General features: G+C 43.3%; 1 protein-coding gene across 3 annotated transcripts; it reads right to left on the bottom strand.

Moving 5' to 3' along the window:
• Window positions 1-127,224: 127,224 nt before the first annotated feature.
• BCL11A (BCL11 transcription factor A) lies at window positions 127,225-282,914 on the bottom strand. 3 transcript variants are annotated; one of them, XM_078649304.1, is made up of 4 exons: window positions 281,515-282,914; window positions 274,438-274,767; window positions 138,265-140,159; window positions 127,225-129,310 (listed from the first exon to the last, which is right to left on the bottom strand). In XM_078649304.1, the coding sequence occupies exons 1-4, from the start codon at window positions 281,567-281,569 to the stop codon at window positions 129,209-129,211; spliced, it is 2,382 nt and encodes a 793-aa protein (XP_078505430.1). In that variant the 5' UTR covers window positions 281,570-282,914; the 3' UTR covers window positions 127,225-129,208. The 3 variants fall into 3 exon arrangements, with proteins under 3 accessions (XP_078505430.1, XP_078505431.1, XP_078505429.1); XM_078649305.1 differs by having other exon boundaries at window positions 138,417-140,159; XM_078649303.1 differs by having other exon boundaries at window positions 128,116-129,310; window positions 138,137-140,159.
• Between the last annotated feature and the right edge of the window lie 5,444 nt (window positions 282,915-288,358).

Genomic DNA, 288,358 nt, shown 5'->3' with positions numbered 1-288,358 from the left:
CATGTCTGGGTTAGGATGATAGTTGGGCTCTTGTACATTCACCGTTGACAGTCACACAAAGAGATCTGAGGTGTGTCTTGCATACCCTAATGGGCCAACGTCAGGCTGATGAGCCTGACTGAGCTAGAGTGGTGGCAGAGGTTGTCACAGACACCTGAATAGGTCTCTGCGTGCCCTCATACAAAGCTATCTCCACTACCCGGTACGCTGTCTGGAGTCAGGTTAGGGAAAGGCAGGGTCTTGTGCACTAAAAAGACTTTCCTTTGAAGTTGTCCTACTTCAAAGGCATAAAGGAGTATCAGTATTTGACCTCTGACACTCTCAAATCAGAACACTTCTGGACTAAAGGACATTCTGCCAAGAAGAAGAGCTGGATGCTGTAGGAGGGACTGAAACTCTTCCTGCCTGTTTCTTTGTTGTGCTGGCCTGCTGCTTTCTGCTTCTATCCTGGGAGTGAAAGGACTGGACTTTGCTTTCTGAATCCTGCTTCCAAGGTTTACCAAGGGATTGTGCATGCTCGCCTCCTGTTAAGAAGTCTCAGGCCAGCAAAGATTTTATCTACTGGTGCCTGGGCTCTTCTGCTAAGAGCCCTCACTTACCAAGTGATGCCAAATCCAGTTCACGGACCCTTGGAAGTGCAAACTGGTGAGAAAATCCATGCTTCGATTCTCAGCGCCCATTTTCTCAGTGCAGCAAGTCGTGTGGCTGAAAACTTGATGCATCACTTCTGTGAAGCCAAAGAATCGACGCAATGTCTACTGTGTGGCTGAAAAATCACCAAGGCCTGAGTCCCAAGCACCGTGTCACCAATGTCCATGGCACCCTGCTCTGACTCCGACGCAGCCCCTGCTTTGCAGCTGAAGAATCAACGCATCGCCTGCTCCAAGACTGTGAAATCAACACAGGGCCTGCTTCACCAACACTGCATCGACACAATGCACCTGGATTTTCGACGAATTGTACTTCAATGCTGTCTCTTCATCAACGCTGCCAAGCAGTAAGCAACCAAGGTTGTATGTCCTGACATAGATGTATCACCTCCCCTTCCAGAAAAATAAGATTCTGGCAATGACGTCTGATACTAAGGATGAAGCTAGACACGTTTTTAGAAAATAATTATAGTGGAATAAAAGAAATTGAATACAAGTGAGTGCATCCAAGAGAAATGTGATCTAAGGAAAAAGCATCATGGACTTTTGTCATACGCTCATAGATTGTTCAATCCTAACAAAGCAAAAAGAAATCCTCCAGTGATGTAATGATGCTCCAGTAGTTGGAACACTCAGGAGTTGGTTAAAAAACTTTTGGTGGCAAAACTAAGAAGGCTAGCTGTTCAACATTATGTTCAGAAATATGTCCTTTGTGCCAAGGCCAAGACAGATTACAGAATGTCTTTGGGACTACTATAACCTTTACCAATACCACAAATAACATGGTCTCAAATATCTTTGCCTTTTGTAGTAGAACCACCTAAGTCACACATCGTCCAATATTGTTGGTAGGAACTAATTATTTTTCCAAATTGGGACACTTTATTCCAATCACAAAATAGCCTACAGCACCACAACTGCCAGATTACTTTCTAAACGAAATAGCAAGGTTGCCCAGCGTCATTATTTCAGATCGCGACTCTCAGTTTATCTCAAAATTGTGGTCACTGGAACACCTCGATGGATAGGTTGGGACCATCAGTTTCAGATTGTAAGGTTGCACCAGGCCATTGACTAATATTTATCTTGGTCCACTATGGAATATCAGAATAATTGGGTTTCTTCCTTAGGGTATGACCTTCCTCTTTTATAGTGAAGGAAGCTCCTTTGTTTCAGAATGCTACTTGGTTCATTTTCCAAAATCCAGACGTATCCTGTTAAAAATTTAAAGCAGCTTAGAAGCAGATGGAAAACTGTATTGTAACATATCAACAACTCTGCAACTACATGAAAGAGATATGCCCGTCCTTACCAAATGACCCCCCAAATTGGGAGCTAGCAACTATAATACTCAACAATTCAAGTCCTCACAAACTTTTTAAACACATATATAACTCCATCATGCATGCCGATATGAAAACCAGCCTGACTATTAAAGAAAGATGGGAGGGAGGCCTGGGACCCAAAATTACCGGTGTGCAGTGGTTATTTTGCTGCCTGCACATAAACAATGTGTCATTGGATGGTAAATGAAGTCTCATGCAGTTGAAATATATACATCGCTCTTATTATTCCCTGGTCTCTATATCATGATATGGGATGTCTATGGTCTCAAAATGTTGGAGATGTGGGTGCCACGAGGGCTGACTTACTCCATATATCTTGGTACTTGTTATACCTGCTGCTCAACTGTTATGAGTGTGCTGTGTGGAATGTTGGTGCATGGTGATGCATTGGAATGTTGGGGTGTCTGTGAGGTGCTGGAGCATCAGTTGGAGCAAGCGCTGAGCAGCAGTGAGGGTGCTCCTGGTGCGGCTAACTATAGAGCTTATCATAGAAGCTATCCTGAGATCTAAACTAAGAACCTATGAACACCTTTACCTGCAACTAAGATAAATAAACCATCTCTATGGAACTTACATCTCGACCACTGGATTTCTTTCCTTACAACAGTACTTCCCCTAGATATTAGCAGGAATGTCTTAAGGAGTTGAAACAGATTATAGCAACACCTCTGAATGTTAGCCCATTAATAGCCCTTCTGTGGTGCAGAGACAGAATATCGATTACAAAATATCAAATTGCACAAATATTGTGGCAAAAATGTTGTGGGTCAGGAATATCAACAGACTAATTCTCCTGGTCAAGAATATCGATTTTAGGTAGGTAATATCAATTAAAAAAATATTGAAGTGTTTAATTTTGTTTGGAAAAATATAGTTGTTAAAAATATCGAATTAATGGCCTGACACTCCCCCTGGCACGTCCGACGCTTCGGCTAGGCGGCAGGCGGAGCAGTATTTAACATGCACAAACGTGGAGCGCAACTGAATTGGGAGTGCTGCTAGTGCAAACGTGTGTTTTAAACTTTTCTTTCAACAATTTCCTTTTTAAACACTAATGCTGTTTCTTGCACTAAAATCGGATCTCATTGCACTGTACCTGATTGTTCCTGCTTGCACTAGGCACTTGCTCCAGGCTCGTGTGCTCTGACCCCGGTCCACCACAGCTGACGCTGCTTGAGTGGAGGGCGGACACACACGGCCTGACACCCCCCCTGGCACGTCCGACTCTTCGGCTAGGTGGCAGGCGGAACAGTATTTAATCACCATGAATCGAACGCGCAGCGGGCTCGCCAAAGGTGCGCCAAAGGTAAGCCCGTCTAAGCCCGTCCGCGCCAGACCAGGCCCAGGGCCAGGGCCAGGCACCTCTGCCCCTACCCCTTCGGCCCCCCCTAAATTACTCTAGGGAAAGACTCTTCCAATTCAGACAGGCTCCACAGTCTTACTGTTCTCTTTTTTTTTTTTAAACAATGTTTTTATTTTTTACAGCGTGATTACCCCCCCCCCCCCCCCCCCCCCCCTGACAACCTCTCTTCCCGGTACAGGGTACATTTTGAAATTTTTTAGATTTAACAATAGAAATAAAGAGTTATGAAAAAAAAAATTTGAAAAATACAGGCTTCGAAGAGTAAAAAACAAATCCAAAAGAGATACTTAATAACATTTCTGGAACATTCGATATAACGCAACCTAGTTTGTCTATGCTGGGTTCCCTAGCCATATTTGAACTGGTTCCCAGATTTGCAATCCCTTTGCTTTTTTTCTGATACTTTTCCGACTATAAATGGAGATTTCGAGATTATATGTTGCTAAGAAGCGCATCAGCCACTGTTGAAATGTGGGTGGGCATTGGTCCAGCCAAGCGGAGGTTAAACAGATTCTAAAGACAGCCATAGCAATATATATGAGTCCCTGCATGGCTATAGGTCTAATAGCTTTATCTACCCCTAGCACGATTTCTGCTATGCTGATCTCTATATCAACTTTGAATATTTCCAATAGGCAGTTGGAAACTTCTCATTTAAAATTGTCTAGAGTACAACATGTCGCCAACATATGTATCAAATCAGCTTTAGGACTATTACATCTGGGGCAGAGAGTCCCCTTTCCCACTCCCCATTTTGAGATTTTTTCAGGTGTATAATAGAGATCGAAAAAGGTTTTGTAAAACTGAGCTTGTAGCTTGGTAGACATTAGAATAGAGCTGGATAATTCAAGTGCTTTGTGGGCTAGATCCTCTGTGATGTTGATATTATTTTGCCAAATATTGGCGTGTTTTTTGATATCGTCTGGTAGTGCAGCAATTAAATCTTTTTATATGTCCCCAATTTTTACCCTATCACAACTAACCACGGTGTTGATTGTTGGGATTTTTTTAAAGCAACCATTGGGTCCCCCCTTTTTGAGAATAAAATCTCTTGATTGTAAGAACTTAAAAAAATCGTGCGGATTCAGCCCATGTTTCATGCTTAACGATTCAAATGAACAAAAACCAGTTGAATCAAAAAAAGAGCCGAGTTGCGAGATTCCCAAGCTCACCCATCGCCGCATGATGGAGTCCGAAAAAGTTTCGGGCAGGTTGGTATTATTATCTATCGGAGTGTAGAATGAAAACCTGCCTATCGCCAAATGTTTCCGAACCATATTCCAGACAGTATAGATACCCTTAAGTGTTTTAAATCGTTCTTTTTTAAGATGGCATTCATAGGGTAGCTTCCAGAGATGGTTATTGGCATTATTACCCAAAATTAATTCCTGTGGGGTTGGAGTCAAGCAAGTTGACGTTGAGTCTTTTTTTGAAATTAGCAGTAAGCGACTATATTTGATGGTTGTAGCCCACCAATATAATTTGAAGTTAGGAAGGGCTAGGCCACCTCTGTCCCTGGAATGTGTGATATGTTTGTAGGCTCTTCGTGTTTTTCCATAGCCCCAAACAAAACGAGATAACATATTATCTATTTCGTTAAAAAGTGATAAGTCAAAATTGAGACAAATTGCCCGCAATAAATACAAGAATTTGGGCAAAAAAACCATTTTAATAAGATTACATCTTCCGATTATTGTTAAATGAAGGTTATTTAATCTCAATAAGGTTTTTTTTGTCTCTTTGACTAAAGGGTCTAGGTTCAGAGCCACTAGTTTATTTAGGTCGGATGTAATATTAATGCCGAGATATAATGTATTATCTGTAACTCTTGCATCTTCCATATTGATGTTATTATTTATTATTATCTGGGTTTTAGTTTGATTTAATTTGTATCCCGAAATCTCTCCAAACTTTTTGGCTTCTTCCTCCATTATCCCTACTGTTGTGATTGGATCAGCAGTCACGATCGCGATATCATCTGCGAAGGCTAGGGTTTTAGTTTAATCATTCGATGTCTTCATGGGTAGTATGGTCGGATTAGTTTCTAGCTTGGCGATAAAGGGGTTGATGTAAATGGCAAAGAGCAGGGGAGAGCATGGACACCCTTGTCTTGTGCCTCTCGTCACTTTGATAGTATCCGATGTGACCCCATTTATCGTAACGACCGCTTCGGGAGCGATGTACATTTTCTGTACTGCTTTGATAAAATGCTCCCCAATCCCACTCTTCTCCATGATCGACCATAGATATGGCCAGGAGACCCTATCGAATGCTTTTTTAGCATCTAGTAAAATAAGCCCCATAGGGTCTCCTGCGACCTCGGCGATGTCAAAGAGGGTTATCACCCTCTGAACGTGGTCTGTAGTTGATCTTCCAGGAACAAACACGTGTTGTCTAGCCGATACAATTTTATGGATCAAAGGTGCCAGTCTGCTTGCAAGCAGTTTGGAATATATTTTGGAGTCGTTATTAATTAGGGTGATTGGACGATATGAGCCTAATTCTGTCGGATCTTTATTTTTTTGGGGGAACACTATCATTTTTGCACGTGCCCAAGACGCCGGAGGATTTCCATTCGTAAAGACCTGGATAAACAGCTGGGTTAGGATATCTTTGAGTGGGCTACTAAATTTGACATAGAATTCAACGGGGATACCGTCCAGACCTGATGCCTTGCCTGATGGAAGACTATTTATGGATAGTAAAATTTCTATCCAGTCTGGTACTTCAGCAAGAGTTTCCTCATCTGTTTTGGATAGGCTGGTCCTTATATCTGAAATTAGATATTCATCAATTTTATCTTGTTTAATAGTTGTTTCAGAATATAGCTCAGCATAATATCTCCTAAAAGCATCTCTGATGTCATTAGTGTCATGAGTTAGGCCCAAAATTGGGTCTCTTATGGCTTTAATCGTGTTTTTAGTATTTTGTTCTCTTACACTAATGGCTAATTGGTGCCCTACCTGTTCACTCCATTCATACATTTTTTCCCTATTTGCTGTAGCTTTAAGAATTGCTTTGCGAGTATGTATTTCAGATATTAGGTTTTTAGCTATCGCTACATCTCTATTAGCCTCATCGATATTATTCCCCCCTTGTAGCACTCTGATTAACTCTTCTTCTTTCCTAGCCAAATTCTCCTCAAGATCTTTTAAGTTTTGTTTGTTTTTTCTGTTATGTTGAATAGAAAATCTGAGGGTTTCTCCCCTTATCCCTGCCTTTAATGAGTCCCATACAACCTCTAACGGAGCACTACCCATGTTAAAACTTAAAAATTCTGGGATCCATTGATCCATTGATCCATATGTGTGCAATAATGGTCATTGGTTAACAGAGCTCTTTCAAAGGTCCAGTTACTGCGATCAGATTTAATAATGTCTGTATCGACGCTCAAAAGCAGAGGGTTATGGTCTGAGAAAACCCTCGGCAGCTTATTTATAGAGCATTTAGATAGTAATACATTGGAGATAAACATATAGTCCAATCTAGCCAGTTTACGATGGGGGTGGGAAAAAAACGTATATCCATGATTTTGCGGAGCTTTCATCTCCGAACAATCTACCAGCCCATGAACATGACAGAGTTCCGCCAGGGCCTTGTATGTTCTTGGTTTCAGGCCCTGATATTTGAATGTTAGTTCCGAAAGCCAAATTGGTGGGAGATTGATATTGATATCCCCACACATAATCATTGGAACTGGCCAGTGTGCTAGTTCGTTAGATAGAAACTGTAGCAATATTGGATCATCTGTGACATTGCCATAGATTGAGGAGACAGTAAATTGTTTCCCATTTATACATTGACATTCTGTAATGGCCCATCTACCTAATGGATCTGAAGCTGATCTTAAAAAGCTCAAACCCCCCCTCGCGCTAAAATAGCTACCCAACGAGTTTTGTTTGGTTGGGTGGTGGCAATAACAACTCTATATCCTAAATCTTTAAGTAGATGTCTTTGTGATCCCTCTATGTGTGTTTCTTGAAGACATATTATATCTGCCCCTATCGAGTTTAAACCTATTGCTAATCTTTGTGTTTTTTTGATGTCATTAAGCCCACATATATTCATAGTTAATATTCTCAATTTAGCCATTTATTTTGTATGTTTGATCTACTAAAATTAGTCCTCTTTTTTTTTTTTTTTTTGCTCGTTTGACAGTGTGCTCTTCTTGTCCTATACCTTATCCTGCTTGTTAGTTCCACCCTTTCAATTTGCCTGTACCGTTGTCCCCTTTCCCCTCTCCCGTCTTACCCACAACAACTAGAACCCACCGCCCCTCCCCCCTCCCCCCTTCCATCTAATAAGGCTACCTGTTGCCCGTGGGCCCAGGTTGTGGGCATCTCGCAGGTCCTTCGGAAGTAGGTGGCTCTAAGCCCTGACCCCTGTACCTTCTGAAGAGCTGTTAGCCCTAACCTGTAATAATTTTTTTTTTTCCAACGGTTATCTTTTATAGGCGTTTGCTTATTCCACAAAAAATCTTGCCTGTCAACCCATTATTTTCCCGGAGAATCTAGGCTCTCCCTCTCTATCTATCGCTCAACACTTTACTACAGACATATAGTCTCTATTTATTGTGTTTTTTTCCTTTCGAAAGATTAGTTTTGACTTTGCTGTGGTCGGAGATCTCTTCCAAATAAGATTGCGCTTGAATCTCGCTGGAGAAGCTTCTTGTTATGCCATTGAATATCACGTTTAGTCTTGCTGGACTGAGTAAGAAGACTGTTGCGCCAATCTTTTCGAATGGGGAAAAAAGTTGCCTTAGTCGCCATCTTCTCTCGACAGTTGCATGGGCAAAGTCGGGCCTGCTAAAGAAAGCATATCCTTTGTATTGTCTTTTTTTGGTCGGTCTTGCCAAATCGAAGATTGCTTCCCGTAGAAGAAAGTTACCAAAGTTGACAAGCATTGCTCTGGGATATTACTGTTCTCATTCTATCTCCGTTGGGGGACCACAAAATCACTGCCGCCCTTGCTCCTACAAGCTCCCCCCTCTAGAGTCTTGTCACCCAACGTGCCATCAAATCAGCATGGCCCTGCTGAACTGCAGGTCCCTGCCCAAACATGCTCTTGAGACCTCCATGCTCCTACAAGACTACCGCCTTGAGGTTCTGTCTTTGACAGAAACAAGGCTTTCCCCAGATGCCGACTCAGATGTTGTTCAGGCCTTGCCCCCGGGCTACCTGATCCAACGCCTTGACAGACAAAATGGCAAGGGAGGAGGAATAGCAATTGTACATAAAAATCATTTTACCTGTTGTATTATCAACAGCCCCACTTTAGACTGTGAAAATGTTCATTTTACTATTCAATTTCCCCCCCTGAAGTCACTATCTGAGATCCTCATATATCGTCCCCCGGGAGTACTAGGGCAATTCTGCAGTACACTTCTGGAAATCTCCCTCTCTCTGGCCAGCACCTTACCCAACTTTACTATATTAGGAGACTTGAATCTCCACTTCTAAAACGTTCCCTACTGTTGCACTCTTTGGAGTGAGAATAGTAATTGTTGCCCCTCTGCTATCCAACACTTTCTCTACTGTTGCACTCACTGGAGTGGGAATAGTCATTTTTACCCCTCCACTATCTAACACTTTCCCTACTGTTGCACTCTTTGGAGTGGGAATAGTAATTTTTGCCCCTCTGCTATCCAACACTTTCCCTACTGTTGCACTCACTGGAGTGGGAAAGGTTATTTTTACCCCACTGCTATCCAACATTTTCACTACTGTTGCACTCATTAGATTGGGAATAGTAAGTTTTACCCCTCCGCTATCCAGAACTTTGTCTACTGTTGCACTCACTGGAGTGGGAATAGTAATTTTTACCCCTATGCAATCAAGCACTTCCCCAGTTTTTACCCCTCCACTGTCTAACACTTTCCCTACTGTTGCACTCACTTGAGTGGGAATAGTACTTGTTACCCCTCAGCTATCCAACATTTTCCCTACTGTTGCACTCACTGGATTTGGAATAGTAAATTTAATTCTTCCGCTATCCAACTTTTACCCTACTTTTGCACTCACTGGAGTGGGAATAGTAAATTCCAACCCTCCGCTATCCAACACTTTCCCTACTGTTACACTCACTGGAGTTGAAATAGCAAATGTAATTATTTCGCTATCCAACATTTTCCCCACTGTTATATTTATTGTATTGCCAAATGTACATTTAAATTTTGTTTTAATAGTTTAATGTTTTAATTAATGATAGAATGTTTTTTTATTTTAAATTATTGATATGTTATATATTTTATTGTTATATAATTTCAAAGTTAAATAATTAAATAAAAGATAATTGTTAATACATTTTTTTAAAGTAAATATATTTATATGTATACATTATTATGTTTGCGTGTTTATATATTTTTTTATTAATGTTCTTTTTTATATTTAATTTAAATGTATATTATATTTAATTAATTTTGTTAAAGATAATATTAATGTTTTATATATTTAATATATATTGTATTTATATTTTTTAATCAATATTTTTTACATCTATATTTTCAACTTCGATATTTTTGATTCAATATTTTTGTACTTACCTGTTTAAGTATAGGGAGTTGATATTTTTGCATTCTATATTTTTTTCGATATTTTTTACATCAATGTTTTTAGCATCGATATTCTATAAGTGAACCCCCTTCTGTGATATGCAAAAGATTACAACAAATCCTACAGGAAATAAGGTGCTATAGCATTATAACTGGGTAAAAGTAGGGTGGTGATGCATTGGAAAGGTAAGACCGCCAGAGTAGCGCCTGTTGAATTTGTGATCTCACTAGTTGTTCTATAAATACAGAAACATATGCACGTTGTTACCACTGAGGTCACGTCCCGGGGACATAAAGGCTCCCCCGCTCGCCTATTTGCTGGGGAGGGAGGATCCGAAGTGAAGATAATATTACTGCATTTGCACTGCTCCTCTTTGTGGTACCTTTGATCTTACACATGACATCCCCATCTCTTCATGGCTACATTAAATGGTTGACGAGGCTTTGTAGCAGCTGTTCTTTTAATCTACTGTATGACCTGCAAAGTGCACTTACATTATACCGAACTGTTTAAGTTGCTGACTCGCCTGGAATTGCTATTAAACTGAAAATAAAAGTTTAAAAAAATATATTGACATTAAACATTCGGATAACGCTGGGCAGCACCACTGGGTCACGTGGGCTGAACGGGAGTTATTCACGAGTGAGAGAAGGGTTGGGGAAAAGTTAGCAAGTGAGCTGAATGTTCAATGTTCTGCAGACTACTGATTTTAAAGAAAGTGCATAACGCAGTTTTTTTTGTTTTTGTAAATTATCGTGGTAGTCCCCTTCTGCACATTTATGGATACGTGTTCTGTAACTTTGCTTGTCCTTTTGTTAATGCACGCATTCCTTTATTGCAGAGCCACAAATCGCTCTGCTTTTTAATGTGTACCTTTGAATTTGCTGTCATAATTGTGTGATACACAGAAGAGAGATAATGTTCGATGAAGGGATCATAAATATACGGCGGAACGTTATGTTTTTCTTTTATTTCTTTGGTTTATTATAATATACCGAATTACAACACAATTCCCAGGCTGAGTTTGTAATAAAAATCTAAAGTTCGCTGTAAAATGAGGCAATACGAGTATGCTATCTGTGGTATTTAGTATATGTTTTACGATCTGTGCCAAAGACACATCAGGGCAAAACAGAAGTGATATGAACGCATTCACTTCAATTTCTTTAAAAAAAAAAAAAAAAAAAATTCCCTTAAATTATTTGTGTTTAAGCCAGAACTGATGTTGCTTCAATAATAATAACAATTTGAACAGCACTTGCTGCATCAAGGATGTTACAGAGCCCACAGAGGACACACAAAGCCCTACACAACAAAGGAGCACAATACCTGAACAGCTGCATACAACCCACCAGACACCTATGCTCTGCCTCACCCTCACTCGCACACATTCTGCACATACGTTGAAGCAAAACTGGAGCTCGCTCATTCTCCTACATCGCACCCAAGACAGGGAACAACCTCCCGCAACACATCAGAGCCTCTCCCTCCTTTCTTGAGTTCCGCAAGCAAGGTGAAGAACTGGCTCTTCGTAAAAGCACCCTAAAGACCACAAACCTACACACCTGCACCGTCTCGATGCCCTCTTGGGTGATTAGTGCGCTATATATAAAATAACGTAGCTACAAAGACATTTCTCAATTCCTTGATGCTACTTTATTGGCTTCAGAATGATGAAATAATGCATGAATCCACTGTCATACAAGCCTGCAACCTTTAGATGTACACAGATATCTGGATCATATGTAGTTATACTCAATACCATGCCATTGACAATATTTCCAAAAAGCGTATACAGTACTAACGGGGACATTAGGTTAGCGGGCGGATCGCCACCGCCTGTATGGCGGTGGCGATCCACCCGCTAAAAACCACCGCCCGCTTTGAAATCACCGCCCACCACATCACCATGGCGGGGGGGACCCCGGCGGACAGAAAGACTGTCCGCCGGTTTTCCGCCCGATCAAAGAGTCGACTGGGCGGAAAAGCTGTTTGCATGGTGGAGGTTTCTGTGAGACACCGCCATCCATATTAGCATTTCAGCGGGGACACGCCTTTCCGTGGCGGCGAAAGGCATGCGTTTTTTGTCATTTGGGGCCTGTAATGGGCCCCCAGGGATTCTGGGGATGGGGGTGCACATGGGGGGTACCTATGGTACCCCCTGCAGTTCATGCACAACATGGCAGGCACCACGCGGTGCCTGCCACGTTGTGCATGGAAGTGCACGACATGCTTTCTTGGCATTGCGGGGGCGGTCCTGAGAGCACCGCCCGTCGCAATGTCAAGAATGCAGGATGCGCCCGCCAGTGTGGTGGGCGCATCCTAATGTCACCAACGGGACCCCCGCACCAATGACGGGCGGTCCCATTCCACGGCAGGATGGCAGGCGGACTTACTCCGCCCGCCATCCTAATGACCCCCTAAGTCTTTATTCAGGGGAGTATATGATCACAGGAGACACTCAAGGCATGCTAGTGGGGTTACTGATGCTATTGATGGTGCTGCCACACACATCTGACTGACACGTTTCTCTGCAGACCTCCTTCAGTTACAACATTGTGACACGGATACTAAAGTTGAGTGTGATAGACTCTAGGGTATGAGGGGTATAAGGTGGCCCATGAAAATGTGTCATTTCAACATGAGAAAATCGAGGCACATGCCGCAACGCTGGAAGGGACTCCTCTGGTTGTGGAAGTACAGTGACAAAGAGCAAGAGAGACCCTTATTCATGGTGATTGACCTGGTAAGTGTGGTCAATTCCAGGACCCAGAAAGCAAGTTGCTACCGACCATGCTGGACGGACGTAAGGCTGATGTGAGCTTCATTTTGTCAGAAGTCACCATGCAGGATGTTGAGCTTACTACATAGCCCAGACTGCAGGAACTCCTCTCTATAGGGGAGCATGCTTTAATTTCTTAAAACCGAGAATTCAGTAGAGTACACCAATTCTTCCATTACGTTGCTGTTGGTCATAGCAGACCCCTGAAAATGAATGACAAAGGTGAAGAAGTGGAATAAAAACCTAAACAGCCTTGAACATTTTTTGATATTTTTAATTACCAGTCCAAAATTGCACAGATTGTGTGCGCAAGACCACTCTGTGATCATTTAGAGTAGTTGCCCCCCCCAAATAAAGTTTCTGACAACAATGCAGCCATACGGTGCACTATGGAAATCAAATCCAAATATAGTTCTTGAAATTGAATAGATTCATGCATAGTATAATCGTTTTTATCCTCTTTAGATAATGTTAATGACCAGGTCAGAATCTCTTGTGAAATCTATGCATATGGTACTCAGACCATGATCCACCTAGGTAAAGACTACCATAACCATGGAAAATTGTGTATTTTACACAAGCACGAATGGATGAAGAAAAGCAAATTTTGCCTCACTGGCTCAAAACAGAAATCTTTCTCTTTGATAAACTCGGGCCTTTCAGATACTGTGCAGAGTCAACAGCTTGATGTTCATTCCATTTCTGAAAGGTGCCAAAACCACACAAAGTATAAAAAACGGCATGGAAAGTACATCAGATCAAACAGCACCTAGTGCCTTCTCCTGGAATGGCCATGTAAGTGTCTTCATTCTTATTAAAGATGCCAGGCTTGCCTTTATGTTAGATCTGGCATCTTTTGGTGTGGTTTCCTCTGACTTTTGTTTCCAAAAAGACTGTGTGCCGAACTTCGTTTGTGTTGGCTTTACAACTCTGTGCACTTTTTCTCAGCTGTCCCATGCTAAAGTGCATGATCTCTGTGTCTACAATATAGTGGCATTTGGTTTCTCCACAATTGGCATATTTGATTTACTGAGAAGTCCCTAGTAAAATGCACTACCTGTGCTCATGGCCTGTAAATCAAATGCTACTAGTGGGCCTGCAGCACTGATTGTGCCACCCACATGAGTAGCCCTTCAAACATGTCTCAGGCCTGCCACCGTGGAGCCTCTGTGTGCGGTTTAAACTGCCATTTCAAGCTGACAAGTTAACCTACTTGTCAGGCCTAAACCTTCCTTTTCATTACACATAGGTCACCCCTAGAGTAGATACTGGACAGCGCAATGTACTTAAAAGGTAAGCAATGTACTTTTTAGTTTTACGTGTCCTGGTAGGAAAAATACTCTTAAATTCCTATTTCACTGTTGCAAGGCCTATCTCTCCTATAGGTTAACATTGTAGCTGCCTTTTAACATTGTAGAAGTGTAACTTCCAATTAAAAAAAGATAGGATAGGTAAGTTTGGTGTCTCTGGACTCGTAATTTAAAAACACATCTGTTAGTGAAATTCGTTTTTAAATTGCAGGTCTGAAAATGCCAATTTTAGAAAATTGGAATTTTCCTACTTTAACCATTGCCTTCTGCCTGTCTCTGGAATACATGTCTGGGTTGGGGGAAAGCTGGGCTTTGTGCGTTCCCTCTAGATAATCACACACAAAGGGAACTGAGGTGTGCCACGAACATCTTGATGGACCAGCATCAAGCTGATGGATCTGCCTGAGCTAGAGTGGGAGGGAGAAGCTGATACTGAAAAGGGCTGTGTCTGTCACCACACAAAGGGTTGAATATCCCCTGTAGTGAGTCTGGAGCTAGGTCCAGAAAGGGCAGAGTCTTGTGCGCTACAAAGACCTTTCTGTGAAGTCTGCCTACTTCAAAAGCTAAAATGTGAAGAAATACTGGACATCTGACACCATATACTCAGAACACATCTGGAACTGAGGACATTCTACCAGGAGGAAGAACTGTTGTGGTGCCAGGATGTACTGCCACTTTACTGCTTGCTTTGATGTGCTGGCCTGCAGCCTGCTGCTTCTTGCCTGGGAGTGAGCTGAGTGGACTTGATTCTCTGCATTCTGAATCTCTAAAGGTTCTCCAAGGGCTTGTTGGGCTTGCCTTCTGTTTCAGAAGTCTCAGGGATATCAAAGTCTGCACCTGCATCTTGTTACCAGCACCTGGGCTTCTCTGCTGTGAGACCTGCCCTGCCAAGTGGTGCAAAATCCCATCCTGGGCCCTTGGAAGTCATTGATGATGCAACCCAAGAAACCAACGCATCGACACTGGCACGTTGATCGGAACTGGAGCACTTCTCTACGATGTTGATGCATGGCCGCTGCCTACACCGAAGCCGTGCACACCGCGACGCAATGACTGTGACTAACAACGCAGACCCAACTTTTCTGATGCAGTGCCTCCGCATCACTGCTGCTGCTCAAGCCTCAGACACTGCATTGTTGACATCTGCGATGCACCATCCCCGGGCCCCGACACAACTCAGCAGTTCGACATTGATGCATCGGCCCCATACACATCGCTTTTTGCCATCAACAACAACAGGAACATGCCTGAACAAAAGTGGGACGGGTCCTGCTGAGTCAAAACTGACTGTGAAACATGTCCTTAACCTTACAGTCAAAAACATTGATCAATTTCTCAAAAATGACGGTAAAACCCATTAAGCTAATCCATCCATCTCATTAATGCAGTCCCTGTTCACATGTCAGTTTTTACTTATATTGTATTTCCCAAGAGTATTTTCTTTTTCCATATGTTGTGCTTCCTTAGCTTTCCTTCACGCAAGACATGACACTAGTAGAGTGCATACAGCAAACTGGGGGCCTCTAAGGGGCTGACTATGTGTCTGGTGGTCCACGGATGCCAGACTCACGGGGGTGCGGCGGTGGACCACCACAGCCCAGCCGCAGCCACCAGGGAACAGCCATTCCCTGGTGGTGTTGCGGCAGTCAGAAAGTATCCATGTCCTTGGCAGGACTGCTGAAGCCCTGCCAGGCATATTAGGAGTTTGATCTCTGCCAGGGTTTAAGATGGCAGACTCCAGACACAGTAGTAATAATAATAATAATAATCTAATTTCTACAGTGAGTAGCTACCTCATTAGAGGTGTACAAGCGCTGAGTACCGGTGTCCATCCGCCTTCATGCAGTTCTGAAACCTCCCTACATTCTGCTCTAAAAACAGGTTTTGTGTTTTTTCTAATCATTTCTTCTGACTGGGCCAGCCGAATTGCTAAGTGCAGAGTATTCCACAATTTGAGTGCTAGGCAGCCAAATTACTTTCTGCCCATGCGTACTTTCCTAAATCTGAGAACTATAGCCACCATCTCCCTTACTGATCCGAAGTTCCTCGGGGGTTCATATGGTCTAGCAAACGGTTGCAAGTAGCATGGCCCTTTGTTATTCATAGCTTTATGGCGAAAGCATTAAGCTTTAAAAGCAGCTCTTTGTCTCACAGGCGCGGCATCCAAGGGTGCATGTCTAGGCAGATTCAAAGTAGGACTAGTTGCCTCATTCTGCACTCTTTGCAGTCTGTTGAATCTGCCTTGTGTCCCTCCAAGATATAAAACATTACAGTAGTCCAGCCTTGATACTATCATGGCCTGACCCACTGTCTTCCTGGATTTGTCAGGCAGGAAGCACAATACATTTATCAGCATTTCCATGAGTCTGAAACATCTTCCCACCACCACTGAGATTTAGTTGTCAAAAGATAATTTGTTGTCCACCCCAATGACGAGATTGCTGATCTTTGATTTTACTTCCGGTACAGGGCCCAACTCCTTGGGCCACCAAGCAGTTGACAAGATCAAGATATTCGCCTGGTTATCCAAGGTCAAAACCACTGTTTCTCCTGTATTAGGTTTAAGGCAATTTGAGTCCATTCAATTGGCCACTTCAATGAGGCAGAGGCTTAAGGATGGGGCCATCTGTGTAGCATTTTTGACAGTGTGACATGACACAATTGAGAACCACAGCTCTCAATTACCTCTGCCAACTGTCGCACATAAAAGTTGCTTCAATTGGAGCAGTCTTGACTGATGGGGCTTCCGAGCCACCTGAAAGGTGTGCCTTTGCAGAAAAGAAACAACCTATTGCAGAGTTTTATGTCTTACCCTACATTCCCAAAGGCTGTCTAACAAGATGTTATGGCACACAGTATCCAACATGGCACTGAGGTCCAACATCAGCAGTGATGCAGAGTCTGCAGCGTCCAAAATTTGGTGAACTGGCTCTGTCGCCAGCAGTAGCACTGATGCAGTGATAGATGAAGGGCGGACCCCAGATTGGGTTTTATCAAGCAGGTCACGGCTCTCTATAAAAGATGAACATTTCTGTGTGGGAATGTTGTGGGATCACTGGGCCAGCACAAATTTCCTACCACTCACAGTTCGGCCCGGTGATCCCACAGCTTTCCCACACAGCTATGTGAGAATTTTTTTAAGCTAAATTTGTGGTTTGAAGGGGATTCTGGGTAAGAAAATGTTGGGGGATCCACGCAAGCCACACCTCCCTGGACTGGTTGGTAACCCCAGATGGCCACCGAGCCTGGGACCAAAAACGCAGATGACCCCCTTGCAGGTTGTCAAGGGAAAAAGAAACAAGCTAATAACAAGTATGAATATTTGGAATTATATCAAGACATCCTACACTTAATCAACTGACATAGTGCTGAAATATTATCAAAAGATATATTTTTATTTTGTTTTGCATAATATTTTATCATTTTTTTCACAGTATCAAAAATATATAATCCTGTATATTTTTACAATCACAATGCAGCAACACATATTACAACATGTAAGACATTATCACATAAATAAGAGATTAGAACATAATGATGCTGGTCTTTAATAATATAAAAATGTGTCTCTCCTATGTTTACAACAGGGTCCAGATCAATATGGACAGAAAGAAGGGTCGGCGGTAGATGGAACTACGCACGTTTCGGCAAGTTGTCTACGTAAGGACACCGTCTCAATTTTCACTATTTTTATGGCAAGTCTCCAGCGTTATGCTGCATCTGGGTCTGAAACGCTTATAAGCACGAAAGACCCAGATGCAGCATAACGCTGGTATATAGTTTTCCCTACTAGCTAGCAAGTTCTCATTGTGTTATGTAGGGGTCCCCTTATTTTTTCAAACCCCTTGCAGGTTGTGACTCCCGTCGAATTCCAGAAATGTGAGGAAAATTTGTTTTAAGTCACATTTTGAAGTTTACAAAGGATTCCGGGTAACAAACCTGGTGAGGGCCACACAAGGTACCCCATCCTGGATTCCCATAGGTGTCTAGTTGTCAAAAATGTACAGGTTTGCTAGGTTTCCCTAGGTGCCGGTTGGGCTGGGGCCCAAAATCCACAGCTAGACACAGTGCAAAAAAAGAGTTGGTTTTCAGTGAAAAAGGTTTATGTGTCCATGTTATGTTTTTGGCTGTTTCCTGTCACACGCACTAGACCTACCCACACAAGTGGAAAAAAGGGTTCATTTTCAGTAGAAAAATTTAATGTGTCCATGTTGCTTTTTGGGCCGTTTCCTGTCGCAGCCACCAGGCCTACCTAGACAAGTGAGGTACTATTTTCATCAGAAGATTCGGGGGAATGCTGGGTGGAAGGTTGTTTGTGGCTCCCCTTAGATTCTAGAACTTTCCATCACTGAAATGTGTGGAAATTTGTTTTTTAGACAACTTTTAAGGTTCGCAAGGGTTTCTGGGTAACAGTAACTGATGAGAGTCACACAGTCACCCCATCTTGGATTTCCCCTTTTTTCAGAAATGTAAATGTTTGCAAAGTTTCCCAAGGTGCTGGCTGAGCTAGGGCCCAACATCCAACATTCACAGCTAGGCTCTTTGCAAAAAAGAGTTGATTTTCAGTGAAAAAAGTTTATGTGTCCATGTTATGTTTTTGGCTGTTTCCTGTCACAGACACTAGGCCTACCCACACAAGTGAGGTACCATTTTTATTGGGAGACTTAGGGGAAAACAGAATAGTACAACAAGTGTTATTACCAAATGTCTTTCTCTGCATCTGCCCCTCCCAAATGTAAGAGAGGGTGCATGAAAGAAGTCATAATGAAGAATGCCCTCTAATTCACATGCTTCTAAACTCAATATCTTGTGCCCATTCTGAAATACATAGGTTTCCTTTATACCTATGTTTCATTGTTTATATTTTACCAAATGAATTGTTGTATACCCGGTACACAAACCATTGCAAGGTGCAGCTCAGTTATTGGCTCTGGGTACCTTGGGTTTTTGGTGACGCTACAAGCTCTATATTTACCCACAACCAGAGGGGTCCAGCAAACGTAATGATATATTGCTTTTGAAAATTTGCCATAGTTAGAAGAAGTTACAGATGAAAACGTATACACAAATGGCTGTTACTTTATACAGTAAAACCTTGAAGGATCTACACAAATGACCCCTAGATGAATTTAGATTGCTGTCTACTTTTTTGGAAATGTATAGATTTCTGGGATCTACCATGGGTTTCACACCTGTTTCCACCACTAACATGAAGTAAGTTTAAAGCACAAACAATAAGAAAAATGGGCTATCTCCCAGTAAAATGCCAAAACTGTCCTGAAAGTTGGGAAGACGGTGATTTTTGCACCACGAACCCTTTGTAGATGCAATTTACAGGAAAACAAAACAGACACTTTCCTCTGCAGCTCTTTTTTCCAAATCTTTCTCCCAAAACCCCAAATGTACCTGTATTTTGGCTAATTTCTCCTACTCCTCACAGGGAATCCACAATCCCTGGGTCCCTTCAGAATCCCCAGTATGTTGGAAAAAAAGGTCGCGAATTTGGCGTGGATACTTTATGTGGACAGAAAGCTATGGAGGCCTAAGCGTGAACTATCCCAAATAGCCAAAAAATTACTTAGCACGGGAGAAGGCCTAGCAGCAAATGGGTTCATGCTAGTAAATCCTCATTAAACCACTCAGCAGAAGGCCATTTTCTATGAAAGGCCCGACTTCCACAAGGAGCTTTTTTTTAAAACTCAAATTATTGCCTCTGCATCGCTCTTCCGCATCAGGACTCAGAAACCAGAAAGCAGCCAAGCTCCTCTGACTAATCACAATGCTGCAATGTAGCATTGTGATTGGTAAGCATCTTGGCTCCCCTGGTCTGAGCGTCATGGTTCAACGCTCAGCCAAGAACAGGGAGCCTGGGCATGTTCTCCATGCAGCCTGTAATGCAGCCTGAATGGAGAACAGGCAAAGTGCGCATGAGTGTTTTGCCGGCCCGAGAGAAACAATCATGTGTACTTAGCAGTGGGCAAACCACTTCTCCCCTGCCCTGATCCGAGAGCAGAGCAGCACCGCCTGCCTTGGCCTCAGGAACAAATAAAATGATAGTAACGTTCAGTTATTATCAGTTTTATTTTTTCTTTAATTACATTACTTAAAAGCAGTGGAGCAACGCTTGACCCTTATGTCAGAAAAGTTTGAAAAGACAGGATCTAAAGTGTGCCCCAGACTATGTGTAGGTGACATTACGGCGTCGATTCCGATCCGGTAAAATCACCATCCGTACGATTCGTATCCGGAGCCGTTTCCGTACGACTCGTACACACACCATACGACTTGGCGAGTACGATCCAGACCGAGTGATCAGGACGCGATTCGTACGGGCCACGTCAGGTAAGGGCGATTCGTACGGAAAAGCGCACATTCACATACACACCGTACGGCTCGTACACCCCATGATCGTAGGGGTACGGCTCGTACACCCCATGATCGTAGGGGTACGGCTCGTACACCCCATGATCGTAGGGGTATGGCTCGTACACCTACGATCATGGGGTGTACGAGCCGTACCCCATGAATGTAGGTGTACGAGCTGTACCCCTACGATCATGGGGTGTACGAGCCGTACCCCTACGATCATGGGGTGTACAAGCCGTACTCCTACGATCATGGGGTGTTCGAGCTGTACCCCATGATTGTAGGTGTACGAGCCGTACCCCTACGATCATGGGGTGTACGAGCCGTACCCCTACGATCATGGGGTGTACGAGTCATACCCCTACGATCATGGGGTTACGAGCCGTACCCAGGAGGGGGGCGTTCCGTACCTGTTTCGGGGCGAACTATGCTTCTACGGGGGGTTTCAGCTCCCGTAGAAAAAGGGTTGTGCGGAGCGTACCCAACACGAATCGTACTTACCGGGTCGGAAAAAGCAGCCGCGAACCGTACAGACGTCGCGTACAGCGGGTTCCGAGGGCGAATCGTACGGGGATACGATTCGTACGGCTCCTGGTACGAATCGTACTTCGTCGTACGTACGGGACGTTTATGGGTACGATTCGTACGGGGAAAAAACGCTCCGTACGACGATTCGGAGCACTTTTTACAGGATCGGAATCGACCCCTACATGTTGAACAAGCTGCAAGCTTTCCAAGTTTGCTGCCACATTCCTGGCTGTGGTGCATAAGGTATCCTCAAAATTTCAATTGAGATCTCCAACCACTGTAAACTTAGCATATTTCAGTGCCAGTGGGGTCAAAACATCCGCTAGTGTTACAACAAAGTTAGTGGCGGGACCTGAAGACCGATAAATCAGGGATTCCATTATCAGTCAATGTTAAAGAAAAGAGGGCCGCTTGACTTCCATCAATGTTGAGCTCATAAAAAGTATATTGAATTGATTGCTTAAAAAGTATTGCAATTCCTCCTCCCTCCAACTTGTCTATTTAGCCTACTGATCGCAAAGCCTGTCGGAATGGCATGAAGTAAATCAGAGGATGTGAGAAAAAATTAATCTGGATGATGCTCTTCCAAAAAATCATACATAGCTAATTTATGATTAACTAACGACCTGCAATTAATGGAGAAGAACTTGGCCCAGGTCTTGGGGGTCTTTATTGCCTTGGCACCCATGCTCACCTTTAATGCTTCCATGGGTAAAAATCTGCAATTTGTACACCTTGCACTTGTCCTGCTGACATCTGTAGCATGAAGGGAAACCAGCTCTGCCAACTACGTCACCTCAGACCTGGAATACACATCCTTGGCTATGAAAGCTAATTTCTGTCGCTCAGATGAAAATTACTTGCCTCTGGGCCAACGACAGGTCAACATGTGTTAACTGCTGACCACTTAGCAGGTAAATTCGCTTTCTGGGAGTGAACAGGAACAGTTGGCAGAACAAAGAGCAACAATAGCACTACGTCTTTTGACTTAGAGCTTGCAAGGAGGGGAGTCTCCTATTCATCCTACATGACCCTCGGAGACAGTCAGGCTCCAGCCACAGTAGACAGAAAAACAGTTTTGACCCTCTCAGGTAGACGAGTGGCCACAAAGCTGAAGGCAGGCCTGTCTAGTGCAAGCTGGGTAATACTAATTTTGAAACAGGTATTTCTGGGTAATTTTGTAGTAAGTCAAAGAGGAAGTGCTGCAAAAGGAGGTGGGGGATTGTCAGAAAATTGTTAGAAATGGGTGGACAATTTTCTCCAGTCACTAGTTACTGCACAGGATACACCTGACACCTCAACTACCACCTACCAAGAACATTTCTGGACCTGGGAGTACTATCTGAAGGTCCTGCTGGAAGAAGAATCCTGACTTATGCTGGAAGAAGAGGGCTAGCACAAGGATTCAAGGACTCATGGAATCCTGAATAGTCTTGGCACCGAGAGATTGGAACTGGTCTCCAAGGGTCAAGTAATTGGCCTCCTGTTTACCTGCTTTCGGGACTGATAAAGAAGAATGACTCCTCACCATGTGAGAGCCCAGCTTCTTAAAGAGGATTAGACTCTGCAGGAGACCAGGCTGGAGAGAAATCTGGTGCCCAAAAACACGCTTAATGGGCGAGGGGCTGAAGGATTGACCAGAATAATCTTTCCCAGAAGTTGTAAAATCATTGACCAGGATAACACGCTTGGTGTATTTGACCTGCCCTCCATTGCAGTTAGTCTGAAATTGTGTGTAGGCTGCATTGCACCACAAACTGCCATTTTTCCATACTGCTGTTTCTAAGTGCTTTTTGCTTAAGCCGTAAGCCTTTAAAGATTCCTATCTCCAGGTCACCTAAACCTATGTTGATGATTTTGGTGTCTTTTTGCTCACAAAATTGTTCTCCATTTTTCTAAAATGGTTTGAAAATGTTATTGAGTTGAGTTTTTTTTTAAATTTGTTAGTATTGTTTGACTTTAGCACACACTTATTTGGCAATTGAATGCTGCTTATGCCATAGCTGCACAGGATTGTGCACAGAATCTCTCAAAACTATATTTTGACCTGAGGAAAGTGGGTTTATTCAGCTAGTAGGGGCACCCATCCCAAATTATTAACCCCATTTCTGACACCTGAGATCTGGTCATATCTCGCCTTGGGATGTTGCTCCTAGCAAACTGATGGATGGGATGAATGAGAGCTAGACACACAATGTAGAATTTGTAGTGTGTTGGCATTGATTATTATCTCTTACATACTTACTTACTTACTTATGCCTACTCACCCTTCTAGGGTATAGGCCAGCCACCTCTGTCCTGGCCTTTTCTTTCAATCTGAATCCAGGTGTAATTCATCTCCTTGCAATCAGACTTGAGGCCGTGCACCAGGTGTTTCTTGGCCTATCCCAGTGCGCCATAGCAATAATGTTGACTTTGGCCCTCTTGTGCCTCTCGCTGGTGTGGGGCAGAAGAGTATGGGTGCCATTTAGGTGCCACCTGGCTGTGCTCATAGGTGGGAGTAATAAGGAGTAATGGGGGAAGCCCGTCCCTCTTCTGTGCTCTGGACTTCTCTCAGGCCGATGTCGGGGAGAGATGGTGGTTGACGCACTTTTCCCCAATTGTACAGCCAACGTGGGAGCGCTGATGGAGTACAGCTGCAGCGTTTAGCAGTCCATAGATGTGGGTGGACAAACTGCCCTTCAGATTGCGGCTGGGCTACTGCGGGCCTCTTTGGGCGTTTGACGGGATGTCAACTGATTCACTGACCACCTGTTTCGATCCGTTGGCATCCATGTGGATCCATAATGGTGCGGCAGGCAGGAGGAGTGTAGTGGCCCAATGGGTCTATGATGCACTGAAACCTGAGGATAATGATGGCTAAGCCTGGCACAACTGTTGCTGCCTCATATGCCTGTAATGGGGCGGGGATGACATGTTCTACTGCCCCGGGGACAATGCGTGGAAAAGCGCTGTTGATTAGCACTATGTCTTTCATTCCCCTGAAGGCCTGTTGCCTCTCATGGAAGTCAGGATGGAAGATGGGGGATAGAGGTTGGGACACTGCTGCACAAGCACAGCTGGAGATACAGGGCCCATAGCTGGCGGCCCGATCAGGGTTGTGGCACTTGGAGCACAGAGACATGGGGGGGGTAATGGTGAGGCCTCACCAGGGGTGTGCAATCACAGCTGCCTCATGCTCTCAATTTGGGGTAGGAATGGCCGTCCCGACGGGCTTTGCCACAGGGGTGGTGGGCGGGTAGGTGCTGGCAATGAGTACTGTGGGCCACTGCTTCTCTTTTTCCTGCAGCCCAATCTCACCATAAGAAGGCTGGGATGGAATGGGAACAGAGACATTACTGCAGGGTCACAGATAGGGTTATTGCCTCCCAGCCTGCAGCCCCGATCAGGATGGTGTTCCTCGGTCCCGGCTGATCACCTCCACATTATTTGATCGGTCGCTGTCTCCATCGAGGGCCCACCGGTGCACAGAGCTCCGTTCTTAAGCAGCCATCTTTGTTAATGGCCAGCCCATGCCCGCTTTGATGCTGTTTCAAAGTGAGCCCTTATTGGATGGCCACCCCCAGTTTAAAATTTGTTTTGATCTCACTGGCTGGTAACCTTGAACTTTAACACTGGAACACTGCTATTCAGTGCCCACTTACATGCTCTGACCCCTAAAATGTGTTGAAGTTGACTTGAAACCAGTTTGGCACATTTAACTGTCCTATGAGACCATGGCATTGCAGATATACACTGATGGCATGGAAAGTTTGCGGACTGTGGCTTTTATTGTGCCATACTGGTTTCAGGCCTACCCTGTGTAGCGTGTCAGCAGCACCATAAACTGTGCTGCACAGATAGGAAAACCTGACTTTTAATATTAAATAGGTCACCCCTAAATATACCTTGTTGCCAAAACGATTGGGTGAAGTTTGAAATGGCATGTTCCCCTCAGTGATTAGCCCCAAACCAACATCCTCACTGATCAGCTTGTAACTGGCACAGTAAAAGTCAATTTAAAGATTATACACTTTAATCAATAACTTATGACCTGTACCAGTTACAGACTTCATTTGAAGACCTAGGGTCTGATTTAATTCTTAGTGGAGAGGGAACTCCATCGCAATAGTGCCAAAATATCCTCTTTGCCAAGACTATGGTCTGGATGCCCAATATAAATGTGGGCAGGCCATAGTTTGATGGCGGCAGAGACTACACAGTCTTCAACATAGTCAAACTCTTCTGATGAAGTGAGGGCCATCCGAGATTTGGCTACATGTCAGCCCACTCAATTGAGATAGGCAGACATATAGTAATTTTCAATGTCCGTCATCGGCAAGAAAAACCTTGCGGTATGGGGCATTGAAAGGTGGAAGCTCCCATTGTGAAGGAAGTATTGTTTTTTTTTGTTTTCAAAAAGAAATTCCCGATTTCAGATTTTCTTTTTAAAAATTAAAAAAACTTTGTAAGTTTGCTGTACGGCTCCATCATGTTGATGGAGCCATATGGGAAATATATAATGCATTATCAGGTACAGTAGTGACAGCGTTTCCTGCCAATGCTAGAAATGTCTGCTGGACCTGCGGACAATTCAAAATTTGTCTGTTGGCACCTCTGCTAGGGTGATGGAATAAAGTACTCAATCACCCAGGCAGAGGAAGGGCAGACTGCCAACATTTTACTCAGTAAATCCAATTTAGTGGTAAACTCTGATTTTTACCAAACATAGGGGAAATGTAACTTTTACAAAGCTACCTTTACCCTCCTTGAAACTGCTGGAGGCCAAATTGCATTAGCTCTCCAGCAACTATATGTGAAAGAGGTGTGAAAACTGCTCCCAGAGTAGAGACAATGGTCTGGGAGCAGAAAGATGTGAATCTACCCTGGCAAGAACATCAGTTGTGGTTGGCCCGCAACCTTAATTAACTTCAATGAGGCCCGTCCTGTAGAAAACAAACATTAGGTAACACTTGGAAAAGGACAGCTTGTGTCCCTGTATTCAGGCTGGCACTAAACGCAGTGGAAGGAAAGCTACCACCAGAATCAGGTTTGTGTGACCAAAGAGGTGGAGACTGCGCACTACCCTGGCCACACCTCTGGATGGGTACATTGGCTGTGCAGAAGGAGAGAAAGATCTCACCATCTTGAAAATTGAAAGTGATGGGCACTGTGTAACTATTTCAGTAGGGCAGATAGCAGCTGCTGAACAAGTAGTTAGGGATGCCCCGGAAACATTTATTGCTTTGCTTAGACATGTCTAAGAGCCACTCTCTTCCCCCTCCCCCACTAGTCAGTGCCATAAATGTTGCACCGTAAGACACCTTCAAAGATGACTTTCTGAACCAGCGGAAGATCAGAAGAGGATTGAACCTGCTTTCTGTCACCTGAGAGGAGCCCTGAGGACTGGACCTGTTCCCTTTTGTACCCAGGGCAAAGAAAAAGGCACCAAGTTTCAGTTCGCTGGCATTCTGTGTGTGCTTTTGGGCTCCGCAGAGAGACCCCTTACGATTAAGGAATCTATGGCTATGGAGGTAGTGTACCAATGCAGAGAAGCAGGCAAAGGTATACCCCTGGAAGGAACAGACACAAGCAGGGTAAGGGACAGGAACAGCACAGAGAAGGTAAGGCAACCCTAATGTGTACAAACAGGAAATGGAACCCATCATGGACAAACAAGTTACCACTAGGGTTTTGCACAGGTAAGACTCAGAATATCCTACAGCAACAGGGGTCAACGTCTCTGTGCAGATTACTCTTAGAGATAGTCACCTTGCGAACCCTACAGAAGGTAGGCAGTAGACATGAAACTGTATCTGGACCCTGGGGCCCAAACAAGGATTGTATTTACATGGTTGAGACAAGAAAACATTTCCACCCAAAAAATAAAATATATATTTATTTATTATCTAGTACGAATTATTAAACATTTGTGTATAGATTTAACTTAGAATTATTTAATTTAAAGAAATTCAAGTTAGATTCATTTTTAATGTAAAAGCGATTCTAAATATATTTTTTTATAAAAAAATAATTATGTTTTATTTATAAATAATTATTAACATTAAATTACATTTAACATTTTTTAATTTTAAATGTTAAAATAAGTTAATTTAATTTAACATTGGTTCTTAAAGGTGTTTATTTTAAGTCCTTGCCTTCATTATTTTCCGTGGGAGGGTGTTACTGCACCAGTGGCTGTCCAAGTGTGGTGTTGGACTTACTCCAGCTCTGAGCTGACCCCCTAGGATATTGCGGCATAAATTAGTAAATTTAGCGGCACAAAAAAGGGAACATTTTTAATTTTGCAGCACTTTAGGGGCAAATTATTTTAGTTTTATTTTAAAAACAAAACAAAAATGTACCCCAGCGGGTCCCCCTGCATGCCCACGGGTGGCAGGCCTGAATTCTTTCTTCTTTTTTTTTTTTATTGCTCCCAGTGGGTCCTTCTGCAAGCCTTCCGGTGGCAGGCCCAAAATCTCTTTTTTTTTTAAAAACAATAGTGCCCTAGCGGGTCCCAGTGCATGCCCATGGGCAACAGGCCTGAATTATTTCTTTTTTTTAAAAACCATAGTGCCTCAGCAGGTCCTGCCGCATTCCTACAGGTTTCAGTCCCAGATTCTGTCTTTTTAAAAATAAAAGAGTGCCCAAGCGGGTCCCGCCACCTACCCAAGTGCGGCAGGCCTGAATTCTTACTTAAAAAAAAAAAAGTGTCCCAGCAGGTCCCGCCGTGCGCCTAGAGGCGGCAGTTCCGAATTCTTACCCTTTAAAAAATATATAGTGCTCCAGCGGGTCCTGCCACATGCCTAAGGGCGGCAGACCCTAATTCTTACTCAATAGAATAGTGCCCCAGCCTACAAGCAGCGGCCCCAAATTCTTCCTTTTTTCTTTTTAAAGTGCCCCAGTTGGTCCTGCCCCATGGCCCGAATTCTTACTTCGATTTTAAATCTTGCCCCTGTAATCACACCATCCACTTTCATCCTGTGGATGGTGGGAGTGTTGAGGGTGGGCGAAGAGAGCAGAGAAACTGCATATCCCTGCCCGGCCGGGAAAAAACCTATTTGTGATTTGGTGTCCCAGTCCGAGCAGCAGCAGTGTACTCCAGGCACCTCCAGACAGGAGAATGCGATGCAACAGGTGAGTAAACAAACACCACGCCTACTAGCTGATCCCGTCCTTTTATTTGGCTCAGTAGTCAACACTGGGCCAATAAAAGGAACTTCGCAGGCACTTCTGTAAAGAGTGTGGCTTTTTTAGAAAACTGCTGAGTTTGCTATTTTTTTTTACAAGTAACAAAATCCTGGAGGGTCTTTATGATTGTTTGAAGTGTTTCTTTACTGCAGTAACTATAAAAGTGCAGTTTATGAATAGGTATGGGCTTCCTCTTTTTGTGGATGGGTGCATGTTACTCCCTGAAAATTTCCCTAAACACCCTTTAACTCCCCCTTACTCCTCTTGAAACCCTTCTATGTACTCATAAATATTCCCCATTTTACCAGACATTCTCCAGTTCCTCCCCTATTTTCTTATAAAACCTATAATTACATGTGCAGAGATATCTGTAGTTGGAACAGGGATCTTTGCACAGAAAAGATCAAAGAGGTGGAGGTGAAGCCCTCCAAAAGTAGGTCAGTGAATATCATTTTGTTGTACGATAGTAGTGTCATGTATTCCTATAGGTTCTGAATCGATCCCCCTATTCCTGACCCTATTCTGGTTAAACTAACTATCAAGTTAACTAACAGTCAGCCCATGAGGCAAGAACAGCCCCCATGATGCAGATACCGTTATCTGACGCAGTCACACTACGGCACAGGAACGTGTTATCTGATTAGGTCATAACGCTTGAGATCTAATTAGACAAGCGACATTCCTCCAGCCCTGATAAGGCATACGACGTTCTCATAACAAATCAAACCTATGACAACCTGGAAAATCCGTGCGGCCATTGTTTTGATTTCACAGAGAACTTTAGTAAAGAATGTGCTAACGAGCAAGTCGTATGACATCTTTATTGACGTATCTATGTCCATCCTTACGTCAATCTCGGCACCTTTAAGGTATAAATATTGCCGATCTTGCCCTATGCAAACACACGCGTGGTGACAAGACGGAGCAGCCATACTTGCCGAAGCCGAGAGCAGAAGCAGACCCCGCTGGCGCAGCCCCGCCTTCCTGACGCGCTGAGAGACGCGCTGCTATCTCAAGCCGAGAGACCCAGCACCGGCGCTTCTGGGCAGCCCTCGCAGGCAGCCTGGAATATCGAGAGCAGAGAAAGAGATACCATTCCTCATTCATCCTAAATTCCAGGTACAGAACTGAATAACCCCTCACAGAGAATTCTTTAGTTATTCACTTGGCAAAAACAAACTTAACTTAAACTGTAACTTTCTATTCCCGCCCACGCATTAGACTTAGGTCAGGTACACGGGGTAGGCGTATTTAGAAACACCAGTTGAGTACGTTTAGTCAAATGTATATGTGTATGTAAATATATTTTAATCATTTTAAACATCATATGGCTCAGAAACCATATCAATGTTTTTACAGTATTATTTTATATTATTGCTTTTAATGTATGCACTTTACTTAACTATAAGTATTGCAATAATATCGATCCATTTCTCATGTATGAGAAAAGAGACTGATCAATAAATAACACCTTTTTATTGAACACGCCCGTCTCTTCCTTTTCTCTACATTCTGATGAGACTAAGAATGCACGTACTGACTGAGTAAAATAATTGCCTTGTGCTCACACGACTCTCGAGATTGACTCTTGATTAGGGGAGAGCAAAGTTGTCATGTTCTATGGTTGTCAGAAACTAAATCCCTTCTTGTCTAATCAGGGAAGTTAATCCTTCCTTGAACATTCGAGAAAGTTTCTAGCGAACTCTGAGCTTAGCTGGCAAACCCGAAAAATTAAGTCTAGTATCGACAGTAGTAGACCTAGTTAACGTCTGGCCTAGGCCTTTACTGCTGTAGGTACTATTCCAATGCGCAGACCCTATTGGGAAGATAGGAACTACACTACATGGCGCCCAACGTGTTTGGAAAGGGCGATAAAACTAACGTAAGACATTTAGAGTAACTCAGTCGTGCTTTCTCACTCAGACCCCTTTTCCCAAATACTCCAAAGACGTCTGGAGTGGGTGAAAGGTTATATCCTCCAAAACCTCGCAGGAGGGAACTCCTATGTATGGTTCTTGGTCAAGTCAACGTTGAAGGATAAACAGTTCCAAAATATTGTACATCTAATCTTTGTTCCATAAAGAAACCTGATCTGCAAACAAACATAATACCATCCTGTCTGTAAAATGGCAGAGAGTGATGATGAAAGAGAGGCAGTTAGATTAGCAACTGAACTCGCAGATGCTGATGCTACCATGCAAGCAGCAGACCCGAATATAACACTCATTCCGGTCATTAAAAGGAGATCTATAACCTTAAAACTTATAGAAAATGGACTGACACCTAGAGGTGGCACAGTCATATTCGTAATTGAGGCACACGAATATCGGCAGACAGAGGTATACTATTCATGGATACATTTTCCAGCAGCAAATGCTGTAACAAAGTACTTCCACTATTACAAAGTAGAGGAACCTCCTGAAACGTACACTCCTTTCGAGGAGGTGGAAGTACCACTCAAATTCCAAGAGCATTTGCTCTTATTTGATGGCGCCCTAAAACATAACAATCACATTACAAGGCTCGGTCCTTTAGGAAGACCAGGAGCAACGTGTCCGGTCTTAGCCGGATACACACCACATCCAGACATCGAAAGAATGCCTGCAGCAGAGCTGTTAATACAGCTAAAACAACTACTAAAAATTCATAGACAATTAGTTCAGTATGTAATGCGGACTTCAACAATTCAGCCAGCGATTAAACTTCCACAGCTGACCCCTCACCAGGGGAACACAAATAAAATCACACCACAGAACATCCAATCCTGCCTAGGTAAAGTTCCAGCTAAACGGGAACAAATACCATTCTGGTTGGCACAGAAAATCACCCAAATAGAGGCGGTGTTTCCTGACACCACCCCGCTGGAAAAACACAGGATTCTGACTATATGTCTCCCAATGGGAATCGCACCACACATTGAGGACTGTGACACTTGGGGTACAGTCTTTGCTTCCATCTACACAAAAACGCACGGTGTTCCATCCATTTCGGTAATACCAGATGTGCTAAAACAAATTCAAGATGAATACGGTCCAGAACCTGCTTTAACTCTTGGTATGAAATTACTAAAAGACTTCAAGCAGGTCTCGGCTATATTATTAGCCAACATAAAAGGTGAAGCAGCAAACGTGGCGATCCGCCAGAGGTTAAAAGAGACAGATATAGCAGACCAACCAGCTGAAATTGCCAGAATCATAGAAAAATCCTATGAAGAACTAGGCAGAGATAGTCTAGGTGGAATACCAGTAAAACCGCAACTGACTACAAGTCCAGAAAAAATATTTTTTAATAATAATAATTCACCAAAAAAGAACTGGGATGGAAACAAACAAACCAATCCTAAAGAAAAGAAATTCCAGTCCAGAGGAAGGTCTCCGAGGCGAAGAGAGAAATCTCCAAACCAAAGACAGAGGTCACCGCAGAGTGACCCCTCTGGGAATAGATATAACCTTAGAAATAGGGATAATATTAAAAAACCTGATAGATATCAAGACATTGATACACGTCCCTCTCAATCTTTTCAGAATTCCTCGCAGAAATCGGAAAGAAGAGGACGATCAGAAGAGCACGCCAAGTCCAAAGACAAGGAACCTGCTCAGCTAAAAAAGAAATTACAATTTCCAAAAAAGAAGGTAGCCAGTATCAAGGTAGTTAAAAATGCCGAGAATACTGAGGACACAACTGAAAAACGGAGAATGGGCTCAGACAATGCTAGACAGCGCAGCAGAGGTGAGCATAGCTCGCAAAGTCCTTATGAATCATCTGGAGACAGTTGACACGAATGAATACCTTCAAGTGGAAACTGCAGACACCAGAGTTAGCAAGCCCCACAAGATATACGAGATAACATTACGTATAGAGGGAGATAAGACTAGGAAAATAAGGGGACTATTTTGGGATAACCTCTCCAAAGGCTATGACATCCTTCTAGCTGAAAAAGACTGGCCACCAGAGTTTGTCAGGGAGTGCCCTCATGGCGAAGAAGTAATTATGCCTGCCTTCTCGAATCAAATACCGATTCATAAAAAATACACACTTGCTAGAAAGTGGGCAGTGGCCTTAGCACCTGCTTTATATAAAAATCATGTAGGATGGGATGAGGATTCTCCTCCTCACAAAATCCAGTTAAAATCACAACCTACTGCACAAAGGCAGTACCCAATTAAGCAAGAAGCTAAAAAACAGGTAAATGAAATACTAGATCAGCTAGAATACCAGGGGGTGATTGAAACTTGCACCTCACAAATGAACAATCCTTTGTTTCCGGTCTCCAAACCAGACAATTCGTACCGTCTAGTTTTGGATTACCGACACCTTAACACATGTTGCAAAACCTTTGCAGTGCAAAACTCACACAGTGCTGCACTAATGAATAACATAGTGCGCAAAAAATACAAAACAACCTTGGACATCTCCAATGGATTCTTTTGTCAAAACATAGCACCGGAGAGCAGATCTTTAACTGCATTCTCAGTAAATGGCACTCAAAAACAATTCTGTCGGTTAGCCCAGGGGTACAAGAACAGCCCGGGGGTATTCTCAGCGAGAGTAACAGAATTACTACAACTATATGATGATGAAGCGTTATCTTATGTCGATGACATTTACTTAACAGATGATGACTTGGAGACTCACTTGAAAAGGGTGAACACCATAATACTTGGGTTCGCTGCAGAGGGTTACAAATTCAACTTTAAAAAATCCAGAATCGCCCATCTGACAGTCTTGTACGTAGGATATGAATTATCAAGTATAGCCTGGTTGACAATTTTCTAAGAACTAGAAGAATTAAAAAATCTAAAATATGAAAAGACGTATCCTCTGCCAATCGACATTCTTCCTCTACGACATTACGCCTGTGTAATCTATACAGACGGACATGCTCAACCCTCCGTTTGGGGAAAACAAGCATACAACCCCACATGTGAGATTACAAAAGAAGTGTGGCACGGAGGTAAACTAAGACCTCTATTAACAAAATCACACTCAGTAGAAACTAATTCAGAAAAACAAACTGAAATAATAGCTTTGAAAATGGCGCTAGATAATGCGGATCGCGAATTCCCGACACTTATAGTGTCAGATTCATATTACTGCGTCAAAGCATATAACAAGGATTTGCAGACATGGATTCAGAACGGTTACAAAGATGACACAGATGCACCAATAAAGCAGAAACTGCTCTGGGAACAAGTAGCTCTTTTGAAAAAAGAACTACCAAAGACTCACGTGACACACTCACTGAGTCATCAGCGTGATGGCGTTCACGTTGTGGGGAATTCATTGGCTGAAACAGCCGAAGCGGCAGCCACTAAACCGGCTCCCGTAGATCGAAAAAAGCGTACATTAAAATACATTGACGGTGAAACAATGCTGGCGGTGAAAACGTCATCAAAAGGCGACTGCTCAGCGTTACCGATCAACTATCCACTCAATTATACATACATAATCGATGCAAACTCCGTCCCTTTTGCTCGAATCCCTGGAGTGGGGGATAGAGTGATTCCAAACATGGACAGGAGAAACTTGTTAATCGCAGACGCACACATGGGCGAGGGTCACAGACACCTTAAATTAAAAGATTCTCTGGAAGAATTACAATCACGGTACTGGTGGCCAGGCATGAGCCTGCACTACACCATGTTTGTAAAAAACTGCCCAAACTGCAACAGAGATCGCAGTGGGGAGAGAAGCAGTTTAATACCTCGTCGTATCAAGGCAGATAATATTACCAGCGAAAAGAATGGCTTGCGATTAACATATACAGGCTAGTTTCCACTTATAATGTAGATCACCAGCACTCGGCTGACGTCCGGACTATTATACAAGATTTGCGAGTCTAAATGGCATATACGCTAAGAGCATGCTACGTTCGACCATTGTTTTCACTCAGGCAATCCAGCCTGGGGGGGAAACATGGCCAAATGAGCACAGCCCAGCGGGAATCTTCTCACTTCCTTCCTGAGGGTACTGGATGGTGTAAAGAAAAAACCAAGGCAGAAAACAATCTATAATGGAAAGGATATTAGGTTCGGGAGCTGGGTGGGTCAAACATCTAATAAGTGTCCAACGTAGTCTAAATAACTTGCCAAGAAATTCTCTGAAGGGATTCAGTCCGTACGAATTATTATTCGGAACTAGGATGTTGATCTCTGAACTTGATAGTCAGACTTCAGTGGTAATAGAAAAAACCTTTGATGTCAAAGACCGTTTGGCTATTTTGCAGGACTTAAACAAAACAAGAAAAGACCTGAGCAACATACAGTTGAAACAACAGCCAACGACCACTGAAGAATCACCACCTGTCCCAGCAAGACCTGTCTGGATTCCAAAAGTCGGGGATCTAGTCAGGGAGAAGATCGCGGTAAAGAAGGAATTTGGGCCTTCTTACAGAAAAGCAGTTCCTGTCTTGTCTGTCAACGGGACAAGATCAGTTGTACTACCGCCACTTGCTGGAAAAAAGGAGAACCGAGTTGTATCCATCGACCTGGTAAAACCACAACATGTGGCCGATAACAAACAGTAGGCCAAGTGGACTCCCAATAAGTAGCAGAACACCAAGGTTTGCTACCAGTACAGAGGTCCTAACAAAGAGGCTCATCACATTCGAAACGCCTGCAGAAGAACAAGAAAGACTATGCAACAATGCAATAGAACTCAGACCTCTGAAAACCCAAATAAAGACATTTAGCAGAGACACACCAATCTATACTGAAGTACCAAGTGAAAATGCAAAAAACAAAAATCCTGAACCAATTGGAACAATTGACAGAACTGCATCTGGTTACTTCATCAACTTCGATGATTCCTCTGACGGCTTCAGTGAATCAAAGACACAGCCATCATCAAAATCCTTTAAAGACAAAGCTAAGGAACTTTTGAAACATCTGAAAGAAACATATCTGGTTTCTCCATGGATTGAATTTTGGGTGGGTTTTGGTGCATTTATCCTCATACTTTGGCTCATCATGGTATTTACTTTGGGACGCTTCATTGAGGGAAAATATGCTAAAATGGACACAGCAAGTCAGAACATCAACTTGGTCCTCAAACCACACACATCTTCACACGTCGAGAAAAGAGAACTTTCTCCAGAACTTTCTTCAGCCAACTTCACAGCCAATCCGATACCTGGTGGGGTAGCCTGGGACAACACTGACTATGAAATTTATGGTCCGGTCGAAATCCTGAAATATCCACACCAAATCAAGATCTCTTTGAGTGATTTTGCAAAACCAAACTCATTTGCTGATGATTGGGACTTCGAAAGCATTAACAATATGATGTCTGATTTAGTAATGTCTGCTAAATTTACAAAACATGATTATTTGCAAGGTTCTACAAATTATGATAGTATGTATTGCTATAACCATTATGGTAACCATTTTTTGCATAAATCGGCACAACCTAGAAATGTTTTAAATTATAATCAATGGGAACATTGTGCTACACCTCCAAAAGGGAGCTCTAGAACTGTTTATGACAAATATTCATATTTTTCAGGTTTTAACACAAGTAATGCTGAAACATTTTATTTTAAATTGTCAAACAAGACAGGGATGAAAACCATGATAACCAACACAAAATTGATATATTCAGATTCGTTCTTTGAAAAAATTAATACTTTTGGATTTGATTATTGGGACAAAAATGTTGATTTGAAAAGTGTTTGGGGTACAAAAGAATGGCAAGACAGGGTTTAGAAGCTTTGTTTAGAGCCTGCATGATCCCAGAACAAATGATATTTTTAAATGACACTGTTCAACAAACCACCTGTCTTGGCTTAGCCAAAATCAAAGATTTAATTAAACCGTCTATTCCAAAGCCAACAATGTTTAGCAATAGCTCTGATACAGATGAAGAGATAGACGTAAACCATATATTAAACAAAAACAGAACACATCCTGATTGGAAACAATGGTTGATCTGGCCCACAGATACAAATAACTGTCAAGATAGATTCCTGAATAAAACACAGGGTTTTAAAATGACCAGGCCAGACCCTAGATATCCCCAGAGACATCATCCAGGGATAATAACAACCTACAGTGTGGGCAAATTATGCCTTCAATGGCTACAGACTTCCACACTGCCTGAAATTAAGCAACACCTAACTTTACTTACTGATGGTGCTGACTTGCGTGATTTCATACTGGGACCACGCAAACAGCGTCAAAAGCGTTTCATAGCAGCCTCTGTATATGCAGCATACAATGAGGCCTGGAAGGTTACTCAAATTGAGACAGCAGAAAGAATACGGGAAATTGACCGTATTAATTTGGAAAAATCACTTTCTGTAGTGGACAATGGGTTAATGACTCTGTCCTCCAGAATTTTTTCATTGGACAGCATTGTGTCTTCAGCAATCGATATATTATAGCAAGACTTACTGTTATTACAACATGGTCAGTCACAATTGCGTTCCATTGTACAGCTTGGCTGGACGTTACAAAATCTGCGTTCAGGCTATGTGCCTTGGCGTTTAATCAACACAACGTCACTATTCCAAATCTTTAACCTTACTGATAGACAAATCGGTATGGCGCAAAAGGGTGCTGATTATACAATCTTGAGCATTGAAAAACTAGAAAGATTACCAATGACAATGTCAGAACGACCTGTCAGTGAATGGATAATCCACGGAATCATAAATATTCCAATCTCGACCTTCAGGTTTCAATACTGCCAAAAATATATACAGGCTGGCATGTACGAGAAATTGGGAAAAGGGTACCTTAAAACAACTTGGAACCTGCCCTATTCACATGCATGTGTCAGTAATAAAGGACAGAAAGTGTTTCTTAGTGGCAACAATTGTGCTATGTCACTAAGCGGCACGCTTCTGTGTAACGGAATTAGTTTGCATGGAGCCTGTGAAGGGAATTCATACAACCTTTCATGTCACCAGCAAGGCACACCTGCAACTGAAATAGAACCATTCTTTCAAAGACTCTATAATGGGAGTTACATTCTTATTGTAGACCGCAGATGTTGCAGTCTTATGCCCGGGACTCCTTATCTAGTAACTACAACGGCGAAGGTCAAGTGCTGTGGACGTTCTTTATTCCCCAGCTCCTTCCCAGACAGGGAGGCAAGGGCATGGCCCAATTTGAAAATTACTTCTATTCGAATAGATACTTTAAGCAGAATGAAAACAGTGCTTCTACAGATGCCTACAAGGCTCACGTCATCAAAAGAAACATATGATCTACAAGTCGCAAGGACGACTGCAGAGATACATACATTATTATCAACTAATTCCCCCGTACATTTCGCGGAAATCCTGAGCGAAATCTTAAATATTTCTGATACCACTGGGGTCTCAAAGGTATTTAAGACAGTATTTTCGATGGCATTAACACCATTCAAAGCCATACTGGGTATTTTTCCAGATTTCGTCCATTCGATTTTTGGCGGACTTCCCCTGATCCTGGGACTAATTGCAGGAATCCTATTCCTAGTCCTTATTTTTCGTTATGGCAACCCATGTCACACATCAAACTCTCGCGACAATGGAAGATACGATCCTAGCCATTGGATACCGGGACCGGATATCAAAAATCCTGGGACTCTCCCGGCTTAGAGACCTGAACATGACTTGGTTTCTATCATTTCGACCAATGTGGCAAAGGTGTGTTTTACCTGTACTAAGGTGTCTGCTATGCGGAGAAGAATGCGTGTTAGACACCTGTCTGACGCTACAATCGGATGCGCCAGTGGATGCAGATACACTGTTGGTTCCTACCAAGGTTCACGCTTTGTGCTGCCCTCAAAGGCTGCCAATCCTGATGACGGCATTCCTGGAATCTTCACCACTGCGATTGAAGAGTAGTGAAGTTCAAGATGAAAGCAACATCGAACAGGTACGACCTTCTGTCAGCAATGCGAATCAGAATGTCAATGGAGACAATCATGCGCACGAATGCATGGTTACCCCTATTTCCGACTTAGTGGAACTTTCCCATGAAGCTGTTGACAGTTTTTTCGAAAGCCTGAATGATATGATGTTCTCTCCAGAACAGAAATAGAGACTTTTGAGCAAGCTCGCACACGGCGTTCCCTGAATTCGGCCTTCAACTTTAAAAATAAAGTCACATGAACAATTCTTCCCACCAGTTCACGGACAACAATTTGTTAGCAGCCCCAAATTATTTTTCGCAAATTTTTCGGGACACTTATCTTCTGCTTAAAGTAAGAAGCTATTCCTAGAGAACTAAGATTTCTATTTTTAGATACTTTATAAACTTTAGTTGCCCGCTGGGATGTTCACAAATATTTTATTATGTGATGAGATGGTCTCGAACTTCCTTTCTGTATAGCTATATTAAGAGCCATTTCATGTGTATTTTTCAAATACCAAATTAGCAATAATGCATACAAATGCGTGTTTACTTTTGCATTTAATTCATAGCTTAAGTGCATACAATATATATGACTGCAATTTTTCAGTATATTTGAAAATTTCAAAATGCATTTATGTATTTTGGGGTGGTAAGGTATATACTATACTCTATAGTATGTTGTACTATGTTATACTATGCATAGATTAGTAAATATGTCCATAGTTAGCGTGGAGTGGGTGTCATGTATTCCTATAGGTTCTGAATCGATCCCCCTATTCCTGACCCTATTCTGGTTAAACTAACTATCAAGTTAACTAACAGTCAGCCCATGAGGCAAGAACAGCCCCCATGATGCAGATACCGTTATCTGACGCAGTCACACTACGGCACAGGAACGTGTTATCTGATTAGGTCATAACGCTTGAGATCTAATTAGACAAGCGACATTCCTCCAGCCCCTGATAAGGCATACGACGTTCTCATAACAAATCAAACCTATGACAACCTGGAAAATCCGTGCGGCCATTGTTTTGATTTCACAGAGAACTTTAGTAAAGAATGTGCTAACGAGCAAGTCGTATGACATCTTTATTGACGTATCTATGTCCATCCTTACGTCAATCTCGGCACCTTTAAGGTATAAATATTGCCGATCTTGCCCTATGCAAACACACGCGTGGTGACAAGACGGAGCAGCCATACTTGCCGAAGCCGAGAGCAGAAGCAGACCCCGCTGGCGCAGCCCCGCCTTCCTGACGCGCTGAGAGACGCGCTGCTATCTCAAGCCGAGAGACCCAGCACCGGCGCTTCTGGGCAGCCCTCGCAGGCAGCCTGGAATATCGAGAGCAGAGAAAGAGATACCATTCCTCATTCATCCTAAATTCCAGGTACAGAACTGAATAACCCCTCACAGAGAATTCTTTAGTTATTCACTTGGCAAAAACAAACTTAACTTAAACTGTAACTTTCTATTCCCGCCCATGCATTAGACTTAGGTCAGGTACACGGGGTAGGCGTATTTAGAAACACCAGTTGAGTACGTTTAGTCAAATGTATATGTGTATGTAAATATATTTTAATCATTTTAAACATCATATGGCTCAGAAACCATATCAATGTTTTTACAGTATTATTTTATACTATTGCTTTTAATGTATGCACTTTACTTAACTATAAGTATTGCAATAATATCGATCCATTTCTCATGTATGAGAAAAGAGACTGATCAATAAATAACACCTTTTTATTGAACACGCCCGTCTCTTCCTTTTCTCTACATTCTGATGAGACTAAGAATGCACGTACTGACTGAGTAAAATAATTGCCTTGTGCTCACACGACTCTCGAGATTGACTCTTGATTAGGGGAGAGCAAAGTTGTCATGTTCTATGGTTGTCAGAAACTAAATCCCTTCTTGTCTAATCAGGGAAGTTAATCCTTCCTTGAACATTCGAGAAAGTTTCTAGCGAACTCTGAGCTTAGCTGGCAAACCCAAAAATTAAGTCTAGTATCGACAGTAGTAGACCTAGTTAACGTCTGGCCTAGGCCTTTACTGCTGTAGGTACTATTCCAATGCGCAGAGCCTATTGGGAAGATAGGAACTACACTACAGTAGTACTATTGCATTATCTCTAAATGGACTACAAAATGTAGCTTGTAAATAGGCCCACATAAGCGCAATCGCCTAAATGGCCAACTTCTAAGAATCTTTGGTGTATGGTTCAGGTTTTTGTGTCTACGTCTGTAAAAATTGAATGTTTTGTCAGAGTCTGAATTTTGAGCTGCTACTCATGGGAAGCTTTAAAGGACACCACCCAGAGATGGGAAAGGAGAAAAATAGTATTGCGCTTCCATTCAGTATTCATTTTTGCAGAGGAAAGACCATATTGTCGATCGTGTAGGTATGTGCAGACTGTTGCCCAATACGACCAGCAAAACATACATACTTATGCATGCTTATGGAAAGAAAGTTGCCAAATAGAAGTCAGGTGATCCCTACGAACCAATGAGGTGTTGGAATAATTAGTTGTATCTTAACATTTGACAACAAAACAACTGTAGTTATCTGTAGACCGAAGGATCTCCGTCTTCATCAACAACCTATTCAATCATTTATTCAACCAGTTTATAATAAATATGTAGTGAAGGTCCATGCAGAAGGTAGTATTACATAAAGTCTTTATTGTAGTTAACATCAAGTAGATAAGATCTTTCAAGAAGCCCCACCAGGAGCAGCCTGTCTTCTGCTCAGCCCATGACTAACTGTCACTCTGCCTCTCACAGTCCCAAAATTCCAAGGCATCAGCAGACTCCAACATTCCAATGGGTCAGAGCACAGACACTGGCTGAGCAGGGAAGGTAAAACACCTTACAATAAATATACAGGATACTACATATATCCCCTTTCCTTCTAACGGAAGAACAATTTAAAGTACGATAAAGAGATAAAGAGAGTGAACAGAGAACAGATGGCAAGAAAGGAACAACGGAGTGACAGAGAGAACGTCGAAGGAAAGGAGTAAGCAAAGCAGCGTGAAGAGACAGGTGGAAGAAAATGAGCTTTGCACGCGTGGGTTCGTATCCCATCCTCGTCGCCAAAATATGTAGTGAAGGAGGTCCACTCAGGAAGGTAGTATTTCAGGTTTCTTTATTCCGTCAAGATAACAAGTAGTAAGGTACAGGATATCATGTGGATAAGTAGTAAATCAGAGCCTCACCAGGAGCAGCCTGTGAGCTGCTCAGCCCATGACCAACTGTCGCTCTGCCTCTCTCAGTCCCAACATTCCGAGGCATCATCAGACTCAATCATTCCAATGAGACAGAGCACAGGCATTGGCAGAGCAGAGCTGTTAAAACACCTTACAATATAATATGCAGGATGCTACATAGTCCAAGAGAAAAATCGGGCAACAATTTACCCTGAATTCACTCTTATCATGTTTTTCTCTTTAGTCTTTATCCACAACTCTCCCTTCCCCTCTCTTTGCCATATCTTTAGTACCTCAACCTCATTCTCCACAACACTTCTGTTAGAAACTATATAAAACAAATTTATAAGATTATCATCTTTGATCTCCTCGGCTGTCACTTCAGCTCACTACAACCTTCTCTACCTCTGCAAGTCCTGGTTCTGCCTTACAACCCTCCTCCCCAGTCAAGAACCTAATCAATAGATTTGCTCTGAGGGAGAAGGACTTTTGAAACAGCCTCCTCATTGGTCTGCATCATACCTCTTTTCTACCACTAGAGAAATAAATTGGTGTTGCCACGTGTACACTGCTCTACCCTTCAATACCTCCTCCTCCAAGTAGGCTTCACAACAGCTGTCCTTTTTTTTTAATTCATTGCCAATTCTTCATCATTTGGTCTTTTAACCCCCTTCCAGCTTTCCACTGCAAATGCCCTCACCTCTCCCTGGTGAGCCCACCTCTGCTTAACTTTAAATATACCCTTAACAATCACAGTCTCCTACTTCATGACCCAAGAATGAGGCAATCAGAAGAGAGGAAATTTGCCAAAAAAAATGCTAATATATTCACACATTTTCTGTTAACTGTTGTGAATTTTGAAACACTGATGGGAACATTTTTGGCGTTCATTTTCATAGAATCTTTAGGATTTTGATACAGCTGGGCACAGGTTCACAGATATATGCAGGGGCAGTGGAAATTCACAATATTACTGAAAATCCACATACATTTCCGTATTTTACCAAATATTCACAAATTTGAGGAATTTAAAAATATGCTGGAAGATGTGTGAAAAGGGAGAAAATGACACAGTTCCTCAAGTTTCTTTAAGGCACATGTGTTTCCATCGCTTCTTCTTGTCGTTGTGTCTGTTATACCGACTAGCTACCATTTTATTTAATTTATAGCATGCATTTCTCTTAGAAATTGTCATGAATTCAATAAAAAAAACAGTGTAGCAGTGTCAAAAAGAATTCTGCTAGAAGAAATAGCGGCAAAGTCAACAAACGGAGCAAGAAGATGATTCATTTGCATTAGTTTATATTTTGGTAAAATGAAATATACTTCCTCAAAATGAAGGGCGTGAGGTCAGTTGATAGTTTGTGAGGCAGGGTCGGGTTAGCAACAACAGCAAAAAAATATTTGTAGCAGCAAACAGGGATTATGTATTTGAGATAACCTGCAGCGAATATGGCACTACCTTCGGAAAAAAAATCTGTTTACATGGCAGACTAAATGATGTTGGCTAGTTGGACGTAATGCGAAGGTGTAATAAAAAATGAAGGTTGATTTTTTTTCTTTCGTATCCTGTTTCAAGCTTCCAACAGGATGTTTGATGCTCCTCGGCCACATGACAAGAGAATGATTCCGAGGTGGCTGCCAAACTTGGCCTGTCCTGTTTGTTGTACCTTACTTTGAAATATATTTTAGAATGTTTTCGCGTCTGTCTGTTTGCATAGCACAGCATATCCTTAAAGGGCACAATCACGACCCAGTACTCACAACGTGTTAACAACGACACATCGACTCGTAGCACTATGGTTTAAAGCGATTTAAAGCAACCTCTCGACCACCCCAGTGCTGTGCAAAGACAATGAATCAAATATGATTTTTATTGCTGGTTGGACCAACTCAATCCTTTATCATTCGAAGTCAATAAAATGACAGCTATTTAGCTGGGTAAAACTGATGTCAATTATTGAGGAGTATTGTTGGGTTCAGATGTACTTTTTCGCCCGTCTCCTGCCTGTCTACCCACCAGTCCCTGGATGGATCACCTATCAAAAGCATCTGTGGGATGGACCACACACTGGCTGTGTCCACCTTTGGTTTTGGACATGTGCATGCCTTATACTAATGACACATGTTCATATACAGCTCATCCCACATCATTGCTTTGTCCTCCCCCCATGCAGGATTGAATCAAGCCATGCCCTAAAGCCAGTGATTGCTCTACACGAGATCCAGATTCTCAAATGTGACCCCGCAACCTGTAAAATTCCCACAATATGCATTAGTATATAGTCATCCAGATATTTATTGACATGGATGCCCAGGGTCTCTTTGTCAACGCCCTCTCTCCTTCTTCTTTGACCCCTCCACCCCTCCATGCTCTTTATTGTGTAATGAAGAAGCTTAAATACTACCACAAACCTGGCCCACCAACTATTGTCATTGGCTGCCATCATTAACTGTGATCCTAGTGATTTTGAAAGACCAATATAAGGGGATTTCTGAGTCCGTGGAGGACGCTAATTGAGCAATATTCATATCCATCTCAGTGTCTTCCTTCTCACTATGGCCAGACCACCTCTCATATTTTTCCATTTTGGTCAATGTTTCTACCATGCCCTTTCCTACCACATTGAAAGCCTTCTTCTGCCCTTATAACCCCCAGGCCATGTACTCCCCAGAGGTTATTTCACCCCCCTTTTATGTCATGGGTTTATACCCCACCTTCATTTCAACCCCTAACTAGCCCACCGTTCTCCTTGCACTCCATTCTCACCTTAAAGACAGCTGTCAGTCGCCACACTGGCTGGCACATTATGGTGACCTTTTCCTGGCTAATGTTTGCAAGTCATTAGCATGTACCACTAATCCATTTCCGTTCTTGCCTGCAACATCCCTTGCTTCTGCAACCATTCCTTTCCATTCCCTGCGGATCCCTTACCCCTGCATTCAGACAATATTCCCCAAATCTGGTCATATTAGCACTTTGAAACTCCCCTTCTTGAAAGCCTACTTTCTTCTCAGTAGCCTAACCGTACCCTGATTTCATTCTTGTTTTCCTGTGTCCTTTCCATATTTCCCTTCTACACATTCTCTGCCCCTGAGAGGGCGCGCTGGTTTCTGCAGCATCTTCTTCCTCTGCCAGGCGTCCCTGCCCTGTCTTGGTTCATCATGAAACTCTGGAACCTTCTTCCTCCTTCTCCCTTAATCAGATGCACCTGCCCTCCTCATGGTCTACAAAACACACAGTGCCATCCACCTAACCTCTTACTCCTCTTCTTTGTTTTCCTTTCTAGCCCCTCAGCCCATTTAGATGTTGCAGCTCAGGCCCATCACTTTCCACACTACTTCTGTCTCTGACTGCCTTACACCTACTTTTTGCCCTTTCACACTATGATCCCAGGTTCATGAATCCCCAATCCTCCAATTGGCAAGCCGAAATCAAGGCTTTACACACATTGAGACTGTCCATCGCACTGGGAAATCCCACCCCGGTGACAAGTAGGATTGCCCTGAGCCCTGTGGGCGGTCCATACAGCATGCTACCATGTTTAGGTCAGTCGCCATGGTACCCACCAACTGGCCAACACTACTTTTGTGATACCCTTTTCACACTATGTAATCTGCATCAAAAACAACATGAAATAGTGTGGCTTTTTGTGCACACTTAGCCACCTTCCTTTCACCAATTGAAGTATTTATTATGTTAGCAGTTCTTATTGCCTATAACATTGGATACATCTGAATGGATTAGTGAGGAGAGAAGGAAACTGCAGAACCAATCCAAAAGCAAATTTTCAATTCATGATAGCATAACAGAGCAGCTCCTCAAAATCTGAAGCGTGTTCCCATGGCAATCATCAGGGTGGGAAATCAGGGGCATCAGAGGCCGTTCTGGCCCCCTGTGTGTTCGAATGCTAGGCCATGACTACCATTGCTGTAACAATAGAGAGAAACAGGGCACAGGTAGTACTGGGAAGTTTCAATTTGCCCACACATTATTCCACACAGGCTGTGTTTTTTAGGTTAAAAGGCCAACAGGCCTGCTTTAAAATAATGAGTACAATTTACTGGTTATGGAGGTTTGAGACTGACCCATCGCCATCACAGGTCATAAGAGTCCGGATGCTTTGTTTAGGAAGGGTAGTCTTGCAACACACGCCGGTCACATGTATTGCACCACCCAGGAAGTGTGACCTACAAGCATGACATCTCTCTGTCTCCACCTGGCCATGCAATATCTAGTGTCTGCCACATCTCTCCTGAGTACATAACTGAAGCCCCAATGGAATGAATAATGGTATGATGCTTTTTAAAACATAACTGTCATTCTTTTAAGGTATCCCATACACTTCTGCATTACCATCATGTATATCAGGTAGCATGTCAACCTGCCTCCTGTAAACAATGATAAGTCTGTTGCATTTTCGGTCATTCACCCGGAGCCATATTATACATACAGCGCAATCAAGGAAAATGTGCCGTATTTGGATGAATGCGCTGCCCCCACAGCATTTAAAGCCACTCAATGTTTCACAGTGCAGGCGGCGATTTGCCTGCACTTTGAAGGGGGATGAGTGATCCCCTTACAGGTGGGTTCAGTGACTGACTGCACCCACCTTCAAGGGGATGTCTGGGGGGTCCATGGGACCACCTTTCCCTCCTCCAGAAGGCTGTCATCAGTGTGCCTCCTGACAGCTTCTTTACCTCTGAGCCAGCATCTGTAATATGGCACGGGCGCAGAGGCAAAGGGATTCCCTCATTTGCATGGGCCCACCCCCATGCAAATAAGGGAACGCCCCCTGATGATAGCGCTGGCGTTTTATGTGCGCCAGCGCTATCCGTTGTACAGAAGGGGAGGCACAAGCGTCTGCGTCCCTTTTTGTAATACCAAAGTGTACCCGGGTGTGAGAAGTTGGCCTGATGTGCAGTGTTCACTATTCTAGTGATCACTATATATCAGTCCAAACAACCCTTATTGATGATTGGTTGTAAGTCAACCTTATAGACCAGCTATCCTAGTAGCATGGATACGAGCAGTCTAAGGCTAAGACTCTAGAGGGCGTGTTAAGCCAGCTGTTTTGCCATCACATTACCCCTTGAACACCCAGTGAAAGGACACCACACAAGTGTTATGAAAATAAACAATGTATTTATTAGAATCACAACAACCCTGTACTCTTTATGAGGACAGGGTGCTAAGCACACAACAAAACTCTTATGAAAATACTTAAGTTAGCACGTTATACACAAATGCCCGAGGGGCACGAAAAACCATATACTCTAAAAGTGGAATGCGAGATTACTAGCAGGTAAGTACAGTACTAATAGGCTTTGGAATCGCTAGGACTTGACTATAGAATCGTTAGATTACTTCTAGGAGACCTAGGGGACTCGGGTGCAGAGTGTGCACTCTCACGCGGGATGCGGGACAAAGTCTATGGAAGCTAGTAAAGGCAAAGTTAGTGTTCACGGGCGAACCCGACCTGGTAGAAAAAAAACGACAGTGGATCCTGACCCTTGGATAGTGAGGCTATGCTGGGACACCGAAGTGCCGAAGTTACCTAGCCCAGGGGCTGCAGCTGCATAGGTCCGAAAAGACGTCGGGAATCTCGTTGCCGGACCAGGAGCCTGGAAGAAGGAAGTTGCTGGCAGGCGACCAGTGAAGGAAAGTTCGATGGATCCAAGCCTGGATCAAGGAAGAAGGAAACCTGAAAGCAGAGGGGACCAAGTTCTTGAATCACTAGCCAGTGATTGAGTGGGCACCAGGATGGCACCGGGCGAAGTCACCGCAGTCAGGTGAGTGGGCGCTGCTGGGCTCTGCAGTCTCTCGGACCAGGAGGCGTTGTCGGCGACCAGGATGGAGGTGCGAGCTGTCCCACGAAGGTTCTTGCTGTCGACGTCGCTGGACCCAGGATTGGGCAACAAGTCTTGGCAAATGCAAGGCCCACGCGGTGGACCTAAAATGGCGTCTTAGCCGGACCAGGAGGGTCCAGGGTACTTCTCCGATGGAGGGAAGCAAGGGCCAGTCTGGAGCAACCAGACCAGCAGCAGTGTTGTCGTCGGGCGTCGTTCGGAAGGCCACAAGCCAGCGGGCTAGTAGCCAAACAACGCGGTGAGCAGCAGAAAGCAGAAGGGCCCCACGCCGATCGTGGAGATGCTGGGGGGCTGCTCTTCGGTGCTGGAGCTGCTCAGGGTGGGGGCTTCTCGGACCCCAAAGCACTCACCAGGAAATTACTCGGTGGGCTTGCTGTGCAGAAGTCGTGCAGTCTTGGCGATGGCCGGTCCCTCGAGGTCTCGTCGCACCCACGGTTCTCAGCTGTGCTGTAGAGGTGGGTAGAGGTCAGAGGTGCCAGGGAAGCTGGGTCTCGTCGAGCTGGGCAGTCGGATTCCGGAGGAAGGACGTGCAGCAGACCGCAGTGTTCTTGGATGGTGCCTGCGGATGCAGGGTGACTACTCCTTAGCCACAAGGAGAATCTTGAGGAAGAAATCGTGAAGTCCTTTCGTGGAAAGTGGTATCTTGATTCCAAAGATGATCTGATTTGGAAGGGGACCAGTCCCTACCTTTATCTGGGAAAAGGGGGCTGGCACACGACTAGGTCCTGCCCTATGGGTGGGACCAGGAGGGGGGTGGTTACACCCACTTCCTTGGCGGGCTTTTCCCCAGCACAGGGTCTGGAGTGTCCCTGGAACTGGTTCAAGCCAGCCTATGCACAGTGAGCACCGGGGTGCCACGTGCAGTCACCTTCCTCTGAAGCCCTGCCTACCTACAATACACAAAGTCCTGTCTGGGACGGTGCTGGCACCGCCCCTGGCAGGAAACCCTTTGTCCTTATCTCCTGCTCTGGGAGGACTCCCAGCAGCAGGAGGGCAGACTTGTGTCTCGGTGGCAGCATCCATTTTGTGGATGCTAAGGCTCTGTCTGACTTTAACCGGGGTTAGGGGTTACATACATGCCGTGTCCCTCTAGAAGGGTGGAATGCTAACCCCGTCGCCAGAATTGGCGAGGGGTTAGTATTCCAATTCGTATGACACCTTACTTGACATGTTTTGATAAAGCGATACCAGAGTTGGCATATAACCGCGAGGATTATAATGCACTTAAGAGTATATGGTATGCGATATCATGGAAACGGCTAAGGGATGGATCCCGAAAGCCGCAGACAGGCTCAGCTCATGCCAGAGCACCATCTCACACGATTCCAAGCACTCTGCCTTCAGGATTGTTAAGGCCTGCCATAGGAGTGACTGATAGGAGATCTGTGTGTCCATTTTAGGGTTAGATATAGGTATACTATATCTAAAGCAAGGGGTGATTACACCACCTTGCCCCAGCTGTCAAGCAGCCAGTTGTGTCAGTTTTGGATGGCCAGCCAGGGGTGGCATAATACATGCTGCAGCCCCTGGTAGGCCCTGGGTACACCTATGCCCTGGGTACCTAAGGTACACTGTACAGGGACTGATAAGGTGACTCAGTATCCAATTTAGATATGTACCTAAGGTACATGGAATCCATTTTACAGAGAGAGCAGTAGGCCTGGGGTCCTGAATAGCTGGGCCCCAGGTCAACTAAGTCAAAAAACCAGCAAAACACCAGGCAAAAAGTTGGGGGCAACCATAGTCAGGGATCTACCTTCCTACATAACCCCCCCCCAAACGAAAGGAGATAAGGCTAGCCTTGCCAGGTAAGCCTATATTGCCTGAGTGGCCATATAAGGAAGTACCAGCACTGGCATGGTTACCCCCTATCTCATGGTCCACTAAGCAATCCCTCACCCTAAGGGTGTCTGAGGGTCTCCACCATAGGGAATCTCTACCTGTGGTGTGTTTTGGCAAAGTAAAAGGCTGGTGCTGAAATGGAGTACTGAAGTGAGGCTCCACTAATTTTGGGCTCAGCTTCCTCCAATCATTTTCCACCATAGAGGCCTTTCTTTCCAAGACTGAGTTGTTTTGGGCTCTCAGGGTCAACCTCTGGCTACCTACAGCTGGAGGTTGGGTCCCTCTGTTTGGCTTACTGGAGGGACAGGTCAGGTCTGGGGCCCTCAGGTCCCAAGTTTGGCTGTGCCCAACAGTGTCCATCTGTGGGAGGTCCCTAACTAGTTTTAAGGGGGATCCCTCAGGAGTATGTTTTATTTTCACTTGGCTAGGACTACTAGCTTCAGTGCCCTTAATCTGCTGATTGGGAAATTCTTTTGGACAGGGGGCCCTTTGGGGTCCAACACTGGCCTCCCTGACCTCTACAGCCCTGGGCTGACTGAGGCAGGGTAGAGAGGGGCAGGTTACCTGCTCCAGACTGGGTCCCACTTTGGAAGGGTCCACTGACATCAGGGGTTCTGCCAGGCTAGGCCTGACTACCTCTGTGGCAGTTTCTTCACAAGGGGTCAGATCAGTTCCCTGAGGAGGCTGATCTTTTCCTAAAGTCTGGTGGGAGGGAGATTTCTCTTCCTCCTCAATGCTCTCTGTCTGAGTGGAGTGATCCATGGTTTCAGGCTTCACAACACTATCATCTGTCTGAGTTTGAGCTGTGGCCATCACAACTCTCCCAACCTTTTCAGGAGGGGGCTCAGTTTGGGTGTGGGCTGTTACCATGACAGCCTTGACAACCTGTTCTGGGAAGGAAGTTGTCTGAGATTGGGTTGTGACTGGCACAACCCTCCTGACCTGTTCAGGGAGGACATCTTGGACTGGGGCTGTGGCTATCACTGCCCCACTAACCTTACCATGGGTATTTACCATTTTAGAATGGGTTTCTTGCTCAACTTCAGCCCAGGCTGAGAGCTCTAAATCATTCCCCAGTAGGCAATCTACAGGCAAGTTTGGTGACACTGCCACTCTCTTGTGGCCAGTGACACCTCCCCAGCTGAGATTGACCACTGCCATGGGATGATCTCTCTGTACTCCATCAATATTGGTCACCTGGTATGTGGCACCAGGTAAAAGTTGCCTTGAGGGGACTAGACTCTCAGTCACCATAGTGATGCTAGCCCCTGTATCTCTATAGGCCCCAACTTTTATACCATTGATGAGGGGCTCCTGTCTGTACTTGCCCAAAGTGTTGGGACAAGTTGTGAAGTTGGCAAACCCCATGCCAGTCTCACAGACAAGAGTATCTAAGTCAGGGGACCTGGTTAGGCCAGAGTCCCCAGGAACTCCCAAAGTAAATGCACCCAAATTCTTGGGGGCACTCCCACCACCTGGGGGATTACTACTAGTAGTAACAGGAGGTTTGGGAATGTTACTTGGGGGTATGTTTTCCTTATTGTTATTCTTTGGGCAACTGCTGTCAGTTTTTAAATGACCCACCTGTTTACAGGGATAACAATAAGGTTTCTTCTGGTTGTTGGAAGGATTCTGGGACCCACCCCCCTCAGAGGATTTTTGGGGCCCTGATGTGGTTTGATCTGTAGATTTATTCCCACCCTTCTCTTGAGGCTTGGTTGATTCCTTTTTCTGGTCACCACCTTGGTTCTTGGGCCTAATCCTGGGTCTGACCCATTTGTCTGCCCTCTTACCCAATTCTTGTGGAGAGGTCAGATCAGAGTCTACCAGGTGCTGGTGTAATAACTGGTTCTGACAATTATTTAAGACTTGCTCTCTCATAATAAGATTATACAATCCAGTGAAGTCAGTAACCTTGCTACCCAGTAGCCAGCCTTCCAAAGCCTTAGTGGCACAATCAACAAAGTCAGACCAGTCCTGAGACTGAGTTTTCTGGGTGTCTCTGAACAGCAACCTGTACTGCTCAGTGGTTAAGCCAAACCCATCAACCAGTGCATTTTTCAGGACCTGGTAATCATTAGCATCCTCCACTCTTGTAGTGAGGAGCTTATCTCTACCTTTACCATCAAAGGAGAGCCACAGTATAGCTGCCCACTGACTTTGGGGGATGCACTGTACAGTGCAGGCCCTCTCCAAAGCAGCCATCCATTTCTGGATGTCATCCCCTTGTTTAAAGGGGGGCACTATCTTAGTCAGGTGTTTAGTATCTAAACCCTTCTCTCTATCTCTTGGGAGATTGCTGCCACCAGTGGGAGCTAACCCACTCATCTGCTGCTCTCTTGCCAGGGCAAGCTTCTCTTTGGCCAGGGCAATTTCTTCCCTTTCAATCCTCAGTTCAGCTTGTCTCATCCTAGCTTCATGCTCCCTTCTCTGAGGGGAAGTAAATCTCCTCTGTGGAGGATTCCTTCTCCCCTGAGAAGAGGCATTAGAGAGCAGAGATCTATTGGAGTCCCTAGAAAGAGATCTATCTCTCCTAACTCCAAGGTTAGGCCCACTTCGGGTTAGTACTGGGGGTCCCCCAGATCCTAGCCCAAGTAAGTCTAAGTTGGCCCTGGTTAGCCTTCTGACTACCTCAAGACCTTTGTCTACCTCATCCCCAGAGAGTTCCTCCTGATCCTCCTCCTCCTCAACTGCAGTAGCAGTGTTGGGGAGGTCTGGATCCCCAGAGGTTCCCTCTAAGGCTGGCATGTTCTCATGTAACTGAGAAAGCTTTCTGGCATCATATGTCTCTAAGAGACCTATCAGAAAGGGAATGGTGGGGTTAGACCCCTGCTTCAGTTTTCTGGAGACACAGATCTGTCTCATCTCCTGGAAACTGAGAGCTGCATATCTTGAAGTGACCTGTGGAGGGTCAACACTGACCAGGGGAGTCTCAGTAGAATCTCCCTGGGTAGACATGCTTTTCTAGTGAGGTGTAAGTGGTGCACTTACCTACACTATATGTTTGCCTACTGATCCCTTGCTAGAGTTGTAGTTTAGGGTGTGCTAGGCCCTAGGAGCTACAACAGCTGGTTCAGTAGAACTCAGAGTATTCTAAGCTAAGTTATATGTACCTTTAGTACTTATGTGATCTTTCACAAGATATTCTTAGGGCATGTGTGGTAAAACAACAGCAAGCTCAAATCCCACCCGCTGCTCACCAATGTGAGAAGTTGGCCTGATGTGCAGTGTTCACTATTCTAGTGATCACTATATATCAGTCCAAACAACCCTTATTGATGATTGGTTGTAAGTCAACCTTATAGACCAGCTATCCTAGTAGCATGGATACGAGCAGTCTAAGGCTAAGACTCTAGAGGGCGTGTTAAGCCAGCTGTTTTGCCATCACATTACCCCTTGAACACCCAGTGAAAGGACACCACACAAGTGTTATGAAAATAAACAATGTATTTATTAGAATCACAACAACCCTGTACTCTTTATGAGGACAGGGTGCTAAGCACACAACAAAACTCTTATGAAAATACTTAAGTTAGCACGTTATACACAAATGCCCGAGGGGCACGAAAAACCATATACTCTAAAAGTGGAATGCGAGATTACTAGCAGGTAAGTACAGTACTAATAGGCTTTGGAATCGCTAGGACTTGACTATAGAATCGTTAGATTACTTCTAGGAGACCTAGGGGACTCGGGTGCAGAGTGTGCACTCTCACGCGGGATGCGGGACAAAGTCTATGGAAGCTAGTAAAGGCAAAGTTAGTGTTCACGGGCGAACCCGACCTGGTAGAAAAAAAAACGACAGTGGATCCTGACCCTTGGATAGTGAGGCTATGCTGGGACACCGAAGTGCCGAAGTTACCTAGCCCAGGGGCTGCAGCTGCATAGGTCCGAAAAGACGTCAGGAATCTCGTTGGCGGACCAGGAGCCTGGAAGAAGGAAGTTGCTGGCAGGCGACCAGTGAAGGAAAGTTCGATGGATCCAAGCCTGGATCAAGGAAGAAGGAAACCTGAAAGCAGAGGGGACCAAGTTCTTGAATCACTAGCCAGTGATTGAGTGGGCACCAGGATGGCACCGGGCGAAGTCACCGCAGTCAGGTGAGTGGGCGCTGCTGGGCTCTGCAGTCTCTCGGACCAGGAGGCGTTGTCGGCGACCAGGATGGAGGTGCGAGCTGTCCCACGAAGGTTCTTGCTGTCGACGTCGCTGGACCCAGGATTGGGCAACAAGTCTTGGCAAATGCAAGGCCCACGCGGTGGACCTAAAATGGCGTCTTAGCCGGACCAGGAGGGTCCAGGGTACTTCTCCGATGGAGGGAAGCAAGGGCCAGTCTGGAGCAACCAGACCAGCAGCAGTGTTGTCGTCGGGCGTCGTTCGGAAGGCCACAAGCCAGCGGGCTAGTAGCCAAACAACGCGGTGAGCAGCAGAAAGCAGAAGGGCCCCACGCCGATCGTGGAGATGCTGGGGGGCTGCTCTTCGGTGCTGGAGCTGCTCAGGGTGGGGGCTTCTCGGACCCCAAAGCACTCACCAGGAAATTACTCGGTGGGCTTGCTGTGCAGAAGTCGTGCAGTCTTGGCGATGGCCGGTCCCTCGAGGTCTCGTCGCACCCACGGTTCTCAGCTGTGCTGTAGAGGTGGGTAGAGGTCAGAGGTGCCAGGGAAGCCGGGTCTCGTCGAGCTGGGCAGTCGGATTCCGGAGGAAGGACGTGCAGCAGACCGCAGTGTTCTTGGATTGTGCCTGCGGATGCAGGGTGACTACTCCTTAGCCACAAGGGAGAATCTTGAGGAAGAAATCGTGAAGTCCTTTCGTGGAAAGTGGTATCTTGATTCCAAAGATGATCTGATTTGGAAGGGGGCCAGTCCCTACCTTTATCTGGGAAAAGGGGGCTGGCACGCGACTAGGTCCTGCCCTATGGGTGGGACCAGGAGGGGGGTGGTTACACCCACTTCCTTGGCGGGCTTTTCCCCAGCACAGGGTCTGGAGTGTCCCTGGAACTGGTTCAAGCCAGCCTATGCACAGTGAGCACCGGGGTGCCACGTGCAGTCACCTTCCTCTGAAGCCCTGCCTACCTACAATACACAAAGTCCTGTCTGGGACGGTGCTGGCACCGCCCCTGGCAGGAAACCCTTTGTCCTTATCTCCTGCTCTGGGAGGACTCCCAGCAGCAGGAGGGCAGACTTGTGTCTCGGTGGCAGCATCCATTTTGTGGATGCTAAGACTCTGTCTGACTTTAACCGGGGTTAGGGGTTACATACATGCCGTGTCCCTCTAGAAGGGTGGAATGCTAACCCCGTCGCCAGAATTGGCGAGGGGTTAGTATTCCAATTCGTATGACACCTTACTCGACATGTTTTGATAAAGCGATACCAGAGTTGGCATATAACCGCGAGGATTATAATGCACTTAAGAGTATATGGTATGCGATATCATGGAAACGGCTAAGGGATGGATCCCGAAAGCCGCAGACAGGCTCAGCTCATGCCAGAGCACCATCTCACACGATTCCAAGCACTCTGCCTTCAGGATTGTTAAGGCCTGCCATAGGAGTGACTGATAGGAGATCTGTGTGTCCATTTTAGGGTTAGATATAGGTATACTATATCTAAAGCAAGGGGTGATTACACCACCTTGCCCCAGCTGTCAAGCAGCCAGTTGTGTCAGTTTTGGATGGCCAGCCAGGGGTGGCATAATACATGCTGCAGCCCCTGGTAGGCCCTGGGTACACCTATGCCCTGGGTACCTAAGGTACACTGTACAGGGACTGATAAGGTGACTCAGTATCCAATTTAGATATGTACCTAAGGTACATGGAATCCATTTTACAGAGAGAGCAGTAGGCCTGGGGTCCTGAATAGCAGGGCCCCAGGTCAACTAAGTCAGAAAACCAGCAAAACACCAGGCAAAAAGTTGGGGGCAACCATAGTCAGGGATCTACCTTCCTACACCGGGGCACGCAAAGTGGAGGCAAACCCCTGTTGCGCTCCAGGGGCACCTCAGTAATACGGCCCCTGGTGTTTAACGCTCAGTTACTCTCTAACATGTTTTGCATTCATATATAATGTCCATGTACAGCACAACGTTCAGTGAGACTAGCAACTATTTTAGTACGGGCTGCTGTGGCTTTTCCATGCCGAGTTTGTGGACTTCCGTAGCTAATTGTTGTTTTTAGGGGGAAATGGAAAAAAGTACTGTGCAAGAAAGTGTATGGTGTTTTTGTTTTCTAAAACTTTTATCAACAAAAGGTTTCTTGTGCGAGGATCATCTGCCACCCAGTTTTCAGGAACAGAGTTGTATTCAAATATTTTCTTACCAGAGTTTTGTCATTTTGTAAGAAGTTGTCAATTTTTCCTCATTTTTGTGGCTTCAATCTACTTGCATGTTGTGTTGGAAACATATGTGAAACCCAAGAGAGAGCCTAGAAAGCTATACATTTCAGAAAAGGAGACAACATTCTGCAAGGGGTAATTGATGTAGATCCCTGAAAGGTTTCACAGAGAAAATGATTGCTTAAATGAGAAAATAATGAGAATACGTTAATAAAAATAGTAATTGGTGACAAGGTTTTTATGTGTAATTTTCTGTAAAAATGGCAGAGTAATGAAGCAATATATTGTTACCTCTGGTCTCAAAGATATGTAGGGGTTGTAGGTTTTATAAAAATATGCGATACCCAGAGCCAATAAATGAACTGCAGATTAAAAAGATTTTTCATAGTATACTGGGCATGTGTTAATACATAACGAAAGAAAAAGGGGTATGAAGGAAATCTCTGTATTCTTGAAATGTTCACATGATACTGAGTTTTGGAATAGTAAGTATACTTCTGAATTTTGGGTTACATATACTACCATGGCTTACATTCAGAGGCCAAAAATGGAGAGAAATTCAATTCATAATACCAAAAGTTATACCAGTGTTCCCACACTTCCCCCATTAAAAATGCTACCCCACTTTTGTGGCTCATTCTAGCACCTGCAACACAAAACAACCCAAAAGACGACCTGAAAATATCACATTTCACCCAACAAAATACACGTATTTTTTACAATGTGGGTAGTTGCAGAATTTGGGCATTATCTCAGCGGTCACCCAGAGTAACCTACCAAATCCAAACATTTCTGAAAATTACATCAGAGGGGAGTCCAGGGTGGTGTACTTGTGTGGATCTGACAACTCTTTCTTTACTCATAAGACCTTACATACCTTTGGCTAAAAACAAACATTTTCCCCACATTTCTGTGAGAGAAAGTTCCAGAAGCTACGGGGGATCCACAAAATCCATACCGCATAGCGTTCCTACACTTCTCCCATAAAAAGAGCACCCACTTGTGTTGCAGGAACTAGCTCCAGTGACACAAATCACCTCAAAGCATGACGTGGAGGCATCAGACAATCTAAGAGAAAAACAACCCATTTAGGCAATTTGGGTAGTTGCGGTATTTGAGCCCATGCTCCACCCTCACCCAGCAACCCCTGCCTAACCCAACCATATCTGAAATAGACACTTAGGGAAGTCCAAGGTGGTGTGGCTCACATTGATCCCACGTTATCTTAAGCATAAGGTCTTGCAAACCCCAAACTTTGCCTAAAAACATTCATGTTCCTCATATTTCTGTATAAGAGGGTTCCCTAAGTTGCAGAGATCTACAAGTGTCCTGTGTGCACCTCCAACATCAAAAAGTCCCAAAACATTAACAGATCAAAATGTTACCCTCAAAATGGATCCTTTTTTAATGTGGATAGCTGTGGACTTTAGGCGTAGACACAGTTTCCACCCAGGGAAACCTACCAAACCCGGACATTTTTTAAACTATACACCAAGGGGAGTCGGCTATGGCCTGGCTTGCATGGCTCCCCCTCCCTTTTACTATGCACAGTCCCCTTCAAACCTCAAACTTTGACAAAAACACACACATTTCTCATATTTCTTTGAAAGACAGTTCCAGAATATGTGGGGATTCACATTTTCCTATCAGCCATTGTTCCCACAATTGTCCTGATAAACACAGTACACCACTTCTGTATGTGGGCCCAGCGTTCATGACAGGAAAGACCCCAAAACATAACATGGACAGTTCACATTTAACCAACCCTTTTTTTAAAGTGGTTAGCTGTAGATTTTGGGCCTGGGCTTACGTGCCAAACAAGGAAATCCACCAAATCCACACATTTCAGAGAACTAAACACCAAGGAGAGTCCAAGGTGATCTGGCTTGCATCCCACTAACATTTCCTACCCACAATGTCTATAAAACCTCAAATTATAGCAAAAAAACATAAATGTTCCCCACATTTCTATGAGAAGAAAGTTCTGAAATCTGTGGCGATCCACTCAGCATTCCCACACTTGTTCCAGTAAAAGTGGTACCTAACTTGTGAGGGAGGGCCCAGTGGCCATAATAGTAGGGGCCCCAAAACGCAACATGGACAGATCAGATTTTTCCATTCAAGTCTGACCCTTTTTTGCAATGGAGTAGGTGTGGATTTTGGGCCTGGGCTTCACCGCCACCCATGGGAACCAAAAACAAAATTCTGAATGCTAGCTACCCAGGGGACTCAGGGTGATCTGGCATGCATGACTCTCCCTACCTTTTCTGGAAAAAACACACATTTTCCACACATTTCTGTGAGATAGAGTTCCAGAATCTGTTGAGATCTACAAATTCCCTACTACCCAGTGTTCCCACATTTGTCCCAATAGAAACAGTACCTCACTTATGTCAGGAGGAAGGAGCAGCACCTGCAACAGGAAAGGCAAGAAAGTCCAAGGTGGTCTGCCTTACGTGGATCTGTACCTTTTCCTCACCACAGTGTCCTTCAAACCTCAAACTTTCAACAAGAATGACTCTGCACTCAAATGAACAAATAGGTAGTTAGTAAAAGGATGTTAATGTCCATAGTCCATCACAAAAAAGTGAAGTTGGATCTTCCCAAATGAAAAACGCTAGTCAGCGTTTTTGCTGTAGAAAACAGTTTTTTAAATTCTTTTATTCCATAGAAATTCTTTACAATCACAGCACACAATTGACAAGACTCTCTTTTTGATTCTTGAATTGGGCGCCACAACTAACCTCTGGGAGATACGTATCCCATTTACTTGTCTTACTACTATTTCGCTTGCTCACATAAGGACTAAACACAAAGAACATATGGTATATGTTTTTTTACTTATCAAGCCCTGAAGAAGTCCCAAGAGGGACGAAACACGTCGGCTGTCTTGCCAATTGTGTGCTGTGATTTTAAAGAATATCTATGAAATAAAAAAATAAAAGGAACCGTTTTCTACAGAAAAAAAGGCTGACTAACATTTTTCATTCGAGAAGATACAACTTCACTTTTTTGTGGTAGACTATGGACATTAACATCCTTTTACTAACTACCTATTTTTTCATGTAAGTGCAGGGCCATTCTTGTTTAAATTTGTGTGGGGAGGTTGCATACCACCCTTTTGGGGACATATGAAGGTCACGTCCTGGGTCCATTGCACCTAGTTCTAATCACAATATTGTAGCCACGACACGCCATAACAAGTGGTGCATGGTACTGTTGCCCCGACCTTTTTCTCTGTGCTTTTGTGAAACCTCAAACTTTGTAATTTTCCTCACATTTCTTTATGAAAAAGTTCTGGTATCTACAGAGAATCACAATTTTTCTATCACCCAGTGTTCCCACATTTGTCCTCGCGAAGGAACGAAGTGTGGTAGGATTTTTGTGGATCCCACACATTCTGGATGTTTATATCACAGACACAGGAACAATGCGTGGATTTAGCAAGTTAGGCAGAGTTTGAGGTTTGTAGGGCATTATGGGTAAGCAAGAGGGGATCCAGGCAAGTTACACTACCCTAGACTCCTCTGGGCCTTCAGTCTTCAAAAATGTGAGAGGTTGGTATTGTTCCTTCGGAGTCCAACCGCTACTAAAGTACAGACTTATTTTGATTGATTTGGCTCTACCAGTATTGAAAGGTGAAAGAGTAAATACTAATAAAATAACAGAATACTGAACCCATCTCATGCTGGTAGTGAGCCATATGAAGGCATACACCACTTTATCTTCCAGTCCCACATTTTTCATGTGTTCCTCACAAAGCAAGTTCAAGTTCAAGTTCAAAATTTGTATAGCGCACTACTCACCCAGAGGGTCTCAAGGCGCTTGTGGGAAAGCCATTCACACTGCCAGCTACTTGCCCAACACACTCAATATTCTGATGCTATTCAGGGGTCCATCACAATTAAACACTCACAGAACTAAAATACCAATCAAACTACCAGTCATCAGGCAATTACCATAAAACACACATTTAGCAAACCAATTCATGCACACTGCAAGCAAAAAGCCACACACACTGCTTACTGGCCACCACATATACCACCAGCCAACAGCCACACATGCTGCCAGACAACAGCCACTCATACCACCAGGCAACAGCCACACATTCAGCCAGCCAACAGCTACACAATTACCACTACACACCTACCGCCAGCCACTGTTGAGGGTTAGTACCTTCATAGGAGTTTCATTTTTACCTTGTCCATCTTCCTTCTACCTACACATGATCTCCATGAAATAAAACCTAGGATAAGCTGTGACTACCTGTTAATGTCCTAATACGGTGTCAGGTGCACCTTTACTAATCCCTCACTGCTGTAGCTTAAGCTCGGAAATACTTGCATTTCATGCACCCGCAATGCAGTCACTGTACTAAATTCAACTCCTTCTAGAGTATGAAAGTAAGTTGGGAGTGCTGAGGATGCACCTGTGGCCCATCCCTCAGACAGCAAATCTACCATTGAAACCTGAGCTAAACATGCTGAAGCAGACACTACTAAGTTCCCTAAAGCGCACTTCTAGAATGACTGAGAGCCTTAGGGTTTGGTGGACAGGGTACTCAGTCAAAACATGATGCCTATCCTATCTATCATAATGTGCAATGTATTGACTATAATGTATTTGTAATACAACAGACAGAACATCCACCATATTTTGACGACAGATGGAGGTGGCAAGTAGCCAAAAACAAGACTAATGTGTGCCTCTTTACTAGAGTCAGTAAAGAAAAGGTAGCTCAAATACTATTTAGGAAGAAAAAGTTTAAGACTACATTCCTTCCTAGCAAATTAGATGGAAGAATTTAAAAATCAACACAGCTAGTCAAGCAATGGGCCATGGAAGGTATGTATCCACGAACAGCCATTTGGGGCAGATACTAACTCCCAATCTGTGTGCTCCACTTCAGTCAATTTCCCAGAACACCACAATTGTGTGGTACAAAGGAAGCATGTTGGAGAACACAAGCCAGGCTAAGATGGGCACTGTGGACAGTACTATCTGCTCTCCTGCATCTTTTCTTGCTGAGCACAAACTCTGCATCAGTGATATCTGCAACACTTCTGCTATGTTTCATGAATACAGTAGGCAAAGTGCAGATCCTGAACCCTTTCAAAATCCTCCACATGAGATGAAGTACAGACTACTGCTTCAAAAGCAGTGAGGCTTTTGATAACAGGCAACTGAAGGTCAAGAAAGAACATCAGTCTTCTGGTTTTTTGTCAATAGACAACATATGTATTGTATTATACCAGCCGAATTAGGTGGGTAGCCAACTTCTTATACCATAAGCAATTTGTATGACTCATTATTTGGTTGCAGAACTTAGTAATTTATAGCCACTCCACACATGTACTTGTAGTAATCAAGTATACAGTTGGGCTTGTTGACTTCTGCTAACTGACCCCAAACCATGACTGAAGACGTTCTCTCATAGTGAAGTGTAGTGAGCACATATACTTACTGCATGTCTGAAAATTTGAAAGCATGCAGTTCATTCCAACACAGTTTACTGCTCTTGCCTTTTTTGGAGATTCCTACAAACATTCTCCTGAGGGAATCTTTTGTGGTGCTTTTGACTTGTACTGCAAGCCACAATGCCAGCTTTGTACAGTTCACTAAACAGCTGAAATGCTGTATAGAAGTCGTCTATATAAAATTGATAATTTTTATGAAGGAAAGTTTGGGCAAGCTCCCATTCAATCTTCTCAGTAGCTCCTAACATAGAAAGGCAACCTGGATGATATATTACAGAGTTCTTCCCTTGATGTACACTTAATCAGTAGAGCTCTCACACAACATGTATATCTTTAAAAAAAAAACTTTTTTTAAGCACAAAAAAAGAAAAACATTAACAGATGACGTCAACAACATGTATATCTTGATGCCGCAACAAGCTCTTTTGCTGGGTATGCACTGTCTGATCAGCAGCCACCTTCTGTGCAAGATCAAGGACTGATCAACCGATAAATTATTTCCAAGAGTATAAATCTCTGAAAACATGGCAGACAAATGTTTCATGATAGGCTGAATTGTGAACAACGTGTCATCGTCTCAAGGTTTTTGGCGCAATGTAACAGAATTATCATCAAAAAGTAGCATATGCTGCAAAATCACAAACTTGCCTTTGCTCATGCACGGTGTGAAGCTGGATGTTGCCAAAACCATAGGAGAATACCAGTAGGACTGTCCTGGTGGTTAGCGTACTATTCCCATATTCAGTGCTAGGCCCAGAGCTTTTCTCAAATCCTCGTGTGAAATTGTAGTCCATAGGTGTGCCACAAATTCTCCTATTGTCTGCAGATGCTGTAAGTAAAGGTCAGTATGTAATCTGTTTGCCTTTGCCTTCTTCCATCTTGTGCCAATGAATAGAGCTTTATCCCAAAGTCAAAACCTTGGGACACGATCAAAAAGATTTGTTTATTCAGTTAACACATATTATGCCCTCCTGGATCTCACAATATTTATCAATGAGAAACGTCATGACAAAAATCTTACTGTGAAATAATATGTGTTTCTAACCCTACCTAAACCCCAGGATATTATACGGAGCTTCCAACCAATCCTGATGTCAAATCAGTTTAGCAAAATCTTTCCAAAATCTTAAAGAGAGATATCATGCTAAAGGATTTCAAACAAACAAGCTGGCCTTTCTTACAAATGGTAACATAAGTAGCTCTCAAGCAGAGATCACTGACATAATATCAATGCATACAGTATCAGAAAATAAATATTGATAACAAAGATATCGCCTTCCTACACTTAACTAGTAAAACCAAAGATATCAATAGCACAAATATCTTTGTTAAATATATTGATATTTAACTATATGAAAAACAAGAACATCAGGGGAAAAAAATATTGTCACTATGAAAAAGATAATATGTAAAAAATATCAAATCAACAATATCAATTTCAATATTATCAGTAAAAGAATTAATAATCATTACTAAATATATAAAGCGAACACTTTTTACATAAAACAATTACTTCAAATAAAACCAAAACATTTTATACACATACTTAAATTCAATAAAAATATAGTACGTCAACTAAATCTTTACTATTGACCTAAAACAAAAAGAACTAACATTATAACAATACAATCCCCCAAAAATATTAGTATGAACTACAAATATTCAAACTACAACCTAAATATATATATTTGTGATCAAGGTGGCTGTGTTCACCGAAACGGGACCATCCTACGACTGTTGTTGCCTAATTAAACACTTCTCCCAAATTATGTGTTGCTGGTGCCTGCTTGGAAGAGTGAAGAGAGCAGGTTTGATTGGAATATGTGTGTCTATATATATATATGTGTGTGTGTGTGTGTGTGTGTGTGGCGAAACGCGTAATGGCCGACGAATAAACCTGTGATTTGAGCACCTGAAAACGGGTCCGTGTCTGCTTGCTAAAGGACTATAATGCGGGAGCAGCTTTGAAGGAGTTTTGTGAATATATATATATATACATCAGCGCTCCTCCTCCACTCTTACTCACGGCTCACTCACAGACATATACATATATACTTACCGCATGTGCTCGAATCCTTGCCACGCCCACAGCATGTTCCTCGCCTATCACAGCGATGATAGTCATTATTTTTAAACTGGACTCCGACAGCACTGACTGTTTGGGGAATGGCGTCTGATGAAGGAACTCTCCGACATGCATTCTGCCGTCCAAATAAACCTGCTGGCCTAATCAAGCCCGTGTGTGTGCCCGGTTCTTTCGTTGGCGAGACCTTGGTTGCTATACATATATATATATATATATATATATATATATATATATATATATATATATATATATATATATATATATATATATACATAAATCACCTCCTGTCTGATAACACCAATATTCACTTTACACAGACCTCGAGCCTTTAAAAAAATGCATTTATTATATATATATATATATATATACACACACACACACACATATATATATATATATACACTCATATAACTCACTGAAGCACCAGCGCCTGACAGGGCTCAGAGGGGCTCCTACGGTATCTTCGGCGGTCTTGCCCATTACTCAAGTCTGCCCGCCCCGGTCCGACTCGGAAGCCTATACCGTTGAGCGGAGGGCGGGGCAGGCAAGAGCAAGACACGCCCAGGGAGGCGAGCGGTTAGCGCTCCAGCTCTCCACTTCTCACAGGACTATATAGGCAGCGAGGAGGCATTGGAATCTTGCGGTAAGGGACGACGGTGGCAGCATCTCCCGACCCCGCTTGGCGCCTACCTAATTGTTGAAGCGGAAGCACTGCTGCAGAGTGATTGAAATTGATGTAGAAATTTTAACTGTCCCAGCACTGACCCCGCACCCCTCGTATTTTAAAATTGAATGTATAATTTAAAAAACCCTGCGCATACCTGGATAGATCGTTTTAAAATTGATTCAAGAATTTTAAACTTTTGTTTGTAACTCACAGAAGCACCAGCGCCTGACAGGGCTCAGTGGGGCTCCTACGGTATCTTCGGCGGTCTTGCCCATTACTCAAGTCTGCCCGCCCCGGTCCGACTCGGTAGCCTATACCGTTGAGCGGAGGGCGGGGCAGGCAAGAGCAAGACACGCCATGGGAGGCGAGCGGTATAGCGCTTCAGCTCTCCACTTCTCAAAGGGCTATATAGCCTTTGTCGGCCCTAGCGCGCAGCGGTTGCGCACAGAGTTTGCACGCAGTGGGGCGCCGTAGCCAGCGCCGAAGACAAGCCAAAGACCTGCCGGTCTGCGCCCGTCCGCGACAGGACGTGGCCGGGGGCCGGAGGCTATGGCGATACTCCCAGACTTACGCCTAACGTATTCATCACAGGTACTACTAAACATCCTATATCACTTACCGACGGAGTGTCCTAACAGGGTGGAGGACAGTTTAGAGGGTCCATTCACTTGTCGCAACTGCAAAACTCAATTTGAGGCTCCCGCTGGGCCCAGACATACCCCTAAATCCATCCCTAAATGTTGCACACTTGGAAACGGCGTATTGCCCCACAATTCAACCTCTATAATCAAAAGGATTACCAATACTCCCCTGAAAAAAATAAACCTGTTAAGCAACACCAGATCATTGCCTAAACACGCAGTCGAAGTATGGGATCTGATTTCCTCGGAGGAACCTGACCAGTGCTTCCTGACGGAAACATGGCTTAAACCTCATCTAGTCCCTGTCATAACATTAGGAATCCCAACGGGCTACAAGATCGTTAGGATGGATCGCCCCACGAAAATTTGAGGTGGGATATCGATTGTCCATAAGCAGGAAATTAATGTCATAGTGCTGGATGAGATGTGCACCCCAGAATTAGAACTTATGATTTTTAAAATCCAATTCTCATCTAAAATGAGCAGAAAGGGAGCGTTAATATACCGCCCCCCGGTCCATGCTCCAATATATCTGTCACACTGATGGAAGCATTGGCACCCCATATATATGACAATTCTGATTTCCTACTACTAGGTGACTTTAATGTCCACAGTGAGTTAGACAATAGCTCCGAGGTACAGACATTTATGGCAGACCTCAACTCACTGGGTCAAGGGCAGGTAAATACCGGGCCCACTCATAAGGCAGGACACACGTTAGATTTAATTCTAACCAACTCCCTAAAGATTGAGTGTACACCTCCTTACCAAGTTGAATGGACAGACCATCACATCATCGAATTCTATACCCCTATTCCCACCTCACAGGACATGGGACATATTGCCCTACCTAGTAAAAGAAGACCATGGCATAAACTGATCCAGCAGGATTTCAATAAAAAGTTTGTAGCACCGACACCTATCGCGAGTGAAAGCATTGAAAACGCCTTACGCAACTATGAAGAAACGCTACTTAAAACCATAGATGGGATCATTCAACTAAAAACTTCGGAAGACCTTAGATCGCTCAAAACAAGCCACAAGAAAATTAGAAAAGAAATGGAGGGTTTCCCGTCTAGACAGTGACAAACAAATATACAAAAGGTCCTTGTCAGCATACCACAAAGTTATTCGCCTGGCACAGAAAAACCACATAGCATCTCAGCTACAGGCGGCTGGTAACAACCCCAAAGCATTATATCAGATCTTACAGACCTTCACAAAACCCACAGCTTGCGAAAGTCCGGAAGTGGCCTCACAGCAATTATGCGACAATATCTCCCAATTTTTTACCCAAAAAATTGAAGCGATCTATGATAAAATCATACATTCTAATCATACCAGTAAGAATGACATTGACCCTATTTTAAATACTGGAATACTGCCCCCTTCCATGCTTTCCCTCTCCGTATTTCCCCCTATTCCGATTGAGGAAGTATTAGCACTCATCTCCCAGATAAAAAGTGGTTGCCCGACGGACATTATCCCTGCACGTGTTATGCCCACACTAGCAACAGATCTGGGACCTGCTATCCAGAGGCTGTTAAACCTCTCGCTAAGTACTGGGCAGGTTCCACAAGGATGGAAAAAGGCACTGGTCAAGCCGCTCAGGAAAAAAAACACTACCCCCTGGAATGAGTTAGCCAACCTTAGACCGATATCTCTGCTTCCCTTTCTAGGCAAAATCATTGAAAAATATGTAAATAAAAACTTGTCTAGATATATTGAATCCGCAGGAGTGTTAGACCCATCACAATCAGGCTTTAGGCCTAAACATAGCACTGAGACCACTCTGATGTCAGTCCCAGACGATCTACACATGTACCAGGATGGGGGCTTCTCCGCTATCCTGGTACTACTGGATCTGTCTGCGGCATTTGACACCGTATCCCATTCCATCCTTACTACCAGGTTATCTAACATCGGCCTGAAGCACGAAGCCCTGGCCTGGTTGAGGAGCTTTCTAACAAACCGCACCCAGCAAGTAACCATGGGTGCATACCGGTCAGAGGAAGTTGAAATCTCCAAGGGGGTGCCACAGGGCTCATGCTTGAGCCCCACGCTTTTTAACATATATGTGGCACCCCTAGCTAACATCATGAGAGTGTATGGATTCGTCCTAATATCCTACGCCGATGATACGCAACTCCTCTTTCCTTTCAAGACCTTCACTCCCGAGGTTAGGAACTCCTTCTCCCAGGGCATGAAAGCAGTGGCACACTGGATGTCCTCCAACTATCTGCAGTGCAACGTTGGAAAGACAGAAGTCATGTTGTTTGGTGAGGTAAAACTACTCTGGACTCCGGACTGGTGGCCACAAGATCTCGGCCCAGTACCTGAGCCTAAACAAATAGTCAAGAATCTGGGAGTCCGACTAGATCAGGGACTGACCCTCAAACAACATGGCAACCAAGTGGTGGGAACCTGCTTCCATGTAATTGGCATGCTGCATAACATTTTCCCCCTTTTACCAGATACAACTAGGCGGACGTTGGTACAGGCCCTAGTCATGAGTAGACTAGATTATTGCAATGGTCTGCTACTATCGGCCAACGAGGGAGTCATGACAAGACTTCAGGTGGTCCAGAACACGGCTGCCCGCCTGGTTCTGAACGCCCCTCCTCGCACGCCTTCAAAACCCCTACTGACAAAACTTCACTGGTTATCTGTCAAACAGAGGGCAAAGTTCAAGGTATGCTGCACCATACATAAAAGGCTCAACGGAATGGGGCCTGCATACCTGTCCACCAAATTTGTTCCTTATACACCCTCCCGGTCACTCAGGTCGAGCGAACAGGGCCTTCTCTGGGTACCTAGAGCAAAGAAGGTCAGACACGGAAGTAAGGCCCTATCAGTAGCTGGCCCTTCCCTTTGGAACAGTCTCCCAAAAACTCTCAGGCTATGTGTGGATCACCTTCCTTTCAGAAAAATGCTGAAAACTTTCTTGTTCAATCATTAGAGGGCTGCAATTCTAACTCTTCCTCTTAACCAATGTGGTAGAAGTTAAAGGCGCGGAGATACTCCCCTGGGAGTCGAAGCCAGCGCGATACAAACATGCAAATAAATAAAATAAATTACACACACACATATATAGATTTATATTCACTGAAAAACCCAAAGTTTACAGGGACGTTATAGTTAGGCTCAGATTCACTTGTACAAAGCCATCAAAACTCAGTAGTTATAGCAGCCTGAGCTAACTATAACTTACTCCCCCGCAATGCACTGCTTAGAACCTCACATATTACATCACTCCTGACATGGTCAGTGACATTACTGATGACATCTCCAATGACATCACTGATGACATCCCTAATGACATCATGCAGTGAGTGTGTTTTGTAAATGTTTCTGAGACTTAAAGATATATATACTAAGCTACAGCATAAATTAAATTACTATTCTTTCTGTACTAGTAATTAGTCATACTATTTCTAACATTTCATCTAAGTGGTTATCTGTATCAGTGTGTGAGTGGATGTCTGAGTGGCTGTACGGGTATGTGAGTGGCCGTTTTGATGTGTCAGTGGGAATGTGAGTAGCTGTATGGATGAGTGAATGGCTGTGTGAGTGACTGTATTTCAAGAGTGAGTGGGTTTGTGAGTGGCTGCATGGGTAAGCTAGTGATTGTCTTAGTGTCTGTACAGGAGTATGAATGGCTGTATGGCTGACTGAGTGGCTCTGTGAGTGGCTGTATTGGTGAGTGAGTGGCTGTTTGAGTGTGTATATAGGTGTGTGTAGGTAAGTGAGTCAGTGTGAGTGGCTGTATTGGAGAGTGAATGTCTGTGTGAGTGGCTGCAGTTCTTCTTTCTTCTTTAATGGTCTGGTGAGAAAAGCCTGCAGAGTTTTCTCATCTTACAGCGTTTGTCGTTTTTGAACTAGTTAGTTGTTTAAATTAATGTCACTTTATTATTTTTGCTTTGTTTGTTTAATTGATTAAAGTTGATTCTAGTTTTATTGTATTGGTTGGTTTAGTTTTAGTGTGATACTTGTGAATATAAGTTTGTTTAAAACAGTAGTTCCCCACCTGCCCCTAGAAGATACCAAGACATACACATTCCAGAACATTTAACAATTAAACATAACGAGTACCTTTTCCTATTACATGGCAACCTGAATAGTGAATCCTAATATTCTCAACAACAGATAATGTACTAAAACATACCCAGTGTCAAACGTGGATAACGGATAGGACCTTCAGAATATGTCCCAAACTATTCACTCAGATTTACACCATACACAGTGAATATCAAAACACAAATATCCATTTTAAATGCCCTACTACCAAATAAATAAAGCGCACTTACCACGACCTCTTAAACCATATCAAACATAAAACAAATAATTACTACCCCCAAGATATAATAATAGACTTTGAGCAAGCCATTATTCAAACCATTCAAAAGTTTTACCCTCACACAGCGATACAAGGCTGTTACTATCATTTCAATCAAAGTATATGAAGGCACCTCCAAATAGCAGCACTAAGAGTCTGATTACAAGTAAATTGGTCTCAAGACCGCCGACCCCGCTCAGGTGGTCCGAACGCCCAAATATGACCATGGCAGTTTGACTGCCACAAGACCGCCTTTACCGGATACTGCAGCCTGCAGTGGCGATGTGGAAAGAGGTGGGGAATAGAGGCAGTGCCAATGACTGCACCACTGTGTTGATTACAACCTGTCTTTCCACCAAACTTATCATGGCGGGAACTCCATCATGAAAAGGAAGGGTGGAAAGGCAGGGAAGGGGCATCGAACAGGCGTATGGGGCGATTTTGCCATTGGGTATTGTGGCGGATGGCACATGTTGTGCCTTCCTCTATTGCACTGTTGTGTGTGCACTGTGTGCCTTGCATGAAATGGAGTATGGTACACAGTTCACCTGATGTGCAATTGGCGCTGCATTGTGGGGACATTTGCTTCAGGCTCTCTTTATGAGCCGAAGCATGCAGCTGCTGTTTCACTGCTACTGACATACTGCAACCAGGCGGTAGGTCATAATACGGCGGCAGCGTACTCCTGACCGCCAATACAGCGGCCTGGCGGTCTGACCGCCAAGGTCGTAATAAGGCCCTTGGTGTAGAATATTGTACAAACACACAATTTGCCTCTGAAATAAAAAAAATTGCAGCACTAAACTAATAAATTAAAACGCATTGGTTTATTATGAACCAAAAATGATTTCCTTTTAAGAAAAGAAACAAACTTCCAAAGGCCGTAGCACAAGTCTGTGGACAAAAATGTGTATATTAAATTAAATAATCCACCCGCAATATACAAATATCAACATATAATACAAACATCAAAATATAACTAACATAAGTTAATTTAACATAACATTGCAATGCATTACTAAAATATTGTATGAAAGCGCAAACCTGCAAACTAGTGAAAAACAATAACAGTAATACATTTAAATATACAAAAAAGCACAAACAACACTTCAACTATATTTTAGACCTTCCCCCAAATCACTCGTTCCCTCAAAACCCTTTAAAAAAATCCTTAAATTAGGACTTACCTGTTCTGATGAAGACCATCACCTTACTGCAAACTGAATAGACTAAAAATAACACAAATAGATAACAAAATAGAATGTAGGGGTAGAAATAAGATGCACACTAAATAAAACAAAAAAAAAGATTACCTCGGCAAAGAAATCACTGGAAAATATTATGAAAATGTTGAATAAATGTACAAAAACATGTAAAAAAATATTAAACATGTAACAAAATATCAAACAATGTTGTGATACACTGTTAAAAAGGTATAAAGTATACATTAAATAATAGTATAAAATATATACATTTATTTAATTTATACTGAAAAAAGATATGTTTAAATGATGTTGAAAATATACATAAAAAACAATTTAAGAAATGTTAATAAACTTTTAAACAATGTCAAATAAAATCTGAAAATGTACAACATACACTACTATGCAAATATAATTTACATTATTGTTATTAATAACAAATGTTTAAAAATGTTTCATTTACTTAACGTCAGAGACACGAGTCTCTGGACAGGAGATACACCAACAGTGTTTAGAGTCTCCAATGCACACCCTAAAGTGTAAGGATTTTCCGGCACTGGTGACAATGCCAGGGTGGGTGTGCGATCTGTGGTCCACAAACACAATCCACGTATCTACACACAATCAGTGGGAAATGGTGACATCCTATGGGGATGGAGGACATGTGCATAATGTAATGTGAATTGCGCACATTTGACACATCATCATTTTTTTTAAAACAAGAAATCCTTCTCGGAGACTGACAACAAAGCCATATTGGCCTCAGGCTGCTGGCCAGGGTGTAATGTACAGATTGGAGAACTCATGGACAACTAAAAGGGCCGCCCGAGCAAAAACAGATGACAGATTCCACAAATTTATCACTGCAAACACCTATGGAACTTGTTGACTTCTTCCAGTGTCATGTGTGTGTTTGCTCACAGTGCAGAGTGTTGTTATTATCACAACAAGGGATGTCATCACAATTAGTCCACCACCCTGGTGCCACCACACCTTGACCAGTCAAAGTCACAATGCCATGAATACCCTCATGTGTGTAGTCTACTGGGAAGCGTCGGGATGTGTATCTGGACTAGTCGGAGCACAGGTGGCATAACAACTCACATCCCTGCCAATACACTTGACGGACAAATAACCCCCTAAACAATGGACTACCAGCCAATGTCCTACCATCATGACTCAAAATCTGAAGCAAGCACACCCTCCATCCAAGGTCATCAACAAAGGGCATTCATGATCATACAGTGACCACTACTACCTACAAATGGCAGCTTCCCAATCATGCCCACACACAACTCACACAAGCCAAGGCTAGGTGGAGCATAGCCGTCCTTTGATGCCAATCGATGTAGCACACACCAGTGTGCACAAAGTGACCATCACAACAAGCATCCATGAGCACACATCGGCACACAACAAGCTTCATCAAACATGTAACACAGCTACAGAATCACTCAGGCAACTCTTACTGCCCACTCACATACACATGTTCCACACGTATGCACATGTCAACTTCCCCACTAGTCCTACATAAACTCAACACATGCAGGTATCACCCATGCAACATCCATGTCACAGTACATGCTCATCTCTCATCACTAAGAGACCCACAAGCACGTCATAAGCCACCCTGGTGCAGCTAGACAGAAAAGAATGCCTGCCCCATGAGCTCCAGACCAAGACACCCACCAATACAAACCAATTCATACAAACTTACATGGGCACTGTCCTCATCACATCCACCCATACACAGGCACCATCACCATGTACACAACATCTGTCAGATACATGACATGCACACAATGTACAGTACCCACTCTATCCTCAGCAGATGACAAACATACAATGTCAGATGTACCACTCTCATCACCAGTCGCACACGCACTTGGACTTCACTAATGCAACAATGTGCAGCATCACAGCCCACTCTGACATGCATACTCCACACATCACCACATTTAACGACAAGACACATACATAATGCAATGTATGTGTGCTCAGTCATTTGCATATCACCCTATTCCCACCAAAAACAACACAAGTCCAAACGATTGTCATCTGAGAAAAAGATGTATCCACAAATTCAAACCCAACATACTACTACTCTGAAACACATCACATGTCATCATCCAGCACATATGAACACACCACTGGTGTCCATACTTTCACATTCACCAATACAATCTGTCCTATATGACTAGTCAAACCTTGTCTCAGTGTGGCCAAGCCACTTACTCATATGACTTCCATCACCAATGACCCCATGGACTTATGCACAGTACCCACACAGCATTCTCAGGGGAGCCGCGTATGGGACAGTCAGGAGGCACATTCTCTCAGGCTTCGTAGCGAACCAGCACGAGGACCCCTATGTTTCTGAGGCTCATGAGGCATAGTAATTGACTTATAAAAGTCGACTGAATAGCGACAAAATCATCAACCTTGTAGGTACATTGTAAACCTGCACTATATCTCACTTTTGTAAATAATCATATTTTAAGTTGAGAAACGTGAGTAAGGTGGGGAATTGTGTACCCCGTCCTGAAGAAGGAGTTCCGACTTCGAAACATGTTGATACAGACACACAGGAGGTGATGCACATTGTCCTGCATACCACACCTCTGCCTTTTTTCACCTTTCAATAGTACCAGCCCGGGGGCCCATTAAAAATTTTTTGAGCTTACCCCACGAGCCAGGTCCTTTTTAATCATCACTCGTCGATAACCTCACCACTCACGCACATAAAACCAAAACCCTCACAAACACCACGCATAGCCATCTAAATAAGTGCTCCCGCATAGTCGTAGGTCGCAGCACGCCGCATCCCGTAGAGTGGTGCGAAGACCCCAATGATGAAGCATGACACCAAGGGTCCTTTTGGTGTGTGAGGGGTATTTTACCAACACTGGGTGCTCCCCACCATTGTAGGGAAACCCTTCCATTGTAAGAGTGGATTCTTATTGTTTATGCATAATCTACTAGGGAGAACGAATCCATTATAGCACTCTCTCTCTCCCCCCCTTGATATTTACAGTACCAACACACATCACTCAACAAGAACTGGACTGTTAAAGTCAAATCGCACTAGAGTGCCAAAGACCACAGCTCTCAATAATTGCATGTCAGAGGGATGGGCGGAAACAGAAGCGAGGAGGCCGTAATGGGTGTATAGTGGTGGTTTTATTTTATAGATATACAGTCCGTCATGTAACAGTGCACATGTATGCGTATAAGACTGCTTGGGTTATCTTTGAGACGTTTCCTTCACGCTCCTTCTCTTCTTTTCTTCCTTCTTTAGGCATTCCCCTGCCGGTGGATGGATCCTAGGAGGCTTGGAAGGATGGAATACAACAACAGAAGGAAACGGTAAGTAGGTTTGAAGGGTCCAGGGGGGTACACTTCCACCACACCCAAGTGAGTCAGGAAAGTGTCAAAAGGAACGAACAATAAAAGAAAAGAAAAGAAAGAAAAACAATTATGATGGCTGTGCTCAATTTATTGGGCACATGCTTTATTTCCCTGGGTTTTGTTGGCTTTTGGTCTGTGTAGTCTTTCCTCAGAAGGTGTGGGATCGTGCAGGGTAGTGAGGTAGGGAGGGGAGTGAGGTATGAGGGCAATCAGGTCACCAAGGTTGTTCCGCACCCCCCAATTGATGCTTAACTTTTATCAGGCGGCCTTGCAAATCTTTCAATCCACCCTTCACCCCCCCCCCACAAACACCCCTTGTGCCTGTGGGACGTACCCCCTCAAGCTGCAGCCCTCCTGGGTTGCGGCGGCTCCTGTGCGTCTCCTGTCATCCACCACTCCTCGCACCACTCGTCTGGGTCCTCCGGAGAGGTTGGGTCTTCCTCTGACGTCCACGCTCTGGTACCGTTATTCCTCCAAGGGTCGTCTGCCTTACCGGTAGCCTGTCCGGTAGTGTTACTGGAATCGCCGACACTGTACTCCTTCTTCGCATCTTCCGGACTCCCAATGGCGACGTCCCTTCTCTCTGTTCCTGGCTCCCTCTTGTTCCGCTCTGGGCACCCGATTTGTCTTTCCGGGTCACGTGCTGGGTTTGGATTGACTCTAAACTATGGTGGCTCCGCCCTGGGAGATGGAATGATAGTCATTTATTATTGTTTGGTGTTGTAAGGGAGTTTCTTCTTCCCTCACGAGGCGTGGACACCACAGTAAGTAATCTTCTGGCCCGTCGGGGTTCCGAGGGGGAGACCTTTGTGGGACTTCCTCACAATGCCACAACCCAAACTTGTCCATCTGTGTATCCCCCTATTACATCTACACATTTCTACCATACCTTGTGCCCGGTGGAAGCCCCCAAATTAAGCTCACATCCTCTGAATCACGGCCTTGCATGCCAAGCACTCACATTGAGCCAAAGTTGACACTCCATGTCCCCTACGCAAGAACTGACAATGAATCTTAAGTAACAACCCACACTTTCTGGCACCATCACAATCAGTCCTTCCATCATCACATAGGAGTCTACGCTCCCTGAAAACTTACTATGCACCAGTCTCCATCACCTATACTCTAGTGTGTGACAGCTCATCACATGCAACATCAACTTTGTATGGTGTCCAGCAGTTCTTCGGTGTAATCTAGAACATGGAATGCATGTACCAGATTCCACACTTCGACTGTTGGCCCAGACTTGGGGAATGTGCTTCACGGCTCACCTCTGTGATTTAATTAACTTAACAAAACATTTCCCATGAATCCTGTCTTCTGTGCAAGGGAACATTACACTGGCAAAGAGGATGCGACCTTGCCAAACACACCTGCAGCTAGGCTGCACTAACTAATTTCACACTACTTCCCTGTGTGGTAATGAAGAGCATGGATGTGACACAGGATTCAGTGACATCGGCATGGCAGACGAACACACTACACATCTGGGCACCCACACTCCACTCTGCTCAACACATGTAGCACAGAGACAAAGAGCATACATCACTGCTCCCTAGGTTAGGTCGGTGTGATCAATTCCAGCATCATGCTTTGCACAAAAGGACAACATTATCGAGCTAGCACAAATCACAACCGACACATAAATCTCATGCCCAATGACAAAGGGGGTGTCGGTGGATACATGCAGTCAGAGCTTACAGAGACTAACCCCGTAATCAACATAATGTTGTCAGACAAAAGCTGGATGGCACAACTCACAATGGGATGAGGAAGTACAGGAATAATAAGACCACAGAAACCTTGCAAAACAGGAACATCTGCATTACCTTTAGTCCTTTGAGGCAACTGTATCTGAAGACTGTGACATTCCTGCTCACCTGACACACACCATGGCCTCAGGAGATGTCACAGATCAACACACGGGCATGAGTGGAATTACCTAGAGTGGAAGTCCAGCTGTGGCAAGTTTGTCATTGGCAGCGGTCTGCCATGTCAGAAGGAGAGCCAGACATGCGTTTGACACTTCCAAAACACATAACAGTGTTGTACCATTACCTTGTGTACAAGGCTGGGTCCCAAGTCACCACCATGTAGTCAAACTCCATGTGTACCCTGGTGTGCCGATGAGACAGGTGGCTTGCTGCACATCACAGACCAAAACTGCATTACTATCATAAACGTTTTAACTATGATAGACTTGCACAATGTCAACATGTGGTAGCATGACCTATGTGCAAAACTGTAATTAAAACATGGCGGCTTGCCATATACATCTGACCAGGTGGAGGGTGACACCCTGCAAATGTAGACAATAAGAACTCATATACATACTGTATTCGGTCTCATACTCCATGGACCACATGCAGTCCCTGATATGACAGCAGGAAACGTAAAGGTATTACATTTGACTCATAACCAAGTTGTGGGACACATAAATCTACATGAAAAGTTAACACATGCTTTAATGAGCACTAATGACTTGTCATGAGCAAAAACATAAACACAAGGCCAATGGGCTGGTCCATTATGTCAAATCCTGGAGGGGCTCATGCTATTCACCCTCCCTCATTTGCCTGCACTTCAATTGCACGGGTACACCTACCCTGTGAGGGGCATCTCTGGTGGCATGGCAGGTACTGCAGGGACAGGATTAGGGGGGATAGGTTTGAGAATCAGGAGGGATGGGAGCTGTCGGGGTGTCCACTGCAGTGGGGTGGCCAGATTGAGGGAAGGTGGGGCCACGTCAGTGGACTGGCCAGATTGAGGGGGGTGTCCACTGCAGTGGCAGGAACAGACTGAGGGGGTGGGTCTGTTGTAGGGGGGGTTGTTGGAGGGGGGAGGGCATGATCTTCTTGGGGATGGTGTAACTTTTCAATTTAAGACAGGGGATGGGGTCTGACGTGTGACCTTTGGGAGGGGTGACCTGGGACTGTGAGAGAATGGATTTAGCTGGGGAAGTGTGGGGTGGTGTTTTTGATATTGGGGACCGGGAGGATCTACGGGGGGGCTCTGGGCTCTTCTTGTTGGGGGTGGGGGCAGGTTTGACTTTGCATTCACATGTGGGGGTACGCTTCTTTCTCACCTGAGGGGGGACAGATTGGTCAGTGGGGTAGAGGTTAAACTCTGAGAGGTATTGCTGCTGGGAAGAGGGGTTGCAGGAGACTCAAAGGTAGGAGCTGTGGAGGTAGAGGGAGTTGAGGTTTGCGGAGTGCCTATGGATGCATGTTTGTCTTGTTTGTGCCTCTCCCTAGTGTGTGTGCTGTCAGTCCCTTGAGTGGGTGGGTGTGTATTTGTTTAGCCCTGTGTTTGTGTTTTGGATGTGTCTGTTGCTGTGTCTGTGCCATTTTGAGTGTGCTTGGGTCAGGTAGGGCAGTGGGGTCTCTGGATGGGGCAGAGGAAGGAGGGGGAGGTACTTTTGAAGGAGGGAAACTGCTGCCATCAGTGATGAGGCCATGGCCTGATTAGATCTTTGTAGGGCAGACATGTCTGAGGAAATGCCCTCCAGAAATGCAATCTTTTAATTGAAATGGGTGGTATGCACATGGAGAGCATTAAGCACTGCTGTCTGCCCCACAGAGATCTGCTTCAGCAGGTCCACGGCCTCTGCACTGAGGGTACCCGGGGGACAGAGGCAGGGGGTGTGGTGCCTGCCCCGAAGGAGACATGCTCCCCAAAATGGGAGTGGACACGAACAGTTGGAATGGGAGCAGCTGGGAGGGTGGAGATGGTGGTGGTGGTGGTGGCGGTGGACTCAGATGTTATGGGAGCCTTTCCGGGCTCACCCACAACCCCAAGGGAGTCCTCACTGGAGCTGGAGTAGTCTTCAGATGTGGTTGTGGGCTCCAACCTGCCCTCAGTGAGGCTCCCCTCACCCTTCGTGCCACTGAACCCATTCAGGCGAGGCACTTCACCTTGGTCCGAGTCATTGCCTCCTCCGGTAGACAGTGCTGATGCTGTGAACAAGGATGACAAAGAGATTCACAAGAGTCATCTGCATAGACTTGAGACATGGGTATCATCACAACACATCACAGAGCAAGCATATACATCATTTAGAATTGCAGCTTCAAAATATTTTCACATTTGTGTACATGGCACTAGCCACTCTGCCAGTAAACTATGATATCATGTGCAACATCTGTTCGATGGTTGAACAAGTACACAACCACCAGGTCAACTACTACACTACATAGCAGGTGGCCTGAGCTGTAATACTACTGATGGTCTTGTGTCATGACATATCGGTCTCATCTCTTGCAAGTGTGTATTGGACTGACAGTGCAAATGGGATTCACACGTGTCAATTGTGACATGGTAACCACCCTGTAATCCCCAGTCATAACGATGTGCACCTTTGACTCTGACGTAATTGGTCAAATGATCAAACAAAACAATCGCCAGTGCTGAGACCTTCACTTATAAGCTGACAAGCTGAAAGAAATAGTTGTTATGAATGTAGCATAAACAACTGCTTTGAGAATTGCAACATATGAATTTTTAATGCTTCTTTTTGGATTCTTCGCTTTTTAAACACAACTCATTTCGTGCATGGAAATACAAAAAGATGTTTTAAATGACCCGAGACCAGGTTGGTCGACGCGTTTCAAACCCCGCCAAATACCGGGGTTCTCCTCAGGACCAATGATTGACACTGCAACAATAGAAAGACATGACTTTAGGACTATGACCTGTAATAAGAGACTAAACCCCTGTGCAAACCACAAACAACCTCATCCTACCTTGATTCTTCGATCACAAATCCAATTTCATAAAAGTTGTATCTCCATTGGTCCTGAGGAGAACCCCGGTATTTGGCGGGGTTTGAAACGCGTCGACCAACCTGGTCTCGGGTCATTTAAAACATCTTTTTCACAACGGCTGTTAGTGAACAGCAAGAGATTTGGATACTCTATTGATTTGCATTCTGCAAATATTTTGACATTGGTTGAAAACAAAAAGGACTTCTCACCTGAATATATGTTTAAAGGTCCATTGATACCGAGACCAATTCTTGTATGTTTGTTTGTTTGAATGGTTTTTTGATGAATGAACGGCCAAGTATGTCTGAACTGCTTAATCGTCAATTTTTGTTGTGTTAACTGTTTTTGTATATATTATGTATATAAATATTTTTGTATTTCCATGCACGAAATGAGTTGTGTTTAAAAAGCGAAGAATCCAAAAAGAAGCATTAAAAATTCATATGTTGCAATTCTTAAAGCAGTTGTTTATGCTACATTCATAACAACTATTTCTTTCAGCTTGTCAGCTTATAATTGAAGGTCTCAGCACTGGCGATTGTTTTGTTTGATCATTCAAGTTTGGCTCAGCCTTGTTGAGTTGAGAGTCAAGGCCCTTCGTGTTTTTTGTAATTGGTCAAATGGCAGCATTGCATACAGCAAACTTACATTGTCTTAACATGACTCTTTGCACACAGTTGACATTGATTGTCTGCATGTGTCCAATGTCTTAGGGACACTGCTGTCAGGTCACACATCTGAATCTTACTTTGGTACACCAAGCTTGTAGGCCTAGCCAGTATGAGAGTTGAATGGCCAAATGTCCTGTCTCAGCTATGGAGGGGGTTAGGGAGATTACTCTTGAGCTCAGGCACATTGCCTACTGCTCCACATTTTCAAATGTAAACGATGTTAAACACACTTCCCGAAGCAAACACTGCATCCTCACAATGATTCATGTGGCACACTATGCCAATGGCCTTTCTGGCTGCACCGTCTGTGCGGACTATTCGTCCAGGATATGTACACCTCATGTTTACAGTCTGCACCATATCCCAATCCTGTCTATGTTGCTCATGTCCACATCTGTTTGTGCCAAGTCTTCATGTCCCTTACCTGGCAGACACAAATTGTCCACTTTGACAAGCTGATAGTGCTCCAGTTACCCATCAGAGTTTGTAAGCTAACAGATGGCTTTCTATGGACATTTAAAATCTCTCAGGCTCAAATTACTGCAGCATACCCATGGATGCCCAAGCCAACTATATTCCTCATAAAGGGATGATACACTCATGTCAAATGTTCTGTATGTGACGTAACAGACATACATTTCATGTGTAGCCCGGTTTCAAAACACTAACCATCTGTGTATGACAAAGATTGGCAGATGTAGTCACTGTCACAGAGTCTGACACATGGATTGGCTCATTTGAATGGTGAAAGTGGCACCTCCCACACAAACATGTGATAGGCCAGTGTCTCATATGGCCTGATTTGGCATACCGGTACTAGGCCCATGGGATACATGTGATAAAACTGAGCACTATGGATGAGCACTAAGACATCATGCGCAATGATGAAGATGACTACACAAAGTCAGCCACATTGGTATCACCTGCTGGCCAGATGTGTTGCATTGTATACCAGACTCCCCAGGATATAGCGGCATGGATTAGCAAATTTAGCGGCACAAAAATGGAAATTTAGCGGCACAAATATGGAAATTTAGCGGCAATTTTGAGGCATTTTTTTGGGCAGTTTTTCCTACAACAAACACAGATATCTTAGTGGGCACTTTTGTAAAAATCGCGGCATTTTTACAAAAGTGAAATCGCAAAATCCTGGAGGGTCTGACTAGTGGAGAAGTTACTGACGTCATGCCAGGTGAGCCTTGTGGGGGAGGGAAATCCTTTAAAGAGTCATTTTCTTTCTGGATTTCCCTTCTCTTCTTGAAACGCAAGAGCAGCAACATTGTGGCGTCACCAGGGCTTTAAGCGGAAGCTTTTTCAATATTATATGTAACAAGCCATAGTTGCAAATTATTTATCTCATGCAACTAATAACCATTGACAAAGCCAATAGTCCTGACTTGTTGTAGGTATGATGTTACTTGTTGTATCACATATCTGGTTGCAATGACAGAAACAGCAAAATACAAGTCGGGCGGCACACTATGCTAAGCACAGATTTTTAGAGTAAGTGTTTTAAAGCCTCGCCCTTAATTACATCGGCCACGCCCCTTTGAGAGACCCCCGTATTTTCATCCCACTTAAAGCCCTGCTAATACTCATAATATATCACAGCGCAACAAGGGTTTTTTTTCCTCACAGAAGGATGTTCCACATGGAGAAAAAAGTCCAGTTAATCTGAAGGCATTTTCACAAGCACGATTTTTCACTACATATATGTAGATAGAATTGCTTTTGCATGGGCGTAATTGGGAATACACCACACTTTTCCACCAGTTCTCTTGTAACCCAAGAGATAGCTCTGGCATTTAATGCTGCAGCCTTTACTGTCTGTGTGACTCGAAAGTTAGCTCTGCTGGCAGAGCTCTGCGCCAGTTAGGTCTGTGGACTCTAGGGATAACTCTGCTGGCTTCAGCCTGAACTTGTAAGATCTGTTTTAAGTCGATGGTAAACGTGCGATCTAAACCAATTTACAGAGAGCACTTTAGCACGAAAGTCGTCATTTCCTGTTAGTGATCAGTTGGAAAGGGTTCCTCCGGTGACCAGAGACTGTAGAATCATGGAAAAATGAATTTTACAGGCCACCGGTATACCTTCTAGGTGGAGGAAGTGGCGCTCTGGGTGTCACAGGTGTTTAGATCGTCTTATCTGCCTTCATCGTGAATAGGCATAAAGCATTTGAGAAACACGTGCTTCTGTCTCAGAGTTTATGACATTTGATTAATATTGCCCATATTTTACTGTTCACTGATTAAAAAACAATTGCCGTATTTGCAAAGTGTTTGCTATATTAGCTGTGCTTGTGTGTTTCAACAAAATACATATTTGTTCTGTGTACATTCAAAATTAAATTAGTGTGGAACAGGCAGCACGGATGCAGTAATGGACATCTGGATTTCGCTGGCACTTTTGTAAAAACCGCGGCATTTTTACAAAAGTGCCGATTTCGCGGGCACTATTGTAAAAATCGCGGCATTTTTACAAAAGTGCCGATTTCGCGGTAAACCGCAAAATCGCGAAATCCTGGAGGGTCTGATATACACACACCTGTGTGCTCCAATTGCTACTTGCTTCTTCCTTGCTGCTGTCTGGGCTTCAACACCGCATCAAGGTCAGGGAAGACAACCGCCAGAATCCGTTGCAGTTGGAGTTGGGGGGGTCAGTCTTTGGTGTCTGCCCCTCTTGCGTGGAGGTGACAAGCCCAGCTTCACTCTTGCGACCCTCCGGGCCAAGCCCCGGAGGTCCTGCTACTTCTTTTGGCAGTTGTGGATGTGGCGTTTGTAGAACCCAACAGCGTGGGCGGCCCGGACGATGGTCTGGCACAGCTCAGCCCTCTGATGGGAGTTGAGCTGTAAGGATGACATGGGGATAGGCTGTTAGTCCACATGCAACTTGTTTCAGACTCGCACACTTGTACACATAGGTGATGGTCACAATGGCAAAAATGGCCAAGGGCCAGGCAAATGGCATCATGGGCAGTTGTCCTATGTACAAATATAAATCCTAAACATTAGTACAGTGTAGAGAAATCAACCACAGTACACAAACGTCTACAGCAGTGTACCTGCCCAGAACACAAATCTTCACAATGCAAAAATTCCATGTACGCTGAATGATGGGCAGCCTGCTGTTTTTGCATGTCCCTGAGGATCCCAACTACCTGGCAAACGTCTCCAGTGCAATCTCGGTATGCATAAAGAATGTATGTCAACTATGGGTCAGCTTGATCATCGGCACCAGCTGCCTGATGTAACCTCTCCCCACGACCCCTCCCACCACCCCATCCACATTAGAAGGACCTGTTGTTGCAGGCAGAGACAACACTGAACCTCCTTCATTGTTGACAGTGGTGTTGTTGTCTGTCAACTCCAGAGTGCCCTGTGATGCTGTGCTCTCTGTATCTTGTTGCCTTTGTGTGTCCGTGTGGGTAGTGGTCATCTGGGTGTTGTCAGATGTTGCAGGAGTGGTCGCAGGTGGTGCTGGTGCCACAGCTGCTAGTGCTGCATGCTGACCCAGACTGGAGGGGCCAGATAGGCCATTGTGGTCCGATGAGGCCTGAGAGACTTCCACACTGGAGAGCTCAGGGTCAACCAGAGTCTGGGACTGGCATTCCTCTTCTTAACTGCAGTGTCCCCAGCAGGCCCTGTGGGTAGATGAGAGATACTTTGTTTGTTGTGTTTTTGCAGAGGTCATCATATCATACACATAACATTTGCTATAGTACATTATGATGATTGTATGTACATTAGATATTCCTCTATCGTCATAGACCAGGGCCTAATTTTTCTGAGAACATTGTGATTTTAACAAGAAGTGTATTGCTGAGCATGTCCAGCCTTGTGCATAAATGGGCACGTTTCGTTATTTTACTGTACATGGAGTGGACTGCCAAGTGACACCCTGTGCATGAAACAGGTGTGTTGGTATTACCCTTTGGATTTTCTTTGTTCGCCCTAAGTTGGCAGGGTATGCTCAGACGTGAGTCCCTTGCTCACTTTGCCACTGGATTCAAGCAAGCCCGGCTGAAGATGGCTGTAATGCTCATCCCCTTTGGTTTTTCTTTGTTCGCCCTAAGTTGGCAGGGTATGCTCAGACGTGAGTCCCTTGCTCACTTTGCCACTGGATTCAAGCAAGCCCGGCTGAAGACGGCTGTAATGCCAGAAACCGGTCCTGGGAAGCTTGATTCCGGTCCAGGGAAGACATGGCTTGGCAGTTCGGGCTGGACTGTTCCCATGAGGAACAGGGTCAGACTGATTTGCATATGGCCATGTCTGAACTGGGGTGGCGCAGTGAGCTAAAGAATGGTGATGGATTAAACCCAGATCAGTTGACTGGGGGTGAGTGTTTGTATTGTCAAAGCTCCGTCCATCATCCCCTTTGGTTTTTCTGTGTTGGTATTACCCACATCTGTGCTTTCACAATGGCTGACCAAACTATACTTTCCAACTATAGACCTATTTCCCTTCTCCCGTTTTTTGCTAAAAACGTTAGAAAATATGTACATTCGGTAGTCTCCAACTTTGCTGAAACTAATAACCTCCTTCATTCAAGCCAATCAGGTTTTCGTTCTAACTTTACCATGGAGACCGCCCTACTTGAGGTCTCTCAGACCATCAAAGAGACCCTTAATAAGGGAGGAAAAGATGTCCTAATTCTCTTGGATCTTTCGGCAGCTTTCGACACCGTGCCCCATGATCACCTACTGCAGAGATTGCAGGAGTGTGGTTTTGGTGGCACGGTGTTGAAATGGTTTGCCTCCTTTCTGAAGGACAGAAGGAAGGAGGTATGGTCTCGCCCCTTCACGGCCAGGATCCCGCTTCTAAATGTGGAGGTACCCCAGGGCTCCATTTTGAACCCTGTATTATTTAATATTTACATATCCCCCCTAGCCTAGTTGACGGAGGCGGGAGAGGCGAAGATTATATCTTATGTGGACGACACTCAGTTGTTGTTCACATGTAGGAAGGGGGAAGATTTTAACGGTCAGAAGATCAGAGATTGTCTGACAGAAGTGTTCTCTTGGTTTCAATTTCACCAACTCAAATGCAACCCTGAGAAGTCGGAAATCATCTTCTTTGGCTCCCCCCTCTGGACGTGTGGAAACAGTGGTGACCTGATGAAATGTCGCCACCCCAGATGGCAGTTAACACAGTTAAAAATCTGGGAGTGAAAATGGATGACATGCTATCCATGAAGACTCAAGTTCAGACAGTGACTGCACATGTTTTGGACTTTTAAAAATGATTAGGAAATGTCTCTATCTATTACCAAAGACACATAGAAAGATAGTCGTGCAGGCCCTCATTACTTCCAGATTGGCCTCTAGGAGTGCTTACTGAACAGGCTTCAGATTGTTCAGAACGCAGCGGCCAGAGCGGTCTTGAAGTTAGGAGCCAGAGAATGGATTTCCCACCATTTGAAGAAGTTACACTGGCTCCCGGTCCAGTGTAGAATTCTCTTCAAAGCCCTAACCCTTGCCTTTAAAGCTCTGCATGGGCTGGGGGCACATTACATCCGAAAAACAAATTCTACTACATCCCATGCAGATCGCTTAGATCAGCCCATCTATATGTGATCATGGCACCAAGTTTCTGTACAGCCCGCTGTGGAGGTCGGTCTTTCCATGTGCAAGTGGTCCGCGCTTGGAATATCCTGCCTTTGTCCCTGAGACAGACCACTACCCTTCTGGAATTTAGAAAGCAGTTAACACCTTCGACGCTCATGATGAGCTCAGCTCATCATGAAGTACACCTCTTGAACACTCATGACGAGCTGAGCTCGTCATGAACCGCGTTTTTTTGAATTTTCCAGCGCACAGCGGGAAAATGCACCGCATCGATGGTGTTAAAAACCTGGATGTTTCAACTACCATAACTTATCACCTTAACTAATATTGGTCTCAAAGTCTTTGCTCTTTGTCTCTTCTGTCATAGCGCCGGGACACTCTGTCGAGTAGCTGTGCGCTCTATAAATCCTTGATTAACATAACATAACATAACATATACGTACTCTTCCTCTTACGATATGTTTACAGATGTGTGCATGTCATTTGCTGTCACATTGGTGTGACTATCTACAGACTCACAGTCCAGGATGTATGTGTGCATTTTGTTCATGGTATTCTGATGAATGTGTTCCTACTTCTCATCTCATTGCACACATGTGAATAGCTGTCAGTAGCAAGTAGTGTTGCTGCTTTGCTTTGTGCCTGATCACATCATGTATATTGTCCTTGTCTTCCATGGAAATATGAATAGACAAATGCAGCTTTTTGTATTTTTGACGCTCAGAGCTGTGAGGTACAGAAGTTGTAGTGTTTGTGTTATAGTGCTTGAAGTTGTACCCCTCCTCCCACGCAGACCAGCTTACTCCTCATGGACAAAGTGTCAATCACAGTTATGGGAGTGTAGTGGCAATGATGCTGACAACACTGCATGGTATAGTATTTGAATGCAACTCCCAACAATCCTTTGTGCACATGACACCATGCAACAGTGTCAGCCATCTTGCGTTGGCCCTTCCATTTACTGTCAGGTATCCATTGTCATTGATGATCAGGTTGATTTGTGTGTGGGTAGTGATGTGTGCTAAGACTGCAACTCACACTATGTCCTGTCTGCCACACACCTTTCCAGCCAGCCCAAGAAGCACACCTGGGACTATGCATTCCCACACAGTGACTGAAAATGTACTGTCAAGATGGCTGACAGTGGGGACTGGTGTGAGGCCCAAGGCCTGGATGTTCCTTGTGTCCAATTCATACATAAGGCCCATGTGTCAGCCATCTTTCCAGTATATTTCCTTTCAGTTTCAGGGACTGCCTAGACACAAGAGTGCTATTTTTTTCTGGCTGAGAAGGTGTGTGTAGGGCAGGGCATGATGGTATTTGCAGTCACTGCTAATGATCCTCCTCCCACATAGCCCAACTAGACAACATGGTGCTAGGCTTTCCTCGCAGTGAATGGAAATGTACTGGCCAAGTTGTCTGAGAGTGGTGCCTGGGCTCTGTTTGCTCACAACTCCCATCAGGGCCTTGTGCTCCAGACACCAGTGTCAGCCATCTTTTCAACTCCCTGTGAGCTAAGCATAGTTCAGGGTGGGCTTGTTGGGCCATGTGGGTGGAGGATTGTTACCCGTGACTTCAACTCCCATCATGCTTTTTGCCCCACCCACCTTCCCAGCCTCCCTGACACCCTTCCTGTGCCCCCCCTGGTTTCCTCTCAGTGAATGTGTGCAAGCAAGATATCTGATTCCTGTGACTGGTGTTTGGATCCCACTGCCTTGCTGTGTGTTGTTGCAAAGTTTGTATAACTTTGTGAAATCTGATATTTCAACTGACATTGCAGATAGATTGTTAATGCTAATTCATTTTTAGAGGACAACTTCCATCAGGGACTTGTGCTACCAACACCAGCTCACGGTGTCAGCCATCTTGACAGTACATTTGCATTCACTCTCAAGGACAGCATGGTCTCAGGTGTGCTGTTTGGTGTTGATGGTAGGGGTGTGTGGGACAGGGCCTGGTGGTAGATGTAGTCAGGGCTACCACTACTCCTCCCACCCATAGCTAGTTGACCACCATGAACCATGCTTCCATGACAGGGAGTGAAACTTTACATTCAAGATGTCTGATGGTGGTGCCTGGTGTCTGTTTTTCCACAACTCCCATCAGGGCCTTGTGCTCCAGACACCAGAGACCGGTGTCAGCAATCTTGACAGTACTTTTCAACTCCCTGTGAGCTAAGCATAGTTCAAGGTGGGCTTGTTGGGCCATGTGGGTGGAGGATTGTTACCTGTGACTTTAACTCTCATCATGCTTTTTGCCACTCCCACCTTCCCAGCCATCCAGCAATGTGCATTCAATGTCGGGCACGTTCGACTACGAAAGTGGAGAGAGTGAACGTGCCCGAGAGAACGCCTGTCACACCACAGGCTTCAGGACGTATCAAGGTATGAAGGGCCACCTGTGGATTACTTTTGGATTGTGTGATACTTCTTACAACCTCGACCTTATATACTCGATTTTACACATTGACATTGAATGCACATTGCTGCTCCATCATGGGAAAGTGAATACTTAGAGAAAATCTATCATCAATATATCGAATCTAATATGGCAGTTAAAACCACAATCCTTGATATGAAACTCTATTCTTGAGCCTTGAAAAAGCTCTGTGGGCGAAACACGCGTCTCTACACTCATGTATTTGAAATAAAATATACAAGACCTGATTGGGAAGTGTGACTAAAGTACTTTTTGGAATTGACTCTCAGGAAATTGGACCAAGGACTTCTCTGGAAATTGTATTATGATGGAAAAAAATTCTCTTTGCAATCTTCTAACATGTGTTACATACTTTAATTGGACCATAAAAATAATGATTGGGTGTGCTCGGGTGTAGTGTATAAGATATATTTGCACGTACAGGACATTACAAACAATCTGGACTTAAAAGAAAGAGATACTCAGAATTTCAGTTTTTTTGGAAGTGCATATAGCATCATATATAGAAGGACGAATGTTTGCAAAGCAGTCAAAAAAAATACAGTTAAGAGAACAGCATTGGAGGCATATAATGCGGTGGCAACCCAAGGGGGCTTTGTGCACTACGTGATAGGACCCTGGAAGATCACTACACTATCAACACTATCACCATGTTTCTGAGAGCAATCCTGAGACTGAGAAGGTCCATCACAATTGAATTACTGCAGCTCCCCTGATGAATTAATTTTCAAGCCCTTTTTTACTTAAATTGCTTCCACTGAAATCTTTCGTCTATCTTCAAATAACCGTTAAGAATCTATTTTAACATTGCTTTTTAGTTTTTAACCAAAATCGAACACATGATGAATTTTAATGATAATGATTTTGATTGTATTGTATATGCTTTTATGAATTGTTTTTACACTTCGAATAAAGCTTTTGAACTTGAACACTACGTGATAGTGAAACAGACAGTGACGGCGCGAGTGACATATGGGTGAAAACAGCGAAGGACGCAAAATGTCAAATTGAAAAAACAATATATACAAAGTTGTTGGTTCCTCCTTAGTGAATGAGTAATTGCTCTTAGTTTGGGAACCAAAGAAGGTAATGCGCCATGAGTTGCGCTGTATTGTGGGTCGATGGCATTTCGATCCTATTGATTTAGGATCTTCATCAGGACCAGGTTGCCGATTAACGAGAGTGCAGTAAGGAAATGAAGGGATAGGTAAGGGGTCGGAGGGGATATAAGGTACGCGGTGCATCAGCGATGGACAGAAGACGAGGGTGGGGGGTGAAAGAAGGCGAAGGCAGGGGGGTAGGTCGGTGAAATTCGGTCAGGGGATGACATTCGCGGTGGCATGGTTGGCGGAGGAAAAAAGGGGGGGGTGGGAGGTTGGGGGGGTTTGGGGAGGAAGGGAGGGAGGGAGGAAGGGGAGGGGGAGAAGGGGAGGGTTTTGTAGTGGGTGGTAGGTTGGGGCACAGGGTAGAAGGTACAAAGGAATTACTCACAGGTAGGTGCTGGCCCAGAGACGGATCCCCGTTCTGGTTAAGGATGTATGGTATGTCAGCGTGTATTGAAAGGTAGCTGGGTGCTGGATCCAATGGAAGGTGGCTGGATTAGGGAAAGAAGGGGAGATAATGAGAAGCCAAAAATTTGCAGGGAAATGATTGTGTGCAGAGTAGCGGGAGGCAGCGGACCGAATCACTTACACGCTGGTGAAGGCGCAAAAAACAGAGCCCCATTATGGCCAGAAAGAAAGCAGAAGTCGGAACCAAAGCAGAAGTCGGTCCGGAGGCTTGATCCAATTACTGGGTGCGCTCAGGGGTTCCTGAAGGAGGGGGGAAGGCAGTTAGGAGATTGGTGGTTTGACGGAGGGAAGGGGGGTCGCAGGGGGAGGGAAAGGGCGCAATGGCACACTTGCATGTAAATGAGGTGATGGCGCAGGAAACGGAGCCCCGTTCCAGCCAAGTCGGCGATTGAGTGTAATTGAAGTAATGAGGCAGGGTCCAGGCATCCGCTGCCTTACTCCCGGTAAGGGCACCTGGAGATAGGGAGAAAGGTATGTAGGTTGGAGGGCCGGTCGGATGGGGACAAAGGGAGGCTAGGACGTAATTGGGCGGGCCCCTGAGTGGTGGCGGGCTTACCGTGGAAATGGTGCCTAATCACCGTCTGAGTCCAGTGGTCAGAAGGCGGTCTGGGATCTGGTTAGTAGATCTTGATCCGCGGTAGGCGCTGGAATACGAGGCGACCACGAGAAACCGAAAGCAGTGGTTCCGGGTTGGGCGGGGCCTGATGGCATGGGAGCCGTGTCATGGAAGGGGCGGGGCAAGGAGAGGAAAGAGCTATGGTGAGCGGGTGAAAAGACGGAATGGAGTACGTCCAAAATTGAGGTATGATTACCACGAGAGGACAGGTTAATGTGACAGGAACGCTATACAGAAACCTCTGGACTGACCACTCACAGACAACTGAAAACCTAAACTGAGAAGGATCCCCAAAAGAAGGATAGCAAATGAAAATTTTGGGCTTGACATCTGTGTTTAATATCTAAATAATACCCCCCTTGGAGGCTTTTGCAAACTCGGTTGGTTGTCTGTTTTCCTAGATCCCTTGTGCGTTGAACATAAGAGACAGTATGGGAAACATCCATTACAACGAAACTTTTACAACGCACTACCATTACGACGCAACTTTTACAACGCAAACCATTACAACGCATAGCGCTGGGGGGCGCTCTAGGATAGGGAATGTATTTAATATACTATCCAACACCTTCCCTACTATCCACGGGGACTGGAGTTGGAATAGTAAATTAAATAAATCACTATCCAGCGCCTAAAAGCATTATGCGTTGTAATGGTATGCGATGTAAAAACCGCGTTGTAAAGGCATGCGATGTAAAAGTATGCGTTGTAACGTCATACATCCAACAGTATGTATGAGTAGTATGATTGGTGAGACTGACATGGATGAATGAATAAAGCTGTTTTATTTAGCTTTACTTTTACTATGGAAAGTTTAGGTGGGGGTATTATATGAAACTTTGCATTGTGTATTAATTGTAAAATCACTTTCTTCCAAAATATAGGAACAATAAAATGTGTATTTTTGTTTTTGTATGTGTAAAAAATTCTTTTGAAAAATAACAAAAAAATGGCTTTCTGAAATGAACTATAAACTAAGAGAAATAAATGATAAATAAAGCCTAAAAATTGTCTCTTGTATGTACTGATATAGTTTTGCTGTGTCCTTGTAGAAAAACGTTTATTTTGAGTTTTACCAATTTGTTGAAACTAGATAGGTCAGTCCAGAGGTTTCTGTATAGCGTATATTCCGCCCTTTCCCCCTCCTCTAGACCTAAAAGAAATAAATATTGGGGGTACCCTTAGCTGTGATAATAATGTGACAGGAACGTACACAATGGTCAGTATCACATACATTTGAAAACAGAATCTGTCATACATTTAAACATTTATATAAAAGGGATTTATAGGGCAGACAAAGAAAAAGTGGTGAGTAAATATTGGGGCTGTGACCCCATGAAAATTTTGTGCTTTCCTTGTGCTTTGGGACTTGCTGCTGCTGGGCTCCAGGAGGAACCGCCACGAGGGACTGCCTCCCTGCTGGGGGGTCCTGTGAGCTCACCCTCCCTGGGCCCAGCCTTTGCCCTGGAACTGTTGGGGGGAATAGCGCCTTGTGGACGCGCTATCTATTTTCTAGGAGGAGTGCTTGTGGGTTTGCAGTGCTGAGCTGCGATCAATTCCGAGGAAACCCGACGTGGGGATTCCCCCGCATTGCGTGGGATGCGGGAGCCCACCCACTGTTTTATGTCTCTTTAAGTTGGAGCCCACCCCTCATTTAGAGAAGAGAGGAGAGGAGAAGCCCCAGAAGAGGGGGGCTGCTGAGACATATTTGTTGTGTCCTGTAAAGGTGATGGACCAACCTAGCTAATCGGCACTAGGCCTAACACGTGGCCCTAGAAATAAAGGACTCAGACACTAGAAATAACTTGCTGGCTCTCCGTGCGCCCGTCTTGGAATAGCGTACGTGCGTGCGGAGCCTCTCTTTATTATAGGCGGTCACATGACTTCAACACTGCACGCCCCTTACGCCAGGGGCGGATCATGGGCCCAGAACATAACATTCCTCCTAAAACAAGAAAAACTCAAAACTCAAAACTAAATTCAAAACAGCTGCAACCCTGCAATCTCGATGGATAGTCTATTGTACTGATCTTCATAGACTTCAAGTTCACTTTTCCAAAATCACTACCAATAAGTAGGACACAATACTGAACATTGCCTTTAATACTGATACATAAAACAGTCTTACGTGAGGTAATCGCGTAGTCGACAGGAAGGCGTCGGGTTTCGTCGCGGCCTTTGATCCACGCCCCTCTGGCTTGAACAGTCTGTCTCTGGGGCGGGGCCAGTCTCAGGCGCCTCCATGTCGGGCTCCTCCGGATCTGACATCCCCTCCTGGGCCTCCGCGCCGCCTTCCGTCTCCTTGATCACAGCCCTCGGAGTGTTACTCTGGGTGACCTCGAGACTAGGCGTCGGCTCTCTTCCTGGCAAGTCCTGTGCAGTTTCGGTTTCTGTTGCCAGAGTTGGTGAATCCGATGCTCTCAAACCCCCATGAAAATGTTTAAAATGCGACACATTCCTGGTTACAGTCTCTCGTCCTCGGACCACAGTGATGCGGGTTCCTTTCACACCAACCACTCGCCAAGGTCTTCTTTCATAGTTCAAACGGAATTTTCCACTGGTCACCCTGTTGCGGAGGAGTACCACATCTCCTCTGCTGAAGTGTGTCACCATGGCTCTCCTCTTTTGGCTAACTTTAGCAAAAGCAGACTTTCGTTTGCGGGCGATTATTTCTTCATTCGCGGGTGCTGGAGCCATTGGGGATGGTGAGGAATGGAATCGGGTATAATCCGCCCCATCAAGATATGCGCCGGGGCTATCCCTGTGGTTGAATGTGGGGTTTGTCGGTAGCTGCGGAGAAAGGTGAAAATGGCCATTTCCACGGACTGTCCTTTGTCATGAGCAATGCGAATCACCTTATTGAGGGTCCTCATGAATCGTTCCGCTTCCCCATTCGCTTGTGGCCATCGGGGAGTGATGCGTCGATGCCGAATGCCCAGGGATGATAGGTAGGCGGCCAATTCCTGTCCTTGAAATGGGGGCCCATTGTCTGTGCGGATTTCACGCATAGCCCCATGTGTGGCAATAATCTTCTCTACCTTCGGGATTACATACTCGGCACTGGTGCTGGCTATTATTTCTACTTCCGGATACTTGGAATGGTCATCAATCATGACCAGCGTGTACTTTCCATCCGGAAGACTGCCAAAGTCCATGCTGACCTTCTCCCATGGCTGTTGTGGGCGAGGTTCCACAGCAATCGGAGCTTCACGAGGAGCTTCCCCGGTCACTTAACACGCAGCACATGTCCTTACCACCTGCTCCACCATGTCATCCATCAGGGGAAACCACACCTTTGTCCGTAAGCGTGCCTTGGTTTTGACTATTCCTTGGTGACCTACATGCGCTAACTGTATTACTTGATCAGTGAGGGCTGAAGGTATCACCAAGCGATGCCCCCGCAGAAGGCATCCGGCCTCATCCTCATTGAGTTCCTCCCTGACATGATACAGGCTTTCCATTATTTTTTGAGCTTCGGACGTAAGCATCTTCCACCCCTCCTTGGCCCGATGCCAGTTGGCTGTGTGAACAAGTTCTTTGGCCCTCTGGAGACATGCGTCCTGTGCTGTGGCATCCACAATGTCACTGAGAGAGATGGGACGAGGGCAAGATCGCGCCACCACCCACCTGACATAGGCTTCCGTTTCTTCAGCTTCCTCCATCTCCTCGGCCGTGGCTGGTCTGGGATGTCGTGACAGATAGTCTGCCGGGTTCTTAGCTCCTGGCTGATACTCGATTGTACAGTTGTACTCCTGCAGTTGAAGCAGCCACTTTTCTATGCGAGGCGGGGGTTTAGATGAGGTTCCCGCAAACAGAGACAGCAAGGGTTTGTGATCAGTCACCACAGTGAATGGTTTGCCATAGATGTAGAGGTGAAAATGTCGGCATCCCCAGTGAATGGCAATTGCTTCTTTCTCAATCTGTGAGTACCGTTGTTCCGTGTCCGTGAGAGATCTGCTCGCAAACGCAACAGGCATCCAGTCGATGTCGTCTCTCTTCCTTTGCATGAGAACCGCTCCCAGTCCAGCAGGCCCCGCATCCACAGCAATGAGCGTGAAGTTGCGTGGGTCAAAGAAGGCGAGAGTGGTGTTATTGGACAGAGCATCTTTGATGTCTCGGAAAGCTTTTTCTTGCTCAGGTCCCCAGTGCCAGGGAGTGGAGTCTTTGGTGAGGTCCCGCAGGGGGAGCGTGAGATTAGCCAAGTCTCTGATGAACCGGCCACAATAGTTGACCATGCCCAAGAAGCTCCGGACTTCAGTAACGGTCTGCGGGGGTGGCGCATCTTTAATGTCTTTCACTTTATCCGGATCCGGGTTGACACCCTCGGCTGAGAAGACGTATCCAAAAAACCCTACCCGGTCCCGCAGGAATTCGCACTTTCCTCGGTGGAGAGTTAGTCCTGCATCTTTGAGTCTCCGAAATACTTGGGCCAGCCTTTGATTGTGCTCCGGGATGGTGCGGGCATGTATCATTATGTCATCACTGACATTTATTACTCCAGGTATTCCGGCGATTAGCTCCTGGATGACGTTCTGGAATACCTCCGCTGCGCTGGAAATTCCGAAACTGAGGCGAGTGTATCGTCGAAGGCCGATGTGGGTGGAGAAAGTAGTGATGTTGCGCGACTCCATGTCTAACACCAACTGGTGATACCCTGATCGCAAGTCCAGCTTGGAAAACCAACGGGCACCTGCCATCTCTCCAATGAGGTCATCTATGGTGGGCGTGATGTGACGCTCCCGTTTTATGGCGGCATTCGGGAGGCGCATGTCTACGCAGATCCTGACCGCTCCGGGTTGCTTCGGTTTCCGGGTGACCACGATGGGCGAGACCCATGGGGTGGGACCCGACACCTTTTCGATTATGCCCGCCGCTTCCAGTTTGTGGAGTTCCTCTTCCACCAGCGGCCGCAGATGGAACGCAATGCGGCGGTGTCGCAGAGCCACCGGCTGTACCGTTGGATCGATGTGTAGATGAATTTCTCGGCCTTTGAACTTGCCAATGCCCTCAAAAAGGTCTGGGTATTCCATGAGGAGATGTTGTACAGATTCCTCATGGACCCCAAAGGCAAATGTCACCACACCCAGGTCTTCAGCCGCTCTGCAACTCAGCAGCATACCTTGGCCTTCTTCTGACACGAAGACGTTGGTTTTGATTGTCTTGTTCCCGTGGCGGATGACCGCTTTGAATTTTCCTCGAATCTTGAGAGGGGTGTCCTGTCCATATGCGAAGACGGTGATGGGGGGTGGGACGCAGCGCCGGAGGCGTGGTCATGGTCCCGTAGAGGGAAACACTCATAAGGTTTATGGATGCGCCCGTATCCACCACTGCTATTAGATCTTGGTCCGCTACCTGTATGGCGCATTGAGGCAGTGGCCTGGTACGGCGGGCAGCGGTGCCGATCATGTGCACTTTGTGCACTGACCGTTCTTCTTCTTCATCGTCATCCATATCGCTGTGACTCTGTTCCCCCTCCGTTACGGCCTGGACAGCGGGGCGTGGTTTGCGGAATTTCTTCGACCGGCACACCTTTTCAAAGTGATTCTGCCTGCCACATCCCGAACACCGCTTACCCCGTGCTGGGCAGTCTGCCATCTGGTGTCGCGGACCTCCACAATAACCACATGACTGTCCCGACGCTCCACCCTGAGTGGGCGGTCTCTTGGGCCACTTGGTGGGCGTGTGTGTCTGTATTTTGTTAACCGGTTCCACTTTGACCGATGCCTGCAAAGCCGCTTCCATGTGCGCAGCCCTAGCTTTGGAGAGCTCTTTCGTGCGGCCAAGAGTTAGGATGTCCGTCAGCGGCTAGCCAGACTCCTCTAGAATCCGTTCCCTCAGTTTGGCCGACGCACATCCCTGTATGATTTGTCCCCGAATTTCCTCAGTGGTGTCTTGAAACCCACACGTGAGCGCCAACCTTTTGAGCCTGGTGTGATATGTGTCCAGCGATTCCTCGGGCAGCTGGCGCGCTTGTCTGAACACAAATCGTTCATAATCTTGATTGGCCATAGGCTCAAAATGTGCGTTGAGGGCATTAATCAGCGTGTGATGAGTTCTGGGGGTCGCCTCCGGGAGGGTCCGAGCAATGGAATGGATGTCCTTGCCGCCGAGGTGTAACACCATGGCCCGTTTCTGTTCCTTGTGCGTCTTTGTAGCTTCGAAGAAAACTAGGAGTCTATCCACCCACTCCTTCCATTTGGGAGCGAGCGCTGAGGGCGCACCCTCCACCACAAAGGGTTCAATGGGCGGAATCGTCGCCATCCTCCCAACCGCGCCGGATCGGGCACTCCGCACAACTACCTGATGCGTGTGTTGAAACGGGGCACCGCCCAGAGCACCGTGCAGACGTGAGCTGTGCAGCAGTAGGGTCGGAGTCACCTACTCTATGTCCATGCACCAGGCCGCTCTTCCCGGCAGACTGCACGGGGGTAGAGTACACCGCACGGCACGAGCACCACGAGCCGAGGGACAGGCTCGCGGCCGCCACACGGGGCAGGAGGCAGGTACCCTCACCCAGCGAGGATTCAGCAGCCACCCTCGTCGCCAATTGTTGTGTCCTGTAAAGGTGATGGACCAACCTAGCTAATCGGCACTAGGCCTAACACGTGGCCCTAGAAATAAAGGACTCAGACACTAGAAATAACTTGCTGGCTCTCCGTGCGCCCGTCTTGGAATAGCGTACGTGCGTGCGGAGCCTCTCTTTATTATAGGCGGTCACATGACTTCAACACTGCACGCCCCTTACGCCAGGGGCGGATCATGGGCCCAGAACATAACAATATTGTCGGTGCCTTACTTCTGCACCAGGAGACCTGAGGAGGCAGAGAGCTGCGAAGGAGAGCCCCGGTGAGTGGGGCTCAGAGTGGGCCTTGTCCATGTCTTCCTCTGGCACGTGAGGGAATTTAGTATTTAAGAGTCCGGAGTGGTGTTTCAAGGGCACGAGGTGCCCGGGCTAATTCTGCATTCATCTGCACCGCCCTGACTACGGGCAGCTACACAAAAAGGGGCAGGTCTATTGCAGAGGTCCCGGAGTGGGGCTTCCATGGCACAGTTTGTGCCTGTGCCGATTTTTGCCTTTTTCAGCTGCACCGCGCGAGAGAGCGGGCAGCTGCAACGTGGGGCATTTTTCATTTCTGAAGATGAAGGAGTGCGATACGCTTCTCTGCCCAAACGCATTGCGCACTTTACTTTTGCTGCAGTGGCAGCCAAAGGGGCCAGTTGAAGGCCTCAGTTACATGCCCTGACATTTTGGACAGAGGGCATTTGGGCCCCCTAGAAAGGCCAGTTGGCCAGGCGGTGAGTTGTGGGTTGGTAAGGCGCAAGGCCCTAATGTGATTTATGCACAATGACTATCGCATAATGTGTTTATGCTTGTGATGCCTATGACATTATGTGTTTATGCTTAGGATGTTATTGCTTGATGTGTTTATGTCTACAGACGTGGCCTAACAGGTTTATGCTCATGTCATTTATGCCTAAAGTAATGCAGACATAAAGTGTTTATGTTGCAGGTGATAATGCTGAGGTCATTGTTGTGCCAGTAGTTACTGGTGTTTTTTTTTACTACTTGTGCTTTCTAAAAGTTCTGACAGTGGCCCGGTTGGCCCTGTCCTGTGTATATAGTCCCCTGTAAATATTGCCTAGTGCCAGTTGGCGCAGTGTAAATGTGTGATTATGATTCTAATGTTTTGGATAATTCAAAGGCTATTTTATATAACCTTGTGTGGAGTTTCTTTTGTGGTGTGCCTAGTGTGTTTCTGCTGTATGTGTGTGTTGCACGAATGCTTTACTCATTGCCTCTGGGATATGTCTGACTGCTCGTGCCAAGCTACCAAGGGGTGAGCAGGGGTTATATTGAGCGTGTACCTCTCTTGCCCTGACTTGGGTGGTGGTTTCTGCCTGGCTTAGGCGCATGCCCTGGCCAACCAGAAATCCCATTTCTAACACACACTATACTAATTTGGGGAAGATGCTGGGCACTAAAGGGGTGACACTTGCTATGCCCACTCCAATCTAAACCAATTTGGGGAAGGCGATGGACACTAAAGTGTTGAAATGTACCATTCCCACTCCAATCTAAACTGATTTGGGGAGGGCGGTGGACACTAATGGGGTGATGTTTACTATTCACACTCCAATTGAAACCAATTTGGGGAAGGGCTTGGACACTAAAGGTGTGACATTAACTATTTCCACTCCAATCCAACCATACTGGGGGAAGGTGTTGGACACGAAAGGGGTGACATTTACCATTCCCACTTCAATCTGTACCAATTTGGGAAGGTGTTGGACACTGAAGGGGTGACACTGACAATCCCCACTCCAATCTAAACCAATTTGGTGAAGGTGATCGATACTTGGGGCCTCATAACGATGAGGCTCGGAAAGCCACTGAGCTCAGTTCGGAGGCTTTCCGAGTCCCACTGTGTGTTTCACTTTCTACCGCTGTATTACAATGCAGGCGGACTAAAGTGAAACCGGCTGGTCATTCTGGCTGGATTCCTACGGCCTCAAGGAGCCCGTCGGTCAGTCAGAGGCCTCACCGTAATTCATATGGACGGCGTTTCCGCCGTCGGGATTACGATGTTGGTTTTCGACAGGCTTTCCATGTCGGGCTTTCCGACATGGAAAGCCTGTCGGAAAGTTAATTTGGGGGCACCTTGCAGGGCCCCCTTCTCCCTGCAGCCTCCAGTTGGGTGCAGAGTGGGCACCTATGATGCCCCTCTTTTGATCCCTGCACCATGTGGCAGGCACCTTGAGGTGCCTGACACGTGGTGCAGGAATTAACAGATTCTCTGTGGGAGAATTGCACTACGGCCGGTTTACGGCCGCAGCACAAGCTCCCATAGAGAAATGGGAACATGTGCTGTCACATTGTAATGCTGCGGTCGGGTCCGCCCACCATAGGTGGGTCGGTCCCGATTCCGCAATGGTTCAACATCGTAATAAGGCCCTAAATGTTTGAAATATACTATTTCCACTCCAATCTAAACCAATTTGAGGAAGGCATTGGACCCTAAATGGGTGAATTGTACAATGCCCACTCCAATCTAAACCAATTTGGGGAAGGGGTTGGACACTAAAGGGGTGGTATTTACTATTCCCACTTCAATCCAACCATAATGGGGGAAGGTGTTGGACACTGAAGGGGTGACGTTTACTATTCCTACTCCAATCTATACCAATTTGGGAAAGTGTTGGGCACTAAAGGAGTGCCTTTTAATAACCCCACTTAAATCTAAGGCTATTTGAAAAAGGTGTTGGTGCTAAAGATGTGAACATTACAATATTCACTTCAATAAAACATTTCACACAAGGTAATACATATTAAACAATTTAAACACACAATCAATACTGCATACTCACATACATTGTTTTACTATCAAATAAAAGAAATCTAAAAACCAACTTCCCTAAACTGCAAACCTTTATATACAAACTTAAATATTAAAAAATATATTTTTATAATTATTAATAGTTACAATGTATTTGAAAGTTTTCAAACATTCCTCAAGTTTAAACTATAAAATAACAAATAAACTATTAATCCAAAATTAATGATCATAAAATATAAAAATATTTATGGTAATTTTTTCTTTTTATATAAATGTAAAAATTTATCTTTTTTTAAAAATACATATATTTTTAAAATAAAAAAGTACAAAAAATCTACAATTTAAAGTATATTTTAAATTTTGTTATAAATGTATAACATTTCATATAAAAATATTTCAAAATTATATATTTTATTAAAAATGTTGTTATATATTTTATTTTGTAAAAAACATTTTTTTATATTATACCATTAATATATATCTTAATTAAAATATACTAATAATATTCACATAATGAAATACATTTTAACAATCCAAAACATTAATTTGCATATTTTCAAAATAATCAACATATTTTTTATTTAAAATATAATTTTTTGGGCATATCTCTCCACCCTTACTCCCTAAAAACCCTACAAAACACAAAGGGTTAAATCTGTGCAGTGACATTAAATAACAATATACAGATTATGTAAATTTATAATTATGAAAAAACCTGTCAACCCATAAACTGACCAGTTAGGGTTAGCTACACTTACCATCATAACCCATGTTCTCACTATACTCTGATCTTGACATCACATATGATGTTACTGATGGCACCTCAAATGACATCATTAACGGCATCACTGAGAAGATATATGATGTCACCAATGGCATTATCACCAACATCACTGTATAAATAAGTTTAATGTGTGATGTAGAGTGTGTACAAATCAAGCAAGCACAATCCATGATTAAAGATCACTATTCATACATCCAAGAAAGTAAAAATAACCAAACATTCTGTAAAATTAATAGTACGGGGAAGGGCTGACATCTTAAATTACTCTTGAAGACCTTACTGCTAGCACAACAGGTGCTAAACACAGTGGAGTCTGTGAATCCAGGATAGAAAACATGTTGGTGTGCAGGCAAATAATGCCTGAAGAAAAGATTCTATTTTAGGATGCTAGTGCAAGAGCTCAGGAGAAAGCATGCGGGATTGTGGGCAGGAAACGGTGTTGTGTACTGTCTGATGCAGTCCTTGTCTCCTATGAGCCTTCAGCACCCTTTTGGAAAGAGGTACTCTCGTATCTTATTAGACTTGTAGAGTGAGTGTTGTGAGGAGAATTAAGTTTAGAAATCAAAAGATGAGCAAGGAAATGGGAGAATGAGTTTCAAGTAGATACCGAAGAGGGCAGTGGCGTTGGGGTGGGGGTGAGTTGGATTATTTGTAAGGAGACAAAATCTTCCATTAAAAAGGCTGCGGGAGGTTTAGGAAAATGAAGGAGAAATTATGATGGTTCAGATGAGGAATGCTGGTCATTAACTGAGGATGAAGAAAAAGAAGATGAGCCCTAGGGCAGAAATTGTATGATAGAGATCAACTCTAATGATGTGCAGAGATTAGCTGTTGTTAAGACGTGATCTGCATAAAACTCTACCAAGTCTGCCTTCAACAGCCAAACATGGATGTAGGGAAAGACTGGTATCTCAGTCCACCAAAGAAGGGCAGTGAACACCACGTTTAGTTTTGTACATACCCTAGGGGCATAGTAAACTGACTGTGCCACCCCTCTCCTTGAAAAGTAAGTACAAGTTGTGGGCCTGTAGGACAGGGATGTGATAATACCACCATCCTGTGTCTGGGATCCAGAACAAAAAGAACGTGGGCCAACATGAACATCTTGAATTTTTCCTTGTACAGCAAGGTGTTGAAAGGGTGAAGATCCAAACTAGGGTGTGGGCCTCCATCCTTCTTTGGCAAAAGGAAGTAGTGAGAGTAATATAAAATCCCTACCTCTGAGGCCAGTACCCTCACTATGGCTTCTTTGGCCAAAAGAGCCTGCATCTCTTGCCCAAAAAGGGCAGATGGTCCCCCAAATGCTGAGGCGAGGCAGTGTGAAAAAGAATGGCTGGGTGTAGACCCATTGGATAATTTGTTGGACGTAATGCTTTGCCACTCCTGGAAGACACGGCTGATACAGCCTCAAACCATATTGTTGTGTAATACTAAAGGCACAATAATAAAGAGGTTTTGAGGCTGTGGCCGGATGGATGGGGGACTGGGACACATGCTGCTCTTTATGACCTGGTCATTGTCTGTTCGGCTCAAAGCTCAACCTCGAAAGAGCTGGGAGGCCTGTTGTGTGGGTGGCAAAGCATGACACTGTTGATATGCAAATTGCTTGGCATATCCCCTAAAAGCGATATGAATCCGAAACCGGTCCCAGGATGCTTCTTTCCGGTCCAGGGAAGACATGGCTTGGCAGTTCGGGCTGGACTGTTCCCATAAGGCACAGGGTCAGACTGATTTGCATATAGCCATGTCTGAACTGGGGTGGCTGAGTGAACTAAAGAATGGTGATGGATTAAACCCAGATCCGTTGACTGGGGGTGATTGTTTGATTTGTTCAAGCGCTCCGTCCATCATCCCCTTTTGTATCGCTTTGTTCGCCCTAAGTGTGGCAGGGTATACTCAGACGTGAGTCCCTTGTTCACTTGGCCACTGGATTCAAGATAGCCTGGCTGATGAGGATTATGAATCCGAAACCGGTCCCAGGATGCTTGTTTTCGGTCCAGGGAAGACATGGCTTGGCAGTTCGGGCTGGACTGTTCCCATAAGGCACAGGGTCAGACTGATTTGCATATAGCCATGTCTGAACTGGGGTGGCTGAGTGAACTAAAGAATGGTGATGGATTAAACCCAGATCAGTTGACTGGGGGTGAGTGTTTGATTTGTTCAAGCGCTCCGTCCATCATCCCCTTTTGTATCCCCTAAAAGGACAGAACTGTTGGGAGGATTAGTGTACGGGAGCCAAAAGGCTCAAAGTGCTGGCCATGTCTCAGCTTTCCTTAAGCTGAGTTTGACTTTTCACCCAGCAGGTAGGAAGAAGCCATAGAAGGGCATGTCCATCAAGGACTCCTGGACATCCCTCGAGAAACTTGTGGATTTAATCCAAGTGTGACGTCAGAGCACCACCCTCATTCCCATAGCCCTTCCCAAACAGTCTGTGGTGTCTAGGCCTGAACAGATGACAACGTGGCTGCATCCCGACTATATTGAACAATGTGCGCTAAAGAGTCTTGTAATTCTTCAGGGACTGCCAGCAAAATCTCACATACCATGAACCATAGCTAGTGAATGTAGCATTGCTAAGGAGGCAACTGGCATTAACTAAACCTCATGGTACGGCTGCCAGAGGAAAACATCTGTTTGCTAAAAGGTGCTATATACTTGGTCAGAGGCTGAGCTGAAGTCCATAAAATGCAGGTATAACTGCCCCTAAGAAAAGTTACATATTTTCGTATTAGCTGATGGAAGTTGAGGTATTGGTACACTGTGCCTGAATCACATTTTAAATCACATTGTATGTTACCCAAAATTCCCGTTGAAGACACCCATTCCTCAATTTGTGTCATTTGTGTATTCAGTTTAACTGTGGGTTAGACCTGACATCTCTGACGTGGTGTTCCCCCCAAACCTTTTGCCTTCACCCTCCTGGTTTACTGAATTTGTTTTTATTGGCTTTAGGACTCTGTGCACTTAACCACTGCTAAGCAGTGCTAACGTGCCTGTGCTCTCTCCTTCAAACATGGTTTAATTGGCCTACACCTAATTGGCACACTTCATTTACTTGTAGGTCGCTAGTAAATGGTAACTATAGGGCCTGTAAATTAAATGCTACAAGTGGGCATGCAGCACTTAGTGTGCCACCCACTAAAGTAGCATTTTAAAACATGTCTCAGACTTGCTACTGCAGCCTGTAGTTGTGTTACACTGCCATTTTGACCTGGCAAAATAAACCTTCACTAGCACCACGTTTTACTCATTGTATCCTCTGACGTCGTGGGACTCTCGACGCCACCTTTGGAGCACCACCAAATAGCAATTTATCATTCGACTAACACCATAGGAAACATAGCTGTGCATTTGCCCTAAAAGCAATTATCTCAAAATAAACCTTTCACCAGTCCTAAACATTCCTTTTTAATACATTTAAGTAACCTCTACGGTAGGCCTTAAATCCTAATAGGACAGGGTGCATTATATTTAAAAAGTAGGATATGTGTACTTAAGTTTTACATGAGCTAGCAGTACAAAACTCCTAAAGTTATTTTTCACTGTCGTAAGTCCTATCTCTCCCACTGACTCCCACTGGGTTACCTTATTACATTTAATGCGTGATAACTTGGGATTGGGAGCAGATTCTTTACAATCAATTGTAATTTAAAATCCTCATTAATTGTATAGCCGGATTTTAAGTCACAATTCTGAAAATGTCACTTTTAGAAAGTTAATATTTTTTTATCCCAAACTATTTGTGCCTTCTTCCAGTGTCCTAGGTGACATGACCGTGAATGGCTCTGCTGTTGGGATTTGTTTATTGCTTTTAGACAGTAACACAAAGAGGGCCTAGGTGTGAACAGGATGGGCCATCCGGGCAGGATGTCTGAGAGGAGCTGTACGCAACCCCACTTACACTTCAAAGGACTTTGCCTACTATACACACAAAGGAATTTGACACTAGACCTGCCCTGCCTTTTGCCACTTCAGACAGTTTGGAGCCTTGACAGGGAAAGTGGAAGACATTTCTAGAACCAGACCTGGGGGTAGTGCAGAAACGTCACACACAGAAAGGCTGGCACCAAGTATCAATATTGGACCTCTAGAGCCACCCTGCAGAACACTCATGGACCTGTGAAAATTACAGAAGGGCTGCCCTGCTTCCAGACGACTGCCCTGTTGCTTGAATGACTACCTTCTCATCTGAGAAAAAAAGACTGGACCTGCTTACCTTCGTCGTAGGCTAACCGGATTGGCTCCAAGGGTCAGGTGGTTGACCTCCTGTGAGCTACATGAACACAAGCTTCAGAAGCCTCCCTACAACTGCCCAGCTGACCTGCTGCAACTGGAACTGCCTGGACCTGCAACTGGAACTGCCTGGACCTGCAACTGGACCTGTCTGAGTAATGTAACCTTTGCTGGAGTTAGTCCCTGATCCCCAAGAGGTGCCTCCCCAGGTTCTAGACCCATAGCTGGCATCAGAGTGCACTCAATAAAATGTGAAAATCCTGATGATTGGGCTCCTCACGAATAAGAACAGGCCCGTTCCCATGAGGACTCTGCCACCCACGACAAGCCTGAATGTGAAGCTACGGTGAGACCTGATCTTTCGTCAACAGCGACCACCAATGACATCCGGCAACGCAAGAACCGCACTTCGTGCTACAGCAATGATAGCAATGATGACCACCAATGCGAAGCTCCATCAATGATTATCCACAGTGCTTGACCAGTTCTTTGCGCTACAGCTAAGCTTGACCTGCTGTTTGCGCTACAGTGATGGCCATACGCAATGCTTAGCCTTTTTCCAGTGGCTGCCTGCAACGCAAACGGAACTCTTTGTGCAGACCTAGGAGGTAACTTTTCAGCAGGACTAACCTGCTCTCTGTATCCAACTGGTGCTTCATCACAGTTGGCCTGAACTTCCCCTCGGTCTAGCACGACCAGGTGACCATGAGTGGTGCTTTGTGCATTTAGGTGCTATGTTTACTGCGAACATTACAAATGAATATCTCCGGTTCTACTGATTGGATTTTTGTCAATCTGGTATAATTTTTTTTATAAACAATTACTCTATTTCTATAAATTGGATATGGGATTTTCTTGTGTTGTGTTTTAATGTTATTACTGTTTATATGCTGCATAAATAATTTATACATTGCCTCTAAGTTAATTGTGACTGAATCTGTACCAAGCTACCAGAGGATTAAGCACAGGTTAGTTTAGTGACTTGTGTGGTTGACCCTCGTGCCGCAACTACTCGAGGCACTCACTACAGGCTCCAGCATGCATCACGGGTACTACTCCCACCTGATGCTACTTCACCTGGAGGTGCTGAATTGAAGCCTCACTGGTGCTCCCGCAGTGTGGGAAGTCCTTTGCACTGCAACTTCTCTGGGCACTACAGGCTCCAGCCTGCTTCAAGAGCACTCCACCCATCTGCTGCTACCGTGCCTGGAGGCACTGAGTTAAAGCCTCACCGGGACTCCTGCAGTGCAGGACACACGTGGGTCACGCCCGGGCTTGGGACCGGGCCAAAAGCAGGTCCGTCTACACCCGTCTGCATCCGAACAAGGCCGGGCAGGGCCCACTCTCTTTCCTCTGCTTTGGCATATTCTGTGTGGCATAATGGGCAAATTGTAAGGCTGTCCCTGTGTCCTCTGCAACCCCTGCAGTATATGGTCCCGCATTTACTCAAGGGTGCACCCATACAACTATTGACAGTTTTTTGGTCAAGGCTATGGACGTAATAGCTAAAGAAATTCAGTTGGCTAAACGCAGGCTCTCCCTCATAAATGAGAATCTGGGCGACCTTATGACAACTATGCCGCCATCTTTTGCAGAGCAGTGTGAGAATGCTCTGGTTGATGGCTTTTCCATCTTTGATTCTTCTGCCCCCGTGGATGGGCGCTGTTGCTCGCAGCATAAACGGGGGTTTGAATGAAGGGGGGGCTTTGATTGTTGATGATGCAGATAACACTGAAGCTCATTTGCCTGGTATTGAACGGCAGGCAAGCAGAGAAAAGGCGCACCTAAAACTAAGGGCTGTTACGTGAAACTTTCCAAACAGAGGAAAAATCAAATGCTTTCCGCTCCTAATCCTTCTCAAATAGACTTTGAATCATGGGATTATTGGAATTGTATTAGTGAGCAGCTAAGTAACCTACTTGATTTTAAACTTTGCCCTGTTCTTGAGTGCGTTGATGTCATCAAGAACCAATTTTGTGTCCATAGTAGCAAACACAAAGTTTTGGATCCTCTGAGGGAGGTGGAACCTTTGAAAGAACAAGTATGTTCAAATCAGGGTGGATCTGAGCCCTTAGTGCAATAAGTACTTCATCTGGCCTAGATGCTAGGGGTTCTCTGGCCAGCAGTGACTCTATTGTGCAGCCTGGGGGCTGACTTACTGGTTACTGTACTGGCCAGGAGGCCAGAAGTGGTGGCCCCTCAAGAGAGGTAGGTGCCTCAAAAACCATGCGGACAATTATGACTCCATCAGATTGTTCTATGACTCGCCTTCCTCTTATTTACATGTCTCCTGCTTCATGCCTGTATGCGGTAATTTTAGCAAATGTCCCTAGCCTGCCCCCTGGTGTTACTGAATCTAGGGAGGATATCTGGAACAAAGTTTTATATTGGTTGAATAACAATTTTAGGCCCACACAGAATTTGTATAATGGCATTATTTTTGTGTGTAAGGTGGGGGGAGACTAGCCCCCTATGCCTCCAGTTCCAGGAGATTGTATTATCGTCAACTTCCGGAACCCCAAAATTGCAGCTGAAATCCTGTCCCAGGCTAGGTTCCGAATATTGACTTTTTGAGGCAATAAACACTCTTCCCTTGGGTTTTTCTTTAGACACCTGGCTCCATCTACGTTCCTGGCCAGTAGTAACCAGTTAAATCGTCAGCCTTTGCGACATGACCAGTTCTTGCCCAATGCCTCCCGAACTTTGCACATTCACTTCAGGGCAATCAGATACTTTGGGGGAACAGATATGTGGCCCTCGTTGACCTTGAGCATACTGATTGACATAAGGGACCAGTATTTGTTAGTAGTAAAGCATTATCATCCAAAAGCTCAGTCCTGGTGGCGAGCCTTAATTTGTCTTGTCCACTCTTAACTTTTTCAGATTTAAGGCAGGGTTCCCACGAATGGAATGAGACTCAACCTGTTTTGTCTACCGCTTCATGTAGCTCATTTTCATCCTTGGTTACATGCCCGCCTGGCACTAAATACGTAATTGGGGGGCAACATAAGGTCGACAATAGGGTGGGTAGCTGGCTGCCGCTGCCCATTTCTAGTGTTGTATCTAAGATAAAACCTTACAACTAATCCTCACCCTCATTTTCGTAGCTGGAACATTGATAGTTTGTCTCCCAAATTGTCCAATAAAGAATGGTGTAATTTCGTTAAAGCTTATGACACTGTTTTTATATGAAACATGGGAACAGGAGGAAATTTGCTTTGAAGGATATACTTACTTTTTCCTCCCTGCATCTCCCACGACAGCAGGGTGTGCCAGGGGTAGCCTAGCCGCATGGTTTAAGGTGGGAATTGGTGGTAACATTGTACCTATCATGCCTGTAGGGAACTATACGCAAGTTTTTAAATTAAGGTGGGGTCCTACATTTTGTGTAATAATTTTTTTTTTTTGTGTCCTCATAAATGCCACCAGAAATTGTCAGCTCTAGATGGGCTTTTCTCCTGGCCACTAACACGGGCTAACTGTTCCCGCCCTGGATCCCGTGGATAGCCAACGGAGATCACCCAGAGGTAGGTCGTTTCCTTATCCCACTCCCATTCATGATGTATCGAGCCCTTTGGGAGGACAGGACCACAAAACCTCTGGCATAATCATTGGACATTTTGTGTACCTTGTCCGTTATCTCTCAGACCATGCAGTTAATTGAGACCAGATTTTAACAGCACTTTCCCCTCCACACAGTAGGTCTAAACGACTAACAGCCATAATATTCTTAAGACAGTTTGCAAATCGAGGAGGACTTACAGATTTCCACTCCCTGCAGATCTCCCTTCTGGCAATAACAATAACATAGAAGATAAACAGCGATATGCTGTTACTAACATCATAGTCCAGGAGGAGACCAAAAAATATCAATCTGGGGGAACAAGTGATTGGCATGGATAGAACCTCTTCTAGGAACCCACAGACCTGGTCCCAGTAGCTGATGATTTCAGGGCAGTCAACAAACATATGTCTATCATTTGCACCTGGAGACCTGCATCTTAAGCAGACATATTCTTCTGCCGAGATCCTTGACAATTTCGCAGGAGTACAGTAAACCCTATATGCTGTGAATAAATGGTTCCTTCTAAGGTTAGATGGTTTTATGATTTTTTGGGAGATTGTGAAAGAATCTGTCCAAACCTTCAGCATCTCTTCGGAGTCTTGAGTTACGGAGTTAGCCCAAAGCTTGATGATTTTGGCTCCTAGTTCGTCTTTCGCCCCCACCAATGCATTGTACCAAAGTGACACCTCTCCTTTCCTTCCTGTCCCCCTACTGATAAATTCCAAAATCGGAATCTCGTCCTCATTAGCCCAACACTGGCTACCCCACCAGGAAGACAACTGGTAGAATTTAAACCTGGAAATGGAACCCCCTGTTAAATTTAAAAGAGATTCCCAACTTAATAGTTTGGAATTATTACACAGGTCCCCCCACTTGGTTAATCCTGCAGCTCTCAAGGGAAGAGCCAGCCGATCTAGTAGGCAGTCTGGTGTACCCGGAGAGTCCCATATGGGGGTTTGCGAATGATAATAGGGTATGTCCAAAATTCTACGAATTGCCTTCCAGATGTTAAGTGCTGTCCTAAGAAGCTTCAGGCGAACCTTCTTAAAAAACTTCTGGTCCCCAAATTTGTAAAGAAAAAACTCAAGACCTTGTGGCAAGTCTGATAACATGGCCTGGAACAGTCTTCCGTGTGAGGAAGAATCTAGTTTGTTTGCCAGGAGTCTAAAATTCTTAAATTGGAAAGCATAACAATAAAAAAGTAAATCGGGAAGAGCCAATCCGCCCAGTTTCAGCCCCTTTCTTAATTTCCGCCAGGCAATTCTAGGGGACTTGGTCACCCAAATAAAAGAACCGATCTTTCCTTGAAGGTTAGAAATATCTTTTTTATTAAAGTGTAAAGCAATAGAGTTAAATAAGAAAGTAACTTTTGGCAAAATTATCATCTTGACTAGGTTGACTCTACCATAGATGTTAAGAGGTAAAGTATTCCATCTAGTCAAGAGCTTCCTTATATCCTTAACCACCGTCTGCCAACTGGTTTTAGTGACGTCATCTAAATTATGAGTAAGCTGAATTCCCAGGTATCTGATTTTTAATTTGGCTTCCGGTATCGGGGCCAGGTTATTCCAGCTCATTATATCTGTCTTATCCTTATTAATCCTGTATCCCGAGACCGTGCCAAAGTCCTCAGGCAATTCAAATAACCTAGGAATAGCCCGCTCAGGATTAGATGTGTAAAGAAGCAGGTCGTCAGCATAAAGTGCTGTCTTAAGAACCAATTCTCCAATTTTAAAAGGTAAGATCACTGGGTCAGATCTCAGGGAGCAAACAAAGGGCTCAATATAAATATCAAAAAGGAGGGGGGACAGGGGACCTCCCTGCCTCGTTCCCCTAGAGATATCCAACCATTCGGTCAGGCTACGATTGACTAATACCTTGGCTCGGGGGCCCCTATACAACGTCTCAATCCCTCTAATAAATATATCTGGAAATCCAAACTTTGCCATGGTTTTCCATAAAAAGAGCCAATTAACCTGATCAAATGCTTTTGCAGCATCAATCGCAACAATGGCCAGCAGCAGTCCCCTCTCCACTGCCATATTCATTGCTCCTACAACTTGAAAAGTAAGTTTGTTTAGTTGATGCCCTGGTATAAACCCCCGCTGATCAGGGTGAATGATAGACTTAATTATTTTTGCCAATCTAGACGTTAGGATACCTGAATATATTTTTTAATCCCAATTAAGAAGTGAAATGGGCCTGTACGATTCTATATTTTGGGGTCTTTATTAGGCTTTGCTATCAGGGTGATAGTTGCTTCTGACCAAGAAGCCGGGGTGCCCTCCCCCTGTATAAAATTTTTATTAAGTAGTGACAATAATGGAGCTAGGATTTCTTCCACGTTATCCTTATACAGCTCCGTCGGCAATCCATCCGGGCCTGGAGCCTTATTCCTAGCCATCTTTTTCAATTGGGCCCGTACCTCTCCCTCAGTAATCTCTGTAACTAAATATTCTTTATCCGATTCACTCAACTGAGGTAACTCTCTCATGGCCCACCAATGTTCTAGCTCATCCGCCCCCAGACTATTCTGCTCCTGGTATAATTCTTCCATAAACCCTCTGGCCTCTCTCCTGATCTCGGCATCTTCTATTAAGGGCAGACCTGAACCCCGCTGGATTAGTGTACTAATATTATTCCTACTCCGCTCCGTTCTAACTTTCCAGGCGAGAAGAGAGCCGCATCTCTCTCCGCATTCAAAATTTCGGAGTTTACTCACTTCCCACCTATCCTTGTTTATTTTATCAGCACGTGCCTTAAAGCCTATCTGTAACTCAGACAGCTCTTTTTCGAGTTGTGGGATCCTACCTCTATCTTCCAATACAGCTAACTGTAGTTGTTGTTCTTTTGTTTTAATCAATTCAAGGTCAAATCTGTCTTTTTCTTTCATAAGTTTTCTCTTTAAAGCCATGTGCGACCCAAGAATGCCCCTTAAGAAGGCCTTAAGCGAATCCCAAACTATTGGTTCTGGAGCTGTACTCGCATTAAATAAGAAGAATTCCAGCAGGTTTCCCTTAATTTTACTTTTAATTTCATCATCTAAAAGGATCGTTCTATCCAAAGTCCATCTATATAATGAGGGGATGACTTTAAGATTAATTTTCAGCTCCACGACCAAATGATCAGACAGACCTACAGGAATGTAGGATACTGAAACAATATCTGACAAAAAAGCTTGATCTAAAAGAAAGAAATCAATTCTAGAGTATTGTTTATATTTCTTACTGTAGAAAGAGTATTCCCTGAGATTCCCTTGCTTAACTCTCCAAACATCCTGTAGGTTAAAGTTTTTCATAATATTCTTCAGGGCTAACAGGGATTTGTTAGGGGAATTGTATTTTGCCTTAGAGGTACGATCCAGAAGGAGATCTAATATGAGGTTAAAGTCGCCTCCCAAAATAACTGGAGCTGTGTACTGTATCATATACTCTTCTAATTTTTGAAGAAACCCGGGGTTGTCTTCATTGGGACGATAGTAAACAGCACTTAAGAAGGTGAAACTGCCAATAGAGAGGACTGCCACCAGCCATCGCCCAGACTGATCAGTTCACCAGCTTTGCACCCTGATACCCTTATTTGCCCGCACAATAATGGCTACTCCTCTCGTAGAACCCTTCTGCTTAGAACACAGAATTTCCTGAACCCACCTAAGTTTACAAAAAACTTGACCACACGCTTCTGCTTCAAGGTGGGTTTCTTGTAAGAGATATATATGCGCATCCGTATTTTTTAAGAATTCACAAACTCTTTGCTGTTTCTTCAGATTCCGTATCCCATTTAAATTCCAAGATAATATTATATTACTAGCTGCCATAGTGAAACCTGTCATCTAGTGTAGCTATAGCTCGTTGTGATCTGCATTGGTTTTCTAACCTATCAAGATAAAAACTTCTGGCATCTGAGGACATTTTTAGGTATTTTACCCCCTCCCCCTGAAACCCCTCCCACCCCACCCCCCAAGGAACCCTCCCTCCTTGTTTCGTATTCGGCATGTCCACGCCTTAAGGAGCCCCCCCGCCTTTGAAACACCACACCTAACTGAAAACTTTTACTTTCCCATGCTCTATATATTTAACCTTAACTATTTAGATCCCCCACCCGTATGCAGCTTCATTTTTTTTTTACTTATTTGTTTATTTATTTATTTTATATGTATTTTTTTTTCTTTTTTCTCCCTTTCCTTTCTTTTCTTTTCCCCTTCTTTTTCCCTTCCCCCTCTCTTTCTTGACTCCCTCTAGTTTAGTACTTTACCATATGTGAAAAAAGAAGAAGAGAAGAGTGTACCAACCCCCATCCCTGTTTTACTAATTTATATACAGCTAATTATATACAACTGATAACTATGTGCCTGTTAATACCTCTTAACTATATTCTCATTTTATCTAACAACTCATCTACTTCCTCGGGGTAGTTACAGTTATGCATCTTGTTGTTCCACATTATTTTTAATAGGGCTGGAAATTTCATTTGAACTTGAGCTCCCAGGGAACGAAGTTCAGGCATCCTGGAGCCCAACTCCCATTGCCTCTGAGCCGTTTTCCCCCCTATGTCAGATCTAATTTGATAGGGATTGGCACGGTAATGAAGAGAAGATCGTGCGAGACACCTACTAAGAATTAGTTCTTTAACCGTATGTGTCTGGAAATAAACCAAAATCTTTCGGGGGGCTTTACGGTCCGGATGTAACCTAAAAGGGTCTCTGTGCACTCGCTGGATCTCTGCTTCTAAATCTATATCTGGCCGATCCTTTAATATGTCCTCCCGTAGTAGCCTGCACACGAACCCCTTAATATCTTCCACTTCTGCCCCTTCTGGAATCTTAAGTATTCTTAAATTGTTTCGCCGACTCTGCATTTCAAATCTCTCCATGTCCATTGTGAGTTTACGGTTGTGCGCCTTTAGAGCATCAATGTCCTTAGAATTTTCCAGTGATGTTTCTGAAAGCGAAGTAACTTTACTTTCTAACACACTGGTTCGAGCTGCTATCCCCTCCATTTTGGCCTCTAGATTATCAAATCTATCGTACAGCCCTCTCTGGTTACTCTCAGAGGTTGCAAACCTATCCATCAAGTCCTCCCTGAGAGATTGAAGTAAGCAACCGAGTCGGTCCCTCTCCTCCCCACCTACAGCTCCCTCGAGCATACTTCTGGTGTTTAGGATGGAGTCATCTGCAATACTATTAGTACTACTAGAGGGAGGAAGGGGGTAAGATAGAGGATCAGGTAGGGCTGTATGAGGGGTCTGAGAGATAGTGCAGCTCCCTAAATCAGATAAAGTCTGAACTGTGGATAATACTGTAGGCAGAACAGGGGCCAAATTTGCTGAGACTAATGTTGTGTTTGGGATGGGAGACCCTTGCCTGCCCGACGAAACAATGTTCGATGCAGGATCACGTTCTGGGGCAGTAGATAAAGTAGATTTTAATCCTTCCATATTTGTAGTCGACTCCAATACTGCATATCTATTTTTCAAAGGTAAAGTAGCCAGGGTGGGGGGACAGACACCATGTCCGATTGGTTAGACCCCTCTCCTACCTCCGCCACCTCATCCAAAACTTCACCCTCTTCTTCAGCAGGCTCTATGTTGGTATCTAACGCTATTACTCCTGCCCCTTCACCTGATTTTTCACAGGGGCCTTCCTTAGAGTTGACGCCTGCTCCATAATCTTGAAGAAACTTTTGAGGGAGGGGGTGCTTCTCTGAGCTAGAAGCTGTTTATTGCTCTTAACAGTCCCCCCTCTCTTAGCTCCCCCCTTCTTCTTTTGTTCGTAAGGGGATAACGGTATTGGCCCCTCTTTTACAGCGGTCTCCCCTGAGTCCCAGAGCCCCTGCCTCCTAAGGTCCTGTTTTGACCTTAACTGATACCGATTTCTAGTGCCCACCGCTCCAACACCAGATACTAGCCCCTTTGGCTGTTTTGACCAAATAGTAGGACCCCCCTCTATGTTCTCTGTAACAGAATCAACCACGCTAGCACCAGTTCGGCAGGATCGACTTTCAGCTTCTTTCAGAGCATCTGCCTCCATACAGGCACCCCCTCCTGTAACCTCCTTACCGGCAGCTTCACTCTTCTGTGTATTCAAGGATGAATAATGGCCCCAACAAACAGGACCTTTCACTCGAAAGATGAGTGCTCCTCTCGAACGCTGCCAGTGATCCCTACTGTGAAATAACCCTCCTTGTGTGCCTTTGAAACCGTCAGACGGTGGACGCACAACAGCCTTCAACGAACAGCAGCTGCTTCCAGCACTTCCAGCGCGACTCTGCTCTCCTGTCTCCAGCCGAACGTAGCGCAGAACGTGATGCCGTGGCCGCATCCCTCAAGGTCCGGGTCCGAGGTCCTAGTGCCCTGGAGCGTTTTCCTCTTTGCCGGGAGACACAAGATTGAAGGAGAACAAACTCAGTTTTGCGGGATGAAAAGAAACAAAATGTTATCTGACCTCACCGTTTAGAGCTATAAAAATCAGCCTCTGAACTGGGGAATATCCATCGTGAAACGAATTGTGGCGTCCAGGCGAGGAGCTCCGCAGCAGCCGTTAGCCTGCCGCCGCCATGTTCCTCCCCAATGATTCAGAAAAGGGGGTGGTGATGAACAGAGTGTCTGAATTAAGCAGACCACTCTTACCCAGTCCAAAGATCAGGGCTTGATCCATCACCGTTATTTAGCTCACTGCCCCATCCCAGCTCAGAACCTGGCGGCTTGCTTGAATCCTGATGGAGCAGTGAGCAAGGGACTCATGTCTGAGTATACCCTGCCACACCTATAGTGGCCAAAAACGATTCAGAAAAGGGGGTGGTGATGAACAGAGTGTCTGAATTAAGCAGACCACTCTTACCCAGTCTAAAGATCAGGGCTTGATCCATCACCGTTATTTAGCTCACTGCCCCATCCCAGCTCTTCCCATTTTGTGTAATAATGATCAATTTCCATAATAATGAATTTTCAGGCAACAAAAATGTAATCTTGAGGGGACTGTGTACCCAAATCGAAGGGCTGTAGACTGAACATGTTTCATCCTGGGGTCCTTTAAACCCAATTTTGGCAGAAGACTTTAATGCAAAGGTGGGAACTTTGCCCTCTCTCTCATTTTCCACCTTTTCACCTGATCTAGATGAATTAGGTTATTCAGACCAGGAGAACAGATATAACAAGGGGCGGTTATTGTATGCCTTTTTTTTTGCTCTCCCATAATCTAGTTTGCGTTACTGTCCCTTTTGCCACAAGCAATGTTCCAACTTTTATTGGCAGGAGTCGTGGCTCTGAAATAGATTATATCTTTGTTTCACCATGCATGAATTCCCTAGCTATAGATGGGAGGGTTCTTGTTTCAATTTTTAGTGATCATAACCCACTGGCCCACATGATTGCCATAAAAACAGGGGTAAACCGAATAGAGTGGGCAGCCTTTGACCACTAAAAACTAGGGTCAAAGGCTTGTTTGGCACTGTGCCAATATGCATAGTGTATTGGAACAGGTGATTTGTGGTGGCGCTAATTCTGTGGATGAATGTGTGTCTAGTTCATCAGGCCCTTCTGACATTGTGTTTAGCATTGTTGAATTTATTGTGCACATTAGAGCCCTACTATCCAAGCCTGTGCATTCTAAAGTTCATTTTGTAAAGTCTTGGTTTAACAAAGCATGTAGGTTGGCCAATGATAAGTTGCGATGGGCCCTGAAGCAAATACCAAAGGATCAGGGGTTGATTGCCACCTTTCAGAAGTAAATATTCCTTGGCACAGAAAAAGAGAAAAGGCGAAATTAAAGAGGAAAAGTGGGAAGACCTGGTCAATACATGTAAGTTGGGAGACACCCAGGCCTTTTGGAAATCAGTGCGTGTGGCTCTTACCCCGGGAGATTTTCCGGACTTGGTGGGTACCTATATTACTCCTGACAGATGGGTGGAAAATGTTAGCCTTATATACAAATCCAATATATTTTGTAATGTGGATGGGCTGGTGGATGTCCCCCTGCCACTGAATGTAACTTTTCAGTCGAGGACGTGACCAGGGTCATACAAAATTGTTAATCTAAATAGGCACCAGAATTTGGTCTCCTTTGCTAGCTAATGTTTTTAATTCTGTTTGCATGGTTGCGGTTCTCCTCTCTTGGCGTCAATCCATTATCGTACCAGTCCATAAAAAAGGGTCAAAGCAGGATCCTAAGTGCTATCGGCCAATTTCTCTTTTAGATTCCTCTTCCAAATTAATTGGCCGCATCATTCTGGATTGTCTGCTTGAGTGGACCTCTAATAGAAATATTATTTCTCCTCTCCAGTAGGGCTTTAAGAAGGGCTTCGGCACTATCGAGCAGTGCCTAAATTTGCAAATATAAATAAGACAAGGGAGAGTCCTTGCAATTGGCGTTCATTTTTGTCTCCAACGCTTTCGATTGTGTAAACAGCTCCTCCAAATTATGGAATATTTTATCCTCCATGGGCGCTGGAAGATGGTTTGTTCTCTCTTTTACACCACATTCATTAGGATTTAAAGGCGGCTGACAGGTATGGGGCAAAAGGTGAGTACTTCTCTTTGTTTACCGTAAATTGTGGGGTCAACAGGGGGGAGAAATCACCCCAATTCTGTTCCTGTTATATATTAACAATCTTGAGATTGCACTTGTCAACGAGGGGGCTGGTATACCTATAGTTAGGAATAAACGTATTCCTTCACTTCTTTACGCAGATGATACTGTCCAGTTGGCCAGGGCGGCAGATGGCCTTAAATTCCTGATCTCTACCTTTGTGACATTTATGAACCAACTGGATCAGCAGACTAACTTTACAAAGACTTATCTTATGGTCTGTGGCCCTAAGAATACCAAGACATGCTTAATCCATATAGGGGTAAGCTTATAGAGTGAGTCCATCACTACCCATATTTAGGGCTGATGTTTGATGAGGCATGCACTTGGTCTGCATGTACTGGGGGCAGGATTAGCTGCTACACTAGTGCAGTTGACTCCATATTTTCATTAGCTGCCATAATAGGAGGCAAACCAATCACCCGAACCTTGGAGATTTATGAAAGGAAGTGCATATGATGCAGAAGTTTGTGGACACAGGGACACTACTAGTGCACAAGCTGAAGAGAATAGATTTCGTCGGAGGGTTTTGAGAGTTCCTCCATCAACTCCGCTCTTTGTTGCCCCTCAGTTACTCGATTTGAAGTAAGTAGAGGACCAATTAAAGATAGCTCTATTGTTGCTGTGGTGCGCTGTTTGGTCAAATGAGGTGACAAGCGTTAAGCGTTCTAATATATTAAACTGCCTCTCTTGCCATTTTGGTCCCAATATGCCCTGGATTAAGTATATCAGGGAGACTGCTAGTGAACTTGAATGTTCATATATTCATGAGAGGCCCAAAGGTATCACAACAAGGGACAAAAAGTGGTTTAAAGAATTTTATTATTCCACAAGTAGGCGCAGAGGGAGAGGGAGGGAGATATGAAACTTACTGTTAAGGAGTAATGTCTCCTCCAAACCACAGCATCTGTAGCCCCTTATCTATTGGATGTTCAGAATACGTGGGAGCAAATGCTTTTACAGTGCTTTAAAACAGGCTCATTAAGATGGTTGTTGTTTTTGCCTCAGGTCCAATTCTCACCCTCTGAGATTCTGATTTACCCTTGTGAAGAGATATCCCCAGACACTCTTGCTCTTTGTCTTTTTCTGTGGTTTATATCAACATTTTACCAAAAGGTTTTTACTTCAATTGTTAAGAAAATACAAGTTTAGTAAGTATGGGGTTGTGCTAATCTTTCTCCAGTGATTGGATGGCTTGTTGGTGCTTTTCACATGCAAAGCCATGTTGTTTTTGCTTGGGTATGTGATTAATTATTTTTCAATTATTGTATGTGTATATAATTTTTAACTTGTATACATATTTTAAATACTTTTTAATTTTATGTAATTTGTATTTTATATTGTACATGTGCTATCTTTTATGATCAGTTTTCTGCAAGATTGCATAGACAATTGAATTGACCCTGACAACGATTGTGCTTGTTACCTGAGTGGGGCTTCCACACCCTCCTCAAACAATATTCTGATTTCTTACATTGGTATTCACTTCTGGGATCCCGTACTTATGTTTCTGCAGTACCATTCTGTGATTTGTGTAAAACTAAAAATCCCATATAAATAATTTAACATCAGATTCAACTCTTTTGAAATTGTCCTTGATTGGCTGTTTTCTCTTTTTCCATATTTAATCCCTGACTCACATTTACTCCACCTACGAAACTTGCTTCAGAAGATGGAGCTGAAGTTTAGCAACATTGACAACCTCAAGTTGAGGAAGCTCTGCAAGGAGAGGGTGACCTTGGAAAGGGGGCCACAAAAGTGGACTTTCAAATAGCTCTCAGAGCCTTTGCAGAGGTCCACTGGATGCAGGAGGGCAGTAACCCTGAGGAGGAAGTGGTGGATGTGGAGGAAGAGGAGGAGGATGAGAAAGTAGATGGCATGGCCTCGGGCCCAGAGCTGCAGCAGGAGGAAGAAGAGAACCTGCCTTAAGGAGCAAGGTCCCCTGCCAGGTACAATGTGTCCTCCACCAGCCTGTCCCCTGAGGAGCTGCAGGAAAGGCAGGGTGTGAGGTAGCTTACGCTGCAGCTGCCCAAATTGCAACTTGGGGAAAGGAGATTAACCTTGGAGAAAAAGAAGGCTGAGAGTGCCAAGGAGGTAAGAAAAATCTTGTTAGCTCATGATGTGAGTCTTAAAGAGCTGGACCTAAAGGCCAACCAGCACACCCAGTCCAGCAGCAATAATCCAGAGTCCAGTGGAGACAGAGGGTCCACATCCCTAAGGATCTGGTGCGGGGATGACATCAACAAGTGATAAGAGGCATATGAATTAGTTCTAGAAAGGCACAGGGTTTATGAGGAGGATTGGAGAGACAGCCTCTCGGGGCATATACCAAGTGAGGGGAGGGATTCACTGCTAGCCCCGGGGAAGGGTGTCAGGATGAAATACCCACTCATGAATGAAACCTTTGTCCAAAAGTGTGGTCATGCCCTTAAAGGTTATGGGCAGCCATGAGCTGTCAAGTCAGTCCTGGGTGGATTTCTCCAAGAAGGCACTGGATGGCTGGGTGAAGGGTATTAATATGAGTGGCAATGACGAGCTCTGAAATTTTATTTTTATGGAGCACATGTTCAGTCATTGTTTTGCAGAGCTGCGCCAACACCTTGTTGATTCTAATTTCACTGTCCACAGTGAGCTTGCCAAGGAAGCGGAACTATGGCTCAGCACCAAGATCCTGAGGAATGTATTGGAGGTGGAGGATCAACAAATGGGTGGAAGGAGTCCTCACTATAAGAAAGAGGGGGGGGAACAAAAGTAAAAATAAGGAGTCCTCAAAAGACCCCCAAAACGGTTCTCAGGGGAATGATTCTAATTCCTAACCTGGCCATAAGAAAAGTGGTTTTCCTGATATAAAGTCCTCAGGACGTTTATTTCCCAAATGCTACGAATGCTATGGGAAACAGCCATTACAACACTGCTGTTTCCACGCATGTCAGTACAACGCAAGCGTTACAACGCATGCTTCATTACAACGACTTTACTGATCAAATTTCACTACATATATGCTTTCACCACACGTGCCTTTCCAACTAATTTAGCTGTAAAGGTATGTATGGTTAAAGCATATGCGTAGTCAAAAATTATAGGCATATTCATGGAAATAGCTGTGTTGGTAGGCAATCCATGTCATTAGAGGAAATTACAAGACTTTTTCACTTCCTCACAATGTGGGCACCCCCCCCCCCCCCACACACACAGATGAGCTGCCTGCACCGCACAATTTGTGAGGAGAGGTAAGGGGGATTGGGCCTGGGGGGGCAGGGAAGGTCGTGCAGGGGTAGTGTTTTAGGGTTTAGGGCAGGAAAAGGACTGGGGGCCAGAGGGGATCACGTTGGGATAGGGTTTTAGGGTAGGGGAAGGTTATTTACTTTTATGATTGCGGGCCGGGGGTAGAATGCGCCAGGGACCGGGATTAGAGTTTAAGACAGGGGTCAGGGAAACATTTTGCACGCATATACTTTCATCAATCATGCTTTTACAACCAATTTTGTTGCAAAGGTATGTGTGGTAAAGGCATATTTGTTGAAGAAAAGATGCGTGGTAAAGGTTTACATTACAACGGAATGCAATGTAAAGTCATTCAACCGAGTGCTACAGGGCCAGGAACATTAAGGGGAACCCCCACTGACCAAAAATGTAGCACTTGGGGTGGTTACCACAGTTAGAATGGGGGAGTGCAGAGGTTACCCTAGTGCCCCTGGGTGACAAAGAGATGGCGCCAAAGACCCATATGCCTGGTAATATTAAGACATATAAGCAGTGGGTCACTATCAATAGATAGAGGGTGGAGGCCCTGAGAGACAAGGGAGCCAGTATGATTTTCTTCTTGAAAATAAAAAATAAAATGCCCCACGTGCCATGGGAGTCATCTCCCATGGTGAAGGGGGCATTATTCCTTTTTTACTGTTCTTCACTGCCTGGATTTGACAGGCAGTGACGAACAGTAAAAAAAAATGGCTAACCACATTCATGGATTCAGGCTCATGAACTTGAGCATACATAGTGTGTAAGTTCCCTACATACTTCTTAGTTGGGGTCTGACTAACTGGATTAGTGACTCTTGATTCAATACAAGCGTTGAGCCAACGTACATAACATCTGATTGAACAGCACTAGTACAGTATTGGCAATTTGGCCATTTCTAACACTCACCAACTTCTCTAAGCAGCAGTTAAAGGACAGGGGGGATTGCCTTTTCTTGCTCATTCGTTCCGTCCCCAGAGTGCTTGCAGCTTTCTGTTTGCCCATATTGATTTAAAAAGTAACACCAGCAGTCAGGGAATTGATTATCCAAAAGAAAATAAAAGAGATCAGGCCCTGCCCACCCTCTCTACGGCTGCATGCGTTGCCCTGGAACCTATTATCTCCATTAGGGTCTGAATGTGAGTGTAACCTTCTATGCTATGAATTTTATCCTACCACGCCCTCCGCCTCCTGCCCTACTTCTTGGTGCAACAAAGTGATAAAAAGAATGGTTGAATTAATTTGTCAATGGTGATCACTTCGGCCAATGCTCTGCTACATATGACCTCTTTATTTCTACTGAATTGGCCCTCCATTACCACATGTACTGTGCATCATCCCATTATCCGCATTCTTCTGCTTTTCTCCTTGAGCTCCACCCTTCCGTGCTCTACTCTTAGAATCCTGGATAATCCAATCTGTACCCAAGACTCTATCCCTCCCTGATCATTAGAATCCTGTCCCAATCGATTTACACAGCATGCCAAGCTTGGCCTACACCCTCATCACCCTGCTCCACTAGTCATTCTCCCTTTTTGCTCTGCTTCCGTAGTCCTACACCCCCCCCCCCCCCATCTTCTAAATCCATTCCCTCACCGCAGCCAAGGGAACGCAGTTGTTGTCAACCACTACTTTATTTCTGCTTTTAGATGTAGCTCTAATTTTACTGTGCTTTGGGGCTTGCTCCTATGTCACAGTATATCCATGACTAACCGTATTGCGACAAGGATGACACAGGAAATTTAAAACATGTCACACAACTTTTTATCCAGTTGTCGGACCACAAGGAAAGCCAGAAATAAAAAACCAACAGGTTCCACTAGGTAGTCGCTATGTGAATATACTTTCTTTGACCCTCTGTGAAATATACTCTGATTAATGTATTCCCATCAAAACATGGAGCCTGGTCTTTTTCCTGTCCCATTATGTTAATCCTATGAACCTCAGAGGTGAAAACCAAGGGGCATCCAATCCAGAACATCTATTCTCCACCCAAACATATTTGCAGGGCAACAGATAACTTGGCACACGAGTAGGGGTATTCCTTCAGTGACCTATTACTTTGCCACTCCACCATGCAGGAGGAGGAGCTGAATCAGAAAAACAGTAGACCTTACGAGTAACAACTACTCTTATTGGTTGCACAGCTTTCTACAAAGAAGTACAACACTCACTCACTGGGGCGACTCCACTTGAATATTTATTTACCACAATGGGTTTAGGCCAGGAGTGTCCATTGTAAGTCCAGATTCATGTCACAACACACTTGCATATAATTAATATAAATGAAGCTCATTGGTGTAGAGGTTATCCAGCAAATCCTGGCATTGAGTCAGCTCTTCTGTACCTGTATTTGACGCCCTGATTTAGGCTGATGTTGTGCAATGTGATCAGCATCACCCTAGCATGGTTTGTTATACTGGAACACTGTGCCTCCTGATATAAGCAGACTGAAAAATAATAAAAAATATACTTCTGATATTAAATATCACATCCTGAAAAATACATCAACATCTAAGAATCTCATGGCTGTGAAAAACATAACCTGCAGTAGAATGACACACAGAGCAATAAGTAAGGGTAGTTTGCCACATGGCATTGATGATGCTTGTGACTGATAAAGGGTAGCGACGGACACCACAAATTTGGTCAACACACATGTTGACAGCTTTTTAATTGTGGACACGAAATTTAAATTGAAGTCTTCTCTGAGAGTTAGTAAATAAAATAGAAAATAACACACATTTGCTCGCTCTCTCTGCCTTGCTCTTACCAAGTAGCAATATTCCAGTCAAGCTTTCCTTGGTAGATATGACTTTTGGGCGCCTGGTGTAGTCCCCTGCAAACTATGGAAAATCTTCGGTACTAGTGGTTTCTGATCCCTTAGAGGGTCTTTGCTGTACTCATTGTATTTGTTTATCAGTGAAGTGGCCAGCCAAGTGAAATTTTCGTGCCTGCCCACAACATTTTTCAGAGGAGCGCTGCTGCTATTTTTTTCCTTCTTGTCAGTGATTAATAGGTGAATCACTGGCAAATCAAAATATATTGAAATACTGTTACATGGGATAAAAAAGCGAGATTCCTCAGAACACAATACACTAACTGAATTGATGCAAAGGTTCATATTTATTTAAAGAGAGAATAATGAGTAATATCAACACCCCCGCTCACCCTTCTTAGAAAGCAGTTCAAATATATATATTTTTTTGCAGGTCAGTGAACATGAGGATAATAGACATGTTACTGCTTCAGATGTGGTGGTTAAGCACCATGTGCCAACTGTAGTCTGCTTGGGTACACCCTTGTAGTCCAGAAGCATGGTCTAATATTAATATTATGCTTCAGATGTGGTGGTTAAGCACCATGTGCCACCTGTAGTCTGCTTGGGTACACCCTTGTAGTCCAGAAGCATGGTCTAATATTAATATTATGTTAATCCAACCAGTCTCACAGGCTTCAGAATCGTAGAACACAAAAGAATGTTTTCCCATCCATTTGCCTGAAGAAGAGCACAATTTATTGGTAAATATTCGCACTGCGCATCTGAAATGTGGAGTTGTAATTGAAAAGGGAGAATAATGTCAATGATTCATGGTGAGTAGGTGTGTGTTATTTGATGATAACAAACAAATACATTCTGACCTAAGGATAACAAAGCAAAGTTCCAGCACAATGCAGAAACTGTTTCCTCAAATATCTCCCATGCTACTCATACCAAATGCTTCTACAACAAAGTAGTTGATTTCTTTTAGTGTCCCAGAATTTAGATAACTATATTCTTTCTCTAACCACCCAGAAATCAAAGAGAGCCCTGTGAGTTAACTCTACTCAGAGTTGAGTCATAATAAACCAAACACTGTGACACCAGTGAGCCCCTAGCTGACTGAAGCAAAAGTTGGATATCTTGATTAAAGTCCACCTCAGTGTAGTTATTACGCCATTTACTCATACTATTCCCTCCCTTCACAACTTCTCCTTCATGGAGCGCTGAAGAAAGTAACTGCTGCATCACTCATGAAAAAAACTCATTTATAGGCTTCAGTAAGAGTGGTAATTTAACAGCAATCAACTTTGGAACTGCACGATAACGGCCCTGGGGAAATTTATGGGTAAATCTGCCGAAAAAAGTGCAAGGGGTAACCCTCCAAATATAATTTTGCTAAAACTCTGAGCAGCATCCGACACAGTTAACTATATGCTTTGATTCAGCATCTCAGAGATCATTAAAGTTAGGAATTCATCTCAGGTTCTCCAAATCTTCCAAGTATATATTCCCAAAAGGTTAGACTGGGCAAGTTCCAGACTTTTATTCCAAAGCCCCTGAAATGTAGATTGCTAATGTATTTATTGCCTTGCATGATTAATACGTACGTCTGAATGTTGCTTTAATTAATTTGTAAATGTTGGCGAGTTAACCTAATGGTGGTGAAACCAAAAATATGTTAAGACTACTAAGTCACAAGTTGACTCATGTAAGGCCTAAAGACAATTCCATCTTTGGGGCTAAGCCTGAGCAATTAATTGTCTTTGGTACTTAGGAATTTGCTAAGTTTATTGTGCTCCTTCTGAGTAGAACACTGCAAGATCAAGAATGTTGCTAACTTTTCTACTTTGTCAGAGGCGTGTCTAAATTGTGGCCTTAGCACAATTTATGTTGCATACATTGTTAATAGTACACAAAATGGTCCTGCTTAAGTCATTCCTTGCAGGAAAGAGGTGGTTTTCTCCCCGATAATTCCATTATACACAAAAAATAGCTCTGTGGAAGGTAACTTGGGAGACAAGACTGAAAACACTTTTCAACATGGCTTGTATTGATTAGAGTAAATATTTGCTCTCTGTTCAGTAAAAACTTTCCCCTAACAAAGTTGAAGTTAAAGCGGGAAGGTCTACAAGCTTCAAGGAGGGGCGCAAATTCGGAATATCAAAAGATTCTGCTCAAAACAAATCTTTGCAGAAGCCTACTCAATGTCAATTTAACAGATTTTTTGCCAATACGATCTGCAAAAAATGGATGATGTAGACATTTTCTCTTGATGAAAACGTTACTATGGGACCCCTAATTAATTGTCGCAAAGAACACTGAGCATCGCCTTTCTTCCTTTCCACAAGTAGAAAACACCGGAGTGAACTACACAGTGCCCATTATGCATTTCTTTGCCTGACCAGTGGTCTACGAAAAATATATATATTCAAAGCAGCGAAAATTGATCATTGGTTTCCAGTGGCATCAAATGTCAGATGCATGTGCCTCGCTATACAAGCATTATAAATTCGCTGCATACTGTAGCACCACATAGCTATGCTCTGCTCTTGCAACTCCACCATCAGACTGCTTTCCATGGAGAGATGTAACACTGTCAGGGTGCGGTCTCAACCCTGACTGCTTAATTAATGCCTGCAGCATCCCTCACCATCAATAAGGCCAAACTCGAGAACTGTTGGCTTTAGATGTGCTAATAGCCAAGCAGTTTATTAGACCACTGCACAGAGGTGGCAACTGTTGGAGGGACATAACAATATTACCTCCCCTGACCAAAACCTTATTAAACTTACCTCTACAACATACTCACCTTGTCTTCTGTTTCGCTGTGCACCACGATCTCAAAGTGTATGAGAGTTAAAATATTCTAAATATTTCATATTTGTTTATTTTATTGAATTAAATATAATTATATATATAACTTAAAACCAATATAATTAAAATCAATACATTAAAATAATTATTATCGGCTAGCATTAGTTTTAAGGGCAACATTGGGATTTGGATATTTTCAAAAAAGAAATAAAAGTAATAGTCATTAGCTGAGGTAAGAGATATCGAAGGAGCTTGGCTTAGGGTACTTGTGTTTAAGATCAATATAATTTAATAAAATGTAACTGAATTGAACCAAAATCAATCAAAAACACAGTTTAGTGCCAAAGCTAGGATTAGCATTATGGGGGAAACACAATTGGTGTATTGACAAAAAATTACTTTAATTTAACTTAAAAAAACCTTGCATAGCTTTGGCCTCAGTGTTTGAGTAAATGTACCTTAATTTACTTTCGATTAATTGAGTTAAAGTAAAAATAATCATATGTTTGCTACTGGTTAGAGAGAAGGTCAGGACAAGGGGTCAGGGAGAAAATGGTAACTTGAATTGAATTTGCACACCATTTGTGAATTTGCTTTTCTAAATATTGTAGTCCTGGCGGGTGAAGGTGTTCCATGCCTGGGCTGAGATGGGAGATTTGGAATTAACTACACATGCAATATATTATGGACCACTTAATAAGACACTGACTTAGAGTGTGTAAGCAAGGAGAGGGGAAATACCTTATGCAGAAATAACTAAAAGCATTCTGAAAGTCACCACCATGCCTAGCATGCACACTATGAAAACAAATGTGAGGAAACAGTGAAGAACGCATCTGCAAATAAAATGGTTTTATATCCGTGACACATTAATGAACAAGCAGATCAAGCTCCAAGGCTTCACCGAGCTTTCAATCAAAACACAAAGACCTGGTTTCTAAGGCGGGCTATACAATTTCAGCCAATCTCTTTGTGCAATGCAACCAACTTTTCTGAAAGACGTCCTTGCACTGGTCTGAAGTAAAAATACAATACTAAATGCATTTTTTGCAAATGTTTATCATTATGTAGACATGCCATTGAGATATTCATGTATGATGGTGAAGCAGACTGCTGGGCACTGGTAAAAGTATACTGTTATCAGAATTTATGGGGCTTCCATACAATATTTTTTAGGCAAGTGTTGATAAAAACTCGGGTGTCATTTAATAGCCTGAGCTAATCAAAAAGTAGCACACAAGAGGCATCTGTGAGAACTTACAAAATGCAGTGCAATAGCTGCCTTGCCTAGGAAACAATGCAAGCCTTTGGACAAGCGGGTGTAATGGCAAAACTAGGGGAGGCTCGAGTTTGGTGTTTCATATGAGACTTAGCTTCTCTCCCTGTGATCACAACAAGAACTAGAAAACACAATATTTGTTAGCTAATCTTCAAAAAGTGCTCCTACTTTGACATTTGTTTTGTGGGTGTTTGTTTTTTTTAAAAGATCTCTCGGACGGTTGTGATTGTCTGCTCCAAATATGACCATAACAGCTATTCTCAGTTAGACTTTTGGAATGGTGACTCTTATGGAACCACTGATCGTTTCAAGCATCCACTGGGTAATAAAGAGGCTGGTGTGATAGGAACTGGTTATCTACACCTGATTCCACCACTGGTAAATTGATCATGTCAATGAAAGCACCGTCATGATAAGTACAAGAGCAGAGGTCTGAATGGCTTCTGAGTGACTGAGATTGTGGCTCTTCAGAGGTGGTCCATAAAGGTCAGAGTGCAGGGGAAACGCCTGGGAGCTACACCTGAGCAAACAGGATAAGAAAAAAGGAGGTACAGGGATCTATTCGCTTCAGAATCCTTGGTAAATGGACCTATATTATAGCCTCAAAGCCCACTGCTGAGGGCTATACCGGTTGCTAAAAGCCCTGCACCCGAATCATAGATACGAGCCGCAGGCGAGAGCCTATAATGAGGGAGAGGACCTTTAACAACCAGTATAAGTCAGGACAGAAGGGCAATAAGACTATTAGAGCCTTCCACCCACTAGGGGTATAATATTCAAAATTAACAAGGGAGACACATGCAGACAAAATTGGAATGTTGTATATAACTCCGAGCTTTTACCAGTCACTATAAGCCTGGAGCTACTCCATTGTCTTCAATTGAGCTCTCGTCATTCAAATGGTCTAATGGTAGTTATTGTTCACAACAGGCCTTAATGTGATTGTCTTGCCTGTCCTGAACTTTATACTGCAGGTGCTGATTAGATTTACTAGAAGTATTATTCTAAATGCTACATTTTTATAGCATGTTAGACGGGTATGATAATCGCTATTGTTAGGGTGGCAGCTCAGAAACACTGCGGAGGGAAAGGATTGCATGTAAGAGGGATAACTTGAAGCTCTGGCCACACAAGGTCAGTGTGTAATGTAGGAGGCACCTAGAAAGCTTTTAATCTCTTATTAAGTCGGGTAAGGTTTGCAGAATGGCAGCCATCTGCATGAGCCATTGGCCTTTAAACAGTACCTTCAACTTTAAAATGAAGTCATGAAAAGCAGAGATAAGGTTTAGTGATCTGGGTAACAAAAGTGTGGATGTAGCCTGCCCACCCCAAGGAGGTACTTTAGGAGGATTGATGGATGTGCCAGGTAAAGGGTTTTGTTGATTGAAAAGGCGATGTTGATGTGTGTGATAATGCTAACCAGGTGAAAATTAGAAACGTGTGCAATTTTCCTAACAGCTCATGGAAATAAAAATGGATATGTTGTGTTTGGCATACAATAGAAATCTCCCATCAAATTGGATATGAAGTATTGATAGCTGATGAAAGGAAAGAATTCAAGGGCCTATCCCAGTAAAACTCGCCAACTTTTCTCCGAATCTTGGAAAGTGAATTGCCCCAAGTGATGATAGGGTTTTGACCCTTTTTGCCTTTGACTGTTATCATCAACCTGTTTAAGTACAAAAGTAGGGCCTCTGATGGTGCTGAGATACATGCGATTCTGATCGGGTGCATTGTCCTGCATTAGTCCTCTGCAATATTCCTAGAAAAACCACAGTCAAACCATCGTCAGCACGCAAGGGATTTCGCCAGCAATGAGTATATGAGTATCCTTGTTTACCTAGAGCAGAACCTTTCATGCAAAATGGTTACCCAATGTTGTCTGCAATCTGCCACCTCAGAACTAGGAAATGTAAACACCTTTCATTTGTCAAAAGAGGACTCACAAGAGCGGCAATAAAGGCAAAGTGAGCAAAACACATTTATTGGCTATCTTTCTTTGTACGCACTACAGAAAAAAGGACAAACAAAGCTGAGCGCTCCAACGTTTATTGTTTCAAGTTCCTTTTCTTAGCTTTACCACCTTTTTAAAGGCAAGTGTATAATGTGTAGAAACAACGATTCTTAGAATATACTTGCAGTATATAAGAACATTTTACATCATATTCACACAAAAGTTTTCAACCTATTTGGGGGGGAAAAACTATTAAAATAAGAGCTGGTAGTCTTCCTGCGGTGTGCAAGACTGTGCAAACTCTGCACTAAGAGGAACCCTGCTTCGGTGATCCCACAGTGAAAAGCACCGGTGGGCATTCGGCCTCTGATTGCTGGATCGGCGGGTCGTTTGCGGACATACTATTCTGCATACAGTGTGCTGTCACGCAGGGGAATGGCAACGAACTGTTCCACTGCACTAGAGTGGGGGAGTTTATTCCCCCCGCCAAGGAATTTAAATAAAAAGTTTTTAAAAGCCCCTCGGAATTCAAAATCCCCACAGGCTTTGGAGTAAGCTCCTGGGTGCTTTAAGTGCAGCTGCATGTGGTACCAGGACCCAGTTATTGATAGTAGATTAAGGGGTGGCTGATCAGCTTGGCTTTGCAGTCCATTTGCGGAACCAACACTAGGCAGTAAAGGGGGAACACTCCCAGTACCCAACAGCTTGTTCATACAGTGCCTTGTCTTGGGAACATCAAGCAGTGACATTGTATGTCTCGTCTCAGGATTTATTATTCTCAGAGAAATTTATAAATAGGAATCCGTCAGAAGCCTAAACTCTGGGCCTTGTTCCAGTCAGCATCTCAATTATTATTACATAAATCATTACACTTAAATCATATTAACAACAATGACTATACAGTGACAATGCTTCTGTACTTAAACTTTATACAGTAGGCCTGGAAAAAATCTAACAATGGACACTTGAATGTTACCCACATATATATCTGTTTTTCTTTTCATTTCGACATCTTTCCACATTGAAATATATCTATAAAAGTTTTCAGGACACTGGGTCATGCTTGCATGGAATTTTACAGCAGCTTAAGAACACATTATGGATGCCATATAAATCTGGTTCAGAATCCTAACAAACTTGAAAAGGCCTCAATGGTTCATGGTTTTATACCACCATTAATTTATCACACTGTTAGAAAATGTCACATTTTGTATTACTATTCTTTTTTTCTTTTAGTGCTCCGGCTACATGTTGTCATCTGTAAGTTATGTCCTTGTTGACTCGTTTTTATAAATCTCCAGTCGCTGAGACAATGCTGTACGTTATCTCTGAAAGCAGGGCTTCTTCGGGTCCGACACAACACCAGCAGAGGTTATTATCAGCAATAATGCAGCTGTAAGTCATGGCCCTCTACAAACTCAATGTCCAGCCTAAGCACCATTGGAAACAACGGCAGGGCAGGGCCGCCATTTTGTTAGGACCGAGAAGCCCAGGAGCTGTGACACACTAGCATGCCAAATCTATTTTGTTTCAGTTTCATGTAACATAAGCAATTAATCAAATGATATTGTGTCCTTGTATCCATTTTCTCTCTTGCCTTTTTCTGATTTAGCATTAGATTAATAAATTTAAAAAAGAAAAGATATTATAATGCAAATAAACTGCCGCGACAACTCCATTGACACATAACAGATTTTTTTTTTAAAAAGTCTTCCGCTGAGTTTCTAAACTCTGTACTACTAACCACTTCCATTAAATTAGTAACAGAGGGAAATTCCAACACATGAACTTGTTTTTAATTGAAAGGTTTTTGAGTGTTTTTAATCAACATTTAATGGCGAAAGATCATAAGTTGTGTTATTATGGAGAGGCAAAGTGCTTCGAGTACTTCTGTCTGGTGCAGTGGACTGAAAGGTAAGGCTAGGAATCACAGAACAGGCTGCATCTCAATTGTGTCTTGTTTGCAGGCACCTGGACTGCTTGATTCAGCACGTTCATCTTCTTCTCCATCTTCTGACATCTTCTCGATGAGAGCTAGGCCTCTTACTTATTCCTGCCCATAATTAGTAGGTATACTTTTTAACACTTTTGCATATCTGTTCAGACTTCTTGCCATATATATTTGATTGTTCTGTTCTTAGATTTAAAGACGCTGTATTTTCCCCCTAGAAAAAAGGGATACAAATCACACTCTTAGTAAAAAAAAAATACTCCCTGGAAGACACTGGATATAAAAGGGTAACAAGCTATGCAAATGGCAAGAGGATGAAAAACAGTGTCAGCCTTTTACAGTGATAGAGGGGGTGATGTTTGGCAGGCAGTCAATCAGCGGTATTTCGAATGGAAGGCACTATCACAGAGGTATGTATTGATAAATCATAAGGATGCTACAACATGCAGTGTTTATAAAAAACAGAAAGCACAATCTGAGGACCAGAGAGGTTAGAAATGAAAATGAACCTGAAATGTATTCAAAATATACCAATATATATACATATATGTCTCATAGAAGTATGTACAATACAAAAAAGGAGCCTAGAGTGTGCTCAGGAGTGGGTGAAAAGCAGGCATCAGTGTGTGAACTGCAAGCAAATGCTCGGGAGTCAAAAATGTAACTGTTCCTAAAATACAATAGGAATTGTCTTTTCCCAAGCTTCAACTATATTGCACATTTTCGTGAGGGTCTGAGGGTGAGGAATTGGAGGCCTGCTTAGTAAAATCATGTTAATTTTTATAGTATAAAATATTGGTTGTGCTGTCTGCAATGCAACCTGTTACCTTAAGACAGGGCATTTATCAAACCTATAAACTTATGGTTACAACAATAATCTTGCTAAAACAACTAGCAGCTAGTCTTATAGGGTGATTGGTACAGGATCCCATTATTTAAGTTGGCACTACTTCTGGACGTTAACACATGCACAAAATGTCTGCCACTCAATATTGAGGCAAAATGGAATAAAGTTGAGCTAAGATTTGCTAACTTATAGAGTTTGAAGAATGTGTCAAATAAGGACACAAGAGTCTTATATCGTGAATTTTAATTTGTTTTTATTTTTTCAATAAAAGGGACAAAATGGGTGTATGAACAGGATAATGCAGACAACTGCCAAAAACACAGACAGTGGTTTATCCAATAAAAATTAACAAAGAGCAGAAACAAATACATTTAAAAAAAAAAAAAGATTTGCTCGTAATGACCTCCGGTCATCAAAATAATAGTAAAAAAAGAAGACCCCAATGAAATAAAACAAAAATTCAATTAAGTGCACCTGTTCTGAACAGAGCACAAAAGCAACAATAAATAGTGAGTACTATAGTAAAAGGTAAAATTTCAAGTTATGACACACAGCTTTCAATACAGGAATATAAAAGGCCAATAACAAAATATTCTGCATTGCCATTTACAAAGGGATATTGAGTAAAATGGGCGTTCTCCTTTTATATGCTTTGCATATGAAATTCTTTCCAATCTAAATATAGAGCACCATTTAGATTTTGGCATGAAAAGAACTGCAGAAACATTTATTTCTACCGTTTTTTTCTAATTTACTGCATATGAAAATAATATGTTGGAATGTGGTGTGAAAGAAAGAGACAAAAAGCACACTAAAGAATGAACCAACAACATTAGCTTGGATCACTGGACACAGTATGGCAGCAAGAAGAAAGGAACCAATAAAATAACATTCAAACAATGACAAAATGTACAACCCTCTGTGATGGCTTCAGTGTGACATTCGCAGTATTGTGTCCCCAAAAACAGCCATTTTATGGCTTTTTTCTGAACAGTGACACTTTTTTTGTTTTGAAACATACAAATATTTTTCACTTTATTATCCTGCCCAAAAAAAATATATATACCTTGGCAGCACGTGTATTTTCTTTTCACTGCCAAAAAAGGCATGCCCCTTTTCAGAGACCTCTCAACTGAGAAATGTACAATTTCAATATAAATACTGTAGTGCCTACGCTAAGTGAACATGTACTCCAAATATTATTCAAGAGGTACAGAAAAAAGACCCTCTATGTAGTTTACAACTGACATGAATGTGCGTATTTTTCCTATTTTAAGTACTATATAATCTAAGCCTTTCTCCTGATACCTTAAATACTACCCAAAGAGCTGCATTTTTAAAAAGCTTAACTCTCCACAGCTGGTCTTACATTTATTTTTCTTGTTTCTTGTATGCATAACAAATAGGATACCTCTAAGACAATGGAACCATAAAATACAGCTCCATTAAATATAATGATGCAATTACAGGGAAAAAAACAAATGTATTTTTTAAGTGTATCATTGAACTGTTTAAGAAAAGCATTTACTGTATTTAAGTCGAGTGTAGTCTATTTCCATTCACATTAATATAATACATATGATGAGCAGCTTTAAAAATGGCTTCATCCCAAGGTAAAAATACAATTCACATACTTGTAAGCAAGGGTGTGCGTTTGAGTGTGTGTGTGTGTATATACATATGTATAGTCCAACACATTAGGGTATCTCTATCAGACAATATACAGACTATTATTGGATTTTCTATGATATGGGGAGTAGTTAATCACTTAAACCCTTAATGATATTATTGACATGTTGTGAGTCACGTTGTAGTTATGTCCCAGTTCAAACCTGAGGCAACAACAATAAAAAACAAAGCTTTTTTAAAAAGCAAAACAATATGTGGATGGAAGAATAAAAAGAAAAGATGTACTTTTCTCATGAGCTCCATCTCAAAGTCCCTAAGTCAACCAGTGAACTATGGAGTGTAAAAACAGTCACTGGAAAATCCCTGAGCTGTATATGTGTGTGTATATATATATGTGTGTGTGCGTGTGTATATATATATATATAGAGAGAGAGAGAGAGAGAGAGAGAGGGAGAGAGAGAGAGAGAGAGATTAAGTACTTCACCCTAATATATGTAAGCATTGAGAAAGATCTTAACATATATGGCTGGTACCATGTATAAACCACTTCATGATTCAAACAAAGTGTGTCGATGTTAAGGGATAACATCAATATATATTACAGCACTGCAATACACACATGGGGATATGTGTGTATGACAGATAGTGAGTACAGGGAAATGTTCTTTATTCTCACTTGTTATGAGTAGGGGCAAAACTCATCTAGTGAGCAGCTTGACTAAGATATGGACCTCCCTACCCTCATATAAGTACTCGAATAAAGATTGAAACTTGAAGTGGGCATTAAAAATACAAAAAAAATGCATCAAGTGCTCGCCCTTACAAACAATGTTTCTGCCTTTTGGAAAAGGGTTTATGGAGGGATTAAGCCTGTAATTTATATTTCTGAAATATCACTCTTGCTAGTGCTCTATTAAATTTTCGAGCCACATATGGTAGTATAAAAACACAACATATAACATAAAATAAAAGTAAATAGAGTGTATATCATCAATAGAGATATAACAGAGACACGTAGTTGATACAGTTATGAGGCGTTACTTGGTTTGGTGTGATAACTAGATGTTTATATCTAAGTCATTGTAAGAGCACATTTTAAGAGAATATTTGAAACACACTGTCCAACAATGATAAGGGTTTATCACATAAATGATTACTAGTTAATAAAGGTAAGTGCCTTGGTCTGTGCTATAAAAAGATTGAAATGAGTTGGTTCACAAGACATCATCCTAAAGCTAAAGGTCCAATGTTGTTCTCTTTTTGTACTAACTTCAGAAAGACTAACAATAACCATAGGTTTCAAAACAATGTCAGAACAGAGTGTGTGGATAGTGCGGAAATGGGGAACATTTGTATGCTTCTTGTGTGGGAGGTGCAATAAGTGTGATCTGCTTTCATTTATGCTCTATTAAATTGCATTAAGTTGTATTATAGTATTTAAATATTTTGCTAGAAATAAAGTTTTCAGTGTAAAGGTTAGTCAATATTTTATGCCTGAGGTGCGCCAATATTTCATGGTGTAAAATATATATATATACACAAACACACACACACACACACAGACACAAGCATAGATAGACGTACACAAACAAGAGCGAGGGGCAATATTGTATGTTCGTGTGCATTTAATTTAATGTTCATTGCTCACTGAACAAAAGTCATGCAACTCATGATGGCCGGAGCCTTGGCCAGTAGACCGTACTCCTTTATTTATTGACCTGGGAAAATGGATTCTATATAAAAATGCCTTCAGAGTTGCGAGCATGAAATAGTACGTAGTGCACAATTACGTGTATTACACTACTCAGTGACATGGTGACCAGGGTTAAGTTGCACAGCAACAAGTAAGGCAGACAGTCACTATCCATGGTGTATCACATTCACCAAACAACGATGTCACGTGCTTCAGACGTGGCGTTATCGGATTTTTGCTATCCTTGGGGAATTGACCTTACAATGGTGGATTTTTTGTGCTTTTATGGGAAATCTGGTGCCTACGAGTTGAAGGTGCCTGAGGGGGCTGCTAACAATTGCCTCACAATGTCGCTGACTTAGCTGTAGGTGAAACCACTGCAATGTTTTGAAGACCAGACTGCTGTTTTGGCTACTGTTATCAAGAAAATATAATTGCATTTTACCGCACACCAGTGTTTGTGCATTGGTACTGAAATGTGAGGAAACCAAGAATGCAAAGTGAAGTATTTTAGTGGAACTTCTTTTCTGAATTAGCAATACTGATGTTCTGGACGGGTATACAAACTCATCTATAGATTAATGTTTAATTGGTATTAAAATACTTTTAAGACATTTAGTGGTGAGTAGTTATGGGCCTATATGCACAGATGGCTCATCAACGAATTCAGGGAATGAACAGACTGAATGTAGGCAGACTTTTAATTTGAAATAGCAGGTTTTGCTTAAAGAAAAGCCTCTGCTGCTATTGGTGCAGCAGCGTGTCTATCAATAGCTTTGAAAGAGACAAAATTAGCTTGACATTTCGATTGTCTTTTGCACCCTGTTTACAAAGCAGGCCCTTAACTGTGCTTTTTTGTTTATAATAATAGAACCTCTTTATTCTTTCTTTGTCATGTTGTATTCCCATGGCAAATAGTTGTTCATACATCGGAGAGTGCGTGTAACAATTAGTTTATGCATGGAAACAATATTTTTACCTTAACCTCTACGATGCTTGTGACGGAACCCAGCCGTCATGAGACACGAGTGGCCTGTGTGCATGACGGCTGGGTTCCGTCACGACCCCGCCCGCGATTGGAATGTCCAGCACCGGGCTGGAATTCCTGCTGCAGGCAAGGTGTTAAAACCGCAATTTTACCATTTGTATCCTGGTTTAGTTAAATATATTTTGATCAAACAAATAGAGATGAAAAAATGCACTGGCATAAATCACATCTGCGGATGTTCAGAGTATAACATTCTAATTATTACCATTGCTGAGGGAGAAGATTCATGTCTTTGAGCCTTCATGCATTGTGAGTCATGGCTCCTCCTCACACGCCAAAAATGTTAATAAATAGCATATTGCACCTGCATATATACTATATTTATAACCACAAAAATAAAACATGCTAACATTCAAACATGACTGGTGCAAAGGAGCATGTTAATGACAAAGTAGAGGAGGAACATCCAGATATGGAACCTCTATTAGATCTAGCTATGCATCTGCACAAAGCCCATGTTGCAATCAATGTACAATAAAAAGAACTGAGCTTATACTCACAAGGCCTATTCAATGTGGTTGTGCTTTGCTTTTGGTGACACACCTTTGTTTATACCATTTACAAGTTCAAAAACAGCAGGCATAAACAATATTTTAGATCTGTGGACAGTTATATGCTATTTTTACCAATGTTAAGTGGGAGAGGGTCAGCATGACCCACTTGAGGTTTTGCCCCACACTCAACTATGGCCGTTCACTCTGCATATCTGCATGTACGCTATATACAGATGTACCAAGTGTCCTGTGCTTTTACCACTGATCAGAGTGGAGAGGGCCATGACTCTCACACAAGCAGACTCAAGTGAGTCATGATGCCTCTCACCTCCCTCAACTATGATTTAAAAAAACTGCATATCAGTCTCTGTGAATCTGTAAATATTATTTATTCTGAGCTGTCTTTTCATGTGAAAAGATAGTGTACTAGACCTTGTGGTAATGGGGCCAGTTGTTTCCTGAAGTTAATTTAAGATTGTCATATTTAGGCTGTACTATGATTATAGCCTTCAATTTGACATTTGCACTGGGGTAATAAATGTGTGAATGGAGATGTTCTAGGGCTGCTAACAATAACATGAGTTACTAGCACTTCAGTTATTTATATCTTAAATCACCTCAGCTACTGGAGACGTTCCAAGCATGCAATGTAGCTCAGTGCGTTATGCAATGACTTCCACCTGCTAATTTAATCTGAGTTACCTACAAAACATATGTGCGTTCTGCAGTTCATCAATTGCTGTTGAATTAGGGTGTTACTAACACGTGTTATTTACACTGACAAGCTGCCGGTCTTTAATAGTAAGTTCAATATGAGCACGAATAACAGTCATGATTCACTCCCGAATATGACATTCATGAGCCCTGTAAACTGAATAATTAAGTAGGTAAATGAATGTGACATTACAGTGCCTACACTGTCGACGAGTTAAATAAAACTGCACACGCACCTTTGTGCCTGTGCACCAGAACAATGGTAAGGCCCCAAACGTATGATCCGATAGCAACAAGTAGATATTTAACTACAGAAATGAGGTGTCATGTAAAATGCCTTGTAGAAAGTGGCCAGTCTCACCAAAGGTTTCAATGGCACCCCAAAAAATGATTACTGATTTTTCCTAGCAGTGTTGGCTTGCGTTTTCTTTCTAAATTATCCTTAAATTAGCTAAAAATAGCTAAAGACCATTTTCACGTAAAAATCCCCAGATAAAAGATGGTATGCTTTCTAGTGAGCGAGTTGAAAGATGGTGTAAGGTGATAAGCATTTATGATGATTCACAATGCGCCAATGTTTCTGTATATTGTCTGATATATGTACATGTATATTCCCACATTGCATAGAAAGACAATAAATTAAAAATGTACATTTTTATATACACCGTACTGATGTATGTGTATATATATATACATATATATATATGTGTGTGTGTGTGTGTGTGCTTGTATGTACACATACATGTGTGTATGTGTATACACCTGTGTAAGCATGTACTAAAAATATGGATGCATAAATACACAAATATGTAAAAATGCATTTCTGCAAGTATATCAAGGTATGTGTACATGTGTAAGAATATATATATATATACACACACAGAACATGTGCAATGATTGTGTGTGTTTGTGTGTGTGTGTGTGTTACAGAAGTTTGCAGGACGTCAAGATTTGGATTTTAGGTAAAACTTTACCCGTGAGTTACTTGTGCCATTTCTAATATAGCATATGTTGGTATATGTATGTCTATTCTTATCATCAAGATCGTGCTAATTAGTTTAGCTTTTGTACAATGTTTCCCTTATTTAAAGGCATGTAAACTAGGAACATTGTACAGTGCAGGCAATGATCCTCTCTGAGCGGTCTATTTTATAATCTCTGTACCGCTGAATTAAACAAAAAAATGATACATTTATCACAGGCAGAGTCAAGTGCTTTTTGAACACCATTCTGGGATGGATGTTCACATACTAAAACAACGAATGCTATTACTGCGCTACATAAATAACGCACCAAACCGGAGAAACAGAGTGAAATGCTTCCTGTATGGAGCTGAGGCCCTCCCTGTTGACCCGGCAGTGATCCCTCTTTGTCCTTTCTTCCTGTCTACTCTTTTGAGTGTCATATTATGATGCAAGATTCGGGAGCTGGAACCTAGTCTCCGTCGTGAGAATATTAGCTTATATACCGGTTGTGGTTTTCAGTGGCAAAGTTCACCATATTGTTCTAATGAACCATAATTACATCTGGTTTACTCTTCATTACACTCAGTAAAATATTACTGCCTGTCTTTCGTGCGCTGAAGAATCACCTCAACTACTAAAGATTAATTGCCAACCTAATGAATAAGTGCATCTAGCCTTGTTTTGTTTGGTGGGGTTTCTTTCAATGGCAAAATTAATTAGAATGTTGGTTTTTAAGAAGTTGTTTACATTTTATGGAGGGTGTGGTTTATAAAACGAAACCCTCTGTTTACAATTCGGTTTTATCAAGGTTAAAAAGGCATTTATACTGATATAATCAGTTTTTGTTTTAGAAACGTTTAATTTGTCAACAGAGTAATGACGTTTGGGAATCAGTGGGTCATACTTTTAGGTAGCTGTTGTTGAGGGCGTGGTGGGGGTACATCACAGGCTAGTTGCTTGTGGCCCTTTTGCCAGGAACTTCTGCTTTGAGCAACAAGTTTCTAAGAATTAGAAAGAGCCATCGATATGGTTCTAGATAGAAGGCACAAAGATATTTTTAACCCAAAGGGTTTCTAATTTTGAATGGAAGGGCTTTTACTGTTTCTAATATGAGCCCGAGGGGCATAGTTAACCTTTTACAGACTGGGAAGTAGGCTCAAATTGGATTGCCCGTCCTTACCCTCTTGTCTGTAGAGAGCTAACCATAAATACTCTGTTCCTCCGTAAGACACAAAAACAAAACTGTACATGATATGCATGAAAGAATTATGCAGCATGGTATTTTGTCAGAACGGAACTGAAACAGTGACGTTTTCTCTGAAATTAACCAGGAGGAAGAGGAGGTGGGAGGGACAATTTAAAAAGAGCCATAGCATACCATCCATACATGCCCTCTAACTAAAAAAAAAAAATAAAAAAAAGACAACATACACAACATGTAAATTATTGCACAAGAGAAAGGCTCTAATGTTTGCGTAAAATGCAATAGTATTGCCCCGATACAGATCATGCATTGGAACGGTAAGGGGGAAAAAGAAAAAAATATGTGTGCTGGTGAAAAGCACTGTCTTATATCCTTATCTTTCATTATTTTAAATCACAGGGGACTAGAAAAAATCTACAGGGGACCGATTGGGGGTATTAATATACCTCTATTCAGTTTTTATATCATTATTCAAGACTCGATCACTGTGCCATTTTTTCATGTGTTTCTCCAGGGTACTGTACACGCTAAAAGGCATCTGACAAATTTCACATTTGTAAACGTCCTTCCCCACCTGACCATGTGTTTTCATGTGCCGGGTGAGTTTGCTACTCTGGGCGCAGGCGTAGTTGCAAAGCTCACACTTGTATGGCCTTTCACCCGTGTGGCTCCTCCTGTGAACAGTGAGGTTACTACAGTTCTTGAAGATTTTCCCACAGTACTCACAAGTGTCGCTGCGCTTGCCCTCTTTTGAGCTCGGCCTGCCAGGGCCGGGGCCGCTAATGTGTGGGGTGCTTCCTCCACTTCCCGTGCCACTGCGGCCTGAAATCCCTCCGTCCATCTCTCCTGGAGGCGTGGAGAAACGTAAGCTCCCGTTTTCGGACGAGTGCTCAGAGGAGGAGGCAAAAGGCGATTGTCTGGAGTCTCCAAAGGTGAGGAATGGATCTTTGAGCTGCCTGGATGCTGCGTAGCCAGCCAGCCACTGGGAGTAAACATTTTCTGAGTTAGGCATTGCTGAAGCAGGCAGGTCAAATTCCTTCTCAAGTTTAATGCGTTTGGAGAAGGGGCTCAGGGAACTGGGACTACCTAACAGCAGTTTTTTTGATAAGCCTCCAGAGGCCGATTCACCAGGTGAGCAGCCTCTCCCATTGACAGCGCCATCATCAATGCGATCAGATTCTCCCGCCACAGAATCTTCGTCACAAGTGTCTCTGTGGACTTCAGTTTCAGACAAATGACCCCTTTTATGTTTTTCAGCCAGCACCTGGTGAAAGGCCTCGCTGAAGTGGTGCATGACGCTCAGGCTCATGCCTTGCATGATGTCTGGCATGGAGCGGTTCTCCTCACCAGTCCTGGAGTTATTTTCATGGTGGCGGGCAGCTTCTAGATTAATGCCAAAACTATAATCGTGCCTACTGTCACTCTCATTCAAGTCCTCCTCCTCCTCTTCCTCTTCCTCCTCCTCCTCTTCCTCCTCCTCCTCCTCTTCTTCCTCCTCGTCCCCATTTTCTGGAATCATATTGGGATCATGTTCACTCTTGAACTTGGCTACTACGGACTTAAGAGCGCTGCTTGCACTGCCAGCATGGTCACTTGTTCCAGGCTCTGGGGAGCTGGCTGTGGAGAGACCGTCATCTGATTTTACTGTCATGGGGGAGGATTTGTGCATGTGTGTTTTCATATGGCGTTTTAGTTTGCTGGCTTGCGTACATGCATGGTCACAAAGGTTGCATTTGTAGGGTTTCTCACCAGTGTGGCTTCTACGATGTACTACCAAATTACTCTGAAATTTGAATGTCTTGCCACAGAACTCGCAAGATTTAGATTTTAACGGTGGCTGGGAAGGTGGGGGAACTGACTGAAGAGGAGGAAGGGGAGGTGTTGCCAAAAAGGGAGGCTTGCTGCCTGGCTGGAATGGTTGCAGTAACCTTTGCATAGGACTGGGCCGGTTGGGAGATAACGGTGGGCTGGAACCAGAGGTGTTCCCAGCCAACTCTCTAAGTCTCCTGGAAAAATCCATAGCTGGTGGCTCCATGGCCAGTGGGTTCAGTCGCAGCACCCTGTCAAAGGCACTAGGGTGATGGGTTGCAAGAGCCATCTCTTCTGCACCGAGACGTTCTATGCGATGTGGATCTATGTGATGCCTTGGCGGCGGGCTAAACAAAGGAGGCGTGGGTGGAAAGCGGCCTTCCCCTAGACCAGAAACCTCTCGCGACACTGATCCAGGTATTCTCAGCAGGTTAAAGGGATTATTGTCTGCAACGTGAATTCCATGGAGTGGTGGCTGTGGGGGACATTCTGCACCCAGTCCTGATGGGATGCCTACCCGCGGTGTCAAGGGGCTGCCGTGATCACTTTCCAGGTAGATTCTGAAGCCGTGGGTGTTCTGGGCATGTTGCAAGAGAAACCATGCACTGTTGAATGGCTGTTTACAAGTTGTACACGTGTAGCTGCTGGGCTCTTCTTTACCTGAAAAATAATACAATGGCAACATCAATTTTTAATCACTGTGTTGTTTATCAAAGATTTACAGTCACTGCTTTTACTTTTAACTTATGTTAATCCAAACATTTAATACATTAACTAATATAACAGTTTCAGAGTAAGATGCATAATTCAGAGGCATTCTTTGTATTCTTAAAATCAACCTGAACATCTTGAAATGCTGTACAATTATTTGCCCATACTTTTCAGAATGTTGTCACATTTGTCATACTTTTATTTTGGCATACATTTAATATTCCACTGCTCTTTTGCACAAAAAAAAAAAAAATGTGAGGTGATTTTGGTACAAGCAATCTAAGGATTTTGTGTTTTTGATACTACCTGCTTTCAAGGGATTGTTATAGTTAGAATTAAAAAACGCAAATTACACAACATCTCAAATTGTAAAGCATTGGAGCATTTTACTGAGGATGAACATGCTTTTTCTGTAAGATAGATGTGTGACAAACAAAAGACATGGCGCAGATGAAAGTAGTAAAGCCCTTGATACCTCAGCTATTAAAAATATCTAATCACCTGGATGAAAAAAAAATCTGAATAAAACCATAACATCTACTGTAACTTATTCTCTTTGAAAAACATACACAGTCTGACCCTCAGAAACATAGTCAAAACCATCACTGCAGAAACCATCTGCATGTTTCGCTTGTTTTGCGAAGATGTTAACAATGAATACAAGGTATCGCAGAGTCACATGATCCAGCTTCATTTCAGACATCCTTGAGAAGAACTTAGTGAGTCAAAAGTCTGGCTGGTGGCCAGCACGCCTGGCTACCAAGCTTTGCCGACCAGAAGTCACTTTATTTCTCTCAAAGAGAAAATGACGACTGCCTCTTGGGAAAACGCTGCCATCACTTCATCTCATAATGCTTCACATTTAAGAGACAAGATGGAAGAACCAATTATGCAGATAAATAACAACACCTAGCCCTGGGGTGGTGTGGTCATTACAAACTACCATTTTCCAAAGTACAAAATAATCTACCAATTTTAGGATTTCTTGTTCAAAGGAGTACAGTCATCACTCCTTATTTTGTAACTTAAGTTGGTATTTCTATGGTGGACAGGAGTGGACGGCAACATAGTGGATCACCAAACGCATTGGATCTGAATGGCATTCTATTTTGGTCCTGGCTGACACACAGGGTAAAAGAATGCTTTCCAGTGTGAACAGCCCCTGCTGCCTAGCTCGGATGTGTACACACTTTAAAGAACAGTACATATGAGTGTGTTCTTTAAAGTAAGATCGTAGGTCCCAGATGAACGATGGAAATGAGTTATGTATGAAGAATATTTATAAAAGGGAGAAGTTCATGGAAAACTCTGAACAACACACCTTTCTTGGCAAGGGCATGTGCGTATATACCCTCTCCCTATAGAAGTCTTGAGTATGCTGGTGAGGAACAGGAAGCAAGGTGACATGTCCATAAAAGGAGTAGGACATAGGCGTATTGCTCAAAATTCCGGCTGTGTATTAAAGGGTTCTCAGAGACTCCAAAAAGACGACAGCTTACACTGGATGTTACGTGGAGGACTTTAACTTTACGAACAAAACCTATCGTACTTTAAGAGATCATGGCTCAGAGTACCCATGTCAATTGAAAATAAAAAGGTATGTTTACCAAAAAAATTCTAAAACCCCAATAATTAAACAGACATGGAGAAGAAAGTAACTAGAGGACACTTGTAATGTGAGAAACGAAAAAAACTAATCAACATATGTATATGCTATTGCCCCTGCTTAGAGTGTCAACACCCTCCTCTGAGGGCACTAAAGGCTATCAAGTGTCTACACTGTAATTAATGACCTGAGCCAAAAGCGAGGGCCTATAAAGGTGTCAGGCAATCGACAGCTCTTAACACCCAACAGCATGTCAGTTATAGGGTCAATAGCACCCATCTCCCAAATCTAACCCTTCACAGGCAGTTAAGCAAGCTCCCTGAACCTCACACTGACCGCCGATTACAGGCAGTAAACAGTAGTTAATGCTTCCATTCGAACCATTTTCACTGCTTTAGCCGTTCTCATAATTCCTTATAGAACACCAATTAGCATTATGGGTTTACAAAATATAATACAAATCATTTCACTCGAAATAATGATGGAGATTTCTTCTTCAAGTGGGTCACCGGTGTACCTAATATGCAACCACACAGCCGAGGGTAAAGAAGAAACTAGGGAACAGAGAAAAAAAAGTTGCGGGGTGCCCCTTTTGTTTATTATGATGATGTTTGCTATTGATTGTAAAGTGAAATATAGCAAGGTCAAACAATAGGGCAAAATACTGCACACACACCAGTCAGGAAATTTCTGCAAAAGCCACAATTTGCAGATCAAACGATCAAAAACAAAAGTGCTTGCAATCCGCTGAAGAGCAAAAGTACCCACAGTGCAAATTAAGCCACACTTGCAACACAATCGGGCCTGACTATGTACTGTACTCCGGGCCTGACCTGTAATTTACTTTACAATGCGCTCCTAATCTCATTGAATGCATCCTGCTCTTGGATAAATCTCTTTACAAGATTAGATAATAGATGCAGAAATTAGGTTTCAAACATTTGCTTAATGTGAAAAAGCAGACTGATTTTCAGGGAAAACACTGTTGACATCATTGTCCAGTCCACCCAGGTTTTTACCTTTCTTGTCGAATCAAAAACGATTGATTATTTGCTAAAATCTGTTGTTACAATTTGGTGCAAAGGGGTAGAAATAAAGTACCTGGTAGCTGTAAATCAGAAAATTCTTTTTCAGCAGTATCGTGTGACAAAAATACTGTTTCTTAAATATCCTTTATAAAATTATAATCTCACTAGGTATAGATTTTCTATTATTATAATCAATAATTTTGTAGGCGAATTTAAGGACTGTCAATACAGTGCCCTAAATAGCATTCACAATAACATTGTCACATTAGTTATAAATGTAAGAATTATTACACTCCAATGGGACAATATTTTTGTAAACGATGTTTAGGACAAGATATTTATGTCAGACGATATTCTAACATCAGTAGTATGCTACATGCTATAGGCTTGCGTATGGAATTTGAGCAAAAGGAACAATATAATAACTCTGGGCCACGACTGCAGGAATTTAAATCTTTACTCCTTAAAAAATCTTACGAAAATAATTAAAATAAAATCCACCCATTAATTTTTTTGTACGCACTTTGTCTCACAACGATAGCAAAACCGTAAAACCAGTACCAGGAATCTGAACAGATCCATTGCTGTATGCATAACGTGCTATGCAGGCAGAGATGTTGGCCTGAGCTAGGATATAAAATGAAATCCAATTGGTTTTTTGCTTTGCCGTTATCTCCATGCATACGCTCGAAGCAGCAAAGCAAAAAAAAAAGCAAGCGATTCATTTTGTTTCATTCTATCAGCAACTGAAAAAGCACCATCATCCCTTGCGACACTAACAAACGTAATTCTACCATACGTCCCTACTCATAACGTCAAGTCAGAGAAAATGGTATTTCATTCTATAATGAGCGTACCACATACATACAGTTTTTCACGATTACATGTTAGTATTCTCATCAACAAGATATTGTGGATCAGAAGGGCAGCCTATGTAATCATAATGTCAATGAGAAGGGCCGCTACAACGGAGGCGGCAGATTACTGCAAGGGCCGCTTTGAAACTGGTAATTATTACCAGTCCACTAATGGCAAATGATGCATTACGGTCTCATCATGCAATCTGTATTTCACTCAGCTGTTGCCAGGGCAGCATATTGTATTACACGAAGCTCGCTCTGGCTTCGACTGCTCACGCTGAAGTCATCAATAAATGTGTTACGTATGATAATTCTTAAAATTACATTGTTCAACTGTTTAACGATGAACATTGATTTCCTGCATGGTGTTATTATGGCTGTTCTGACTGGCTGATTTATCACAATGGTCTTCCTTTGACTTGGGGGGGTGTGGGGAGGCGGGGCATTTAATATATTCAATAGTTAGGGTAATCCTGGCAAAATTGTACGAGGTGACCTATTACAGGTGTAATAGCACATTTAGTTCTGGCATCTGGGTGAATTGTGGTGTAATTTATGTTTTACTTATCTGTCATAGCTTTAAAAGTATGATAGAAAAGTAGGAACATAACTTACTAACATTATTTCTTTGGAAGGCTGATTTAGGCAATTCATAGGGGTGTTATCTGTCCTTAATTTAATCTGACCACCACTGAATAGCACATGTAGATATACACTCACTAAATTGCATGACAAAAATATTGTATCTAGTACATCGGGCATAACATCTACATTGCAGGGTAAATCTAGGTAAGTAGGCATGGAGTGAACAATACCTTGTCGATGCAGTTGTTTAAATAATTTTGTAACCCCATAGAAGGAAAAACGGAAGCCTAAGTCAAGCCTGCATAACCTTGCTTAACATCTCCATTCAAGGTTTTTCAGAAATATTGCACTTTTTCAGTTTCTTTTTCTTATTTTCCGACCAGACAAGTTCAGTGTGAAGAACTTCGTGGAATTAATTCTACAGTAAGAGACTTGAGGTTACATGTGGCACTTAATCACAAGCTCCCAGGTTCAAGTCTTAGCTCAAAGCTTATATTTGTGTTGCTTCGAGTGACCTTAATTTGACTGCAATTGTTTGGTGTATTAAAAGCTACTTCATTCATTTTGAGACACGTTCACAGGCCCAAAGATGCATAGGACGTAAGTCGGAAACCACAAACTCAACTTGGAACCTTTAAGCACCGTGCTTAGGGCTAGATGTAGGTAAATGTTATTTACCGATTCATAAATACCGAATTTTACCGATTCGGTATTTATGAATCGGTAAATATGAAGGGGGGAGATGTAGGTATTTCCAGATGTTGAAATACCGAATCGTTAATATTCGGTATTTACCGATTCGGTAAATACCGAATCGGTATTTCCTATTGATTCCTATGGGCTGTGAAGCCCATAGGAATCAATGGGCAATACCGATTCGGTAATTACCGAATCGGTAAATACCGATTCTAGCAAGGGTGCAGGGGGTGTAACTTTGACACCCTCTGGCACCCCAAAAATAGGCATGTGCCCCCTAAGGGCATGTCTGTCTGTCACATGGCTAGGTGTGCATGCACACATGTGCCATGCACACCTGGATTCGGTATTTTAACACCCAATTGGATTGGGTGGGAAAATACCGAATTTGTAGGGCCTTTGGGACTCAGAAGAGTCCCACCTACATCTGGGATTTACCGAATCGGTAAAATTACCGATTCGGTATTTTACAGAGTAGGTAAAATTATGCCCCTACATGCCAATTCTTAAATACCGGTCGGTAACGGCCGAAATCGGCCGTTACTGACCGGTATTTAGGCTCCTACATCTGGCCCTTAGTGAGACATTTGGTAGAGCAAGCAAGCAGTATAGAAAGAGATAGAAATTGTGACTTTCAAGCACACAAGAAAATTTACTTTTTCAAAGGCCATGCCGAGTAGGCTTTAGGACCAGAAGAACGCAGCACAAACTGGTTGATTCCCACCCACCCCCTTTGCTGAGTAGGCTGGTTACTGACAGCCAAAACCAGTAGACAGGGCAAGGTCAAATGGCCTGTGCCCAGGGGGTGCTGCAGGTGTGGGTCCGAGGTTTTCATTAAAAGAATTCCAAAATGTTCAATTAATCAAACTCTGTGAATTGCTGGATTTTTAATACTAAAAATAAAGTGAATTAAAAAAGCATAAAATTACACTGAAACACTTCAGCTGAATAGTATTTTTTGGGGAATATCCAAAACCAAAAAATAGTGAGCTTCCCGAGTTATAGGTAGCTGCAGAACCATAACGCAGAACCACTAAAAACTTCAAGCTAGAGGTCAAAAATGACATCACAAATGACACTGATGACATCACAGTCAATCAACATCAGACAGAGCACGACTGAAGCTACAAATGATTGCTGTTTTGTTCAACTGTTTGCCAAATGGGGTAAAACACATGCATCTCTTTCTGTGAGATAGGTACTTTTAAATAAAATACAATGAATGTGTACATGCAATAGCATTGCTATAATACAATCATAGCAGTGGCAATTCTCTAAAAACATTACAGACATCAGGATTGGCATACTTAACAATGTCACTCTTGACATCACTTAAGCATAAGACATATGATAATAGCATTGAAACTACAAGGAACTTTTTTACAGGAAATACAGGCGCGTATATATTTATATAATTATCAAGGAACTTTGTATGTTGAAAGTGCTTCTGCAAACCCCAATTTACAGTGAATATGAATGGGAAAGTGCAGCAATGTAGGCTGCCATCCAGCTGCTTAACGGCCCATTGGCTGGCAAGCACGAAGGTAGAGGTACGTGTTTGTCCAACACAGGCTCTGCAAGATGCTTTAACAGGTCAATATACTGGGATGGTGGATTGGTCTGCTGGAACAGTTCTGTGGAAATAGTAATAAAGTTCTGTTTATTAAGTTAGTACGAAAACCTTGGAGCGGGTGAAGGCAATACAAAAAGAATCATAACTAGGATGCCCCGAATTATCACAGATAAGGGAAATGAGGCACAGAAATAAAGTGATCTGCCCAGTAGTGCACAATGTTGGTCAAGTGGGGAAACCTGAGTGTGAGACAAGCGAACATCAACAATGCCTCTTTTAAAAAAATATATATATATCCATTCTTCTTTGTAATATATAACAAAGAATCAGAGCACTTGTATCTTCGGTAACTTGAGTAACTTGAGTAAATTATTTGACTGTTTCTATATTTTTTTTATTAATTTCATCAGCAGATGACCCCAAAAGGCTGTTTCACCCAAATGCAGGTTACGCTAGGGCTTTGCCGTAGTGCTATCCGTAGGTCTAGAGGTCTTGAGGGTCCAAATCGACTAGAGAAAAGTGTCTCTATGAAATGTGGTTTCAGAAGTCCAATTCCATTTTTTCCAGGCAGAATCCCTTGTGTATAGACGTAAAACTGGTTCTAGAAAGTTCACATTAGACCACAAACCACAACTCTCCCAGAAAGCTCTATGTAGTTTTAGTTAACCAACCCCCTTCTCAAATTTGATAAAGTAGTGCCCCTAAGAAACGTTACACTGTCAGCTTTACAATTCTGAATCAGAGACACAGCAGAAGGGGCTTGTTAAGATGGGCTCTAACAGTTTGCATTGAAATGCAGGTGCTAACAATTAGTTAAGTTGTCTAACAAGCTTTATGACTTGTTAGCCCTGTGTGAAAGTAACAAACTTTAGGTGGTTATGGCATGTGTTTTAATTTATTTTAACAACAATATATGTATAAATATGTTAAGTCTACATCTGATCTTGTTTTTAACACAGTGAAAGTGTTCACCCTATCGTCTGTCTGCAAAGCACCTCAGTTGTTAATATGGTTGCTATTGATGTTTCCCTAATATTCCTTGCAAATGTTTTATACAATGTTGTCTCATACAAAGACTTTGCATCTGGCTGCAGTGGTAATTGTAGTCCACATCTCCAGGTTGAAATGTGCTGTTTAACCACTACACCTGAATTTCTCTCTGGATTAGGGCTTGAAACCAAACCTTCGCAACATTAGCTTTTCTTATTTCTTTCTAAAGCTGTTGCTTAATGTATTGATCTGGAAATTGATTGCAGAAAGAATGAAGAACAGTTTCTTCTGATTTTGTAATGAAATAGTTTGCACAACAGAAACGTGTCATAAGTGTGATTTCATGTTTTTACTTCTTTATGTATGAATAGTTGTACAAATAAGTTTGAGTGTGTATTGGTTTGGAAAGGCATGCACATAAACATGTACGCGATAATACCACCACTGTTCTAATTCATCATACTCTGCTGAGCTCTGCTTAGGCATACAGAATTAATAAACAACATGTTGCGCTTGCCAACGAGTCTGAGAAAATGGCTAAGAAGGCGATCATTGACTGCACCTGCCACAAAATTGTCCTCAGCCACAATCCGCCACCTGACAGCCATTTTTTGATAAAAGGCCAGAAGAGGTGAGAAGCTGATGGCTATAACCCACAGCTTACAGACCTATTTTCAAAATGGCCACCTAAGCATTTACAGAGTATGGGTGGCAGAAGGGCGCTTGCATGCACCAACAGGTATTTTAAATATTTTTCTACACCCACAAATTAGAAAACTTATGTCTGAATAAAGATGTTCGAGAAATAAGCCCTAAAAAACAGATGAAACATTATTGTTTCCAAAAAACATTAACAATTGTTCCAAGCAAGACAAAATTCTGTTGGATAGAACCACCTTTGTCACATAGGGTGGTTGTGTTCTACACTGTAGTCAACTGTACAGTCTTCACATTGCATGTTATTACGGCTCAATTCCAAGAATCCGTAATTTTCACCATCAACACTAACTATGTTTCGGAATCAATGACTTGAACTTGAATAGAAGGCAGGACAGCAGCACAAACCAATCACCTTAGAATACTCTACAAAAAATGTTTACATCCCCACTCTCACTTTGTTTCGTTTGTAAATCCACACAATAGCACCCAACAGCTCAGTCGCTCACGATGCAGCTGTCTTTCACTGCCTCCTATTCTCTGTAGAAAGTCCTTACTGTCCCTATTTTGACCTACTTCCCAGTAAGCTACTTACGCTTCATTTACCGGCACAACAAGAACGCATCTGTTACAACACGAATACTAGAGACAAACAATCAAATAACACCAATTCCGCTTCAGTCTCAGTTTTGATGGCCAACCTTTTCAATCCATCAACAAATATCACTTTTCAAGTATTTCACTATTCTGCTTCATATATGAATTCTCACACCATTTATATTATTCCAAGGGTTGGTGGTTTGTAAAACAAAAAAGATACTCAAAATGTGTAAGGGGTTAATCAAGGGGGTGTTTGAGGAAAAGGCTGCCTCTTGCTCAACAGGCAAGCGTCTTTTAGATATACTTGGTCAATATTCGACTCCTAGACTGAAACAATGAGGCTTCAATGTCCACAAGCCCTGGAGCTCTGATGAATTAAGTCCATTAGGATTGTGTCCATAAAAAGTCTCCAAAGAAAGCCAAATTCTTTTACGGTTATTACAACCGGTCCTGCAAGTAAAGTTGTTTTTCTCAATGTATACTGGAGCAAAGAAAAGAAGTCCAGCCTATTATACCACTTAGGGGTCTAATTGGTTCATATGTATACGCTAGAGAAAAGGCAGAAAGTTGTCTCATCACATCAAAGATGGCTGACCTTTGCCTAGATTGTACCAGAGGACCTTCAGCGGTAACATTTACACAGTGATAAGAGTTTTGTTGAGGACTACAGAGGTAAATAGAATTTTCATAATTACACGCTTAAACACTAACGCTGGCCATTCACCCTTTTGAATGATATTCTATTGCTTTTGATTGGTCAAAGATCGAATTTCTAGTGAAGAAGAGTTAGTTGTTCCGAACTGTAGGTCATTCATAATTCTTACTTTTTTTATTTTGTTTCGCATGAAATGTATTGAGTCTTGCCTGTCAGAAAATGTAGACGTCTTCAGGAAAGAAGATAGGAGGAACAGAACCGATGAGAATAGTGAGATTCTGTGCGATTGGCTTTGGTCTGAAGCTGAACCAAAACCTTTCTCATACAAAGTGAGGCTTTAAATCTGCTATTCATACACTGAAAAGGGTGTGTCTAGATTCAACTCACTCCACCACTGGGAGAATTTCTTCCTTTACAACCTATCCCTGCTCTTCTAAAATGTTTTAGGACATATAAACTCCTTAGAAATATTTGGACCTAAAATTATCCAGGAAAGGAACTGTTCACTGTCTTAGTCTCCAAGTTTCTTGTCTGGTAAAAGTTGCTTGGAAGTGATTAATGGCAGGAGAAGGGAACTGTTAGTTTCTAAAAGTACTTTGGAAAAGACAATCGACAAATGGCAAACCAGCGTCAGCTGAGGGAGTAATGCCAGGGCGGAGGAGGAATAGAACAGCAGGTATAAACATTTTATATTCACAGGCTACCAAGTGCATGGAAATAAACTGCCTTACCAAAAATATGCCACAAAGCATATTACTACAGCCAATCTCATAGAAAAGACAGTTGTATGGTGTGATTATTGTGGATGATCTACTTGAGTCGGGGCTTGATAGAGGGGCCACAATTCTCGGGAAGGGGGTAAAGATGTTGAAAACAGCTGCCTAGAAGGCGAAAATCCTGATACCAGTTAATATCAAAATACAGAGATAAAACAGAGAGGGGCACTTTTTTAGAACTTAAATTGATTCTAAACTTCAGCACCTGTAACCCAAAAAGATGAATCACTGAAGGGGTAAAGAAAGTTAACAGCAACAAAAACACATGCAGGCTTTACTGCCAAGGCTGGTCCCATTGTAAAATGATGCGATGTATCTATTTTCTGAGTTCTTATGTGTCACATGCAATGCGCAGTCAGGTTCTCAAGAGCAGGGTTCTTTCTCCAAAGACCCTGGAGGGCCGGATCAAGGCCATATTTTTAAGATAACTTCATGTATCTAAATTGGGATATTCTAGAAATTTGGCATGGATCCAGCCCTCCAAGACTGACTCTGGAGAACCCTGCTCTAGAAAAGAGTGACCAGTCAATTATGTTTGGATGGCAAAATCCGCTGAAATTCCAAAGAAATGGAATTTAGGCTTTTCTGCTTCGTTGTACATAACGTGAATATATCAGACCATATTATTCTCAGTCAAGACTAGTGGAGACACATTGGAGCTAGAGAAAAAATGTTTTGTCACTCTGGGGAAGAGTAAGAAGGGTGTAGCGCCTTTTAACAACGTTTGTACTTTCACAACTTTCCACAGCAGTTAATAAGGTAGCATTTGTGAGAATAAAGTGAAAATTAGAGAGCGGCAGATGGAAGAAGTGCGACCATCTCTAAATATGGCATCTATTCTTTTTATGCCAAAGTAAATGCACAGAATGGTAGGAAACCAAAACAAAAGCTCAGGTATGCAAACTACCCATCCCTGACCATTTTAAACATGAGTGACATCTGAAATTACTGGGGATCGTAAATTTCAGATTCTCCTCAAAGCTACTACCAGCCATTCTGTATTGATGCCGCATGCAGAAGGCATGTAGCTGTGGTGAATTGAAAGCATGCATGGCTCAGCCTTATGCCCTGAATAATCAAGATACCGAACAGTAGAAGCTGCAGACTATGTATGGTCAGTTTCTTAAGAGCTGGGTGACCGTATGGCCCTGGCTGTCCACAACTGTGCTCATATTCTGTCTCTGTGCTGCAGCGGCTGCACTGATACCCCTCTTCCAGCTCAGGTGGTTAAATGCAGTGGCACATGGGCCTCTTCCAGTAATCTTCTTTTAAAAAACTTTGAAACATATTATTAAGTTAAGTAGTAAATAATATGCCTATTACTGCTTACCAGGTGTATTTGTCTTACAAAAAGCTCCTTGGTAAATGATATTTACCAATGTTCACAAAATCAGCTTAAAAAAGGCAAAGACTGACAAGAAGAAGTAAACTCAGCAAAAACTAAAGTCTTGGCAAACTCTCAATGAAGCGCATTGTCCAACTGGAAGGAAACCTAACGAGCAACTGCTCAGTTTCGAAGTCTTCTTTAGACATTGTTTTGAGGACCCAATACATACTCAAACACTTTTCATCAATTATTGCCTTAAACTCCTCTGCTCAATGAATGTTCCCCCCGCTTAGCTACAGGCAGTTCACCCATTACATACATGTTCAGGTGGACTTTAGTTTTGGGCCTATTTATTCCAGCACAGAAGCCTTTGCCTCCTGATAGCTTCTGCTCCCCTTCTGCTGACTGATCTTCCATGATCCATCCTTTCTCTTTGTAGAGTGTTTGTTTTCTGCCGGCTTTCAACACCTAGTTCCAGGATTGGATCTATAGATGGTGGTCTAGAGAGTACCACCACCTCCTCGTTGATGCCTGCGCGCCCCTCCCTCCACAGTGTCCTCCCAGATCCACTATTGCTCCCTTCCTTTCACGTGTTTCCTAATTCATTGATAAGCTTCAATCCCACCCGCCCCAATTTCTGCTGGGTTGACCATACCTGCTCCTGTCCTTTTTGGTGCCAAGGGTCAAGTGTGGCAATTTCTTCACTTGGGTCTCCCAATATTTATTTATTTATTTATTTATGAGATTTGATAAAGCGCGCACAAATGCCCTTGGGCGTCTCGGCGCTGCAACTTCTGCATCATATTCTCAACTACAAATGTACAATCTAAGGCATTACTGGTAATAGTATTTTGTATCCTACATTGTCTCCCAAGTTATTTATTTCTGACTTTTCACTGTATCCTTTCTGCATGTGTTCTTTGAAGTAGATTCTGGTTAAATGACAAAGGTAGAACTAGTGGTTTGTGAAAAGCTCATGTATGTTTTATTTGCGTTAGGTGGAAAGCTCTATAAGTACCACGCGTGAAGGAACATAACTTTCGTCTTAAGAAATATATGCTTTATGAGCCCTGAAAACCAAAGGAAAAGTGAATCAGTGCTGCATAGACGTCCATTTCACACAAAGTAGAAATTACATTCAGAGCACGAGAAAAAAATGGGCCTGTGTTCGACACATGTGCAGAGCCGCTCTATAATTTGAAACCAATTTTGCCAACGAGTACAAAATAATGGCTGCTTGACCTACAGATCTGCTCATCAATATGAGCATTGGATTTTAGCAACAGTTCACGATGACCCAGATCTGACTGGGAAAGTTTCCTTCTTGCTCATAAATAAGGAAAGGAAAATGTGTCTGCGTTGGCCTCGCCTGGCAGCTTATTCTCGCTGCAGGAAACTTCAGGGACGAAGGACATGGAAAGCCTCCTTCTGCCCTAAGGACACATGCATGCGGAAGTGACCTGGCTATGAAGGTGGCACGAAGACAAATTCTAGGCCCTAGTTGTTTGAGTGACACAAAAGACCCAGAGGCACAAGAAGACCAGCCTCTCAGGCACATTCATTATTTTGTGTTTTAGATCAGATAATAGGTCTAGCTCAAATTTAGGAAACGTGTTTCAGATAAGCTGCTCCCTGTATCATCTGGAGGCCTTTCCATTCCAGGGCTGAGATCCTTTCCAACAAGTCTATTTAAACATAATAAATCAAAGACCATGGACCTGACTGAATGTTTGTGCGAGGAAAGTTTACTTAATTGTTAGCTCAACTGGCAGACAATTCCCACTCAAGCAAGTTCTTGTTAAAGTATGCCCAACTGGAAATGATGTGGTCAGACCAACATCCACGCCAAGAGTATAATCAATTTTTTTTTAAAAATAAACTGTATGAGATACTAAGTAAAATCATGGTGATTTGGTAAACCTAAGATCTCCATACATGAGTTCCATTCTTCCACAAACAGTGCAGGGCTTTCCAGGTGAAGCAGTACTCGAACGCTGCATATTTGTGTTTTCTTTTGCTTTTAAGGCGTAGGGTTAAAAGAATGCAAGGCATGCATGTTCACCATTGTGCATGCAAAAGAAAAATTCACAGTGCGTTAAGGTGAAGGGTCGAGGTGCCTTGCCTGTGGCAGGGTGGAGTGAAACACGCAAAGGCTGTGGTACCACTTCCCTATACGAGTGTAGGAAACTGAAATTGTAACGTCTAGCATGGCAGACTCTGTGACGCCTCCAGTGGTGTAAGGAACTTGATGGGGCCCCCCTGCAAAGTACATGGGCAGGGCCACTGTGCTCTGGGCCCAGTATAGGGCTCTCAGGCAAGGGGACCATGCACAGTCCGGAGGCGGTCCCCTGGAGCTCGGTCCGCCCTACTTCACCACAGGGCTATTCTTACGCCACTGAATGCCTCCATTATGCAGCAAGTGGGAAATCACACTGAGGAAGGAGGTACGGCTAAACTTTCAGGAACCCCAGCTAGGAAAATAGGCAAGGAGTATGTTTTTTCCTCATGCATGCAACATCCTTGTAATCTTACCCAACCCTGTCAATTGACTGTGCCCCTAAGACACTTCATAAACAATAGCATTCTGTCTTCCCCCAAAACCTATTACCTGGTATTTAGACACGAGGGGCTAGCTACATTCCTGCACTACTCGTATCACTGCTGCACTATTTCTACTGCTATTGGCTTTCCCTCAGAGGTAGTGGGCGCTGTGCCCTGGGAGTAGAGAAATAGACACGGTGCCATCTAATTCTTCAGTTTCTAGGATTCACCCTGTACTTTTAGTGAAATTAATTTCTTTTTGTTTTTACAAAGGCTTTTGCCCATCACATGAATGTTATGTAGTCTGGCACTTTGTCAGGACTTTATTTCAATGAATTCTGTAGAACCGTCCCGTTTTTCACCACAGCCACAAAACAAAATGCTTCCTCGTGAATAACTACAACTGCCATCTAGCGAGGAGCCCTCTGCCTCTCTACATTTTCTCCCCACTGTGTAAAGTTCTATGGTGCTTCTGGGCTGATTTCCCACTATTTATAGACATACATATATAATAACCATAATGCCACCTATACAAGCAAAGTCTGTCCAGTCTCTCAGTTTAAGATGTAAAGCACGGAAAAGATACATATACAAAAAAACAAATGCCTTCAATCTATACAAGACTAGCTGCAAAAACACACACTACAGTTCACTTTCCATTGTAGATGTTAGTGTAGATTTTCCAGTGGCCTTTCACAACACGTTAGCTACACCTCCCATTTTTGCAGCAGGCTAGTGGTCATTTTCACTCGAGAGCATGTGTCTGCCTGGTGGCGGTTACTCACCCACGTTCACAGACAACATAAGTACATGCGAACATACAACTCAGAATTTAACCCACATGCTAGGGATTGGGCTGCACATGTACACCAATAAATAAACATGCTAACATTTTGGATGTGGTGCTTATGGAATGCCACGGTTGTTACTGCATGCATTATCTATATGCATTAAGAGAGGGCTGTACCTACTACAGTCTGCACCAATATGCAAAGCAGTTCGCGGGACCAAGTAAGGTTGCACCGCCCCACACCAGGAAACGTATATCCGTGCAAGTCTCATGACCCAAGACCCTTGTGAATTTTGTGATGTAGTCAAATCATCCTCTGCGTGAAAAGAATTGTGTGACTGGTTCTATTCTTTTAACTTGTATCCTCTTTGCTGGGTCTAGTTGTAACATTTGAGTACGCAAGAGGAATAAACAAACTTCACAAGCTGCACATCAGCTATGGGAATCCTAAGAATCCTTGGCTGTATCCTCCGCTCTCCCTTGTGAGACGCGTGGCTCTATTATCTAAACTATCCCTCCTCAAAGTTAACTTATTACCACTCTGTCAGGCTCCTCCACTCAAATCGAAATTTGAGAAGTGTGGGTGGTAGACAGAAAAATAGAAGTTCAGCATTCCCCTAATTTGACATCAAGCTTATGTTTCATCACAGAAGTGTAGGAATTGCAGGATGATTACATTTTAGAAATCCCACGCTACATTAAAACTACCCCTGCTTCCATTCTCTTCCTCCACAACTCATTAACATAACCCTTCTATTACTTATGGCCCCATACTGAATTTGTCACAAGACTATTTTCAAACAAGTTTTTTTTAAACTAGTGTACATTATTAAAATCAATGTTTTCTGTACCCTACAACTGAGCCAAAGACATTTTAGGGAGGTGCAGTCTGTGTCAGAGGCAACCTTTCTTCTCTTTTACACTCACATTCATGGGGCCTTATGAGGAGGGCTTCTGCTACGTTGATAGGCAGGTGTAGTCATTGTGTTTTTGGAGGGAGGGCCCTTGCAAATGATTAAATGGAGGGCGCCTGATATGAGAAGTAGCAGGTGTGTTTCACAGCCGGCACCATGATACAGGCAGGCATTAAGACAGACTAACCATCCTTTCCTTTACGGTACCCAGATTCGCCATTATTCTTAGCCAAATACTTCCCTTATCCTTACTCTATTCCTCCCACCCAAATTCAGTCTCTTTTCCGAATAGCAGGCTTAAAAATAAACCTACTCAGAGTCCTAAATCCTCACACAAATCTAACCCTCATGCTATGCCTAACACGGATCCCAACCCTACAACTGTGGGGTAATTGCTAATGAAAAAAGCACGTTTGAAAAGTGTAATATTTTTGTGCTTATTACTCATAATAAAAAAATGTGTTAACTTTTGTCATTTTTGATGTTCAAATCCAAACGAATTTCTAATTTATTAGATTGTTTTACATACCTTTCTTGGTAAGCTGGACCTTGTTGTGAAAACATTTATTGAAAAATGTATACATACGTATGCCCCTGTAATACACGGTCGTACTAGATATGTTTGTATATCTGTAAAGCTTGTGTAGCCCATTTTCCTTCTGTAGGGTTATTGCAACATTATTGTAATAGCCTTTGCAGCTCAAAGTTTGTCCTCCAGTCCTAATGGAAGTAATGAACTCAAAGAAAGCGTTGCTAGGTTGTTTTTGTTTGCAAACTGCACAAAGACCACTGGGGTCTGATACCTTATTCGATTAACAGAGACAAAATACCTCCATTAAACCTGCTAAAACTCAAAGTAACTAACATAGTGAAGCAATACTTACGGAATAAACACATGCTACTGATCCTGGGATTTAATCTCACGTATTACACCGAATAATGTAGGGCTGACAATGTACATAATCATGAGTTATGTGACCATAGATATGATTTGATAATCAAAATGCTCACCTGAGATATGACTGGGGTTGTCTTGTACCTTACAGGTACTATGCAAGATACTTGTGCAAACGGAATTAAGCAAAGACTTCAGTCCCCAGTCAATTCTACATGCCACCTGCAAATACATTAAAAGGCTACAACTGTGTGTTCTTGTTTTGTGACATCACTACATTAGACCACCAAACCAAAGTACGCGTATGGCACCAAACAATGACAGGCGGACTGCTCCCTTCATGTGACTAGCTGGCCCCACAAGAATCTGAGCAATGTTTTGCACAATAGCTTCTGTGGTCATTTTGAGGAAATTGCATAATCGGCAGCCAAGTTTGCCGAGCATCAATTTAACCCTCAATGCAGTTATTATCCTTTTCTTTATAAGTTTGTGCAAAGGCAGAGCGTCAAGCAAGAGTACTTCAAAAAGTGAAATGGCCCTCCCCTGATAGCACGAGGAATGTGTGCTCTTCCAATCTGCTCCACAGCCTGACACCCTCTTCAATTAGCCAATTTGCTTTCGTGGGGATTCAGGAAGATAAACCCAAGGGGTGTAGGGTCGAAGAAAATTAAATTCACTGTAACATTTGGAAACGAGGACATTACGAGCTGACTCAGTCTCACAGCTCCTGTTAAAAATCAGAGGCTTGTTAGATGTAATGATTATCTGCGCCTTGACACTGGCGGCGTACGAAGGGGCTTGTCGAGCAGCTTTTCTCTAATTTAGAGATCCTCAGTTAATTAGAAAGCCCTCAGATTCTTCTGCGAGTGCAGGTCGCTGTCGGTGGCCCCAGCATCTGAAGCCTTCCGCGTGACGGTTGTCGGGCTGCCCTTCTGCGAGCTGGCAGGGTTGGGCAGATTCTTATGGTGTCAAGCAATTCAATCACGGCGGCCAGCTTCACCAGGAAGCCACTAGTAGGGTTGCGGCACCCATAGACTCTGTTTCCTCACATAACACGAGCGTGGGTGAAATCTGCATCAGCCGAAGCTAAGAATATCAGGGTTTCCAGCCAAAAAGAGTGGGAGAAGAAGAGCAGCACAGAATGCAGGGCTAATTGATGTGGCTTCTTGCCTGTGGTGTTATATTTGTAATATCCAATTGACAAAAATTGCTAGTGAGGCCACGGACTCTCGTTGTACAAAAACATGTTCTCCATCCCCCATGCTTTATTTCAGTTGGCACAAGGCACATAGCATGGGTCCATCCCAGATCACCCTCTATAAATGTTGGGAGTTAAAAATGCTACTTCAATGCATCACATTTTTCGTCGGCCTTGCTCAGAGCAAAGGACAGACTTCTTGTATGTTTCTTCAACTAAAGCCCTGAACCAGATGCCAGAAGTATGATTCTGAGTTCCACCTGAAGCAAGTCATATGTGCTCTCTGGCGCCAAATGCTGAAATTACCTTACACTAATCTTCAGCCCTGGCTCCCCCTTATTCCAGCTCTGGAGGTCAAACTGTCTGAGAATGTGCGAAAGGGCTTTCAGTCATTCCATCATCTGACAGGGCTCTTCACTTCCTAGCCCCTTTAATCCCTTTGCTGCAACCCGATATTTACATCTGACTAGTTACCAAGTGAAAGCAAAATCATACCAGTCAATCTCAGCTAGCAAGTCTAGTAAAATGCGCAACAAATGTCTCCTTTTTTAAATGTGCATATCTTAAAATAGCTTACAAATCTTCAACCATCTGAGGCGAATTCTCAAATTCAATTACAGAGGATTCCCAAATCCGCTTTCACTGCTTGTATGTTCAGAAGTTCCAGGAATGCGCTTTCGACCAAGGCAGTCCTTCAAGTATTCATGGTGCGACTAGGCGCACACTACCGTCATCTGGACAGCACAGACACAGTGCCACAAAATGAAATCAGGCCAGTGTCACTGGGATGTTACTAGATGTGTCACAGTGAGCGGGTTGGTGATGACATTGTGGCCACTTGCAAAATGTCTACTTCCATTCAGGAATGCAATTAAATCATGAACAGACAAGGTGTTTCTCTGTATTTTTTAAACATGAATGTTGCTGGCATATATATACCTGGCCAAGGAGAAAAGAAGCTGGTGACTGCTGCACCTTTGTGTTATAACATAATGACATTTTATCAGTTTTTGTACAAATGTTGAAATGTAAGTGCATTAGGACAATATTCTTCACCAGTCCAGACCATTCACGGTTTGACATTTTTGTCTCATTCATATTTCTGACATTTTCACTGCTGGCTTGGGGACCTTAGAGAGTTGGTGAACTTGCTGCTGTTCAGAATATAACCAATGCCTTGCTTGGGCACACCCCTGTGCACACAGGCAAGTTTGTGAAGAGGAACTGAAAGGGATCCGTGTTATTACATCTGGGGAGACCCGAAAGCAGCGCCTCCAAGCACTGCTATGCGACAACGACACGGGGGGGAGAGGGTACAGTTCAGCCGCAGGCCTCTGTGCGCATCAATCTACTGTCGGCGTTTAAATGAAGCACCGCGTGCTCGTTCCGCCATGTTGGTATTTTTTTTCTAAGTACAGCAGACGTCCGTGCCCAAATCTCCGGCAGTGGTCGCATAATCCCAAAGAACAAATATTCATAAACCAACAGGCCTCGGTGCGTCCTCGTAAAAACGGGCGGGTAAAGCATGAATATTCATGAGCCGAGGAAGCTTCCCACGCTCTCCTCGGATACAAGCAGCTGGGCAGTCTGCTCTTTCTTGCCCTCCCTGGATGTGCCCCTCCACCCCCTTCCTGTCTGCCACCGGACTTAAACCCTTTCCCTGCTCGTGCTGGACGCTCAGGCCCCCTCCTGCTGTGCGCGTTCAGTGCGGGCTGTCTGCCCATGCAACCTGCCTTGGATCAACCCTCTCGCCTGCAGGGCGCCGGGCATGATGCTAGCTTGCTGGGTTCTGAAGCCTAATCTGCACCCGGTGGGCCACACCAGCAGGACTGTAGGACGGTGCAGGCTGCTCCAGCCCTGTACCATACAGCACTGCATAGCTTACTATGGCACAGTAGCCTCTCGGGTATTTCCTTTTGCAGTCTAATTTGTTCTGGGAAAAATACCTGAAAACGACAGATTATCAGACATCAGCTGCATTGCTGAGCAGTCTGTTCAAGGAAATCTCCCACACAGGCCAGTGAAAGTGTTTTTTGCCACCCAGAAAAAATGCCATGTTGCCACCACCTCCTAGTCACAGCCCAGTAATAAACAGTATTGCCTGTAAATACAGAGCCCCCCTTTTAGCTGGCACATTAAACATGTGCCTGCTTTACTCGGTGGGTAGCATGATGTCACAATTATTTGCTATTCATAGTGCAACTGAAACACAAACACACGAGTTTGGAACTGGCCGTAGCGACCATCCACTCGGCCTAGGTCCCTTCTAAAGTATTGAACTTCTACAGCACTATCCTATGCTTTAGGATTGATCAAGCAAATAGCGGCTTCGCTCGCTGTGCATTCTTGGACAAGAGTGTTGGTTGAGTTGTGGTTGGCGTACCACCTTTAATTAGAGTGTTTTGGTGATGTGTGTGTGAGGCTTGGAGTTATGCTAAAGACTTGGCACAAGGGCGTGTAGCAGCACCTTGGGCATGGTACCGTATCAATGTCTCGGCCAGGCCTCGCACCACCTCACAGGGCACACTATTCCAATAATGAACTGTTCTGAAGGTCAAAGGGTTGGGGCCGAATCACAAAACCATTTATGAGCATAGAAGTAGTACTCCTGGAGTATGCTATACGTACTCTTACATGCCTCTGAATCAGCCCGAAGTATCCCACGCCATAATAGTAAAAGAGCAAAGAAGGCAAAGTCTTTTCTCATTGTACTATAATATATGGCTGTTCCCTGAAAGCTCCCATTTCAGGTGTTTTAGAACTAATTTAGAAAGACGTAAGAGTATGGAAAAGAGGAGTACTACTTTGTGTAGTCATGAATGTGCTTGGGTATTGGCCTTGTTGTTTCCACTATCTAGCCCACGTTTCTTCCTTTCAGTTTAGACAAGTGCATACATGTTATAGTTATTTTCTTCTGCTGGGTTATGTTGACCAATATTATTGTCAAACGGGGGTCATAGCCTCAAAAGGTTCAAATGCACTGCAAAATATGGCATCAGTTCCATAACCACGGCCCCATAAGACAACAGTTCTGGCCTCTCCCACCACTCTCTATAGGTGAATTGGCCTATTTCTTTCTGGTGTCTCTGTGTCTTTTACCTCATGTTAATTAACATATCGTCTTAAGACCTTCTTTTAAAAATGTAAGCATTGTACTTTCACTTTCCACACTACTGTCAATTTCCATTCAGGGTTAGTGAGGATCTTATTGCTAAAAAGGAGCAGAAGTTCTGGTGCAAGGAGATGGGCGTGACCAAACTGCGGTCGAAGAAACAGGACGTGGATCAGATAAAAGCTGCAGGCAAACGTATAAGGCTAAATTATTGTTGTTACTATTTTATCAGAGCATTTATCTTTTACTGCCTAAAATGACTTCTGTCGAACCCGCCTCAGTTACTTTTCACAACCAGGAACATTCTTGATGCCGAGAAGATCTGAATGATAAGTAGGTAGTTAGCCTGGCTGTACCTCTTAAAGTAATAGCGTTGCATTCCATGATACAACAGCAGAAGGCGAGATATTGCGACATATTTTACGGACACGTACAAGAAATGCACAGGAAGTATACCTATTGAACACACACTACAACAATTTATTACAGTCACATCACAGGCACATTCTGGGTACAGATGGGCTCAGTGATGCGTCTGCCCTCCTCAGGAGAGGGTTTACTGAATTGGCGAGTATGGGTTCTGGGGGAGAAAGGCCTTGTGGTTTAGATCTAGTGCAATGGGAGTCTGTTTGGACTGGAGGCACCTGGATCCGAGGTCCCACCAGACACACTTGTGGCGTGCCACATTGTCGCACACATTACCCTAACATTTCTGCCCCCGGTACGTTATGTCATTTCTAGCCCAGCCTTTCACCTTCGCCATAGATGATAACTCCCAGCATGCAAAGCTAAGAGAGGATGAGTCCTAACAAAATTCCTTGTAACATCATGACTGTTAGCTTTTTCGAGACATTGCGAGGATTGAGCCTAGGCTAAATGGCACAATTAAGGACCCTGCTTATTTGTTGTGTATTGGGTTCATTTATTTCAAACACATTTAACGCACTGCGGTTTCGTGTTTTTGAAGTATGCAGAAAACGTTTATGTGTAATAACAAAATGTTTTATATCTTGAAAGCTGTCAAAAACACTAGAACAGATTTATAAAAAAGGTTATGAGTGGCTAGTGTTTTGCGAATAAGACCCTTTTTTGCAAGTTACAAGTCACACCTAGGCAACTCACAACAAATAACTGACTTGCACTGTGTCACTGTGGATGAGATGTGTTCTAATGCAATGCTGCACCAAATCTACTGGCTACCGTATCAGTGCTGCTGATAAACAGTGGATTTTTGTAACATTTTCCTGTTGCAGTGGAGGCCACAGACAGACATGGGTACACATCGTGAATGTCCAGGTATCCCTCAGCGGATGCCATACTACAGCAGAGGGACAACTGCAGTTGTGAATGGGAGGTTTTGGGGTATTGAGTATCACTGGTATGGAATATGCAATGATCCCCTAAACAGAAATCAATCACCAGCCAATGAGACATAAGAAAAGACAAGGTAAGCCACGGAGCAACACAACAAACGAAGTACTGTCATATAAACTGATTCTCCCTCACACGAGGACGCCATCTTGGCGAGTACCACTGACACACATGTCCGTCTCGAGGGTCACGGCCTTTGTTGTGCTACCAAGTATGGAGAGCTTCTACGTTTTTCATGGACCATTCGAATCAGTAATAAAATAGTAATATTCATAACATTATTAAGAGTAACCTTATTATCAGATCAATAACATCGTTCAGTTGCAATACTAGCATTACTGTTATTATATCGGTATTGTTAGTGATAACAATAATAATATTCTATACTCAGTGCTAGCGCTCTAAATATTGCTGATGCGTTTTACTTGTATGATTATGATGTACTGTATTATTTTCTGGATTGCTTTTTTATTGTTACCATAGGTTATTATTATTATTCGGCAAACAAATGGGTTTAGAGCAGCCTATCTGGCAATCACACAGGCAGACACCATAACAGCCAGGCATCTCCTGCAGCCTGCAGCCCCCCGGGTCCCCCAGGACCGGCCTGCCTCATCTCGGCTTCCCCTCGCCAGTTGCGTTTCCCCTGCCTCGGACTTCCCCATTCCCCCGAGCCGCCCTGAAATCTGCATTCTCTTTCACGAGCGGTGCGCCCGGCTCCCCCAGCTGCCCCTGGCCGCCACTGAAACAGCTTCCCCATTGTCCCCGGCCAGACGTTTTGTTGTGTGCCAAGCGACTGACCACAAACAAAAGCCTGTTTGACCAACACTTGTTCCAAAACAAAACAGCGGCCGAAAGGAGGAAGTGCTGAAAGGAGGCTGAATTGATGTTCTGACAATTTTCGCCTCCGAACAGTGGAGCGCTCTGCTCCGGAACAAGCCTCCCTGGCAGACAATAATAGTGTCTGGTCTCCGTGCACTGAGCAGCGAGGGAAAGGGTCATGGTCGCACCTCGACGGGAACACGTGTGTGTGGGGGAACAGCAGGGGATCGCCCACAACACTCCTGATGCTGGGCTCTGAATATCACAGAGGGTGCTGATGGAGGCAGTGGAAGGGCTGCTCTCCTTACCGGACCCTGCCTCGGCCCTGCAGAGTGGCCATGGGGCTAATAATTGCTCGTTGAGTATTTGGGCCCTTTTGGGACACTTTTGGGACATGACTCCCTGAATAGGAGTATGGGTAGGGTGACCAGAATTTTAAAGCCCAAAACAGGGACCTTTCACAAAAATAGAAGAAGGACTATCATTTTACGTCAAGCGAGCGCACAGAATGACAGCGCTCCTCAGCAGAGAATTACAAAACAGGCAGTAAGAACATACATAAGATGCAATTTTTAATCCCAGTAGCTTGCCTGTGAATTAAATGACTTTTTTTTTTAAATGAAAAATGACTTTCTTGGAACAACTGCTAACTACCCCTGTTTTGTAAAACATAAAAAAACACTCCCCCCCCCCCTGTTTTCAGTCGACCCTCTCCAAAAACTGGGACACGAGCTAAATTTCTTGAAATCTGCCAGGACAGCTGGTGAAAAACGGGAACCGTCCTGGCACATCCGGGACGCCTGGTCACCCTAAGTATGGGGCTATTGGAAGACTGGGTAAGCTGCTGTGCCCCTCCTTCGCACAGGCACGGGGTTAATTTCTACGTCGTGCTACAGCGACAAGTTTGCAGGAACCTTATTAGATACAAAGGCTGAATTACAGCCCCAGACGGCTTTTTTTTGGCTAAGGTCAGCATTAGAGAGATGGTTCAGGTGTTGTAGACTCCCTTTTGTGTTCATCCTTGCTGACCAGCTACAGTCACTTTCAATGTCAATGGCCTGTCTGGATATTGGGTTTTAAAAGTATAATCTCTCTGACTGGGACAGACTTGCATGTTTCTTGTGTGCATGTGACAATGGCCTCGCAGCCGTTTGTGGCAATAAAGGGCACGCTGGACTTTGCACATCAGGCACTGGCGCAAAAAGAGGAGGCGCACAATAATGTAAGCAGTCTGGCCTGCTAAAATAAGGAACAGGACCGGGTGAAAATGCCTAAGGCGAGTCAAGGGAGAAAGGGTGTATTTGGAACTCATATGGCCTGAAAATGTCAAGGGTTTCTTCATGCTCCGTTGTGCGGGCGCATGGGCAAGGAAGTTCCTCACACGCAAACAAAGGGCAGTCTACAAGGTTGGTCCTAAGGGGCAAAAAAAAAGGGGGTGGCCGCCAGAAAAAGCCCGGATGTCCCGCTACTGGCTCCAATGTCTTCTCCTAAGACTTCGCCTAAACCTAACAAAGGCTGAAACTGGTGTTCACGATGGGCATTAAAAGGCTGACAGCCTCCCTCTGGGCCTGGAGGCCCTGAAAGTGCTTCTATCATGGGTGATATCTCCAGCCTTCATTAGTGTTCCTTAAGACGGGCTGGGTGAGATTTGAAGACATGGCATTCATGTACCAAGTTTATCTGCAGTTCATAGGATCAGCCTACAAAGGAATGTTCTGGTGATGACAACTGGGCCACTCTATTTAATTTACTTATTTTGATTACAATTCGGCGAGTGGTATGAAGCACTATATAAATGCTTCAGTTCATTGCTAAGCAAATTTGTAAACCAGCTTTCAACTTACTGTGAATCAATACTACACAAACCTTCCATTCAGCAGCTGTGCATCAATTGTGTAGATGCACAGCTGCTGAATGGAAGGTTTGACCCAGTGGACCTTGCATTTTCTTTTAACTATAATATCTACTGCTGCATTTCAACCATGGAACCAGCCAATATCTCCAGTTAATGGTCTGAACCCAACTTCTGGGCCAACCCTCAGGAGAGGGAGGAAGGGGCGGGGTAGAGTGTTATTGACTGGCTCCACATTTATTAATGCTGTTATAACTTGACAAGTCTGTTGTTGCCTAAAATGCCAGCTGTCTGTTGTGAAAACTTCAGGTAAGGTTTTCTACATCCGTTTATGTGAATGTGATTGCACAGTAAAAAAAATCCAATTGCAAGAGTGAAGAAGCCTTCTGGGTGACCATTATGTACAATCTCTCTGAAGCTCTTTTTTGGGGTGGTTTACCTATGCAATCAAGGTTCTGGCAGAAGTAGTAGATTGGGCATTTTCAATTAAAAACCCAAACGTATTTGCTTCACTGTTTCTTAATAAAATATCCTGAATAAAAGCAGGGACACTTTAAATGCAACCTTACGAACCAAAAGCATACATCTCTCAAAAAATGTGAGCAACCACAGGCAAGTTCTGCCTTATTTGAAGCTTGTCACTTTGGCAACATTGACCTGCTTTGACAGAAATAAATACCTAGGTGGGGTGGGGGTAGGGGTGGGGTGTTGGGAGCTAAAACCAAATCAGTTATATAATGTGGCAAGATAAAAAAGCAAAAACTATATTTTTCAATGTGCAGAAGAAAATATGAATTCTCTATGGCAATCTACACAGACAGATGCCGCTTCCCTTTCACTGGGGGACTTCACATCAGAACCAAGTACAAACCGAAGCTGATGGGATGCACATTTTTAGCAATGTATGTCCCAAACCTGCTTCAAGGATTCCGGAAAAAATCTCAGACCTGCAAAAAATGCAACCGCCACCTCCCCCTGATAGCTAAACTTAAAAAATAGTATATCACAATGAATCGTTGTTATTGATACAGCAAACCAAACGGAGCCCCGGGCTGGAAGGTGCAGCAAAGAAGTGTGTGAAGTCAGGAGCATCATCAAAGGGAACCATCAGAATGATCGAACCCCAAAACAGGCAGCACATGATGGATGCGGAATCCCTCAGCTGTCTGCGCCTTCTGGAATGAGATATAGTCTGCACTGATCCTTTGCCAGAAGAAATCTTACTGGAATGTGCAGTTTCCCAATGTTCACAAGACACCCTGGCCATTCACTCTTCTCATGCCTCCAAAACATTGAGCCACTGATCTGCCCTTTGTGATATTCCGCTACAAATCTCAAATTCAAACCAATCCTCATTCCCCCTCCTTATCTGATCTTCTATTGATTGATGGTTCCATGTACAAAAAGTGGTATTTTTGTGCTGCAACATGCAACCATTTAGCTGTGGCTTTTATAGGAGGGCCTTTTCTCCAAGATACTCGTAGGTACTACACACATAAAGAGAAGGACTTTTCTCCAGACTCCATGTTGTGCATGTGCATCCACGCCAGAACAAAGCACACGCAAAGACTCAAACTAATAAGATACCAGTGGACTGCACGAGGCTAGAGTGGTGTGCTGAGCGCCAAGGGGAATGTTTATTTCTGCTGCACCAATACAATGGAATGCAAAGGCTGCCTCATGTAGAAACCCTCCTGCTCGCCTTCAACATTAAAAGAGAAGCCAGTTATAGCTTGGAAAGAAGACAACACCTGCCACGGTTGCTGAAATGTAAAAACTTCAGAGATGTAACATCACCAAAATTAAGGGGTACTGGAGAAGATATCACATAATGGATGGTGGCCCCTGGATTGACAATTGTTACCCCTGGCGACCCCTAAATGACCTCTATGGAGAAATTCGAGGGGGGGATTGAGCAATAAAACATTGAATAAAGTGGCGTAACAAAACGAGAGCCCCCCCCCCCCCCCCCCCCCTGCCAGATATGCTGAAGAGGCCTTTCAAACTCACTCCCGTATGGGAAACCTGAGAGCTGAGGAGGTTTTGTTGCTGTGCAAATCAGAAAGGGGTATAAGTACACTACCTGAATTGAAATTAGCTTCGTGTCTTTATAAGCTCTGTGTGATTACAGTACCTCAAGGTGCAGTGAGACAACTGAAAGTTGACATGTTGTTTTAAAAACATCTAAATAAGTACAGGAAATCGCCACTTGTAGGGCTGGAGGTCATCTAGATAAGAGTCTGTACACCAAAAGTGAGCAGAAATGCAGAGATCCGCACAACATGCGACGAGCAGTAGCCAGACACCCACTGAGCCACGTTACAGAAACTCTGCACTGGTGCAAAAAAAAGTGCAAATCCCTTTGCACCATTGTTGCTGCTCGTGTAATATTGAGAGGGAGCAAATAACTGCGTCTGCGCAAAGCACGGGTAAAGCGAGGCCGTCGTTTTGCTGTTTACAGAGCAGAAATAGTGAAAATGTATTTCCACCACGTTTGAAATATGAAATAAGGGTCGGCAGATTGTTCTTTTTGATTAGGGACGCAGCAAGAGTAGTAAAGAATCAGTTTGGTTTGATACTTTAAAAAGAGCGATTCATGAATTAGGATGTCTTTGTTTAAAGCGCGGGCGCTGTTTTTCCTACGTAAGCGCAACGTTTCTGTGACGCGCCCCTGGTGCCTGCACCCAGCTGAGGCCTCGCCATGCGCCTGCCAGGCCTCTACTGCGCGCGGCTCTCGGGCCTCCCCTCACACCAGGAAGTGCTCCTCGGCGAGGTTGCGTTTGCCTGGCAGCGAGAGCACAGTGTCGTAATAACACGATCCAAAATCTATCAGATCTGAATAAATATTTACTCAGACACTTATCAAAGAAACCAAGAGATACCGGGCCCTGCTGGGTGATTTGGTTGAAGATCTTTCACTGAAAGTCTGCTTTGCAAAATGAAACAAAGAAAGGGCGAAGTGGCGCAGCGCGCTTGTGTTTTCAACCGTGCAGCAGCACTTCCGGTCCAAAGAAGGAGAATGGCATGAAAAGCAGAAATATAATCTTGTGTAATCTCCTGCCCTGGGAGCTCCTGAAGGCATCCTGGTAACACCAGTCGCTCATTTAGGGTACCGAAGGGTGTATATTTCAGTGTAGGTTGTAGGCAGGGTCTTTATGTACAGAGAACCTGCTATGGGGACACAGCTGTTGAATGCACATTGGGGGCCTAGTTACAAAAATGTATCTCTGCGACAGATTTATGCATGACAAAACAGACAAGGCGGAACACAAATGTCGGATGTAGATTTGCAAAGGTCACTGTAGTCCTCGCTGAGGATTCTTCAGTAGTGTACAAGACAAGGAAGTTTTTAAGTGAAAACGAATTTTCGAGGTAAAAAAAAACATGATATGTGTGAAAATTCACAAATACATGCTTGCACAAGGCATGCAAGTTTTTCACAACTCAGACAATACACACTCCTAGGAGAGAGAGGTGAGTGACAGGTTTGAACACAGATACCTATCCCCATACAAGGCAATCACTTCTGTGAATTAGATAAAAGTTGTGAATTTCTTCTATAAAAAGGTGTAGAAACATACATTTTTATTTTTGAACTGTTTTTAACCTTTATCTAGGAACAAGGGGCCTCGTTAGGATGGCGGTACGACTGCTGACAGTCCTTTGGTCCGACTGCTGGTTTACAATTCCGGCAGTCGGACCCACAGCCGTAGGAGGGAAGACCGCCGCCTCCTCCAGGATCAGAGTTCCCGACGAGACGGCAGTCTGAGTCATATCCCTGAATGGCGGCAGTGTCAAGGCATGCACTGCCATCAGGATTACGATATACCTTTCCGACAGCTTTTTCATGGCGGGAAGACCGACATAAAAAGGCTGTCAGAAAAGGTTATGGGGGCCCCCAAACAGGGCCTCTGCCCGTCGTGGGCCACTATTAAGTGGCCCTGGGGGCGCATTTAGTGCCCCCAATCACTTCCATGCACCGTGTGCCATGTACGACATGGTACATGGCACACGGTCCATGGACGAGCAGGATGTTCTCGGTACCACGGCGGATTGTGCTGCGGCCCTTCTCTTGGACACAGCACAAGCTGCCGTGATACGGAGCACTTTCTGACTGGCAGCATGGGGGTCATATCGAAATGCGGCGGTTTCCTGACAGCCGCAATAACAGGCGCTGGTCAGGCCAACCACTATCAAAATCAGCCCCCAGGTTCGGACTTCAACTTATCACATCTACTGATCTCTGATCTATTTACACCTGCTATTTTTCAGACCACCATTTTTTATGTCATGCAGTGAAATGACAACCAGATGTGCAAAGATGGCATGCAATGAAGTAATGTGTGCTCATAGATAACTCAGTTAAGAGTTGATATGTGTAAATTTTTAAAACCAAGGGTGATGATGGACGGAGCGTTGATAATACAAACACTCACCCCCAGTCAACTGATCTGGGTTTAATCCATCACCGTTCTTTAGCTCACTCTGCCACCCCAGTTCAGACATGGCCATATGCAAATCAGTCTGACCCTGTGCCTCATGGGAACAGTCCAGCCCGAACTGCCAAACCATGTCTTCCCTGGACCGGAATCAAGCTTCCCAGGACCGGTTTCTGGCATTACAGCCGTCTTCAGCCGGGCTTGCTTGACTCCAGTGGCAAAGTGAGCAAGGGACTCACGTCTGAGCATACCCTGCCAACTTAGGGCGAACAAAGAAAAACCAAGGGTGATGATGGACGGAGCGTTGATAATACAAACACTCACCCCCAGTCAACTGATCTGGGTTTAATCCATCACCGTTCTTTAGCTCACTCTGCCACCCCAGTTCAGACATGGCCATATGCAAATCAGTCTGACCCTGTGCCTCATGGGAACAGTCCAGCCCGAACTGCAGTTTTTCTTTGTTCGCCCTAAGTTGGCAGGGTATGCTCAGACGTGAGTCCCTTGCTCACTTTGCCACTGGAGTCAAGCAAGCCCGGCTGAAGACGGCTGTCATGCCAGAAACCGGTCCTGGGAAGCTTGATTCCGGTCCAGGGAAGACATGGCTTGGCAGTTCGGGTTGGACTGTTCCCATGAGGCACAGGGTCAGACTGATTTGCATATGGCCATGTCTGAACTGGGGTGGCGGAGTGAGCTAAAGAACGGTGATGGATTAAACCCAGATCAGTTGACTGGGGGTGAGTGTTTGTATTGTCAACGCTCCGTCCATCATCCCCTTTGGTTTTTTTTTAAATGGAGTATCCAACACCATATAGATCACAATGTAAGTGGTATCACTTAGCTACTAGCTTTTTAGCTGAAAATGTATGCCAGTTTAAATCTCGAAACAGCATACAATAGGAAGACCTTAGCTATATGACCAAAACTGTTCAGCTCGTCAGCCCCACAGGAAAGCAAATGTATGATCAGTTTAACCAACCTATATAAAGATAGCTAAGCCAGTCCCGCTGCAGAAGACACTAGGGAACAGCAGACACGTTTCAGCCTCACTAGGCCTAGTCAGTGAGTTGTACCTTGTGTCTCAAGGTACAGTGAACAAGGCTTCCACGTCTGTGAACAGCCAATCGTTTTAGGGAGACTCAAGAGAGAACACAACAACATGAAACCACTATATAAGGTCAGGGAGGTTTCTTTATCACTGCATGCAATGGCGCTTCCTATGATGCCAACGAACGAGAACAAAGCTTCTGAATATGCTCTGTCAATTTCTGTACCTAAAACTACAAGTCCCCGACTACCTAGCAGCCTTACAAAAACGTTCCTCTACTTTGAATAACAAAGACAGGCTACCGCTTGTTTGGTAAACTGAAATAAACCCCTTGCTATTGTTCGAATTCTGCACGCTTGTGATATGCTTTTGTTTGGTCTTGAAACATGTATCCTTCAGCGTTAACACCGGAGACTTTTTTTAGCAACAGTTATTCACCTTAATGTGAATTTTTAACTTACTAGAATCATTGCAAATTACTATGTAGCGAATAAATACATGACTGAAGAGCTTTGAACTCAGGATTTGGCATCGGTAAGGATATGCCCATGCACAGGCACAAATACGCACATGATCTTGCTCTCAATCTTTGTATCACTCTGTTTCTCTCTCGCAGTCCTACTGCCCTTCCTCTCTAGCTGTTGCTCGGTTTCTTACTGGAAATGGTGGAGTAAATAATTGTAAATTCATGAATGATGTCAGTTCCCTGACACTGCAGGAACAACTTGCACCTCTACTTTTAACCAAACCCTTAAATGGCTGTCCTAACGAGGAAGGCCTTGATATAGGCTACACGCAGACAGTCAACCAAACATGATGAAAAGAAGCTCTACCTAAAGAGACTCCTTGGGCAATATTCAAAACTCTAGTGAATGCATCTTTTCTATGTGTTGCTTACCCACTGCCTATCATGAAAGGTTTTCAGTCTGGTAAACCCCACACAAGACCTTTCCTGGCAACCTTCAAGGTCTACTGTTTAAAATACTCATGTTAAACACAAACCCTAAGGAATACCCACCATTCCTTCTTCGTCGACTTCCGACTCAGACACAGATTAAAGAATAAGAAGAGCTATAACCTCTAACCAAACTCTCCACACACTTCAGTGGTCAGTCTGACTGCGGGAGCTTGGTAACATCCTCATCAGTCTTCAACGAGCTCGCCCTACCTCTTCCACAAACAGAAGAGTGAATTACTTTGTCTGTTATCTGATATTCACTACCATATTTCCCACCCTCTGGTTCCAGTCGCATCAGTTTTGCTACAGAGTCTGTAGTTCTACTCTAAAGAACTGTTTGCTTTTCACCAGCACTAAACATTATTTTTTTGTTGAGGTGGCCACCTTCAATTTTCCTAAAAGCAAATGGCCCAGCTAAAGCAAATTTGATACAAGCTGGGCTAATCCTTGGTTACATGATTTGGGGCAGGATAGTAATTTTCTAGCATGACACAGAATAGTCTTAGTGGACACACACACACATGTGCTAACAGGAGCATCTGTGGGAATATAATAAGCCCTTAAGCCCTGACACATATTTGGGCGTCCCCAAGGTCACTGAATCATGGAGGCATCAAGAGCAGAATTTCACACCCTAAATGGACCATTACCAACAACCGTTTTCAGAAGACAGCCTGGTCTTACAGCGACAAATCACTACAATGTTTTTCTGCGGGTCATTCTGCGCACCAATTCAGCAGGTAGCTTTGATATTAGGACGGGATGCACAGTATTGCGGTATCACAAACTGATAATGCCACTGCATGTCTGGGTAGTAGAGGAGATGTTTCTCAATGGTGGGAACATTTTAAAGTATGTCCATTGACCAGATACCTGGGTATTTTTATTGCCATGCACGATTTCTGCCCACTTCTAAATAAGAGGGTATGCGTTTGCACAAATGGCTGTTATTTAAGCTTCCATTAGTTTTAGTACTAGAATAGCAAAATGTAGTACGTTATTGTTTTATACTCTGTACAAGTTGATGTTTTCTGCACAGGCCTAATGAGTCGATTTGGTGTCTCCTCTTCTGCCCATAATTGGGGCTGAGTAATGTATTGACTTTTATAAAGACAGATCACACCAAAGTTTGCATTTACTGTCTGCAGTGACGCATGCATTTATAATTCTTGTGTGCATTTGACAGTCAATATTTATACATAAAATTAAATATTTTATCCGGGAAAAAACTTTGATTTTTTTAAAATATGGTACGTACATTAATAGTACACTATAGAGACCACACAACTATTGAGACTACTCAACCAAATAAAGGAAAAGTTGAGGGAGAGGTATGTTTTACAGCATCTGGTTCCCTATTGAAAACTGAGGACAGCCCTATAGAAGTTTCAAATTTTTCGCACCTTAACACTATATTTAGGTTGCAAAAGCAGACGAAATGCTCCTGACTTGTTTTGTGCCCCCCTTTGTGTGTCGGTTCCCACTTGACATGTTTTGGGTGGCCTGGAGGTTAACATGGAGTCCAAGGATGCCGTATGTAAACCATTCTCTACAATGTCCATGTATGCAATGCTCCGAGATGTGAGCCTGCAGTCTTCACTACAAATGATCCAAAGATAAGTCTTGCATCTGTATTTAGGATTGTGGGGCGGGCTTCCTTATGTAAGGAGCCAAAGATCATACAGTATTCGTTGGGGGAGGAACACTTCACTCAATGCAGCGTTTGAGTGGCTGGTTAAAGGGTTGTCATTCCATTCCATTTTAAATACGAGAGCATGAATATGCCAGAGCGAAATGTTTGCATCGCTGACGTTATTTTGCTGAGTTCCCAGCATTTCATGTTATCCCTAATTCTCGAAAAACCATCATTACACCTTAATCGAGTAAAAATCATATTACAGGAGCATGGGAACAACGCGGATAAACAGCACGCAAGTGGCTGATGTTCACAGTACTACTATTTTGTGCTTTTTTTAAGCATGAAATGTGTCCTCACCCAAAATGCATTTCAAACAAAATATAGAGATAAATGCCAGATTTGTATTTCATCTAATTTTAGATGACTTGTCCGATATTTTGTGTAATCACGCAATCACATTTTACAAACCCTTAATTAAGAGTCTGATGCTCAGGTATTAAAAAACTGTGCAGTGGTTGCTTGATACTGAAACTGGTATGTTCCAAACAGAGCCGAGCCCCACTCAATAGTCCGGCTAAATTGGAAGCTTTTCTGCCAAACAGATCTTCCCCATTACAATAAAGGGTATCTGTGAGGAGTAGAGGAACTCATAAACAGCTGTGCCATCCTCTGAAGTTTCCATTCCATCCTCTCACGTTCTAAGCTACTGCTTAATATGTGCTAGTGCCCAGGTACAACCCGGTGGAGCCCACCAGCTTGGGCCCTGTTACCTCACAAGGGATGTATGTGACATTACATAGGGCAAGGTGACAGCTCTGTAGTAGCACTTAGCGCTAAGAAGGCATATGTGTGTGGTGGCACCTCTTTCCTGTGCCATACTGTGCCCAGTTAATTTTAAAACAGAGTGTGCAGTATCTGGCATAGGGGGGGATCTATCTGTACGTTGCAGAACACGAGGCAGTTTTCCACAGGTATTTATTTTAGTAGTAGCTTTCCAGATAGGTTGATGAATCACAGTGCAAAGAAGGAGGGAGTCTGTATCACTGATACTTGAGGTGCAAATTGTGAATGGGGAATGATTATGTGAGCAAAACACAGAAATGCTGCACATAGAAATGAAAACCATTTGGAAATGTACAGTACTAACGTTGGTCACTACAAATTAGCTGCTGACCAGAACTTGAGGTAGCGAACAGAGGAATTCACATAACCTTGAAAGTAAACCTATGCAAAAAGAGCAGATGATGGACAGACAGCTAAACAAATCAAAAATTCACCCCCAGTCACAGATCTGGGTTAAATCCATAATTTATTTGCACGCCACGCTATTCCAATTTAGACCAAGCCATATGCAAATCAGGCTGGACTGTTCCCATGAGGAACAGGGTCAAGCCTGATTTGCATATATGGCAGGGTCTGAACTGGGGTGGCGAAGTGAGCTAAAGAACGATGATGGATTCAACCCAGATCTGTGAAGGGGATGAGTGTCTGAAAGGTTTCAATGCTCCGTCCATCATCTTGTGTTTGCTTTGTTCGCCCTATGTTGGAAGGGTATGCCCAGACGTTGGTCCCCCCTTGCTCACTTTGTCCCTGGATTCAAGCTAGACTGGCTGACAAGGGGTGTTACACTGAAACCGGTCCCTGGATACTTGTTTCCGGTCCAGAGAGGACCTGGCTTGGCAGTTCGGACTGGACTGTTCCCATGAGGAACAGGGTCAAGACAGATTTGCATATGGCTAGGTCCAAACTTTGGTGGCGTAGTGAGCAAAAGAACAATTGATTTAACCCAGATATTGTGACTGGGGGTGAATGTTTGATATATTCAGCATTCCGTCCATCATTTGCTGCTGCAGCATTGAAAGTAAACCTAAGCACTAGCCATGTATAGCCCAAACCAGTCGCAGTGACATTCCTTAAAGTAAAGCTGCGGCACCACCCTCCCCCAGACATACAAAAAAGCATATATTTTGGCTAAAACTCAACCCCTTAACTAAGGAGAATGAATGTGATATTTATGGAGCACACGTAACAGATCGCACAGTTATTCGGCTAGTTTCACGTAGGGCTGAGAATGCTGTAGAAGAAAAATCCCCTTTCCCACAATCACACAATTTGTGAAGTGCCAAGCCCGGGCTTGGAATGGCTAGCTTCTGACTCTTACTCAAATACAGTAGGCTGCTCTCACTGCAGAACATTTTAAGCCAGGAGGCATCCGCATTGTCATAAATATGTAAATACTCCACCTGACCAACAGTTTTCAACAGGAGATCCGTGTTGCAAGAATAACACACGGACATGCGGTCTACAGAGAAACGCTGCAGCATTTTAAACAATGACCATTTAAATGCTGGCTGGGCTGCGCAGCTGGGAATAAAGGGTGACAGGCTAACCTCGCTGTTATAGGCTTTTAAACTCCCCTCTTTTAACGGTGTAAGCCATTAAAGAAACACACGTTGGGACATCAGCTGGGAAAGCAAGTGACTAGTGCCATAGAGCAAAAATGTTAAATATTCCAAATTGCCTTTGCCGTCCTTATTTTTTTATACGAAAAGTAGCCGCTGGATTTCACTGATATTTTTAAGTTATTTGTTGCAGAGCCAGCTAGCATTAAAATAAAATGGGATTATCCATAAATGATAGGGTGCTTGCAGCCCATGGCCGCATGGTGGTCAGCTAATAAGAATTAACAAAAGGTGCAAGATAAGCTGGCTCTGGTGGCTCAGTGGACTAATAGGCCCACTCATAAATTTGTGAAGACCAAGCCTGGGCTTGTGTTTGATCTCATGGTCAAAGGTTCAAATCCCAGTGGGTCCACCCAGACTTTCATCCTTATGAGGTCAATAAAATGAGTACTGTTGAGTAACAATAAAAATCCATATTCAGCGACAAGATACCTGTGGGTGAACGTGTACTTTACAAATACACATGTTGTTGTAAGTTGAGAGATAAGCCTACCAGGCAGAAGTATAAAGTTTTGTATATGGTTGTCCACCTGCGAGCTGGCAATGTTTAAACAAATAGAAATTAACTATAGACATTCAAACAGATGTCGGCCTGGCGTAAAATCAAGTTAAATACCATTGGGTGGGACTGGTTGATTGAGGTTTTCAAGCAGAGTGGCCGGAATGCACGGGTAGAAAAAAACATAACATGTCGTGGTATTTGTATAGGCTGACCAGACCTCCTGGACTGTCCTGGGGATCCGACGCCTAAGCTTATGTCCCGCTTTTGGGGACAAAGGTCCATGCTGAAAGGTGTGCTCTCATTAAGTAAAGTGTTTGTTTCTTTTCGGCAGCGCAGCAGATCGACAGCAGCAGATGGGGAGACAGAGTGGGGATGGAGGGCATGGGGGTTCAGGGAACTCGGGTACGTTGTGGCATAGCTAAAGGTATTTGTGTGTGTGTGTGTGTGTATGTATGGGTAGACTGTGGCATAGCTAATGCTTTGTGTGTATATGAATGAGTGTATATATACATATATGTGTGTATGCATATGTATGTGTGTGTATATATATATATATATATATATATATATATATATATGTGTGTGTGTGTGTGTGTGTGTGTGTGTGTACACACATTTACAAGGGTACGCAAAATAGGGACAGGCCAGACTTAAAAGTAAGGCTAAAGCATTGGTCCTACTTTTATGTCTGGCCTGTCCTAGTTTTCCCTTCTCAAAATCTGGTCACCCTATATTTGAAACCATTCCTGTGTTTGGTCTGTAACCGTATGAACGGTGTGCTGTGCACGTTCACCACGTCCTATCCTTAAAAGTCATAAGTCCCAGGCTGTCCCCTTCGTCTCCCTTCTTTAGAATCACTGGCTGAACTGTGCAGACGGCTGTGCTTTCCAAGCCCCTGCCTATCCTGGTATCTTGGAGGCAGCCGTGGTGCATAGGTCCTCTTTTCGAACTACAATAAAAGGGGATAAGTAGTACTGGAGAGTCGAACAGAACCAAACAAGTGGACACAAAATGGAGGGGGCCGAGAAGGCATGCTTGCGGCCTCCTCCCTTCGACAAGCCCGGGCCGGAGGTTTCCAAGTCGAGTCTGCAAAGGTTAACAGCAGCCAGGAGGAGAACAATGCCCTGTCGGGACTTGCAGGTACGATCCGGGAGAGCAGCTGCCGGCTCGAGAGATCACTCATCAGGTATCGGGCTGGGTGGGATTGGTTTCAGCTGGACAAACATGTTCTCTGCATCGACCGATGGGAAACTCTCTGTTCTTCCGTGCAGCGCCAGCTCGCTAACTCCACGCCAGCCTTATCTGTCCATCAACTCCTCACACAGGTGGTTATTATTTTCTCGAGCTGCGCCCTAGACTATGCAAACAGTCTCCGCACAGGCGAAAGGGTGCAGTCCGGCCCTTACGTGACCAGAGTGCATCAGGCCGTGCAGTGGCCGCGCCCACCGAGCTGCTGTCTCTCCCGCGCCTCTCCGGCGTGCATGTGGCAGGGTGCGCGCGGGCAGCGGCGTCACCAGCCAGTGGGTGTGCCCCAGCCTGCTTCAAGGCCAAGGCACCAGGGACCATTGACCTCATATTCAAACCCACCCTCCCTACAAACCAGTGCCAACTGGGCTTATCTACTGGGCTAGCTTGCCCTGAATGATTACCTACTGGCCTATCTTCCACAGGCCAGCAGCCACTGGAATGTGGTTAATGGCCAATATCACAGGAAGCATTTAAACTCCAGAGTGAAGTGAGTAGTTTTCAGTTATATAAAAGTTTTAAAGCCCATCCTTTCACAAAGGTTTCTAAAGACAAACATAAAATGTTAATTGACATACCTAGGAATTCTGTGGCCAAAACAAAGTTTTTAAGTTAATGCAAAACCAATGTGATCTTGTTTTAGGGAAGAAACTAATTTGAGGAAGAGCATAGCAAAAAAACAAAAACAGTGTAGGTACCATCTATTAGGAAAAACAAGTATTGGTAATTAATAGAAAACACGTCTAGCCAAAGAGAGTGTTGAACTGTGAAGGAGTAGGGTGTCCTGGCACTGACCTATGAGTTACGATTGCTTGTCAAATCTTAAACCTGTCAATGATGGTCCATGCAACTGACGTCGGATCAGGCTACTGAGATGCTAAGCCATTTGCAAATGCCATAAAGATATTCAAGGAAGGGCACTGTGTTGTATGGCTTTATATTGGGTCACTTATGGAGGGAGTGCAGTATGGCACTGTTTAAAGGTCGCACAGTAATGCTTTGCACTCCTTGCTGACATCTTTTTCTGCAGATTATAAATTTGAAATCTGACAAAGCCACGTCTTTTATTATTCCAGGGTCCCAAACTTGAGAACATTAAATTGGAAAAAAACAGTGTTTGCCATTTGAAGCTTAGAAGTGCCCAAACTGGCATTATGAAGCATGGAAGTAAAACACAAGTTGTGGCCTCATTTCAAGGCCTAGAAGACCACTGTGGCCCATGGGATCAGGGGGCTTACTGGACCCTCTGAGACTTTGCTATGGGGGTCACAAGCTCTCACAGATCTCAGGCATCTACTGTGGTTTACCCCAACTATGTCCAGAGTGATGTGCCTCCAATATCACAGACAACCTTGCTGCATCCACATACCTGCACGGCACCCCTTAGAAAAGAATTGAGATGGATTGGACCAGAGTTTTAAGTTGGGTAGAGGCTGCCAGTGCTCAGACATGGCAGTAATTTAAAAAGGACTTTGAAAAGGGTCCCTAATGGCCCCTACATTAATGTCCTTAACTTTAAAGGCAAAAGCACTGATCAATTTCTCAACCATGACTATCATGTCAGCAATGCAGTCTCTGTTTACACTTCACGTTCACTTCATCTTGGACCACAAAGTATTTTTGTATTTTCCAGATGTTGTGTTTAGAGGCAATATATTACTAACATAGCGTACGCTGTGAAGGGTGTTCAGACTAAGTGCTTATAAAATCATTGGCCTCCATGCAGAGTTCACGGCACAACAGTCAAATAATTACAATTACCATTTTGTGTGAAATTGTGGAAAGTTATACACATTTATTGAAAAGAAAATAACCCACTGTTTACAGGTCAGGGGGGAGAAGGGGGCATACACGTGTAGATGGGAGGGAGAGAGGGAATAGTGATGGGGTGACTCAATGAAGTACATGGAGAGGACAGAGAGCAAAGACTGATTAAGAGAAACGTGTGAGATATGCAGATGGAGGATTTCAGAAAGAGAATATTGTCATTAGTGTTTAACAGACTGAGAAACTGCAGTAGAAAGTAGTATGAAAGGGAGAATGGAAGAGATTGAGACAGTTCCACAGATCTTGGTAAATGTTTAATTCAATCTCATAGTTTCAGAATTTAAACAATTTTTGATTTTAATTATTCACAAGAATATCATTGTTGTTGCTCATTTATCTGATACTACTAGCAAGGATTGGCAAAGCCAGTAGGTATCACTTGTTTTAGGAATATATTCATTGTTGTATGATATGTTTCGATTCAATAACAGAAAACTAACTGTGAGGCCTCCAAAACCTGGTCTGGAGACATGCTGTGTGAGGTACAGTATTCTAGTGCATGTTTCAGCCACACCCTTAATTATTTGGGCGACATATCTTGGAAAGGATTCCTAGATAAACCTCCTGGGCCACACCCCTTTATGACCCCTCCCCACATACCTTTTAATACCCCACTTAATGTGCTTGACTGGACAGGACATAGTCCCACACCCTCCTTAGTGGTTATACGTTACTTTGTTACTCCCAACTGCACTTTACTGCTCATGCGCTATTGTATTTTTTTCTCTGTTACCAAAACAGTTGAAGCCCTCCATAATGGGATTCCAGAGACCAACGCCGCAGAATCAAGGAAGCTCCAGGCGTGGTCTCAAAGGCTATTAACAAGTTGCAGTGGGGCACATAGGGTATGTATCTCAAATCCTAAAAAGTGCAACTACCGGGACTCTGAGCCGGCTTTAACCTTCAGAATGCACTAAGAACAAACAAAAAACCTAGCATTGGAAAAGTCAGGTGGCTATGGCATTGAATTACATACGCACAATGGAACATGGATTACATGGACCCAACCGGGAATCTATGAACGTAGGCAGGGCAAGGCATGTACCTACACACATGCACAAGCAGTAATTTAGATATAATCTATGCAGGTAGAATCACGAGTATGTGGATGGATGAATGTGCAAATGGCTAGGTGTGGATGCACATATGAATACACTAATGGGATACATTTATCTATCAAAGAAAAATAAAAAATATTTTGTTTACGATGCTGACAATTTCACTGGCTTTTTTCTGTCAAGTGATTTGTTGTGACTCTTACATTGCGCCACAGTTTCTCAACCAAAGGAAGTTACAAAGTTGGTTTAAACTGTTTTCTAAATCATGCATAACAAAGTTTGCTTGAAGAACTGAAGGATGCTTCTAGTGTTAATTTTATAGGAATGCCTAGCAGCGAAGACAAACTACAAAACTTTCTTGAGACAAGAGACAGCCAGGGTGGAAAGAAACAACTTATTGTGAGAAAAACAGGTCTTGAGAAAAGCAAACAATGCAAAACATATATTTTTAAATTTATTTGCAAATAATGTATACCTGCTTTAACTGTTTCCCCGCTATGCGAATTTTGGCACTGTGCTGGGGTTTTTATTGAGTGGGCGGGATTCGTCAGCACACGCCCACCATGACGTCGGACGGCCAGGGGCCATGCGAAGCACACAAGGGGTTAAAAAAAAACATCTAAACATGCACTCGCATCAATCCGTATTTACGTGTGCTCCATATTTCAGAGTGTAGTCAAACAAAATGGTTCTGTGAGACTCTTATGCAATCAATGTAACTCTCTCTCTTAATATAGAAAACCTTCTACTACATTTATTCTCCACAATAGGTATAGTTTATTTCATACAGACAATTAAATAAAGTGCAGATGGTGCAGTGCTCAAAGGTGCAGTCGTGTGCAACATTTACAAGGATACATATGTAGAAGCGGGATCTCTCCAAAATGCCATATGTGCAAAACAGTCCGAAATACATTCATTGGTTCTCGTCTCCAATTTAATTGAGTGACAATCCGTTGTATAATTGGGATTCCCTGCATCTATATTACCTAAATGTGGCTACCCCCCAACTAATAACTTTTCAACCAGTTTTTTTTAGGAACGTTTAAGAACTGGGTCATATTAAAAGGCACAACATAACATATTTCGTACACCATCCCATGCTTATTGTTCAAGTGCCCATTGTATGTGTTAAATAGTAAATAGCAATATTATCTGCATAATAAAGGTATATATATATGTGTGTGTATGTATATACACACACACACTTATATTCACACACAAATATATAGAATACAAAGGGGTCAAAGTGATTATGACGGTGCACTCAGCTGTTGGTGCTATCGGTAAGGGAAGCCCAGTTCCCCTCATTATTTTTCGGCAAAAGGTTCAAAAGAAATACCTCTGCACACCAATCTCTCAGAAATGTGCACAATTTTATTCCGCGTTCAGCTAACACCAATGCGTTTCAACTCCACAGAGTCTTGTTCACGGTCAGTGAGTCCTTATTCCATTTCAATTCCATTTAACTTGGGCAATATATGTGTAGCTACTGAAGATGAAGATTGCAGCTCCACTTTAAGTTGGATAATTTATTATATGGTGATGCGGCACTTAGCCTTGATAACTTTGAACTTTCCATTTTTCCACACCCCACACAACAGATAACTCAACTAGGAGTGGGCTACGTATACGAACTGCACTCAGCCTGTATCACAGTACAAGTGTACAGACATCTCCACTAGCTACACATATATTGCCCAAGCTAGTACAACCACTGACAGACGTGCGTCCATTAACCTATTGGTTGGGTGGCAGCCAACCAAGTAGAACGATGATGCAACACACTTGAAGAACTGTTGCCCCAAGCATAAAATAACATACTTCCACGTGGAGGTCCCTAATGTATAGACACACTATTATAAGAATAATGGGCCCGGCACCATTTAACACCAACTGCTAAGATGTATGTAATCTTTTTAATTTAATGTGCTGTACTTGTGGACTCTGTATCCGAGAATGCCTCCTAATGGGCAGGATGGCACACTGTATATAAACTGAAATGGAAAAAGGACTCACTGACTGAATAAGACTCGGGGAGTTGTAATTTCAGGAAGATTGGTGTGCAGTGGTATTTCTTTGTAACCTTTTGAAAAAATAAATATATATATATATATATATATATATATATATATATATATACATATATACACACACACACTTTGTCTAAATCTTATGGTACAGGTAATTTCCACCACCACTAGGGTAAATCACATTTGAAGTGCACCCAGTATATCCCTGTACAATTCATTGGCTACTACCATTCGTTCAATGATGCTTCCCCAACTGGGATCTATCTAGAGTCGTACGTGGTAATGAAGTCTGTCGAAGTGCACCATGGGATACATTAGGTATTTTCGAAGTTGTTTCCGTGGCCTACATAAAAACGTCAACCTTCCGCCCAAAGCCCCTCCTCAAATAAGCCTGAGATGATTTGTATTATATGATTGCTATTTCCGATGCCAACGAAGAAAATTCAGTAAAGAAAAGCCGGCGCCAAATGTTATCGAACAAATTGCTTCGAAAGCATCTTTCTGCCGACGAGAGAGGCGAGCATCTCTCCTTCAAAACACTTGACGTATTTCCATTTTTTTTTCTGCCAGCAACTCCAAATAATAACCGTGGTGTCAAGATTTATGTGTGTGTATTTATAAATGTTATCCCGCTCTCGCATTTGCAAAGCTGCGTTTCGTGCTGAAGAATTCAATTCGAGTAATTAAATTGCTACCTGGCAGCATTATCTCATTGAACCTGGTATCCGAGGCCCTGGGAAGCATGCGGCTCCGCAGCCACGGCGAGGCGGCACGCGACGGGCACATCCGGGAACACGCGAGGCCGCGCGGCGGAAGAAGAAATTAGCAGAAGTATAAAAAATAAACGCCAGCGTACAGGCGTCCTCAATTAGGAACGAACTAGGTTTTCGGCCCGAAATAAGGCCCCTGACCTTCGTCATAAACAAGCACCATTACAAATCCATAATATCTGAAACCGACATCAGTCCAGGGATTAACTGCTTTCTGACGAGAGCAGAATGGAAAGCGAGGCGTAGGAGGAAAGGGCGGAAACGGAAGAGCCCCTCGTCATCACGCAGCAGAGGACGCACAGGCAGTCAAGTTTGGCAAAGGATGCCCATCTTATTGAAGTGCAAGCAAACGCGTGTGTTGGTAATCCTTTACCAGGCAAGCTTTGAAACTCCTCTTCCTTCCTGGCAATGACCCAAGGGGAGACATACGATTTGGCCAGGTAGGGGAACACATAATAGTCTCGCATCCAGAAAAAAAGGCCCACCCTGCTATTTCGCCACGGAAGGCAGGCCCGCTGCCAGGCCTCATGAGAGCCATCCGCGAGCACTTAACGGGCACAACGAGCGGCTTCCAGCTCTGAAATCACAGGACTCCCGTCTGAAAAAGCTGCCACGAGTCAGTGAACTGATTAAAAAAGCGAAGCGAAACAGGGCATCACAAAGGGAGGTTTCATAAACATAGACACGGGGTAGGCACACACAGAGTGAGGGGGACAGGGAGCTTGCGCCAAGAACCACCGTGACATCACGCCTGCCTAAGGGTTCACCGACCAAGAAATTACACAGTAAAAAGAGGGGGGAATAGAAAATTCACACATTCTTAAGATGCAGAAATAAAATGGGTCGGCGTCAGGAGCTGGAAGAAAAGCTTCATTACACAGCAGAGCGCCCCAGGCCAGCTCCTCTACAGTAGTGAGACACGCAGGCCCAGCAGTGCAGTCAATAACTACATAGAATCTGACATTTACACAAACAAGAAGGGCTGGCGGTTGCTGTGAGACAAACATCTACAACGCACATTTAAAAAAAAAAAAATCTACAGCAACTGTACGGATATATCAGATGCGGCAAAGGCCTGCGTTGGCAGAGGGCCTTTCCTTCAGGGGCGCTGGAGCAGGCCAGCATCAGACGTCAGCGGTATGCGCTTTTCACCATAGACGAATCATGCTCTGGCCCTGTCCGTGTCCCCCGTTACCCCTGTGTTAGCTGAAAAGGCTCCGGCCTCTGAGCCCTTGTGGGGCCGGCTCTGACAGCTCTATTGTCTGCAGCAGACTGGAATTCTTCGCTCAATTTTGGGACTCTATGACCAATCTCCTAAGGATAAGGGGAGCCTGAAGGGATTTAATTTCACTTCTGATAGGCGTGAAGTGACACGCAAAGGAAAATGTAAATGGTGGTAACCAAATTCTACAGTATCAAGGGCTTTAACAAACATTGAGAAAATCCAATAGGTCTGACTTTTTGTTAGGAGAATGGCTTGGTAATACTTGGGCGACTTTGTGTGTTCTGGCCCTAGCTGTCCTAGAAAGAAAATCCCATAATGAAGCCACATCTTCGGCTACAGCATTATGGAAGCTAAGACTAGGGCACTTTGATGAACAGACTGCATTAGCAGAGTTCAGCTGTATCCTCAAAGAACAGCATTTTGAAAAGGAGTTCAACGATGTTTGCGCTGAAATTGGTGAACTAAATAAGCAAAATACTGCATAGTACATACTTTTGACAATGGACTGCTATTTCGATGCAAGTGTAGGAACGTTTATGTGAGGAGACATCTTACTTTATAAACAGGCTATAAATCCAACAAAATGAATGGCAGCAAGCAGAAACAAAGGTAATGTTATTTCTTAATCACTTTTATGCATTCATCTATGACAGTCAAACCGATCCAAATAGCAAGCACTTCCTAAACAAAAATCTTTAAACCAGTAATGAAAAAGCTATAATGTCAGCAAAGTAAGTTCTTCAAAGAACACATGCTGGATCTTCTTGAGCCCCATCACCAAAATCTAATAACAAAACATACAGGGAAGCCATTTCCCTAGATGCAATGGTCTGGATTAGAGATGTGGGAGTTGCTGAAAGATCTAGCCAGGCTCAAGCCTGAAGCCTGGCTCTCGCTCGAGGTCCTGTTGGAACCTTGAGCCCATAACAAACCGAGCTTTCATGTGGCTTCCGCTGGCCTGCCTCCCTTTGCCCAGGATGTGGCCATACGGCCACAGCTTCTGACCAGGTCGAGCCATGGCTCAACATCCTGTGTTTCTGGACAAATCACTTGGGCCCTAATTATGAGTTTGAACCTCTGGTGGCAGTTCATTGACCGCCAGATAGGGGGTCTACCGCCGTTCTACAACTAGCGGAGGGAACGCCACAGATACACCGCAAGAGCCGCGGATCCCTGATCCTGTGCCGGTGGACAGTAATGTGATGCTATGATATGCTGGCAGTGCTGCACCACCCAGCATATTATGGGTTTCCTCACTGCGACCATTTTCATATCGGTAAGCCTGCCATGATAAAGGTGGCAGTGAGAAAACGAAGGGGGGCCTGTACCCCCTATTGCCTATGTGAACAGGGTGCATGCAGGGGGGCACATGTTGTGCCCCCCTGTATTTTTGCACCTGCTTTTCCTGCCCTGACAGAAATGCATAACATTTGCATTTCTGTCCGTATAAGAATGGGCTGTGGCGCTCCTACGGCGGTGCCTTTCTAAGCCTCTCCTATGAGCCTTAGAAAGGCACTGCCATGGGACCACCGCTCGCCAGAATTCCAACTCATAATCCGGCAGGCAGACAGACTACAGGTTTGGTGGTCTTGGAGCAGGGCGCTAGCATGGCGGCCCGCTCCAAAACTGCCAAACTCTTAATCAGGCCTTAATCTACTCCAGCCTATAAACAATGAATGTGATCTTGTGTAATGTAACTAACGTTCATGTAAAGTACTCCAATGCCTTTGGGTCGAATCCCAGCGATATAAAAACTGCAGAAAAATGCACAGTTGTAAAAACAAAGAAAGACAAATAAATACCTATTTCTTGGCTGATTTGTACAAAGCGAAACAAAAAAACCTGGATAAATCGTGACTTCCCTGCTTAAATTGTGTGATCTTAGGCAAATATTTTATTTCATCAAAACTCTGCTTTCTTCATCATCGCATATGAAAGCCCTTTTAACTATGAGAGTTCAGACTACCAGTTGTACAAAAACCTATAGTGCTTGGTTTAATAGACTGGAATGTTGCTCTATAATAATATGGCCCACATACAGGGTTTTACATGACAACTGCCTTGCCTTTTAGTGCACTGATGGTTCATATTTAAAACTATCACTTTTAATAAGTACTTCTCAGTGCAGTGTTGTATTGTGATTTATTAATTTCAAAGCTTCACATTAAGGGTATACAATTTCTTGAATTTTCAATTTGCTTCATCATATTTTACGTAATGTTTCTGATGTGCTTTACATTGCAAACATTTTCAGGACTCGGCTCATACACAGGCTCCAAATTCTTAACCAGACCCTTGGCTCTGGCTCGGTGTGCTCTGTAAATATGTTGGCTCCCCCATCTCTAGTCTTGATGCATAGTGCATTCAAGCAGTGACAAAACAATCAAAACACATGAAAGTCCAAGGCTGAAGGGAGCTCACACAATTCCCACTTTATTTCTGTACTTCTTGAACTTTTTTAGAAAAATTGATAATATTACTTTATCTGCTCTCTATCTGGAATCAACTAAAGTAGGGACAAAAGAGGCAATCTTCCAACATTACTCCTTACTGAGTGGTTAAGGTTCTTCTTCAGCATATGGAGTTAAAAATGGACCTTCTTGACAATGACACCCATTTGATAGGCAAACAGTTCACCATGTACCCAGTCACATACAACATTGACTGTAGGTTACGAAGGAGAACAATGTTCCTAGCCTGAAGTCTTGGGACTAGAGCTGTTTATATCCAACAATTAGAATTTCAGTCTTGCTGCCAAGTTATTCTACACCCAGCCAAGCGATGTCAGTAAGATGTTATGAAAGTGGAGGGAGCACTGGGGTTTCCTCTTATAGCCCTTAGTAAGAAAGAACTGTACCCATGACTGAAAATTCATTTGGCATGGGTACTAAAGTACATTTGAAAGAGCTACAGAGGCAGTCTCGGCACACCCACAGCCTTCTTCTGTCATATTGTGAGGTTTCTTTAAAAAGAAGCAGATTTTACTGACAACGTTTTTTCCTACATTCCTTAATGCTTTTCGTAGAAAAATACCTTTCCACAGATGAGCCCTAACCGAACTGGCACAGCATTATTCAGTGTATGATCCTTGGTGAAGCAGAAACTCTGGCCCTCATCTTTGGAAAATAAACCTTCTTTAGCCTTTTTAGAACTGACTAAAGACAGTTTTAGTTATTGGAACACCATGTTCTGTGCCCTGGTACGTGCCTCACCAAAGAAGCCATCTTTTGCCTTGATGCGAGTTGAAAACTTGATATTCACTAAATAATTTACCTCCCATATCACTCATTATTTTCAGAGCTCCAGAGTGCCAAAAAGCCATTCGATAATCAAGTGCTTTACAAAGTAAATATATAAATACATGAATACACCTGTAGAGCTGCCCTCGAAAGCAAAAGTGTGCTAAAGTTTGCCTTAAGAAAAGTGCAACATTCAAAGTCATCCCCCATCTCCAAAGTAACAGGACATGTCCACAACATTACTTGTTTAAAAGGTAGCAAGCCTAAGACACAGCAATGCCTGCAGTTTTTCTAAAGCACATTGAGCAGTTCAGCAGGGCTGGGAAGTGTGCTTTGAAAGGAGGAGAAAAGGTCACTGTCACAGCAAAATGTATACACATATGCATGTATTAAAAGTATTGCAAGTGGTGACTAATCATACAAGCCCCCCCCCCCCCCCACCCGCCATTTAATTGCCAAACGTTTCACACTATAGTCCAATGGCAACATGGAAGTAAAACAGCAACAATAAGACACTATGGGAACCTGGTACTGCTGCAGAAAGGGAGAAGAGATGCCATCAGGGCATGGACGCCTCTAAGAGGGCGTGGACCAGACAGCAAACTATTCAGTAAGATGGCTGGTCATTTGTTTTGCTTCTTTGTTTCCAAGAACTGCTCTTCTTCAGAACCAAAGCAACGCCACACCCTTGTGTTCCTTCCTTGCTTCAGGCATGTGAGAGAGCACAACATGTCAGAGAATGTTTGAAGTTACTCTCCTGATTTGGAAGTGCGCAATTGAGGGCGATGGTGTGCTGGTCTCCACCACACTAGACTAGCAGGTGACCCCCGACACAGAACACATGTGAGAATAAGAGGGACACCAACAACCTGGTGGAACGTGGTGTTTGATTAAACACATTTTTACTAAAATGTGAGGATAACAAGAACCAGCACTGGTATTCTTTGGCCCTCTCTCACGCTGCCATCCCGTCACTGCCTGCAGCTCTGAAACAGAACAAAGTGGCTTAAGTGAAAAGCTTTGGGTCTTCTCGACGCCTTTGTGCAACCATCCAAGCTGAAGCAATGTCTCTAAAGGAAGAAGTCGGGCTTGGATGGGTGGAACAGGTCAAAGAATTAGAAAGGCATGCCAAAAGTGGTGTTTACTTTGTAACCTGCACAGTGTCCTTTACTGGGCCTCAGAGCAACAGGGTCAGAATTGAGTTAGCAAGTTGAGCATTCGCCGGCAATGATAATTAACTTTCTGACCGATTCTATTGAAATGCCATGTGAATCTTTTTATATTTTAATGCAGTTTTATATAGCGCAAACTTTACCCAAAGGTATCAGAGTGCTTTACAAAAGAACCGGGTAAGTTACAAAAGGTAAACACGATAGAATTTACACAGTAACAAGTTACATATACAATCAGCATTGTAAACATCCCAGGATTAAGTTAATCCAGGTATAGAATACACATTATATGCATATGGATACATATGTATATCGCAAGCCCAATTCATACATCACCACTAACAACATAGCAGTCCTTCAAGGGGTTCCAGTGTGGAAGAAGCCCACATGTGCCAAACAATCAGGCCCTGATTATGTTTCCACTGCAGGGTGCCCTGAAGAGTAGGGCAGAAAGGACAAGCGAGAGGTGATAACTAGGAGACTGAGGTCTGCATGGCAAGGACTTGCCAATGTGAGCGCTCGCGCCTCCTTATCTGTGCCCCTTCCGCCAGCAGTGAAACACTTCTCTGTGCTGTTCATGCAGACATAAAGTGCTAATGGCTACTTGTTAACATGTTTCAGAACGCTAATATTCTTCCCTGTTCAGGCGTGCCTCCTCCTGATATTTTGAGTGAGCAAAAGCTGTAATCTGGCTTGGAACTGAAGGCTGGAAATGCCAACCTGCCTAACTGCACTCTGATCGGAGCGCTTTCCCTCGCCTGCTGTAGCATTTCTTGAAAACAGTCATTATTAAGTCGGGCTGTACCTCACAAGCCAAAGGAACAACCTGAAACCATGGGTAATGAAGGGCACTGCTGCAACCCGCTGCTGCAGAAATATTCATTTCAGCACAAGTCTGAGACATGGAAAGGAAGTGGGCTGCAGAAGGAGGCTGATTCGAGTGCTAATGACTACACAACATCAAGGTATGGTTAGGAACGCCAGGTCTTGTGTGATGTCACATGCAGAGGTCAATATTTTTCTCCAGGGTTACAAGAGGAGACAACCTGATAGAACAGGAAGAATGCAAAAAAGCACAGGGATAGCAAATAAGGGGGTAATTATAGATTGGCGAAGGCGTGTTTGAGGATTCATTGTCAGCTATGGAACACAGAGAATGAAAACCAGAGTTTCATTCTCGCCTTTCACACGTGACCTACTGGGGGTGATCTGTGGCCACCCACTCCTGTGTGCATCAGATCACCTGCCAATCAAAATGCAGTAAGATTAAACATATTTGTGTTAGTAAGGTTAACCACGAATGATTCTTCGAAGTAGGAAAATCAACACAGTTACTAAGCGACTGCTTGACTGGACAGCGGTCTGTAAACTACTGTTGATTGTTACTCGCTGGGATCACGAGACACGCTCTGGAACGTCCTCTGCTCCACTACGAACTCCATGGTAGTTGTAGCAATTTCAATGCACATTCTGCATGTAATCACAGCTTTGGCATTATCAGCCTTCACCCCATGCTTGGGTTGACACCACGGCTTTTTTTTTTTTTTTTACCCTTGTTGGAAATGTGCAGAGCTGATAAGCCTCACAAAGGCAGCAATAGTTCTTCTCAGGTGATGGCCTCTCCATCAAAGTCTGACCACTACACCATCTCCAGGGATCACTTTTTGACCCACTGGTCAAGGTTTGATTCCTGTTGTATCCTCTTAAACTTTCATTCTTCTGAGATAGATACAATGGATACATTTCGGTTAGCACTTGAGGGGATACAGGGTGTCAGAGGCGCAACTAGAGCCACATTTCGGGGGGGGGGGGGGAGGCTAAGAAAAAATTTGGGGGGGGGGGCTGAACCTTTAATCAGTAGGCGGAGTGGAGCTTCAGGGCCTCCAACAAGGGGTAAAACAACAGCAAGGCCTAATTAACATCCAAATGGTCTTTTAAAGACCTGTGAAACATTCGGGTGTGGCTGTGTGTGTGCCCGGGATCTGTCTCATCCCGGGCTGCCACACACGAAGGGAGGGGGGGGGGGCTGAAGCCCGGTGAGTTCAATGGGTGTTGCGCGCCTGCAGGGTGTACCACAGAGCACTGATGGAGCGTGATCCCACGGAAGATAGCCAGCCTCATGCAAGATCTGTGTTCTTCCATTCACAAACTGCACTCCTTCCTGTGTAACATGGGAAAGAATAAACGTACTACTCGGGTTATTTATCTGTTAGATGTGCGTGCGGGCCTCAGAGCAGGGTCACAGGCCCAGGCCGGATCCGTCCCCTGCCGGCTATCACATAGCCTTTGCCCATCTCTGATTTCTGGCCCGTCACCTTTCCCTTTCTGCGTACAAGCTATTTGAGAGAATTCTTGCCGGCTTCCTGTGGGTTGTGTTTCTGCCCTGCAGCATCTCGCGCGAGGAATGTTACCTGCTGAGTCTGAGGGCCGCCCCCGCTCCCGCTCACACGTGGCTTTGACCCCGTGACCTGCAGAGTGCCGGGATCAGCTTTCAAGGGGCCAGTTTCAGGATAGTGCGGTGCCCCGGCTGGAGAAAGTCCACGCCACCCCGGAATGCGCTTCTGTAAAAGTCCTGGTGAGCGGCATCTGCGAAAGGTTTCACATCCGTGCCAGGACATCATTGTACTGTGGTGTGCGAATTCGTGAAGCATCACTCTTGTAAAATTCTATAGAAAACGGTAACTTCACAACGTGCCGAAGATTAACACTTTTTTCTGAATCGGAGTGGAAATCGGGACTTTTGCGACAAATTACGTCGAAAAGGATAAACTTGCAGAGAATGCTTCTGCACACATTTGCCTGTGTGCATAGAAAAAGTCTGCACAAGGTAAAAAAAAAAACATGCTGAGATAATGTAAGTCCATGTCTGCCACCTTGACTGGGTTTGATTAGAGTGCGGGAAAGGAGTTGGCCTACCGGCTAGGGCGGTGGGTTCGAGTCTCGGCAATGACGCTGAACATCCTGTGATTTTGGGCAAATCACACAAAAAATGAATGTGTCCTCATGTAATGCAACTGATGCTATGTAAAGCGCTCCGATACCCGATTCGGGTCAAGTTCGAGCTATATAAAACTCTGTAAAATAAATAAAAATGAACATCATTTTGTAATAAACATTTCCTCGCAATGCATACAGAAAATTTGCACAAACGAAGAGGTAACATAAACCACATTTTCTTCACAAATTGCAAGAAAGGTGAACTTTGCCGGTATAAAATAACTACACTCCAGTGTATTATATCCAACGAAGTCCTGCTATATTTTTAGGGGGGTGTGATATTACATATGCTATCCTTTAAATATTTCTGTGGGCATGTGCTCCAAGAGGCAGATAATTTGTCACACTCTATAAAATAATATTCAGCGAGGAAACATAATGGCCCTTGTTACTTCATCTGCTAGGAATGCACACCATGGCTGGGTCCCAGGCACACAACTGAGGCAGATACATACACTCAGACTTAAAGAATACCACTTTCGGTCATCAATCACCAGCGTGCAAAAGTGCCCCACTGGGCGAAGCTGTAAGAGGCCACTCCGTTGACCTGAACAGGGAGCGTGAGTGCACAAAACAACACTGCACAAACACGTCCGAGGTCAGTTTGGCGCATGCGTTGAAGAAACAGATCATTCAGGTATTGCACAGAAAAATGGACAGCCCCATAGGCTCCTTTTCTGTCAAAATAACAAAAATCGTGCAAAACCGTGAACACCGGATTTCTCAACACACCTTTCCTATGTTCACTCATCTGCTGTCTCTTTCTGCTTTGCATCTCACTAACTCAGTTTCCTCGCCTTGTGACTGATTATCTTTCATCTTCACGCCTTACCGTTTTTTTGTCTTCAAACCGTTCAGCAAAACAAAGAAAAAAAAACTCCAACAGGCAGAGGGATTTGCTCACAGTACTGCATGGTGTACTAATAAGTAAACTACTTTCTGCTGAAGCGAGGCCCAGCTTCTCAAGTCCTGGAAACACCACAGGCCTCAAAAGGGCAGCTGCTGTCTCTGACCTGAGAGAACACCTATCTAGAATCAAAAGCAACACTGGTTCCTTTTCAAGAGGTCTTGCTTCTTACCTGAACAGATCAGCCCAAACCCAAACCTTTGAGGGTAAAAACAGAAGTGTGGCAACCATAGGAACAGAACTTAAAAGGTGGCACCATGGCCCTTTCCACCTCATCTCATTCTGTGGTAATACATATATCATATGTGAAATATAGCCTAATGTCTATATTGATGCCAGGAAACATGTGCTTAGATTTACTAAGGCCTTACAGGTGCTATGCAATTTCACGCTGTGCCATTGGGCCTTTTTAATGGTAAACCAACACAATGCTGTACACTACTTTGCACTAATTTGTACCATGCGAATTCCACCGCAAAACGTTAGTGAATAACCCACTAAGCTGTCTAATTTTACCTGTGCTGTCCAAAATACAAGTTCCCAGGCTTCACCTCCTCACTGTCACATCCTGGTTTCAGTAATCCAGACTCCATAAACTATGGTATGCACAGGACCTCATGTTTGAGAAGCTTCTAGTAAAAACAAAATGTTCTCTGAAAACACTCATTTGCTTCTTGGAGACAGGCCGTTACACCATTAAATGCCTAAAATAAAATAGTATTTAATGCGTTTCTGATAATTACCAAGAAGTGGTCTTTCCGCAGCTACAATTTGCTTTCAGAGCCTCAAAACATACAGAAGTAGAAAAACAATAGAACAAGGTAGTAGGTACAGACAACTGCAACAAGAACAGAGAGAATCCTGCAGCAAAAGTGTACACGAAGCACAGCCGCGACTTAATATTGTGACTTAATGTGCAATTAGATGCACTCCAGACATGTAAATGTTCATAGAGAGTTGCAGCCGAAAGAGACTAACCATCCGGCCCACATTTGTAAACATTTTTTACAAATATAGTTTTATGTCAGAATATATTGTACAAAGAAATATCATCTGGCATAAAAATGGTGTCCTACATGACATTTAGGAAATATTGTTTCATTGGGTGTAGCTTTTCTATCATTAACTCCAATGGAGTGATGTTTTTGTTGACCGTATTTAAGACATATTATTTATGTCAGGCAATACTCTGACAATAATATATATTCTGGCACCTTTATGTAGCAATAAAGACCTGTAATGACAACAAAGCGCTAATCAAGCAGGGAAGCAAATGAGTTAAAACATTCAACAGACATGTATTATATTGATTACAGAGCACCCTACTTTCCTGTGTCCGTGCAAGCAGCAGACTAAGTCAGAAAAGCAAGGGTCCAGTACCACCTCATACCTCCAAAAAGCGAGCCTCTCTGCAAGAAATATGGAACACAGAAGATACAAAAATATATAGAATTAAAGTGTTGGCAAGGGAAGCATTAAAACTGTAACCAATCGTCTTTCCCCGGGCGGCGGCTTCAGAAAGGCTTTGCTCTTGGAAATCAAAGTGGTTTCTCCAGTTTGTTTCCCAGTGGGCAGCACAGCGTGCGCCAGCAGCACCCAAGGAAACAAAGCTGCACTGTAATGCCAACTGGCTCTCATAAATAAACGACGCACTAAAGTTTTCTTCTCTCAGAAAGAAACTATTGTCCCCTGGCGAGGGAAGAGTGCTCTTGGCACACAGCAGTGTTTTCAACCTAGTCCTCTCTATCGCCATTCGTGGCCTGTCTTGGAAGGCCCCGTGCTGAAGCTCTCCTTCTATGAACGTGTACTAGGAAATAGTCACAAAGGTGAGTGTGCACACAAGGGAACCTTTTCTTATTAAGCACAGATGTAGTACATGCACCAAGATAGAGAAATGAAAAACACCATAAAGCTCTAGTCTTCTTCAATCAGATGAGGCAAGATGTTGTCTCTAAAAGTGAAACATTCAAACCATCAGGTCCCCCAAGCAGGTCTGCAAGGCATTTTCCACGGCCATTGTTTTCACTCCCCCACTAGCTGGCCGTCAATCCAGACACCAAATCATCGTGGCGATATACCCCGCACAAAAGTCTGCCAGAACCACAGGTCCCATCATATACCCCCGCGGTCCGCATTGCTCTGGCTTTCTATGCGTACCACCCATCTTCCGTCCATGCCATTGAAATCAAACACACTCTCTATCAAACCAATTTGCAACCACCACCAAGGTCTGCCCTATCAACGCATGCAAATCATTAGCCAAACTGTTCACCTCAAAGTTCCTCTCACCCTCAAAAGGGCTTTTTGCACACACACCCTTGCACTTCGACTTTCCACTAACTTCTCAACTTCTCCATTATCCGATGACTGACATCAGAATCCTATTATTAACACTAAAGGCCATTCACACCCAATAAAACGAGAACAAAAAATGCCAATTACTGTAATAAAGTGAAAGAAGACACTATTCTCCTACAAGAGACTCATATTGAGTCTGTTAAAGATGCAAGATTCTATTGCCCCTGGTTGCAGGAACTCTACTTTCCCCAGCCATAGCTAAAAGAAACATCTTATTCGTAAAAAAAAATAGGGGATATCCGTTCTTTCCCAGTCACACAACCACCAGGATCGATGGCTAATTACAAGGGTAGTAAAGAAAAACAGGGAGATTGCCGTAGTAAATATCTACGCTCCTAACGATAACTCGGTTGCCTTATGGCAGGGCCTGGATAAGTGCCTCTCAGAAATGCCAGATAACGTTGGCATCATTGCTGGGGGGGGAGGGACATCAACCGTCCAATGGACGGTGTCCTGAATAGAATCTCCTCACAAATTTCATGGCAGCAGGTCTCACAAACAGATGAAACTATGCTGCAAGAAAAACAACCTAATCAACACCTGGAGACTATTCAATCCAAGTGGTAGTGACTACACGTTTTACTCCTCCCCACATCATACCTTTATGAGAATTGACTACGTTCTAATAGATAAATCTCTAGTCCTGCAGCACAGAACCCCAAGATTGAGCCCATACTAATTAGCGACCATGCATGCATTTCGCTTGATCTTTCAGTTACAGATATTCACCTACCCCTAAAAAGTTGGCACCTTAATAACGCACTATTGGAAGGCGACCTTTCACCAATCCAAAATTAGTGTAACACATCAAAAATTCCTGCACGAAAACAGAGCAGGTGACACGTCAGACTCAGTTAGGTGGGACACCCTGAAGGCCACTTTCAGGGGCACCTTAATGAACCCAGCTGCTTCCAGAAACAAATCCCTGAATAAACACCTTGAATCAAAGATCAAGTCCTTAAACAAATCCATCAGACACTCTGCTGGCTTTCAAGACATCCTTAAGCTGCGCAAACTACAATCGGAGTTCAACCAAATAGTAAGTATTAGAGCGCAGAAATGGGTGGACATTGTCAACGCGGAGAAATCGGGCTTCACATAGCTGGGTAGGCCCTTGCTAATTATCTGAAATACTCCAAAAACAAAACTAGCGCTCGCTAATTATCTGAAATACTCCAAAAACAAAACTACCACCAAGCCTTCAAAAACAAATCAGGCCTCACAGTAACCTCCCCTCCTGAGATTCTGGAGGTCTTCCAGATTTCTACTCTGACCTCTATACTCCAAACAATGCAAATCAACCCAAAAGATTGCGTTTGGTACCTGAACACCTACTCACCCCCATCAGCCTCAGCAGAGGAGATCCCTGCTCAACGCTCCAATTACTTCGGAAGAAATCTACTCGACCATTAAATCTCTCATGCCAGGTAAGGCTCCAGGTCTGGATGGGTACACAGTGACCTTCTACAAAACAGTCCAGCCATCCTAGCATAACCTCTACTTGCCCTGTTCCAGTGTATGCATCCACCGGCGGCGTCTCTGGTTCGGCCTCTGAGGCTACAATAGTTGTTATCCCAAATGAAGAAAAGAATGCACTGGACGTCAAAAACTAAAGACCAACCTCATTAATCAACATCGACTGTAAAATATATGCCAAAATCTTGGCACAAAGACTAAAGAAAATAATACTAAAACTCATCGCCCCAACCCAAGCTGGATTTCTGAAAGGCAGGCCAGCTGCTGATAACATCTGTGTCTTCTCTGCCACATTCTTGAAAAAGCTCGGACACCGTCCGCACCCATCATGGCTACGGTTCTCAACACAGAAAAAGCCTTTGATAAGGTCTCTTGGACCTTCCTACATGAGGCACTTCACAAATTCCAACTAGGCGAGAATTTCCTCTAAATGATGATGGCTCTTTATGCAGCTCCAGTGGCGAAAGTCAGGATAAACAGCTGCCTATCCAACTCATTTCCTTTAGCACAAGGCCCCAGACAAGGATGTCCCCTCTCTCCCCTCTTATTACTGTTAGTTATCGAACCCCTCTTATACTCCCTAAAAGGAAATGGCAACATCAAAGGTGTCCAATTTCAATCGGGCAGGCAGCTAGTTGCAGCCTACACCAATGTTCTGATCTTCACTGAAGATGCAGACAAAGCTATCCCACACATTATAACAGAAATCAACAACTACACTAGGGTATCTGGCTACACTCTTAACCGCTCCAAAACAGAAAACTTCCCCATGAGTATCCGCTGTACCCCTACGATTCTTGGTAACACAGCCCTGAAATGGCAACCTGAGGAGCTCAAATACTTTGGTGTCTGGTTTGGCAAAGACCTACATGCCTCCGTCTCAATCAACAAGAGTAAAACACTTTCCAAAATTAATAATCTATTATCCTCCTGGTCTCCCAAACTCCTAACTTGGTGGTGCTGGCAGACACTTCGAAAATAATGATAGCTCCCCCAGTCAACTTTCTCTTAAGCATGCTTCTCATAAACCTAGCTATCCACTTCTTTAACACAGTGGACAATGCTATTTCAAATTTCATATGGAAAGGGAAGAGGGCTAGGATTGCCGGTCCCATCCTAAAACTGAACAATACCAGGGGTGTCCTAAATATGCCTTACTTCCATAGATACCAACAGGCGTTCCTAAATGTCCAGGGTAATTGGTGTCTTAACAAGACAATGGACCCCTGCCACCCTTTGGCTCCAAACGGAATCCTAACTACTCTCCCCCATCCCGCTAAAATCCACGCTAACTATCCATGACCTCATAAAACTACCCGCTCTTATCCCATAATAGCAGATACGGTTGTAGCCATTCTACGCGTTGATAAAACACCATCCAACTGTCCTGCTGACTCTACCAAGGCTTCTCAATGTCATGATCATACAATCAAACTAGAAGGCAGAACCCTGTTCTGGAAACAATGGGCCAAAGAAGGAGTTAACTCCATTGGAGATCTAGGTAAAACACTAAACTCCATCCCCTTTGCTAACTTGAGTTTGTGACACGACCTCCTCCGATTGAATTTTATTATTTCTTAAAACTTAAAAGATCCATTAGGAGCCTTTCCAAAACTACACAATCCAGACCGCCGACCTTCTAAGGAATCTCAAAAGAATAGGTCATGTTGCATCTCACATCTTCAAATTTCTAAAGCCTCCAAGACCAATCCGCCGTAAAAACCTGTAAAAGAAATAGTTGTCACATATTCCAGAAGACCTAATCTCACACTTCTCTGACTCTACCTGGCATAGAATCTGGCACTCTGCCTTTCAAGCGCAAATCACACCGGCAATCGCACAATCCAGATTTTGCTCGATGCGCAAATCCTATTGGACTCCATCTAGGCTACACGAACTGGGGATCCTTCAATCTGACAAGAGTTGGTGCTGTGAGCAATTGAAGAAATGTAGTCTTCAATCTCAGGGAATACTTACTAATAGAAAAAAAAAAACTTGCCACAGAAGCTGAAATATGAAAAGACATCTTTATTAAATTTAATAAGTGAGGCCACGTCACACAGAAGCCGTAGCAACTGAATGAGGTAGTCTAAAGAGTACAGAGCACAGAGGCCTTTTATATGCTTAGGGTTAGAAAACTCAGCATAAAAGAAAGGGGCAGTCCTTGCTTTTGCAAGCATGCAAAATGCCTAACATTCCTTCTTACACAAGCTGGACAAACCCATAATAAAAGGACCACAACCCATATCATAAACAGACCATAAAAGAAGGAACAGAAAACAGATAAGAAGCAGGATAAGGGGTGTGTGTGTGCATACCAAACTCTACAATGTCCTGTGCTTTGATCCTCAATCTTGATCAGCTAAAGGGCAGGAACTGGTTTAACAAGGTCAGCTTCAGGCAACAGGGTCAGTTCACTTAGGGCAAACAGGAGTCAGCATGAACTCGAGCTAAGGTGTACATGTCCTTAAAAGACTAGTTCAGCCACAATCATGGCCTATGTGAGGGCAACCACAAAATGGCTGCCATACACAAAATGGAACCCACGGCTTCAGAATTCACAGAACCTCACAATCCTCTGGTTTGATTGAACATCTGTTTTTGAAATGCAAAGTGGTCCACTCACTATAGTCCAAGATAACACAAACCATTCAAGACATCTTTAAAATTATTTTCTCTCAAACCCTCCTGACCTCAACACTCAGCCTGGCAGCACACCACCCTAAAATCATCCTATCCTCACAAGATATGCTTCTACTTGACCTCATGCCAGCCCCATGTACAAAAACAGTTCTATTTTAATGGAAAACCCCTTCAAGAAATGGTGGAACATTCTATGTGCCACCAGAAGCACTGACAATATCATGTATAAAAAAGTACACAATACTTCTTGGTTGCATGGCCTATGGAACACACTCAACCTTTATCTCCAAAAAGTGGACACTTCATAGGCTCCGAATATCCGGGCGAATACCACAACCAGACGTCATTCACCTTGCAGACCTACCTCCACCCATCCTCACCTGTCGTCAACACACAACAGGGGACTGTTCCCCTTCGTCCCACCTGCCCACCCCTGGACTCTCTTTCTCTCTATCTCGTCTACCTTCTCTTCCTTACGTTTTGCTTTAACTTCCTGCACAGTCTAGAATTTCATTCCTACACCAGTTAGGGTGCCTTCACCGTGCTCTACTCTACCATTGGGTACCCCTGCACGGTCCACCCATACTTGATACTACTTCACCTCTACCATCGCTAACTCCGGTCATCCCTCCCGTTTATTGTTAATTCCACCCTACCCTCCCATTATTGTTAACTCCACCCTAGAAACTGCATTTTGTCTAATATAACACTGTTTTCCAATGGGCATGTACGCTGCTCTAAACCGTACCCTGTAGTGAGCATATAATTTATACAATGTATCAGTTTTTAGTTCTTTGTATTTACTTTTGAAAATAAAAAATGTTTGATCAACAACAAAAAATTCAGACCAGCCAGAACATCACTCACAACCCCTTGTTCAGCATAAAAAATTCTCTATCTGCTTTTTATCATTAGCTAAACCATATACGTTTGCACTGTTCATGTGCATATTCTTCATATTGGTCAAAGTCCAACTAAGCTCAGAAAGCCATAACTTGACAGTACCTTCCTCCTCATCATCCCACACAGGCCACATATTGATGCCAGATGCATCCACAAAAATCCTGCTTGGTTCAAACAATCCTGTGCGTAATATGCCCACACTATAGTGCCAAACATTATTATTGTGGACTTCAGATACACTTGTAAAAAAGATAGTGGGTTTTAAGAACTACCCCTCCCTGGAACAGTGTTCCTCAGACTATGCTGATGAGTTCCTCTGCCCTCCCCAAATCTCCATGTGTCCACTTCCAATGCAGTGTTCACAGGAGAGCTAAAAGACATCATGTTTGAGAGATAACTCTCTTCTGTGTACTCTACAAAGCATTTCCCAAATGGTTGGATCGCGAAAGTCCATGCCATCCATGAAAACACCTTTAAATTCTGTACTTATCTTGCCATATTTGCTGCACTTCGAAGACAGAAGTAAAATTTCAGACAATGTCTTCTGACAAAGTGCTGCTTATTTTTTAACATGGAGATTGGGGTTACTGGCGCCTCTCACTTTGCAGTCAGTGAAAGAAAAGTAAAGTGATTTATGTAACAATCTTGCAAGGGTACAGGTAGTGTGAAAGGAAAGGCTGTAGGATATAATTTTTTTGTTACCAACAATAAAATGTAACCTGTAGATCATGGAGTTTTGCTCTCGTCTATTGGGTTCTGCGGTTGAAGTTCCCTCAACAGAGCCTGTTTTACTCCATCCACATATTGTGTACACCGCGAAAGATACAACATTCCAGGCTCAGTCTCAGGGCAAGCCAGAAACACTGTCGCTGCGGCCAGCTTGTCTTATTTCCAACCTTAAATGCCAGAGATGTAAAGTACGCTGGAACTTTATTTTTGTACAGCACAGTAATTGGGATGTAGAGACTTTCTGCTACATTTGCTAAACTACTGTATGTTTTATTCATGATAAGATTGCCATTTAAAACACAGAGTAGACAGGTGGAGAACAGCACCATATGTGAAACGTTTCCTATTTTTTTTAGCTGTTTAGAGTTTCACACACCACGAACAATTAGGAAAGAGGTGGCACTCTCCTGTCCACCCGACACTTTTAGGAATGTCAATACATTTTTAGGTCTCGCCTGTCGATGCGCATGCGCATCGAGCAAGCGAGACTATAGGGGCTCATCCACACTTTATCTAACTTGCAAGGAATCGTGGCGATTCCTTGCAGTGCCCGTGACTTTTAAGCTCAATGCGCATGTGCATTGAGCTTAAAAGCGCGTGCACATGCCCCCAGCCGCCTGCCTTGCCTACTCTCTTCCACAGCCTCCCCCAGCTCCGCCCCCTCACTACTTGATTGCACGGCCGCTAGGCCGTGCCTCCCCTACTCTCCTCCCCCCTCCTCCTCTCCTCCCCTGCCTGCCTGCCGCTAGCCTTGCCTCCCCTACTCTCCTCCCCCTCCTCCTCCTACTCTCCTCCCCTCGCACCTCTCCCCTCTTCGCCCCCTCCCCTGCCCGCCGTGCTACGGTGAAAGCACATGGTTATTGGTGTGTCTAGGCTCTAAAACAAACGTGGTCACAAAGGCATTCACTTTTCCTTTTAATTTTCAATGGGGAGAGCTGATACCGAGAACCCGTCCACACTCTGTTAATACTGAACAGGAAGGTATTAGAGACTAGATGCAGCTTTCCATTGTCACCGCTAGCTTCAGCCTCCCCTTTTGCGCTCCTCCTCCCTCAGATTCATTTGCTCCAGAGCCAAAACACCGGCCAGGAAAGCAGACCACCACTTCCTGGAGAAGTCCTGGCTCCAGCATTCAGAGTCCCCTCCCACCGAAGCTAGTTCTCCCTCCCATTGTTTGACTGGCTTTGGGCTTCTCCAGAGCGCCCTTCCTGCAGCTCCAATGAAGGTAGGCATGGTATAAGCAGCTGCCTTAAAGTCACAACAATGCACTGCAAAAAAGGGCGCACATAGAGCCAGGAACACATATACTCCAGCCTGACCGGAGGAACCATGTGCTGCACGCAAACACACTGTGTAGAGCGCCTCGCCAGCCGCCCAATAATCATTACCAGCAGTGCAGCGCGTGAGTCAGAGTTGAGGGGTTGGTGTGTTGTATTTTATTGTTATCGTTGATTTGGAGTGAGTTGTTCGGCACTCTTCTTAAGGGCAGCTTCTAAGTCACAGGTATGCTTAGCTGACTAGAGAGTCGGCTTTTTGTGGCAGGTGATATCTGTATGTTTAAACTATTCTGTGTTTTTAGTCGGTTTTCACATGATGTTTACTTCTTTTTCTATGTTTTCTATGTACCTGAGCTCGAGTGGAAGCTATTGAAGGATTTTACAAAAGCAACACTTATATAATAGAAGGGCACGTTCATTTTGCTTTAGGCACGGGGAAATTAAGTGACTTGCCCAGAATCTCAGGTTTTGAACAGACGCAAGGACTAAAGCCTGGTTCCACAGTTCCAAAAAACGGCAGCTGTAGCCCTTCCTACAACTGCTCAATACGTCAGTTGCAGCAGCTCACCCTCACATTATCCAGTGCAGCATCTCACCCTCCCATTATCCAGTACATGATCTCACCCTCACGTTACTCTTTCTACGTGTTCTTCACCCATCACCTATGTTCCTTCCCCCTCCCGTGCCCTCATATGGTTTTACAAAATGCCGTCTCTGATTCCTTACAACCCCCACATTGTTATTGCTCTCTCCTCCCGCTCCACAGTTTTGTTTTTCTATACCAGTCAAACTCAAACCAGCAAGCAAAATCTTTTTTATTTAAAACTGCCTGTGTGTAGGTGCATGCATGCTTGGTGCTTGCGCCTACAAATTACAAAGCCGACTGCTTGTACCCTTTTTCCTGTTATAAAAAAAAAAGCAGCGCTGTACAAAATCGGGATGCTGTACGACAGGGCTTACAATCTTAGCAACGTCAATTGGGGCAAGGGTGAGATATATTGACTTTGCCAAGAGCGGTTTTTGTACTAATATCCCCTTCTCTGACATCTCAGACATGCCCAATAATCCCTATAAAATCTCTCACTTATCAGCAAATCTCATGTTGAGGCGATTACTATTAGGTCTTCTCTCTGGGACTTTGCTTATCACACATGTTGGTGTTACAGAGAGAGCCTTCAGTGTCTCTGTTTCACTTTACAGTTGTTTTCACTTCACCCTGTGATGTTTTTTCACATGTTCATACTGGGGACCCAAATGTTTGGGTTATGCTTTACAAGGGTTTCACTACGCTCTGATTAGTTGTTTTTTAAAAATAATTAACAGACGTTTTTACTATCTCATGTGTTTTATTTAACATGTTCACATTGGGGATTTTGGGAATTCCACTTTAAAAAGGTTTACTACACCTTAAGGTCTTAATACTCCTTATGATGTGTTTAACCTACTTGTTTTTGTGCAACTGCGGATTCCAGTCCTTACATTTTACATTTTAGAGGTTTTGTTTCGCACCCACCACTGTCAACAAAATGCGTCTGTCTTCTATTTCTGCAAATCGCAATGCCGAGAGCATTTCCCAGCCGGCCGACTTACTGCTTCCTTCCTTTCCATTTCTTTTCACGGTTTCTTTCATTCGCCCATCTCTCACTTTTTAATTAGTGCTCTGTTTTCTTCATTATTTTTCTTTATTTTAATATTTCCCTTTAAATTACCTTTCTTCTCTCTGATCCTCATTGTAACCTCTATTCGCTCTGTGTGTCGTCCCTTTCGCAGGCATCCCACCCCCTCCCTCTCCAGCGCCTGCCTTCTCTCTGCCCACGCATCACTCTCTCACGTTCCATTATTCTCCAGCTGCCTCAGTCTGCCTCGTCTTCCTCATCCTCCCTATGACAGTCCTTCTCTCACTTCAGGGCTTACTTCTTCTTTCCCTGTACTCCACAGTTTCCTTCTCTCAATGCGTAATTCTTTTTCTTCCTTCTTTTTTCCCTTTAAATTACCTTTCTTACGACTCTGAAACAACGCACAAGGAACAGTCGCACGGGCAATTGTTTAACTCACAATCACCACAAGAAGCCTTCCATCCGTTTCTAAAAAACACGAAAGACCCAAAACTGTAGCAAATGCAGACATACCGAATTTGTGTACTAAACTCACCAACAAACATTGACATGCGTATAAAACAATACAAGACAACACTGAAGGATTAAAGAAGAAAGTTAATCCACCCGAAAACTAACTGACAATCAGAAACATTATAACTAAACGTGCGACACTGGTTATAGCAGTGTATATTGAACTAAATGCAGAAAAACAGCCTACACTTTAACTGTAATAATACTAAGAAAATAGAGACTAATTTATTTTATATGTGCACATAAACCCAGCTGCTCATTTTATCGACCGCAGAAACATGAGAGGCTGCGTCGGCCCTAAGGGTCTCCAGCGTGTTAACTGCATATCACAGGTAGATCGGTCGTCAGCGCTTTAACCCTCTGAGCTAGCTTTATTAATCCAGCTATCAGCAAACAACAAATTGCACATTCATGAACTGTACATATATTGTGGGAGTAACCCAACATCATTTCTTGGCCTTTCATCATGTATAATTTACGTGTAATCTGGGGTCATTTGAGCACGAACACTAGTACAGATGAGTGGAAATAAATAAAAAAGCCCTCTGCTTGCATGCTACTTTCGCGGCTCCTTTGATGTGCGTCCATTTGCCACCAGCCACTTAGCCAATTTGTGTGCAGGCGCCGCCTCTGCTGGCGCGCGCCGCCTCTGCTGCCAGGCTTCAGCACACCAGGCTGCTGATGGAGCGAGATAGAAAACAAAATTTTGTTTAAACTCGCAAAGTCACATTTCCATAACATGAATAAAAATATTAATGATTTGTGATATGTCGTGCTAATACAACTTAGATTAAACTTTACACGTGGGGGGACTAACATGTGTGCTCATAAACGTGCATATTTGTTGCATCTTTTTGTTCGTGCAAAATAATAAAATAATTTATTGTTTTCGTTTTTGTCATTACTAACTGCTGCAAACTTAAAATAAGCATGTGCTTGTTTTGCTTTTCCTTGTCTGTGTGATGTCATTTCTACTATTCTAGGTGCATATGGGTCTCATAGAAAAACGGAGACTGGTAATTATAAATGCTGCTTTATTTGTTTGCAATGGCTAGGTAACATTTTGATTAATAGGGTGGGTTAATTAATTAGTAAACCATGGGGTGGATACAGAATATACTTTATTTCTTACATTAATACTTTTCTTGTGTTTGTTTTATACTAGAAATCATAAGTTGCCTGCTTTTGAGGCCTAGCTATTTGAGCCGCAAAATGAGAGTTGATCTATAATTCTGCAGAAAGTCACGAGACGCCCATTTTGAATTAAAACGTTTATTGAAGCTGCATTCACAAAGCAAAGACTGATGAGCTGACATCATTCTGTCGGACATGGCCAAGGTCGAAAGTGAACTTTTTGTCAGTCCTTAACTTGGCATCCGCGGAAGTCGCACTGAAAGACTATGGAAGCTGCGTGGATGACTTAATACAAAGTTGCAATCGCAGGAAGCCTCTGACTTCACGTGGAAGAGACAATGGTCTTTGTAAGACATGATTTTGTGGAACTTTTTAAGAATCGGGTGACATGTCACTTGTCACTCTCAGCCAATGGGACGTCGAGTAATTCTGAAAACTTTCCTATGCTAGTTTAGTTAGCGTAGAAAGGTATAAAAAGTCATGCCCTTAGGGTTGGGCTGGCTGCTGCTTTCTGACTTTCCGATGAGGGTGATGTGCTGCTGGACTTTGCGTGGAGCACGTAAGAATCCTCAAAGATCTTTACTTTAATTTCTGTCTATTTAGCTCAGTTAGGGAAATAGGTTTTAGAAATGCTAAACTTTATATAATTTCTTTAAATTGATTCAATTGCTTAAATTGTATTTTTCTTATTTCTTACTATCATGCTTGCTTTATTGCAAATAAATTTCATTTATAAAACTTACAACATATATACCATAATTTAGAAAATAAAATCTTACTTTTGACAAACAAGCTGGTCTTGATTATTTAGAAGTATAGGTTACCTTTAGCTAGATCACGTCGCCTATAGTGGTCGTTTAAATGGTTGGGTTTTATTCTAATGACAATATTCTTTCAGCAAATGTATAAAATTGTATATAGTTTGTAGATAATGTGTATATAGATTTATTCTGACCACCTGATTCAGTAGGCCCAAAATATATCAGGTTTATAAATGGGTCCATATTTAGTATAGAATTTTGTTTATAGGTTATGAAGTTGGGTAGCGTAGTTTATGATATATTTTCTATAGCCCGCTGGATCAATTCTCTGGTAGCAGAAATTGATGGTTGCTAAGGGGTAACCAAGGTAACATGTTGGTTGCTAAGGATTGCGTCATGGTATGCAAATAGGATCAATGTTTTAACACTTGTTAAGTTCGTTTTTCGTGCCTATCTGTAAGCTATACCGGTATAGATTGTGTGGCGAGAAATTAGTCACGCAAGCCATCTGTTCAGTTTGTAGTGATATCGCCGAGTATCACAAGAGGTATCGCCGTGTACCATAGTGTTGTCGCCGAGCAGCACAGTTTTAGGGCTAGGTCTGAATCTTGTATAGTGAGGATTTTCTAAGAAATTAGAGCAGCATGAGAATAGGGACAAAGCGCCTTCCATAAAACTCACTGTAATGAGAGTATTAGTTATATCCGAGCTTGAGTGAAGGGTAAAATTAACGTCGGTGCATGATTATCTATAAACAGGTTAGAGTCCTGTACGGGTACATGTTTCATATCTATAAACAGGTGAAAGTCCTGTACGGATAACGTCGTTATTTTACTAACGGTGCATGATTTCTATAAACAGGTGAGAGTCCTGTACGGATTTCATGTGTGTTTGAATTTAGGGAATTTTCCGTGTAAAAGTGCGAGATTGAATTGTATTTTATGTTCAAGTGAAACTCTTAGAACTTTCACTTCGCGGTGGGTTCAGAGCAAAGCGAGTTCATAATTATACGTGTTAGAAGGGTGGGGTAAGGTTACTCTACTGACAATTGAATATTATCCTTAGTGTGAATAGCGCCGTCTATTCCGAAGTGTGGATACTTGAATGTATGTAAACTATCCTAAATAGTGAAACGAACAGATGTTGTCTTTATAGTCATTGTTAAGAATTAATTTACACTGAAAAGTGTTCTTAAAATGGCGCTGTGAAAAGATTTTGTGAAGGAGGGGTAAGCGCCAGGAGTGAGAAGCGAGAAACCGCAGCTGCTGTGTACGTCACAGAGCCGCGCTGGGATTGGGTGACCTACGTCACAAACTGTATTCTGATTGGCTCTTGAGTCTCTGACGGCCTGTGAGCAGATTGGTTGTTGGGAAATTCTCCAAATTTATTGGTTGAGCAGGAAACTGACGTAGCTCAACTGCCATTGGTTTGTTGGTGTGTTTCGCGCACGGATTGGTTGTTTTGCGGAACATCCCGGAAATATTTTACGAACGATTTTGTGAATTAAATTTAACTTTTGAAAATGAGTTATCATTTTAAACATGTTGAGAAAAAGACAACATTATTTCAGAAATTTAAGAATTTATTTTCACCTGACAAGAAAATCGAAACGCGAGGTGGTAAACTACTTCATAAGTATAAAACACCTGCAGCGTACATGGAAGGTGAATACGGATATCATACTGTCTTATGGTTCGACAGTTGGAAACGCTATACTAAAAACGATGGTGTTTTGGCTTGGCCTGATGATGGTTCATTTAATGTAAGGGTTTTAAGAAACTTACGAGAGAAAATGAATGCTCTTGTTCCAAAACCGAGACCAACTCAATTTGAAGCTTTAGTTGAGTGGGAAGATGAGATGTATCAGTTACAAAGAGAAGCTAGTGGAATTAAAAGACCTTCTAAAAATCCATCATGGAAAAGAGAAACTCATGAAGATAGATTGCGAATGTGGAGACAGGGAAACATGAGTGAAGGATTGTATTTAATTCATGAAATGGTAATGGGTTCTCCTACAGGAAAATCTATGGAAAGTGAATCTGAGGATGCAATTATGGAAGAAATATATACAACTGCTAGAAATAAACAGCCTAATCAGCCTTTGAGACCTCCTAGATCATGGTCTACTCCGGTGGTTTCTACTGAAACTTCACCGAGTGCACCTCCAATTAGTGAAGCTCCTAAACTTTATCCAAATAATTGTGAAATCACTGAAACTCCTAGAAGACCAGAATTCGAGAATGCTCGAAATGAGGGTAGACATTTTTCAATGACACCAAGAGCAAGGGAACCTCCAAAAGATTATGCAAGAGAGACAAGAAATGTTGAGGATGATGATTATAATGAATATTTAAGGTCTAAAGAAGAATTAATTAAAAGAATGACAAAAAGCATGGAAGCTGTCACAGTTCCAGTAACAATAGGTCCTGTTCAGCCTGTATTTGATCAAAGAAATACAAACAAAACTGGATTAACTATTCCTTTAAATACAGAAATTCAAAAGCCTGCTGAAAAATTTTATTCAGACTTGACTGAATTAAACACTTCTAGATCGAGAATGCCTGATTTAACCTTTAATGAGGATTTATCTCCAAAAACACCAATGGGTGCTATGTCAGATGTAGGAAGTCCTGAAGTTAGGGTAACCACACCAAAACTTGATGTGGCCAAATTAAAAGCGAATATAGAAGAATTAATAATCGGAACAATTGGCCCAGATAGTTTAAATTACTATCGGGATGATGAACTATTATTCATTTGCAAAAGTATTCAGTGGAAAACGAAAAATAAATATGATCAATTAGAGGATTTAGCTGCAGAACTTGAAATCGATGTAAGTAAACAAAAGAATTTTGCAAAGCATTACAGATTAGATTTCTCAGAAAGTGACATTGAGAGTTTGAACTCAATGGGAAGAATAGTTCACATTAAAGATTTGATTGTCTATATCAAAAAGCTAGGAGAACTGAACAAATGGAGAGTGAAATGGACCAAAAGGAAGGAAGATGAAAGATTAGAAAAATTGTCAAAACAATTTCCAATGAGAGAAGTTGCAGGTGGAGGATATGTTCATGTCCCATGGTCAAGACAAGACATTCTGTTATTCACAAATGATTTTCCTAAATTAAGAGAGAAACCTGTTGAGTGGTACAGGCAAGTCGATAGATTTATCAAAGTGTCAAAAGTTCTGTGGATTGATTTAGATGGATTTTTTGACATTGTTGTTCCATCTGATCTTTGGACGGAATGCAAAATATCTATTAGTTGGCCAAAAGCAGAACCTGAGCGAATTAAAGAAACAGGTGCCCCGAATCCACTTGTAATGGATTTTTATGAGAAAGTAATTGTTTGGATGAAAAACAAAATTCCACCCAAAGAAGTTGATTGGGTTAAAATAGAAAGAACAGAGCAGGAAACAAAAGAATCAGTTCATTCTTTTTATGAAAGACTACTGTTAATCTTTAAACAATACAGTGGTTATGAAAAATTAGATGAGAAAGACATGAGTCATTTTATCTATAGATTTGTTTATGGATTAAAACCTGAAATTGGAGAAATGATCAGAACTAGTATTGTCGGATGGCAAGCACTATCTATAGATGATATTCTGAGAAAAGCAAAATATTGTAGCGATGAATTAGAAGTAAAACAGAAGAAGCTGAAGGAGAAAGCCATGTGGGCACAGGTAAAGGTGGCTGAGCAACAGATTGCCAGCATGGGAAATAAGAACACTAATTTTGTTCAAACTGGAAATACGAACCAGATACAAGGAAAGTTTAAAGGTAATAATTTCCAAAAGAAATTTAGCCCAAAGATAGAAGAGCTGAAACAAAGATTACCTTGTTTTAATTGTGGCGAAATTGGACATTGGAGGGACGAGTGTCCTCATCCTCCTAGAAACTTAAAGAATCCCTTATTGAATCCACAGATACAGAATGGTGTTAACGTGCAGCAACAGCTACAGATGCAACAGGGGTTAAATGAATTTAATATTCAGCGACAGTTACAACAACAGCAACAACAACAGGTGAATAATCGTCAAGACCAATTGCCACAACCACCTTTTCCGAATTGTGGGGGAGTTCAAAAATATAATCCAAACGTGGGATTTCAGGGATGTGAACAGGTAATAAAACCACAAAAACAGCCAAAGCAGCAAAAGGTTCAAATGCAAAATGCTTCACAACAGTTTTTATTAACAGAAAGCCAAGACAGTGATTCTGATGATTATTGCTGACGGTGCCCGAGAGAGGAGGAAGAGTGTGTTGTTGGAGCCACTCTTGAGGTTGACCAGTCCGGTCCTTATGTAAATGGGAAAGTTAATGATGTAGACATCACTTTTCTAGTGGACACTGGTGCTACCCGTTCTACTGTTAGATCAGTGGAAATTGAAAACCTACCTCTCTCTGGGGATACCATCCAAGTTGTCGGAGTAAGTAATCAGCAAATTAAAACAGACTTAACTGATCCAGTACCAGTTGAAATTGGAAATTACAAAGACAAACACAGATTTGTGGTTTGTAATAGTAGTCCAGTAAATCTATTAGGTAGAGACATCCTATGTAAAATGAATTGCAGAATATATTGTTCTCCTGAAGGAGTTGAATTACAAACAATGGAGGAAGATGGTTTGTATAGAATGACAATGATGATGATGGAAGCAGAAGAAACAAAATTGTTTCCTGCATTTGAAGAAAAGGATTTACCTGAAGAGCTAAAGAAAACAGTGAAATCTGAAATATGGGATTTTACTGGGAATGAGATGGGTCTGATGAAAAACGTAGATCCTGTTAAAATTGCATTGAAGCAGGGAATAGAATTTCCAAACACTCCACAGTATAAAATGAAGACAGAGACAATTGAAGGTATTACACCTGTAATTGAAAAATTAATCAAGCAAGGTGTATTAAAAGAAATGAAGAGTAGCTCTTGTAATTCACCAATTATGGGAGTTAAAAAGGCTAACGGAACATTTAGGATCGTACAAGATTTGAGAAAGGTTAATCAAATTGTCATTCCATGTTGTCCTGTGGTTCCAAATCCAGCAGTAATTCTATTTCAGATTCCATATGATGCTGAATGGTACACAGTCATTGACCTTTGCAATGCATTCTTTACTGTTCCTTTACACCCAGACAGTTATGAAATCTTTGCTTTCAGATTCCAAGGTAAGACCCTTGGATGGACAAGAATCCCTCAGGGCTATACAGAAAGTCCTTCAATCTTTAACGAACTGTTAAAAAGATCATTAGAAGATTTAGACTTACCAGGTAGGTCTACACTGGTGCAGTATATTGATGATTTGTTAATAGCTGCAAAGACAAGAGAAAATTGTGTAACAGACACAATAATTCTGTTAAATCGCCTTGCAGAAGAAGGACATAAAGTGTCCCCAGCAAAACTACAGTTTTGCAAACAAGAAGTGAAATATCTTGGTCACAGAATTGCAAAGGGAAAAAGACAAGTAACAATAGAAAGAATAAAAATGATTCAAGCAATGTTACCGCCAAGAACTCAAAGACAGGTCAGAATGTTCCTAGGAATGGTAGGTTACTGTCGACAATGGATAAGTGGATTTTCAGTAATTGCGAAACCACTACAAAGACTGACCAAATCAGATGTAAAGGATCCAATTATTCTCAATGATGTTGAGATGGAATCTTTTGAGAACCTGAAAAAGAGCTTATGCCAAGCTCCTGCTTTGGGTATGCCAAATTATGAGAAAGATTTTGAACTGTATTGCAGTGAGAGAGAAGGATGTGCATTATCTGTGTTAATTCAGAGACATGGAAATTTAAAGAAACCTATTGCATACTTCTCTGCAGTTCTTGATCCAATTGCAAAAGCATTACCAGGTTGTTTGAAAGCAGTCGCAGCTACAAGTATCAGCCTTGAACAAAGTGAAGGAATCATTATGGGATTTCCTGTGAAAGTTTTTGTGCCTCATTCAGTTGAAATATTACTGACAAGAGGTAAGACTCAACATTTAACAAGTAGCAGATTGACAAAGTATGAGAAAATCATACTAGGAGCAGATAATGTTTCGATTTCAAGATGTTTGAATCTGAATCCTTCTACATTACTGCCTGATTCTGAAATTGTTGATGACATTGAGACAGAACATGAATGTTTAGATGTCATGGAATTCTGCACTAAACCCAGAAAAGACATCAAAGACAGACCTTTGCCTGAATCGGATTTTGTCTACTTCGTAGATGGCTCATGCTTAAGATCCGAAGGTGGTGTCTTGAAAGCTTCATACTCAGTTTGTACAGTCGAAGATGTTGAAGAAGCATCATGTCTTGAAGGAGTTCGTTCAGCACAAGTGGCTGAATTGATTGCTTTAATTCGTGCATGTGAAATATCAAAAGATATAAGAGTTACCATCATTACTGATAGTCAGTATGGATACGGAGTTGTGCATGATTATGGACAACTCTGGTCACAGAGAGGATACATGACATCAACAGGATCACCAATTAAAAATGCAGTTTTCATTAGAAGATTAATTGAAGCAATACAATTGCCAAAAGAAATTGCCATAGTCAAGTGTGCAGCACACACTAGAGGAACTGATTATATTTCCAAGGGAAATGCCTTCGCAGATGAAACAGCAAAGTACTGCGCAAGGAAAAATTATTCTTACAATCGGAATAGAAGTACAGAAACTGATTCAAATTCATTAATGCTAACAACTGTTGTAGAAACATGGAATGAGATTAGAGATTTACAAAACGAAGCAGAAGATGAAGAAAAAGACCTATGGTTAAGATCAGATTGTAGACCACGTGATGAAGATGGAGTGTGGGTTTACAAAGATGGCAGAGTAGTTTTACCAAATTGTTTGATTTCTGACATGGCCAGATTATATCATGGTCCTGCACATTTAGGGAGAGATTCTATGGTCAGACTTTTTAGAGAAACATGGTTCAATACCAAATTTAGAACCATTGCAGAATCTTTTTGTCAAAGGTGTTTGTCATGCCAACAAATGAATCCAAACAGAAAATCAGTGGTGGGGACAGGAATAATTGGTCGAGAGGGTGGTCCCTTTACCAGGTTACAAATAGATTTCATTGAAATGCCCTTACACAACTGTTTAAAATATGTACTTGTAATTGTATGCTTATTCTCAAGGTGGGTAGAGGCTTTCCCTACACGACATTGTGATTCAATTACAGTAGCAAAACTAATGCTCAGAGAAATCATCCCAAGGTACGGTTTTCCAGTCACTATTGAGAGTGATGGAGGAAGCCATTTTGATAACAAATTGTTGAAATTAATTTGTGAAGCTATGAGCATTGAGCAGAAGATACACTGTGCATACCGACCAGAGGCATCAGGTGTAGTTGAACAAATAAATGGAACTATCAAAAACAGAATTGGAAAAATGTGTCTAGAAACAGGAGTTAAGTGGACTGATGCTCTTCCACTTGTTTTGATGTCATTAAGAAGTACACCAGATAAAAAGACAGGTTTGAGTCCTCATGAAATTTTAATGGGAAGAGTTATGAGACAAGCTTTTGTACCTGTAGGTAAATTGTTGAGCATAAATGACAGTGCAATTTTGGATTACTGTAAAAGGTTATCTGATATGGTAACTTCTGTGTCTAATCAGGTGGGAACTGAAGCTCAATCAAATGACAAAGTTTTGACACATGATCTGAGACCTGGAGACTGGGTCAGAACGAAAGTACATCGGAGGAGGAATTGTCTATCTCCTAGATGGCAGAAACCTAGGCAGGTAATATTAATCACTACTAATGCTGTAAAGTGCAGAGGATTGAAGCGCTGGATTCATCCAAGTCATACTATTCCAGTACCAACTCCTGAGAATTCTGATGTTGAAAGTGATACCACAGATGACTCTGATTCTGAAGCAGAAGACAGAACAGAAGGTGAAGTAATTCCAGATTCTGAAGATCGACAAGAAAGTCGACATCTGGAAACTGTGCCAGTGAATGGAAATTTGACAAGAAAAGACTTAGAAATAATTGAAATAGATTCTGAAGGTGAAGAGAATCTGTTAAAAGGAAAGATAACTGAGGATTCAGTTGTCTATATTGAAGACAAAGAAGCTGAACCGAAGGAAGTTTCAGACCAGGAGAGTATCGAAAGGCAGAGAACAAGCTCTGAAGTAAGGAACAGAAATCCAAAATCTGGGAAGCTAGAGGTAATTGAAGAAGAAGAAGAGAACGAATTACCGAGTACCAGTGATGGAAGACAAAGTGAAGTTCCTGAAGGAGTGAAATTGCCGAATAGAGAAGTTCCTGAGTCAATTGAAATTTCAGACTACGAAACTGAAGAAAGTGACGTGGAAGGTGGAAGTGAAAACGGAAAGAAAAGGACTTGGAAGTCAGAATCGAATAATTCTGAACCAAAGAAGAAGTACGTGAGAAAAGCAGACTACTGGCCTGGTGGAAGATTGAGAGTGAGATTGATTAAAAAGCCAATAGAACAAGTTGAAGAAATCAGTAGTCAAAAGAGTCCAGGAAAAGAAATTGGAGTTGGAAGAAAGATTGAAGTAATATCGAGAAAAGGGAAGAGAATAATTAGACCAAACCAGAAATACAAGTCTCCTGAGTGGACTTACTTGGTAATTCCACCCGTTATTGACATATATGATAGTAGTGAAGAAGAAAACGAAATACAAGAAATTAGTGACAATGATTGAAGTACGAAATTATTAAATTGGCAAAAGGCTGAAGAAATCCTGTTAGTTGACACAAGGTCGAAGAAAAACTGTTTAGTTGAAGAAAACTTATGTATGACATAAGGTCGAAGAAATCTTGTTTAGGGTTTTAAAAGAAAAATATATTTTAAAAGGGGGGTGTATATAAATTTTAAAATTTATTTTTATTTTTGAGGCTAAAACTAACCTAAAAATGCCTTACGTTAAGGAGAGCACTTCAAAATGTTCTGTTTTTAAAAGATGCTGTAAGATGACTCTGGTATGTCTGCTCATTTTAGTTCTGCTCTGGTTGATACTAGCTGTGATTATACCTTTAGAAATGAATAGAGAATTACACAAAGTTAACATAACAAGCAAAGCTCTGGCTAGCCAAACTAAACATAGTGCATCTGCAAAAGTAATCGATCATCAGCCTAACATTCATCAAGATAAATCAATAGGTGATTTTTCAAGCAATACATTCACAAAGCCTTTGAGTGAATATGTAAAAGTAATGGATGCAAAGGACTGTTATGTATGTGTTAAGTTACCCGCTTCTGTTTCTGAGAGAGTAACATATAATATGCTTCCTCTCACTTATGCTGTTACATGTAGTGTATTAACTAGTTTATTTTATCAAACTGGTCGATTAGAATATTACTATTCAAATTATGATGAGATTTTTGCTAATGTTAAAATTGATAATGCTTTAAATAAGCATAAGAAAGCTAAACAATTAAGAGAATATTTCCTTGTTACTAACGAACTCACTTATGAGTATGCTTATAAGAATAATCTAACATGTAAATTAAGTGCTGAAGGAAAGAAATTTCTGAATATGGTTGAGGAGAGAAGAGCAATTTATAAGAGAAATGAATTAGTCAAGCAGACTAAGTCATCCTTCTGGCAAAAAGAGGATGAGAAACTAAATGGCAAAATGCTTGAAAATATTGCAATTCACATAGACAAACCTGTTAGTGGAAAGCTTTGCATTAGAAGAGATAATACACTTTTTGATAATTATTTTGTAGGTGCAAGCAACTGTGAAGATACTTATCTGATAATGGGAGGTTGGGGATTTAAAGGTGGAAAAGATCCTATCTTTCCTGGAATTTATTTTGTTTGTGGTGATAAAGCCTACTACAACCTTTCAGACCATTGGTATGGAACTTGTTATGTGGGAATTGTTTTTCCTAAAGTGTTTCATGTTGACAGAGATTCAGAAGGATTATTTAAAATTCATAATTATGTAAATAGAGCTAAAAGAGAAACTTTTACTGAAGTTCTGGGAGATATTTTTCAAGCTGTAATACCTTTTGTTGGTATAACCCTAAATGCAGGGAGAATCAGAAAATTGTCCACTATAGTTGATAGATTATCAACTGACACTGTTGATGGATTTCAATTAGTGAATGTTGAAGTTATTGCAATTAGATCCATGGTAATTCAAGATCGCCTTGCTTTAGACATACTCCTAGCAAAGGAGGGAGGAGTCTGTGGCATTTTACATGTCCAACATTGCTGTACATATATACCGGATGAAAGTAAGAATATTGAAATGTATATTAAGAATATTACACAAATGCATTCAGAAATAATTCCTTTAGAAGAAGAAGATTTTACAGAGAAACTTTCAAAAAGGTTTCAAGCAATTAAAAACTGGTTTCATAATATCGGAAGTTCAATTCTTGGCAAGATTCTGGCACCTTTGATTATAATAGTATTCATTTTTATTTTGACTAAAATAGGTTGTTTGTTACATAAAAGAAAGAAACATTTAAGAGAAAAGAAAAGAATCTATAAACTCAGAAAAGAAGAGGAAAGGGAGATTGAGTTGCAGGAGTTACATAGAGAGCGTCATGTTAATTGTAAAGATTATGCTGAAACAGACTTTTAGGTTTACTGATACAAATGAATTTGAATCGATTTCTTAAAAATTTAATTTACCAAAATTTTGAGTGCTGGTGTGGTGATTTGTTAATCACCAGATGAGGGAGTTGATGGAGCGAGATAGAAAACAAAATTTTGTTTAAACTCGCAAAGTCACATTTCCATAACATGAATAAAAATATTAATGATTTGTGATATGTCGTGCTAATACAACTTAGATTAAACTTTACACGTGGGGGGACTAACATGTGTGCTCATAAACGTGCATATTTGTTGCATCTTTTTGTTCGTGCAAAATAATAAAATAATTTATTGTTTTCGTTTTTGTCATTACTAACTGCTGCAAACTTAAAATAAGCATGTGCTTGTTTTGCTTTTCCTTGTCTGTGTGATGTCATTTCTACTATTCTAGGTGCATATGGGTCTCATAGAAAAACGGAGACTGGTAATTATAAATGCTGCTTTATTTGTTTGCAATGGCTAGGTAACATTTTGATTAATAGGGTGGGTTAATTAATTAGTAAACCATGGGGTGGATACAGAATATACTTTATTTCTTACATTAATACTTTTCTTGTGTTTGTTTTATACTAGAAATCATAAGTTGCCTGCTTTTGAGGCCTAGCTATTTGAGCCGCAAAATGAGAGTTGATCTATAATTCTGCAGAAAGTCACGAGACGCCCATTTTGAATTAAAACGTTTATTGAAGCTGCATTCACAAAGCAAAGACTGATGAGCTGACATCATTCTGTCGGACATGGCCAAGGTCGAAAGTGAACTTTTTGTCAGTCCTTAACTTGGCATCCGCGGAAGTCGCACTGAAAGACTATGGAAGCTGCGTGGATGACTTAATACAAAGTTGCAATCGCAGGAAGCCTCTGACTTCACGTGGAAGAGACAATGGTCTTTGTAAGACATGATTTTGTGGAACTTTTTAAGAATCGGGTGACATGTCACTTGTCACTCTCAGCCAATGGGACGTCGAGTAATTCTGAAAACTTTCCTATGCTAGTTTAGTTAGCGTAGAAAGGTATAAAAAGTCATGCCCTTAGGGTTGGGCTGGCTGCTGCTTTCTGACTTTCCGATGAGGGTGATGTGCTGCTGGACTTTGCGTGGAGCACGTAAGAATCCTCAAAGATCTTTACTTTAATTTCTGTCTATTTAGCTCAGTTAGGGAAATAGGTTTTAGAAATGCTAAACTTTATATAATTTCTTTAAATTGATTCAATTGCTTAAATTGTATTTTTCTTATTTCTTACTATCATGCTTGCTTTATTGCAAATAAATTTCATTTATAAAACTTACAACATATATACCATAATTTAGAAAATAAAATCTTACTTTTGACAAACAAGCTGGTCTTGATTATTTAGAAGTATAGGTTACCTTTAGCTAGATCACGTCGCCTATAGTGGTCGTTTAAATGGTTGGGTTTTATTCTAATGACAATATTCTTTCAGCAAATGTATAAAATTGTATATAGTTTGTAGATAATGTGTATATAGATTTATTCTGACCACCTGATTCAGTAGGCCCAAAATATATCAGGTTTATAAATGGGTCCATATTTAGTATAGAATTTTGTTTATAGGTTATGAAGTTGGGTAGCGTAGTTTATGATATATTTTCTATAGCCCGCTGGATCACTGCACACCCCTCACCCCCCAGTCACTTCATCCGCGCCCATTTCACACGCGCTCTGCAGGTCATAAACAGGACCATCTGCTCCACTCCCAGCACTGCATGACCATCTTCAAAGCAAGCTTGTAACACGAGCTGCCCTCAGACGTTCCAAGACACACACTTTTAATGCTTCTGAGGTCGATAACATGAGCCCCGTTGCATTGACACACACTGCCCTCACACACACAAGTTACTGTCACACACACACCCTCAACCCCTCACCCTCAATCCCTCACCCTCACCCTCACTCACCCTCACTCACCCTCAACCCCTCACCCTCAACCCCTCACCCTCAACCCCTCACTCATCCTCACTCACCCTCAACCCCTCACCCTCACTCACCCTCAACCCCTCACCCTCACCCCCTCACCCTCCACCCTCACTCACCCTCAACCCCTCACCCTCACTCTCCCTCACCCTCACTCACCCTCAACACCTCACTCACCCTCAACACCTCACCCTCAACCCCTCACCCTCACTCACCCTCACTCACCCTCACTCACCCTCACCCTCCCTCACCCTCACTCACCCTCACCCTCCCTCACCCTCCCTCACCCTCAACCCCTCACCCTCACCCCCTCACCCTCACTCACCCTCAACCCCTCACCCTCACTCACCCTCAACCCCTCACCCTCACTCACCCTCACTCACCCTCACTCACCCTCAACCCCTCACCCTCACTCACCCTCACTCACCCTCAACCCCTCACCCTCCCTCACCCTCACTCACCCTCAACCACTCACCCTCAACCACTCACCCTCAACCACTCACCCTCAACCACTCACCCTCAACCACTCACCCTCAACCACTCACCCTCAGCCACTCACCCTCAACCACTCACCCTCAACCACTCACCCTCAACCACTCACCCTCAACCACTCACCCTCAACCACTCACCCTCAACCACTCACCCTCAACCACTCACCCTCACTCACCCTCACCCACCCTTACCCACCCTCACCCTCCCTCACCCTCCCTCACCCTCACCCTCACTCACCCTCACCCTCACTCACCCTCACTCACCCTCACCCTCACTCACCCTCACCCTCACTCACCCTCAACCCCTCACCCTCACTCACACTCAACCCCTCACCCTCACTCACCCTCACTCACCCTCAACCCCTCACCCTCACTCACCCTCAACCCCTCACCCTCACACAGTGCAATAGGTCTCAGACCATTTCAGTTACAGCTTTAAGAAATGTTTATGGCTTTTTTTATTTGTAATTCTTTAACATTGGCTACAGGAAACAAAAATGCTAAACATTTACAAAAAAAACCCATAAACAATTCTAAAAGCACTAACTCTAATGGTGCGAGACCTATTGCATTTCCAATGCTTGTTCATAACATGTCTACACTTATACTGAAGGCATTTGATCAGTGGTGTGCAGCGTTTAGATCAGTGCTTGAAATGGAAAAATAGAAGTGCCGGTACTCTGTACCAAAGTACCTGCTACATTCTGAGAAGTATTACAACTCTTTTGAGAAGTGCCGGTACTCGACCTCTCAAAATAAAAAAATGCTAGTACTCAGTACCGGACAGTACCAGCCCATTTAAAGCACTGGTTTAGATGCTCAACACGCGGGAGGCAGGTTCGGTAAGTTTTTGACCAACCAGCAAACTATTGCGTGTCTCAGGTTATCTCTGGTGCACTTTGACACAGCAGTTGTTTCGAGGAAAACCACAGTGTGTGGTTGACAGTAAGTGATTGTACTATTAGCCACGCCCACGGTAGTTAACCAAAGGTCAAAGCAGGAGAGCAGTGACATCTCTTAACTGGATCTACGGAGGTGTAAATTAGAATGTCAGAGGTAAAGGAGGTATCCTGAAAATAAACGGCACTACATAGCCCCACAATCCCAAGAGAGGTAAAATACACAGAAGTTAGAACAGCATAGGGATATTGCATTCAGTTCAAGCCTTGCTCTATACCTCCACCAGATCCCGTTCCTGGAGTTCAAGGTGAGTTACATTGGAGGGATTGGTTGCATATTTGACTCTATAGGTACAGGTTGCATATTTGACTCTATGGGTATAGTTTGCATATTGTTTTTGCTCTAAACAAAGACAGTTAAGAAGGCTATTTCGATCTAGTGGTTTCCTTCAAAGCAATGTCAATAAGACTGTGGTTTCAGAAAAATAACAATTATTTACTAATCTTGTAATTGATGAAAACAATCTTTAAAATAATCCAGGATAGCTGTTCTTAACCTGTTGTCCACTGATCCTTGGGGGTTTGTGACACCTACTCAGGGGTTCCGCAACGGTTTAAAAAACAAGATTGAACATTGAACATTTGAAATGGAAATTGGAGGCTAATAGTTAAGTTGGTGTCCTTATCTTGATTCGTAGACGCAAGTACAGCACGCTGAATTTGCTATTGACCATTGGTGGACTCAAATGAAGCACTGACTAAAATTCTTAGACAGAAGACTGGATATGACTTTCATGGCAGTCTAACCTGCACTGGGTAAGGGTAAGTGGCACCAACTACAAAAGTATTAGCTGCTGCAGAATATATATTAAGTTGTGTTTTAACAATTTACTCTACCTCCGACAGGTCTATCACCAGGGAATCTCCTTAAGCAGTAAGCATGTCCACCACAGAAAGGTGGCGGAGATTCCCATTTGTATTCCACAGCGAGAACATGTGCTTTCAAACTCTGTTACTCTAGAATCACAAAAGCCTGAAATGCACCCACTCTGACAAGAGTGAAAGAAATGTAGGCCTTCAATTAATAGCTGAATCGGAATCAATAGATGTGCCTGAACAGTGGATTCCTGGTCCCTCTTATGCTCACTCTTCTCCAGGAAAAACCTATGAAATAATTGTGTGGTAAAAAGGTTGCACAACGAGGGGAAACCTGTAGGAAGCTGTGCGCAAACATCGATTCCCATTTTTAATTTCCATTTTTTAGTAGAATTATCAGGATACTGTGGTAATACGGCACCCGGTTTACCATACTCTGAGGTATTTGTAATTCAGATACTGTATTATCAATGTGGTTTCCTTACAACAGAAGTAATGAATGCTTAGCTGAGTGTATTATTATACATCTCTCTTCTTTACAGCAGGAATCTTTAACACCAGCGGCACAGGAGAGTGTGGAGGAGGAAGGCAAAATAGGGGACTGGAAGAGGGAGGACAAGAAGAAATCTGTGGTGTTTCAATAATAATCAGGTACTCGAGCCAGAGTTTAACTGCTGGTCATTATTATAGTGAAGCCTAAGCCAACAATTCATTCTATTTTGGCTTTCTACAAAAGGAGAAACTTATCTCAGTATATTATGCCATAACATAGCGTTATGAAATAAAATACATAGAATTAGAGATTACAAAAAGTTGCAATTTTACTAGTCTTAAAATGCTAGAAAGAAGTAACCAAACTTAGCAAAGTAGAGCAGGAAAAAGAAAATAACCAGAGTAAGTTGAAAAGATACTCAAGTAAAGATCATTAAAGTAATGATCGGGCAGCACAAGAAGCTAACTACAATATCAAAAGACAGAAATGTACAAATACAGGATTGGGTTTCACATCATTGACTATTTTCATGCCAGGATACCCAGGCACCTAAAACATCCAAAGTTGTTTAGTGTAGAAGCTTAAAAAGCAGGAAGGAAACCAGTAGAAGTATTTTGAACTGCTGCATCCGAAACTGAGAGGGTGAGACTGCTTTATAATTTCCGACCGTAGAACATTCTGGGTTATTCCTCCATATTTTAGACTCTTCATTCTACATGTGTTGACAATGAGTGCAGGTTACTGGTTGGGGTGTAGTGGCATGCCAGATTTTGGTGATAGCTGAGACATTTGCCCAGTAACCTTTGTGCATAATGCATAGTACAATGAACATAGGTCTGGATTAAACTCAGAGCCAATCGAAAACTTTCACAGCGGACTTCCCATGTTTTCATACGTTCAGGAACATTTTGGCTGCTTCATATTGCAATTCTTTGCAGCCTGGTGACTTTTTCTTCTGAGAATGTTGTAAACTACACTGCAATAGTCCTGCACGGCCATTACCAGCACACGTGTGAACTCTATTCAGTGGTCAGTTTGTAAGAGTGGGAAGAATTTATAAAGGCGATAAATTTGGAAGTTGGATCCCTTGGCTAATACGTAGATTTGCAGGGCTGGATGCAAATGTGCCCGGGTTGGAGAACTTGTTAAAAGGAGGTGACTCTAATCTGAGACCCTCTTACCAGGGGCGGCTCCTCCATTAGGGCGGAGGAGCGTCACCCCACTGCTTTCTCGCAGTGCGAGAAGCAAAAACCTAAAATGGTATTTTAAGTACCATTTTATGTTTCTGCTTCTCACACTGCGAGAAAGCAGACGGGTATGCTTGGTTGGGGGGTGGGGTCGGGGAGGAGTGGCTTCCCTAATGCTGTGGGCCTCGCCTGTTTGGTCGGCCCTATAGAGCCGACCAAACCAGTCATGCGCACTTTGACTTTTCTGTATGTAGACTGCAAGCAGCCTACAGAGAGGAAATGGCCTTCCCATAGGCACCCGGATGGGCGCCGTCCCCACTAATCATTGACTTAGGGGAGGGGAGAGGGGAGGGAAGCTGCCTGTGGCTGCTTCTTGTTGGGAAAATGAGGGACCCGGCCAGGAGCTGAGGCACGCAGGACCCAGTAAGGTACGTTTTTTAAACATTAAACACCCCTGCGAATCATGGCGGCCGCGACTGCCTCTGACTCATGACAGTAGGAATTTCCTAAATATGATACTACTCCAACATGAACTAAGAGATTTAAGGCAGCAAATGTTGAGCTTCCAGAATCTCTCAATCCAAGACAAGCAAATCAGCTCCATGCCACAGGACGCCAATCAAATGCCAACTAAATTCATGCCACAGCAGCCGAGTTACATAGCAAATTCTGTACCACACTACAAGTCAGCATGGACATGTGCACCTCTTAAGTAAAACCCAGATCAGGTGTTACCGTTAGAACGTAAACCTGCACAATGCAAACTAACACACCCAGACAAAGCCTCACATCTTTTAGCACTCCAACAGCATTGGCAGAGAATCAACAGTAGTCCCCATCACGCTTAGCTGTGGAACATTTTATTAGCAGGATGGTGAACAGCTGAAAACAGTTGAAAAAAATATGGTAAATTGTACTCCCAAATAGGCGTGAGGACGCAATCTCGTAATAACTACCTCCTACAATTCTAGGCGATCTGCCACAAACCACTACAAACCGTAATCAGCTTTCAAAAGTAAGAATAGCATTCCCTTGGAAATTCACTTTATACTGCTACCTAGCAACACAAATTAATAGATTAAGGAAGCATCCGCATCGTGAAATGCATGGCTGAGGGAACTACCTCTCTTAACCCCTGTGCCTTAAATTGCCAGCGACCAAGGCTGCAAACTTCATCCCCTCCATGCCCACACACAAGGCTTCATGTCCTAAAGCATACACACAGGTGCTCTAGCACCCCCTTCTGTGGATAGCTTTGCAGAGGCTGGGAGGTGCCTTTTATTAAAGAGTTCAGGTCTCACTATACTGGGTGCTGAAGTTTTGGGAAGCATTTTATGGACTTGTTGGGAGTGGCGCCCATGGACGGACCAGAGTCCTGGGTGTAAAAAACTCCAAGAACGGTGACAGGTAAAAGCATTGATCTAGCTAGAACAGATTGGAATGCATGTCGAAAAAAGCTTGTTGTATCCACACCAAGCAATCTGTAAAATATTGTAGGTAGTGTGTGACTGGTTTCCCAGGTGTGTTACTTGGCATCATATGTAAATTAGCCTGCACACCACGTTTTTACGTGGCAAGGAGTGCAAGTAACCACATTTATGTTGGCAGTGGGTGTCTTCACAAAGAAATAAATCTAGGCCAAGCAGACTGTATGCATTGTTTTGCAATGCAATACACGTCTAGCCATTACATTGCGAAAGGTGGGGTAGAAATTAGTACTTGTTAACCAATGTACATGTCACACATCCTGACCCTCTTTTTTATTTCCAACTTTTCTACAGAATTCTTCGGCTAAGTCCATCTGTGCAATATACTGTCCATCTGTGCACTATATACGGTTCGGGGCATCACGGACTCTACATTTCTCGCAGTGATGTGTGGCTCTCTGAGAGCGAGCGCTGGCATTAGAGCGATTTACACGAGAACCAAATTACAATTACACATGTTTTTCAGACACATGGAGATTATTATGTGAATGCCCAGAATGCTGAGCCGTGCTCCCCAATTCAAAAGTGGGCAGCTTAGGCCGATTGGTCACTTCTCCGGCTCATAAAGTCAAATTGAGCCCGAGGCTTTAGAACTAGATGTGCATTTCAGACAGTGACGTTCTCGCAGGTTCCTCCGGTTTAAACGGAAGTGCCGCTAATTGCTGTGAAAGGAGGCCGTCAACATGCCGCTCAGAAAGAAGAAACGATGCGCTGCTAACTTACTCTAAGAATCCACAACCTAAAACCCGTCGCTCTGAACAAACGGCGTCGAGGGAAAGCAGCGGCGAGATTAGGACAATGCAGCCCACTCTCCACAGCCCTGCAGAGAGCAGCTTGTCAGGTACCTAATCTGAAAATAGTCACCTGCAGGTTAAGAACCTCCGGAGAGACGAAAGAGAGAAAGGCGTCAGGAACGGCACCCTGTGCTTGTCGGTGCCAGATTACATTTCCACAGCAGCTGCTTCTTTTGTCTACTTTCAGTGAAGCAAAACCGGCCTAAAATTTAATTTAATCTGCTGTAAACCCAAGTGTCAGGCACTTAGATGGCAGCTAAAAGAGCCTCTCTCAGATAACTGAGTGACACTTGCTAATAATAGCCCCGGCATTAAGAGGGCAAGGGCGGACATTTTCTGTAACCAAAGAGGGGGCAGTGTATGGGAACGGAGCGGCGTGGCCAGTCCCAGCTCCCCGGGCAAGGGGAGCAGCATGCAGGCCGAGCCCACCCGGGCTCCCATGTGATTAGCTGTTCTAATACCGCCAGTGACCTTCAAGCGCGGAGGCAACAATGGACCCGGCTTTTGTAAATGGAGAACAAATGCCACCTCTCACAGCACCGCAGTCCTGACTCCCTTTTCATCTTCCGAGGGACTTGCACTACCAGACCCTAGTGACAAGGAGCGCTGCTTAGCTTTTCACCAACGTTTCACCTTCCATTTGCTCACGGAAAATGATCTGCTGAAATGTGTGCGACAAATAACACCAACCTTTGGCCAGACATTCCTGTCCAAGGCTAAATAAAGGTGGCGATCGGTAGTGAGATTTTGCATATAGGAGTTCTTCCCACGCTGCAGGGATTTCCTAGAAGTCAAAGAAGAGCCATTGTGCTGCTACACGATGTCATCTTTGGGTCTTTGTCACCCACAACAGACCTCAATTAATGGACATGTTTTTTCCTTCCTTAATGCAAGAAAAACGTGTGTGATGCTGACTCGACAATGTACCTTCCGAGCAGCGATTGTTGAAAATGGCATTGCACAATTATGTAGGAGGGTGCACGGGTTCAGTTATGCGTATATAGTAGATGCTGTTATCGCCCTACTCAATAGTACTGACCTCGGAAACATGAACGGTGGAGTTTCCCTTGCGAAGTTTTGAAACGGTGGTCCATACAGATCTCTGACACAAGGGTGTCCCATCCCTTTTGCCCCATGAAGAAAAGGGGCCTAGTACTGGGCCACCACCTAATGATTCACTGGACCAACAGGTGCATTCCATAGAGCACAGTACAGTAGGTACTGGACCACCAGTGCTTCCATTAAGGCGGATGCTCACCGTGTTGCATTGTTTGAATATAGCAGATACACCTTCAAGCCATATTTGCTGCGTGTTAGTGACTTTGGAGTACTTTCTCAAGTTTAAAACCAACTAATACCGCTTTTATATTTTTATTGGTGAATACTCAGTGTTTTATACATTTCGTGGCTAAGATGTGTTATTTCCAAGAACAAGCAGTAAAAATACAGCGTTTCTCAGTTTTGTGTTTGGGAGTACAGGCCACGCGCAAAAGTGCGGTAAAACCTCTCCATGTCAGGGAAAAAAGCAGTGTGTGCGAAGGTATAGAAGTCGCTCGTTCATCCACAAACTACCAACATCTCGATGATCCCTGCAGGAAACGGCCGGCTGGCTTTGGAGAGCGAGGCCGGTGGGGGAGAGCATAGCTGCCAAGGTTTCAGATTGCTATGTGTGACATTTTAATAATTTCAGTGTAATTATGAGTGACATTTCAACGACTATGAGTGACACTTTCTCACGAGCAAAAATCAAGCAATTAAACATATAGGGAAACATATAAATATCAGAAATTACACCCATTTGAGCAACAAGAAACTCTACTTCAATTACTTCACTAAAGTGCACCAACGGGGGTTGTGCAAAAGCGACGGCGAGCTGCTCTGCCAATCAATGCGCCCATGCTGAGTGATAGACTGAGTAAAAGCATCTATGAAAACTAAAAATAAGGCATACATAAGTAAATGCGCAGCTTACAATATGTGTAGAGAGAAGATCCAGTGTGGAAAGCAGCATATTCAGGGCAATGTCGGTGACTTACCCGCCCATTACACAATCCCTAATACAAATAAAAGTTATCCTCCAAGCAAAGTGATAGTCCGCAAACTCGTCATATACAACACAGGTGGAAACAATCCTTTTAAACATGCAGCAGAGCTAGTCTACAGATATGTGACTGCAAGCTGAGCCAAGAGATAAATGAAATACGTGACTCTGTACAATGATACTGTGCTCATTCACCATGTTTACTACGTGAAAATAATACCAATTACAATGCAAGGAAAAGTGATAATCAAAACAACTGTAAACAGCCCAAAATGCAGTGATTGCTGCCTAAATTAACAATCAATTATTACCTTAAACCTGATGATGCAGCACCCTCACAATCTCGATTCAAAACATAAACGATGAAAATACTTTAGTAGTGCATCAGTCACCAATGTTTAACTGCCTTTCGTCGAAAACAAAATGCAAAAGAAAAAAAAATGAAACAATATCCCTTGCATAATTAATTACCATTTGGTGCTGTATAAAGATGACTCCTGCTTATGCACAGAATACCAGTCGATTTTTCCAGGGGGCTTCTGATTTTTTGTAATATGCAACTGCTCTTTCAAACGCTCAGGGTGCAACATAACCAGGCGGGACAGAAATAAGAATGAATGTTAGTCCGAATGCACTCCGTTTTTTTCCCAAAAAGTTATCTTAGATGCTCGAAGGCATGAATATCAGGAACGAGACCCGAGAATGACCGCCCAGCGTGACTGGACGAGTAGTGTGCCCCACGAGCCTCCCAACAAATAGAACAGACAAATCATAATATTTATGAACTGGCGGTTAAGTGTGCCCCGCTGCGCAACATGTGAAGGTCTGTGAAGGTGAATGTTGCGAGTGTGGGTCGGCCGTAATACAAGAGTCGACTCCGAAATTAAAATTAAAACCTGTCCCCTTCCTCATAGTTTTCTCCAACACAAGTCTGCTGCCAGAGACGGGCATGCTAGGAAAATAAAAGCCTTGCAGCCTAGAAGGCCAATTACCCTGCAAGCAGTAACCAGAAAGCGTGCCTTGATAAAAACAACAACGAGGATGAGCTGCATAAGACATCTTGGCTGTAGATTATTGATTGACCAGGCTTCACTTCGCTCCAGTTCACCATGTATTTATTTAAGTTACAAACACAGTCAGACACATGCACGCTTTCTATCGCACAGTGAGCTCCCAGTTGCAGTTCCTTGTAACAGCATGCGATGGGGGGTCCCTAATTATGCGTGACTAATGCATTTAGTGCGGGGATGCGGACACCAGCACTGAAATGCCTCGGTGTCACGCCTGATGCGTGACACTTGGCAGGACTGGGAGAGACCGCCCGCACAGCCTCACTCCGGATAGCAACAGCTCGTGTAGTGCTCCCTCGCCCAGAAAGTGCCCTCTCGCAGCCGGACGCCTCTACTGAAACCCCGCCAGGAGCGTGTCTGGGATGTTCAGCTGACTGGATGTGTCAGATAGGCTCCGAATGGGTTTTCGCGGGTCAAGGTTCCGTCGGCTGCAGGAGCAAGACTATTTTTAGCCGGCATAAGGTCAGGGAGCCCTCGGAGACCGCGAGGGCTACAATAGAATCTATTGATCAGCCTCTGGTGAGACTCCTAGATTGAAACAAAAAAAGCGCCTGGCCGCGTCCTCCGCAGACTCTCTGGGTGAGAGACCGTGTTGGCTTTAACGTCTTTCAGGAGATAAAATAAGCAGGAGCTGCGCGTGGATTAGGGCAGCCCATCCGGCCAGACGCAGGGGAGGCGTGTCGCAGGAATAAATAACAAACAGCAGCGTGTGGCCGCACTGGACACTGCGTCATCACGCTGACGAGCAAGAGCCCGCCAAAACACACACGCTGGGAAGGCAGCTCAGTGTCGCGCTCACTGAGCGGCTACTGCAGTATACTTTATTTTCGCAAGTTTAAATGGGATCCTCCACATTAATATTTACTGCGTCGGTAGGATTGTAACCCCGATTTTTAATGGAATGATGCTGCTTGACTCAATTTCCGTGGCCCGGAGGTCACTTCCTGGGCATTCCTGGCCGCTGATAGGTCCAATTCAGACCCATTTGCTTATCCGAAAAATGCACCAACCAGAAACCCCCAACGCATTTGTACACTAGTTCCCCCACTGCTCCATTTGCTCATCCACACAACGGCTGTTCAACGGCCCCTTAGCCTGTTGCAGGGCTGATTTGCAGGTAAAATACCACAGACCTGAAACCACTCAATAACTATCCGTGTAGAGTTAAACCTACAGCTGCCTCACAAAAAAAAAAGAAAAATAAGGAAAAAAACACATTCAGGAGATTCAATTCGTAGAACTGTCCCGTGTAATGCAAAATTAATTCAAACACTCGCTTAGTTTAGTATTATCTTGTCACCAAAAGAAGCTTCACATGTGAAAAAAAATGGGTCTGAGTTTTTCTATGCCACACACTTCATTTCTAAATATTGCTAATTCTTGAGTGATTAAGAGACATATGCAAGTGCAATAGTGGTGTAAATCGAAATTGTCTAAATGCCGTACACATGAATAGAGGGGATATAAAAAGAGAGAATATGCTGGCAAACGAGGGCTTAAACTATGGTATCCCGTTCTCTGCCTCCAATACTACACAGTTTTTGTCTGCCATCATTTCAGCTTTATCCTCTCTTCCTACTGCTGTGGTTCCCCCGTCTCCACACCCAGAAAGGCCCTTTTAAATACTCAAAAATGCCCTCTGGAAAAAAACACTACATAGCTTATTATGGATATTCTGCCCCTCCTTCTCATGATTCCATATAATCAAATGACATTTTGCCTCATTTCATGCAAACCTTATATAACTCTTTTATGTGTAAAATATTGAGAAAGGAGAAAAAGGAGTTAAATAACACACCTGTGTCACAAAAAAGAACACAACTCTGTGACAAAATACTCTACATATGCTGAAAAGACCTTTAATGTTTGGTAAGGTGGGAGATGTTGTTGTTGACCACGTCAACCGGACACTTTCATGCACCAGAGGCTTCTACTGGATATGTGACTGCCTCAGTAATATATCCACCCTACTCTTTACAGCAACAAGTGAGAACTTGCAGCTATTCTGTGATGCTGAATGTCACAAATAAGTCTTACTCATAAGGAACGCTCACTCAAAAAATAGTCAGACCCTCATCCTAAGAGAAAGAAAACCTGACCAAAAAAGAACATTAGTGTACTTTTAGATGAAACGCTGTAGATCTGGCAATCTCTGCCAAAAATAAGTTATTTCTGCCCACAAGCAAATTCCAGCCTTGATTTTTATCTCAGTATGTTTCTTTCAGGGAATGCACTACATTCATTCATTTGTGCCATATGATGTTACACAAGTAAAGTAGGGCAGAGGCTATTAAAGCCTGTGGGGGCAGAGAAAAATTTTTAATGTTGAAAAGTACAACTATTGTTGCGTGGCATTCTGGCAGACATAAGAGCATCTGTGGTCTATGCTGAGCTGTAGTTTTTTTTTATTCATGAACTCAGTTCCCAAATTAAGAGGCTGGGGGTTTGGGTGCTACACTGAAGTCTTTGTGTGAGTCTTGGATCCCACCCCTGGGACAGAAAGAAATGGCACCACGCAACAGTGGGTTATAACCATCGCAGCCTTAGAATGTCCAAGATCTGGTCACCAGACCCACCGATCATCCCAGAGTCCTGCAAAACGTCTATGCACTGTTTTTATATTTGGATCACAAGCCATCAAGCAGAAGCAAGTGACAAAAAGCTCAAAGCAATCCCTCAGATGAACCACAGAGGTTGGAAAAACTGGAGTCAGGTGTCCAAAGTTAAACTCTCCAAGTGACTCAGTCGCAAGTCTTGATCAAGTGCAATACCATTTTTAACTTTCCTGAGATACTTGATCACTAGAATGGGTGCTAAACTGCATTCAATACACAAGGATACAACAAATCTCCTTTGAGGTGAAGGACAGCGTGCTCGGGGAATCCTCAGGGGCAGGTAGGCAGAAAAGTGCTCATCGGGCTGATCTACAGCCTTTTAAGCTGTCCTGCCGCCCCTGCAAGTCGCCCAGGTAGCCCCGCTGGCCCCAACCACCTCCCCTGCCCCCCGGCAACCAATCGTTGCCACCCGCAAAATTTGAACTCAAGGCTTCCGTGTTGGGCCGCCATCAACCGGTCCATAATGTGTGATTAATCAGTGCACTTTTGTGAGGAAAATAGTCCCTCATGCATTGCTATGCAAGCACCAGATAGGCGGCCTACCAAACAGTCAACAGCATGAAGTGAGTTAAAGATACTCGACTGGGCAGAGCCAAAGGCCATTTTATGTACAATGAAACAATTGGTAACATATTTTTTCATCTGTGTTACTTGGACTATGTGGTTTTGAATAACCAGGGGACTAAAATAAACATACATACATGTAGACACCCCAGACACAAATAAATGCAACCTACACCAAATGCCTCTTTGTTACATGGGCAAAGTAATTTCTAGTTTTTTATGCTATCTGGTCAATAAGCATCACTATGGATGTTTCTATTTTGAAGGATTCAATCTTTGATTCTACTAGGTGCTGAGTAGACATTCTTAGATTTTGGAAGGGGTGTGTGTGTGTGTGTGTGTGTATACATATTTGTGTGTTCATGTGAATGTGACATCTGTGTCACACATTGTGAGAACCAGACCTGTCCACACAGTAATGGAACCGTCTGACGGAACCAGGCAAATGCAATCAGAGTAAGGACAAAGCACAGTGCGAAGACCGGTGCCCATACAACTCCTTCAAGCTGACTTAAGTATTTTGGTGTCTGTGTCTTACTTGCCATCCTCTAGTTACTGCAGAATATGTTAAAATCAATACAGATGCATGAGTCGACTTATCTCATTGTATGGCTAAATAAACTAAGAAACCCATGGGCACTACACACATTGGAGTTTGTGGTGAAGTGTACCACCTTGGCTTCATTTAAAATATTTTTCAGCCATTTGCATCTTAATCCTTAAACTTGAAGCTATAAAAAACGCCAGAAATACATTTACATAATTCTTAATGCCAAACCAGGGCACAGAAGATAGGCAGAGAATATACAGAAGTGTATTCTCGAAGGATTAAGGAAGTGGAATGGATGAAAGATTTTAAGGGTTGTTCTTTGAGAAAATAATGGGGAAGAAGTGTGTCAAGCACTCCATTCAGAGGTACAAATGTGCACAATAGCCTGAGGCCAATGGATGAGCCTTTGTCCAGTTTCTTCTGTAGAAGGCAACAGGGGGTCCTGCTTTCGGCTTATATTGCCTAACTCTCAGGATCACACGCCTGCCATAAACAACCACATAACCTTTAATGATTATCGTCGCAGAGATGAATAAGTAATCAACAGTTATTGCAGGGCCAATATTTTTGTGGTGCAAAGTGCATTTATGATCTGGAATGCGCATGGCGACACTTGTCCACTGGGGGTCAGAGGTTACAGATAACCAACATATTTTCAAGGCAGAGGAGAAAAAACACAAAAAACGGGAATGGCAGGAGTCGCTGATATCTCCACGTGCAGTTTGTCAGCCAACATTGGTACTCACCTCAGCACAGAACTGTTCTCTGGGTGCAACACATGAGTTCATGTGACGTAGGCCCTGATTACAACTAATGAGGAATTCTGTGCGTAGAGATTACATTTTTCATACCCAGCAGAATCTCAACACATATTTTTTCCATAATTTATGATTTAGAACTCTTGAAATGAGAAATAACCTTGCAGACCGAAATTATGGGGCAGAATTCCTCACAGAATGTCTGGAATTATGGGGCAGAATTCCTCACAGAATTACTGATTCTCAAGTTTTAATGCAGACATTCACCACCCACTACAACTGCTGTGCGGAGAGAGGTTTGTGGAGGGAAAGAGGTTTGTGAAGAGGTGAGCATTACATTCTCCCTGGTGCCTTCGGCGAGAGTTGTGTGAAGCCAGGGAACAGGTACGGACGGGCTGCAATGCCGCCCTTCCCCATAGCAATTTTCTGTCTGGACTTTCCAGATGGTAAAATAGAATCCAGTGATCCCACAAACAAAAAATCCAGAATGCCGGTCGACTTAAAATTGTGATAGGCAGAATTCCACATGGGGATCGGCACCGCACATTTCAGCAATAGGCGTACGGCCTTGCTACGGAGTCTACACCTGGTTTGGAAGTTGTCATCGGCAGGAAGTTGAACCAAACTTTTTGGTAACTTCGTCCATCACCGTCTTCCAACAGCCATCCCGAAAAAGAATACATTCTGAAGTAAGCAGTTTGTACGCTGTTCAGGGACATGTGGCACCCTATTTTCAGGCCAATCAGGATATCTTACTAAACAGGAACATCTGAAAACACAGTGTGCAACATCAGAACACAAATTACGTGTCTCACTGTTTGCCATAAAGGCATAACGTGCCTGAGCATTCTAGCACCTCCACCCTCCAGAACGCTATCTGATCTCTTTCCCTTTGAGCATGGGAAAAACAGACAAAGGAACAGCAGCATTTGTACACCAGGTACACACTTAGTACTTACATCAGGTACACAATTGGCACTTACACCAGGTGCACACTTCGCACTTATCCACGCAACTGTTTGAGTAGCAGATGAGATTTCTTCACAGAGTTAGGAAGGGCAAAATCTGAAACAAGCGATCAAGGAACCGTGCTGTGACCTATGAAGCAGGCCAAAGGTACAGGTCAGCATGAGAAACCTAGAAAAAGCCTCTGCTCTGAGTGAGATAAGGTCCCTTTCTGTAGAAATATAACATACATATTCTTCAATTAGAAAAACTACACAGTCTGCGGATGGAGATATATATTTAATAGGATTCCTACCCTCCTCAACTGCCCAAGTATACATCATAAAAAAATGTAATTGGATGAAAACCTCGCTCCTTTATTGCATCTAAATCTAAACGCTGAGAGCTACCACAAGCGAAAATGTGGGGATATAGCATATACTCATCACCTTCCAGGATCTTTATTCATGTTGATCCTCTAAGAAAGAGAAGTCAGTTGTTTAAAACAACATCTAACGTGTGCTAACTTCAAGATGGCAAAGCCTAACTTCAGCGAGGGCCTTTGTTGTGCATAACTGCAAAGTCCATAACAATGGAAGTAACTTTAACAGACAGTTTATCAATTTAATACAGTTTTCCATTCTAGAGGAAAAAAGAGAGAATATTATATCAACTGAGTCTTGCCATTTAGAGAAAAAAGTGCTAAAAATGCACGTGGTTAAGAAATAGGAAGGTGACATCCAAAGGCTTATATTTACAAATGTATACAACAGTGAGGTAGCTTGTTACAATTCATTTTCTAGTAAATACATATTAATCAATTTTTGGTCTGAGCTATGGCTAATGCTGAAGTGTCCTCTCTTTAACGTCTTTGAGCAATTATGTGCAACAGCGGTTTCATGGGTTTTGCAAGCTAGTAAACCCAGAGAGACTACAGTCAAAGCAAGAAACACTCGACTGGTTTGAAAGAAGCCCAGGCGAAAGAAAGAAAATGGGCAAAAGAACAGGTTGCCCCAGAAGACTCAGAGCTTTTAAATGAAAAAGGTTCCTGGTCAATTAATCAATTAGGAAAGAATAAATAGTTTTAGAATTTGCATACTTTAATGTCAGATAGCTCAGGAAGGGCTGGTGCCAGCAAAGGAAATGTGCCTGTGCTGGTTAGGGAAGCTATCTCTCTAACACAAGGGGAGTGACCAGAGAGCCGCACACGTGTGTTCCACGATAAGGAGCGTGGCAAAAACTCCAGCAGGGCTGCCAAGGTGTTGTCACAGCTCCACTTGACCACATAGGCCTGCTGGAAGGGGGCCTTCTGACTGGGCATGCTCAGGGTAAACTCTGATACCGGGAGGGTCACTGCTTAACTCTCGCAAACAGCTTGCCTTACGCCAACTCATCCTCCCATCACAAACTATGTATCTACTAGCGAATGTCTTACCACAGGCATCAGTGACATACAAACATTAAAAGAGCCACACAGTGAGAAATGTCACGACAAACTTCCTCAACTCAACCAGAGAGCCGTAAACGAAACACAAAGTTGATGGTTGGCATTTGAGGACGACGTAGGATTGGATAATGCGCACTGGATATTTCAATTGTGCTGTATTTTAGTTGTGTTTTAACATATTTACTCGAGTGCTTTAATTGCAAGAGATGAACAATGCAAAAGGTAATGGTACAAAAAAATTCAAGTGACTTGAATTGCTTAAAATCATATAATCAAAGCTGTTTATCAAGTTACAGATGTTCCTTGAATAGTTTTTTTCAAAATATGGGTAAAGTTGATACACAACTAGTATAATCAGTGAGCTTATTCCATAGTTCATGAACAAGAAAAATCAATAAACAAATGAACAAAAGCGGGAAGAAGTAGCAGGAGACTGAGGATCAGATAAAAAAGTTAAATAACAGACTAAATCAATGTTATGTCTGAAGTGAGGCACACTTGCAAAAAATAACTGGACAATGCATAGCATGAGAACCTGAACCTTCAATTCACCAGGCCTCGGATCAACACTAGATGTGAAGTCTCTACGTAAGTGTTGTTCATTAGAATCTGCACAGGGGTTTGTAACTTGTAGTCCTTTTTATTAGTACTTTATTGACAGAGGTAACTGCATGTAAACTATTCCAATGTCACGAAATGGCACCTAGAAATTAAAATGGCACAGAGGAATTAACTATCCCTACGTTGCAGGGGGAACTAATATGTTGTCTGAAAAGTGTGCTGCTTTTCAGGCTAATTGGCTTTGTTTGCCAATAAAAAGAAGGACTAATGTCCTCAAAACAAGAAAAAGCGGAGCCCTCCTGAATGGCAGACAGATCAGTCAATCCTTGCCGCGACACATGATTTTTTTTGTATTGTGTTTGTTTCTAATGGAGCCACTTGGGTTCAATAAAAAACATACATTTACACTTGGGAAGATGATCACAAGAGGTTCAGTCAATAAATACACACAAGGTACATATCCTGTTTATTAAAGCAAGCACTATGTTTGCAAAAGATGTAGTAACACCCGAAACACGTATTGACAGAGCTCTGAATATTCTGAATCTGGTTACACCGTGACACCCAGACATCCTACGTCCACAAGCCGGAGCACAGCCACATCAGCATCATCGAAACCCCAATATGGAGGCAATCGGAATTCCTACAGTCAAGGTTGTGGCGATATTGTCTTCATCAGTGGATTAAGTACAGTTCCGCAGCACCATATGTCTAAAGAGAATAATGAAGGGGAGCCCTTCGAGAAGACAAGTTTTCTTTCATCTGTGGACATTTTGTTTTCATAAATATTTAATTGTTTTGAATCCTCCCCAACCAGTTTCAAGCTGTTGTATTGATCGGCAGCTCTGATGACTGACCTCGGGCTCTGACTTGCACTGCAGAGGCTTCTTGCGGGTTGTAGAGCTGAATAAATGCAGAATATGTGTTTCCAACAACCCAAAGTATGGATTACGACCTGTGCTGTGTAGGGTCAGATTGTAAATGCCATGTGCACCTGAAAGCAGTACCAAGGAGTTAGAGAGCTCACGAGTGATCAGCAATTTTATAAAAGCCTGTAAGATAGAGGGTTGCGGGTGACATTGTGTCCTACCTTTTATGATCGCTCTCTATGATGTTGCCATGCTTCAGTTCAAAATAGCAGTAAGGTCTGGCTGCTCATCTTCTGACCTTGTCAATGCTTCTAAGCCTTCTGCAAGCACATGAGACAAAAGAGCTGATGCCACACGCTGTTGTCCAGTTGTACTTGAGTTACTCATAATTTTTCAATTTCACATCTACAGCGCAGAGGAAGAAACAACTGAATGTGAAAATAGTATAACATTCCAAGTGAGAGTAGGTGGTGTGTGGCGTTAACAGCTCTAAACAGTCTTGGGTTTGTGTGCTTTGTCATTTCAAGTTCCTCTCTACAAAGCTGGCGGGTTAATGTTGTCGACTAGTGTGCTGAATGAGTACGGGAAGAAGGCTGTGCACCACGAACTAAAGATGTGAACGTGACAAAAGTAAGGTAGGTTGTCAAGCAAGCATTTGATTAATTGGGTTCCACATGTAGCAGGTGGCATGAATAGTATCAAATGGTTCTATGTTTCCTTGTAATGATCCCTGATGAGAATTCAGTAGAACCCAGCCTGTCCCATGGGATGCACTGAGGGACTCTACGAGGCATACCCGCGCTAATTCCCCCACGGTGCGGGGGAGAAGGGGGGTGCGCGCAGCGCCGCGGTGCTCGTGACGAGCTCAGCTCATCACGCTGCACAGTGGAGCTGTGCTCATGACGAGCTGAGCTCGTCACGACCCCGCCCACTCAATGGAACGCCCCGCACAGGAGGGGAATTATCCCCACATGGGCGTTCCACAGCTGTTATGACGAGCTCAGCTCGTTGTAAGCACAGCCCCACTGTGCCTCATGATGAGCTGAGCTCGTCATGAGCGTCGAACGGGTTAAGATCTTCTGCTCAATTTGCTTTGGTTCATTCTTCAGAATATGAAGTGCAGATCTGGGCTACCTTGAATTTATCCTCAATTAAATTACTAAGAAACACTCAGCCCTGTAAAGCACAAACTGCAAGAAGGTTAACTATGTGTGTGCTACATGAACAAAAAAGGACATTCTATTGTACGCCATGGATGAGAGTGCACACACTTACTGTCACATAATACTGCTGGCATTTTACACGTTTTTGGCACTTCTAAAATTGTTCAGTGTAGTATGTGGGATTTGGTGAATGATCACTTTGGATAATAAAGAAAGGCTGAATCCATGCAATCAAGAAACAGATTTCAAGGAGCGCAGTTGGAAGAAAGGATTATGAAAAAGCATCCAACCCCTCTCAAAAAACTGTAGAAAACAGAGTGGAGGTGGAGCCTAGGTAAGATAAATAAAACAAGGATGAGTGAACATGGCTGGAGGGGGGTGTCAGTCTACTCCACTATTGAACCCACAAGAACAGGAGACACAGCGTAAAAAGGAAGGGTGCTCATAGCACAGCTAATATCTGAAAAAGAAAAAAAGCACCACGCTGAAGAGAAGCTGTGGAAAAACAACCCCCCCAAAACATCATTTTTCAGATAGAAGGATTTCCACAAAGATGGGTATGTGGGCCTTTTAAAAAGGAATGAAATGTGAAACGTTTGTGGAACATTGTTCATAGGTAAAAGGTACACAGCATCAGCTTCACCAGTCTTAGTTTGTTCCAAAATTCACATTGACCATTTGTTGGTATCTTCGCGATCTCAGCAAGGAGAAATGTGGACGTATCTCTTAATTCAAAGACTGCTCCAAGAACAGTGCCTAGTGCACAAGCTTTTTTATCAGGCCCTACTGGCAGACGCAAAGCAAAGGCCGTATTGTTTTGCTCATGATAATTAGCAGTAATATACCACATGCTTCCAAGCCAGAGCAACTTTAGGAGTATTGCAAATTTGGCGCAGCTTAGAGCAAAAACAGAACTCCAATCCTCCTCACTGGCTGCTTTTGCCATGGCAGAAATAAAAGCATGATATCACGATGAATGCCAAAATACCCTCCTCTGCAGGAGACACCCTTACATATTCAGTCTTGCTTCCAGCATCATATTGACTGCAGGTGAAGGTAGACACCTGGATCAGTGAGTTCAAATTTCTTCTCACTCAAATCAGTTGAGAAAACAGTTTTGGAGATCCAAGGGACGACTGTTAAAAGAGCTTTCTGCGAACTCTTGGCAAATCATGTTCCAAAAAAACCCAAAGACCTTTCTGTACACAACTAAGTAAGTCACAACAATTCATGAAGAATTGTATCTAAATATTGCAACCTCAAGGGAATACACTTGGGATCTTTCCAATTCAATAAAAAAATGGCGGCTTCCTAGACAAGTATTATAGCTGTAATGGGCTTCCTAAAAGGTGAATTTCACCATTTGCTTATTTCTCTCCTACCAGTTGGTGCAGACATATTTTCACGAAGTGATGTTAACTGCAAAGCTAGGTGTAAGGTCGAAGGACCCTGACACAATGTGCACCTCACAAACTGTGCTTCATTTTAAAGTTTTGGCAGATCTGGTATGTTTTCTGATACAGGAGACCAGAACACAAGTCTTACTTACGTTGAGTGCGCTACATGATTTTTCCATGTTGTTTATGAACATGATGTTATAATCTGGTAGGTCCACATAATTGCTTCATGCCCACGTTATGACACTGGTAACGGTTGGTGGCAGCTGATTTCAGTAGTCATGCCCACTCCCTTTTTATCTGACCCTCATTTACACTCCCTTTTTACCTGACCCTCATTGAGGGGATTTCATACTGGACCTCCTTAGTAAACCAGTGTAAGAGGACATAATTGGGCCCCCCACTCCCTTTCAGTATATAATCAAGCGTAAATGAGAGAGGGCTATTCAGGTTGGAGTGACCATGTATGAATGAAGCTCTTTAAGGTGCAGGGTTTGTACATCTGGCATTTAAAACAATCAAATTTAATATTCAAAAAAGGTGCAGGGTCATTCAGAAGGTTAATTGTAGACAGAGACTGCTGTCCTCATTTCCTACATGTCACCCTGCGCTGCTCCTGCAGTTTCCTGCTCCCACATTGGTGCTCTGACTGAAAATGAACCATTACCAGTAGGTCAAGGTGATACCAGGGAGCAAGCAACACTTAGATTTTGGCCTGGGGGATTGCTCAAATGATGCACACATCATAAAAAGGACTGGATAATGTTCCGTCCCACATCCTTTGATCTGCAGTTACAGCATAAACGGTCTCATCTGAATACACCTGAGGGAAGGTGGCAATTTCCCCCCAAATGGTTACCATCGAGACATAGCTACCGGAAAGAGGACTGCACACTGCAAGCACTGGTTCCCCATAAAAGTACTGTACTTGGGAGTACCAAAATTACATAGAGCTGAATATAAGAGGCCCATCTCAGTTATCCAGGGTTCACCTTTTGACTTCCTGAAGCTCTTCAGACCCTTGTGAAGAAAGTAAAGGAACAAAGACAGAATCCATTGATGTTTTCCTTTAAGGTCTTAGGACTAAATCCTTAAGACTGCAAAGGAGATCTCTACTGCTGAGCCTGACTGGAAAGGAAAAATGCTGCCTTGCATGCTGAGAGCCCACCCTGCAATGCCAGAGCCTGAGATCATGCATGCCTGTCTTCCAGTTAGGTGGTTAGTGCTGTTAAGTCCAACGAAAAATTGAGACAATGCTCACAGCTCAGCTTGAACCAAGGTCATAACACAAAAAATCTGCTTGAAGAACTGCAGGCATGAGGATGTCAAGTGAATCCCCGAGAGGCCTATCCAAGGTGGCCTATCACCATTTTGAGTCTCTTGCGCCCAGCAGCAGGTATGAGTTTGCCATATGATCCAGTAAGTGACATTGCAAGTGGTGGCCATTAAACAGTGGCCTCCTAGTGACTGACCTGAGCCCACCTTACAGTTGCATACCTTTTATGATGACCACAAGCTACACACAAAACGCATCTCCGCTGAATATGTATAACTATCATTGAGGTTAGCACGACACACCTCTCCAGTTGCCACAATTTGGTAGCACCACCTGCCCAACTCATGACGGAGTCTTCACACCACCACAGGCAAACTCCACAACCTCCGGCCTGCACGCAATCCTAAAGATTAGTCCCACAACTACTGCAGTTCGCCCCACCTCTACTGATCTAGAAAATCCAACACAGAAGAGACCCTGAACTCCACTCAAGAGTTTCCAAACATCTAAGACCGATTGCAGAACAGCATGATCCATAAGGACATGTCCATTAGGGACTGAAGGCTCGGCAGTAGGGTACATTCTAGGTTACAGTTGTTTGTAATTGCAACCCTGGTTTCCTGAGCTCATCTCTTACCCCAGTGAGCTACATGCCATAGAAACTCTTACAGTTACTGAGCATGGTTGCCTAATAATACATTTATTTCGTTCTATAAAAATGATAGCGCTGCTTGGACAACCTTTTTATAGTGAGTGACACTTTAATGCCTGAACAAAATGTTGAGAAGTATCCCCACACTGGCCTCCAAGAGTAAGCCCTTGCATTTCAATTTCAATCGCGCTACCCCATGAAATTCAAACCCCAGAAAGAAGGCACTTGGCATTTCAGTGGGTTTGCAGTATTATCTGCTTTTGGCATTTTTAGGGTCAGCGGCAATACTGGTTATAAGGATGGTCTCCCTTCCCTGAGCTGAAAGGTCCAGGAGAACTGAACTGCCCAATGGGAGGGTAAACGATGAAATCAACCTGAATGTTTGCCCTCAATCCCTATGGACACAGCCAGATAACTCCAGTAGGTGAAGCGGCCTATGGGTGGTGGCAGCTCGGAACCACATGGGCTCAACTTTAATGCATTCTTTTGAAAATGGCTAACAATTAGGTGAGTGCGGAAAAAATAATGTAAGGGCCTCTGTTTCCTTTAGCTGCAAAAACAAATATTTACATGTATTCAGGAGGACCAGGGCTAACCACGAGGAGCCCTAATGTGCTCACGATCCCTTTATTAAAAGTATGATGCAAGGCTTTGAAAAAATTTTTTCTTTTAAAAGCACATGCGTTCTATTACAGTGGTGTCTCGTATACAACGGTAAATGCACAATTAATTACAGCAGGAATCCATCTCCTGCTGAACTGTCGAAAAGGGTCTGCGAAATAAAAATGTATGAGGTAATTAAATGGATATTTATAATTAGAACTTAATAATTTGCATCAGGGACAAACCAGCACCGATTTCAATCTGCAGTGCATTTAAATTGGCCTGAAGATACTGCAATTTGCCGCTTTATGGGCCTCCCCTCCTCCGGCATTATGAAACAATACATTGCCTTTACGCCGGCGTGTTTGTGTCAGCGGTGTGAGCGGCGACGTTGCGGCCGTGAACGTGTTTGACAACCTGAAAGCTTGCCATAAATTACGTGACAACTGTGTGGAAGTCATGATGAGGCAAATGAAAGAGAGCCTGGGCCGCCCCGCTCCTAATGTGGCACCCCCGGCTTCAGCACTCATCCCTACGAAACAGGGCGCTATTTAGTAACGTGGGCGCTGTAAATTTTCGCTCGTCAACAGCATTGATTTTTCCCTTTTTAAGTCGGTGTTTCAATCACTTTGGAGCAGAAATACTGCATCGGTGCTAGTCAGTCACATATTTACAGCTCTTGTGGTTTACCTCCCTATGGCAGCTGGGTTGCAGCTTTCAGTGTGTCACAAAACACAAGGCCATAACCCAGAAGATCATGGAAACACAAATAATGTGCCATATCCCGTCTGGATGTCCTGTCTACCCTATTTAGAGTGTATATACTTGCACACACCGGAAAGGCCACCAATCTTTGGCTGATGTCCCGCCTATGGCAGACTTGAAATCTCAGCCTAAGTTGCACTTGAGAGCTGCTTCTGTCGCCCGGCCTGGAACATGGGGTATCCGAATCAAGGACATGAGCAAATAATTGGGTGGTCAATTTGGAGGAGCACAGATGGGCAGTGGCGTCGAGGTAGGTGAGCATTATTATGTAATAACACAAAATGTAAGCATGAAGTACAAAACAATGGACAAGACCGTGCTAGTCAACAAAGGTAAAGCACTGATTTCTCCTGGGCCCTGGATGATATCATAGTGTTGCAACAGCCATTATAGGTAAGGGTACATGCACATTCCATAGGGTATTCCAAATCAAGATTTTACCCATAATCTTAGAACTCTTTGAGTCTGGTTCAGCAATTGTTGGATAGAATGGGGCATATAATGTGAAATCTGATTCTCATTTGTAAAATATCAATTTCATATGTCAGAACACCTTTTACCAAGCCAGTTTTCACAGTTTTTTGGATGTGGGTATCTACATAAAAAGAAAAGGCATACAATGAATCCGGACCAAGTATTCACTTCAAAAATTGAGATAACTGACCGAGAAGTTTTTATAGTAAAGCATTTTAAACACAACCAGGTTTTCTTTAAAATTCAGGTTTGGATATTATTCATATTTGGAGGGTATCGGAAAAATCTCATGAACAACAGTCCACAAAATTGCTATGAGCCAGTACAAGGGTCCCTTCCATATCCACTAGGAACAAATAGAACTGAACACCGACGAATGTACATTCACTCCAACAACTTTACATTTCCAGAAATACTATTGTGCAGTATTTGCACAGGTTTACGTTCACAGGAGCCAGCTAAACATGCAAGTACTGAACAAACAGTACACTAGGCTAGTGAATATTATCCATGCAAACTGGCACCTCCAAAGGAAAACAGAGTAAAACTGCCTTTTTGAAATAGACAACTCCATATTGTGCACTAGTTTAGCAAAATCGATCTCTAAATGTAAACTATGTGATTCAGAGTAGTTTCAAGGAGCAGCCAAACAATGAAAAGTCATGAAATCTATCTAAAAAGCATATATAAAACATTGACTCCACAATAAACAGGTCCACGCTACAACACTTAAATAACATATCTTAGATGTGCCGCAAAACACCAATTAAAATGTTTTTAAAAAACCAAAAACAAAATCCTAGGGCTATTTTAAAAAATCCTAATTCAGCCCAACACAACACTACAAAACATGACAGTGCATTTTTATGGTGAGTGGCATTTTTTTATATTGTTATTCGTTTTTTAAGCACATAGACTTATGTATTTCAGTATGTCTGAAACATACATTTTTTAACAACAGTCCTCAAATTTTGGTCTTTTGAATCCAGTTTAAAACATTTTACCCAAATGTATATGAATTTGTATGAAGAGAAGGACATCGAGATTTAGAACACAGCCATTACGTTGTACTCACTGGGAAATTAAATAAATTTGATAACATAAAAGTATATTAGTGCATATATATCCTACAAATATATACACACAGGCACAATAAGTTATAGTTAGGGGACAGAGAGAAGATAAGATGTTCTTTTGTTCTAATGTGGGTAGTTTTCCAGTGCATATCTGGTACGGGATTAGCTCACAAGTGGTAGCAATGTACATATAAGTCATGTAATGGAGTAAGTTGAATATAATATTCACCACAAGTGTATATAATCGCTTATCCGACAATTTTCTGAAAAGTAAAAAAAAATGTTGCAGTAAACTTAAGTTATGAGGCTAAAATAAATATATACATACATACATATGCGCAATATATACATGTATGTATGCAAAATACTAAAGCAGTGTGAAATTTGAATATTACAGCCAGGATTGCTTTGTTAACTAATATCTGTTTTCTTAAACTGTAAAGGCAGATTTAACAACATCATATTTTGTGTGAGTTAAAAGGACACCTTTTAAATGTTTCCAATTCTTATTTGCCAATATTAATTTAAATAATCCTGGCCAGCAAACGAGCTGCAGAGGTTATTCATGAGCAAAAAGTTTCATTTTAGAGCACTTGACAGCGAAGAACAAGCTCAACAGTCAGACACAAACAGGCCTACAAGTGAACGGAGACAGACAGCAGGCACAGCAAGAGGCAGAAATGTTTTGGATAGATAAATGTCAAACAGGGAGAAAGAAGGCAGGCAGGCTGAACCGCTCTCTGTACATTTCGATTAAGGCTCCTTTACTTTTCAGACATTTTTGTTGGAAATAAACCATATTTATTTTTTGTTCTTTTTAACTAAATGTATTCACACTACTTTACGTTTTGTGAAAAAAATGTTTTAACCTAGTATATTTCTGTAATAAACTGATAAAGGTGCATTTACAATGACATGAGTTTTAGTGTTGCAGGAAGCCATCTATTACGCCTCACTCATAGGTAGTACACTCATATGGCATTAGCATTTTAGTACACTTGTATCTTTTTAAAGTTTCATTAGAAATGCTTGTCCTGTTTTTTTTAACCCTCTTGTGTCAGTTTGCACAACCATTGACACTACAGTCATGACTGACAACATCAAAGATTGCTTTAAAGAAAACCTATCCTCCTTATTTAAAAGTAAATACAGACAAAGAATTAGATGCTTTTTGTCTATATTTTCTATAATCAGTAAAAACGGAACACCGGGAACCTTAATTTAGATTGCCTACAGCTCCTGTAAACTCTGTAGCTTTTCTGCAATTCAAATATACACCACCGAGGAGTCCACTTTACTGAAGTATGCTGTAATGCAAATGTGGCAGTAATCAGTATTACAGACTAAGGCAGTCCTGTCACAAAAATGCCACTAGTGTCTAAATTACAGCAGGAGACGAATACACAACAAGCGTATGTCATTTTCTGTGTTTGCTGTTGAGCTTTTCTAGATCTGCTGACTTTACTATGGCAAGTAAATGTACAGTTCTTGTTTCTGAGTAGTACAATGATGCAAACAACTAAAACCTTAATTGGGAAATTGAATCATGCCTCACAAGGACTTTGGGAAGTGCTATATAAATAACCAATACAATTGTATTCCCTGATTTGGTGGACAGACTGGCAGAATACATTTGATGGAATAGCAGTCTCCAGAAAACAAGAAGGACAACATTTGGTGAACTAGTACATTAACTTACTACACACCGGAGCAGTCTCTAATGAAGAGGACCACAAAGCTTGCCGTCTCAGAGAACGTGAAATCTGCCAATTAGCCACCATCACTTTGTTGCACTAAACCACATATTCTAAGCCAGCATGGCTGGAGTCCTCGAAAGCCTTTGGCATTGATTAACTATTGCATTATCAATGACAGCGCTCTAGTTAATCATGCAAAAATGCTGCAGGCATTCAGTGAAAAAATTTGCGAACGAACCATTAGATCTCTCAAGTAAGGGTTTCAGAGGTCCATTGCAACCAGCAAAAACAGACAGCAGAAAGAAACAACATTCATCTAAAACTGTAACAATAAGTGTCTCAGCACATTTTTGCTATCTCCATGCACACAACTTAATGCACATGGAAATCATGCCCTTCTTCTACAGTGACGGAGGCAATTTTACGTAATTATGAAGCCAAGGCACCAACAATGTCATGGTGGCAGGTAAGGAAAGGGAAAATTCCCTACCACCTCCAACCCGTAGAAAATACACGATCCTGGGGCTAAAATTGGACATTGGGTTAGTGAGAATTTACATAAAACTAGCCTTTTCTGTTTGCATTTTAAAGTGGCCATGCAGAGAATGACGCCACACTACACCTCAAAACCCCAGCTGTCATCATCAAACAAAGCAGCCTACTAGAATGCCTATTCTAGGTGAGTGTTAGAAATGCAGGCCTGGATAAAGAGAACCGTCTTCTTTCATTTAGCTGGATGGATCCTTTAATTCCTATGTGAAATCCTGCAATAATTAGAATCAATGAGGTTATACTGTGAGTGGACTCTCAGTGGAATCTTTTCTCCTGCATGTTGCAGTGTATGGGTTTTTCTTGCTTCGTTCACCGTATGATTAAGATAGGTTCCTATTATTTATTAATATCCATCATTATTCCAAGTACCTTTCTTCTTCGTCCCATGGCTTATAAAATAAGGTGCAACTGAACGCTAATAAAAGGCACTGCACTGCCATTTTGAAAACAATTTTAAAAAGGCACATTGCTCGCTCCATCGTCTGATCTATGCTAACATAGGTGGTCACGCATTGCCTACTCTGTTTCTCCTCTCTCATTTAGGGACAGAATCCCACTGCAAGGTATTCTCTGTGTTCTTTGCTGGGTATTTGCTGCGGTAGGAAAAAACACAAAGTACCCTCAGTGCGAACAGGGCCCTGGACAGGACTTTGCAAAGCGAGGGTCTGGGGTCTTCGGTTGAGCTAATACTGAAAGCAGCTTTGCCTTTGACCTGACCTGATGCATTATCTACCAAATAAAGGGTGATGGAGAGTCAGCTATTCCCGGTCTCTGGCAGGCCTATAGGAACAACCAGAAGTTTACCAAATGTCTGGCTGAATCTGTGCCCAGAGTTTTGAGAAAGTCGCATCTGAAGCTGTATGGTTGTCATCCACACCTTTTGGTTGAAATCATTGGAGCTGATCCTAATGGTGTTTTTTTCAGTGAAAATGTATATCCATACTTCCTGCCTGTAGCCAGAATATACAATTTGAAGGCTATGTAAAGTGTAGATTATTTTTGGAACTTTACATTTTCTACTTCACGTTTAAATTGTGTATACAAAGTTTTACAGCCCATGAACACTAAGCTATTTTTGTAATACCTTGGCTAAAAATGAGCAACTTCCATCTGCATGGCACGTATCATCAGGCATTAGCCACCTTTGAGAGTTGTACAGAGATTAGAGTGAAAGCAAGGATCATCATCTCTCACTGTTCATACATACTGCGCACACTAGTAACGGGCTACGCCTTTCATGCTTAAATCACTGACTTGATTCCACTCTGGACGTGAATACACAGAATTCATTGCTATGTGCCACCTTTAATGTCCTCCTATGCGAATTGAGTTGGTGGTCATGCTCCATTTGATAGAAGCCAGGCATCTTCGCGAAAAACGGTTCTGCAGTTGGTGACAATGAGCCTCCTTTTGGAAACCTCTTGAGAAGCTAATGGCTTAGAGATGAAAGTGTGTGAATGACAAATCACCAACTCTGCCCTCACCAGGAAGTGGTGATACCGACATGCAGGCAGTGAGGGAAGCACTGACATTCGGTGCCCCAACACTTCCTGTTCTATATCCACCACCTTTCACAAGCTTGCCATTCACACAAGCATCCGCAGTCACTGGCAACGGAGTGTGCTCAAAACAACACACTTTGATTGGGCCAGGGACAGAGTTTGGTTTATTCACACAACTATTACATGGCTTTCCGCTTTTTGAAAGAATGTAAACAACACTGTCTCTTAACTCTTGAGAATATCAGCAAATAACATTGTGCAAGCTTTATGCTCTGATGATCAACTCTGGTGAGTCAAAGCCAACGACAAGGGGATGGAGCCAAAAGCCTGTGCACTACAAATATGTTAAGTACAATGCGAGAGTAAGAGCCAGGCGTGCATCTAGAAAGGACTCTGAAACCAACTAGTAGCTTACACCTCTCCTATTAGAAGGAACCCGGACAAACAGTGCTTAATTTGAGCCTGTGGTTACTGGTGCTCAGCACTGGCACTTAATTATCAACACCAGCACTTAAGAAAGCAGCCATTTGGAGGTGATATTTGGGTAATTAAGATGAACAGGACAACAGTTGTTTATTAATTCAACGTATATTAAAAACAACTAATATCAGCAGTCCAAGCCATTCAGCCATTTTTATAGCTTTGAGGGCCTCAAACAGTCTGAATTGTCAAATTGTGTAGCAGTGTGACATAAGTTGTGTAGGTATTGTCATGGAGGCACTGGCAATCGGTGGCACAAGCTATGGTAGCCTCCTGATGATTGCCCTGGCACTTATTTGTTTTCAAATTAATAACTGAGAACAACCAATCGTCAAAAGGGGATTAAGGTCCCCTCTTCGTGTGGATCAGACCAAGTTTCATCACCAGTTCCATGTTATTTCTGAAAAGAGAGAGGAAGATATGTCCTGAATTGCACATTCATACTCAGAATACCGGTACTACATTCAATTATAAGTTGCAGCAAACACTAGTGCTATCCTAAAATTCAACGTTACTGGCATGTCCTCGGAAGATCAACAGCAAAATCAATCTATCAATTAGGGCAATTGAGATGATCACCCACTGGGTTCTCCCGGAACACTTTTTCATAGAGCGCAGAATTAATGGTCAAAGGAGGCTGTGACACCATGGATTTTTATTCGGGGTTTTACGAATATTATTTCGAAAAATCAAAACTGTAGTATGCTTATTTAACAAACAGCAGTCAGAGAAAGGTACAAACATGTCTCAGTGCTAGGGGGCTGAACCTCTTGCTAGGACTTGCACGAGGTTGATTAATGCCACAATAAAAAATAAAGAAATCTAAGTCTGTCAGGACCAGATAATAATCAGAAACGAGTGAGAAAATTACCTTGTGTGCCTACAGGTTACCGATTCTGCCGCAAGGAATAATTGCTGCGTATCGGCTAGAATTAATTTGTGGACCTGAGTTCTAAGATACGACTCTAAAAAATTCCTTCTTTCAGTCTCACCACTAATTATATCCATCGTGTGGTCACTTAATCCCTCAAACGTAGAAGCACATTCCCATCCAAACATGAACACATCCATACACAATATATTTGCCTCGAACCTGCAGCACCTAAAAGCACCAACAAAGATTCACAGAGGCAAGCACACTATAAAACTCACAAGCCCATACACAGATGTATGAACTTGCAAATGCCCTAAAGTATATAGAGACATACACAAAGATGCGTACATAGATGTGTCTTTCACAAACAATGGACCAAGTTATTTCACTGTTAGCAAGATCATGTTTCACAAACACACAAGCACAATTGTTCTCTTCCTATTTATTTACACAGGAAAGATGCCTTCCCACCTCCTCATCCCATTCACACTAATAATCCCAGGGAAAACAGCCTTTACAATGAGGTTTTTACCTCGTTGTGCCTTTACCACTAATTTTTTTGCACACCTGTTTTTACCGCGAATATGTATTTAAAACGCATGCCAATACCACGCATTTAAGTAAGTTGGGGATGTGGGGGTCTCCCCCACAAATACATTGTTTTTAAATCTAAAAACAATGCATGGTATTGGCATGCGTTTGAAATACATATTCGCAGTAAAAACATGCGCTCAAAAAAATGTGTGTCAAAGGCATACAAAGTAATTCCATGTGTTGTACCATCGTACAACCTAATCATGGCACCCTTATATACCTCCGTAAAAAATTGTTGTAAAGAGATTTTTATTTTTGATTTGTGTTTTTGGATCATTAGGGAAGAAATTTAGCTTGGGTAGAGACATTGGGTAAACTTGACCCAGAGATGCCCAGTGTTCTTATTAAGGCACATATTGTTACGGGTGATGACACTATGAGCAAAATTGGAACTAAGCTTGGAGATTTAACTGCTGAACCTGTGCAGTTTCTAAAAGGATTTGCTGAGACAGAAGAAGAATGTGACTTTAAACACGTAGAAAAAGTCCTTGTGCGTGTGTAGAGTTCTGACTGCCACAAATTTGACGATCTTCTGTACAGTGAGTTCAAGAGATCAGTCCCGCTAAGTGACCTTCCACTGAAGTTATATTCTGCGCATGGACACATTAAAAGAGCGTTCTAGTTGATCAGAAGATGTGTACAAGTTTTTTGATCATGCATATGTGAAGAAAGATCCATGTGAATTTGGTTGGGAAGATATTGATGGGGTGCTAAAACCTGCGAAATTTTTTAAGTCTCTAGTCTCTACCCCCGGAACTTATACGTACTTGTACTTGCAAAACCTGTGCTACAAAAAGATGCCTCTGTCGATATGCTCTTCTCGAATGCTCAACATTCCGCAAATGTACCAGGAGCGATTGATGAAACAATTAAAACGGTGAACTATGAAAATGTATCTAAAACAGAAGTTATAAACATTATTTTTTTTCACATTCAGATCACAAACACAGTTTGGTGTATACATAAAAGAATTATTATTTGTTTTATTTATATATATGTCTCTTCTTCCTCTATTACAGCCGCAATTTCAGAAGAGTTGCTCTAAGGAGTTATTTTCTGTCTCTATAAAAGTACTTGACCCCCCCCAAAACCTATATTTTGATACCAAAATGAAGTATATAGGTCTCATGGTTCCTGAAATATTATGTCATCACTGCAACACATTCGCCATTTTTAAAAATTTCATACAGGAAAATTTGGCCCGGATCGGCAAAGTCTACTCAAGCTAAATTACTTCTCTAATGATACAAAAACACAAATCAAAAATCTCTGAACAACAGCTCTTTTATGGAGGTGTGTCAAGGGGCCAGGACTATAAAATCAGGCTTAAATGACCCAATTCACAGGCCTTTCTTTCGTGAATAGTTGTGCTATACTCCACACTTAGGGTTGGCTTACAGTTGAATTTCAGAGAACAAATCACACTTCCTAATGGGAAGACAGCTTTATGAATCGGGCCCTTGGTTGTATGTACACGCCCGCCTTTTTCAGTCCTCCAAACACACTACACTGCAGACACAGTTTGTTCATACATGAAAAGTTCTACTTCTGCCTCACACCCAATGACTGCCCTCATCGTTGTGTGCCTCTCTTGTCTGAGATATCGCTTTTAACAGCCCCCCCCCTGGTTTTTTTTCACTAGGTGCCCTCTGGGTTACTAGAGCTATCATAGCCTCGGTCTCTCTTCCAGCAGCATACCAGAAAGCATTACAGAACTGTCTGCGTGGCCAAAATACCAGTCTCAACTGGTTCAAACAAAAAAAGAACTGTCTTTATTTTTTCTATTCTTGCCTTAACTTAAAACAAACTGTGAACTTTAGATGCGCAGACAGCAGGTTAAAAAAAAAACAGGAAAGGCTATGTTACTCCGTATGACACCCACTCATGCAAAGTTTGGACTTCAGCCAGGTTCATCTGTTAATGGACACCCTCTCCGGGCCTAGCCACTCCTCTCTCTCCTTCGCTCGCATGGCGACACTGCTTCTGCTCCCTATTTCTTACCCGACAGCCCTCTCCTCACCCAGAATTAACTTCTTCGCCCCCCCCACTCTTCCTCCAAACCAACCCCACCATCCACCCCTATATCTTTCTCGCTCTAAATAATGAGACATCGATTATTTCTGTGCGTCGTCGCCTTCCCTATTCACGACACAGCGAGTGCTGCAAGTTCAAGGCACACCCTGGGACCCAGGACAAAGCAATCTATCATGCTGTCTGCTAAACCAGTCTGGCCACACTGGCTAGTCTAAAGCCTGCCGTGTACAACTTTACCATTGTGCTGCTGTCCTCTTTCACCATTAGCATCTTTTCTTTTCCCACCTCCTGTGCCCCTTCCCCCAGATGAGTCTGAGCACATTGCTTAAGCCCCTCCTAGCTTGAACAGTTTTTGTTGTTGTTTTTTTTTTTTAAATGAAAGCAACTTCAGACATATGAAAAAGAAATTAGTCTTATGCTCTACCTCAAACCGCACTTCAAATTGTTACAATTTAGCAAAAAAAACTTTCCTGGTAAGCCATGCCAACAGTACTAATTCATTTTGACTTGCAATTAAAATTTTTGTAGCTAGAACTGAATAAATTAAGAGAAACAACACATCGTACAATGCACGCTGAGGGTAGTGCATACAACTCCTTGTGCCTGCAAACCCAGCCCAGACCCCTCCTCTTACTCTTTTGTTACTCCTACCGGAGAAGAGATGCAAAACCCAACTACCACCTCCTTACAACGAACCAGGGTACCTGTAGCAAATCTATTGTGGAAAAACAGAACTTGTTTTCAATCCAAAGCTGCTACGTAATACTGCCTTACGTTATGCTACGACGTTATGTTACCCTATGCAATGTATGACATAATATGACATGGTATATGTTATGCTACGTCAAGTTTGTGAACCAAAACTTCACATCTAAACTTTTTATGTGCCGTAAGTTCCTATTGCCGACAGGGGCCCATTGTGTGAGCGCAGCTGGCCAATTAGTTTGGTTACTCTGTGTAGGATTATATCTAGCGCCATCTGCTGCAAGACTTCGCAGACAATGAGCAATGAATATTAATAAAAAATGAGGATTATGAAATTCCACGAAAATATAGAAGGAATATAATGTAAGGGGTGTGATGCTATATCAGGGTATATTTAGCTCGAAAGACAAGGTAGGGAGCAGGCTCTGAATTAAACATGTCCAATGACGTCATCTGTCTGTCTATAACTGGTTATTTCACTACATCCTAGCTCATAAGCTGCTACCATGAACCATCTCAACAGTTCTCCGCGTATCAGTATCTATCCGCATGTGAAATGGGACCCGTCATTAGTAGGCTGCAGACATATTTTGGCAGCACGTGCAATGTCCTCAAATTACATATTGTATTATTCAAACAACCTTTAAGAGGAATATTTATTTATAATTGTACAACCATTGAAACATTTCTTCTCTCATTGCTTTTTAATTCTTCACTTATCTTCCCTCAATTAGGGATTCCAACTTGTCTTTGACTTTTGGCAGGTTACATTTAGGATTTAAAAATTATTGAGAAAGGCCTTTCAAAATGCTACCTCACCTCAAGCATGAAGCAACCGAACTGCTGCACATTGCAAAGATATAGAGATAGAGATACATTCTCAGATACGTACTCACGTTTTTAGCAAATACACACACAAAGTTCTCCACAAACCTATTAATATGCTTTTGTGAGAATAATTGTAACTAAGAGAAATGTATTTAACATAGCCCAATATGTCACGGGGGAGGTTGAGTGAGTAAGGAGTCCTGACAGGCTGATGCAACTGCGAGTTACCAAGAGTAGAGAAAGTAGTAACTTCTCCTGAGGCAAGTCTCAAGCCTAATGCGTGGCCAACATGGACACACGATGCACTGCTTGTAGTGTCATAGTCTAACAACGCAAGCCATGACCTTTACATGTAGGTTCATCCACACCCCATAGTAACACTACTGCAGCATGTGAAGCGTGCTATTACTATTTTTTACATACTCATGAAATCCCCAGCAGGTAATACAAGTTTAGCATTCCTCGTGTAAAAATTCTTTGCTGATGTCTTCATTTAACCTATGCAGGTTCTCGATTCTGTGTCTCTGAGCATGAGGTGCCACCAGTGGTGACAATATCACAGTAACAAATGCTGATGATTTTGTTTCATTTACACTATGGGCACCGGCCAGGCACCATGTTCACAACTGCATCGTTTGTGGGATCTGACCCCTATGAGTCAAGGACAGGCTCAGCATCATATATTTTTTCAAAGAATGTTGATGTGTTTCACGTGGATGTGTGACTGCATATATGGCGTGTGAATATGTAATATACGTAACAGTGAGAGTGGAATACGCTATGTACAATGTAGTGATTCAAAATCAACTAACTGTAAATGGAGGAATTACAGCAATGTTATATTCACAAATTCAGCTCTTTGGGGGTTGAGCCCAAGAATGTAGATACTGTGGGCATTCGTTTCTAGGTAAAGATAGCACAGTGACTGTTATGTACAATGAGCGAACTAACTCTCTGGAAGGCCCATCGCTGCCCTCAATAATTCTATGCCAATCCCTGTGAATCGTTTCCCAGTGGCACTAGTCTGCTCGCATGCATGGTAACAGCAAAGCTACTCCTTTTCGCGCCAAATTTCACAAACAACAGGAGGCGAATGTGCTGAAGTGGCTTTCGTTAAAATGCTGTGAACAGTGCATCAAGATTTGAGAAAAGTAACAAAAAATGTATTTCCACTTTAAACAATAGCATTAGGCTTACACTGTAGAAAAATCAGTCCCATGCACATTCTAATACAATACACTGAAAACACATCTATAATTGAACACAGTCTATACTACTAGTGCCTACTTAAAGGTGCCTAGAGACAGGATTGTGCAGTGAGACGCTCTGATACTCTGCAAACTCAGGTTACATCTTTAATAACCAATCCAATTTTGCATCACAAATGCAACCTCGTGCAACTTCTAGGGGGGAAAGAGGGTGATGCACACTGTCTCTGCTTTAATCTTTCAAAGAAGACGTATTATTCTTAAATATTCATTTACAATAAGTCCTGCATATGTAAAAGAAAAGTGTTAGTGATTGGTTAATCACCTTCGCAAAAAAATACATTTATGTAGAATGATTTAAAATGGAATTAATTTACTTAGTGGTTATTCTGAAATGTTGGCATTTGTCCCGCCATCCTGGTACAACCTTGCACACCCATGCCATTGTATCAGCCTACACAACAAGGCAGAGGAGTACACAACACGTTGCAATGTCATGCCACTAATAAAGGTAGTGGTGCTCACTTTTAGGTGTAACGGCCCACAAAAGATTGATTTCAACACTGTGTCCTACCTCAATATTACTCAAGCTATCTGTTTCCAATGAAAGAGATGCTTAGAGGGACAGATGGCTGGATGGGCAGACAAATTGACAATAAGGCCAATAATGCAGCGCGACATAAGAACAAATGGGTAGAGAAGTTAAACAGACTTAGAAGCACTATACGGGCGGATACAAATAAACAACGTAATACTGCAAGTTCGGTGAGAGAAATAGTGTCTAAATAGTGACTATTTATTGTAATAAATTCGACCACAGCTTTTTGTTACAAATTATACCAAAGTATTGGAAAGAACATAGCGCAACAATGGTAAAAAACCTTGGTCTGACTAACACCGCTTGTGAACCTAAATCTCTTTTCTCGCACCAGGTAAATTAATGTGATATTACTCAGTCAACTTTCCGCTTGTACAGTATTCGTATGCACAGATAAAGCAAACTCTGTGGTGTTATGAAATACCGCACTGTGGATGACTGTGCAATGCTGGTGAAATCGTCATATGGCAGCTGTGGCATGCTTGAGAAACAACTGGCACCCCCTCCTCAGCAACGAGAAGAATGTTGGCAACAAACCAAAGCAACAAAGTGCCAGAGCATGGTAAGACTTTGGTTTCCTCAGAAGAATTCAAAGTACGGCAGGTTCTAAAGCGAGATATGGGATTCTTGGAGAAGAGACTTTTTCCGATTACTATCAGCTTCCAGCACATAGGGGCAGATTTATGTTAACTGGCGCATCCCCAGGGATGCGCCAGTTAACATGCGCCACAGAGCGCCACTGCTCTGCCACCCATGGTGCGCCGCATTTATGATGCGGCGCACCATGGTGCAAGGCAGTGAGGATGTGTGATGCATCTCTCGGCGCACGGGCGGCGCATTGCAGGAGTCATGTCGCAAGTGCGACATGACTCCTGCAATGCACAGGAACCACCTATCCAATGCATGCTGCGTCACCCTTACGCCTGCTTCAAGCAGGCGTAAGGAATTGACATAGAAAGTGACTGAGTGAAATCTCATAGATGTCACTCAGCCACTTTTAGGAGGCGTTCCTGCGCAGGAACGCCTCCTTATGGCGCAGGGGTTTCCAACGTGACGCATCTCCTAGATGCGTCACGTTGTAAATAGGGCGCATTGTTTGCGCCGCCGTTGCGTCACATTACGTGACGCAATTGCTGCGCAAGGAGGCGCAAGAGCCTCATAAATCTGCCCCAGAGTCTATATGCAGCACTAGAGTTCTTCTGAGATCCAATGCTTGTGAAGGAGCTTGAGCTCATTCGTGGAGGACCTATGTTCAACTCGTAAACGAGACCCAACTTTTAATCCCTATCATGCTCATTCGAAAATTTTGTAAAAAAAATCACCTTTATCTACCGGTGCTTGCTGTGGAAGTTAAAAAACAACACAATGCAAGTATTTAGAACAAGACATTTCTTCTGCATGTTAAAAAATATTTCTAACAGCAGATGGTGTTTGAATGAGGTTGTCTTCTCTTTTTTCTTATATTTCTTTTTCTCTGAACAACCCCACCCCCTTTGAATCCTACTCCACGCATGTACAGAAACAAACGTGAGCATAAATGATATATATATTTACACACACACGTGTGTGTGTATCTGTGTATATCTATATCTATATCTATATCTATATATATATATATATATATATATATATATATATATATATATAGAGAGAGAGAGAGAGAGAGAGTAAGGAGTAAAGGAAATATAGCAAGCAAGGTGTTAACCTTAACAAGCATTGGTAATGCATCGGTTTCACCCATGTAATGAATAAAGAGCTGTTTTCATCAATCATCGTCTGGGAGAAGGAAAGAGCTCCCTTACAGATAACACAGCAGTGGAGAGGATGTGGCGCAGTGGGCAGAGCTGCTGACTCAAGAGCTGGGGATCCCGGTTCAAGTCTCGGCAGGCGCTGTCCAACATCCTGTGATTCTATGCAAACCACTTAATCTCTCTAGGTAAAAAAATGTTATATACATATGCTGCAAGAGTAAAAGGCAAAACTTTATGAAAATATAGTTCTACCAAAACGGATGTTAACAGTATTTCGGCGGCAGAAAACTGATAAGAGAAGCAGACGAGGAACAAGCATTTGTAAATTCAGGAAAATATGCTACAGTCAATAGAAATGGAGGAAAAGTCAGCGGCACGCACAGGAATCAATGAGAAGCCAGGAAAGAGAGAAGGCGGGATGTAAGTCCTTTTTAAGTTTATATTGAAAACAATAGATTTCTCAAGCACACCGCAAGCGCTGTGCAGGTGGAACCTAAAGAGTAGTATTAACCCCTTCGACGCTCATGACGAGCTGGGCTCGTCATGGCGTAGCCTCCTCGCACGCTCATGACGAGCCCAGCTCGTCACGTAAAGTGCGCTTTTTAAAAACCCAGCGTACGGGCGGAATTCCGCCCGCACGCATGCGGTTAAACTAATTCAAGGCCCTTCATGTGTTATTGCATTGCATGAGTATTTTCTGTGTGCGCTGATCTAAGCCCATTGAGGCGCAAAGCTTGCGTGCCACTGTGACTTAACAAGTTGCTCTCGTGTTTTGGTGGGCGCCACTATGCAGTTCATCCTCTGGAGGAGTCTCTTCAAAATCTGGCGCTGAAGAGAGCTCCCTTGCGGCTTTTGAATCATTAACAGAATGCAGATCTGTGAATGGCACATATTTGTTGGCCCAAGAGCACCTTTGCTGATCATATTACACACCAGAAGCTATTCACTAGTACAACGGAGAGCACCCATGCGGCTGGCTTCAGAAAAAGAGTTCTGTACCCGGACGACACCTTTAGTTTTTTACGAGGGTTCAGAATCAGCTGCAAAGCCATTTTAAATCCGAGCACATGGGACCGGCACTAGCCCAAATAAAAATGTTGCCAGGTGTCCTTTATAAACACACCCCTTTGCTCGATGCGGGTTAAGAGGTGAGGGCACAATGTAACCCATTCATGTGCACCTGACATGTACTGGGTTTATAAATGTTGATTTTAGAAAAGAAAAAAATGCAGTTGGGGTAGCTAAAGTTGTGTGAGCAGACCAGTGCCAATTAGACATTTTTTCATATTCTCCGTGCCGACCAAGCCAAAGCCCACCGCCTGCTTGTGCCTGCCTGTGCCACAGCACTTTTACCATCCAAAGGCTGCGTCAACAGGGCAGGCTTAGTATAACATGCAATTGAGACAAAAAACAAAACTGACTGTAAATGCACCTCTCCAACACTTGGAACTGTCCTCCCAACACACTTATAAGATCACAGCATTACTGACCCTAATCTCAATTCTTTCAGTGATGGTTTTTTTTAAAGTGTGGGGTTATTGTAGGACGCATTTCCCTGTATTTATACCCTTACAATGGAGTCATTGCTGCTGTGTCCAAAACGAGGCAGTGTTTACATTCCTAAAAAATCTATTTGGCAATCCTCTGCAAACACAGGGTGGTTGAAAGAGAGGCAATCCCTGCACTGTCCACTCCCTCCAGGTAAATGCTCCATGGGTGAGAGCCACTGCAGGACAATGGGTAGAAATATAACCCAAAAAATGACAATGGGTATAAAATGAGTTGCAGTAAATTTGCTACTGGCTTGAATCTGGGTGAAGAGGGCGCCTCGCCTCTTTCTATTACAGCTCTTTGTCTGTTAGCGGTAAGCCACGCTTCCCCACTGACCCAACACATAGCCTGCAAATTAGCTTTTTTTTGCCAATTTCCCAAATGGTGAATCATCCATTAGATTTCTTCATATCTCACTGAAGCAATTACACCAAGAAAATGATAGTGCGCGTGCAATCAATTATGCATGCACTTGGCCAGAGACCAAAGGCTATGAAGTCGGAGAGGGCAGAACCGCTCGACACACACACACAAATAAAAAGCCCCTGGATCTCACAGATGGACCCCATCAGTTCATCTTACTGCCTAAAAAGTTCATGCACTTAATAATTTATTTGTGTTCTGGATAGTGTTTCCCAGCTGAATATTAACAATGCTGAACTGAGGGTATGCTTCCAGCCAGAGCTGGCAGAGTCACAGGAGGGCAGCACCAGGTCCCCGCAAGGTTAAAAACATACTAATGTTTCGCACATGATCTCCCCGCCCTCCCCCGCTCTATGATCATCATTTATTTTCCTTAGTAAACTATCCCTTTGAATCAGGGTTTCCGTTTCAGCGTATTCTGGCCACATGCTAAGGTCAGGGAAGTCTCGTAAACAAAAATGGAAGCATCCATTATTACACATGGGCACACAGTGAAGAAGGCACAACTAGATTTGCAGATGCCCGCAAACATGCTACTGGCCGAAGGAAGCAAAGGCTTGAGCACAAATAGGTTTTATTTAAAATACGTAAGGACATCGTGTGCAGGATGTGACCACTGCCTAAAAATATTTGGTGGAGCTGCAAGATTTTGGGGGAGTCAGCAGCACCAAAGAGCAAGATTTACTGTACGTGCTGGCTGTAGGCGTTTGGTGCTAATATATGGAGGAATGGGTTGTGGTCACAAAAAGAGCTCCAGATATCTTGGAAACATGACCCTCCTACATTGTAAATTATATTTTGACTCTGATCTTTAGGGGCAGAACCATGTACCAGTGAACAAGATGTTGGGTGCTCCTCTGAAATACACTTTTTATCTTTGCGGCCCCACACAATCCCTGAGCCTTTCAGTGTTTTGTTTTACGCGGCAGGATTCTATGTGGTTTTGATGGCAGGGTATGCCGCAAGTTAGGCTGTAATAAAGAGCTTTACAGGCGGGTCAGCATGAAAGGTATTGGCTTCAATCCAAAGCGAGGTTCCGGTAAATCAAAAGGCGATCTATTGACTAAACTGTTGACTGATTTTCCAACCCACTAAAACTGTGGAGTCCTGGGCAAACCTTTTTATCAGCAACATATTCAATTCCTCATCTGCAGAAACAAGGAACACCTAGAAGCAACCTTACCCAAGCATTAGGCACTGTAGAAAAACTGGACATTTATATGTGGCCTTCTAATAAGAGCTGGTTGGGAAGGAAAATAAACATTACAGAATGCAAACTGCCATACTGTTTTACAAGATCCTCTAGCCGCAGACTGGAAACTGGTTATATTTTTCACGTCCTCATAATTTACAACAAAAGAAAAATTTGACCAATCACCGCTAGCCGCTGTAGGGTAGAACCCTGTGTTAACCTGTAGAAGGCTGGTAGAGAAAGGGCCCGGGTATACCTCTCACTCATGAAGGGGGAGAGACAGATAGGGAGAGAGAGAGAGAGAGAGAGAGAGAGAGAGAGAGAGAGAACCACTGAGGCAGCTAATACACAAAACATGATCAAAAGTGATTAACAACAGCTTCATATGCAAATTGCATTAATGAAGGAGTGCAAAGTCATCATGTAAATTAAATATGTCAAATCTCTTGGTGAACTTTCAATCTTGGGGAGAAAAAAACTCTGCTTTATTATTTTTTTACATCATCAATTTTCCAAGATCGAAAATGTAAGAAATCTCGGTGCTATAAACAATTTTCACCTTTTTTTTCTCCTTCAGCTGCCTGACAAGCTGGCCTGATGTGTGCCGAATGCACATGTTAATAGGCCAATCAAAAATGCAAAACAATTCGCAATTACTGCAAGGACCTAATGGTCATTAGAATTTACAACTAGGTAATGAACTAAAGTCTGCCCACACTATGCATATTCATAAAGCAATTTAGCCTTTGAAGATTAAAGAAGTGCTTAAAATTCAAATGAGCTCCAGCAAATTATCAGTAAGATTCATCCAAAAGCACTGGGTTTTTCTTGCTAAGGTTTCCTTTATATATGCCAAATTTTCATTTCTTCCACATTTTATCCAACCAGCAGAAGGCTTTCTCCTGGGCCACAGGGTGCTGGAGGCAAATTAGCCACAGACACCATTGTATTGGACTTGTACATAAAAAAAGAAACGAAAAAAGAAAGAAAGCTGAAGATGCCAGCCTCTCTGTGCAAATGGTAATTTATGGAAAGCAGCCCAGGTTCTCTTGTGGGACACAGCTACACATTGTGAAGTGCAGCACACAGACCCCAAGATTCAAGAACACACAACATGTTTATTTCCCCTAGATCTAACTCCTCAATACAAACAGAATTGTACTGCCCTAAGATTCTCCAAACACAAATATTTCCAGTCCCTTATCAGCCATAACAAGGTAATAGATTTTGCTCTGAGCGGTCAGTTTAGGGTTCATATTTGAAAAAGTACACCACTGCTACTTGCAATACGCCTCTCTTTCTAAAAGTTGATCTACTTCTTTTAATATTTCACTGGTGTACAGAATTCTAACAATTACGTAATTGGCTTTTGGAGTGGGTACACAGGAACACTTTGTTCACACTTTATCCTTAAAACTGCTCATATCTATTGGAACTCATGAGCATTGCCATCTCCGTTGTGGTCAAAGAACAACTTGTCTAATAGACTCCTCTTCCTGTACCATGAAACTGCTCGATGTGCGTGAACGGTGGTATTTCAATTCATAACCTGGAGGTGCCATCCTCTCTCTGGATGTACCTGCACTGACAGCAGCCAATCATACAAGTGCATTGATGTATCTCGTAGACATCTCCATTTGGTTGACACTACACACAGTCTCATTGCTGTTCAAAGAGTGAAAGGCATTCATGGTACATTTCCGCCCATGCCCCAGTGTTCACAACGAAAGTGGGGCACATGCCTACTATACTACCAAATCCTCACAGAGAGAAGCAGAAGAACAAATGAAACAAAACAAAACTGAGCTCACCTCAAGGCAAGGCCCGCTCACTGGCCTCGCGTCAACTCTCAGAATAATGTGGTTATTGTTAATTATATAACATGAATCAAATGTGAAAGGTTGACATATTGAAGAGGCGTGTATGGGATTCTTTTCAGTAGGTGGCCACAACACACTTAGTACACTTATTAAGACAGGACCTGCACTCCTTGTTGGGCAAGGTTGATACAGCACAAAGCGGTTCTGCTACTGTAGCAAACCACTCCAGGACAAGAATGTTGCACTTTGGCTGGGGTAGCAGGCATTTTGAAAAACTGCATCCATTGGTAGGCCGTCATACCTATGCTGATAGGGGTGGACACAAACAGATTTGGAGGGCAAGGCTGTTACATATTTTAACATTAAGACACGTTTAAATAAAAGGAAGGTACAGAAGGAGAAGAAAAGTCTGCTGGGATGATTGCTTCTCCATTTCCAATGCTCTGGAATATCAAGAATTAAAGGTTTTGGTCTAATAAAATATATTTTCCTGCATCATGTGGCAAACCAGTCTGCTATTTGGAGGTGCAGACCCAATAAGTCTGTTGGCCAATCAAACACATACATTATATGTGGGTATGCATGTATAAGCAAAGACAAAGACCTCCTAAATGAGCCACACGTTTAGGGCTGAAGAACCATACACTCCGGGAAAAAGAAGTCGAGATTTAAGAAACATGTAACATTGGCAGGAATGCTTGTGTCGTGCATATGCCCCTGAACACGGCTATAAATAAGGGAGGGAGAAATTGTACCGTAGCCAGACTTTGGCCAACAATCGGGACAGACCGCTTTGCATGGGAACCAAGAGTCGTGATCCCAGCCCCGCGTCTTGCACAAAGGCGGGCAGCCCCGCACAATGGCTGCTGTCAAGCCACCGAATTATTTTTATACAAGAATTTTTATCTCCATTGTACAAACAAGTGTGTGCCTGTGCAGACTTGTTAAGCAATCCACTTGTGTGTAGAATAAGGTTTTTCTTTCTGCTGCTACCAGCCGCACAGCTCTAAGATCAGAAGAAACTCACACGCTTTGAAGACGCTCAAATGTTTTAGTTAAAAGACTAGCAGTTATTTTCAAAGATCCAAGAATATCTTTATCAGGGTTTAATTCCCCCCCCCCCTCGCTTCCCCTTCATTGATATTTTTTTGCCCTAACATATCAAAAGAAAACACATAAATGTTTATAAAACCTGAAACAAAGAAAAACAAAAATGTGTCGCCAAATAATTATTTCAAATGAAATGCATAAAGAAATGTGCACGCTCTGCTAAAGTTTAAACGTGCCCCAAATCTTTAATCCCATTTTCAATTCCTACTTTCTTTTGCCAATGAACCATACGAAATTGTGAAGGGCAACCCTGAGAGTCAAAAGCTAATCATCATTAAATTTAAAATCTGTAAATAAATCGTGCAGGTTGAGCAAAAACTGGCTTAAGTGCAAAGCCCCAGGTCTGTCATTTTTCCAAGAACAAATAAACTTAATGGCCGAAAAAGCAAGCCTCACAAAGAGGATAGACAGCATTTGATGTACCAGTTATGGGCTGAACAGTGTTTCCAAGCAAATCGTTATCTCTGCATAGTTAATGGTACATGGCACCAGGAGGTAGGTTTATGTGTTGTATTTAACTACTTATTAACATAACGGACAGATAATAGGCCCCATTTCATACAAGACTCAGAATCTCTCCTTATGCAATTTTTTCCGCTAGGCACCACAAAGGGAGATGCTCGCTGTCACACTTACACATAGTGGTAGACATACTCTGTTTCTTTTGCTCCTAATGAAGGACGCTCTCACTCTAAGCCAAACTCAAGTCATCCAGATAATTGTTAATTAATTACAATAAGTGGAGAGGGTGGCACAAATGCAAAACTATTCAGGGGGGACCTATCCTACCTGCACTCCTACTGGACACAGGGGTTCCTACTGTATTCACTTTCTCTTCATCAAGAGGGAGGGTTCCAGCATCTGACTCCAAGTGCAAATGCTCACTGTACCCTGACTACCTACCTCCTTTCTGCAGGCACTCTCACTAATAGAATTTGTGATGTCGGACAAGTCTGTATGTGGTGCCCGGCTACCACTGAGTACATGCAGCGCCTTCAAAGAGGTCTCACGGAGCCTACACTTTGGTGCAGCTGTGGCAGAACCAGCACTTTTCGCAAGGCCTATCATGCTTTAAAAGTGACAGCAAAACCACTTATCAAATGGAATTAAGTACTACTATACAGAATACCATAAGGTGATGTGAGTTTACGAAGGAGAATTGTAAAATGTGGGAGCATGATCTAAGTCAACCGGTCAGTGAGAAATGCTGGTATCCCGCTAACAGCTAGAGTATGATCAAGTGTGTAGCATCACTTACATTTGCCTACAATTTGTTTATGTGCTTAGTCATGCCAGGGGTGGATCATCCATGGCACTGTGTTGATGTGTTGAGTTCAGGGATGAGTATTAATAACATTCTGCACAGATGTGTATTGGAGAAAGGGGAGGTGCAGCATAGGTGGAAGCAACTAGGCATTGTGCTCTCAAACTGGAAGCCAATGAGACCCCTTTTTTGTGAACTGAACAACTCATTCATTTTCCAGGGACTATCATGCATTGAGCATTTATTAGCAATCTACAGTCTCAACCTATATCTAGGTCCTACGGAAGCATGCTGAGTTCTAATGGGTGCACAAATAGATAAAATGTGATGGCTCATGAGTATCCAGCACCCAGCTCACTGATATGCTTTTGCCACATGAAAGTCAATTGTCCTCACATGTGGGGAGGCCTAGTTCTCCAAATACAGTTTATTCCTGTCCTCCTCTCACTGCTGTGGCAAAGTGTAAATAATCCCAAATTAGTTTACACTAAAATGGAGTGCAATGTGGCGCCTCCTTTCTCCGGCAACCCCATGCAGAGACCTCCTAAGCAGTGATCCATAGGTGGAAATATATGAACGAGGAACAGAGACTGATCATGCATGGCAGCTCCTTAACTCTTTTTCTAAAGCTCTTCCAAAACCTTATGTGCAGAAGGAAAGCCTGAGATTGGGGATATTCGCAGCATACTCTCCTCCTGGCCCTGCTATTACACCATGAGGCCCACCTAAGCTTCACAGAATATGGGCCAGGCAGTCGGACCGAAGCGCGGCATCCAAACCTTCAGGACCAGAAATCAGATGCTAAGAGGACCCTACCCAGCCAAAGCATCAGCTATGCAGCCATAGATTAATTATAACAATATATATTGTCACGTAAGAAAAATAATGCTTCAGAACATATAAGTGCCCGGATGGTGTGGTTAAGCAGGAGGACAGCATTTGGTTTGGGCATCCTTCGTGTAAGGAGATGCAGGGAGGAAGATCTGTCAGTTGAAAACTTTGTGAGACAGGACTTTCCCAAGAATGGCCCCTAGGTTTTTTATCTGCTTCTGTTATTACTGCCAGAGACCGGCTTCCTTGCTTCATTTGCTTGAATGGCCGCTGCTGGACCAATGCAACAGCGTTTTCAGACTATGATATTGCATCAATCTCTGGTCTTCATCCAGTGGGATCCACCCAAAACAAAGGAGGTAATGAGATCAATCTACATTAGTCTCGCCAGCCTAGATGGCGAAGTCTGCGAGCACGCGCAAGTGATTGCCACATGGACCCGGGGGGCAAGGCACGACTGGCGCCCAGACTTTGTCTTGCTTCAAATGCTGGGATTTAGGTCACTGTGCGTGTGATTGAGGGGTGTTTTTTTTTTTTTACACATTACTCGGCTGTGAATGACTTGCATTAGTTATGTTTTTGTTTACAAATTATGTATGATAAGGTTCTGCGGCTTACCAAGTTCTTTAACTGGCTCCCAAAAGTTATGTCTGGGAGCTAAAGTCTTGTCAGGCAAAGGCTTGGTACAGAGCAGTGGATGAACTGCCCACTTCCTTTGCGCATGCGGAGGGGCAGAGCACTGGTTCGAAATCCCTCAGGCTCAGGGTTGGAAGGAGGAAGACTGCAGCATCGGCTAGGCTCTGCTCAGAGGTAGGGTTGGCTGGGAGGGCTTGTGAGCTGCGCCAAAGAAGAGAAACTGTGGTGCGCACTGTCAGCAGCCCTCTTAATCCAGCAGCAATTGGCAGCAAACTTCAGTCGAGTGTGTCTTTTCAGGAAGCATGCACGCCGTGTCCTTGCTTATTGTGCGAATTTTACTACAACCGCTTCTGACAGCTGTTGATTCTCTTTAGATGAAGAGGCCACGTGGTCCCCCGAGAAACTCTCCAACATGGCCATGAAAAAAGCTTAATAGTAACAGGAGTTTAAATGCTGAGCCAGATAAATAAATGTGGGCGCAAGAAAAAAGCCAGCGACCCGGCGCAGATGGGATTATTAGCTCAGATTTTTCGAGATTTCAGTAAACGCTCACTCCGGAGCACGCTCTGCTGAGGTGTCTTAAATGACGTCCGGGTGCGAGCCTGGCGCGGTTACGCTGCCAAGTGGATTGGTCGCGCGCCGCGCTGGCCACCGCCGGTGTCAGAGTGAACCGGCGCGCGAGCCAGCTGGGCCCCCGCGTGAAGAGGCAGTAAAAGGGGGCCCCGCGCGCGCCCGGCGCGCGGCAGACGCGAGGTGGACGGGGACGGATACTGTGGCATATTGAACATTTACACACCGCTGTCATTCACACCAGGTTACCGGAGTTTTCTGCAATTCCCAAGCCTGGCTGCACATTAAGCTTTCAGTGTACAGCTTTATTACAGTGCGGCAGCGCAGGGGCATTAATATTCCGCTGTTGTGCCTGACAGGACATTTACATGCGCCCGCCTGCGCTCGCACCTGAGGGCTGCTCCGAGGTACAGCCGCCGCGCGCCGGCTGTACAGGCAAATGAAGAACACGGGGCCCCTGCTGGGACCAGGCCCGACCTCACCACACCCCGCACCCCGGCCTCCTCGACGCGCTGGCGGCCACTCCGGTGCATGACTAATGAGCCGCCACCGCCGAACCGGCCCACGCTTTCCTGACGAGATGCTCTGGACTGTTCTTTAAAGACGCCTTCGCCACTGGACCCAAGGAGCGACGACCTTTGCATTTTTTGAGAGCCACCCTGGGAATTCGGGACCAGGGCAACGCAGCTGCCTAAAAAGCCCTGCCCGAAACATCACAAGGCGCTAAGGTAGCCGAGGAGCTGTCAGTCGCGCGCAGGTCACGCCTGAGAATTAATGAGGAAATACATTTGCGCAGAAAATGGAGGCTGGCTGTGGTGATATCAATACTGTTCACCATCAATCAAGGCCTGCTGTTGGGCAGTTATCGCCCCCCTCCTTCGACCACGAGCGCACTCACATGTATGTGATATGCACAAAAACCTGCCCGGGACACGGCGTGCCATGTGTCATTTGGGGAAAATAACACACACGGGTTTTTCTTCGCATGTTTACGGCACACACACACTTTACAGAGGCATAGGAAATAAAAGGCCCTGAGTGCTTAATTCGTGCTAAGGGAGTGGCAGGGTGCCAAGCTTTGTCCGTCTTGATGCCAAGAGCGTTTACATAATGCTGGTGCCAGGGGATAGGAAAACAGAAGAAGGCATCAGAAGAGCTTGCATCTGGTAGAGGATAATTTGCGGCCTTTTATTTGGCCTCTCATTTCAAACACAACTTATTTTTTTCAGTTTTTAACTTGCTACATATATTTTGTAGTTGAATAGATATTTTATGCTGAAACATTAACAAGCAGGTGGCTCTTACCAGAAGAGTATCCATTTTGAGACGCAGCTCACAGAGATAGCCTGCTTTGCCGAACTCTACATTTCTAAGTGGTGCACATGTGTGTAACACAGACAATGCACATGCAGCTAGTGACTTGGTATCACAGATCGGGCCATCTTTACAGTAATTGATAAAAATCGGATTTTTATGTTCCCGTATTATGAGGAGAGTGCTCTGTGGCAAATGTGCAGAAGCTAGGCTTATTTTTAGGAAATAACTTTACAGCAGAAAGTAGGACCTGAGCCGCCTCAGACAATCACAGTCCTCCTGGGATACTGCCAGCAGATGTAATATTTAGAACATTGATAATATTTGGCCCAATCAGAAATGTTTCTTTGCATTTTAATGCCATCTATCATTATGAACCAACCCTTTACCACTCACAGAAGGAAGGAAGCTTGATTCCAATCCCTGACCTGCACATTATCCGCAGATCACTGATACAAACATCCAACCCACTGTGGCAGCCTACTGGCGTAGTAAGGCGAGCCTGAACACAGGTCACAAGAACGCAGTGACGTAATTGACACACAACTTCTTTCTCCTTAAAATATTTTTTTAGTATTTTTCCTTTTAGGAGTACATTTATAAGCCACAACCCCACAGTTTAAGATTAAGCTTTCAAAAGTCCAGACAAGGGAAACTACTGAGAAGTCTTTCCACAGCATTGGCAGGACAGTGTCCATTTTACTCACAATTTTTCTAAGATAGGTTTTTGTACTTTGTAAAATCACCCAAGTTGCCCAGCCGTCCAGTGCCTTATTCACAAACACAAGATCTCAAGAAGAACTCTAAGCCTGGACTACAGTCCATCTAAGGTCAAGATCATTTGCCCTTCTCCCACAGATATCCATGGCCTGTATTACCACGAGACTGAGGAGATAGGTTGGCACAAGGCTGAAACTGTACGTTGGCACAGTACTGCATTGTCTTTTTTTAATAAATACACATTCTATGTGTAACTAGACATACAAATGTTATGTCTTGTATATATTTTCCAGTCCATAGCGGCTATTTTATGATAAAGAACATTATTTAAAAACTGAGAAAGAGAAAACATACATTTTGGAATTAAGATCTCTATCTTTCGTGCCTATAAAATCTTCAAAGAATATCACAAGCATTTTTGTCTCATTAAAGCATCAATTGTTTTTCTTTAAACACAGGCTACAGCCTTCCATTAACACTGTACTCACAATTTATCCTGGATAAACGGAAAGCCCAAAAAGTTAAGAAATATATATAAAATAAATCAAATAATCAGGCTATTTAATGTCCAATTTAGCTGTAACATTAAAGCCCATAATGTAAGGGGGTAAATCTTTTTTTTTTAAACTCACCAAAACGTATATATGAAACATACAAAATGCAAATGAACCATTTTGTCCTTAAAATGGCAACTTAAGGTTCCGGTAACATTCACAAACCTCTTGGCGTTTAGTCTTGCGGTTTCAAACAGAAGCAGAATCCCCAATGGTAAAAAGACCATAATGACTTGTCATACTTTATACCGCAGGCTTAGCCCCATTGGAAATCATTGATCACAAAAGTAAATAAGGACGAAGGTCTGGGATAAATCTCATGGCAATATTTTTTACCATGAAGAAAAACAAGCTACTAACAATATGAGCAGCACATACATGTATTTTAGTGCTTAGAGGAGAAGGGGACATTACTCATTGGAGGCTCCCAACACTGACCCAGCAAGTATATGAGATATTACAGTCTCCACCTGGATATAACCTTTCACAGTATGTATATTTAAACATACATGCATAGGCAATTGTTTTGCAAATACAAATTTCATATTGAATTTATATGTCAAATGTATCTATTGGAAACAAGGGTGCGGTGGATGCACCCCAACAATCTGGGAAATAATTAATTGAAAAGACTATTTTAAAAGGACAGGTGTGCGTCTTCCTGTTCAGAAAAAAAGGAGCACGCCCTCAGTCCTCGCTCGCCTCCTAATTGCACAGTCATACAATAGCATGGAGCCATTATTTCTCAGTGTTATCGGCATGTTTTTCTGCAGTGAAGAAGTAAATTACTGCCACATGCCTTTGCTATTCATGAGTGATAATCAATCATTCAAAACTCAGAAAATAACAGAAATCTTCCAAAACATGGTGGAGCAGACACAAGGAGACATGCACAGAACGTATACAAGAAACTAATTCCCAGAATGCACTTTTTACTTAAGAACAGTCTACTGATGATGGACCCTGGGATAATAACGTAAAATTATCAATGCTAAATAATCGACACTGAGCATATGTTTAACCATTCTACACCATAATCTAGTTATGAATACCTTGACAAATGGACTTCTTACATACAAGGCTGTTTTAGCATTTGTTTTCCCTACATATTAATAGTGTGCGAGAGCCAAACCTTTTTGTTGTGCAATACTATCAATAGGGTGGAAGTTCAACTGGGGATAGTGCTAAGGATTCCGATGAAGGATTAATAGGGAAAATCTACTCCAAGATCTACCACATCTAAATAACTGAAAGAAGCCCGAGTTGCCAGTTGCTAGGCTGTGTATGTGTGCGCTGTATGTGTATATATGTAGATCTACTGTTAGATGCTGCAGTGCTCTGAAGCAGTTTCAGAGCATGCAATAACAAATGACGCACACACATGTAGGCTGCATGCCAATCATCCTCTCCCTCCAAGGCCCTGGCATGCGTATAACGTGGACTGAAAAAAATATGTTTCGTCCAATTGAGTCTCACAATCTGTCAGCTGGTTGAAATCCAGCACCATATATGAGTGTCCTTACTTTTCAATGTATAGCAATTCTTTTTAAACAGATTGTGGACAATCATTACTTAAGTCTCATAGAAGTAAGCATGCAACACTTTTGTGCAGAGAGACTGTGCAAAGGAATAGACAATTGAAAAGAAAACTTTATATATAAGGCTGCCTATTCTCCTGGCTAGCAATGCCACCTCAGTAATAAAATAAATAAGTGCAGTAGATTGATAATGTGTTAACAACTGAATGATTAACTGTCAAAATCTGACAGCTTAAATGGTTACTTAAAAATATATATATTTACATCCCTACTAAAGACCTAGTCTGTGTGACAGGAGCAGGAACAAAAAGGAGTGGCTGCCCGGGATTGGGGGTCTTTTGCCGCCACCAAATTAAGCGACTATAATTTTATCCTTTGGCATCTGCTATTCGCGACGATGCATTTTCTGTCAGTGGCGCAGTTCAATTGAGGGAGAAGCGCGTCCTTGCCCAAAAGATGCTATAAAATCAGAGCTGGCACAATGGTCTCACGGGGTGTCTCTGCCCTTTCCGGTGCGGCACCAGCGGACGGCGCTCCCTCCTGGCTCAGATCTGTCTGAACTGGGTGTGGTGCCAGTCTGCCAGCCTAGGGCTCCGCTGCAAGGATTCCACTCCTGTTTGCATTCTGCTGTTTTCTGTTAACTGCACAGGTATGTGAATTTCCATGGCACCTATGTCTTGAAATATTGCAAGCGCACAAACCCCACTTCTCATTATGGGTAAAGAACGAATGTGCTAGCGGCCTTTTAAAATAAATATAAATTTCCTGCCATGGCACTCATTGCATGGTGCCTTGTGGTGTCTGCCATGTACACCAATCATTCCTGACTTACTCATCCCACAAAGCCCCTCACTGTAATTTTCACTAACAAATCCTATTTGTAAAGACCACACAGAGGTCCTCAGCACCATTTTAAAATGTATTGAATAGCTAGAGTCAAACCAAGAGGGCAGCATGCTGCCTTGCTTTATGCAACAAAAACAATACTTGTCGTCAATCCTGCATCGCGTGTAGCACTTCTTAATTTCTTGAAGACAAATAGGTTTTGGAAACATGTACATATAATGCATCCAACTTCCTTTATTAAATGTACTGGCAGATTTTCACAAAGGGTTGGTAAAAAGTGACCCAGTGTGCAGGAATGTTTCCTTAAATATTGCAGGTTTAGAATTTGGGTTGGGTTTTATGTGCATTTAAGTGGACTAGTAATCTGCCTTTTGATGCAAATACAAAATTTGAAGGACTGCGCATATAAAAGCAAGAGTTTACTCTGAGCCCTACATCACATATTTATGGAGTCAGACCACAGCACTGAGCACAGCAAAGGCCAGGTACCACAAGTTTCACATTTTTGCAAACATGCAATGATCCCTTATTCCACAGAGCAACCAGCAGAGTAAACACTGTGATCACCAATAATAAGGTGTGGATATTCTGTGTTCATTCATATACATTATGCTAAATACACAAGTATGCTCAAAAGCAACACAGAGGTCTGGAAAAGGAACCCACGTACACCTAAGCACAGGGAATAGCATGGGCACAGGATTTTTTTAAGTGTGAACACTGGTGGTCTTGCATATTACAAGAAAATGATGTTGGTCTGATTTCGTAACATTTGTTTCAACTAGAAGTTCTAAATGAGTTCACTGAACCACTGAATCGATTGATCAAAACAAATAGATCTTGTGTTGAGGTTCATCTGTAATTAGATTACACACATGCCAGATATTTCTATCAAGTGAATGACCAGCGGAAGAGATTTGTTCTGCTGCTTTTTTAACTGGCACATATTTTTCTCTTTTTTTGCGAGTGTATTTCACTGGCTTTACAACTGCACATATTTCTAGTGATAAATGGATTTCTCGTAATCTGCAACGACAGATATTTCTGTTGGTAAATGTATTTATCTGACTACACATTGTACAGATTTGTATCTGCTCCTTTTAACAATAAACTGAATCAAACATAAATTTGCGTTTGTGTGTTCAAAAAAATACACACATATTTCACAATAGGAAGTATGAAAACTGCATTACAAGACCTCAAGAAATGTTTCCTCTTTGATCTTCCTCACAAGCACATTAAGCAGAGCAAATACGGATGAGTTTAAAAAAAATGCCACAAATAAGTTGCTGTCGCTTCCCTTCAGGGAGCAGTAATACAACCAACACCAAATCACAGGGCACCATGTGCAGCAATCAACGCCCAAGAGAACCCCGAACATTCACTGCTGGCAAGAATCAAAAGGTTTGCCTCTGTGCCAAGAATGTCTCTCAGTAATGTGACAAAGGCGCCTATCGATCCCACTGGGGGCCAGGGGAACAATGTGACAAAATACTGGACCCCGAAAAAAAAACCACCCTAATAATTAGCAGAGTGAAAAAAGCAGAGTTCTTTTCTCTCTGCAGGACTTTGACCATCCACTCAATGAAAAGGGCACTCTTCAAATAATACTGTTGAGCACTGGAGATTGTGAATATTTCATTTTCATGATAGAAAAAATAAACATCCTGCCAAGTTTCTGGTCAACGTAAAGGCTCTCTAGAAAACCCTAATTATTACTTACAACAATGTAATGTAATATATCCCACTACTGACTTCAAGACACAAGAGCACTGCAGATCACCTCCCTACCACACCGCCCTGCCAGTCTCTGCACCGAGAACCAAGAATCTGCACAACTGCAACGTAGCAATGGACCTGAACACAGTGCCCCTCTTGCATAACTCTTTCACAGTCCTGTGCCCCATGCACATGACCTATTTGGGACCGTGGCAAAGTGCGTGCTTCCAATTCCTGCTTAACAGCACTGTGTTATGTTGTTTAAACAGAGCTGTCCAATATGTAAATACAGTGTTACATCACCCTAGTGCTACTCCATATTTGGTGATTTAGAAGGGCTTTCGGATCTCTGAGGGCCTCAAATCCCTCCTGCCAGGCGCTGGCTTCATTAATCATGCCCTGCACTCTCGTTCATGTTCCTTCAAATCACAGCAGCACATGGAAATGGTCACTGCCATGCACCACTATGCGAAACGAGGGTAAAAAAATACCTGTAAAACTACACACTGCAGAATGGTGACATGTAGAGTGATATATAATATCTGTTTTTTAAAAAATCGTACCATTAAGTGACCCCGCTTGGGCATCTCAAATCATTCAACTAAAAAAAAAAAAAGATTATCTACATTGAGTGGCTGATAGGATATATAGGAACTTTAAATTGCTGCTTTCATTTTAATGGCTGCTTGTAGATAAAAAGCTGGTTGCCACGTCACGTCTGCACTCACACTATCGCAGGTAAAGTGTGTACCTCAATTTAGTGATATATAAACTACGGTACATCTTCTTGATTTGGGTGTCTGTATGAAACCTGGTCCATATTTTAGCTAACCAAAAGGCAACAGAAGCATATTAACTAATATTGCAACATCTGAGGCCAGAATAGACATGTGTGGGGCTTTTGTGTCCTGGCTTAGCGGAAAGTTTTATCAACATTGAAAAAGCATTTGTGACAAATCATAGAAAAGAATGAAAGTGGACTTTGAATTGTGCCATTTACAGCCGATTTCTTGTGCATTAAAGGGTTTTTGCTATTTAGGCATTCCCTTCCCAAAATGACTGGAAGACAAATGTCATGTGAAGTGATCGCTTATATACCCACAAGCTTCAATCTTCACCTTCCCTTCGGATTGACTGATTCAAGAGAAGCATCATTCAGATATATATCTGAACATTAACACATTTTGCTAATTTCTGGTGGCAGTAGATGACATTTGTGCACCCAGCCCACTTTCACGCACAGATGGCTTTGCAAACCACAAATAAAATCAAGATGCATCTGTCAAGACCACATCAGCAGCATGAGAGTGAGAGAGAGAGAGAGATGCATTTATCATGTGGGTGAAGAGACCGGCTGCACCAAACAGCCCTTCCTGTCACACCAACCTTTGGAAATTTCCAACATGCCCTTAAACTTTTCGACTGAGCATGTCTGTGCGCTTCAGCGGCTGCCCTCTCGACTCTGGCCTGGCCAGACGAAAATGGCATCTTAAAGTCAAGGTCGGTGGTGTCACTTTGCCACAGGGCTATGTTTAATTACAGTCCATGCTGCTGACAGACAGTATGGATCTAAGGCTGGGGAGGGGAGGAGAGCTCTCTTAACCCCTTCAGCGCAGAGTTTGGAAAATAAGTGTTCTGCAGACAGATCTAGCAAGTGTCAACAAAGGAATATACTTTGCAACATGCAAAATATACGTGGCCTACAGGGGAGTTACTGTGTTGCAGTCATGTCAGTAGCGTCCAGAGTGGATTAGTATGGCTAGCACATGTCAAGTAAGGCCAAAAAACACTGCCAGGCCAGGCACCTGCTTGTAGTGTCCACCTCTGTCAATGCTGGAAAGCTATTGCAGAACATGACAACATGCGCCATTGTTTGGCTGCTAGGGCACTTAGAGTGGGTGGACCCGTCATCAAAACACATTTAGACAAATTAATGGAGGAATACATAAGCATTTGTGGGCTTCATTTTACCTGGCACATGCTCTTGTTTGGGGCAGATTCCTCTGGACGACGTCGACAAGCAGTCGTCGTCCTCCGGCGTGACTTGGATGCCAACTTCCACAGGTTGGACCACCCGCTTGGGCTCGCTGGGTGAGGGCGACGGTGGCTTATCCACGGACTTCTCAAGGCAGAGGCTGGCGCTGCATTGTTTCCGTTTGTGCTCAATAAAAATAAGGATGTCGGCCAGTGGGAAGTTCATCTGGCACTGGCCACAAGTGAGTAGGTCCTGGTCCCCTTCGGGCGCTCCCAGTGTGCCGTGCTCAGGTTCGTCGTCAGCGAGAATGGCTTCGAGAGGCTCAGCTGCAGTAGGAAGAAAGCATACAGAAGAATCATCAGAACCCCTTGTGTAAGAAAGGAAAAAAAACAAGGCAAAGAAAGCTCTACTACACTGTGTGCCTCGTGGTCTCTGCCCGCACGCCCATATAATGTACACACAAACGCAGTCACAGCTGTATATGCCAGGGATCACTGGAGTGATTTTTTATGCTGCCTCACAATTATAGGTGGCAAAATCGATTCATCATAGCAGAAAAGATTCTCACAACACATGTAAATAAAAAATACTCTTGTTCAGAATGTCAAGGAATGCACATCAATCCTCTGTAGAACGGCTTAATTTTTTTTTAAGTTTCAGCAAGAAAGATATTACAGTTGACCTGTTCAAAGCCTTGATCTATGCAAAGGGAAATAACTGTAGAAGCTCACAAAAGTGTTTTTTAACCCGAAACCACAGATACAAATTCACGAAGACCAGAACTCCCATGCTTGCATTAAAAAAAGGATTCTTTGAATGGGCATTGCTATGAGGATTAGACCACTACATAATTTTCTTTTTTTATCCCTTTATCGTGGCGATGGGAACCGAAATGTAAAGGCGCTTATATTGAACAGTGAAATATGTGCTCAGCTGCCGTCATGTGTGGCACAAAAAGACAAGCATGCATTATTGTACATAAGCAAGCCTAGTCGGTGACACCGGAGGAGAGTACTTGGAAAGGAAAGGCAGTTTGTTATTTAGTTCTCACTCAGGAATGCCTCAGTTCTCCCAAACATGTCAGCACGAGTACAGGCCAACGGGCATCAGACTAGGCCTTCTGAGAACTGCAACTCTACACCAGCAAAAGAAAGTGTCTTCTGTGAGCACTACACACCTTCCCTGACAATGTTCAAAGTCGATTGCAACTTTTCATTTCTGATCCAAAAATCCCTAACTGGGAAATGACATATGTAGGCAGTCGCTGGAAATTAGCACCAGAGAATTCTACATCTTAATTTCCTGCTGGATAAGTTTACATATCTAGACTGAATTTATTTCACTTTCAAATGTATTGGTGGTAGCCTTCATTTTCCATTTTCTTAAAATAATCTATTCTGACTTGAGCTCTACATTCATTCTATAATAAAAGATGACCATAAAATAGTGATGGTCTTAAAAATAAACTTTAAAAGACCTCAAGGACACCACTGATGAAGGACGGTGTGGTGGTGCAGACCTAGGCAACATTCAATCAGCCTGACCTTCTTTAAGAGGCTAGCAATTTCACAATGTAATGAACTTAAAGCCACAGAGAATCAAAAAATAGATTTTAATTTAACAGGCGAATATTGGAATGACTCCTGATACACTGCAAAAATCTGATAAACGTAGGTTACAAGTGACTAAACGAGCTGACTATTGAAGGGAAGGGAGGGGTGCTACGGGGATCTCCCAGATGTGCAGGGTAAAATAACACCGAAGGAGCCCCCAGCTCACCAAACTAGAGATTCAACTAGGGCACGACCACTCTTTCCATCATCTCTTGCCTCAAGTGCCACTCTCCCTTTAACATTAAGGTTATGACAAGGAAGATGAGGTTACAGGAATATCCTGTTCAGCATAAGTGTGGATTGGACAGGGTCTGCCGACTTACTGACCAACTAATTCTCTGCCATGCCTCTGGCAGAAATTAGGAGTGCACTGAATTGGCTCGCTTCATGAAATATTGCTTTGAAAGCCACTGTCTTCTTTTCATCAATTAAAAAACTAATAGGCAATTTGATTTTTCAGCTTTTTCCTATCTGTTAAGATGTAGTGGGTAGTTTCAGATTTTGACATCAAGATGTATATATATATATATGTGTGTAGGTGTAGAGACAGACAGACAGACAGACAGACAGACAGACAGATAGATAGATAAATAGATAGATAGATAGATAGATAGATAGATAGATAGATAGATAGATAGATAGATAGATAGATAGATAGATAGATAGATAGATAGATAGATAGATAGATAGATAGATAGATAGATAGATAGATAGATAGATAGATAGTACCGGTATACGAATACGTATATAGGCATACATATAAACAGCCATGCTTATATTTACATATACACACAAGCACATACGCGAGTTTGTGAAATACAAATCTGAACACTGCGGTGAAATAAAATCTCAGTCTTTAAAATGATAAAACGTCGATTTAAATCGTCTTATTTCAGACTCTGTCCAAATCAACGGAACATGTCGCTCTGTGGTTCAACTGGTAAGCAGCAGTGGGCAAACAGGACTTCTCTTGTTACAAGCAGGCATGCAGGGGTTAATATGCAAGGCAACACACCAATATCCCTAGCAAAACCTGCTGCATGGAATGACTGCCTTGATTTACAATGAAAATCAGGAAATGAAGTGGCAATCCTGAGACTGCCAGCCACACCTCCAACAGTTCATCCAATTAATTTTACAGGAGGCAAAGTTCTTGAAAATAACAAGGGGATCAGGTGCACAGAGGCAACACCCGCACCCCCGGCGTGTTCAAGACTCTTACTGTAATATTCCTAATTGACATAAATGACACCTTGAACATGTGGGTGCATATAATAACCTGAGAATTCACAGGAAAACGACAATCAGACAGGCAAGAGATAGACAGGCAGATGTTCTAAAATTGCAAAATGTTCCTTGGAGTTCCCACTGCTCCCGAGTGGCCAAAAGGGTCAGTATTTCCAGAGTGTACCTCTATTGGACAAAGTGATTCCCCCAATTTGACACAGTCTTAAAATATGTGTACTCTCGTACGTAGGATGAATTAGAGAGGACACTGAAATGCAGGCATGCGTGCCCCTACAGAAAATGCTCATGAGATATGGGAATGCATATACGTGAATTTATACATGTAAACCATATGCATCTGTCCACATGCATAATATATAGCAGGGTATGCCTTCTACATGTTCACATATATCTGTGAATGTATATTTCCTCGACAGATAAACTACGTTTAAATCAAAACTATAAAAAGCATAGGTTGTAAGAGCGTAAAGAGCTACTGCTGGGACCAGCCTTGCGGTTTCCCCTGCACGGAACCATCCCCTCGCACTGCCCTGGTCTGCACTGCATCCCGAAAGGGCGTCCTGACCGAATACCTATTTATTTTTGTTTCCACTCACAAACCTTCTTAGGGGAAGGGGGCCTGTGTTCCTCGGGAAAGGCAGGGGTAGAGGGATTCTGGCACCCTTCACCGAGACTTTCCAAACACGTGCAACGAAAAGCAGACGTCAGTCAGGCAACAGCGAGCCTCTGTTTAATAATAGGAACCCTGTTTTTCATCTTCCGGTGACAATTCCAGCCATCCCTTCCAACATACAGAAACGCGCTGGGAGTTCAGGTTTCGAGTGCAAAAAAATAGGTAACCAAAATTGCATGTGCGGAAATAAACAGAGGGCATGAACCCTTTTTTGCCACTTCGTCAAGCAGGGCATTGTTAGCGTTTAAGGAAGGACTGTACGTAGTTTATAGAACACTACAGTGCAAATAAATACAAAACGCGAGGCCCTATGATCATTGCTGGACCACCAACAATCGGTTGGTATTTAAAATTGATTTAATTTGGATGTGATTAGGCACCCAGCCTGTTTAATATGTTTTTTACTGTATGTGCCATATCTTCTCAACAAGAGATTGTTTTGCGCTTCACTTAGAGGGCACAGTGCATATCAAGAGAGTTTCTACTATCCTTCGACGCTGGACGGGCCGTGCTCTAAAAAAAGTTTTTTTCCTCTCCCTGAAGTCAAAAAATTAAGAACAAAGGGGTGGGGGAGGGGGAGCATCAGCAGCCGAGCCCCTCCAGACAGGGAAATTATGAAAATGAAGGCGAGCTCAGGAGGCGAAACCAGGTTCAAGTTCGTCCGCGTTTGTTGATCTCCGTGTGCCTCCTAGCGGCCGACAGGGGCTGCGCCCTGGCGCTGACAGCCAGGGCTGAGCCTGCAGCACCGGAGAGGCATGGAGATCAGAGGAAGGGGCCGTGTAAACACAGACCGGCGAGGGGGGCAAAAAAGAGGCTAGGGCGGCTGCAAGCACACCTGGTAACAGATGTGCCAAGGTGAAGCGATTTTGGGGCGCTTCCGTGTTGTTTGGAACACTGCCCAAAGACAGGATGCGGGGACGTTCAATCCAATTAAATAAGTGCTCCGAAGTGACCTATGTGACGTGCGGCGTTTCCTAAAAAAAAAAAAAAAAAAAAGGCAGGCAAGATGTGCGGGAGAATCGCATGAATGTGGAATAAAACCTGCAGAGTGCATTAAAAGACCCCTTCTGGAGAAAGCCTCCCAAACCAAAAAGGGAGAAATTTACGAACACTGGGGTACAGGAAAAATGCGACAACCCCCTTCTAGAACACTTTCTCCAAGCAGACCCGGTGAAGAGAGTCCAGGGCCGGGCTGGATGGCTGGGCATTTTAGTTCACAGGGAGCCCAGCTATCGCCTCTCCTGGTGCGTTTGACCGGGGAGCTCCGGCTAGAGCACCCTTCGGGCATCGCTGCGTCGCCTTTGTTTTTCTGCTGGTGGACAGGCAGCACAGGGCCAGGGGACGGTTCAATCCCCGGCAGGTAAACACGAGCGGCCCCTGCGTGCTCCCGCCTCCCCGGCAGGGAGCTGTCCTCTGCGCGGGAGGGGGGCGCTCTCCCCCGCCTGTTGTGGAGGCTCCGCCGCGCGCACGCGGTGCTTGTAAACATCCACACGCCAGAGTTTTCCCAATCAAAACCCGCTTCCGAGCTTTTTTGAAATTCTTCCAAAAAATAGTAAAGAGGGGGAGGGAAGCCCTCCGCGGGCAGCGACGGCCGTGTCGGCTCCAGGAAAGCGTTTTCAGGGCCCGTGTTTTCTTTTGTTTAGAGTGATTTTTATGCAACACTAATAAACAAATGTGGTGTATTTGTCGCTGGTGGGCCTGGCACGCTCTCTGCCCGGTTCTACCCGGTTCTACCCGGCACCAGAGCCCTTTGGAAACATCTCGCGTGCAAAGTCAGAGGGATGACCCCTCTGAGGGGGCTGAGAACATGTACCACATCCCACCGAGGCTGCCATAGACATGCTACAACAGGTAAAGAGTTACACAGAGCAAACACATAGATGCCTTTTGCAAAATGTGTTCAGTTCAGCCTGCAGAAAGCGCCAGATATCCAGTGCAAATTATATCACAGCAAGGGTGAACAATGCGAAAGCTTTTATATGAAAGGTGCACGTGGTGCAAAATGCATTCTAGTAAAGCTGTACAGTGCACACAGCATTCAGGGGGAACATGCAGAGTGCAAAAAGCACTCATGCGAAGAAGAAAGCTACAAAAATACGAAGCAGACCAACGTGTATCATATCATAGTGCAACAGAAGGAGCGTGATGCAAAATGTAGCCACGTTATGGTGCTCGGTTCAAATTTATTCCAGTAAAAGAGGTATCTGAGTAAATATGCGCAAAATGTATTATGTACAATAAATCCAAGTGTGCACACAGCGAATCAAGCTGCATGGAGCAAAGTGTACCAAGAGAGCGTAAATATTTCAAAATAGTCTTAAGGAAAGATGCTTACTACACAATCTATGTAAGTGAAAGTGCATGCTGCAAATGCATCTCAAGGAAAACGTTGCAAATATGTTTGCATTGAACGTTCAACAATAAATAGCACAGCTAAATAAAATAGTCGTGCACAAAATACGATACAGGAAGGTGCGCATTTTGGGTATTTTAAGTGAAGGGTGGCGCACTGCTCTGATTCTGTGCATGAAGTGTGCAACGTAAGGGGAGTTGCAGTAAGTAAATGGCACAGGGGCTTTCTCGTTCTGCACGGCTGCAATGCCCAGTGAGAAGCCTGAGGAGGCCGCCTATTCCGGGGTCACCTCGAGTGCCACAGCCGTTCCTTGGCTGCCCCTGAGCATGACCGGGGAGAGAAGGGCACCGAAGCAGAAGGGAACCATCATGCTAAGTAGTAAAAGGATGAATAGAGACAGAAGAGCCGAAGGATGCGAGGGGGAAGTAAACAAGTTTGTTAAAAAGAAAGTCAGGTTTCTCTTTCCGCCTTGCAGAATGGAGGTACGTGGGTTGTGTGCACGCTGCAAAGAGCGCGTGGAGCGAGGATAGCGCTAGATGCGCATAGATGGGGCTCGTGGGAGCTGTACTACCCAGAGGGGAGGAATGCAATGAGGCTGTGATACAGAGTGGTCGCGGGAGCACCGCGAAGAATGCTACCAGATACGGCGAAAAGTGTAGACACTTAGGATGCGATGAGGGAAATCCAGGTGGGTTCACTGAGCCGGAGGGGGCAGAAGGCAGAAAGATGCAGGGTTATGGGCACGGGTAGCCACGCAGACAGGTACACACGTGCCAGAGCTCAAGAAGGCACCACTACAGAGCTGTAGAGAATGGTAGAGGATGAAAGTTAAGGTGATGGAAGTAATAAAAGTATACTGTCAGAGTAACAGATTCAAAGGTACAGTCATAGAGCGGCAGAGAAGGGGGTGCACAGACAGAAGGACACAAGACTGAGGCAAAACACAGTGACAAAGGAACTGTCATAAAGAGGTGGAGAAAAGGCACTTTAGCACAGTTAGTTACAGAGATAAAAGTGCGCTGGCAAGGATTCGGAGAGAGGTTGCAAAAAAGTACAGCAACACTGAGGGGCAGAGAGAAAGGTGCAGATGTAGGCTGAGAAGTAGGCTGAAAGATGCACAGAGCGCTGCACAACACACAGAGGCAGGGGCACAGTGCCCAGGGTGCCAGGAGAGCGCTGTACTCACGTGTGAAGTCCCGCTTGCTCAGGTGCTGGGGCTTGCCCTGCTTGCGGCGAGACATGGCTGGAGCCCCGGCTGCGGCTGTCCTGGGCGCGGGCGGTCTGGGAGGGGGCGCTGCTCACACGGGGTCGGGGGCGGCGGGGGCGCTCTCCCGGGCGGCTCGGGGCGGCAGCCTCATCCCAGCCTTCCGCCTCCGAATAAACCAGAAATAAGACAAAGATGGCGCGGGCGGCGGGGCAGCGCCATCCCCCGCTCCCGGGCTCTGTGCGGCGGTGCGCCTTCCTTCACACCTCTCTCCCGGGGTCGGCTGGAGGAATGAGAGGCAGAGGAGAGCAGAGAGGGAAGAAGGGGAAGAGAGGGAGGTGGTGGGAAATATGGCAAAAGCCCCCTGAGCTGCAAGTTCAAGTGCGGACGTGACGTGCCCGCCGCCCGCCGCCGCCAGCGCGAACTTGAACGTCAGCCTGGGCTGAGAGGACAGACCCGGGGGGAGCGGGCCGGGAGGGGGCCGGGCGGGCAGGCGGGCAGGAGGGGAGGGGGGCACGGGAGGGAGGGGAGGGGCCGCAGCGCCAATGGACAGCCGCCGGGGGCCGGACGGGGAGCCAGGGCCTGGGAAACCAATGGACGGCAGAGGGGAGGAGGCAGGGGCGGGGCGGAGCGCACACACGCCCGCACGCACGGGGAGAGAGGAGCCGGCCTGCCCAGGAGAGGCGCGCGGGGCTGAGGGGTGACCGGGGGGGTGGCAGCCACGCCGGGGAGGGTGTGGGGGGGTGCCAGGCTGGCCCATGTGGATGGAAGGGGCCAGAGGCGGCGGGGAGGGCAGAGCCATCCTTGAGAGAGAGAGAGCCTCAGGTGTGCAGGGAGGGCACAAGTGTCCGTGGGCTTGAGAGAGTGGGGCAGAGGGGCAGGAAAGGGAGCCTTGGAGGCTGGAGGAGAGACAGACCCGGGAGAGGGGAGCGCACGCGGAAGAGGAGACGAACTGCGCGCGGAGGCAGAGGAGCGCGAGGGAGAGAGGAGGGGGAGGACAGACAGTGAGGAGAGGGAAGGGCTTGGAGATGGGAAAGTGCCAGTGCAGCCCCGAGCGTGGCTGAGGGAGAGGAGCAGCACTGCCAGGGACAGGTGGGGAGGGATGGGACAGGGTCCAGGAAGGGCGACCCAAGAAGGAGGAAGTGGCATAGGGCAGTGTGAGGAAAGGGTCACAGAGGTGGACAGAGAGAACTAAGGAAGATGACCCAAACGGAGCAAACTGAGGTAGACACGAGAAAGGCAAAAGCAGACGAGAAAAGGAAAAGGAACGAAAGTTAAAGAGAACCTGGAACGGGAGCAACAAAGAAAAAAAAGAGAAACAGCAGGGGAGAGCATGGCAAGGAGCGATGAGGTGGGGGTGAGAGCGCTGAACAGGAGTGTGCGACTGAGAGTCTAAGCAGAGGGTGTTATCTGAGGCGGGCAGGGTGCCGCGAGAGAGGAAAGCCCCCTTCCTTGCATCACAGGCGAGGGTGCCGAGCACAAGTGCGCGGAAGAGACGTGTGGAGATACCCCTGCGTGGGGAGAGGCTCGGAGGGCACGCCGAGGAAAGGGAAAGAGTGGGGTCTGCATCCCATCTCCCCAAACCGGGAAGGACCACGGTCTAAAGACGAGTGACAGCTTCTAATGTGTTTGTAAACACGGACGGAGGGAACCAGGAAACAGCAGCAGGGGCATGTGAGGGCGCGCTGCGCACACCTAGCGCCTGGTGGGAGGGGTAGCGCCTCTCTCTTTCTCTCTCTCGGTCTGTAGATAGATAGACAGACAGACAGTTAGATAGATAGATAGATAGATAGATAGATAGATAGATAGATAGATAGATAGATAGACAGACAGACAGACAGACAGACAGATAGATAGATAGATAGATAGATAGATAGATAGATAGATAGATAGATAGATAGATGGATAGATAGATAGATAGATAGATAGATAGATAGATAGACGGATGGATGGATGGGTGGGTGGGTGGATAGGTAAGTAGGTAGATAGATCGGTAGATAGATAGATAGATAGATAGATAGATAGATAGATAGATAGATAGATAGATAGATAGATAGATAGATAGATAGTGTCTCTATCTCACCAGTGCTCTCATCTTATTGGTGGCACACACGTGTTACTCACAGGGTGTCGAAGTGACTGTACATGTGGACTAGTGAACCTCAAAGGCAGGTCACTATGAGCGAAGCACATTACTTCGTACCAGCATACGGAAATCAAGGCACCTGCCGTTAAGCACCTATGCCTTATGCCACTGAACTGCAAAGAGTGCAGGGAAGTGAGGAAGAAAAGTTCTCTCTCCCAAGAACATCTCACCGACCATCCTTTGTACCATATCCATCCTTTTTTGCCCACGAACACTTTTTTTTAATCAACTATGCACATTCGACCTGATTAAAACGATATTTTTCCATAAGGAATGTTGCTGCTTGTAGACCTTGGAGACGGCGAGTTGTGAGGTGCCCCGAAGGGTCGGTTAGGGGGATGTTTTTAGCACCAGGGCACCTGAGAGCGGTAACTTGCTCTACAATAAAACCTGTCAGGAATACTGAACCCGGCAGGATTTCAGGTGCCCGGCACCCCCGAGCCTCGTTAATCACAAACCGGGGCGCTGTCAACTGCATCTGAAGGGGAGGAGGGCGGGGAGGTGTATGAAGTGCGGGCTGGTGGTGTGCACTGCCCCTACAGCGAATCTGCTTAACACGAAGGCGATCGCATAAAGGCTGCACGTGTTCACAACACCTTGCACGTTTCTTCTATGTGCTAAAGAAACTGACTTCTTATTGTCTCCGTCCCCAATGTGGTCTGTGCTTCCGCCCCCAATAAAAACCCTGTTGTTTCCGCGTGTCTGTGAAACAGGAAGGGGCATTACTCATCCTGTTTCTGCATTGTAAATCTGACTGCTCAACATGTCCCCGCACCCCGTAAAATCGTCAAATGCTTCATTTGCCGGCGCCCTTCTGAGGGCTTAGCAAAATTAATCCGCGCAGGTCGTACACCTCCCCTCTTGCCACTTAATTAAATGTTTACAGCAGCCCCTCCCCGTCTGCCTCCCGTACGTAGTCTGCGTTTACATTCATAGGATAAACATATATATTTATTTGCGGTTGCGGGTACTTATTTGATGAGCGTTTCGATCAGAAATGCTTCACACACACGGTTCGACTGTTATGTGCTAACGGGCTTATAGCATGCGACGACGACACTGTCATCCCTCGCTGTGTGCTCTTTGGCACACGCCATGCACGCACACGTCCTGTGGTTTACACCTGCGCCAGAGCAAAGAGTTTCCAGTGGGTTTGTTTATTTACTCACACGCTTCAAATGGAGAAGGATACTCCCTTATCTGTAAGGTATAGAATGCCTTTTTTTGTAGCGCCCTTTATTTTTGCAGGCACTTTTTGGTTCACGGATGTTTTTTTCTGCACTCAGTGTGCCCCGTTCAAGAAAGTGACTACAATTTCTATATAACTATGTCCTCCCAAAGTTATTACAGCGTTATATTTTCCAAACGGTTATGCTCTTTGATTGTGAAGATGGTATACCTGCTCGGTTCCAAGATGACGTCTGATCCAGCGCAGCCGGTTTTTGTGTGCTTATTTTGTGCAGGTGTGTTAAAGTGCATTGCTTTCAAGCAGCTAACGCCTTTTCTGTCGTGATCCAGAGTTACCAGAGCATTGTATGGGACACAATATATGCATATTGACTACGTACCATTTTTATTTGTTGCTTATGTGCGATGTTTCGTGTAGAAATATAATGTTGCACGAATACATTGCTTACCCTCTCAACTGAAATGTATACTGATGATAAAATGGGTGGGTGTGTATATAGAAAGGATCATATCTTGGTAACTGGTCAATGACGACTATTACAAGGACAAAATATAATATGAAATTATCCTCAGTGAATTATTGAGGAGGTAAGTGATTGGCTAGCTTTCTACTTACTTGCATAATTTTCTTTTACACTCATCCTCTCAAATTCTTTTATGCATCATGCTGACTCGTACTGTCCCACATTTTTTGTTTTCCAATTTTATATAGAGCAAACATGGTCTAAGCAGGCGTCAAATACTTTAGAAGCCAGAAACGAGATGCACACTAGTAACACGCGGGCAAACACACTGAAAATGTACACTCAGCCGGGTATATACACAGAACCAGAGGCATTATATACACAGAACAGTTTCCAGATGATGCACATATGGTGTCATATTATGAATATATGAATTGACTGCGTCACGTTAGAGTCAGGTCTAGAGTGTAAAGAAAACCCCAGTGTGGAACATGGGGATGATTCAGCAGAGAAATCAAATGAGAGAGAGTAGTCTTATATAACGAGGTAAACAAAACGAGATGAGAACAGAAGGGGAGGGAAGGCATGGGGAAGTGAAGTGAAAGGGGTTCAGGTAACAAAACTTGAGGTGGCCCCCCAGCAAAGCACATGGAGGGGCTTCCCTCCGGATTCGCTCAGAAGCTCCCAGGCCAGGGTACTCTGCTGAGGGGGCCCCATGAAGCTTGGGTGCCCACCTGCACCGCGGGGCTGTAGGCGTCTTTTTTACACCACTGTAATGTAGAGAGGATATACCTTAAGGAGGGGTATTTATTTAGTCTGCTTTTTACACAAATATGGAGAGAACATGGCTGATTTCTCCCGATACATCTTTTCAAATTCTCTGAGCAAAGTCAGAGAAGGATGTTGCCTTACCGCTAGAGCGGTCGACCTCGAAGCTGAGGAACCAGGTTCGAATTTCCGCAACAGCGCTTAACATTCTGTGATTCTGGGCAAATCACTTTATCTCCCCGTGCCTAACAAAAATGAATGTTCCCATCTGTAATGAAACTGGTGCTTATGTAAAGCACTCTGATACCCAAAGTCTCTGGTCTAGTTTGCGCTACATAAAACAAAAAACAAAAAAAAAGCAGGGTTTACTTTCTCTTTTTTAATAGAGTGTCCAGGCGGAGAGAGCTTTCATAGTTCAATATGTTGTGCCTACGGATATTTTGAAGTTGTCCATCAAGTAGTTTAAAGTGTTCAGCTTTAGACCTCTAAAGATGGTATAAGCAGATCTCAGGAACAACTACATTTATAGTTGTAACTATGTTAGTGACTTGAGTATTGGTGCAAAGCAATTAAGTTTCCTCTAGGTGGAATTAAGACTGGCTTCCGTGTGTAGAGCCACTTTGATAAGAGACAGTGTTTTTGCCACAAGGGTGAATCAGTGTTTCAGTTTGGGTATACCCAGAATGTAAGGTAATTCTTGGGTTTAGATGGTTTCATGGGTTGGGATTTTTGCAATTCGAAATGTCACCTTTTGCCATTATTGTTTTATGTTGATCCATGTTCAGCTTGTTATCTATGTTAAAACATAACAGCTTTTCACTGGGATGATCCCTCTGCAGTGTCTAGCATTTAGGAAGCTGTCACACCATTTTTACACTATGTTGTCTTTGAGGGTCTAAATTGATGCTGTGGAATTCAGTCTTGGCACTCATAATACCCCTCACTGCTGTCACTGTGGTTTATGGCAGTGGAGTCTCTAGAGGTGGGCCAGATGGGACATGTGCACCAGCTCGATTTTTCATTCCTTCCCTTGTGCCCCACCACCAAAGCTACTGAAAGTGCCAGGTGGTGAAACAAACACTGCACTGCCATACACATTAATTTGTCCGACTACCTTTTATTACAAAGAAGTGTTGTTTGCAAATAATTACATTTTGTAATGATATATGTATATATATATTACCTACTGGCGGTCGCCAGTAGGTATATATAGTTAGGACCTAGTTTCCATAGGAAATCCGTAACATTCTATTGGGAATAACTTTGGCGCCGGTTAATGAATGTACACGATTTTCTCAAAGAAGATGGCCCGTTACGCTCCGCTCCTTCCCTGAAAGTTTCGGGGGGATTCGTGAAGCGGGGGCCGAGAAAAAAGGGGGTCCCAAAACGTGTTTTCCCCCATGCAATTTTCCATAGGACGATTAGACACGGCTACAGCCCGAACGGCTGAACGGAATTACAACAAACTTGGCAAAATGGTAGGGACTGTTCCCCAATGGGTTATAATTTTGTTATTTAGTTTAGAAGTCTTGGGGCACAGGGCTCTGTACATGTGGCCGCGAGCCAATGCTTACCCCCCCAACCCCCCGGGGGTCTTTTCCAGGGCTTTTCTCTTGTTTTTTCAGTTATCTCCATGTATACCCTCTGCACCATGTAAATATAATTTTTCAATAAAAAATTACTGAAATAAAAAAAAAATGGTAGGGACTGGTACGCAGTACGGTCTTTTGTTTAAATGGTGTAAATCCCTCCAGTAGTTTTGAGAAAATTGTATTTGAAAAAATTAATATATCTATAGGCATTGCACCGTGCGCTTACTGTACTCTGTACCTTCCAGAGTACGAGCTGCATGCTGATTGGCTGCCACTGTCTGTCAACACTCCAAAACAGAAATTGTTGGCAGCCATCTTGTGCCTCGGTAGACTGAGGCACAGGAAAGCAGAAAAACAAACGTGTGGAACTCAAAAAGGGGGCAGGGTAGAAGCACGGTACGCGTACGGTGCGCGTACCCCGCGATTCAAAATAAATAAAAAATAACATTTGGGGGGCCTGGGGGACCCCCTGAGCAGGCCTAGGGGGTCAGGGTGCTTCTACCCTGCCCCTTTGCGTGTTTTGCACCTTTGTTTCACTGCTTCCTTGTGCCTTGGTTCTACCGAGGCACAAGATGGCTGCCAACACTTCCTGGTTTGGAGTGTTGACAGACAGTGGCAGCCAATCAGCATGCCTTTCACAGGAAAGCAGCATGCTCATTGGCTGTCAA

Source organism: Lissotriton helveticus, chromosome 6 (genome assembly GCF_964261635.1).
Source record: "Lissotriton helveticus chromosome 6, aLisHel1.1, whole genome shotgun sequence".
Taxonomy (NCBI): domain Eukaryota; kingdom Metazoa; phylum Chordata; class Amphibia; order Caudata; family Salamandridae; genus Lissotriton; species Lissotriton helveticus.
Note: the sequence above shows the minus strand (reverse complement) of the source record. Positions and strands in the feature narration are given on the sequence as shown.

What these genes read in the sequence shown, in the direction of transcription:
- BCL11A (XM_078649303.1), bottom strand. Translation starts at nt 281,569, where the DNA reads ATGTCTCGCCGCAAGCAGGGCAAGCCCCAGCACCTGAGCAAGCGGGAC. An exon ending in GAGCAAGCGGGACTTCACAC is followed by an intron (nt 274,768 to 281,514) that starts GTGAGTACAGCG and finishes TTCCTACTGCAG; the next exon opens with CTGAGCCTCTCGAAGCCATT. An exon ending in CAAACAAGAGCATGTGCCAG is followed by an intron (nt 140,160 to 274,437) that starts GTAAAATGAAGC and finishes ATTATTTTTCAG; the next exon opens with GTAAAGAAGAGCCCAGCAGC.